This window comes from Melanaphis sacchari, unplaced genomic scaffold, assembly GCF_002803265.2.
Source record: "Melanaphis sacchari strain LSU unplaced genomic scaffold, SCAv2.0 Contig75_pilon_pilon, whole genome shotgun sequence".
Lineage (NCBI taxonomy): Eukaryota > Metazoa > Arthropoda > Insecta > Hemiptera > Aphididae > Melanaphis > Melanaphis sacchari.
The window spans coordinates 854,700-1,143,057 of record NW_020271537.1 but is presented as its reverse complement, the minus strand read 5'-3'; the positions used below and the strand labels follow the sequence as shown (position 1 = coordinate 1,143,057).

Below are 288,358 nucleotides of genomic sequence, written 5' to 3'. Positions count from 1 at the left end.
TTATTTTTCACTGATAATTAATTTCACAATTTAAGTATTTATTTAAGTATACTAAACTATATTATACCATAGACTTTGTACTAAACTAAAATCATAAAATTGAAAAAGCAAAATTTATATAAATAATTTATATGACAAAATCTATGTTTCTAAATAAGTAATTAAAAGATACTCATAATATTTTTTTATAATTAAAGACTTTAGCGTTTGGGAACTATATTACACGCAGGACCATAATAATAATAATCATCAATAAAATATGATGTTAAAATAATTCGTTTTTTTCCTATTTTATAATTAAAGGGAATAATGCTATAAATTTAATGTTCAAACAATAATATTTTTACAACAATGTTCTGATTAAGTTGCGACCATTTATATGTTCAGGTTAGCTTTAAAATTTCAATGGATTGCTTAATACACATACAAAATACAACGCACTAATATGCTACGTAATTCAACGAAAATGGATGTACTGAATTATAATACAAAACGATAATTTATGATGTCGGCTGGCCTTTGTGTATTATGGTTTGCGGTGGTTTTGTTTATTTATTTTTTTTTTATTGCGTTTTATACATCACAATGTTCCATCATCATATTGAATTTATGGACCCATAAAAATACCAGAACTGCCAAAATGATTGTCAATAACTTTAAATTTTGTTTTAGGCCAGTTTCCGTTAATATCAACAAATATACTTAAAAGCGTGTTAAAATAAACCTGCCAAAATTCACAATTTCCTAGAATCATATATTACTTATAACATAAACTACTCGTATAACATAAAATCCAGATATTGTTCTATTACGTTTCGATATAATACTAAATATAATATCATTCAGATATTTTTATATTATATAAATATATTTTATTTTTTTTTGTAGAAGTGGGGTTACCGTGTCAATATTATTATTTTTCGTGGTATGTGTTTCGCCTAATGTAAAAAATATTATTATTTTATGGTTTTAATATTTCTTTATTTTATATACACAAACACAATACACTATAACGATTTTGAATTACCTCCTTGAATAGGCTACACCACATTACACATGAAAACTTTTTGCCAATAAAGATTCACCTTAGTCCAGTTTTTGGTGCAATTTTTTCAGTGAGGTTATAACCACTTACTTCTGAAATTCCGGTAATAAACTGAATAAAGATATAAATATCAATAAAACTAGAAACTCTACAAAAAAATCCTCAAACCTAAATAAAAAACAGTTGATAAACTTAACAATTTATAAAAATTATTAGTTTTTGTTATTTAATTTAATATACTCTTTTAATATAATATTTAATAGCCTAATAATCTAGTAGTTGATGTTAAAAATATAAGAGAAAACAATTTTACCTGCAGACACAATTAGAGTATGTTTCAAGACTCAGATTCTGTGTAACATTACGTATGAACAATAATGATTTTGATCCTTGACCTTTTTTGTTTTTGTAAATATTATACGTACCAATTATCAAAGCAACATAATAATGTAATATATTATTTTCTTAACAAGTATAGACGAGGTTCGTGAATGACTTTGACTTCAAAAAAATAAAATTCAAATTTATTATAGATTATAATAAATGAATAGGTTATAAAAATCGCGAAAATTAGCAAATTCCGTTATAGTTAGAAATTCGTAAAAAAATTGTTTTTATACATAAAATCTTAAAATTTAACACAAAGTTTTTAAAACTGTATGACTTATAGCGAAAAAAAATTCTACCAAAAAACCTTTAATTTTTTTATTTGTATTTAAAGTTTAAATTTTTATGACATTTGATATTCACCCATAAAATAATTATTTATATAAATTTAATTATTTTATTAACGTAAATATATGTTATTAAAATAATAAAATAAAATTTAATAAATGCGTTATTTTCAGAAAAATTAAATCAAACCTTATCATTCTACTATAAGTAAAATACATTACTTTAATATTTTTTTGAAAAATATATAAACAAGTGTGTTTAGTGATAAAAGTAGCCAAATCGTCTCTGCTTAGAATCTTTTTTGTATATAATGATATATTATCATTGAATTTAAATTTAGCGCATTAGTAGCGACCCACTCCAAACTTAATGTACAGTAGATCTGTATCCACTTGTCTAAAATTTCATCATATTATTATTATGTATAGTGGGCCATCAAAAAAAATTTTTTTTTTATTGAACTTAGGGTCATTAGCTGTTATAGGGGTTATAAACCATGGGTAGTGGTAAGGTTGGTACAGGGAGATTGTTTTTACGATTGTTATGGTTGTTACGGTGGTTCATAGCAAACACGTGTATGTGTGGCAAGGATTTTAACTACTACTAGTCTGGGTGGTCACCCATCCGGGTATTAGTAGCTATGACTGTTACTTACTACGTCGCATTCCGTGACTGGCATAGCAACGTGCCACACCAAGCCACTCATCAAAAATTAAATTATCTATATCTCTCCCATTTACGTGAAAATGTTAAATACATCTTGAAACAGCTTGATGAAATAAGCAGCAAATTGGTAACTTTTTTTATTTATATTTTCTTGTATCTATTAGCTAAGAGATTTTATTATTTATGGTTTTAAAAAAATTATTTTTTATACAAATTATAGGATTAATTGGAAGTTAATTAGATGTAAGCTTTAAATCAAAGAGTTAGTGTGAAAGCCAAATAGAGCGTAGAATATTTCACAAAAATGTTTTGCTTTTTCCTGAACAGTTTCTAAATACAGTTTATGATTAAAATAAAGATAATAATTTTCATAAAGATATTAAATACTTGAAAGTTCTTTAAACAATTTATTTTAACAAACAAATATAATTTTTTGTAAAATTTTCAATTATTAGTAATTGAACAATAAATATAATTAGAAAATTAAAAAAATATAGGTAATTAAGTTTCACAAAGTTCGATTTCATTTTATCTTCATGAATTCATACACCCATCAAACATACAGGAATACATTTAACATAATATCAGTTTAATTTGAATCTAAATATTTTAATTATTATAGAGCCACAACTTTGAAAAATACATTCATGATTCATAAGTGTTAAGTGATGTTTTGAATACGAATTAATTATTTACCGTTTAAGTAAAATGTGTATTATTTTTAAAAAACAAAGAAATTTAAGATTTTTTTAATGAAACTTTTGTATTTCTAAAACATTTAAATAACAATTTTTTCCTTGTAAAAATACTGATGTCACAAAAAAAAAAAACAACAAGAGGGTTATAAGATATAATAAGCTATAATAATATGAAGGATAACACAGAATATTACAATGTAGAAGTGGTAAAATGTGTTCAAACTAAATATAAAATTACAGTAAATGTCACTTCTAAGATTTCGCTACTATTGATAAATTATATTATATTGACTGCAAATTAGGAACATAAAGTGCATAAAAGGCTTATCTTTTATAGACCACTATGTCAGATCTCCAAAAACATATAGGTACTTATTTTAAATTTATTTTATTTTATTGTTAATTTGAATTTATAACATTGTGTAATATCAAAATATACTTATATATTATATTTACAGTATATATTTCATTATATCATTTATTTTTGTAAACTATCTTTTATCTAAAACAAATAAATAATAATTCAAAGTTATGTTATTGTTTTATAACGAAATATGAGTTATATTATAGTTTAGAAATATTAATAATAATATTAGTAATATAGTAAATTAGATAAATAAAAAAAATATGTATATATATGTCAATGAAAATATTTTAATATTAATTAAACGCATACAAAAATACATTGATTTACTAGTTAACAAGACATATTAACGATTAGAGCAATAATTTTTAGAAATTTGAACTTAATAAAATTTTTGCAAAACTCCATGATATTTTTAAAATAAATATTTGTTTTAATCGTTAATATAAAATTGTATTATACTTTATGGTATATACAATTTAGTATACAAGAATAAGCTTAACATATTTATTCATATATTTTTTAATTGTGCTTATTTTTAAATTCATTAAAATGTCTTATTTGTTTTCATTTTGTAATAACAAAGAGTTTTATTTACATTTTAATTTTTAACAAAAAAGACTATAGTATGGTTAAATGAACAGAATATCAATAATTATTTAAATTATTATTATAATAATAGCCTAAAAAAGTTTTTCACTAGATCGATCACAATAGCCAGTGAAAAGAATCATTTCATTCACTTATTGTCAGTCACTAAAAACGTTCTTTTCAAACGAGCCAAAAAAAAAAAAAGAAAAGTGCGAGGTATGTATATATATATATATTATATATAAAGTATATAAAACACTTCTTGAAAAACTTTTGTAATTTAAATATACTATTTACTGGTCGTTAAACCGTCACTAATCAAGTATATCTTTTCAATTTCTTGAAGTTTCGACGTTGTTTTGACTGAATATAAAGAGGCTGAGATTAGGTATAGGTATTCAAATGTGATGGGTTACTCTTTAAGTATGCGATGTGGTTCGAGGGCCAAGAGTAATGTCTGGACAGAGTACTCTTTAAAAAAGATATACAGCTCATTTGCAAGTGAAAAGAATGGCCGATGGGACTTGAATGTGGTTTTTTTGATTTACATAACTAACATGCAATATGCGGGACACCAAGATTTGCATAGGCAATTTGTCTCTTTACACTCGAAAACCGAATCCACTGGGACGAGAACTATATCCTAGTCGCATAAACAATACTCGAGTATAATTATTTTAATACAAAGACATAGGTCAATGTTTGTTGGCTATATACTATAGTGTCATGGGAATAACCAGAAAAATATCCATGACCGCGCAGAGTGCTTTACATTACGATCGAATAGGAATTAAATTACTTACGCTCAACATTAAATACACAACTCAATAATTATCTTATCAACTTAAATCTAAGAAACATATTTTTTATTAAAAATATTATTTCGTACTATGCACGTAGTAATAACATTATAAACTCCAGTGATAATGAACTATTTTCTATTATAAATCTAACCTAACCGATAGGCAAATTTGCTGATCAGGTAAATTTAAGGTAAATGGACATAATGCATCTATAGACTAAGAGAACTTTATAACAGAGCATATTATCATAGTATATAGAAGTTTGTTTGTAAAATTGACTTATTATAAATACAATTTTAACGAGCATAATATTTGTTTTCAACATTTTTTTTAAAATATTCATTATTGACATTTTGTAAATACATATAATTACTTTAATTCAATTGAATATTAATTAATTTAAAATAACCGTGATTATTCGTCGAATTTATTACACATTTAATGTTGAAATATTTGTCAAATACATTTTTAAATACAACTTACTATAATATAATTTAGTGATGTTATTTCAGAATTTTGAATAGAATGGAAACAAAAAAGTTGATTAAAATGTTATGAGACATTGCAAAATTTTTATAATTGATTGTTTTTTTTTTCATTAACATAAATAAAAAAAATATATACTGGTATATAATATTTAACGAAATTTGATAATTAATATTTTTAGTTTGAAAATATAAAAATATAAATTTTTCTTTTAATCAAAACGAAAATTAGTTGATAATTAAAAATAAGCAGTTAATATTTAAATAATTTTAGTGTTCAGTAAATATATAATATCTTGGTTACTGTTACCATCTAAAAATAATCAAAATTAAATAAAGAAAAGAAAGATTTATCATAAAAATGTCTAAAACCATCAAAATAAAGTAATTTTTTGTGGTAAAATACAGCGTAACAAAATAATAACAAAATCATAAAATAGAAATGTTAATTACGTCCCAAATGTATATTTATAAAAAATAAATTATAAAAAAAATAATATCCTCTATTGATTTTTGTTTTAAATCTCAAATTGAACTGCCATAATATGGTTAATCCAATATAAGATAAAGTACATTAGCTATGTTTTTAAAAAGAATGACGACTTGAGTGAAAGAGCGATCCAGTCATGAAACTTCGTGCTATTAAGTTTTAAACTAAAAACGCACTGTATCATTATGCAATATTCGTGTAGAAAACGCTATTCATTAACCGTGTATACAATATACGTTGATATAGGTACATGTTAAAGCCTGTCAATTAATTTCAAGACTGATAAACTCAGTGATTAGTATGTAAACCGTTCGTTCGCACTGTTCACAGTGTGGTTCGTGCAACCATCACCGTCCGTAATATTTTAAGTTATATTTCAATGGTCACTTTTAGACAAAACGATAATAATATCAATGACGCGTACGGCCTAGTAAAGTTGTCAATATGCTTTTTGAATGACGTCTGCAGGTTAGGGAAGATGTGAAATAACGTCGAGGAGATTAAAGCGTATACTTATACAATATTTTGGGTCGTCTATGCGATCTAATACATTTTCGGCTTTTAGTAAACCAAATGTGTGCCATAAACCGGCGTTGTGTGCGGGTGAAACAAAAACAGAATAATAAAATTTGTTTTACTGAAATATTCAATACAGTAAAAGCTAGTTCGTTGACGGTTAACACGTTTATCTTATATTATATTCTCATATACATTCACCATAAGTTTAATGTATCCTAATTTTGCGTCTCGTTTAAACATTTTTTGATCGAAAAATGGCTTAATAAAAATTGATGTGTATATAAGTGATTACGATTCTCAATAATGTTTGGAGTTCCATTTATTAAGTTTGTAAACCGCTTCTTTGAAAAGAATATAATATTTTATGTTTCGATGGTGTAAATCCATTTATTTTAATGTATAATTTTACCAAAATATTAGTCAACAATAATACCAAATATTTTTTTGTAGGCTATATGATAGCAAATTATAAAAATATAAGACAAAGCAGTGATTAGTTCAATTTGTTCAATTGTTTTTTTTTTATTTATTTTATTTTTTTTATTTTCACGTGGTTAATTATTTTTTATAGTCGTCCTAAAATTTTATGGGGTTTTCAAATGTCTAAATGTAAGCCATTTTATTTTATTGACGATATCCAAAAATGCATATCTTTATTTTTTTTTGTAAGCTCAAAAACACAATTCGTTTTGCACTCTTGAACTTTAGTAGTAAGATAAAATATAAAAACGTAAAAAATAAACTATATTACCTTACATAATATCGTACCTGTTTTAGTTTCAGTTTGAAATTCGATATTCGTTATATTTAGTACTCAAATTTATATTATTTTTATATTTCAAAAAGCCATAGATTTCAGTTGAAATTAAGTGTTTGTATTGTGTTTTTCGAATTCTTAAAAAAATTCCAGATTAGACTACTTAAAAACTGTAGTTTTCAAATTTCAAATTTAATCTTAAGGTACTCATTATAATTTTCAATTTAAAATAACTCAAAATTATAATTTTTATTTTTTAACTCATTATAATATCGCTATAAAAGCATAATTAGTAATGACTATGATTTTGTAAAATTTATTTGCGTTTGGGTCATATTTTGCACTTGTGAGTTACAGTCACAATTTCAATATAATCAAATGGATAATATTACATTAATTGATAGCTATGTATTTTACTTTCGGCCTTTATGTCTTGTAATTTCTTTTCATGATTATTTATAATTAGGTCACTGTTTTATGTTTCGTTTCGTTTAATTTTATTTTTATCATACGTTTATCACTAAAACAAAAATATATACCTGCTAATCGAAAATAGTTAATTTTAAAAGTATACATACACTTTAGAAAATACATGTACGAGTATACAGATTACAGTATGTTACAAAAAACATATTATTCAAAAAATATTTTAATGAAGAGAAAAAAAAAATTATTCGAAAACTATTAGATTTAGTTTGCATATATTAGAGTTAATTGTAAGCTACAAAAGTACAAATAATAAGTGCGAATAAGTTTTTTGTCGGTATAGATATATTAATTGTATATTCATACTACGAAACACAATTATTCAATTTGTATAATCGAGTTTTCAAACAACCCTTGACCAATGGTCGTGCAATACCTTCCGTTCATAATGCGGGTAATTTATGGCATAAACCTTTTGTCTCCGTTTGTTTTGCATCTGTAATTAATTTTGTTAATTATCCAAGTGTCTATACTGCTTAATGCGAGTAAAATAATATTAGAAATCAATCGTCATTCGACAGTACAACGAATGTTCTGTCCAACATTCAATTTTAAAAAGTTAATATTATAAAATATGTTTTGTATTATAATGTATGGCACTGTAAACGTGTAACTAAATTAAATAATATTAATAATATTATTATATATATTTTATTATTTTATTATTAATTTAATAAGTTATCCATCTAAATTTATTAAATTATTTAAAAATGTAATAAATGAATAAATATATTTAATATAATTCTATTAAATATAAAAATAAAACTAGAATATTATACTATTTATTGATTATAAATAGCCAATAGGCAATACTTTATTTAATTTACTTACTTATTTTAAATAAGTAAATATTTAAACGAATACAACATAAAATTAAAAATTTATTTTTAGCCTTTACAAATTAATTTTTATAAAGGGTTAGTTTATATTATATGAAAAATGTTGTAGGCACTAAAGTTTCAAATCAAAATACTAAACGAGTTATGATTTTTTTTTTCAATTATAATAATGACGTACATGCGTTTTTTATTACTCAAATTAGGTTAAATCTACAAAAATTAAAACTATTTGTTAACTAAACTTTTTATAGTATAAAGTAATATTAAAATTTCAAAATAAGTATTACTCATCTCGATGTTTGCTTAATTAAAACAATTAGAAATTAATATTTAAATTATTTAATTTCAATTTTTAACAGCTATAGATAAATAATTTTGGTTTACCTTTTAACTTATTTAATATTTTGCCAAATTACCTAATAAACACATTTAATTTTTTCAGCATGGAACTTTTTAAATAATTTATCATTTACACGTTAATTAAAACGGTTATTTATTTAAATTTAACTAGAAGTGCGCCAATATAAAGTTTAAAAAATAAACGGTACTGGTTCTTCTGAGATAACTATTGAGATAATGAGAGGATCAAAGTAATTAATGAATTTAAAATTAATATAGAATTTTTAAAATATAGACGATTATCTAAAATTAAAAAAAATATATGTTACGAACTTTATAATAAATAATACTAATAAATCTTGATGAACTAACCCTAAATTTCTGTTAGGAAAATACTTTGTATAATAGTTCAGTTTGTAAAAAATAAATTGAATATCTAGGATTCGATATTTCATATATTAATCAACAAATTAACAGCATCATCGTTTATAGTGTTAACATTTTTTTTTCACTTTATTTGTAAACTATATTTATTTATTATAATAAACTATCTTGTCATTTATTTATTTATTTTTTGTTATTGTTATTTAATAATTAATCCTATTATAGTGGTTTAAGCTATGAATATTTAAATTATAAAAATGTGTTCATTTAAATTTTAAAATTTAATTTAGAGTATAAAAAAATATTATTAATAATTGTAATAGTTGTAATATTTTTCCATAATAAAAAATATTATATTATTATTTAACTTTAATGTTTGATAAAAACCTAGCATGAAATTTCATACTATGGAATTTGCTTAAAAAATGTTTGTTATGTATTTGTGTAGTCTACATTTTAATTTCTATAAGTTTAGTAAAATTATATTAGTTCATGTTAGGCGAATTTTATACTTAGCCCCTACATCAAGAAATATACCGATATTGTTTATTATACGTTTAACGTTTTAAATAGGTTAAAGTTTCAACAACGACAGATAGTATGTGTAAAAATTTATGTAGGCTATACTTCGAGGAGTTAAATGTAATGCCAATAGACTTAATATAAATAGTATAAGAACTTTTCAATCACTTGATGCTAATAAATTTTATATTACCATTTAAAAAAACAATCACTTGTAAATTTGCTACAAACTATTACAATTCTTTATATAATTTTTTAAAGAGAACAAATTAATATTAACTATAAATATAACAATGTTAAATAATATTGTATACAATTAATTATTTGTATATTTAAATATTATTTATTTATTTTTTCTAATTGTAAATCTACACAATAACTTGTTATTAATTCATGTTTTTTTTTTTTTTTTTTTTTGTGATTTGTAACTCTCTATTTTAGTCACAAGCATAGCTCATAAAATATTGATGATAAAATTATATAGTTATATAATTGTAAAATATATAATTTGCTTAAATTATGATAATAATAGTAATAAAAAAAAAAAAAAATAATTTTTGTTTAACAATTTTTATTATTAGTTGTCAGGTGAACAAATATTTTTTTATTTGAAACAACCCTGAAAACTTGGAAACGAATAATTTGTGATATATAATTAAATGTACGCTTAACAAAATGTGAATTTTAACAAAAGATTTATACTAAAATATACGTATATAAATTTTGACCTAATTTCATTTTTAAATCCGTCTATAAGCTGTTTTAATCGCCATATCGTACGCCAATGATTAGCTATTGTCGTCGAATGCCAAACTTCTAAAATTGTAATCAAAAGTCATTAGATGAACTCTTGTGATAACGTTTTTATGATGTTGTATAGACTTGTCGCAAAGACTATTTGAATTAGTTTATCAAAGGTTTAACATTAATTAAAAGTTAAAACAGGAAAACCTCCAATGCTCTAGTCTTAGACTAAAATATGTTACCTATCAGAAAGAGAGAATTTCTAATCCACTGTATTGTATTATTATTTTGAAATTAATATTTAATGGCCTAGCATATTTGAACATGGTTTGTTTAATATTTATTAACGTAAATAAAATAAACAGATATTGAGGGTGTATGAGAAAACGGGGTCTAAAACGAATAATTTTAGCGTACCATCAATATTCTTGAAAATATTTTGTAGTGACAATCAAAAACAAGTAAACATATTTTGCTCTCGTTTTTATTAATTCGGGTGTTCGTCGAAACCACTGAGGGTGAAAACCATGTAAGTTAGATGGGGCACAATAACAAGGTTGTTTCCTTTACGATATCAGGTATACGTAAGTCAGAAACCCTAAGGGTAGTAATTGCAGGCATGTGGGAGACAAGGTTTGGTGTTAGGCGACGACTGCGTCGAGGGTTGATGTCGTGCATATTCATATGCCACCGTGATATGCAATTTACGTAGTTTTTGTTATTTTAGTAAATATAATTATCGACTTGATTTAGATTAAATTTGACTCCCGAAACCCTTCTACAGGGATCCTTCGTCGAATGGGGCTTTTCTCCAGTGTCATCCTCCTGCGTTGCCACCGCCAGGGTAAAGTTTTGAGTATTTTCTTGCGTTTATACTGGTGTATGATATAAAGGTAGGTAACCTTCGCAATATTATTATATTAAAACAACTAACCCCCGACAGCGCAATATGAGACCGGCGGGCATGGAGTTACAGGAGGACTGATGGAATTAAAATTTAATTTCCTGGATTCCCATGTGAGAGGTGGTGAGGGGTAAAAATAGAAAAACTGACATGCACACCGGGAGGAGATAAGGGCCGAACAGCAGGAGACATTTCCGATGAAATTTACGAGCTCACGTTTGCGAATATCTTTAGTCACGTAAATAATGAAACTGTGGTTATGTGGTGGTGGTAACCTCAGTGCAAACACTCGGTTCTCTCGGTTGGTGGTTGGTGGTCGGTATAGGTTGACGTCGTTGTTTTAGCGTGCACCACCGACCCGCTGAAAATGTGCCACGGCCACTGCCACCATCGCTTATGTGGGGTGTGATCATATTCGTAAAAATACCGCTAGAATATAAACATTTTTTTTTTTTTTTTTTTTGGTGGCTGGGTGGTGTAGAGTTGATTGTTGTGTTCATATTTCATCTTTATTTCGATACATCAGGTGTTTAATTTTTCTATCGACGGTAGTGATGAGTGGTAAGAGATTGACCGTCCAAAATGATCTTATTTATAGTGCTATAAAAATTAGGTCGGTGTGAGAATCACACCGATGACGAAAAACGAAATAATATGAAAGAATGAAAAAAAAATGTATTACTCATCAACATATTTTTATTAATGTGTAAGCTTAAGGAATACTCAGAGAACTATAGTATATAAAAAAATGTTAGTGTGGTGTAAATGCAAGAAAATGTAAAAAATGAAGTTATCAAGTTAATAGTTTCAAACATTTAAAGATTGTATTTGAAATAATATTAAAAAAGCAATATTTCAACAAAAATATTCCAGCAAGGCATTTTTTCATTGAATTTGTTCAGTTTTATAATACATTTATTTATTATTTATTTTTATTAACTGATGTTGGTTAACGAAGAAGAAAATAATTTACAACAATTAAATGGTTTGCTAAGAAAAACAAATATATTAATGCTAGCTTAAACTCTTAATAATAAATATTGTGAATATTTTAATTTTTAGATTTTATTAAAGGCGTTATAATTGGATCTAAAAAAATAAGAACTAATTAAATAGTACTTGGCTATTATTTTAAACTATTATAAACTGGATATTAGTACGAAACACCATTTTGATAAATACCTAGCGTGCAATTTTTGTTTTGTTTCTAATAGCTTAGAATACTATATTGTACCCAAAACCATACATGCATTTGACCAATACTATAATAACACGATACAAGGTTATTGGATTATAGAGACATAATATACACAACGTTATATCGCGTTTAGTTTTTAGTTCAAAGTTAACGAACATCTTTATTATATATATATATATATATATATATACGTATATTAAGTATATATTATATTAAGTTATATAATTTTTCAGTACGCTGAACTTCTAAACGGTTGTACCGATGATTTTGATGGATATTGTTGTGTGTGTTTGAATGAGTCTTTGGAAAGTTAAGATTTATAATTGGAACCGCGGTAGCGCTAAAATTTGGTTTTAGGGAATTATGTCTTAAGGCAGCAGATCATTCAGAAATTATTAATAATAATAATTTTTAAGTATTACCGTGATTATATTATAGTCGTAACTTTTATAGAATAATTTTTAAAGAACAATGTTTTGTCTTTGTGGGTGAGGAGAAAATATTTATCGAAGTACACGAAACTCAAAAATTGTCCTCACAAGACGGTTAAAAAGAATGGCAGAAGATCAATTTATCAATTATTGACGGGCAATACAACTATTTTGCCACCAACAATTATCGATGTTGTCTTTATTAATTTAAAAATTCAACAGCCATTGTCCCGGTAATGGGATGTCTTTCAAATCGATCGACATTGTTATCGATACTAATGAAGCAGTAAACTACTCTGTCGAGTTCTCGAATTCGCTCGATTTACCGGGAACGCCACCACATAATTTGCGATTAAAAATTGGTTCATCAAACATTTCTTTTCGGAATTTGAATGCGCCTAAGCTATGCAATATGGCACATACATTTTCATAAAAAAATTACAGCCGATGTTCTTGAAGTTGCCATTTTGAAAGGAAAATTTCAAGGTGAAGTTATTCTTCTGCCACAGATTCCAATGATCTCTTCAGATTTATTCATTCAATTCTGACGTATGCAATTTCCAATTCGCTTAGCAGTTGCAATGACTATTGATATGTCTTAAGATTAAAAAAATTTTGGGCTAGATCTAGAAAATTCGTACGTTTTACCGGGCCAATTATATTTTACGTGTTTTAGCGCGGACAAACCATCAAGTTTGTTCGTTTATACTCAACAGAGATTGATGAAAAAAATTGTTCATCAAATCACATCATAATAAAAACAAAAGAAATTTTATTTCTATTATTATTATTAAGATTCAACATTTATTTTCATATTTTACTTTTTAACATTAATAGTAATAATATGTCTGACAAGGAAATTATTTGAATTCCTTCTTTGTTCTCTATTATTTAATCAAAATGAAAATTGTCCAAATTGGCATCATATCATATTATTGGTAAGGTGTCAAATTTCTCTGAAATTAAAATCACGGACGCATTTCATATGGATAACGAAATTGATATTAAATCTATGATGATTAAAAATTAGTTATTTGTCTTTGATATTTATCATTATTTTTTATGTTATATATTTTTTTGTAATTACATTATCGATTACAATTTAATATTAAATATTAATTTTTATTTTTTCTTATTTTTTTATTTTGTCACAAATTATGATATATTTTAATACGAGTAGTGTGTGATAAAAATAATACAAAGGTCGAGAAATATGCACTATACTACTCGACAAATGCACTTAGTGAATTTCTATGTGTGTCAGTGTGTCACATACGTACCTAATGGATTCTAAAATTATAAATCAACCATTGATCATTAGTGTGTTTAATTAAAGACAATATAGTTATTATTTGTGTCGTTTAAATATCTTAATGTACGTTATCATATATACATTATATATTAATATATTGATTTCAAATAAATATAAAATCACTTCAAATTTCAAAATATTTTTAATTATAGTCAGTATGTTTAAAATAATTTAAACAATTGAAGTAATTAATGTGACATTTATTTGATCCACAAAAATTTTAACTTTTGATTTCGAGTTGTCCAAACAAAAACAGCATGCGTGTCACGATTCAATGTGAATCGCTCACGTTATAACTTATAAGTTAGCTAATAGTATTTTTTTTCAATTCCAAACACTTAATTAACAGTTCTAACTACGTAAGTTTTTATATAAAATTATATATTTTAAAATGATCTCGGTACACGTTTTCAATAACATATTTTATTTCTACATGAAATCAAAATCATTTGATATTCTAAACGACTATACCGGTTATTTACTTTTAAAGTTTATACATTTCTTTATACCAAAATAATATTCTTAAATAGTCAAAAATAAATTGATTTATATGTATTTTAAATGTATAGAACTTAATTTAATATAATATAAATTTAATATTTAATTTTCAAAAACATTGATAATAGACTTTCCGAACTAAAGAAATCATTATTTTTCTAAATAAATATTATAAAAAATGTATAAATTATGTTATTAAGTTTTTGGTACTTTTTATTTAAACTATTCTACAGAAGGTACTAAATGTACAAACTTTAATCCAATGAGCCACAGTACACTAATACTATATTATTATAGCTGATTATGTGTAGTTAATAATAAAAGATTATATCTATTTAATTTAATTATTGTAATGCATGAATAATGTAGTACAAAAATAGTGAAAATTAAAACAATGTACTTGTAAGTTTATATTATGCAATAAACAATAAACATATTATAATTTGAATGTGTAATTATTATGTTTTGTATAGATATTATTTATTAATTTATTAACTCTAATTTTTACGAGAAATTTCACACTGTAGTCATAAAACTGATTTTATTTAATAAAAATATTATCATTTATTTTATATGAAATAGGGTATTAAATAGTTCACTACAATACCAACGCAAAATAATGTAGTATCGTTATTATATCTCATGCACTAGGTCGTTTTCTGTTCAAACTTAAGCGCGCGATTTTTAATAATATATGCTATTATTATTCTTCATTTACATGCAAATTCAGTTCATTATTGTCTTATTTAATATTATGATGCTAAAATTTTGCAATTGAAATTCATAGCAAGTACCTACATTTAATTAAAAGTTATTATACAAAATGTCTTTTTGTTATCGTCATGCATTAGTCTATTCTCATTCGTCATTACTAAAATAGTCACAACATTGGTAATAGTATTTGTAATGCTTCAAATATTATTATTAAATAAATAATGAATATTAATTCTTGTTACAGTTAAAAATAACCAGGGATAGCTACTTTACTGTTTTGTAATAATTCAATTTCGTTCAACCTTCACACATTTTTCAAAGCTGTCTTTGTTTTATATCAATAAAATTAAATAGGTACTTAGGTAATTTTATTTACACGTTTACTTCGCAAATTAGATTCATTCCATTTTTCCACATCTTTACCACAGTTTACAATACTCTATGTGATGTCATGTTAATATTTTTTTTTCTATTACACTCGTTAAATCATAATATTGTTATTTCTCTGTGTTGATTATTATAGACAACAGTAAAATATTACAAAATCAGTCGGGATTTTAATTTAAAAAAATAAATAAATTCTTTACGATTCAATTACATGCACGAGAGAAGGATCTGCATTTTTTCTTTATTTTGAAATGTAATTACTGTGGATTGAAAAAATTAAAAATATTCAGCTAAAATATTAAATTGAATTGAAATATTAAAAACAAAAAAAATACGGAAGTCATTGAGTAGAACATTGTTACAATGTTACGATCGTTACGATGGTGTTCGATTTGAATTGTTCTATTGAAATCAGCATCGTTCGTATTGTTGAAAAATTAAACATTGTTTGATTGTCAATATATTTTTTTCATATGCATGCGATTGCGTAATATATTCTCCTGTACGTTAACAATACACGTTTAATATGCATTCACACTTATGGGTATTTACAATTAACGCAGTGCCATGGCAAAAATCTAAGAACACAAGGAGCTGCCTATATAATAATAGTTACATGGCTTAACGTGTATTTATATATGAAATATAAATATTTAATTTTATATTTTCTGATTTATTTTAAATTAATTGAGAAAACATACTTATATCGAACACACATTTAATAAGGGACGCTTTCTTTGGCTGGCACATTAAATTCTTCTATCATATTTTTACCGTCTGTGATTTTAATATTTAACTACATCATGGAGGTAAATTTTATACCTAATTCTAATATAACATATTATAATATGTTTTAATCGTCATATTTTTTAATTTATTGATCGCTATATGAAACATAATATCGACTCGATATATTTTTGTTTTTATTAAGTTATGTACTATTAAAATATGTGAATAAACAAACAAATAAATTAATATTTGAATAATTAATTTTGTAAGTGATGTGACATGATTTATTTTTCATTAATGTTTTTAAATAATAATTTATTGTAAAGTTATGCATATTAATTTACGTATTAGATTATGTGCATAGTTTAAAACTATATTCGTTTTTTTTTTTTTTGTTCACCTTGTAATTTTTTTTATACATTGATGGTTGTTACTTATTTAATTTGAATATGAACTACTTTTTAAGTATATGAATATATTTTTCTATTTTATCTTTCAATTTTTTTCATAGGATATAATTAAATTATAAAATTTGATTCACAATATTGCAAATTTACATTATATGGTTTGGATCTCAGCTAGGTACTTAAGGAACTATTTCTATAGTAATCTTTCAGTAAAACAACTTAAAATGGATTTTCTAAGTTAAATTAAAACTAGATACTTGGAAATTTCCAGTTATCCTTACAACGAATAGAAATAATACTTTTCTTTGTACTTGTTTTTGAAAAGTTTTGAGGTTTATTTATTAATTATCAAAACAAACAAATATATCTATAATTTATTTGTGCTTACATAAGTTGTAGATATTATGAAAGTTAAGATTTGATTTTTTTTTTTATGGAATAAAAGTGTCTAGTTCATTATTGAAAAATAAATGTACGGAAAGTGTATAAATTGAAAATTTTAATAAACTATTTAAATATATTTTTCTCAACAAATCATTAAATGTATTTTAAAATTTTTAGTTTAATGAACTGTAAATAGATAACTGCGAATTCAGTTTATTATTTAATTTTGTAAAAAATAAATGTAAATAACATAAAAATAGTATAGAACAATAATATTTTTAAATACAAATAAAATCTTAATATATACGTATTAAAATATGAAAATTCTGAAATATTATAAGATTGTTGAATATTTCTCTAAATGTATTTTAATGATTTGATGTTAATATATTTTGATACTACTTAACGTTTCACTAAGATGTATTCATATTGAACATCTGAAAAAAGGTTTATATTATGCCCATGAAAACTTTAAGCAAATGTTTGATGTGCAGTATATTTATGTATATACTTTTATTGTTAATAAAAATAAATAATAGTAATAATTATTACGTACCCAATTTAATATATTATTTTTTTTTTCAGTGTACACACGCAAAGCGTACAATCATAATATAATTTTTTAGAGATTATAATTGATAATTATTTAATTCTTGTAGTTGAAAATGTATGATAAAATTGATCATTTTATATAATATACTATACAATTAACGTAAAAATATAATACGATAATAATTAACATTTAAAAATTATGAAGAACAAACAATTTATTCTTTCATATTATTAGTATATTATATGGGTATTTTTTTATTTTATTTTTTTTTAAAAAAAGATAAGATCGAACATAATATAATATATTATTGTGTTCGATAAGAAAATTATAGAAAAATATCGATCGGTGATCAAAATAAATAATAATACATCCATCAATAGGTAATAGATAAGTGATGCAGTTGAAAGAAATATTTTGATTAAACAAAATACTTTTACTATTAAAATAGTTTTGGTTATAGAATTTTTTTTTAATGTTTCTATATCAATAATTGCGACCAGATAAAATATCTAATTAGAAAATGTTGAATTTTTTAAAGAAAAATTCGTACATACAGATTGTTGTTGATTTTATTTGCGTATTACAAAATAATTTAATATAATTAAATTTAAAATAAATTAATAATTATTTTTAGTCTGTAACTAAGTACCGAGGGCTTAGTAAAAAAATTTTAATTAAATTATAGTGATCCACTATTAATTTAATTTTCTGTTCTATTAGTAGATATATAAATTGAACTGATTTTATAACCATGTTAATGAATTATTCAATTACCAATTTTAAATTACCTTCAGCAAATAAAATTATATCAAATAAGAAGGCATATTCAATTAATTTACATGTAAATGATTAATAGGCAATATAAATATGTATATTTTTTAAATAAAATTATTTAGAATGATTTACCAAACATGCTTCAATATTTTTCCTCAGCATCATATTTTTTAAATTTATTAATAAATGTTTCAAATTTTGATTTTTAAATTTTGAATAAACTTAAAAATCATATTTTTAAATTTTTAAGATTCGTCTACTACTTCTACTACTTAAGGAGTGTCCTGAGGTAATATAAACTATTGTTTTCAAATGAAAACTCTTGTTTTTTATTTAAAATTATTTAGTGAATAGTTAATTAAAAAAAAAAAAAAAACTTGATGTGCCTAATTTAAAATGTTAAATAGTAGTTTTTTTGTTATTAAATTATTTATATTATAAAGACTATAGTTCTTAAAAATAATTTTTAAAAATATAAAATATATTTAAAATTAGATTTTCTATTTATAATGCTTGAATCATTTATATGAGTTATAAATAAATTATAAATAAATATTGATAGATTTATATAAATTACTAATAATTTTAATGTTTAAATTGCTATCTTCAAAATCTATTATCACAGATATCTATTAATTATCCTTAGTAAACATAAAGTTTAATAATTTCAAAACCACTCGTTTAAATTATTATTTTGGTAAGTTAATATTTTAAGAAAATTAAATCATCTAAATATTTAACAGTAGAAAAGAGGGAAAACAGAATACATCATAGGATACTCTTTAAATAGTACAAAAAATTTTATGAATTTGAAAAATAATCTTGAAGTATATTTAAAAAATCAAATTTTGAATAACTGCATTACTAAATAAGAAAACAAAGAGAATAAGAGAGTGAATTGTTTGCTGAATCATTTTATATTTTTTAAACGTTCATAAAAAAAAAAAAATAATAATAATAATAGATAAATAAATATAATAGTCAATACGCAAGACATAGTAAAAAATGAAATCAAATAGGTAAGTTATAAAATTATTTTGCGTAAAAAAAATAGTTCATATTAATTACACAGTATTATTGTGTTTGATCAGTACTCACTTTTTATTTGTTTATCAAACATAGAAAAAAATTTAATTTTAAACTAAATAAAATTAGAATTTATTTGATTAAATAAAACTCACGTTATGGAAAAAAAAATAAATATAACACTGAGTTATAAAATAAAATACAGATAATATTATATTATATTTTATATACAAATTAAAATAATGAAAAAAATTTAAACTACAGTTTAAATTTTATCATTAATTATGTAAATTGTAATTTGATGTATATTGTTTGCTAATGACCTAGGCAGTCGATGCGTATTGAAACAAAAACCAAATTGGCATAATGTTACAACGATTAAATTGTCATTATATAGCAGTTATAAAAAGGGGTTTAAATTATATAATAATAAAGTTGATTGTGTACGAGCACACTGATTGCGAGCTTAAATAATTTTAATTTTGATTAATATCGTAAATTATGGGTTTATATACGTATTATATACATAAATAGGTACCTAGTTTATTTAAAAGTATTAAAATGAAATGTATTATATACTCGTAAACATATTTTTTTACATCATTAAAACATTGAGTAAATCAAAATATTTAAATATATTTATAGTTATTTTATAATAACAATTGCAATTATATTACTCAAGAGTTAGAAAAACTAAAAAAGTTTATTGTTTATAAACTTGAGTATTAAAGGGACTAAATAAACATTGAGATTATATCAATAAAACAAGTATTGTTTAGGTTTTGTTTGGCCAGAGTTAAATTCAATTAAATTCGTTTACATTTTGGCTAAAACGGGGCCCTGGATTTATTTTTTTGTCTATAATGCTTCGATGAACCTAGGCCATTACTTTAAATCCCGAAACCAAATTACTAACAAGAAATTGTACCAACATAGTGGTAAAAACAATTTATAATCATCAATATCATACGATATATTATTTACAAATACAAAAAATGCATTATACTATATTAATGTTAAGCAAACATATTATTGAGTGTTAAACTGTAAATATATCAAATACACTAATATACATACGAGTATTTTAATTTGCGTTTAGTATTGTATAAAATTTTAAATAAAACAGCAAACGAATGTTAAATATAAGTTGTTTATTTCAAAGTAAGTATTTGAAATTAATTTTATTTTAGACACAAATATTTTCCAATTCAATACGTACTCAATATTTAATTTCTAATTAATCGGTTGAATTAATGATAAAAAGAAAAATGGTAAGTGTCGTAATGGTAAATATTGACTGTTAGAATATCAATTGGTATTGAAATATTTTTTTTACTAAACATTTTCGTAATTTAATCCATTCAAGAATAAACTATTGTGATTAATTATCTTGTATCTTATTAAAATATTAAAAACACTATTTGTTCACATATAAAGTTTAATATTCAACTAGATTTAGATGAATAATTAATTTATTAGTTATATTTACCCACATTAAACTTATTGAAACGTATAAGATAATTCATAGTATAGAAAGCCACTACAACGGTGGCGGTGAGATAGTGCAAATAGTTTTTACATCACCCTTATTTATAGCCATAAAAGTTTTAAATCAAAATAATGTACCGCAGGAATTTAAAGGCAAACCTCTGATTTAATGTAGTGTATTAGGTACAAAAATAAATAAGCCTTGGAAGGATCTGGTAAAGAGGGACTAATGGATTCTCTACATTTACTTTCTCAATCTTTGTATCAAATTAAAATTTTAATTGTTTCGAAAAAATCAACTCACTTTATCACTTGATTTAATGAATTATAAAAAGAGTATTATTAATTTTAAGTATTTAAACTATATTCTTGGAAAAGTCTTAAAGGATAACTAATAAGCATTACGATAAAAAGTGATGATATTTCACTTTCAGATTATAATACTTTATGTTTTACTGTTATGCACTTGTTCATTGATTTTATGGTACTCTTAAAAAAAATATATATTCTTTTATTTGCGAACTTTAATACATTGTATAAATGTAAGATTCTAAATGTGTGTCAAATATACCCTGGATAAGTTGAAGCAAAAAATATGAGTATAACAACAATTGGAGGCTCGAATCTCATAAAGATAATAAAAAGTAACTTTAAGCACATTTTATCTTTTATTAAATAACTTGAATAAAAATATACACATTAAAAAGTAAATATTTTATTTTTCGTAGGATTGAAAGTCATTTTACAATTTTACAAAATTCAACGATCATGAAAGAAATTAAATATTAGGTATGTAAGAAATAGCGTTAACCGTACTGCTGTAGTGAACATTTTTCAGAACATAACAACTATTGTTAGTTTCGACTTGGCTATACGATTACGTTGAATATATATTTATGTTCACTGCGAAACTGTGTGCAATCAAAGTGTTTAAATTAAATACATAAATAACTGTAATTTCTATTACGTAATTTTGAAATCATTTAAATAGTTGTATAAGCATTGATTTTACTACAATGAAATCTTTTTTATACACAATTCAATATCAGTAAAGCTTAATATCAAATATTTAAAGAACATACAAATTCTTGTTATAATTGTATTTTTTTCATACATATTAGACATTATAATAATTTTATTATAAAGGTACTATCTTATTATGATAATATAACATCATAAGATTTAATAATTTAAAGTTTAATATCGTTTTATAAAAGGTTAAAATATTATTTTATTTTATGTTTAATGTATTATTTAAATTATTAGTACTTATGCAAATACATTTTTAAAGTAGAAGGCGGTTTTAATGACACTAAAGAGATTTGTACAATGTTTTATTTGATCTGAAATGCGTTTACCGATCAAACTTTCTTTTTACAAGTGTGTGATAAGTGCATTTTTTTTTTTTATTGGTCACAACATTTTTATTTTAAGTTATTTTATTTATACCTTAACCAATATTTTATGAACGAATATTATGAAGTAATACTTTAAAAATATTGGAATAAAAAATTTGAAGTAATTTATTAAAAATAAGATTAAAAACCATTATCATAAATCATTATTACACGAGTATAATTATTAATATTAATAAATATATATATATATACATATATTATGTTTATAATCAAACATCAATGGTATACTAAAAGCGAACTTGGAATTCAGGTTACTGGATAATATTGTAATGATCCGCTTTTGTTCAATTTTCTCAAAAGATGAAAACTCAACTGAATTTTTAATATACATAACTGTTGTTAGTTTACAGATAAACACATAAATTACGGGACACGGTTATCCACTTAAATACTAATTTTATGATAAATGTTTCATTCATGTGAATAGTAATAGACATATTACATGTTTGTTTAGGTTATACATAATCTAAATTATTATTGTATAAGTTGTTAATTTATATTGAATATAACATCAAACAATATTATGCATACACTCATGGTTGTATTTTGTGTTCGACAAATGAATGAAATGTATTAATTTTTAACACAAGTTTAGTGTTCATTTTTTGCTTAAAATATTTTACTGTTAAATCGATCGATTAGTAATTATTTATATATTTTTTTCATTAGTTTGACAAAATAATGAAACGGATATACCGAATATTCCATAGACGTGTTTCTAGTGTTTTGTCTAAAGAATGAATACAACGTAAACAGTGATTTTTATTATGATTCATTACATATATACGATACAAACGAAAACGCATAGAAAAACATAAAAGCTTTATGTGGTATTATAATGTGTAAGAAAAAGTATAGACATTTTTCGTTAGGAACCATACTATTGTGTAACTCGTACTGTTAATAAAGGTCTCTATTATTCTCAGATGATTCGACAAATAAAAGAAATATTGACCATTCGTCAATTTTTTTTTTTTAAGGCCTTCAAAAATAGTTTCTAGTTTTTTTCGTGATATTCGATTTTGTTTTTTTTTTTTTTTTTTTTTTAAATAGAAAAAAATAATAAAAAACTCTTGATGGTGTTTTTGAAATATTGTTATACAATATACACCTACTATGGTTATTGCTATAGTTTTTAATAACTTTCAGTTAGTAAACTCAACTTTTAAAATGCAAATGTACAATTAATAATTTTGGATAGGAGTAAAGTCGCGTAGCCGATGGAATTATATTTTATTTCAACACGTTTTAATCTTATGTTTATTACACTTTGTATGTCATACCATATATAATATTAGTTAACAGTGTATCATGTTATCCATAAGTGATAAATATTTTTACATAACTTACTTTTTACAATCTTAAGATTACATTTTAAGAATAATTATTCGAATAATAATATCCATGAAAAATATATACCCCTCGTTTACATCATGATAACCTTTGTAGTTAGTAATTAATAAATAAAATATAATATTTTTATTTTACATTTTTCAACCCCGGTTTTTAATGTATATTTAAATATTTAGATAACCTAAAAATAATAATTCAACTAGGGGTAAAAACCTTAAAGACAATTTACTAAATTTACCATAAATGATGTTTTTTTAAACTTATAACATATTCAATCGAAATATTTGATGACAGACGTAGTATCAGACAATTAACATAAAAAATAGGATTTTATTATCATTGCACTTATAAAAATTTAGAAATTATAATGTATACTCACTGGTTTACAGGCGGAATGTTTTGTGAATTGTGCATTACTCTTAGAGGAAACTCAGTTGTATATTATTCATGTTGTGAAATATTCATATATCACGCCTAAAGTTAAGGCATTTATACTTCAAAATAGGAAAAAAATGAATGAATTTGTTTATTTTGTTAATATTTTAATGCGTTAAAAAGTGTAAAAACACATTATCTTACATAACACTCTTATTAAATATATTAAAGTTTGATTTAAAATAATTATAGTTTTAAGTTCTTCTCCTTATATTAATAAAATCAAAATTTTTTTTTAAATTCAGTTAAAGTTGTAAAACCTTTAATTTTTAGTATAGGTATTGATTAAATAGATAAATTGATGATGCAATTTCATATAGTGTCACATTATTTATAAGAAGATATTGCATTTAAAAAGTAAGACTTTCAATAAAATAATATATGAAGAATTTTGATTTGACTTTACAAATTCGGTGTTTAAGTTCTTGTATGTGTATTCTCAGCAAATGTGTAATTTGTGATTTTAATTTGTCTATTTCAGAATAATTGTTAAAATAAATGAAAATAATAAAAAGATAAATCTGAATTATTTACAATTGATGAATAGAATTAATTTAAACATTTTACAAGATAACATACAAACCTCGTGCTAATAATTCTGTTGAGGGGGGTTTAATGCTTTTTTTCCCATGTTTAATCTTTTTAAATGGCTGGGCATAAAAATATTTATACAAGCACTGCAAAAAATAAGAAAGTTTAAGCCGTTGTAAAATTTTACAATATATGAAAGTCAAAAAATTAAGATAAATATTAAAAAAAATCTCGCAGAAGGTACTTAACGTATTTGCAGTGACTTTGCATAAATAAGCGTTTTAAACTATTTACATGATTTTAATTATAATATATTTTTATTTGTGTTTAATTAATTTTACTTTTATTAGGCATTTATACATATCATATATAATTTTATAAGGTTTTTATAATTTTTCATTCATATTATATTAGTATTTTTCATAATATCTTTAATTAAATATAATTTTAGTGGGTTTTATACATTTATGATTTTGTATAATTTTCATTTTACACATTATATAATAATTATCGTACACATAATTGCGGGATGCATATTTTGCGTTCATGTTTTGTGGAGCTCATAACTTAAAGAACACTGTGTAATGACTGCTATACATTATGTATTAAAATATCTTGTTATACATTTGAAATTCTAGATAATTATTAATTTTATGTGATCGTTGAAGACGATTTTAAATTGATAATATTTCAAGAATATAAAATTAAACAACAACTTTTGGGGACTGGGTATTTTCTTATAGTTTTCAAGTGTTTAAAAATAAAGATATGTAAAATGACAGAAATAAATATTTTTGTATTAAAAAAGAAGCTATTAGGATAATAGAATATTGTAAGGTATAATTTTTTTTTTTTTTAGTAAATGTGTTCTATTATAGTAAATATTTAACTAAAAATTCCATTTATACACTTGTGATTTGTATTTATTTATATATTTTGTCTTGTATCATATATAACTTAATGTACACACTATGCTTAATATAATATAAAAATTTATATTCTATGATGTTTTTTTTATGAATTAATATTTAAAAATTGTTTTAATTTACAATTACCAAAATTATTTGGGTATTATTTCGGAAAATTCCACATCTATAGATGAATGAATGCCATGTATAATGTATATTTATATATATGTATAATTATAATAAATTGTAATTAATAATTATTAATAATTTAAATACGTTGAGTATTTTACGTTAATGTTACAAACTTTTGAAAAGCGTATCAAAAACCAAGGTTCATATAATATGATAGGTATAATAGGTAGTAAATATTTGGTATTCTAAAAATGTACTTAATATAACATTCTTAAATTTAAGTATAATCTGAGAAGTGAAAATTTAAAATTATGAATAAGCTTATGCAATTTAGGAACAAAATTACATTTTAAAATTTATATTAAATCGACTTTTACGTAACTCTAAAGCAACTAGATTGTATTCGATTTAAATATAAGTGACTGAGAATTTTTTTTTAATTCTCAAATGTAGAACTTAATGAAGGCATGGAAGGTGTAATTTTAGAATATGTTTAAAACAAACAATATTTATTTGTTATGTTGTACTACTATTAACAGAAATATTACTAATAAACGATATGTGGTTTAATTTGGAATAATTTATGAATAAAGTTTGTAGATATTTGAAGTCACATAAATGACTTATTTCGAAGCTTATTTTCCTATATTTTCAAAGAAGTAAAATGTATTATTAAAATAATATAATTATTACTTACTCGTTACATACATCCATTTAAAGTTTAAATAATTATAATTAATAGAGGTTATACTAACTATGAAGTTCAAAGTATAAAGTGTTTAAATAAAGTTTTTGTACGTGTTTATAAAACGTTTTCAAAGAAATACTTTTGATATTAGATATACTATATGCATAGTTAGTGTAACGCATATCCAAATTTAGCATTTATAGTATAACTATTTAGTTTTATAGTTTTGTAAAATTTTTTAAATTATGAGGCATATTATTATAATGGCATGTATTCCTCATATATTATTTTCATGTGCTCAGTTATTTTGCTATAAGTAAAAATAATTTCTTAAATATTATTAATTTTGATTAATTATTTCATTGAAAAATGAACATATTACTTACATTTCTACATATATAATGACATAAATAACTATTATTATATTTATTAAAATGTCAATATCTGTGTTTTTATTTATAATTTGTTTTTTATTACAATCATCGTTAATTCATTAAAATATTATTATTTAGAAGTCATTTTCGTGTTATTTATTTTTATGGGAGTAAAATACTTTAATGCAATAATACGAATGTTTATTGTTTAATAATAAATTAATTTTAAAATTTACGAATTCAATGAGTTTTAATTTATACATTTTAATGATGTCCAAAGTGAATATGATTTTTTGATTAGGTGAAAAAATACATCTAGATTTTTATTCCATCAGAACTCTTTAAACGGCTTATAATCAACTCATTCTGGAGTTTTTTATTTTTACAAAAATTTACATTAGTCGCTTGGTGGCCTGTTATGTCTTACATGAGAATAATATTACAATAAATATATTATTATTCCTTAATCGTATTTTTTTGACAGTAAATTTTTGAAAAAAAAAATTGATTTATGTAATTTACATTAATTATATAGGTATAGGTGTATTACAAATTTAGTTTGGATGATCTATTTAATATATATTCATCCCACGTATAATTTACTGTATATTGTAGTATATTATAATTTATGATTATCCTATTATTTTAAGCTAATCACGATGTTATTGAAAAGTTAGATAAATTAATATAATTTACATAATATAAGTACAATAACTTATAAAACCATAATATTGAGGAGTAATATAATAATTTTCACAAAAAAATTTGATAAATATATTCGTGAGAAGGTATAAATGATAATTCAAAATAATACTTTCAAACAATTTTTATTCAGTGTGCTTTTTCGAACTATTATTAAAAACAGTGTTTCCTAATTTTGGGAGGGGGGCGTGTAAACATTGCCGGGGAAGTGTATATATTAATTTATTATAATTCATATTTTATAATTACTATAAACAATAATAAAAGTAGCCATTCCGAATATTAAATAGTTTTCTTCTATTATATATAGGAAAAAAATGATAATTTTTTTTTAAATTTATTGTAGGGGTCACGAGATTTTTGAAAATCTACAAAGGGAGCGTAAAATATAGTAGAGGTTGGGAACCATAGATTTAAAAGGGCTAATTTGTGCTTTTGTGACTCATCCAGTAGAAAGTTTATGTATTTTTCATGGATATTTGTATAATCTTTTGATATCATTCAGCTCTATTCATGATCTTTTAGGCATAGATTTTCAAAAGTAGGGGTTTTGGAATAACCGAAGTATATAATAATTAAAATTGAACACATCGATTTATTAAAGATCATTCATTAGCCTTAAATTCAAATAAACGTAAAAATATTTATTGAAAACGTTAATTAAATATTGATTTCATGTAAACCTATTTTAGATATGGACGATTTTAATAAAAGAGAATAGAATACAGTATTGAGCATGAGTTATAATTAAAAATATTAAGTACTCTATACATTTTTACCGAATAGTATAATATATGCAAATTACATTATACCATAAATATATACTTTTATATAGTATATCGTATTATTACTATAAATGTTTAATCATGCATGGCTATTATTAAATACTAAATGTTATTAATTTTATTTTTTGCTACCTTTGAAGAAAAAAAAATATTTTTTTAATTTATTCATTACAAAATATCTAGCGTATAAAATTAAAACGTAGTTAATCGGAGTAGATGTAAAATTATGCTTTAAACAATAATTAAAGATTTTTCTCGATTGTCTATTTATTCTATATTATATATTTGGGCATAAAACTTAAAAACTATAGATAATTAAAAAAAATAAATAAATATGTTAAACGTTTAAAATATCGAAAATCATTAACTATTGAAGTATTATTGAAATGTTTAAAATAAACTGATAAACGTTATATAATATTGCATAAATGCTTGAAGAAAGTTATTGTTGAACGAAACGTAATATGTATTTCATTATACTCAATCAGGTGTGTATTATCTGCAATTGAATTATTCGTTAACAGTGATATAAATTAAACTTTAATTTTCAATGAAATGTGCATTGACTATAAGTTACGAATGTGCGTGTAAAAATTATCAAGACTACATATTATTTGACGTTAATTTAATATGGAGAAATATTGAACCCGAGTATACGGTTAATAACCAACATCATGCCATAAACGGTATTAGTAATTGCTAACTCTTTCTCTCTAAACTCGCATAAAGGTCGGCAGTGGTTTTGAACCGGACATAGGATCCTTATTACGTATAATAGCCGAGAGGGTGGGGAATAAAAAATTCCAGCGATCCGCCGCACAACGCTCGAATTCGCGAACTAGAACCCAAGTTAATGTTCGTTAGTTAAATTATCAAAAGCACACTATACGAGTTACGACTTCACCGAGCACTACAAACCAAACGCTGTACAGACCAATACCCATTCCCAAGTGGTGTTTCGATAAAGCCTCGCTGCAGACAGTTCGTTATCCGCTTGTTCTATACTCATACGTATATAATTCAACGGCGATGGAAATCGTACAATAATAATATAATATAATATTATGTGTGTGTATGAAGTACGTACGTACATGCATTATACATGCAATTTTAATTCTATTAAAATTACCGGGTAACGCGCATGAGACTTCGTATAATATTATGTATAATACCTAGTACTCGAATATCCGCCGACCTCCTTACAAATAATTTATCATATTATATGTAGACATGTTTAATATTAATAATATTGCATATAGGTATGCCGTTAAGGTCGTCAGAATGTGAAATAGTATTAGATTTTTTTTTTTTTTTTTTTTCATAGCTGTGCTTCAATTTTCATATTCACGTAACTATGTGAGTATTTACAACGTACGCGAAGTATATATGGTTCCTTTGATCCTTCACTACAATGATTATTTTTAAATTTAATTCGTGTTATTATTTTTATTATTATTATCATCATCATGCCGTCTACACTTTATTGTTCATACGGTATAGAACATAATATAGATAGTATAGCATCATACGTTTTATTAAAAACTAACCTTTACATAATAATCCTGTGGAATTTTTCATTCTAATTGATATTAATGAATAATGAGTATAATGGCTTACCAAAGAATAACGTTTATTTTATTAAAATTCGAATTATTCTTTGAGAATGTAAAATACATAGTATTAAAAAAACATAATAAGATTTCAATAAATATTATGCTGTTTTATTAACTAGCTATTTAAATATATTTGTTCGCAATAAACGTACTATTGAGTAAATATGCTGCTGTTTGAGAATAAATAGTTTTTATATTTTATATTATATATATTTAGATTAACTCGTATTTCATGTAAATTGATTTAAAAATAGCGGAAGTTTATAAAACGATATGTACCGCCCATTAAGCTAAACGGTTTTCTACAATATAAACACACTTTAGTCTAGTTATGGGTATTTTATTTAACCAAGAAATGTGATTTATTTCTCATATATTACCCGCAAAGCAATCTAATAAATGCAATTTTTCCGAACATAAATATCGATAAATGGTTAATATTTTAAAAGATAAAATTTACAATTTATATATGTTTAAAAAACATGATACTATATTTGTTTATTATTGGTAAACAAAAAAAAAAAAAAAAAAAACTAAAAAAAAAAGTGTTCATTAATCATAGATAAACGTCACTCGATACGTATTTACAGAGTATTAAAATGTCGATTTAAAAATGTTTAAGAAATAGCAAATAAGCATTATATATTTCATTTTGTACAGGACAATATTTTCCTACGGGGTTTATTATTTTATGATATACATAATATAACAATAATATATTGCCTCAAATACTGTCTTGTCGATTTACAGCGGTTAACGGTACGATGGCACATTACATGACAACGAATAAATGTAATTAAAGCGGAACGCATTTATATAGTTATCAATACGACTTGGAATAACAACGGTCTTGTGTAATTGTACTCCATTATCGTAGACGGCCTTCGACGATAATAATATTATGGAATAATAATATGTTATGTTAATATAATACGGGTGTATAGTACAATAATCGTGATCTTTTATGTTCGCCTTTTAATGATGGACAATTATTATAAATAGTTCCCCTCCAACACGCGTGCGTCGACTTATTATATTTTCGTGGGTATACGCTTATTAATTTATTTCATCGGCGACCGCGTTAAGTGACGACTTGATGTCCCATACTCACGGTATTATACGACTTCTGACGACTGTACGTTCCAATGAATTGTTACGCGCTGTGCCATACACTGAATATTCCTCTAATCGAAAATTCACTTTATTCTCCACCCCACTGGTAGACAAAACCGATCGCACGTTCTGATGTAACTCCCGCCGAACGTCAAAAGTCGAGTTAACATCGCGTTTAAGTGCAGCTATCCAAGACGGGTCTCCTGAGATTTGTTTTTAGTTTACTTACTTCAGAAATCATCGATCGAAATTTCACCAAAAAGTCACGTAAAACCACGTACACACACAAACCCACGTGACGAGTGCTGATACGCCAACCGGAATCCACACGCGCGTATTATTTGATTTCCTGTTCTGACCGTTATAACTTCCATAATTTCTTGTCTTGTTCTCATATATTAAATGTTACCAAATACGATTGCGAGTAATATGTTGACCGAAATGATAGGTAAACACGTGGCGGTAATCGTACGTCGTTTCATGTTATTGCTTACTAATATGTATACTATACGTGAACCTATTTATATATTTATAAATATATATATATATGTACTATATATTTTCTAAGAACGACCGACTTAAAAGTATATACTTGAAACTATTCTACCGTATGATAATTTTATTGAAATTTCGTGCCGTCCATCCACTCTCAGCCTCTGTGATGTCTTTGTAGTAGACAGGATGCCATGTTTTCAATTGGAAATCATAACAGTTCAAAGTTTAATGGGACACAATATTCCCTTTGGGGGAATGCGAATACATAAATAATTCCATTCAAAGTGATTTGTTTGGAAATATATTTGTTTAAATCCCGAGACTCTTGTATTAAAAATACAACGATGCGTCTCACATACGCGTAGATATAAATTAAAGACAATTTTCTCTCACAAATTTGGTTTATTTTAATGATTGTAGGATCGATGTGCGGATATAAAGTTATTTAATAATATCCATTTATTTAACAGTATGAGTAGGATATTGAAGAAATTATGTATACGTCTAACGATGACTTTCATACAATATTATGATTAATTAATTGGTAATGTATACTACGAATTTTTGTTAACATAACTGTAGGTTAATTCAAAATCTAAAAGTAGAGTTTATAAACATTTTAGAACTTTAAGAGTTTAATATATCTGAGAAACAGTATAATACATAGAGGTATGAGACCCTAAGATACTTTAGTATGGTTCAGCCCCATTAAAAGTGACTCGAGTGTAAATTACAACCTCGTTACAATGTCTTATAAGAATTTTTGAAATTTTAAATCTCATAAGTCATAGGTTATTCGAATGTATAGCATTCGATCACTTTCCGGTCATACGTTATGTCCGAAAAAATTGAAAATATCACCGATGTTGCAATGTACAAAATAAAAGTCTGATATATAATATTATGCAATGAAAAATAATTGAGAATATAATAAAAGACAGTCTATTAAGTTTGTAAAAATAATGATAGAAAAATAGTATACAAAATGAAATCACCTAATTAAAATTATTTAGGTATTTATATATTTATAAAACACCTTCCAAATAATATTTTAATAATAGCTAGATTTCAGAATATCATTTACCAAATATTATTATAAGGTTTTGCGTTTTGTTAACTTTGTATGAAATATAATGTCTGTAAGTGTTAAAATAAACATTAAAGTTATTAAATCTAAATCAAATATTAATGAAAAGCCGAACGATATTATTCCAAGAATTTTAAATGATTAATTTAAAACGTAATTCTTTATAGTGGGTCTTTACTCTAAACACAATATTAAAGTAGGAACACATTTTGATGGGACCATGTCATAATCATGGAATAAAAATACCCATAAATCAATAAAAAAACATTGGCTTAATGGCTGGCTATAAAGTTTATTATGATAAAAAGATACCTATTATATGATATTATGTAAAGTAAGTGGATGGTTAAATTTATCAACTTTAAAACAAAAATAAATTTTATCGGACATATTTTTAATGATTCGTTGAATTTTATTATACACCGAATGTTTAATGCTTTCGAAAATTCATAGAATCATGCTAGAGTTATAGATCTAAACATTCCAGCTGAGTTTTATTTAACTTAATTTCGATTTGAATGGTCGCGATTTATTTAGAAAAAGACAGAAATCTATATCAATGTACAATATACGAACGTAATATTAACTTGTGGGCTGTGCTTATGCGGATTTTAAAACTTAAATATTTTCAATAATTTAACTTAAAATATGTGATTGATAAAACTCGTGGTTCATTGGCTATTGTATAGCTGGCAAATAATTCGTTTTATTTCGATAAATGTATTCAAATTTAACTTATATCTTTACAAAAACATCTATTTGTTCAAGTTAAATAATTCGTTTTTGTTTCCCCTGAATCACGCAAAGTGCCTATTTGTAATGTTCCCGAGATGTGTCTTAATGTTCTTATGTTCTTAATTAGGTATGACATAATGAACAGTATATTTTAAACGAGAATAGTGAATAACTGTATTCTATTTTCTTGGATTCCTCCTGGTTGTATTCAAGGATCTTAAAACACAATGGGATTCAAACGTGGTACCTATTCAAAAGTTGGATAAAATCAAATATATTAATGATGCCAAAGACACGTGTTTCAGAGAATTCATTATAATGTTACTCCTTTATATTATATTGAGTGGTGTAAATTGCGTTTTCAAACATTTGTTTTTATCTTTTATCCTACGACGTCATCGTTTAATCATCATAAAAAATAACAATCCGTATTACTATTACTGTTGTTGTTATTATTGTTATTATTATTTTCGTCGTTGTAGTTATAAACGAGACCGACTGGTTATACTAATGGACAGCGTGCGCGCGGGCGCGAAAATAATAACGTGCGCATTATACGGTGGCGGTGGCGCCTAGGCCGGGAAAATTAAATCAGGCGCCATGACCTACACGTTCCTGCAGTGACGAGGTCTGAAAAGACGACGAGCGCGTGCTCGGAGTGTTGTGGGAGAGAACAATAATTTGTCAATCCAATTGCCGGCCCATTTAAGTCGACAATTGTCATAATTAAAACAACCGTCGGTTTTGATTAAACAAGTACGTTCGAGTCGAGTAAGTTTTTTCCTGCCGGCCGGGTTCCGCCTTTATTTTATCGTGCTCGAACAATAAACATCAACGCGACAAGATAACGGCCCTCCTCCTCCGCCACTACCGCAGCTGATCAACGAGTTTCCTCTGCCTTCCGCCCTCCCCCTACCCAATCATCTATTTTCACTACACCGCCAATGTTGTTTACCGCGCCACGTCTTCGTATAGTTATGTTTTCTTGGCGACTGTTTAATGGAAGGGAATGGAGTATAATCAAGCCTTCGACCATAAATTGGACACACGAGAAGCGAAGAAACGAGCCAACCGTTCGGCCGACGACGGCGGCGCGACGTTTGCCGGTCGCATTTAAATGGAACCGTCTCGAGTCTTTACGACGAGTGTTGGGTGGGTGGGTGTGTGGGTGGTCGACGACGTTACGCGCAAAGGTCGCGGATGACATGTTTCGCCTCTTTATTCTGTGTTTAATTATCTCGAAACGCGATATCCGCCTCGATGACTTTTGAACTACCCCTGGTGTCTCGTAGGGGTGTTTGGAAACAAAGGGGTCAAAAGGAGATTTTAGCCGTAGCCACGACCACGTTTTTTTTTCTGTATCAATCGCAGTGGTGTGCCGCACTTTCGTTACGTGCAATCTACTCCTTCATGACGACTGTATTCAATGATAAAAATCGAACCAGTTCCAAAAAACGATTATTTATTACAAGATACCTTATACCTTATACATGATAACCCAAAAAACGTAACTAAAGTATTTTTAAAATAAATAGATATAATGATGGTCCATTTAAAATAATTTCAATAAATCAGCGGAATGAGATTATTTATAAATTATAATAATAGATAGGTAACAGAGTTAAAATAAAATAGAAGTAGGAATAAAAATTTAAAAAAAAATCTTGTTATTTTTTGTGAAAATATTTAGAGTTTTAAAATATACTATTAAAAATCATTTGTGTAAATTTATACAATAGACTCAGGGCCGGCGAGAACATTTGTGGGCCCCGGGGCTGATCAATTCCGGGCCCCTTTACTTATAGTTATTTCATATTTGACTAAGAATACTAAGATATACATAACACTTTAATACAGTAGTCTAACCGATTAGACAATTAGACAGATCGAACTCGCATTGAATGCGCGTATGTTTTGTTATATTTGTGCGTACTGTTTCGTACTGTGTTGCGTATGTGATAAATGATAATATAGTAGCTACATGTAGCTGTTTAATTTTGAGCGATCGGACGCGAATGTTTACGGCTTAACTTGTAATTCTAAATTATATAACATATAATTTGTATAAAAATAATTTTTCTACTCAAAAAATTAGTAAAATTGACCTCCCGGGTCTATAGGGCCTGTACGACTGTGCCTAAATATGCCCCAGAAAACGGGCCCGCCTGGAGGCTCGGGCCCCGGGGCTCCGACCCCACCTGCCCCACCCTCTCGCCGGCCCTGGCAATAGTTAAAAATAAATTACCTGAGAATTACTTATGAGTTTGTTAAGAACACAAATTCGGTTTATTTTTTCAAATATTTAATTTTTCTTATAATATATATTAAGCTATTTATTTTAAAATGTGTATCCATTTATATGAATTTTGTTTTCTCTATTAGCTCCTTTTTACCGTTGCGGTGTTACTACTAAAACTACGTCGATAATGCCTATATGGACATTACTTGATAGCTGAGTATTATACATTTTAATTAACTGTAAAAATATAAATATTTTTTATTGATTTTGTTATTTTATTCATTTTCAATATATTTTTCTTCAAATACTTTTTGACAATAGTAAGTTTATTCAAATAATTGCTGATTGTTTTTCTAATATCTAAAATCTAGGTTGTATTTAATACTGACAAACGTAATATTTTAGCAATATTATAAGTTTCCATCTTATTCGTTTATAAATTATATCTAGATTGTAAAAGGTGTTAATCATATAACATGATTTATGTATATGTATATATATATTTATATACATGAATTTAAATATTAAAAATTATCAATACCAACAAATGTATTAAATAAAATAATATATACAATGAACAAAATGTTAAGCTGAATTCAATACGTCTTGAACAAATATATTTAACAAGACTGGATTTATTATTATTATTATTCTTAATTTCAAAATATTCTTGGTATAAAATCTAAATATGATAATTTATTGTTTGTTATTGCAAAAAGTTATACTATACATTGTTGTTTTTAGTGTATACTATACAATGCAACGACGTACCCTCTCACTAATTATTTAAAGATAGAATATTTATTTTCTTCAATTCGCAATATTTAAAACTTAAATAGTGTACAAGTCCAATAATAAAGCTTTATAAAAAAAAGTGTGTAAAATATTTAATTGTAATACAATTTAAGTTAATAATTATAAAACTATAATTTACTACATCTTCTAAGAATAATTGTACTTATTTAAATAGAATCGTTATCATTTTGATTAACAAAAAAGTTTTAAGCTATTGTATTATTTTGTGAAATAATTAAAAAAATATTTTTTTTGTGTATAGTTGATTGGAAAACAGTTAATTATTATGATCCTATATTATTATACAACTCAAATGATTAATAATTAGTTGAGCGATGAACTTCAAAAACGTTATAATTTTTATGACTTGGGTGTTAAATAATAAATTGAATAGTAGTATCGTAAATCCTTATAGTTTGTAAAAAAAATACTAAAATAAATACAGAACTAAATGAACTTGTATTAAAATATAAAATTATTTGTAATATGTGAAGAGATACTTAGCTACGTATGTACTTGTTTTAAATAAATTAAGTGTGTATTTAATATAAATAAAAATAAAACAAGTAAAAGTTACATATATTTACTAATTAACTAGTCAATATTTTTAAAATTGATTTAAGTTTTTAAGATAGACTCTTAGTAGAAAGTTTTCATTGCTATTAAAGTTTTGAGTACCTACTAAGTATACTAGTACTCTAACAACCACTACATTTTGCCTCAAAAACCATTGAATATTTATGCTGTTCTTCAAACTAAATTTATAATATTCTGGTAATAACTTTTAAAATTGTAAGCTCTAATATTTTTGACAAATGACGTAAAAAAACATACCACAGCATAGGTTTTAACATTATTGTAATAATATTTAATTTAACACCATACATTATATTTCGAAAACACCTATATTTTTTTAGCCATATAATATTGATTGAATGTTAAAATTTTTTTTTTTTTTTCGTTAGTCAAATATGTAAATAAATAATGATAAAAAAAAAAATCACAGATTGCCAATGAATAAACATTACATAACTATTTATATCCACTTACCTGAAAAATAGCATGGTGCAACAATATAACAGTATTATAATATAGGTTATGACTATTAGGTTTCATTTTAAGCAAATATAATTTTGTTTTTCGATTATTATCAGAATTTTTTTTTATTCAATCAAATAAACATTCGTTCTAAAGTTATTCAGGTATATTTAGAGATAAAATCTTTTTGTATTTATTACATAAGAAAACACTGTATGGCTGCTATGTTTTGGATTCTGAGAAAGTGAGTTATATTCGTTATAGAATGTGGTGGCTTGTAAAATACACGGAGAGACCATGTCTTAAAAAGAACGGGTTAAAGCGATCTGTTTTTTTTTTTTTTTTTTACTAAACTTAACTTTTATAATATTTATAACTTCAATATTAGCTTTGTGCACTATAGTAGTCAGTCGTCATTTATGGTCATCCATCAAACGTCGGATGCAATATTTTCGTATAGAATTTTACACGAAAATATTATTTCATCTCATCGAAATACTTTGTAGTTAATTTTTACACGAATACCATTACAAATTTACTTAATAATTAAATTAAATTTAATGATTTACAATAATTTTTTAATCTTGAAGCAATTAAATCAACTTGGCGATACATTTAATGATAATAATATAAATTATATACATAAACTTTACTATAAAAACGTTACAAAGTGTTATAGCTTATTATTATATTATTATTTTTTTTTTTTAATAAGATACATTCAAAGTATTTAAAATATTTTAAAATCATTAATATTCATAAGACAAAACATAAATTACAGAATATTTATATACTGTATATAAAGGTTTTTTTTTTCTGGCCAACTTAACGTTATTTATTTGACATAATATTATATGATACATTGTATTTATAAAAATAAAAATAAATAATACAATTTTATTTTCAAACAAAGATTATGTATTTGTCTCAAAATATATTTTTGGCGAAGCAATAACATTTCATAGAAATAAATTTGTTCAAACAATAATTAGTTGATCTGATGTTTTATTGTTAACGTACTATGTACACAATATCGATATTAATTGAAATTGTACAATATTTTGTTACTTGTTTTTAATAAACAATAACTTTTATGTTATTTCATTATTTTAATTAATTAAATTAACATTCATATTCATCTCGAAACTTGTAAAACATCTCAGCTATACAATATCAGATTGTTATTTCTATTTTGCGAACTACAGAATGAATTATATACAATTAATGATGATAAATGATTTTTATATGAATGTAAAAGAATAAAAGGTAGGTACTATTTATTTCAAAAAATGATATAAAGATTCTCGTTGAAAGACCATCTTGATTATATAATTATATTTAAGAATATTTTATCAATGTTCTTTTATAATAATCTTCACTATACAGTTTTTACTCAGACGCAGTTCTTCAAAAGTTTTGAGTGGCACTAAATTTCGATACTGATTCTTGTTAGAATTTTTATAGCTCATACATAAATATTATCCAAGTTTTCTGTTAAATATAATGTGCAGTATCATTAAATCACTATTCAAAAAAAAAAAAAAAAAAATGAAATCTTTTTGGACATGTTTGATCAATTATTAATAAATTAAACATATTTATTGTTCACTTTTTTTTTTTTTTTTGTTGGAAATCAATTTCAATATTTTCGATATTTCCTAATATCAATCAGTATTTGAATTTGATTGTATTTTATTTATGGTATTGTATCTCATAGTTTTATATTGCAAATAAATTCAAGGATTTAAAAATTCGGTTGATTTTTGTTTACACTACTTTTTTATTTTATTTCTTCATACGATATGATTTTACAATAAAATTTAACTCAATAATTTATTTATTGAAATACATTTTTTTTTGTTTTCTTAACTCATTGTTGTTTTTTTAACACGACTCACATGTGTGTGAAACAATCAACAGGTAAACTCGAATAACAATACACCGTTATCACTTTGGCTGGTTATATAATGGGGTTTTATTATGATTTTTATTACCTATTTGTTTTTTTTCTTTTTAAACAATAATTAACTTTGTTAAAATGATTTATGCTACATTCTATAGGAACCGTAAAGCACGTATTCATGTTGGATATTGATACGTGCCATAGATTTAGGTTAAAAATCAATTGATTACTGTGTATTTTTCACGCGTACTTGCATTAAATAACTGCATTGAACTGCGTACTGTTTGTGTCATTCAATACAATTGTAGTTATGTAAGATAAAAATTAATAACTTAAACTCAAAATGTCATTACATTTTGAAATGTTTCCAAAATGCACTGCAAACATTGCGAAATAATAAAATGTGTTGGACTTTATGAATACAAACTAATTCCTTGCATTAAAATTTCAGATTTCAGTCCAATATCTTAAAATTGTGTAATTCTAGTTTAAATAATAAAAAATATTAAATAAAAAAATATTCACTAATGATCTCGACACGTGCAATTCCTAAAGTATGATATTTGTATTTATTCAGTTTCAACGAATATAATATTATAATACGTATGGAAATAAATTTAAATATTTCGCGATGAATAATATGATTATCGGGTAGGTATAGCAAATATTATAAAAACAAATGTTTGTATATTTATTATTAGTATTGTAGTGTATACCAAATACAAATATACCTGTATAAAAAAATAAATACAACATATTTTTTACATTTATCATTATTTTATTTTTGAAACTTCAAATAACTGCATAAACGAATGTTGTTTTATATTAATAATTTTTACTGAATATTTATATGAATGTATCATATTGTGTATTATGTTATAATAATACCTTAACAGCTTAATGTTTCGTAGATGAGTAGTAGATACGCTTTTTCATAAAACACTTATCCATGTTTATCAGGTTCTTTTAAATAATTAGCTATTTTTTTTCATGATTATTCGATTTTTATTTTTTCCATAAGCGTTACTAATCTGGCAAAACAATGTAAAATCATATTAATTAAAAATTAAATGGTTCTATAAGCAATAAAATAAACTAAATAATAATAATAATTTCTTGATAATATTAATTGTCGTTGATACTACATGTAGTTCAGATTAATGAAAATGAATTAATAAGTAACTATGGTTATAAACGCATTTTTAATTTTTTCAACCACTTGTTCACTTATTATACTGAATTTAATTTGTTTAAATAATTTTCAAACCGAGTTTTGGACTAACATTGATAATGTGTCTTATGGTTTGCATATATCTACATTCGCTGTTTTGTGTTTCACTAGCTCCGATTTTTTTAGCATGCACTGGTATTTGCCTTTACCTTTCAGATACCGAAATAAGATGATTCACTGCAGGTATCTTGGGAAATCGAACCCTGAAATTCTAAGATGTGAATCGTTCATCAATTCATAATCTTTTACGCCTTTATTTCTTCAACATTTGTTTTTAAAATATTCTCTTTTGAATGTTTACAGTTTTTTTTATCCCAAACCTCCATTGACTTAAATCTATTAATTGGAACACTTCTGATATCAGAATATAAAGATTGGCAGGAATGGGTTGCATTTAAATTTGTATTTTATTTTGTGTGTATGTTTTTTCCATTGTAAGTTTATCGGAAGGTGCAATATTTTAAAGCACTGTTAATTAGTAGATTTTAGTACTTTTAAAGGTACCTACCTAATGTAATGTACATAGTTTTATTTAATTACGTATTTGCTTTTTTATAGTGAGCCTTTCTCATGCAGATGGTGCTACATTATTCAGCAACAGTAAATATAAAAGAACAGAATTAGTTAGGTGTATATGGTATCCACCATAGTTTCACTATGATCATAAGGAAGAGTGGTATGCGCTGCCTTTCGTATTTATGCTAGCCAATTTACTTACTATATTAAAAATAATTTTTATTTTGTTCTTAACCCCTTCAGAATGTTGTTTAAAGGTTAGGGTCTTAGTAAATTTATCTTAATTTTATGTAACTGGGCATCTCGTCATTAGGCATTTATTTATTTTCGGGGTACTACAATTACATTCAGGTTTAGTTTTGCTTCTTTGCTGTAAAGCTTAAAATAAATATCCACTAACTTATTGTATTATTTTAGTTACCGATTCTTAAAATACTAGTTTAAACAAAATATATCTTCATGGTCTCATTTTGCATGGTATCTAATTGAGTGAAAACATCGACTTGTATCACCAGGTTTACATAATCGGAGAATTATATATTAACTAGATAAATTTAATTTCTTTAAATTTTGTAAAATTTAAATAAAGAGTAATAAATAATTGTACCATATACCATAAATATATAATACTAATGTGAAATTTCATTCATGTAACTTAAGGTATATTTTTAATACTGATTAAATCACTATCGTTTATAGAGTAATAACTTTAGATTCTCAAAACCTTTCTTTTATATTGAAAAAATATTTTTAAAAGTTTATATTTTACAATTTTGAAGTTTTCAATTATTTAAATGTATATTGCTTCTTGGTTTATTTGAGATAACATTGCAAGATCTATTTATATAAAAAGTATGAGGTACCTATTACAATATTATAAAAAATAAGAAACAATATGAATTATATGTAAAATATGGCGAATAAATTTGAATAAGTAATTTGATTTAATTAATAATTCTTAATTATAAAACGAATTAAATTATCTAATTTATAAATTAATTTTGTCTTATATCTGTTAAAAATTAAAATAATATTTGAGAAAATGAGAAAAAAAACAAAACTATCATAGAAATATATGTTTAAAAACCATTAATTTTCTTTGATTGTTGGAACTCCTAATTAACTAATTTATAAGCTAATTGTATTATTGTTGTTGATATGATAAAAAAAAAAATATATATATATATATGACTTTAGGTTTTAAGTTTATATTACTATACATTTTTACAAAAAATAAAGTTGGACTATAAATGCCATATACTATTATTATAAATTGATGACAAAACATGTTATCGTCACTGTTTTTATTTATTTATTTATTTACATTGAATATAATGACATTAAAAAAAAAAAAAAAAAAAAAAAAATAAAAAATATGCTCAATATAGAAGTATAACATTGTCGAAGCATAATTTTATTTTTGTTTGACGTGTTGACATATTTACTATAATATGATGAAAAGTTAGTTTTTCTAGTGATGGACTTTGAATTGACTTTATTTGAAACAATGATATTATATTATAGGAGTATGTACAAACAAATTTCTTTATTTTCAAACGAATATTATGAATAATATATATGTTTATGTTGATATATTATAATATGTATATAAAAAGCTAATTTTAAATCAGAAATATTTATAATATATTGAAATATCAGGTAAAATTTTTATTTTAAATTTGAGACGTATTTTGTTTTAGAGCCTTTACTAGAAACTATGATTACTTACATTTTAAAAACGATGAAACTTTAAAGCAATAATAGAATGTATTTTGTGAAGTGCGCTATTAACTTTCAAAGTGTGAAATATGAAACTTTAAGTACCTACAATATTATTGGTGTTGTTTTACTCGTCACCAAAAACTCTGTCTTTAATCGTACATACATATGATATTTTACAACGATATCGTATAATATCATATCAAGAGTTTACCAGCTTATATAGTTTTTGAGGCAGTTATTTATCATTTTCACTGTAAAATGTACTCCTCCAACATTTAATTAATAAACTAGTTATGATTGAAAAGATATTTTCCGGATTCTTTGAGACTTCTCTAGTTTTGATTAAGCCACAAGTTGCTTCAGTCTAAACCGTAGTAAAATATTTGTTTTTACGAGAATCAAGAAAATCCATTAGTAAGATACAAAATAAGTAACATATTAATGTATTGTATAAATATTAAAATAATAATAATAATAATGTTTATTTTTATACTTGAAAGGTTTAAGAAAAAATTGCTTTTTAGAAATTATTTTAGATTTAATAAAAATATAGAATGTGTACGTAGTATGTTTTTCAAATATGTCTTACTTGATATAATAATATAATGACGCATTGATATAAAAGTAACCAACAAGTTATTGAAAAAAAATGCACTTATTAATTAAGATATTATAATGTATTAAATATCCAATTTATTGCATGTATAAAAGTATTTAAATTTATAATATTATTTTTAGTATATAGAATTTTTAATTTTAAAACTTAATAGAAAAATAATTAAAATTATCAAGCCATTGTTCTATAATGTGGAAATCATTTAATTAAATTCTTTATTTATATACTTTGATCAAATTGTAAATAATATAGTATAATTTTTAACTATAAATAAAAAAAAAAAAAAAAAAAAATGATAATAACAATAAGTATGTTGTATTTGTAACTAAGATTATGAAGCAAAATAATCTTACACAAAAGAACAAACACAAATTATATAATATATTTCGCGAATGATTTGTTGATTTGTTTTTCAATGTTCAAACTTGTGATATTATTTTATTCTAAGAGGTTGCGTCCCATGTAGATTTAATGACCTACAATACTCACTCACTTTACCCATCATAAAGTTTAACCATGGTATTATGTCTACTATACGACATGGCCTAAACATAATACATCACTGCGAAACCGGAACTTTGTGTGTGTGGGGAGGGGTTAATATAAAAAATGAATTTATTTTATTTATTATTTATTTTTTTATGCTTTTAAAATATGTATCTTCATTTACATATTTATTATTATTTATTACCTATATTAGTTGGTAAAATAAAAACAACAATGTACTATGCTGAAAAAGTCCGCCCCTAATTGCGAATTTCACATAACATAACAATCGATATTAAATAATTACCAATATTGTGTTCCATTATATATATTTATCTATTTCATCTGAAGTCCACAAAGTGTGAACTTATTTAATCAGACAAGGATTTTAGAGTGTTATAGAGTTCAAACCTTAGTTTATCATCAAGGCTAAGTCAATCAAAGTTAATCAGTTTCAGAGATACTTCAGCTTACATTATCGTGATCGTGTTATCAAAACGTTTTTAATAATATATAGATAAAATAGTTAGAAATTAAAATTTAGAATATCGTCTAATCGTATTAATCATTACTAAATACTGTAGTAACATTTTTTTTTTTTTTTTTTTAATCAACTTTATATTTCAATGAAATATTTGAAATATTTTCTAGTATAATATATTAGAGAAGCACTTAAACCTGTAGTCGCTGTAGTCGTATAACACAAGAATATTATTTTTGTTATTTATAAAATTCTTTACGATTTTATTTGAGTAGGTACTGATGCTTTTGCGTCTGCAACCCTTAAAATGTGATATAGCAAAAACAGATTTGAACGATACTTCAAATTGTGTTTTCTTTGCGAGTACTTATATTGAATTGAGTATAATACGAAATCAAGACTTATATAAAAAAAAAAAAAATCATCGAGAAAATGTTGAAAAATATAACCTTAATAATTATTTACTACATTATAAAAAATAATATGATGTTTTTATTGATGTTGGAATTATGTGATTTTTGTTATATCATAAATGCATGTGAATTTTGACCAAGCTAACTCAATTTTTTACTTTTATAATAAAATTACCACATTTTATTGAATGAAATTAAAAGTCCATTTTTTTTTTTTTTTACTACAAAGGTATTGGTATTATTTCTATTTGCTCTTCGCTCTTTTATAATTTATTAAATTAACATATAAAAATTATATTTTAAGATAATAAATATATTTTGATCGAAGAGTAAAGGAATAAAGTAAATACATTAATATTTTTAAGGCAAAGGTGTACAATTTTCATCCAGATTTTTTTTTTTTATGAGCCGTTTTATTTTCATTTCTATAGGTACGCTTAATGATATTTTTGCTGTAATAAACAATTTGGTTCTTAAAAATATTACACCATGCTACTTTACACGGTAAGACGAATGAAATTTTTTGTTTGGGAAGCGATTATTTGTAATCATAATTTTCTTTAGATATCATTATACCGAAAACTAAACAATTATTGTAAATGACACAAGTATATATACAGCTGAAAATTATTGGGCCTCTAGACTCTACCTACAAAACACATTATTCGATCCTTTATTTTTTAACCAAAATTAATTTTTTTAAATCTAATCAAATACTTGAATTTGTATTTTTATATTTTTACTGATGCTTAATAATAGTATAGGTGATATTTTTATTATACTGAAAATTATAAAAAGTTAATGTACAGTTTTATAAAAAGACTTTTTTTCCATTTTAAGTAAAAAAATGTATATTATGTTCTTTAAGCTGATGTTGTGTACTTAACTAATGATTATATAATATTAACTTTGATGTATTTTTATTTTTATTGCTTCTAAAAGTGGTTCTAATTTTCACTAGAGCATTTATTTTTGTGTCGTACAAACGCTGATTATAACTGGATGTTTTTAAAACCAATAAGTATGATCTATACTTATGAGTATATATCTATAAAGTCATTCTTGAATCTTTGGAGAATTAGAAGTTAATCATAAAAAAAAAAAAATAAAAAAAAAAATAATAAAAAAAAAATGAAAATGTGATTTCTTGACTTTTACAATTTTTGGAGATAATATAAATCTATCAACTTATTTATTTCACGTCACTATGAGTTTGATTTTTTTCTAAATTTAGCTTTGGTTTTCTTTAAAAAAAAGTATAGAAAGTACTCAAAAAAGGTTTTGATATTACGAGAAATGCTATTTATTTTGACATTTAATGATGTATCTACATTTTTTATCTATTTGTGTTTGCTATAGATATAAGTATATTAAAACCTCAGTTAAAACTAGAAATATAATATATTATTTTTTTAAAACTAGAGAATACATTTTGTTATTTATTAAATTTCTGTAAATGTATACTTTTTTTTGTCATAGATTACGTATAAACGGGGTTTCAATGAAAGGGTTATTTCAATGTGATTCTAATATTTCGTGGATTATCTACATAATCACCAGACGAATCATGTGCACAATGGACCTTTATGATCTGAGTGAATGTGCCTTTAAGGTCAAACGAACCCACACAATAATAACTTAATTAATCAATTTACTGCTTTAAAATAGTTTGTGTGTATATCCTGTCGGTGAAATTGTTGTTTTATATACAAATATTCATTGTTTGCTTTTATCAAATTTTCGATACTACAATTACAAGTAAAACTAAATAATAAAAAAAAAAAAAAAATGTATAACTTTTTTTTATAAATTATTGAATATTATTCAATTTTTTCACACTATTTGTTCAAAAGTACCATAAACTTACAATTTTATACGCCGCATCAAATATAACGTGCAAAAACCACACACGAAAAGCGTGTTCAATATTGTAGCCGGATTTGAGTCTAGTACATAGTAAAATTAATGTTGATCGAAAGCTTATTTTTTTACGAAAAAAATCGATAGTATCGACGTTACGAATTCGAACGAATCCGTTTGTTTTGTTTTCGATTTCAAAGACGCATGCGATTCGCTTGCGACAACGCGCCGATAGTAGAGTCGCAGAAAATTTTACGTAAAAATGTATCAAACGGATGCTGTATTTTTTTAGCGTTATGATTTTATGGTCGACGGAATGGTTTAATAACGTTATAAACGTTTTGGTCGCGAACGGCTCTTCATACGCGGCATCTGTCATCGCGGTCGACGCCGCCGTGGTAATAAAATAAATTCGGACCGTATAAAATATATAATTATACACCACTATAATCCTCGAAACGTATCACATATGCACGGCGGCGTGGTGGCTATGTACACGCGTAACACTGCAATCCTTCCGTTTGTGCGTCGTAATTGCTTACAGAACGTATCGATTCGGACAGATCTAATGTAATTGAGTCGTTATAAAACAGTTATTATTATTATTATTACTATTATTCTGTATTGTGCTATATGTATTATATTATAGTGTCGTTCGTATTATAGACGCCCTTGAGTGTAATGTACATCATAAACTCGTCTGTTGACTATTCCGTATATTACGGCGGAATATCGTTATTAACTTAATGACTGTATAACTACCACTAAACCATCGCGCTACCGATGTTACGAGCCGTAAAAATCGCAATGCCTCGTACACAATCTTCGATCTCCCAGGTCCCCGTTTAATGCACGATATTATTATATGCTATTATTTCGTTATTTATTATTCCGGCTGGCGGCACGCCCAGCACTCAAAAAGGTCGATTACATAATTATGTAATAAGCGGACAGGCAGAAGAAATTAAAAATACGCCACGCGATATTTTTCGACGTCCATCTCGCGACGCAACGTCAAACGAATGAACATCAAATTAGTAGTCACTGTTTAATTTTCATAATGCCATTGTTTAAACTTTTATTTCTGTTTCCGTTTTTGTCACTGTGCAGTTCATGCATTGTCTCGTTCCGGTTGTCGTTCCCAAAAATTTCTTACCGAGCATTATTTTTTTTATTTTTTTTTTTTTTTAATGTTTGCGATTTAAAGTATACGAAAGTGTAACTTTTTCCCCGACAACTATTTTTCAGTATCGTACAAATGGCTGATGTCATGTGAAACTTACTATAGCCCCGTATAACCGTATTACATCATCTGTGTAGGTCACGGGTCATCAATCCAAGGATTATGATAATGATAATGTTTTTTTTTTTTTTCATATAACGAACATTGTGACTTCATACTTAATGCCTATTCGTCACGGACAAAGTGGGGGTTGCTCTCTTGGAAATAGCAATTTTTCAACCCTCCTACTGTTTGATTGTTCGAGGTTTTTATTTGCAACGATTGACTGAGAGCTGTTTTGATTCGAATATATTTCTTCGTCAGAAACACGCAAGACGTTTACGAATCACTAATACGGTTGGAGTATCGAAATAAATTTCTTTCAGGCGACTTTCGCATACAGTCATAGTTTTTCTCCGTTTTTGTTTTTTTTTCTCGCTGTTTGTGTCTCGATAATGATTAAGTGGCTAAACCATGTTTTCCCATTTCCACTAAATCCTACATGATTCAATTTTTTTTTATTTAGAACAATAATGCCGACTACTTATTCCTTTGTTCAAGAACGCGTTCACCGCCGTTCGACGAAAATGTAAAACATTCATCGGCTTACACTCAACAATTGCTTCTTATTTGTTAAATTTAAAAAAATAAATACGAAGACATTTTTTCCGTCGATCAGAATAAAATCTATCAAATAATTTAAACTATGCAAAGCGGTACAAAATCACGCATAGTGTGTAACGCTAAAAGTCTTCCAATCGTTGTACGTATGCAATTATTTATACGTCGTAAAAGGGTTTACTGATTTAGTTGAAGAAAATTGGTTGTTTTATGAACTGAAAAATACGTGTACACTATTATATTATATTTTATACATTATACGTACATAATATAAGTTATTATCATACATATAAACAAATAAAACCTATATTTAATAAATGCATCTAGCTTAGTTCTTTGTAGTTAGGTACATTATGTATTACATAAAATTTCAATGTGATTCTAAACAAAACATTGTCCACATAATGACTGTTTTTTTTTTAAATTTGTATGTATTCAATTTTTTTTTAATTTTAGTAACAATCAATTAATGGTGTGTGTATTTGCATTCCTATAATGTCAATAATCGCATAAAATGTTTGTAGTATAGTATTTTATATTTGATGACAATAAGCTTTGAATAATATTTTAACAAATATAGTATTTATTTTATTATTTGTTTATTTATTTTTGATTGTTTAATTAATAATAATAATTATATTTGTGAATTTATGAGTAACATTTTATTTTGGAAGCCAAAAAAATATAAATCTTTGATTTGATTTGTCATAAAAAAATATTAAATTTGTTTAATTTAAAAATTATATATTTGATTTAATCATTATTTTATTTTGTTTATATAATTTAATATTAAATTTAAAATATACTCGATATTTATGATAATATATACCTTACTTACAACGAAATGTGTACTTTTTTTTTATGATATCTAAAGATGTTTATAATAAAACAATTTTTTCTTTGTTTTATAAGTTAATATTGAAGTTATTATAGACTTGTTCAATATTAGTCATAGATTATGTATAGAAAATTTTTAAAACCCGGAGAAAAGATTCAAATTGATTATAATAAAATGTTTTACTGATAGCTACCATTTTTTTGTTCTCTGCTGATATAATGTAGATATTGCTTCATTATACAGTATACTTGTTTTTTAAATTTCACCATAATAGTTCTATGCTTTGGGTTTTCGAACCATTTTTAGAAGTTATTAAAAAAATTTACTTTGATGTATGGTAAAGTGCTTAAAATTTTCAGTTTTAGACTTATGCATTTAAACATTTCAAAAACAATGATAAAAAAAACCAAATAAACTGTCCAAGTTTATGTAATGACAAAACCATCACTCTTGGTTTAAAGGCTTCAGCAAAACAATTTGTATTTTTACATAGTTATCGACAAGAGATGGTTTTAAATAATAAGTCAAAAGCATTTTCGATTTAAAATATTTGTGCAGCTAAAATTAGGTTTCTGAAAAAAAAAAAAAAAAACAAACAATTTTCGAGGGTGCTAAACTAAATTTGTTCACAGAGTGTTTTACAAAGAAGAAATTTAACATTTTTATAGTATATATATTTTTAAAACAAGTAAACATGTTTTTAGGCTTAAAAAATAGATGGAATATATATTTTTATACCTCAGAATCCATTATAGCCATACATTTTTTTAAGTATAAAAGAAGCAAAATAATTGTTTATAGAATAAGAATACGGAATAAGTGTATAATAATATTATGTTTCAATTTGAAAAAAAGTACTTTTAACGTGATTTTAGTCGTTCAATATTTTTCACTATTTTTTTTTAATTTCTTCGAAATATTACTCGCTGGCATTCAAGGATTTGTTTTTCAGTGGTTATTATCTTATCAGTAAATGTTAAAATTACAACCATTAGCACACCACTAACATTTAACTACGACTGATAAAATACAGACAGTTTATTTATTTTAATAGTAATTACCTACGTGATACCTGAATAATAGCTGACTTAACGGAGTTTATTGCAGGATGTCGGTTTCCGACCACTATTATGTAGAGTGCCCACACTAAAAACATTTCATATGAGGTACACGCACGTTGATTGTAATTATAAATGACATAGATTTTATACTAGTAAAGTTGTCTACCCACTAATATCCCTCGGGTGTTTATGTAAACATTTTCAGACAGTTTTCAGTGAATACATTATTTTCCTCTAACTCGTGCAGTATAAATACAAAGGAATGAAATGTCATTATTAAAAATAAATACATTTAACAAAAAAAAAAAAAAAAATAATAATAAATTATACTCGAAAATGAAAAAACAATATGTGATTTATAATTTTTTATCTTCAGAATTTTTTTTAAAATAAATCACTTATCCTAATTGAATTAATATTTTATAATTTTTGTTTATTTCCTGTTTTAGTTAAATGCATTTAATTTACTATGATAAAAATTAAAATAAGTAAAAACATATATAGATTAAAAAAAAAATAACTTCTGAATTATGTAATTATATTTAATTTGCAAATACCTTTATTTACCATAATATAACATAATTATTGTATCGTATTCCGTAGACTACATATTTGGCAGATTGTAAAGTTTCTCAAATAAACATAATATTGGATTAAACTAACTCTTTACTCATAATCATTTATAATACAATTTTTAATTGCAATTTATTGTAATAACTGCATTTAAAACTAATTTAGAAAATTAAAATTTCTTGTAGTAAAGTTAATTAAAATACATGTAGATTTAGATTCTGAGCTGAGTAAATAAATTTTACATAGATATTTGTAATTTTTATTTATATTTTTTATTTTATGTATGACGTGTTCGAAGACAATATTTATAGAAGGTAAATATTTTTTAATGTTTAACTTTGAGAATGGTAATTAGGTAACCTAATCTATGGTAGAAAATTGGATCTAGTTGCTAGGTACTTTGCCAATAATTAAGAAACACTGCTTGGAAATTTAAAGTTTATCTTTTCAAGAATCATAATTTTTTTAAAGACTTACATTGTCTATATAATCTTAGAAATGTATTGAGGATATTACAATATATTTTTTTAACTGAAAAATACTCTTTTTTAATTTTTTTTTTTTATTAAAAATCGTTAGAAAAATGATTTTCTTTTATATTACATATATATATATATATATATAAAGTTAAAATAAGTTATTTTTGAGTTGTTTAACTTTAAATAATAAGGAATAAAGATAAAAAAAAAAAAAATGATAAATAAATCTAAGTATTTAAAAATAGATTTTTTAGATTGGTTGTGATTATAAATTTTAAAAATCAATATTATGATAAATAAACGATAAAATGCAAGATATGTGAAATACTTAGTGTATCAACACATAACAATATAACAATATAACAATATAATATATACATTGTAATAACACATTGGAAAAATGTAGACGCTTTATAGAGTTGCAAATTATAGAACATAACGATAGTAAATATTAATAACTAAAATAAATTTATTCATAATTATTACTGTCAGCTGTAAACAACTCAGTCAATTAAAAAGTTAATCATATTTGTTTTTTAATTTTATCATATATATAATATAATATCCGTTTAATATTTTTTACAAATTAAAGCATTGGATCGTATTTTAAATCTAAAAATGGCTACTTGATTACATTATATGTATAAAACATTGGTTTTAATATGAATTTCTCTGTAATTTTATAAATTATAGCAAAATTAACTTCAAATTAATTTAATTTATTCGGAAATCGATAAACTAAAATGTAAACAATTCAAAAATAACGTAACACAAAAAACGTAGGAACGAGAATTCTAATTATTGTTCAGTTTCTGCATTGTATCTGCCAGTCAGGTGAAAAATTATATTTTAAAAATATAAAATATCCTCTAAAGTGTATTTAAGTGAACTATACCAAAACAGACGTGGGTGTAAAATATTCAAGAGACGTCCCGAGAAAATTGTGATTAACTAAAGCTATGCACGAGTCTAAGTGTCCCGAGACACTATTTACAGCGAATCAAAATAATGCCAAGTATCAGTTTATATAAACGTGCGCATGTTTGTTCCTTGTTTGCCGTGACGATAATGAGAAAATCGCATTTAGCGCAAGTGCGGATTCCCGGAGGAACGGGACCCATAACCCGTCCGGCACACAGCCATAAAACAATTTGAACGTTTTAATTTGAAAATTGTATCTACGTTTTAATGTGTTTTCGTTTATCTGCGTCTGTGGTCTAATATATTTTATTAGCGCGACGTTGAGCTATCATTGTCACAGTCGTAATGCAAATGCAAAGCGAGTGATGCACGTACACACCTCACGAAAACGGCTACACTCTAGCAGTCGTATTTTTGAACTGTGCGGCGCCGTGTGAGAAATGACGGCCGAAAAAGTGGAAGGGGGTTAAATAAAACAAAACATAACTCATAAGTGGATATAATACACTTGCCCTGGAGAACTATTATAAGAAAAAAACCGATTTACCGTGGATGAAAGTGCGAGGAGATTATTTGTAATGGAAAATAATTTACTCCCGGCGGATAGTGACAGTGTTTGCAAAGGCAACACCAGGCCTCGATTTCGAATTCAGAACACGCGTTGTTTTTTTTTTCTACTCGGTTTTTATTTTTTTCATGCTTTTAATCCATAAAAAAAAACATTCCCGGGTTCAAAGCGTCAACTTTTTCTCTCGCGAACTGTGTGAAAACAACACCACCAGAAATCTATACACCGAATTAGTGTGCGCATTCGTGTAAACAACAAACCGAATGCGTTATGATGGACGCATGAATAATACACGCAAACGCATAGTTGAGTATATAATATGTTTCCGTGTATTTGATTTTGTAAGTTTACATTGATTTTCGTTCGGCATAAATTTTTGGCACGGATGCTTTTGTCGCGTCCGATAAACGTTGACATTTTATCGGTATCAATAATAATAACAAATTAATCGATTGCTTTTCACTTTACACGTATATTATTAACGGTCAGCCTAATATTTATAAAATATCAAAACAGTAAATAATTATACAACGCACCCGACGATATGATTAAAGTATAATCTAACGATTGATACTCTGTACTCGATGGTGTTCGTTCTTGATATATTCAATAATGTATACAATCATTAAAAATAAATATTATAATCTGCACTATGTAGTTGATAGGTATGTTGAAAAATATTTTATACTGAAACTGTTTCAGTTGCATATTTTTTATTTTTTTTTCAAAACATGAATGCTTAAAATTTAGATCCATATTAATATGATATGGTTATAAAATTAATGGTGTCAAATGTCCTTAATTATTATTAATTTATTAAATTAAAAGTTTCAAGTATAGTAATTATAAAGTGTCGGAAGTTATAGAAGTTAAAATAAAGGTTGAGATAAGATAAACAAATAAAATTATTACTTGTTATTGCTTATAAATTATTTATGAGTTATATTACATAATTGTAAATCAGTAAACAGTTGGTACTTTTACTAATTTAATACAATTGATATTTACTAGAAATAGTTAAACTTATTGGATATAAAATAGAATACGTTTTTGGGACGTATTCAATCAGGCCATAATAAAATCATGACATTATCTATCAAATAATTTAGTTTTAGTAGAAAAATTGGCTTTTAGCTAGTTTCCAAAAACAAAGACATTAAATAATTAAGTATAAATTAATAGAGAATATGATTTATTACTATGAAATAAAAAAGATTAGAAATAAAATTAATAAATGTAATTCGCTTTTAAAAATATTAAGTATACATTAACATAATATATAAAATTAAAATTTATACATTTTTTTTTTTTATTTGTAAATAGTTAAAAACACAAGCAGTTTAAAACTCTTCATTGAATAGAATGGATTTTTAACTTGATATTTAACAATTGAAAGCTCATGGAAAAATATACGATTTCTTCACGTTCTTAGCCCTAGTTATTACATTACTAATATTAGAAGTAATGATTTAAAGTAGTATTTTAAATAAAATTACAGTCAATATCATTCAACAGATTAATTAAATTTAATATATCGAAGAAAGTATTTTATACCTTAGTCAATAATTATATTAATTTATACAATCGAATTTTTATGACGATAAACAATACAAATTATTAATTCAATTTAAAATGAATATCAATGATTTTTAGTTTATCCTTAAATATTATATTCGTTAAACTGAATCGTTTATCAAATAATGAGTGTATGGAGTTAGAAAAACTAATGAGTTAATTGAATTATTTAAATGAGTTATTTCAATAAATAAGCATTTTTATATTATGAGTATAATGAGTTAAAGCGTATTAATACAATTTTAATTTGAAATATTTGTTACTTAACATAAACAAAAAAACACGAATTGTCAAGTAGGTATTAAAATTATTTTATTTTTCATCGAGTAGTTCGATCAATCACTTGACGTGTATTATACGTATAATACGTATTTAATGCACATATTTGTATTTCGAATACATTATCTGGCAATAATAAAAAACAAAAAAGCTGAAAATTTAAAATATTTTTAGATAAGTAAGGTGTAAATAAAAAAATAAAAAAATATTTTAATTTTCACGTATGTATCTTTATGCAGGTGTCAGAGCTCAGACAAATACCAGTGCAAACGGCTGTGATCGAAACGAGCAGGCACGTACTACTTACAACGACCCACATCATAGTGTATAACGAAATTTTCGTTTTGTTTTCGTAACATCGGATTCGTGGAAAAATTCTGATTTAGATTTCGCACAAAATCCCTAATGGTCGTCGTTGTGTTTGTTTTTTTATTTTTTTGCCGTCGCAGTCTTCGTCCCTAAAACACATATCAGTTTTTATTCACACTCCGGGGACATCGGGCGAGTGATCTATGCCACTGGGACGCGACCGGGTCACCCGGTCATTTCCCTTTCTAACAATTGTCGGTACACGGAATATATAAAAAAACAAAAACAAAAACGAAATGAAAAAAAAAAAAAAAAAAAACAAAAAACAAAATGTAACCTCCCTACAGAATTCGCTGCCGTGTGACATACAGCTGCAGTGGCGTAAACGGGTCCCACCGGGAGAACATCGAACGGATCTTTCGTGGACTCTGGTGCGAGGAGGCGTCGGTCGTCGTCATCGTCGTCGTTGTCGTCGTCGGCCGCGTTTTTTATGTACGTGGAGGGGGAGGGGGAAAACGTGTACGTTAGGCATGCATGTGATATACAGCCGCCGTTTGACTTTTTTTCCGCGTCTATAGCGCGCGTGCACACAAACACGTGTGATAATAATAATATACTGCTTCGCTATCTACATGACATAACAATAATAACGATACTGTGTACTGTAATATATGGGGGCGCGAGCGTGTACTGTTCGACCGGTGTGCAGCCTCCCCCCCCCCCCCGTCTTGTAGCGTTGCGCATTAAATATTCACGGGCGCGTTTCGTGGGGGCGCGCGCGAATTCATAATTTTTTTTTTTCGTGCTCGTGTGGCACGCGTACCGTTTAACGGAACGTAGGTACCATCCCAACGGACGACAGCGACTACCTGCGATAGGTACGCGTATGTAGTAGGTATAGTAGGCGAGTCGTTACACGAGAGAAGATACGCGAGGTACTCCGACTCAAGAATACGTTATTGCGCCCTTATACGACGTGAACGTACATAAAATAGTACTTAGGTGTTTTATTATTTAGATACGTTTTGTCATGGGACTGTGCAGGCGCTAGTGTTTCCGGTTGTTTTCCTTATTTTTAAAGTACCTCCTTGGACTGTTGTCCTGCTCCTAATTTTTACACCAAACTCGCATGTATTTTACAATGATATTCACATCACGACATTCGGTAGAGCCAGTCTTCGTAGTGATATTGTCGATTAAGACACGAGACGACGTAAGTACGTCCTATTCAATCGCCGATGGGTTGGTTTCGACGAAGCACGTTGGAACAGGTATGTCGGTTGGGCACGTTCGGCGCGTGTAAACTCTGTTAAGCTCATTTTACTACCTGAAAAAAAAAAAAAAAAATTAGAACCGTTTAATATTACGCAGAGAACATCACTTTGAGGCGCTTCTAAGTATCCTCCAAAGATATTTGTATTTGCATTTACACATATATTTATTTATTCATATTTTATATTGAAAAAAAAAATTTTTGTTCACTGTCTTTCTAGTTTAATTAAAATTATATTTACTGTCATAATAATGAGAAACGGTTTTTATACGATGGAATATAGTAATTTTTTACTGTGCAATTATTGGATTATTATTATTTATTGGCTTTTAAATAAAAGCGTATGAATCGTATGAAATATGAATAAATAAATATAAATGGGATTTAAATTATCTTTTTTACCTTTTTTAGGGGAATAAATATAAGTGTAAAACTTATCGTATGTTTAGGGAAATTTACATAAGTGTAATGTGCAGTTCCGGCTCAAGGGGTAGTCGACATAGGCGCACGCCTGGGGCAGCATTTAAAATTTTAATATTATAAATAATTTTTATAGAGATTACATGACACAATACTTTCATATTCTTGTGTTGTAGTATAATATAAAAAAAATAAAACAATATGAGTTGCTTTGTAATAGTTTTTAACAAACAACACTTTTAATTTGTAAATAATTTAATAATATTGAGTTTATTTATCAATAAAAAATATCTAGTAAAATTTATTGTGAAGTTTTTGAAAATGGATATTGTTTAAATGAGACGTCCGTTACTCTACTCACATTATGTTGCGACTTTTGTGTCTTAAATCTAAAAATAGACATTTATAGCGTAATGTGTTGACAAATCATATCAGTTTATAACATTAAGTAACGACGATTGTTGATAATTATTATTTATTAATTTTTTTTTTTTACATATAAAAATTCAAACTGAATATTTCTAAATTAAGTGGTGCTGTTGCTTATAGGTGTATAATTGCAATATATTCTTTTAAATTATATAAACATTACAAATTACAAGGCGAAACTGATGAGCTATTCCTTTTGTTTTAAAGTAATTTGTATCAAACACTTAAACTTTTTTAAACCACTAATTTTTATCATAAAATTAGTTTACAGATTGTGTTATTTATGACGTGAAATAAAATAAAAAAATGATATAATAATATATTTTATATTATTTCCATTATTTCCTGTGTGAACATGTAAAAACTACAACAATTAAAATTAATACAAAAATAATCTTGAGAATATTATCGTACTAAATGGTACAATCAATTTACGTTGAAACAAATAAATCATGTTATTGTTAAAAAGATTTATTTAAATTTCCGTATTAATAATATGCATTTTTTGAAAATTTAACACAACACCCTTTATATTTCACAAATATTGAGTAAGTGTATAATTTTATTTTGTTTATTGTTAGATGAATTAGTTTTTAAATAAATGAAATAAATACTACTTACGTCACCATGTAAATAGTTTTTTTCTAAAGGGGAATTAAAAATATTTTAGGGGAGTTCACATTTGCTTAACACGTCACAGTAATGTATTTTATAGCATATGACGTACATCAGTCACTATTTATTGTTAAAAATTGTTCGTTGTTTCCTCAATCACACTTCTGTTACGTCAGCTCATTGAAAATCTACCGAGCGCAAGTATTTGGTCCACAGAACCGAACCGTCACCGTGTTCGTCTAGGTCATCGAAACGACTCGTGCACAATAAATACTACGTCAAATTGTTGTGTATTGTATACTTATCGACATTGTATAATACTCAACAAAATCCGATCAAACTGGAAATATAATATATATATATATTATAAAGGTACTTTGTACGTGTAACAGTAATAGTAATACGCATTTTATATGTAACTGTAGACGAAGTGGGTAGCGGCGTACCGTCAAAAACCGTCCGTTCCGTATAATATACTCTACGGTATATCGATTACGTTGGATAATAATAGTGAACAGTCTACGATATTAATAATACTCATGGAGTAGTGTTGGTAAATATATTATAATAGGTACCCATAATGCATGTATTGTATGCATTTCGGTTTTCACGTCATTATCATTATTCAACCACGTTTAAAAGTTTTCCATTAACCGAGTTTTGTTTTTATTATTTTTATTTTCATCTATGATTTCATACTGATTGATAAAACGACGATAATTATTTCGTTTTCAAAACTATTTGATCCAAATTATCGAGCACTTGGGTCTTATTTGGTAGAGTTCAAAATTCCAAATCATATTTGAATGACGAGTTCATTAAAATTTCTCATGTACCAATCGTAGTTAAACAATAATAATTAGTCGTTGAGTATAAGTACGAGTATGTGTAATATAATAGAGACATATTATTATAAAATCTCGTTATATGATAGCTGTGTAATTGGTATATTTCATTATTTTAATGGGCGTTATCACTGATAGATAAAAAAAGAACCACAGCTAATTGCATCGTTTTTCAAAATATAATACGTATTGGACATATTTATTAATATATAGTACACTTGATGATAAGGTTGCTAGGTATTTCAAAATTATAATTAAAATTAAATAATAATCAAACTATAATAAGTTATAAGTTAATAACTATTAAAAATATTTTAAATTAATCATAGTTGTTTAATGAATATACTGATAATTAGATGATTCAATATACGAATAATATATGTATCTGACTAAAAAGATTCATTTATGGAAGATAGTTCCTAAAAAAATTTTTATGACGAACTATTATAATATACCAAATAAAATAATAAACTGAAAATATTATCTTAAAAGATGTATAAATAGTCGTCAATTTACAACTGTATGAATATATTTCACTAAAGTAGTACTTTTAATATTTGAAGAGTAGTATTGTTCGCACAAATCCTCCTTCGCTTTCAGTTATCCAAGAAAAAGTAAAAGTACCTTTAATATTGATACTATGAAATATTATATGATAAGCATATAATATGTAATGGATCATATTACTACGAAATAATGCAGTTACCATTTAATTATCATCCACTAAGTTTGACTCATAATAATAACTAATAAATACTAAGAGTTCTGATTGGCTTTTATGTCTATATTTATGAGTGACATAATATTGTTTGAAAATTTAATATGAATTCAATTTTAGTTTATTGTTTTAAACAATGAAATAATTAAATTTTATTTTATTTTTTTTGTTTGTTTGTACTATTTCTATCTATTTCTGTTTCAGTCATCATAATAATATGCTTAATCAAATTGTATACTTCTTGATAATTTTGAAACAGTATTTATTGTAAATATTAAATAGAATAACACAATACATTCTTTGTCACTATACATCTAGATAAATTATATTATTCTGTTCAGAAAATCTAGACTTATCAAACATCTGTTAAACCAACCATAGTTTCTTTATAGAAATTTAAATACAAGTAATATTATGCAATTATCTGACTCATAAAAGTTTTTATAGTAATTTATGCATAAATTATAAGAAATATTTTACAATCATAGTACCTAATAACAAAACAGAAAACTCATTTTGGAATTGTTTAAGTTCACAAGCAGTTTATAATAGTTGTTCTTATAAAAAACTCAAATGTTTCGTTTTTTTTTTTTTTGTAAACAAACTATTATAATAAGCTGAAGTTAGCTATAAGTTAAATCTAAATCATCGTGTAACATGACAATGGAAATGACAAAATTTATGAATTACACAATAGGGATTATACATTATTTATTGTGAATATAACTCAAGTAATAGTTTAATGGCATTATATTAAATATTAATGAATATTTTTGATCAATAAACAAAACATTTAAATATAATATAATACCACGTTGGTAGTTACAAAAACTGTCATATCTACTTGAGACTTGTTGAATAAAATGCAAATCTTAATTTACTTTATTTCAAAAAAACTAGTTAGAATTTATTATTTATGTGACAGCATAATAATAATAGAACATTATTAGTAATAAAACATATCATGTCTCAGTTAAAAAAATTCATTTTCTAATGCTAAACAAATTTTGGTAAATATAAATTTTTTATATGAAAACAATTGATTCGATAAGATTATAATCAATCAATAGTACTATTTTTGATAGATTTAAAATCCGTAAAATACACAATAAATTTTATTTATATGAAGATTTTTTTAGTATTTTGATTTTTTTTTTTAGCGTTTTGTGTTTTGCGGAGGTACATGTAATACATCAGCTTGAAAATAATCACATGGGAAACAAACCACTCATAATAGTAAACAACTTGCCTACAATACCACTGAATAAATTTCCATTTCGTCAACAGTATAATATCATAATATCCAATGTATCTATAATAATTACTGATATACACACAGATGCGTAAATGGTTAATGTATACTGTTTAATGTTTGTGAGGCATAACCATATTTTATAACCGTAAATTCAAACATTATGCGCTAGTTAACAATGATTTTGATTGCGTGTTGGCGGTTTTCCCAATTAAATAATTTTTTGTTATTCGTGATAATTTAGATGTCTAACATTGCAATAATAATAATAATAATAATAATAATAAACAATTATTTGTTTATTTTATTTTTTTTTACTTGGAAACTCGAGATATACTTTTTAGTATAAATTATTATTATTGTTATAGCAAGTATACGCGATATAGATTATTTTTACATCGAATATTATTAACGACGGTTTTATAAAACGTGATTTATACATGGTAATATTTATATTTTTGAGATGGTAAAAAAAATATAACATAATATAACAACTCACCATGAATAGAAGAGAAAAATTATTAAACTGTATAGAACCAGTAATTTTCTTTCAGCGAAATAAAAACATTTCAAGAGTGTATTCAATAGTATAATTTGATTGAAACTAAGTATATAAGTCGACTTAAAATATTTTATAGTAATAATAATAATAATAATAATAATAAAAGAAAAATAACAAAAATTTTACATTAAAATAGAGTAATTTATACTAGGTATAAGTTGCGAAATTTCACATTTTATAACTTAATAACCGATTCATGAAATTTTAAATTTTGGTATTAGTTTCGAATGTTTCAATGCTACCAAGCTTTTTCTATTTAAATTTACATCTTTATTTGAATAATAATTACAATATCTATACAACATTTTGTACATTATGTAAATTAGTGAATAATATAATACAATAACAAAGAGGCGAATTGCTTGAGTAGAAAGTTGCTCAGTTGTGACACCATCTCTGGACCAGTTCCTTTATAATCGCCTTTCAGGATTACCAAGTAATTTACTTGATACCAGTTGAGTAATGAGAAGGGTTTCACAAGAAATTAGTTTAGAGTAGGTATAGACTATCGATGTAGTTATAGCAAATGTATTTATATTGAGCTTTGAATAAAGTGAGATGTTTGCGTATCGCTATAGAGCTTTTGTAATAATTTTCATATATAAAAATGTTTGAATGACCTGTGATAGAGAAGGTAGACGTTTGTAAAATAGTATTTATGAGAAGTTTTATTTTTATCGTATTAAACTTGAGTTTTTTTATGTTTGTCTTTCAAGTACACAGAAAAAAATTAGTTATTTAAAAAAAAAACGCCAATCAAATATTAAGTCTAAGTATTTTTTTTATTGTAAATATTTGTTGTACAACAGTTTTGTTTAATGAAACAGCAGTGCATTCCTATAATACAGGTTAGATAATGTTTGAGAAATTTCTTAGAGAACAGAAAAATCTTAATTTGTGATTATTTTGATCCGTTAATTCTTATTTTCATGTCAATAATATTTAAAGTAAAAATAAAATAATTTTTACAAGCAGTATATAATTAAATAGATTTTTATATTATGATCACCATTTATTATACTATACGTACTATGGAAAATTTTTGGAATATTTTTTCTTAAAGAATATATAGAAAGTAAAAAGCTTTAAAAATTAAAAAAATATATAGTTTATAATGATAGTCATAAATTATTAAAAACAATGATAAAAAAAAAATATAACTCCTTAATTAATACAATAAGATATGTAAGTAATATACTATAATATAATATATATTTATTTATACTTATATATTATTACCCATTTAAAAAAATTAAATTCAGCTAAAATTCTTAGAAATCACGTTAGTACGTAAAAAAGTATTTTGAAAAATGTTTTTCATTAATTTTTGTATACATTTATAATTTTTTTTAAATACATTTTCGATTCTTTTAATACTTTGAAATAAATTAATCTATAATAATATACAAAAAATACTATCCTATTTATTTAATTTTTAATAAATATTTAAATAGAACAAATAATAATTATTATAAGTAACAATAAATCATATTGCAAATGGTATAGGTATCTAAAAAAATATAAATACAATTTGAATATAATTCTGCATTTTGTTGAATGATATAGTAATTTGGTAGAATAAGTCCCAAAGAAAAAAGTTTTTTATTTAGGTTCTGTTTGAAAAGTAATTTAACTTTCGGACATTCGAAATTCATATTTTAAGAAACATATTTTTTTTAAAATGCCTTAAGCTAGATCATATTTCAATACGAAAAATATTTTTCCACTATTCTTCAAACGTCGTATTAAAAAATAATAAATAATCTACCTGTACAATTTATATTTTCCAGTTTGAATAATTGTAATACAAATTCCATTGACACAAAACATTAAATTTACAATTCTTAAAGCACTATTGACAAGTTTTATAAAATGACATTTCAACTTTTGCATTGAAAAATAAAAAAGTATTATTTTAGTTAAATGACATAAATTTATGGAATAAATATTATTTTTTTCCATATTATGGTCTATACATTTTTTTTTTTTTTTTTTTTTTAATCACTTATCATTAAACCTTAGTATTATCAAATTAAAATTACACATATACTTAATTGTTAAAAAATTTAACATATTTTACAATATTTTTTTATGTAATGCGATTAAAATTATTTTAACAGTGCAATATCGGAGCGTTCAGTGTTTACCTTGAATACGTAATTATTTACGATTACTAAATAGTTAAAAAAAAAAATAGTAGATCTTATAAATTATATTTGTAAGCTTTGTTATAAATTATAAAATTTAATTTTAATTGTATGACAATGTTTTATTGTCGTTGGATGTTCTTCTTGTAGTAAATATTTAACACACACGGAAATTATATTAATGATATAGAACTCGCGTTACTAAAGATTAATATAGTGTCAAGATGTTTGAAGAGGAAAATATATTTTTAAGAACATTTTATAACTTTTCTGTATAAGATTTTCTTTAGTAAAAAATTCACAACGTTTTACCTTTTCTTACATTGCTGCTATATTTATATTAGATAATATTCCACAAAAAAAAAAAAAAAATATTTGGAATATTATATTTTTTAATATGGTTAAAGCCATTATTACTGTTATGTTAAATTAAACGTCAACATTTCAGTTTTTTGTAAAGGAATATTTTAAACTCAGTTTTTAAATGTGTGTGATAAAATTTATCTAATATCCTAAAAAAAAAAAAAATGGTCTAATATTTACTGTAAATCTAAAATGTATAGACTAACACATTTTCTTTTAGGGATTTTGATTTGTTTGTCTGACAGAGGCGCAGTACACGTGACTTTCAATACTATCGTTGAAGTGACGATAATCTCTTACGGAAATAGCACAACAGATACAATCAAAGACAATCCGCGATGAAGGCTGAATATGTAATTTAGTCTTGTCGGAGGCCCACTATAGTTACGACGTTTTAATTTCCGATGCACACGCGTGCCCCCTCGGATCGGATGCGCTTCTTTCCGATCGATTTTGTGGTGTTCGCGCTCAAACCTGTCCGCTGCCCGTCCCCGGATTATTATCACCCGTGACTGCCGTTTTTGCACCGCAAGGCGCCCTGCTGTGTACCGTCACGGATAAAATACCTAATTAATTCCCCGAAGCATAATGCCGGAAGCGGATCTGCGGGCGGCGAAAAATGACGAGAGGCACGCGTCATCCCCGGCCCATCAAACGACCGCTATACCAGCATCCACTGTCAAGGAATGCGAGTTTTTACAATAAACTCGGAATAAAATTGTCACCACGGGATTGATAAATGATACAAAATGCGTTCGAGGTCTTCGCGCGTGCTCTGATGTTTCCTACGCGCTACCGTGTCGTTTATACGACTGCGGAGAATATCGTTTAATTGACGTATACAAACACCTATGCTCGAGCGTGAGTGTGACAAAAACAAACAAACGAATACAACATCCCTGCTTAAAATTTTCATTATTTTATATAAATTTAATATGTGTGTGTGTGTGTGATGACGTGCATATTATAATGCAATATGTACTCATGGGAGTAAAACAATCCTCTCTGTAGGTACTGTACAGTATAATGTGGTACTCGTATAATTGGATTTCATACGTAATGTGTAAAGACCAATTCCGTAATGGTTTTCAGATTTTCACTTTTTTACCGCAGTGACAATGATTATATCACGTTTATTCTCACTTCCATCACTGTTCTATACGTTTTCTTTGTATCTCATAATTTTCATATTTGTATTTATTTTTTTAATTTTAATAGTAGAATATTATGACCACACGGCGACTTGTATAGGCAATTTAGCTACATTTGTGGTCCAATAAAAATAAATGAATGCATCTGTGACCTATAATACTGGGATCAAAAAACAGACGTATACAACGAACTTCGAATTATAAAACATCAGTTCACCCCGTTACTCAGTACTAAATGAACGACATGCGGTGTTTTCGGGTTGGCTTCTAGGGTATGATATTTATGTATACATGAAATACCTCGCACAGTGTAATATTATACTCTTATAATTTATAATAGTAGTTCGTTGTGATTATACGTCGGTTAATTGGCTGAGAAGTAGACATATCTTCTACACAATACATAAAAATTTATGCACAATATAAAGTCTTAATTATCCAATACAGTACGTTTTCTTAACTTCCATAGTCCGTATGAAAGTTTTTATTTTTCCCAGATATAATATGGGCGTCGGTGATAGCGTTGAAATTATCAACGACGGTATGCATGCCAATAGCGATAACTTGTAGGTAAATATTTAGGGTAGAGTGACAATTTGAACTAATTATAGCTACTAAAAACAAAGATACCAGACAAAAGAAAAACATTTAATATTTATTTTATTTATTAAACAACTATAGACTTCATATATACCTTTAAAAGATATATTCATATGTCAATGCATTAATTTCATATTTTTTTTTCTAGTTTGTAAATATTGAACGAAAACATATACATCAAACACACGATGAACAATGGCGTATTGGCTGTGTAATACAGCCTAGGATTTAATAAACCAAGTTTCAATATTTCCTAGATTAGACCGCTTACATTCCCCGATCAGTATCATCAAACCGGTCAATAACATCATTGTACGTCATTACTAATGACTCATTAGTCAATCTACCGAATATCAGTTAAAATATCTATTTACAAATTTTGTAATATTAGATGATGAAAAAAAAAAAAACACTATTTATTTTACAATTCAGATAAATATATCCATATGAATTATCATTTTTTATATTATTATTTGTTAACAACTAAAGTTTATGCATGGGATAACTCAGTTTCAAATCGTTTTTCTGCTATCCACCGCCACTGCATTCCGATTGTATCTGCAGGTCAATTTTCTCGTTATCGATTACGACCGTTATATTATACCAATGGATGTCGACTATTTGAAACGCATCCGTCACAGAAACACTTTTGGTGGATCGTCGAGTGACGCAATCACGTAGAATTATACGAGAAATACTTGCCCGGCAACGATAAATTAATTTTATTTATCACACCGTACTCGGGTCAAAATATAACATTCGTATGTACTCGTACAGTGCGTGTGATAGTGGCATTCATGCGCACGATCTGTCAAATAAAATATATAATATAATATATTATACATACATTTGTAGCATCATTACCCTATTGTTATAATAATACACACCTAGCTGTAATTACGTTTTACTTAACTAACGGCAGTGAGTTAATAATAATTTAAAATGTAATTTAGTGCTCAAAATAATATGATGTCGGTAAACCGTTTGGCCAACAAACGAGATATTCTCTAGCGATATCAATCTGTCCATACGCGTTTTCACTAGTGCTCATAATTCATGTGTACACGCCTTCACGTATTCACGTGAAATTAAGGTACCTACAATTCATAAGAACCGTTGCTCAAAATTTTCAGTGAATTTATTATTTGTTATTCACCCATATCTGTGAATTATTATACTCAAGTATTTATACCTCGACTTACATAGCTCTCTATTTTTATTCGTAGAAGAAAGATGATTTTACTCAAACCATAAACATAGATAAGATTATTTCAATACACAATAACATAAAGTATAACTAAATCAAGTATGTTCAACAAACAATGATAACGGTTAATGTTTATTTTAGAAAAACCTGACAACATCGCGCAACATAAGACAATTTTATATAAATTGACAATATATAAATAAATCATATTGTGATAACAAATTATAAAAAATCAACAAAAAAAAAAATCCATGAACACGTACTTGTATGTTTGTATATACTGAAAAAAGTAAGACCTCAATTTTATCACCCGATTGCGTACCTTATTGTAAGTCATTCGTCTCCCGATGTCTATCGATAGGCTGATATTTTTCTTCTCATTATTATTATTGCGAGCTAACTATCGCTAATACTCTAAATCACAAAATATTATTCATTAAAAATTTTATTTTGTAAATATATTATAAACTTTTAAAGTCAAATAGTGAAATGGCTATACGGTTGTGTTATTACGCAAAATAATATAGTATATACTTATATATATATATATGTCTCATTAATTCAGTTATAATAACAGGTAGATAGATATAAAATATTATTGAAAGTTCAATTTACTTACAAACGTTCTGTTACCAGTGAAAAAACATATACGTATGTGTATATATATATATTTGTGAGTATTATTATTTTATAATAATTGCCGAGTGTCGGTTTTTTTTTTTTTTTTTTTCATCGACTTAAAACGAAAAAGTACATCATTATAATGACTGCAATAGCAACTATCTACTAAAAATACGAACCCCACATAAAAGTTGCTTATGAAAAATCGCAGGTGTAAAATCTAACAGCTTCAATGTTTCCGGTCAATGTTTTGTGGTTGTTTTTTTTTTTTTTTTTTTTTTGTCGACAGTCACTATAGAAATAATATTATATATTATTATCATTGCTTGTACTGATATTCTTTGCAAACCTGCTTTTTAGATCCTTAAATACCGATAACGAAAGACGTAGTGGGCGGTTAGCTTTACGGTCTGATGCGTTTGACCATTTTACGACGTCTCGAAATCGATTCCCACGTACGTATGCGTATTTGTATGTATGTGTGCGTGGGTGCGCGCGCGCTCAACAGCCGTTATGTGTGGTATTAAATGTACATATCTAGTCATCATTGTGGAGAGCAATCGACAGACTATTTTGTATGCAGTTTAGTAGCAGTGACTGAGCCTAACAAAACTATATATACACTGTCCAGTGGTCTTGGTGCTTTGCAAGGGGCGCGTGTGTCCGACCGATCGAATGGTAAAAAACAAAAATAATAATAAAACAAGAAAAAAGCTCTCGGTACCGTTTAATTTTATTTTGTTTCATGTTTCTCGAGAGAACAATAATAACGTAAAACGCACGAAAAAAGAACACGTCGTAGAAACAATTATTGCATTTCCGTCTTATTATTTATATTGCATATAATACGTATATATGTATTATAGTATATATATATATATTATATTGCTTTTTCCCATGGGACCAATTTTCTCGTTATATTTTCGAAACCCTTAACGCGTCCAATAAAAACTCGTCGCAACATCTAACGTATTTATCTTTTAGTGGAGGAAATAAAAAAAGGAGGAAAAAAGCTATTTTATTCTGTCAGACGTTGACGACAAATATGTAGTGTTGACAAGTAGGTATAAAACCGAAAATGAAATCATTTTAGCTTTTGAGTATTCAATAATCAAAATGTTCATAAAACCAAATCAATATTGACAATATTAGCGCGGTTTAACACTGCAAAAATGTGAGGATTATTAAGCTTATGTAGTATGTTCGTTTTTGTTAAGTATAAATAACTGTTAAATGTATAACCATTTTTGTTCAAAACGTATTATCATTATGGTTATGATTATAATAATTATTTTGTTTTTATTTTAAGTTAAATTTGTATAGATAATTTTAATTTATTTTTGTTTTGTTTGATTTACTACGTAAATATATATTTTTCGTTTACTTGTATTTAATATATTTTAATTTACATATATATTAGCTAGAATTACAGGTTTATATTATTTATAAAAATCAATTTTGTTACATCAATATCCATTGGTGTAGTATTATGTATTATTGATTAATGGTTATTATGATTCATGATAATCTGTGTATATCAAAGCAAATGTAAAAGATTATAATGAAGAGAATAAGTATTAAAGTATAGTACTAGTATTTAACCAAATAAATATGAATACATATTATGATAGCGGTTTATTTAGAATTACATTTCATATTTAGTTTGATATAACTAAACTACTGCTTGCACTCAACGACTTACAGTTAAACAACATAATTTATGATTAATAAAGAAAATTTAGTGCGATTTCCATACCTAAATCTTCAGCTAAATATCCTGCGTATCGCCCAATTATTGTGCTATCTTTGGTTTTTTGAATATTAACAAAATTCATACTAAGAAATCAGTTAAACTTGTACCTCGAGTCCAATTGTTAAATGTTTGATAATTTATTCGGGTTTGGACGTGAAATATTGGTAACACAGAATGTCTTCCCAAGTTTAGTGGTCCTATTTATAACTTTTGCAATCGTGCAATCATTTCGACTGCATTTGTTGATGTTAAAAATGCATACGATGCTATACGTATTCTAACATTTTACACCTTATCTCCGGGATCTTAATGTCCCTGATACTTTTTTAATTATATAAATTCCTTATTTTATGTACGCTATTTATACCTGTTTTCTTCATCTGTTTCGAATTATACTCGCTCATCTTGCAAGGGAATCCCGTAAGGTAGTCATCTCAGTCCCATGCTAATTAATGTTTATATGATTCCCATAATTAAAGGTTAAAATATATCTCGCGAATTTTCATGCCTGTTTTATGCGGATAATATCATCGTATTCCCCGTGAATTAATCGTTGAATCCACTATCGTTCATTTAAATTCGACATTAAACTTTTTGAAAAATAAGTTGTTTTCTAATACAAATCAAGCAATGGTCTCTACTAGTGAACGATACTTAGATTCCCTTCCTATTCATATTAACCGTAAGTCCATAGCTCTATCGAGCAATATTACATACCAGCTAGGACTCACGCTAAACCCGAAACTCAGATTTACTTACCATTTTAATTATATTAAACCTTCGATTTCTACATGGTCTAATTTACTTAAGTGGATATCAGATGGGTCGCTCACTCGTTCTTACTTCTAGTGGTATTTAAATCTTTCATTCGGTAAAAAATTGATTTTGGTTCTTTTTGTTCGCATCCACTTCTCGGACTCAACAAAACAATTTTAACGCCCGGTTAACTTCTTTTCCCCGCACAGTCATCGGAGCAGTGTGATCTACATCTAACTTAAGAGTCATTAGCTTTGTTTTGATCTATGCTGCCAATTTTACTTTTGTCCTTAAAGTGAAAATATCACTCTTTTATTTTTACTCATAAGATTTTACAATAGAGTTTCTATAGGTTCTAGGCCATACTAGAATTTCGGGCTACTAAGTAGCTAATATTCTTGCAACTCCCGTAAAATATTATTCAAAATCACTTACTAGACGAATCCTACTTTTCAACCTATTAATTTTGCGATCATCGATTGCACCTGACTTTACTACTTAATACAGATTTGTAACCTCTGTAATCTTATCTTATTCATAGTTTTATAAGCAGCCTCTATACTAAATCTTACAACGTTAATTTTTCATTACTCACATTATGACACAATTTACTTCTTGCTCATGTCTTTTATCTTTCCTTAAATGACTCTTCTCTTTGTATCTACTTGCATTGTTGAAGAAGCTATTTGCGACTTCACTCACATTGTTGCTAACTGACTTTCATTCTTTAGTATCCGTTTAAGATTATTTCATTTATTTTGTGATAAAAATATCATCTCAATGAACACTTAAGCTGTTTTAAATTCCTTTTCTAGACTTGTTGTTATTAATATATTAAAAACTTTTGAATTTTCTGGATTATTAATTTAATTTTATGTAATTATATTTTTAGTTTTTTTTTTTTTTTTTTTTGATATATATACGATGTATTATTTGTAATATTGTTTGTTATTATTATTATTATTTTTTGTATATAATATATTACAGTTGTATTCGTTAAAATGTATTAATTTAGTTATTGAAAAATATTTAAAAAAAAAAAAAAATACTTAAATTAATTTACACCTGAGATGATTTAATGTTAAACTAAAAGTAAATGTGAAACTTCATATAATTATTTTCATAATAGTGATGGATTATTTACGTTTTAATTTATTGTTTTCAGTTAAAATTTTATACAATTTTGATTTAATAGTTCAATCTCAAATAAACCGATAACGATATGAAAATAAAACTTTAAAATGAAAAATATATTAGCTTAAATAATTTGTATTCAAATTGAAATAGCTTATTTATGATGCGGGCTATAATAAATGATGCATTATAAGTAAGTAGATAATTAATGTTTGGTATAAATAACTATTTAACTTGTCCGGTCATACAGCTTCGTTTTGATTAATTCATCAAATTTCAGATCTTAATAAGTTTCTAACAAATATCAATTATTCAAACATATATATTTGTGTAGTTGTATTGCTTATGATTATAACAATGAATTCACAACGTGTAGATGTTGTCTAAGATGCTTAAAAATGTATTAATCATAGTATTTAGTAGGTATTTAAATTTAGTAGATTCTCATGAATATTGGTTAATATTTTTTGGAGAACTATAGTTGTTCGAGTAATTTATTTAGAGCAAATGCTATAGGGAATAATGTTAAAAAATATATGGCATTAGAAGTTGTTAAAATTCTAATGCCATATATTCGCTGACATTGTATTATAAATAATAACTATGTGGAATGTACATATACTTGATATATTTATTGCATGACTATACATTTTACCACCTTTCGTTTTTATAAATTAAACAAATTTTATTGAGTTATACAGTAAAATATCGTTAATTTTTTGAATTATTTAGTATGGATTTAAAAATTTCATAAAGTAAATTTAATAATCTTCAAAACTAAATACTAATACAATTAACTGATAAATTTGATTTTGTGTGATAATATTCATTTTTTTCGTGTCGCAATATTAAAAAAGTAACACACATACTAGTCATACTACAAGTGAAAATGTTTTTAAATAGTTTATATCTTATAATTTTACGTGTAATAGTTAATTTTATAATATTAACTATTATTATATACAACATAAATGTATATATCTATCCTAATGGCATTTGATATTGAAGGGTTAACTACTAAACAAGGTTTAATTTTTTAAATAATTTTTTTATTAATACTTACAATTGAATTTTTTTTATTTCATGATAATTTAAGTGTTTATATTTTTATTGTCATGGAAATTTAAAAAAAAAAAAAAAAAAAACTATTGAATATTATTTTAAAACTTATTAGTACAAAATTAATGAAAAATAACTGAATAGAAAAATGTAAATACTATTTATATTCATATTGAATAAAAAGAGTAGCATTTTTTCAATATCATTTTTTTTTTTTTTAAGTCATTATTTAAAATATATATTTAAAAATTTATTAGTTTTGCTTGTTTTTATTATTTAAAAGTTAATTTTTTTATATCATCATTTTTATTAAATTAATAAAAAATTTATGATAAAATCGTTATAGAATATAATGCATAGAATTGATATAATATAGATGTACATATTTGCCACTTACAAAAAACTCGGATAAACTAGTAAATTATAATATTCAAGAATAATTTAAATTACTTTAATTACATATATTAGATATATTTATGACAATTATATTAAATTAATGAAACATTATTTTGAAAAAAAAATAATCATTTTATTTTGGTATATTTATATATATAAACATAAAAATAAAATTTATAAAATTATAATAAAGGTTCGATTTTGTGGATTATAATTTGGCAGGTGAATATACCTATTTGAGATATGTAAACCATGTTTTACATAAAAAAATAACTGGACACATCATGAAATGTACCTACAACAAATGTATAGATGATAAAATCGTACGTGTTGGTTTAAGGATGTCCTAAAGGCTAGAACTATGGAGTGGATCTCTTGACACGACATTGCAGAGGCCATACTGAGACCTCTCAATGTCAGTTTTATATTCGTTCTAACAACCAAGAAACTTTTTTTCAAAAATGGTAAAAAATTTATAAATTATGTTTTATTAAAAAAAAAAATGATTCATATGAATACATAAAGTAAATAGGTATGTAAGTATTTTATGTTTATTAAAATATTAAGAATTAGTAAAAGATTAATAATTGTTAAATAAAAATAAATATGAAAGCTTTCGTGTGTTTTAAAATACGATATTTGAATTTATAAAATGATAATTTAAACTAGGATATTTCGAAAATATTATCAGTATTATAGTCATGTCACTTAGCTGAACTAGGAATTCGTGTATGTTTATTCTGTATTTAACTTAAAATTATTATAAAATCCTTTCAAAGTTTGTAATTATAATATAAAATGATTTAATATACAATATAATATTTAAAGTAATACAATCATTTGGTTTTTTTTTCGATTCATCATCGTATTTAACCATTGAGATCGTTATAATATTGTTATAAAATATTTTGCATAAATATAATAACGCAAATAATATTTACAATATTTATACATGATGTATTAAAATATATATACTTATTTACTCGTATTATTATAATTATCTGAGATCATTTATTTCTGTAAAAATAACCATTTAATTATAATTTTGTGTCTGCTATTTTTAATGCTTATACGAATTTGTGAGAAAATACTCATGGTTTAAAGCTTTTTAAAAATACATAAAATAACTAATATTTTTTTTCTATTTACACAAGATAAAGTAATTTCATAATCACTAAAAATGTGTAAAAAAAAAAAAACCCATTATCAGAATATTAATAAATCACTAATTTAATTGCCCTTTTAAATGAATAAAATATTGTTAAAAATTAAAAATATCTATGCTTATAAATTGAAAATTAATATTTTTGGCAATTAATATAAAATAATACGCTTGTTAATTATTATTAACATCATAATACATTTAAAATAATAATCTATATTTACCATTATGATACACAATAGTTTATGTTTTAAATTTATTTTGATTCTTTTATGTTTTTTTTTTGTTTTTTTGAAGTTGTCCTAATTTTCTTTGCTATAAATTGGTTTGATTGACTATAACTTTTAGACACATTTTTTTAATAAAGTGCCATGGATGGATGCATGGATGGATTTGGTTAATACGTTTAGAAAACCTATGGTTAAACCTTTTTGTTTTGTTGTTTATTCGTTTGTTATCGTTTAAGGTGCTTAAATAAACCTTAATAATTATTATAAACACATATTATTACAATACTACACACAGTCCCCATATTCTAAAAATATGATTTTTTTTTTCGGAGGTATTATTTTCACGGATATTATTTCTTTGGCTATTTTTTTCATTCAAATATTAATTCGACAAGTATTTTTCTTTCTGGTATTATTTTTGTATGTGTTTATTCCATGAAAATTGTATTTTCCTATGTATTTATTGGTAACCGTTTTTATAAATATAAAAAATGATCTAATTAGGCGTCTACAATAATCATTATTTTAAATAATGCACAGAGATGATTAGAAAAATATCGCTATACTATGTTGATCATTAAAACTTAACTTTAATCACTTATAACAATTTAAATAATTATTTGTAATTACATTTTTATTTATCAGAGAACTCAAAAAACATATTCTGTGTTTATATATACGTAAGTTAATTTTATGTTGATATTAAATTAAAAACTAATTTAAAAAAAAAAAAATAATAATAATAAAAATTGTTAAATATCTATTTTTTTTTTTTTTTTATACAATTTTACTATGCAATGACATACATATTTTTAAACTTATTACAAATTATTAGAAACTAAGATCCTCTGTTTTATATAATTATAATTTCATATAATATTTATTTACTTGGATATGTTATGGCTTATTCAATTATTCGTTTGACGTGTATTTCGAATTCTGATCGATATCATACTATTTCACTTAAGTGTAAGATTTATCAAGTAACTGAAGTGATTGTCAGTTATCATTAAATTAAATTAATTAACCTTGAATATAAAAAGTATTAAAAACGCAGATAAAGGTTTTTGATTGCTTGAATTACGTAGATAATATTACTAGACATATTAATATTTTATGATCAAAAGTAATTTATGCTCACAACTGTATTACATGCATTTGTTTAAATTATTTTCGTTGATATGTATTTGTCAATAACATACAAGGAAAAATGTATTATATGGTGAGGAACTTACTAAAGATTTACAACGTTTAAAAAAAATTGTTGTTATTTTTAGGTGTTTTAAAAACAATAGTGTTGTTAATACGACAATTTAATGTTCATACATAATATGTAATTTTATAATTATTGTTCCCACATACATTAGACACATAAAATTACAAAGAATTTATTGTCCTCTCTTTTCAAATATAAGTAGTTGTGTATTCAATTGTATTCAATGATCCTAAAAACTTCAGGGTTTATTCAAAAATTAACTGTATATTTTATCCATATAAAGTAATACTTGAAGTATATTGTAATAAATTATACTGAATATGCATACATATTCTAGATACCTAGCGGGTATCTACAGAACGTCCTTAATTTAATAAATTTCTGTACGTACATGTTTAGAGAAGAAAAAAATGATTATATATTGTATGGGATAAAAAAATAATAATATGTAAATTTGAATTTATCGGTATATGATTTCATTTTAATAAATTATTACTTTTATGAATATTGAGCGTCTTTTATTTTTCATAAAAAATGTGAATCAATGATTATTATACGTGAAACTTTTAATAAATTTGATTTTTGTTTTTGTTTCCGTCAAGTTTATACATTGATATAAAATTATCATTTAATTTGTGCTGTTAACAATTTCGGATATTATTATTGAATTTATTTTTTCTATATAAAGACCATAGTCTTATACCTTTTTAAATGTATGTAACGTAATAATTAAAAGTATTAATAATTTACTTTTATAAATAAAAAGCTTATTACTATCTCACATTTTTTTTATTGAAAGGATGATATTGATTTAATGGTTATAAAAGTAACGAGTACAATAGGTTTAAACTTAAAATGTATCGATTTCATTAACAGATGAAAATTTAATTTACTATTCATTTGTAAACGTATTTCAAAATTGTTTTATTCAATTAATTAAAACATAGGTAGTTACATTTTTTTCTTGATTGACAGTTTAAAATTAATTATTTTTAATGGTTCTAAAATGTATTAGATTCACTTTAAAAAATTAATTTACATGGCATATAAAATAAATAATAATATCGAACATCATATTATTATAGTTACTTTAATATATTTTTAATTCTTTAATCTTTAGTAGATTAAAGTATATATTCTTTTTAAAAAATAAATTTAATAATCGAACAGATAATTTACATATTTTGAGTTTTATTAACTTTGAAATTAATCGAAAAAATAAAAGGTATGAGTGTTTATTTTATTTTTATCGCTCTTTCTTTAAGATAATATGCTTATCTCTCTGATTAATAAAATATTAAAAAATGGCGATTTTATTAAATTTTGACTCATATTTTTTTCTTTAATTCGTATGATAATTGATCTTACTGTAATGTATGATAGTATTTTTATAGTAACTCATAAGGTATAATTTGTGTTTAATACTTTATCAAAATTATTTTTTTATTTTATACTTGTGAATTTATTCCTTGGAGCTATATTGCACAGCAATAAAATAAAATAGAGAGTATATAGCAAACAAGACATCATCAATCTATAAAAACTATTTGAGAAAACAGCAATATATCTAAAAAACTAAACAAAATCCTGTCACAACAATAATATTGAAATTGGAATCGAAAACATTACTTAAAAAACGTATTAATAAAAATTAATCTGGTTATTAAAAATCAATGTGTATATAAAAATAAATCAGTAGTAAACATAACTTCTTACTTGATATTTTCTCCGCTGAATGGAATAATATAAAAGTATTGAATCATAGATATGTTTTAAAATAAAATTATGATTAAAATATAATTTACAAACGAGATTGTTATAGTAACTTTTTTATAATGATTATTATGCATCGTTTGGTAGGGTTAACTTTATGAAAAATCTAACTGTAAAAAAAAAAAAAAAACTCTATTCAGATTTGGTGTGTCTATTTTTATTTTATTTTGTTGTAGCTATGGTAAAGCAATTATATTAATTATCAATTGCTTATGAGAGCTTACTTATTGTAACGCAAAATTATCAAAAGCATAAGACGAATATTTCAAAAAATATAACTAACATTATGCAAGTAATAATTATAGTTAATTAATCTCTGAATTTGAAACTAAAAAGATAAAGTTCAATATAAAAATCTGTATTATTTATTTTTTTTTTCATGAATAATAGTCTAAAATCTTATGTATAATACAAAATAATTATCATTTTAAACATAATTATTATTTTGAAATTAAATTATCTTTTTTGATTAACATCCTAAATAATAATTTATTATTTTTAGTCGTTAATAATATTGTATACCTAATATAGTTATTTATAGAAAAATATTCAAGAGTATGTATTTAATATTAATAGATATTTTACACAAGAAAAAATTTCTATTTTTATGCAAAAATTGTGTTTGATATTATAATAAAATATATATCTGTGTAAATCCAATTAAATCAAATTTTGTAGAAAAAATTTTTTTGGATAAATAGATTAGACTTCACTCATATTATATTTTAACAATATTCATATCAATTGACTTATTCATTACAGGCATAAAACGTATATAAATTTCGAAATGATTTCCAAATTAATTCATTGTCTATGTCGATGTTAATAAATTGTGTAATTACTTACATGTGATATACGTAATATACTATATTCAAGTTATATTAATTATAGTCTTTGAACTTGAATATTATATATATATATATATATATATATATAAATAGAATATAATGATTTGAAATACAGATACTGAAATTATATATATTTTGAATTGTAATCTGTAGTATCCTTAAATTGATAAATAAATGTATAGACATTACATATATTAATTTCAATGTAGGTACCATAATAATTATTATCAGAGCACAAATTATAGGTTAAAGTGCTCAATATTTTGTTCATTTAGCGTATTGCATATTTACAAGTCAATCAACTGTGTATTACTAATTGTTTTTTTTTGGTATTTGAATGAATTATTATTAATAGGTTATGTTATGATAAATATACAATTATACGAAAATTGTTTAATCATATAAAAACATAAGTGGCTCATATATGCAATTATTAAATAACAAATATTAAAATCACTATTATATGATTTGTAACATATTTATTAGTAAATAGTGTATGAAAATGATGAAAACTGTTTAATAATAACATTATACACTCTTAGAGCCTATCAACTTAATATTTGATTAACACAACGGGCAAAATTAGCATACACCTTATAATATATAATAATTCATACCATTAACATATTAAATTTCAAATATTTTATGATAGTTACTTGTGTAAATATAAACCTCACATAATTTAATCCTTTCTTCTTATTACACGAGACTTAAGGTTTGTTGGTGGTCCGAAACGTTAGTTTAATAAGCATCAGATTAGCTTTTAATCAATTTATTTATATATATATACATATAGACAACTAATAGCAATTCAACGGAATATAATATGGTTGATACTCAAAAGACATAAAAAAAGTGTATAATTTGAGTTTCATTTCAAGTTTCTAAATATAATTCGAGTATCATAAATAAATATTGATATTATTTTTAGGTTTTTATTGAGTATCTATAATACCACAGACATATAGTTATTATTATGCTAGTTTAACGTTTTATTCATTAATCGTCTAATGATTTATAGTGACATTTTTTATTATTGTTATACCATTCACCGATTCTGTTATTATTACAATTTTACTGATTTCATAAAAATATGACCGATCAGTATATTTTTTTTTCATTGATAATTTTATCATAAGATAATAAATTTAAAAATTTAAAATTAATCTTGATTTTAATTTAAAAATTATAAATTATATGTAATAGTATATACATTTTAATTATATATTTTAAATCAAGCTTATGTAAATTGTAATTTAGCTACAATACAATTAGGTGCCAATTATTTTCACAAAATTTATTTTGAGCATCAGGATTTGAATTAGAACTTTTTTTTTTTAACAAACATTTAAAGCATATTAAATACAGAACTAGTTAAAAAAAATATAAAAAAAATATTAGGAATTAATCTATATGAAAAAATAACTTCACATAGTTTACTCTTGAATTATTTTCAATCATTCGTATTTTACTATATACTGTATATTTTATATATGTCTAGCGATTATTACTCATAAACAATTGATTAACATACTAATATTATGGTAAAACGCACAATATTAAAACGTATTATTAGAAATAATTAAATATGAATTAAAAATTTATAAAATATAATAATGCTTTAGATTTTGTCGAAGTTGAGCGAAAGGAATTTATTGCGATCTTATAAATAGTGTGTGCATTTATTTATTTATTTATTTATTTATTTATTTATTGTATTTCATCACGTTTTGGAACAGTCAATTCACTTTAATAATCAACTTTGAGGGTCTTCGATCGATTAAGTACATAGTGGGGTTAAATTACCAGCACATTTCTATATAATTGGGAAAATACAATAAAAATAGACGGGAAACCCTAAATTAACCATGCGTTTTAAATAAAAATGCATACTTTTTTTCAATTTTAATAACTTAATTCAGGAAAATAAATCGACGCTGCAGGATTTTTAGATGTCTTACTATAAAACAATACAACAATACAAAAATTAGTTTTAGTTTAATTGTTTACTCGTAGTAATATAAACATAATATAAAATATTCTTTGACGCTGGATTACTATCTTAGATTCAAATTTTCGTTCGCATACAAGTATTCATCATTTAAATAAAATAAAGCTCATCTATTCATCCATTTGTCTATTATAACTTGCTGTGTTCTACTCAATAACGATTTTTATTTGAAGACTACTATACACTATAGTAAATAATATGTAATTATTTTTATAAACATAATATTTATAAATACTTATATATTATTTATTCATATAGATAATGGTCAAGGAAAAATATAATAATACAAATTAAATTAATATTTAATGATATTTATTTTTTTCAAGATACTGTGTCTTAATGTTTCTTTTTCCTAAGAGAGACAAATTCCTTATTCTATTTATTAGTATAATACGATTTGAAAGTACTAGCTATTACTTGGAAGTTGATGATAACAGGTATAAAATATCCAAGAAAGCTTTTTAAAAAAAAGTTCACTTTTTAAAGACGGAAAAGTGTACCGATTTCAAAGAAAATATTGCACTTAGTAATTTAGTCCATTATGCCCTGTCACAAGTTTAACATGCAATTACTACTCTATAATAATAGATTCAGGCTTGCACGTGTAATACGACATTGATCTTTCGACAAATTTATACGTACTTCACACCATCAATCCATTCAAAACATTATTAATTATTCTATTGAGTCACTATATAATATGTCAGTGCATGTACTTGGTTTCAGCTCTATGAATAACATGAGTACATGACCCGGTTGTAATTGTATTATGTAAAATATTGTCGGCGACTTGCCCATAATATTGTCTCGGAATCTCATTCAATAATTTCATTCAGATTTGAAATGCATTTTTATTAGTTTCTAGAATCGATTATATAATTATTGATGTTTCGTTTACCGGGATCAGAAATAAAAACCAACTTATATAAGTCTGTATAAATTGTTGCTAAAGCTTCATTCAATACTATTTTAATTAAAAATCTATTATAAAAACATTTTAATCAAACAATTAAAAAAAAAAAAAAAAATGTCATATTAAAACACGGTTAACCACATACCATAAAAAAAAAAAAAAATCAGTGCGTTGAAAATATCCAAATTCAGTTTTCGTTATCCAGACAAACATTCTGTTTAAAACTATTTATTTCAAATTTTATCACAGTACATATACATATTAATATGCGGTAATAATATAATTTACGTACCGCCATGATATTCGAATACATTAAAACTAAAACCAAATCATATCAGACCTTTTTAATTTTTAAAAACTTATTTTCTAGCTGTGCATAATTTGTTAATTGAATTACATTTGGTATTTCGTATATAGTCCAGTGTTTGACGTTTTTATCTACTGTCAGTGAGGTAAAATATTATAAATTTTACGTTTTAATATTATGAAGCACATGATACTCTATTATTTTTTTACAGATAAACTAATGTTCTGACAATTAACTATATATTATACTGTCTGTAATATGGATCAGGCGGTATTATAAAATTAAAAACGATTAAACAATTTTTTTTAATAAATTTAAGTCACGTGACTTTTAATTATTTATTCTCGTAACAAGTCATAGTTATATTTTTATAGACAGCAGTCGAACGATGAACAGTATACGCCACGAGCAAAATGTTCGATTCGGAAACTCAGCTCCGAGAAAAATCTGTCTGCCGGCGGATAATCACACTAATTTATATTATTCTTGGGCTTACGAGCCAGCTAATATTTAAGCGTAATTGATGAAAAAAAAAAAAAAAAAAACATATTAAAAAATAATATTAACGACGGTAATAATTCGGTTAGGAGTGAAAAAAAAAAAAAAAAACAAACAAAACAATCCCACCGCCGCGTACAACAAGGTCGTCACCGCACGTAACGTTCGGTCGCCGCCGGCCGTCAGATGGCGGTTTCTGCTTTCGTCGCCGGTCCCGCCGTCGGCCAACGTCCCTTGAAACGCGTGTGAGTTCCAAGTGCGCCGCCTTTCTGCCCGGACCCTTTGAGCACGTTTTTTTTTATCCCTCTCGTCGTGCCATTCGATCGTCCGTTCCACCGGCCGTTGCCGTCTTCCGCGAGCGTGTGCGTTTTCACTTTTCCTGATATTCGATTTGCGCGATGCACACCGGCCTACAAATCACGCACAGCCAGCGGCAGTAACAATAATATAACTATTACCGTCTCTTATCGAGCACGACGACGATTCGAGTTCGGCCCGTCGTCTCTGCGGGTTCCCGAGCCTCGCGGAAATGAGCGTCTTTCGCGCCAACTCCGAGTGATAGTTAGGGAAGCTAGTAGGACAATTATTGAAAACGATCCGTACTCCGCACGAACCGCACACGACAATTATTATACGATTTAAATACCGCGGTAGTAGGTGACCATCGTCGTTAGGTTACAACGACTGTAGACGGCAGTGTTGTTTTCGATAATAAAGACTCGTCGATTTCACAGATATCCGCTCTAATTCCTCCGGTCCCCAGCTATGGCGGACCGGCGAGTGACGTGGTACGTGGCCGCGGTGTCAGCAATCATAATTTCCGTCGCTGCTGGAATAGGTGAGTACTATTACTGTGATGTAGAGAGACCACTCGACGACGGTTAATGGTGTGTATGAATAGCGAAGAAACCTAAAAACCCTCCGTGTAATGACGAAAAAATTCGTTCGCACAAGTGCATAGAAAAACGACAGATGACACTCCCCTCGTCACGGAATTCGTTAAAAGTTATTTCGAACAAATATTAATAATAATAATAATAATAATAATAATCATAATAATAGTTGTACTTTTATTTTTATTTTCTTGGTCTGTACGAAACAAGTCTGATATAACGTCCTTGTCTTAATAACTTAACTACAGGCGTAATTTTAAAGTTCGAATCGTACAATAAAATTCTGTTTTAATCGTCCGATAATAAAACGGTTTATCGAAAGGTAAACCGACCCGACCATAACAATATTAAGTAATTACAAACTATTTCCTAACAGATGTTCGATAATTATTGTAGCTGCATTTGTACAACATACCAACAATTATTGCGAATAATCTTCGTTGACAGATATAAGTAGTTACTTCGTTACATAGTTTGACTTATTAAATAATCATATATTTTCACGAGAAAAAGAAATAAATATGAGTTATTGTTTAGATAATGCACTGCTATTCAGTGTCTAAAAGTTCAACGCGTAATCCCATTGTGATGATGGCAGTTGAAATATTTGCCGAGTTGAAAGTTTCATTTATTCTTATGAAATATAATTTTGTTTTAACGTAGTTCTTATCTACAAAAAAAAATTTTTTTTGAAACTAATTTCAACTTAAATTTGAGTCAATTAACATTTTAATTAATATTTTCTTTGTTTAATTAATTTATTAGTCATAGCATTGAAAATAGTTTTCTAAATCATAATATTTGTCGACAAAAATAATAATGATTCAACGATGTGTTTATAATTAATTATCCGTTTATTTATGTTTATTAAATCCATTTATATTATACAAAGTCTAACCTTACTTTATTAATTGCACGTGATAACTTTTTTTTTTGCTGTTGTTTTTCTTCTTTTATGTAAGCATATGTGTCAAAACAAATAAAAATAGTTTAGCAATGATGCTTATCTAGTAAATTGTACGTATGAGAAACAAATTATAAACAATAGATTAAATTGGTATTAAACATTAAACTTTAAATCGAGAAAGAAATTGCATTCATGTTAAGTCTTATCTTTTTTTCCTATTTTTTTCCAAGACTCCAGGGACTATTTTCTCAACTGGAATTCAGGGATGTAAACGATTTGCGATTTAGATCCACTTTTTCTTTTTTAAATGTCTTTTATATCAATCGTTTTTTCACACCCTTTTATTTCAAACGTTTTGGTTTTACTAACCGGAATTTAATATTGATTTAATTTAATCAAAATAGTACGGGACATTTGGTACAAGAAAATCAATACAAGAATGGTTTTATTTTTAAATCGTTAATTTTTTTTTTTTTTCATATTCAATGTATAAAAACATGAAATGTTACGGCTTAGAATAGTTTTTCCGATGTGGCATACTTATTAATTTACTGATTATTAATAGTGAATAATAATCACTATAATAATTACTATTAATCTTTAATGGAACATTAAAATCACGTTATAATATTTTACGCTACACGGTGACAGCATTTGACAAACCATGTATGGATCGTAGAAGTTTTAATCATAACGAGTTTAGATGTAAAGCCGTTCAAAAAGGATTTAAAAAGAAAAACCCGATTACATCGGTCTTAAGCCTAATAAATACATAGCATAATACATAGGTAGAAAAGGTACAACTTATATGTTACCGAGATTATCACAAAAATCGATCGTTCTTTTTAGTCGAATGAACGGGCTTAGTATTGTCGTCGTGCGCGTTCCTCTGAACGTGGAGGTTGGTGTGTGCTCTACAATGTTAACGAATCGAAATTAAACGAAAACGATTTCGTCACGTACAGTCTATATTAATGTATGTACACAGTAATAAAAAAAAAAAAAAAAGATACAAATTTCATTAAAAGGCTGAATTGTATCTTTCGAGAAAAACTAATGTCCAATGACCGGTAATGCACTGTATTGTTATTTCTATGACGTGGTGAGAGAACGAACTCGAACGCAGCACCGGGGCACGCGACGACCGCCGCGATCTTGAACAGTTTAATATCCGACAAACTTGAGCGCATGACACGTGTCGGCTTGCCGAGATGGCGTTTATTATTATGAACGTGGTGTGAGCTTCTAAGGATGATAATAATAATAATAATTTTGTATTACACTGTACGGCGGTAGATGATAATGATTGACTCGGTGGCGCGTATGCACATGGTATGACGTATAATAATAATTAAAGACGAGACACGTGTTCGGCGGAGTTTTCGAAATCCGTCGGCGCACGACTTACAGTTTATGCGTTTTCTCGTACGTCGTTAGCGGATTTTTACTCTCGGTCGAGTCCGCGTGTCTGGATGACAAGACGCGTTTATTGAAACGCGCATAATACGGCCCGCTGCAGCGGAGCAAAACCGTCATCGCAAAGAGTTTCGTAGTCCCCGAAAACTTTGGCGCGACATTGTTCTACTCATTCGAACGAACGAACGAACGAATTGATAAACGAATGGTAATATCATAATAATAACGGCATTTCGGGTAATGAAAGCCTTTTGTTCTCGGGGGCCGGCAGTATATAGTTTCCGCGCGTCGTCTGCAACAAAACTACCGAAGAATATTACGGTTAGGTATATAAATATACGTATATACATATTATTATTATTATTATCACTGTTGTTGTGTACGAGTTTTGTTCCTCGGCGTCATAACTATATATTAGACGCACGTATTATTTAGTTTGAACACTCGTCGCCGCGGTGGATAAATAGTCACGAGGACGTTGGAGATCACGGAGACAAGGGGGTCGAGTACGGTGGTAAGTTTACAGAGCCACGGGACGAGTAAATGGTTTTTTTTTTTTTTTTATCATTGACATAAATATAAAAAAGCACGATAAATATGTGCCGGGAAAACGTCGTTTTCACGTGCGCGCACGGTAAACGGCAGAGTGATTTAAGAGACACTCTGGCGCACCACCCCGGCCGAACGGTTTTCCCGTCGACGGGGTCGGAAAACTTGTTACCTACTACTCTCCGACCGCGTACGACGACGACATATCGTACAAACGCACAGTACAACAATATCATCATAATTATTTTAGTTCACGTAGAGTGCGCGGGTCCGGGCTGCCACATGGGTTTATCACGCGTTCCGGTAGTAAAAATCTCTACCGATATGTTCGGCACGTTGTAATGTTATTTTAATGTTATTGCGTTCCCCGTGCAATAATTCTTGTTGAAATCGAACGGGGCCGCGAGCCGTTTTGCTAATTAGACGACCGCCGGCTATGCGTTTAACAGCCGTTATTGGTCCGGTCTAAAAGGCACGTTAATAATTACAATAATAATAATAATTAAAAAAAAAAAAAAAAATAAACAGTATATCTATTTGAATCTTTTAGTTTAATCCGTCCGTCCACGTATTATAGCTGTAGCGATGGTGGTTGTGACATGGAGGTATACGAGAGTAATTGTGGTGGTGGTGGCGGTGGTGGACATTGCCATTTCTTGTTTATAAGGGAATTATACCTGAATTATCGTGACGGTCGATCTTTAATTACATCAACCAAACTTATTATTATTATTATTATTATTTTTTTTTTTTTTTACTGTTATTATTTTTATCTTCAACTCTCTGACCCATATATACGTCGGTTTTAGTGTAAACAGCTGTCATCCACATAATTAATATAATTGAATGGGACGGGTTTTAAAAAGTACGCTTTATTTTTGTTTGATGTTCAATTACCACGAATTAAAAAAAAACTATTTTCATCAAATATATGTATACATACATATCTGACATACACGTAATGTACCTACATTGTACATCGGCGTGTATACACTTTATGCAACGCTTTTTTCAGTTTAACATAACCGAAACCTTAATTTAACGCAATCGCCGTTTGGGCGTATTAAGTTTACGTTCCTGTACATATAAAATCAATAAAAAAGGAACAGTTTGTTTTTAATTAAAATATCCATAAAAAATAAATAAGTACCTACGCATCATTTCTGTGAACCTTTCGTATACTTTGTAGCTAAAACGGTACTTAATCAAAAAAAAAAAAAAATTAAAAAAAATTAAAAATAAATAAATAATAATAATTTTCTTAATTGTTTTATAACTAAAATAATTATACACGAGTAATGAGGTAATGAGCACACGTACGTATAATCGGTATCCGGGAACCAGCGTTCGAACTTAATCAGTTATCAGTTGTTATCACGCACGATGGGGGGGGGAATAAAATATACGAGATATATGAAATACGTACGCGGTACAGCGCTCCGATACGTATAATGGAGTCTCCGGGGTGCTTTAAATTGTTGTTGTCTACATAGCATAAAATAAACACACATCTTACACGGAGAGTCGTCAATTATCATTCGTCATTACGACGTGCGCAGTACTATATCGTTTCGTTTCGTAATAATAATATATGATAGTGCATACCTACACCCTATACGTATAATAGCCGATACACAATAACGCCATGATATGATGCGATATTCAAATGTAAACCGTGACGACGAACACTGAATGATAAAAACGGACAAAAATGTGTGTACGCCGCCACAAAAACCGTCGAACGCGATCGATATTATATAATATCGTTGTTAGGTATAGGTATATTAATATTATCGGTTCGCATCCGCGTCGTCGTGTTAAACGTTTGTAATAACATTGTCACGACCGAGCGTATGTCACGCGGCATATCCGGACGGATGTGGCTTGTTATAATAATATACCTACCGTTCTGCGCCGTATTAACACCTGGCGATAAAATTAATCCGACGCAATACCGATAGCAATTACACGGGGTTCGCGGCCGGGTCCGCCGGGGCTTTGAACAACAACGATTTGTCCCCGGAATGAGCGCGCGAAGAACAAGCGATTGTAAACATAATAATAGTAATTATTGTTATTAAAAAGCGACCCCGTACGCGAGCGCCCGAACGTCGAACACAATAAAATCCAAAAATCCATTATTGCACGGCTGAATAACGGTCTTTATCAATCGGCGAAAACCAGACTATAAACACTCCGTTGCGTTAAACCCGCCCGGGCACTTAATAATAATAATAATAATAATAATAATATGCATTATGCGCTGAAAGTTGTACGCGTGAATATTAATATAATATTATGCGTAGGTTATACCTTCGTATATATACTTCAGTATTTGTCCGCGCTATACGTATATTATAATACACCGCCGAAAGATAAATTTCAAGGGACTTTATTATAATATAGCATAACACAGTGTAATGTACGAGCGAAATATTGTGCTGATGCGTCTCCGCCGCGGTTTAAACGCCATACCGAAATCAAAGACATAATAATATTATACAATATTATATTTTATCCACAGTACGGCATACAGTGTTGTGTTGTAAAAATAACGACCCGACTAAACCATCCATTAAGTCATATTGGTAATTTATATCATACGCGAGATAATATTATTACGTTCGTTATGATTAATTACTGCGTACGAACTTACTTAATATTATATGATATCAATGGTACTTCACTTTTTCTTTGTGCTGCCACCCCCCTCCCACTCCTACCACATACACAAATACACACATAATCACACCCATGCACTGTATTTGCAAAACCAAAACGTGACATTAGAGTTATTAAATTAATAATAAATAAAACCTAACACAAGTTTTCTTTATTTGATCAATTCGTTCGTTTAATTAAATCTAAAATAGAATCAAAAATCGATTTGAAAAGGCTTTTATTCAAAATATTCATTGCTAATTACCGTATTCATTATTGTAAACAGTACCTATTACATATTTTAAGTTCATAAAAAAAAATAATACAGTTTGTTGGATATTCAATAATACTTAGTCATAATAAACTTATTATAATCCCATTATATTTTTACTTGTCTCATATGACTACGATATTTAAAAGTATAACGATGACAATTACAAGAAAAAAAAATGATGATAAAACTTGCGATAAAGAAATGTTCAAAAATACGAATGTACGTCAAAAGTAACACATATTTATATTCTAGACACATTATTTACACAGTTTGTATCACAAGTCCGGAAATTGAAGAATATTAACATATATAAGGGAGGAATATATATTCTGACAACTTTTGTCGTCTCCGCCGTCGACTCTACCTATGACAGTTTCTAAAATGTATCACTTGAACAATAAAAATACATTCTATCATTTCTACGTGAAATCGGATTCAAAATAAAATACCTAGTTTAATGTTTATAATATGTAACCGTAATCTTAGTGTACATTTTATATATTTTTTTACTGGTAATGCAGTATTATTATACTCTTTTTATTATTCTTTACTATTTCCATAGCTTTGTTTACCATTAATTAAAACTGCGTTTTATATATTAAGTTTTACCTTTTCATGCGTTTGTTTTCCCAACAAATAATAAACGTATTTATAATGCTAATTCAATATTTGATCTTGGGTAGCATACAATGTTTAAAAAGTTACTACAAATAGTGATAAAATACTACATATCGTTAGTCTAAACATGAGTTACCCAATTATCGGTTTAAATCCTGATATAGTAGAAACTGTAAGGAACGTTGCTAATGTATAGAATGTTTCGTTATCTATTAATATGCATTGACTGTAATTGGTTTTGAATATTAAATATTAAGTATAATTAGTACTTCACGAGCTTAACTGTGAATTATTAATTACACGCAATGTATGGCGTATGTATAATCCTATTAAAATAAAAATATTTTGAACAAGAATAACAATCTTAATTATTGTTTTAAGAATTTCATAAAAGTAAAAAAAAAAAAAACTTTTTTCATAATTATAATTTTATTATATAGTCATTACTATTTACACTTGACAATTTTATTATTGGTTTATATTTTTCAAATGTCTTTCGTTCAGATAATCAAAAAGTTTGATGTCTGTAACTAATTATATAAATAAAAGTTTATACAGAACGATTTTTAATTTTTAAATATAATAATACGACGTATTATTTCGAATCAATGTCATAAACAAAAAAAAAAAAAAAAACAAAAAAGAAAAAGAACAAAAATTATAGTAATTAATACATTTTGCTGATAAGAAGTTAAACATTCAAGTGTTTTGTTTTATTAAGTCATTTCAGTCATAATATAGACAATTTAATTTTTTCACAAGTCATTCGCATCAAAATCAATTTATCAATTTATACTTGAAGATTATTAGTTTATATTTTTCATACATTTTCTTGTTTATATTATCAAAAAGGTTGAAGTTTTCATCATATTATTATATATATATAAAAAAAGTTTGAAAATGACATGACTCATTATTACGAATTAGTTTTATAAAATGATGATAATAATAATAATAGAAATTTACATGTTATCCATTAAAAATTTAAAACACAAGTGATTCGTTTTAATTTGTAAACAATTACAGCCGTATGAACAATAATTTTAAAAATATGACATATTTAATCGATAATAATGGTTTTTTTTTTCTTGCCGTATAGCGATGTTCATATTATGACGACATTGTTTTCTGTCAGTCGTTCATCCAATAAAAAGTAGCTTTAATTCATGACGTCTATTTTAAATTAATTTTACCCGTACAATGAATATAATCATAGAAAAATACATAATCATCATGGTTTTTATACTTATTTTGATGGAATGTTTTTTGAAAATATTCAACGAATCGTTTTTTACAATGTTCCCGATGCGCTGTTTTCGTTGATTATTTATTTATTTATTACGTGTGTTCTAAATATTCTAATAGTTAACGCCAAACGTTATTTGTATTCGCAGTGCGTACGCCGCGTCACGATTGTGTGAACAAGACGACAATAAAAAAATAAAATAAAAAACACATCGAGTTTTTTTTTGACTCCTTGTAATATGGGTATAATATCGTCGTCCGACAACGCAAAAATACCCTTCGGCGTGCGTCCGGTTATACGTGGTTATAAACGGCTACGACCTCGGTCACGCGTACTCGCACTCGCCACACATAATATAACATACAATACGCTGTGCTCAAGGGTTTCGTATGCTTAATTAAATGTAAATATGGTGGCGACAAGTATAAAGTTAGATCGCAAATGCAAACATCTTAGCCGGATATACACTGGTCGAGAGATACCCAGTCAATAGAAGTCAATTGACAGCCGACTAAATAATGCCGGCACCGTATTAGAATAAATTGTGTATGAAAATTCACATCTGTATTGTGCAAAATATATTATTGTATTATTATGTCGTGTCCGGCATGTGTGGTTTTTATTGCTCTAAAGAAAAAAAAAACCCGGAAATGGTGTTGCAGGTGCCCGAAACGACGATGAAAAATACAAGAAAAGATTGTTTTGTGTAAACTATTCGTAGATAAGTGTTACATAATAATAAAATATTATATCGTTTTATTATAGATATAACACTGAACTATATTATATTTATTCGTGTTGTAATGTCTACATTAAATCTGCCCAGTAGATCCATATACATTTTTTTTTTGCAAACGCTGTTGGATGCTTTATGATTCAGTTTCAATTTAATTGTTGATATCATAGTTTTTCGGTTTTTCATAATTTGTCGGTGTTTAACAATAATTGATTTAGATGTTTGGATTGTTTTATTCTGTTGAATTATTTATAATTTTATTAGATCACACATTATTTACACGTCATTCGTTTATTATGGCTAACCAATAGAAGTATAATACCGCTTATGCATCTGAATATAGTTGTATATAAAAAAAAAAGTAAATACAAATGGTAAAAACATAAAACACTAACATATTATATTCGTGAAAAAGTCAAGTACCTAATACGAGTATATATAATTATACGGTTTGTTTGTTTTTTTAAACCTAAAGGAATATAACACTCGCAAAATTTTTATTTTTCTGAAGACATTTTAAAGGAATATAATGTTTTTAACAGAACACTTATAGATTATTATCGATGAATCAATTGTTTTATTTAAATCAAAATCGGTAACGTTCGATTAATAATAATAAAAAAAAAAAAACAATAGCATACATCAGAAAGAAAAATAATTAAAATGAGGGTTATGCTACGATTGTGGGTGGGTTCACTGGTATTTCACTTAGACTTTTATAAGAGTCTAAGTCATACAAATTTTGAGGATAGGCTTGATAGTTGACTGTAGGCTCAAATTCATTTGATGCATGCAGATATCTCATTACTTTTGAGAACCACTTGTTTTTAGACCTGATTAGTTCATTTCTTGCTCGCTCCACAGCAGAATAGTCAGCTCTTCCTGACAAATATTCTTTTTGCATGTCATTTAATTTTTGTGAATCATTCATCAAGTTAAATTCAGCCTCTTGCAAATCGTATAAACTGCTTTTGACTTGATAGAAATCTTGATCTATTAATGCTTCCATCTGTGCATTAATGTTTTGTACATTGCAGCTTATGATAGCTACCACCTAAAATTTTAAATACATTTTATTTTTTTCAAATATTTTATATAATATTTGTGTGTTGTAATTGAATATCTATTTAATAATTCATGTTAAGTGAAATTTTACTAAAATGTAAGATAAATGTATTTGATAAGAATATTGTTTTAAGTTGATAAAATAAAACTAATCAGAAATTATAGTCACAATATTTTTTGATTAATATAGCTAAATTCATGAAATTGTTGACACTTTTCAAATTATTTTATTCTTAGAAGTTCATAAATCGTTTTAATTTAATTAATTATAATTATAAATGGAATACAATATTTGTAATTGGTAACCAATACTGTAACCAAATAATCTTAAAATCGTATAAACACTGTTATTATTTAAATATAATATTTCAATTTTAAATTTGGACCAAATTAGATATTTAAACAAAGTGTAAGGATTTAAATTTTTTTATTGTAGTTAAAAAATTGTATTTATAGATACTTGGAATTTTTAAAATATATTAGTATGTTTTATTTGAACAATAAGATCTACAATTTCAATGTTTTAAAAAAAAAAAAAATAGTTCAATAGACTGCATAAATTATAGTAAAATACATTTTTCAATAACATAAAATATTGGCTGATTGTCTGTAATCGCTTTTAAAAGCAATGATTTATCATTAAATATAAATTTAACGCATACATTACAAATAATTACTCCTCAACGAGGTGCACTTTAAACTTATATTCCAGCAGAGCGGTCATCTACTTTCCCCCGTTTTATTTTGTTTTAATACGTATTATGCACTTCTATAAATTGTAATTAAATTTGTTTTTCTATGTATATATTAAAAATGGTACATTATTTTAATTTATATACTACAAAGAATACATACCACTAAACTGGCGTACATCGACATTTTCTTAAAAGCCATTGCTGGTCGAGGTTCCACAGTTGAATTTTATATTTATGTTAATTTTAAATGAATAAAGCTATATGAATTCTACCAATATATATATACAGTTTATTTTATGTTTGATCTTTTAAATTTGTTGACGCAAGTGAAGTTTATATTATTTTACAAATAAAAAAATAGTTGCATGTATATTAAATATTTTGACTTGAGTAGTCATTTCATTGTTTATACAGGGTACAAAATATAATAACTTAAAACTTTTAATATTTTCAATGAATCCATATATATATATATATTCATTCCTAATAGTGTTTAATATTAGTCTAGAGTTATTATGTTATTTTAAAATAAAAGTTTAACATTTGAACTCAGTACATACAAATATGTATAAATATTTAGTTATATAATATGTTATAAAATATTTAATTTTAGTTTTATTATGAAAAATTAAACATAATTAAATTTTGTAATAATTTTTCATAACTTTTGAAATGGTACATCCTATATAGTATTATACGTATAATATAGTGATGGATGATTGAATGTTTTTTTTTTCTGAACTTAAACATTTTTGTTTAACTAGTCAAATATTAAAATTTAACAAGCATAAACGTCATTGTGCATTTATTTTAAACATGCATGACAATACAATAAATATTTGAAATATGAAATTATAGCTATGACGTGAAATTTTTGACAATCAAAAATCACATACGTATAATATATGAAAATTAAACGAATTATTTGTTTTTTAGTATATCGGAAATTTGAGTATAGTTTTACAGGATTTGAAGCAAAAAACATTCTTAATTTTCCAATAAGTCTTTAAATAGTTTTCAAATATTTTTAAAAACAAATTAAAAGTTCTTTAAATATTCCTTTTTGCTTAGATAAATGTTTTTTTTTTTTTTTAAATTAATAATAAAACATTATGCTGAACATATATTTAAAAATGCTATTAGTTTCATGATTATGTTTATATTTTATTTATTTATTTATTTATTTATTTTTTTTTGTTTAAGTAATAAAAGCGATTAAGAAGACCGCAATCCAGCTTAAAACTGTTTCATGTCCAATTTATAATTTAACTTTTTCAAACTTAAAACTGTACTTATAAAATGAAAACGCTGTATCAAATGTATATAAATTATGTTAACTAATTGGTCAAAATAATAGTATCCTCTGAATACATTTTTTTTCAATAGTGAAATATGCATTACAGTTTATAAATCTATTTAAACGATAGTTAGTTTAATGTGATTGATACCGGGTGATAAGATTAAAACTAATTACTAATAAGTTGTTAGCAATATTATTAGGAGTTAATATATATATATATATCGTTCTATGTATTTGAACAGAATACGTTAATTTGTAATATTTTATTGATTGGTTATTAATTTCCGTTTTTAATGTTATCATTATTTGTAAATATTAGACTTCAACTCACAATTCATAATTTTAAATGGGGATAGATTTGTATATAGGTGTAGACAATTTTGTATCAATAAAAAATTATTGAAAATTGTAAAAAGTACACTAAAAAATACTTTAAAGTAAAAATAAATAACAAGAAATGTATTTTTCTATTATTTTGAATTATGAAAAAGTTGTGACCTCAAAAATGATTTATTTTTTATTTTTATTTAACAAGTGCTGTTGTTGGATGGTCGCTTCATCAAATTAATTATTTATAATTTTATTCATTTGACATTCTCACGGTTATTGTACGACAAAAAAAGATACGTTTAATATGATGTGTTTTTTTCAAACCTAATCTAAGATATATTTCTTAAAGCAAATATTATAGATATTGAAAAATGCCTTTTTTTTTTACCTTACGATTATTCACGTTGTAGAACTAAACATTAAACTACCTATTTATTTGAAATATTAAAACTATCATCAAGTTAAAAACTACAAGTATGCTACTTGCCTAATATGTATAATATGTATTGTTTAAATAAAATCAAATCTTATCATACTTATAAATCAGATAATTTTAATTAAATTTTGCGCTCAATCTATGGTTATGTATTGGGAAAAATAATCTATATTTATTTTTTATATGCAAATAATATGACCAGTTATTATAGAATAGAATCCACACATGATAAATATATATATACGTATATATATGCATTCCATTCGTTAATTAGGAATTATTGGAAAACTTAAGGACGTATTTTCAACATAAAAATTGTATTAGAAAATACATACGTAATAGTAATTTTTTTTTTTTTTTTTGAGTTCTAAGAATTTAATTCAATTCATAAATTATAATAAATTTTGTATGATTTTATCACAATGTACCGGAAATAAAAAAAAAATTTTCTGTAGACAATATTAATGTTATGAAATACCTCTTATAAATACTGCTGTTAAATGCTCATGAATTAATTTAAATTATCATTGGCATTTTGGTATATATTATTATTGTTTGGTTTATAATGGTCAATATTTGAGTGAGTTTTACTCCAATGGTTTTCACTAACACTAATCTCAATGAATTGTTTAGTTTGTTGGCAAAAACTAAAAGTTTCGAGATGATCTTTCGGTTTCGGTACAATTATTTAAATGTGCTTTTTGTTGAAGTGTAATTTAATATTTAAAATACCTTATTCGATAAAAATGTATGTGTTAATAACAAGTGTACGTTTAACTTAAAATCAATAGTGCCAATAGTTTAATAAAATTACGATCATTATTTTAATACTATCAGATTTGTGACACTTCGCATAATATACCATTACTAACCTATCGTTATTATGTATCATTAAACCATTACCTTGGTTCTTTATAGCTTATTATAATAATTTTTCTCATATCAGTTACGTTCAAATATTGTAGCCATGAACACTATACAATGTATCACAGCAGTAATTGGACCACTTTATAATCATTGTCATTTTTTCATTTTTTCACTCAAGACAGTATATCAACTTTTTTTTTTTTGTCCTGTCTTCATAGTGCTATTATAATGTTGAATACATATCATTAGTTATGTGTTTCGTTTTAATTATAACTTATTAATTTTTATCAAATATTATAAACAGTTTATATTAACTCTTACCCTCATTTATTGTACTATGCTAATTTATTTATTTATTTATAGAATACACCCCACTTCATAAGCCCATTAAGCCTTATCTAACCAATGTTTTTCTTAGTATTAATATGATATTTACATAAATCTCCAAAAACAAAAAAAATATTTATATAATAAACATACCGTTAGTATAATATGGCATGAAACATTTATTGATTAGCTAAAATCATAATAACTTTTTTTTCATAATTACACTAATTGTTACTTAAATTATTTATTTAATCATATCTTAAAGTTTAGAAATTTTTTATTTAAAATGCTTAAGAGTGGAAAATAAAATATATACATATTTAATAATATAGTTCTACGTATGGTATGATGATTGAATAATATGTTTTATTGTTCTAGGAATGATAATATTGTTAGTTCTATACTTTGAGTTGATTTTATGATTAGGTGCTTTCATTAAATTATTTTTAGATAGGAAAATCAAAGCTGTTATACAAATTGTTTTTTTGATTTATAACACTTAAGATTAAATTAAATAAGTAGTACATTTTATCTAAAATAATTCCAATTATGTTGCTCTGTATTATTTTTAGATTGTGAAATTTTGTTGTATCAGAACCACCACACGAAATATTAATTATAATACTAGGGGGTAATCATTGTTAATTAATTTGTGTGCTAAACTTTTCATCAATGTTTAAAGATAAATTGTTTTCTAGTATTCAATGTTGCATGATTCGTATATTTTTTTGAATTGTTTAAAATACTTTAATCCAAGAATCACTCATAATAACTAGCACAGTATTGTTTCAGAATTAGTTAATTTTCCATTTAAAGATAAAACATTTTAATCATGATTATGAATTTTAAACAAGATTGGAAACAGTTAAGTGTATAGTGGGACACAGCATATTATTATTATTTTTTTTTTTTTTATTAGTTAGGGTATTTTTATTTAAAAAAAATTAAAAACGTAAAGATAAATGTGATTTTACAAGATTTAAGGTCATTAAATAATTTTTTATATTTTTTTAATTTTTTAGTTATATGGTCTAAATATACTGTTGAGTATTTATTATTATTATCTAATACTTCATATAATTAGAACTATAATTTCATGTGTCTACTATCCCCGCTTTACATGCCAGTTTCTAGTTATATCGAACGTAATAAAAATAAAATACTTTTAAATTTAATGAATAGAAAATATTTGAAATCGGAAATATTATAAATTAGTTAAACAGGTCTAAAACATATTCTTATCTTGCAGTTAATGCTTTTGATTTTTAATTCTTGGCAGTCAGTGATGTATTTTAATCAGAAGATTTACTGAGTTATAACCTTCCAGTCCAATTAAATTATTTATTTTTTTTAACCAACTGATCCGGATCGGAACTTCTTTCGCTAACTGTTAAGTATTATTCACCAAATGATTTTAAATATTTAAATATTCAGATTACTGTTAACACTTACGAGATCAATAATTAACAATGTAAATAAATTACGAGTAGAGTGGTAAAAACAATTTTAAAAGTACTGTTTTTTTTTTTTTTAAGTAAATATATCTTTTTCAATGTGATTTTTTTGTCTCACAAGTAAAGTTAGATTTTTAATGCTTATAATAATAATATATATAATATATTATAATAGATATTTTCTTTTTATATATTTTACAGTTATTTATTTTGATTTAAGAAAATAGTGAATAGTTAAATTTCAAATTAAAAAAAAATAATAATTTCTTAAAAAAAAAAAATTAAAAATAAATAAAAACGAAACAAAAAAATCTCTCAAAGATTGTGTTCTGTCTCTCGATGGTAATAGAAAATAAAAAAAGAGAAAAAATAAATAATAATTGTTACTTTTCAATCAAACGATGTTTTTGATGCAGGATGCAATAAATCGGAGTAACGGGTTTAAAGAAAACGACAAAATAGTTTTCCATTACAATTTGTGTAAAAATATCAATATTTGAAATGTATAAATAAAATTAATAGTATCATTTTTAAATATAAATTATTTATTATTTATTAAACTTAATTCAGTATCGTTGGTATATAGGTAGTATTAATCACATGATAGAGCCACTTTCTAATATTGACTATTTTTATAACTACAATCAATTGGCTAAAGCTCATATTTAAATATGAGTATATAATACATTTTTTATACGTCTTATATAATATATGCTCAATAATAATAAGATGTTTATTATAAATAAGGTATCGATAATAAAAAAAAGATTTGAAATAAGAAATAAAATCTTAATCGTTCAGGATCGCTTAAAAATAAAATACAAGTTTTTATGTTTGACAACATTTTTTAAATCAGTTTATTAATAAAATATTAAAATTATGTAATATTTAGAAATTACATTACAGCAGGGTCGATGGTAATGTTGTCATCCAATGTGATTGGAGTAGGCATTGGAGTAGGCATTGTTATGGGCACTGGGTTTTTATACCCTAATAACATTTTGTAGTTCATCAACGCTTGGCGGTATTCATTCATTTTCTCATCGAAGTGTCTTAGAGCTCTTTCAAATCTGTTTTTAGATTCGTTTAGTTCTAGATTGACGTTAGCTTGGTCTTTGTATAACGTGCTGTAGTCGTATGCATTTTGAGAAGCGAAACATATGTTTCCTAAAGCTTGGTTCAGAGTGTATATACTTTTCTTGTATTCATTGTAGATTGGTGAATCCATTGGATAGTAGGGCATATATGGCATTGTCATTGTTAATGTCGATGGCTGGTACATAACATCAGCGCAGACACAGGTCACAATCTAAGAAAATCATAGAATCCAACATTTTAGTCTTCGGCTGTTGTTTAATAAAATTTAATATGTATTTGTTTTTTTTTTTTTTTTTTTTTTTAATGACGCTTTTGAAAAATTCACTTTAAATATTTTTATTTCTTAAATAAAATATATACATTACAGGCCTTATTATTATTTTAAGATACCGTTTAAAATAGTAATAATATATGTTTGGGATGGATATTTTGTTTTTAACGTTCAAATGAAAATTCAAATACTCTAATTTTAAAGTGTATAATATGCAAAAAAATATCTGACTAAACTAAATAATTGTTCTTACTAATAAAATAAAATGAATAGTATCAACAATTATAAAAATTATATTATTAGGTTAGAATTATCGTAAGTTATTTCGTTAACAATAGTTATTATTAAAATATACGTACCATAGCGACAGCAAAAATTGAAATTTTAACCGTCATTTTGTTTGTTTGTAACAGTACGATTTACTACTGATAGTATAGAAAACCAAAATTGACGTCTAGTGCAGAAACTGTGGGTTTTATACGATTTTTCATACAACGTAATTTCGATCATGTTATTTCAGGTGTTTTCCGACATGATTGTTTCCTGTCAACTGCATTACAGTGTAACAAAACAAATATGGATTATGTTACTCATTTTATATTACTGTACATGTCGTTTTTGACAAACTTCCATAGAACCGAGAACAAATACGTTATTAAAACTATGAGAATTAAATGGTTTTAGTTTGTGAATGGATACAGTTGAGATGACTTGATGGTTCAATGTTATGATGTAATTTTTTGTTTATATATCAAAAACAATGCCATAAACTTACAATCTGTTAAGTGTAGGTTAAATAGTAGTAACTCTGTATATAAATAACATATACATATATATATATATATATATATATATATATATATATGGTGCGAAAGTGATTTGACTTAGATGACTTTCCGTGGAATGTAAATACATGCTGTCATTGGTATCAACATGTTTACATTTTTAAATAAACATACGTCATATTGTATACAAGTTATCATACAGTTTTTACTCAGAATTAATGGTGGTTATCGAATTGACAGTTAGATTGGTTAACGTCAATAATTTACATCAATAACTAGTAAACAAATGAACTAAAACATAATATATATATATTTATATGCAACAAATTATCGATTAACTATAATTTGAATAACTTATTAAATTATTTTTTTAATTCATGTTTATAGTATTTAGTACTATAATGATATAACTTAACGTACCCAGGTATAATATTATATCATTATTCAATAGAATATATTCATAGATATTGCATCGATAGTCAAAATTATTAAAATTTAAAACACTTTTTTTCTAGATTCTCGGCGTAATGTATTTGACATAGAGCTCTATGTGTTTTTATATGCGTTATTAGGTTTTGAAATAGTAAAATTACTAAAATTTCTAAATTTATATGTGGTTCCTGGTAGGAAAAAAATAATATTTATTTGATATTTTAAGAGTTTATTGCTTTTATTATTTTTGTACTTTTCTTTAAAGAACTAGATTTTATTCACAACACCAGATTATAAATTGAATGAAATCGATTCTATTTTTTTTTTTTTTTTTTTTAGTATGTTCTTAAAAAAGTAACGACTGTGAGAAAATAAAATGAATAACATATTATATTGATATTAGACTTTTCTAGAAATAGTCTAGAAATAAGTTTTCAAAACATTTTATCTTAACTAATAATCTAATCGAGCCAAACAGCTTGAAATTAACAGCTACTTAGTAGTTATCTTAAATGACATTTGCGACGTGCCTGAAGAGTTTACGAAGGAATCATATATTTTTATTCTTTCTACAGCTTCTAACAAAGGCCTTTGAATTTTTTTTTTTAAATTTTACTTTTGAAAGATATAAGTTTGGTCTTTTTTACGTCATTTACGATGGTCAATATATTAGATTTATAGATTATGTAAATTTTATCGTCTGTATCTATTTAAATTAGTTTTGATGGTTTTTTATTTTTATGTTATTTCCTCGACCGATACTTATAATCAAATTTATTTTCGCATAGATGTTGTTTTTATACTTTAAAATAGTACCTAAGGTATTTTAAAATTTAATTTTTTTCAGAAGATAACTGATCTATACTTGTTTTAAAAGATAACTTGATTTGTAATTATTACTTATCAGGATATATCTGTTCTTATCTTAACGTGTTTGAAGGTCTATTGCTTAACTTATCTCAGTAAGTTTTCTTTTATTTCTTTCTAATTCTATCTTAAATTCATCAAGCATCACAATATCATTGCATATAACACTAAAATTGTTATATCTCCAACTATTTCAATTTAACGTTATTGCCGTCCATATGTTTTAAATTGTTCAAAAGCTAAGTATCAAAATCCGAGGGAAAGATTGTATTGTCTCTATCTAAATCTTACATTAAATGTCTTTGATGTTCCTAAAATAAAATAAACCTTGCATATAGTATGTACATTATTAGACTTATTAGGTCAACTAATTTATTTAGAACTTCGAAATAATAAGACGTATTGAATTCAACTGGTTTTAATTATCTCTATCTTTAGATAACTAGTAGTAATCTCATTACTCCAAAATATATAATATCATCGGTTTTAGTATATTATCATTTTATTTTTAAAATTATAAATGTAAATTAAAAAAAAAATAAAATGTAATGATATTAAAACAGTCGCATTATATTATGTTTTAGTTTTATACACAATACAGTTAATACATTGTATTAAACATCAATTTATCTTATTTTTTAATCAATAAAAGTAATTAGTCATTGTATAATCTAATAATGATTATAGACTGATATTTTTTTTTTTTTAAATATAATAATAAAAAAAAAGTTTTTAAAATAATTTATTTTGATTTAACTATAATTATCAAACTTTATTTTTAATTTATATAATTTACTAGAAATCAACATTTAAAAATTGTATTAATATTTACACAAATATCTATAATGCATATATGTATTTTATAATATAATTCCACATTATTATGTGCATTTATTGTGCAAAATATTAATACTATCCTTAAACAAAATAACTGAATACTCAATTCAGTTAAACAAAGACGAACGTATTACATTTCTTTTTAAAACACTAAAATATGAATAATAATTTGTCTTTATCGTTAATGTTGAGTAATAATATCTTTCAAGAATTAATCTTATAAATTATAATGTTGCACTATATAATAGTTTTGAGATTTAATGTTAATTATTATATTAAATTTATTCTATTTCAGTTGCATATATTATCGAAATTGTATATATACATAATTTTTACTTTTAGATAGCTTCAACTTTAATATTAGGTACTAACGTGGTCTAAATTAATAATAAATTAATCCCTATGTAATATCCAGGGTAATCATCAGTGAAGATAAGTATACTTTAAATTGTATACTATCCTACCAATTGAAAGTTTGAATGTTTGTTTTCATAAAATACTTTATAAATATAAGTATAAAATATCAATAATAACAAAAAAAAAAAAAAAAAAAAAAAAACAAAAAATAAAATGTTGTTAAAATCATTATTTTCATTATTTTCAAAATCTTTTACCATTATTTGCGATATTCCATATTATTATTTGACAAAGATACAATGCAATGGATAAATTTATCAAATATATGAAGTAAAATTATGTTGTATAATTCTTATTTAATATTCGTGCTAAACATTATAGGTTTCCTTGTTTAATAATCTCAATTAACAAAGATCGTATATATATGTTATAAACGTTAATCTATTATTTAATTGTCATTAATCAATGATCTTTCAATTAAAAACTATCAATTAATATTATTCCTGATAAAAATTAAACAAAGTTTTTAATATGAAACTATATATAAAACTATGAGTTTGCTAAGTGATGTACATTGTAATTGATTTGATTACAATTTTTAATTATTCTACATTTTAAACATAATACTATATTACAAATAATACAATGAATGTTGATACCCAATTAAATGCGTTATAATAGTTAAACTAAAAAAAAAGTAATACAATAGTTTTTTCTAGAAATAATAATAAAAAAGAATGATTTAATTATTTAGATGATTTAGATTTTAAACACATAAACTTATTTTGTCTTAACCTCTAAACTAAAAACTTTTTCTTTTGGACATTTTAGAGATAAAATTAAAGCTCAAATTAAACAAAAGTTTAAATTCAATACATACAATGTATAGCCTTTATCTAAATAAAATTAAAAAAATGTCGTGTATGGAGTACGTGTTTAATGATTTTAAAATATTTGTTGACTCTTACATTCACAATTTATAATATTTAAATTATAATCATAGATTTATTTATACAATTTTAGTATAAAGGTACAAGTGAGATATTTTAATATATTAAAACTTAATTTAATCATTTTGTAAAGACGAATAATAGGGGAACGAAATTTTGGATTTATTTATAAACAAACATACATTTTATAATAAACAATTTTTGAACTAATTATTTAATTTGAAAGAAGTAAATCAAGGTTGCCCATATTTGTTGAAGAAAAAAAAAATCACATTATTTTAATAAAATAAACTAATTATCTGTTTAAAAAATATAAAATCTTTATTATTTTTTCGTATAGTATGTGTCGTACTATAAAATCCATGAAATTATTTTACTTAAGTAATTGTAAACGTTTTTCTTAAACATTATACTTGTTTGAAAATATATTATGTTATAGGTTATAAAATATAAAATAATTAAACATTAAACGTAGTAATTAATATTATAATAGTTGTGTGAATTAAATTATGAAATTTTTTGAGAAGTACTATTTGCAAAACATTCAATTAATTGTTAATGACAACTTTAAGCTTGTAAATATAATTCAATATAAATAATGTCTAGTTAAAATTTAATAGATTCTCTAAACTTTATGTTTATAATAGCATTGTATACAGGTGTTTCAAAAGTTTTGTTCATAAGATGATTGTGTCACTGCAAGAATACTGTGGCCGGTGCTTGAAATTCATTTTTAACGGTTTTTTTTTTTTTTTTTTATACGAACTCAAGTTCAATCAATCATTAAATCGGAAATAGACAAATTATGTTATTACCGGTAAGTATGTGTTAAGATGTTAAAAAACAAAAACGATATCTCTGAAATATAATGGGACTATTTGTGAGACAAATCGTCTTTATGACATGAACTACCGATATCAGTGTATTCTCTCCGTTACGCGTTTCATTGATTTTATGTTGATTGTTGTCCCGTAGATTGAACAATGATTCCCAAAAGGTATGAAAAATAAATCGTAATCAGATTTTATTATAATTATTAATTTATAATTTAATATATAATAATTTTCCCTAATAATTTATTTATTTATTTATATTTTTTAGGGTATTTATTAAACACAAAATAATACAAATCAATATATGCAAAGGCCGATTATTATAAATCAATTATTTATTTTAATAATCCAGAGTTAAATTGGTTATTAAAGCTATTTATTTAAGACGGTGAGCGACAATATTAAGAAACAGACTTACACCGAGAGAGAATTAGGCACAATGGTCAACGTCTGTACCTATCTATTTCTCTCGTGATATGAAAAACTATTATTAAAAAGTATGTTGAAAATATTTAAATAAATTATATAGTAAATTGAAGTTGTAGAAGGTATTTTAATAATTGTAAAAAAAGATGAATGATGGAAGAATATTGTAAAAATTAATAAAAATAATTAAAGTTTGCAATTAGAGCATTTTGTTAAAAAAAAAAAAAAAAAAAAAAAAAATGAAATCTTGATAAAAAGAAAGAATGACTAAGTGAAAATTAAAAATACCTATAATGTATATAGGTAGGTAGCCTATTAATGAAAACTTAATAATCGATAAAACGTGTAATACCGAATATAGTGTATTAAATGATGGCAGGCATCTACTTGAATAGAGTGGAAATGGAATTAAAATCATTTCTGGATGCTTTTTCGTGAATGGGATTACGTAAATTATGCGAAATTATAACAATATTCTGCCGTTTTGGTGATCAATGTATATTATATTGTATACCTAATGTATATTATTATGATGTCGGTTTCATTGCTTAATACTCTGCCAACAATATTGTTGTTAAATCAATAGCGAAGGGAATTGAATATCAAACAGAGTATGTTTAATGGGATTTCATTTCAATACCTGCAGCGTACACGTCCGAGAAACCGAAAACTGTTTCCCTGGGGTTAAACGTCATCCGCCACTACGTCATCGGCATACGGTCCACGCGGGTTACGTCGGAAATAAAATAATATTATATTTCATCTATCGACAGTATTATAAACTTTCAGGATGGCACGAAATAAAAAGAAAATCCAAATATCTCGATGGATTATTTGAAAAAAATACGACGGAACTGTTCTCAACTCACCGCCGACGAGTAGCTCGAGAATATGTAATAATATTATTATACGCAAGTACACATGTCAGAAAGTAAATTTCTCTCACTCTCTCTCTCTCTCTCTCTCTCTGTACCTACATGAACGTTTTAGTTCCTCGCTAATCAAACGCACAGACATCTAGACGGTTCAGTTGCAAACGCATTGCACTGTTTCGTAAACAAATAGGACGTGGGCGAAATAAATGTTCGTGGTGGTGTGTGGGTGATGTGAGGGTTGTGTATGGTGGCACACACCGACGTGGAATACCGACGACCGGAAAGATCGCATTGCAGTGTAATGCAAAAAGGGTTGCATGAAAAAGGGAAACCGCATTTAAAACCACAATCTCGGACGTGACGTTTTTCTGGCCAGAAAAAAAAAAAAAAAAAAAAAAAAAAATGTTTTCCGCGACAACTGCAACAGCGTCGCTTTGAAACACCATACCTACCTATACAACTACATAACTCTAAGTTTTAAAAGAAATGCCGATTTTAAATTATGACCCTAGGAAAACGTTTGAATTCTCGCGCGTCCTTATGATTTTACGAGATATTGAAACGGTGGCGAATTTTATAAACACATAAATGTCTAAAAAAATTATTAAGTTGACAAATCCGATTTGCCGATAATTTTAATGCGCGAATATACGATATGAGTTGTATAATAAGTATCTTGCGAATAATAATATTGTGAAAAAAAATAGCGATTTTAATGCTACGGGCGAAGAGGTGTTCGTTTATAATTAATTTTAAAGCTGTAGTTTCTGATTAATTTTAAGCTGATTTGTACTTTGTTGCAGCAGTGTCGCTGTATAATATTCAGTTGGTAATTATTATTATTATTGCAAAGCACAAATGCGTCATCTCTGAAAACAGCTATATGATTATCTTTGTGCAAACCACACGTGTACATTATTGTCTACAATAACCGAAATGCAATCAACCCAATATTAAAAAAGAAAAAACACATTAAACCGTAATCTAGTCACGATCTTGCTGTAGGGGTCGTGTTTGTTCGATGCATCGTGATGTGACTACACACTTTTACCTTTTTTTTATCTAAAAAAAAAAAAAAAAAAAAATACAACTCAGATGCGCGCATCAACCGGGAAAAAAAAATAAACTCACAATATTTTCCTTTCCGGTAATTAAAATTTGGAAAAGAGCTTAACGTAATGACATATTATTACACAAGTACTTATACCGACTTTCGTATAACGAATTGTGGTAATATGAAAACGTCATATTATTACATGTGTACCTATGTAGAATCAGCTACTGTTATTTTTATAAATACATAAAAAAATGAAAATTAGAGGAAAGAAAAAAAAAGTATTTACCGAACATCAAAAATATTTTATCGTAGTTGTGCTCGTATAAGCGATATTTACAGTATCGAGAAAAATTGTATTCGTTAGTGTTTGTAACATTGTTATTACTATTTAGTATATTTCAATACTTATATTGTGATAAAATTAAAAAAAAAAAAAAATTAAAAAAAAAAAAAAAAAAAAAAAAACAATAACAAATTTTTCTGCATAAGAAAAGAAATATAATTTCGAACTCATATTTCATCGATTTCGTGATTTTTTAGATAAAAAAGCCGAAAGCGTCTGTGCCACATCCATGTTGGCTTGCGTGACACAGACAGCGTTTCGATGCGCATCGTCGATAAACGCCAATAGTCGCTTCGGGATTAGAATATTCATTGTAATTACACTGGCGTAGTCTCATTGGGATCCGATTTCACACGAATTGATACGTTGCTGTCCGTTGGATCGTACCTACGCCACCAAAATTATCGGTTCGTGTGCGCTAGAAATTCTAATGGTTTGAATGCTACCGACGGACTAGCGTCTTTGGATCAATAAACGCGTTGTTGATATCATCGGATCCACAGAGAAAATAACAGTACAATAATAATAATAATAATAATTTTATACGGGAATTACCGCTATCGAATTTCCACGCTAGCCTTCGTTTTTCTCGTTACGAATTTCGCCGGACGCTCGAGTAAGTAATCCTGCCGCGTTTAGGCCGATTGGATGGTTCGGATTGACTTGGTCGAATATGCTACTCGGAGAGAGGGGGGATCAAGAGATTTAACGCGAAACCGTTTCGACCAAACGGGTTTCACCGGATACCACGGTTTAAAAACCGTATCCCACTGTCACATTAAATCCAAGCTTTTCTCGGTCGAGAATCTATTCGGAGAGGAGTCAAATCCAAATACCATTATTTCATATTTCAATGGCAAACAATATAACATGTGTGTTTTAAACCTTTATATAATATACTCGTGACAATATCGTACTCGTCGTGCGAGTAATACTTGAGAAAGTACTGTTGTACATGCTCATTTGAGAGGGTTGATGAAAACCGTTTTTAGTCGTAAAAACTTCATGATATTATGTACAATTGGAATGATTCACTAATTATATTTCTGTTAAATAACGGTATAATAATTATTATTATTCCTGGACATTTTATTAAGTTAATCAGATTTTATTGCTTTGACCTTGATAGATTTTATTTTAAATTAAATATTTTTAATGTATCGTGCCATTTAATACTTGAATAAGTGTTTTAATCATAGAATAACATTTGGATTCATAAAAAAATATTTATCTAAAATCTAAAAAGACCAAAGTTATCTGAAAATTAATATTAAATTATATTTACAAAAGAAATAGAAATATGCATTTTTGATAAAATCTTAACAAGAATATAACAAAAATGTATACTTTAAGCAATATATATATATATATATATAATTAATGTCTTATACACTAGGATAATTAAAAATACACAAAAATGTATTTATAATGGTATTAAAAATAATATCTTACTACAATAAAACTCACGGAATAATCTCTTTGGAGTATAAAGTAACTTCTGACGTTATAAAAAAAAGACCTCATAAAAATAATAAAGCAAACGTGAGGTGTACGTCAAAGTTCTTATGAGCACTTTCATATTAGTTAATATTAAATATAATATTTTTAATTAAATTGGAATTAAACTATTTTTTGAGTATTAACATTACTTTAAAAATGTTTCATCAAAGTTATATTAATAGAATACTAGCAAGTAAAATAATTAATTCTGAAACTATTAATGTAATTAATTATATTAAAAATAGTTTTGTGCAAAAAAATTTAACATAATTTATATGAATATAATATTGTAAAATAAAAACGAGAAATGTTTAACATTAAAAGTTAAAAAATATATTTTTGATTCTTTATTCTCGATGACAAATATTGGTTATATAATAATATGTATATACGTATTTCTATTTTTTGTAGCCGTCATCACATTTTGAAACCTTTAACTTTGAGACTGGTTTTCGATAAAAAAATGTAATGTAGTCAGTGTTTTGGGAAGGTCAATAAAAAAAAAATTTCCTACATATTGAATACAAAAATGAAATTACAGAAAAACGGAGATGTTTATACAAAATTCGTTTTTGATAATATATATTTTTTTTGTTTTTTTTTTTTTTTTTTTTTTTTTAAATTTAAGAATGAACAAAAAAGAGATTTAAAATGTTAACGACAGTTTATATTACAATTGTAAAAACAATTTGCAAAATATTTTGATTTTTTCTCTTCTTTATTTTTTTATAAACATTTAAATTTTTTTGTTTTTTAGATTTTTATTGATTTATGCATGATAACTTTTTGTTGATAAAACTTGAAAAATGAATTTAAGGTTTTTCATAAGTTGGTTTTACATTATTTCGAAGACATAAAATACACGGATAAAACATTTTTTTTTTTTATATATACGTTGGAGATTTATGTTTGACTAAATCTTGTGCCAATGAAGAAATATTGATTATTCGCTAATGGTTAAAATTATTATATATCCCAAAACAATCTAATTCTGGGAACTTAAAACTTTTTTTCTTTACTGCCTATAGTACATAGGTTGATTATTTGCTATGCACAATGGCGATTTTATTTTTTAAATAGTCTAATTTATAACTTATTCATATAATATTAAAATAATTAATAATATGATATATTATTATCTATTACATGATGTTTGTAGCAAGAATTAGGTAACTCAGTATACCGCATTAATAAAAATTAAATTTTAAATTAAGCACAGTGATGAGATAATTAAAATATTACTAAGTGAATATACAACAAAAATTATATGAAATATTTCTATATAAAGTTAAATGTATATTATCAAACTTAAATGATAATTGAACATAACCAAATACCGGTTAACTGATGATGAATTTATGCTATTAGTAATAAAAATATTCAGGCTCAAAACTATATTAATTGACTACAAAATATTGATATAAGTGATTGACATCACTTTATTATCTCAAAATAGTTTTTACGTATACGTTGATTGATTATTGAATCGTTTGAACACATACATCACAGTGATCTGAGGCATTCATTTCAAAACTTATTTCACAGCAGAATGAATCCTTCGGTTTTTTTGTTAGTTAATAATCAATATTAATAATGTTTTAAAGTCAAAATAATCTAGAAATGTTTGATTAGTATTTTACATGCTCTTCGATTTGTCCATTATATTCAATATTGTACTGTTTTCAGAATTAATCACTTGTGTACGTATGTTGGAAAATGTTTCATGATATGCACAGACCACAGTATATCATAATTTACGCAGATAGATTTATGTTACACACCTGTTCCAATTTCGTTGTTAGAATTTCAGATCATACGCTAAAATCGTGTACCTACTAATAATTGTTATAGGATATTCTGAGCAATAATCGATTTGGTTGTTTATCACCCTTTTCCATACCATATATAATTGATCAATCGGCTGAATAATGTTATATAGTTAGACTATAAACAGCATAACTAAAATTGTTGTATTGATACATATGTCTCCAAACGACCTTTTCCTGTTTACAATGACCCAGAAACAAAGAAACCTTTTGGTTCACTGTTAATCACTCTGAATTCCAGAATATCATATGTTTCATAGGGTCTTAGCGACGTTTCGGTTATGTCGAAACTGTCTAAATTAGAAGTGCTCTGTTAAATGATTCAAGAATTATCATATCAAGCATATCTAGTAAACAGTAAGCTCATATTAGAGTAGCCGTCTATTTGTTCGAAACGATTTATTTATCATGATGATAAACTCGAAATTTGTCTGTATTACCGATCAAAACTATACTAAACAATGTCAACCAAATATTTTTATTTTTCTTTTTGTAACGATTTTATAATAATATTCTACTAAACGTTAAAATAGATAAATGATAAAGTCTATGATGACAATCAATGTACAACATATTTTATCGATGAAAACTCAATAGATTGTTTATATTCTAAATATTCACGAACGTATTTTTCTTTTGTGGCTATTTTATTTATCATTGTAGTACCTACTTGTTTTAAAAAAATTAAAAAACTATGGGCCTAGGACTAAGTATAAGTATAAGTTGTTTAATCTTGGATAGTTTGTTAGTTTTTTTTTTTTTTTTTTTTTTTTTTATAGTGACTAAAATCATTTATTTATATTTATCTACTCATTTTTTTTTATTTTAGTACATCAAAATATTGATAAAACATGGACATGTTCTAATGATTTCTACAGTATTCAGCATTGCATTATTTTAAAATATTTTTAAGAACACCAATTACAAATATATTAAATCTTCTTACAATAAAATTAAAAAAAAATTAACAATTTTTATATATGTATATACTATGAATATATATAGTTTATTATAAAGGATTGATTTGTGTTTTGTGTATTTGTTTTAATGTTATTTTAATACACATATAAATGTTTATTCATTTCAAACTTATATTAATTTAGTTTTTATTCAAACACAAATGTCTAGTTCAGCGATGTTTTAATGTTAATTAAAATTAAATCTTTTTCTTTTTGAATTTAATATACAATTTACGTTTTTTTCTATATTTTTTAAAGATAATATAGTTTTGAGATATACATAGATCCAATACCTAAGGCAATAATATTTCAGATTTTCGTTTTAATATACATTTGCATGCACATTGATCTGTTTAAGATTCAATGAAATTAAACAACTTATACATCCTTATAAATACTTGTAGTTTTTGTAAATATATTAGCAATATTTAACTACAATAAACTGCGTAGACTTGGCGATCGTGCAAGTAGTCTCCTTCCATTTTCCAAATGGCGGCTGATTGATTGCGGCTACGCGGGCATGACCTTTTCAGTGCCCCTCTTTGGATTGAAGGGGTATATATAGTGTTGAGAGGGTTTCCATTGCTAATTGTTGCCTTTAGGATTAATGGAGAAATAATACATTTCACTGACCTTAGTTCTAATAATAAATTACCATGTTTTTGTTTTTGAAACCGAAAAAAAAATAATAGTAAAAATGATAAAAATTGTACAATAGAAAAAAGGTTGTTTTTATATGATACGAATAAAAACTAAAAAAATCAAAAAGGATTAAAAGAAACTTAAAGAACCTATTAACTACCCAAGTGCTTAGTGACAATTTTCTGTTCCTTTTCCGGTATTGCTTTTGGTCGCTTAATGAGTTTCAGGGCTAATTAATTTTCCATGGTCGAGTGAAGGGTTGTTGGTATATTATTGTTTACTACATACAAAGATATATTATACATTTTTAAAAAAACTGAAAAGCTTACCTAAAGTGTTGTATAATTTTGTATCGATTGTTTTATGAAGGAATTAATTAAAAAAAAAAAAAAAATGTATGTCATTATAAAAACAAAAATAAAACCCTTCATTAACATATAATGTTTTACTTAAAATTATTACCAGTATTCGGATATGTATAGTCGGTGTATAATAAATCAAATGCAAGATTTTTTTTCCAAATTATACGGTTAAATTATTAACAAAAATAATGAGTTTTTGAACTTTTTTATAAGTAATAAAAATATTTTTTTTTGTTAAGTAGCGGTGGGATTTAAATGAGGGTTGTATTTTAATTTTGAACAATTAAAATTTTATAAATAAATTTTTGAATGTGTTTAAGAATATTGTTATATCATTAAAATTATGACATGTATTATATTTACTAGCTGTTTAAAAAAATTAACTACAAACATTAAGCAAAGAAAATATCATAGTATTGTTATTTTCATTAAAAGCTTCAAACACATATTATAAGTATACGTTAAGTGTTACTACTGTTCATACGAATGTGTTCAATATATTCAACAGCAGTAAAGTTACATTAAGTACATGAATATGCAATAGCTAGGTATACGTGTATGAATAATAATATTTACTGTTTTGATTGAACAGAGTTAATTCCTTTTTATACATAGCAAACGTTGTTCAGTTTTCATCTCCATACTCTTATACTTCAATAATCATAAATGTTTACTATTAAATACAAATAAAGATCTTACATTGACGATTTGGAAAAGTAGGTATGAGATTCTATGAAAAAAAAAACAATCGATACTGATAACCAAAAATCACATGGGCCAGGGAAAAGTTGTTTTAGCAGATTGAGTGAGATGTAGCTAGTAACTGTGTGGTAAACAAAGCGAATAAAAATAAGATGAAATAATAAATTTGATTATATTGCTTTTAAACAATCATCTAAGAATTATTGCAGAAAATTGAGTTAAATACATTGCCATGGTGAAATATTTGTACATGACTGCATGAGTAAGTATATTTCATGTTTATAGTAATTGATGTAGGGCAATGAATAACACCTTATTTCTATATTTTTATTACACTCTCTTTCCTTGAAAACTTCATTGTTTTGATATAGGTTCATTTTACGGTAATATATATTAATATTTTAAACTAATTTTTTTAAGTGTTTCACTACATATTACAACCATAAAAACTTGTTTAGAATAGATGCTTTTAAAACGAATTTTATTATTGTTAAAATTATTACTATCTTAGACATCCTAAACATTATGCATGTAATATACTTCAACTAATAAAACATATCATGTTTGAAACTATAAACTATTTATGACCACTATTTAAATACTTCTATGATATTATAACTTATACATAAAAATAAGAACTAATGTTATATATGACAGACTAATACATGAAAATAATACAAAACTGTATTATATGTCAGCACTAAAATAAACTTATGTTTACGGTTACAAGAACGGTGAAAATATTATTAATAAATAACATAGACAAAAGTACAAATAAAAAGTACAAAAATACATAATGTTCAAAATTACTGATATGGCAATAATGTTTTTTGGTTCTGCAAGAATGGTACGTTCTAAAAATCTCTACTAGAAATTTCAAACGACGATTGAGTTGTGGATTTGTGACCCCATCAATTAATATTTTAATTTAACACCTTCAAGAATGTAACTCAATCAAATCCATGATAAATCGTGTGGTTTTTTTTGTTAATAGTGTTTGTTTTGTACATAAAGTAAAAATTTTATAAATTTCGTGTGAAAACTTAATTTTCTTGGAATCAATGTTTGAAATATGCTTAACCAACTTATTAGATAAAATAAAACGGTTGAAAGAAATAATATATGATGTCATATGGCGTTTGAAAAAACACTGATGAAAATTATGAAATCTCAATAGCATTGCATATCATATTTAGCTAAAATAAGAATACATTTAGACCAATTAAAAAGTTTATTTTCTGTATCCGTGAATATTGAATAATAAAATCTAATTGTTTTGTCTATGTATGTCAGAGCTGAATCACTCATTTCCTAAGAAAATTATAGTAGCAGTTTAGCACCAAACATGGTTTAAAAAATCTTGTAGAAAAACTTATAGATTATTATATGTAATATAATATGTATGTGTGTATTCGTTTGTGTGTATCATATATAAACGAAAATTTAAAAACAAAATAATAATTCCAAATAAAAAAAATTAAGCTTTTCTTCGGTGGTATCAAAGTTTTCTACTTTTATATTATTATAAGAACATAAATGACGAATCATGTAATTTTAATTTTTTGTTGGTTATAAAACAAAAAAAGGTTGATTTTTTGTTATTTGTTTGTATAATTATAATAACAATAATGTTTGGTTGGTCTTAATTTTTTAAACGTGTAAACTGAAAGTAATGGTCACAGATTTCTCTCGGAAGAACCTTTATATTGGTTTTAGGTGACGGATATTCAGCTCGAGAAAGCCGGCGTACGGGTAGGAGTTGATTTAAGTGACGGGGTTAAAGCGAAAAAAGAAAGTGGTTAATTTTTAGGGTTCACAAACGCGGAAAAACGGGAAATTGCCGTAGGACAGGATATTGGGGAGATTTTTCTGTCTCCTATCCGCTTTTCTGGGACGTAAAACGAACGTGACGAGAATATCCAAAGGATAGCTTCCTTTTACTATGAAAACGAAGGAGAAGGATAGTTAGGTTCAAAATAAAGGATCGTCCGGTTTGGTGGTAGTGGTGGTGCGGTATAGATTGGGGTCAAATTGTCCTCTCTTTCACACAAACTATCACTGAATAGGTGTATAAGTAAATAGACGTATGCATTTTGTGTGTGTGAGTAGCTGTTGGATTTCTGAAAATTAACATGAAAAAAAAGTACGTGATCATTTTTCTTCGGTATATAAACAACATATGTCACTGTGAAAGTGTTGTTTGAGTCCTCGTTGGTAAAGTCATAAACAAAATATTCAATACACTTAGAGTAGATAATATATCAATTATCTATAATATATGTATTATTTAATTAAATTATGTGAAAATAAATTAAAACTGCTTATATAGTTACGAGTAAATAGTATTTTTCATCGATGTGTTGTACAATAAAATTAGTTCAATAATTTATTGAAAATAATGGGTTTTTTTTTTTTAATAATATTGCTTTTGACACAAATTTCATATCTCACGTTTACTTTTTTTTTATGTCAATATTATATAAAACTTACCTCGTACCTTATTTCAATAAATTTACCAAAATATTAAAAGAGATTAAATTACTTAGAACTACTATTGTATTATTATTTTTAACAATGAATTTGAAATAAAAACATGATTGACATATTAAAGATAAAACAAACAAATAAGAAAAAAACACTATAAATACTAAATATACTTCAAATAAAAACGTGTATAAATATTATTTTAAATCCACATGAAACATGATAATAAATTAATATATGAGACTACATGTTATACCATTTAAAATTTAGATTGACTTGTCCACCATTATTATACAAAACAAAATTAAATAGTTTAATTAACTATTTTTATATAATCGTTATGTTTTTATTATTAAGGATTTTTATTACATTCGAATATTTGATACAATTATCGGTATTATAGAATACGATAACCAATAATTTATCAGTTTGAAATAATTACTATTGATAAGAATATCAATAATATTTGTCCGTAAATAAAATATGTCCATATTAGTTACATAAAATAAATTAAAACATAATGTATATGTATAATTAAATAAAAATACTTTTACGGTCTGACATTTTATAGTAGTTGTAATGTTCTAATTATTTCTTTTCTGGGTAAATCAAATATATGATTATATAATTTAAAGAGGAATTTATGATATCATTATTTATATTATTACAATCAAAACAATATCAACATAATAATTTTATATAACCCATTTAAATAATTGTATAAAATTGTTAGTAAAAAAAAAATATAATAATAATTACTATGTTCATAAATTATAATTATAATTTTACTTTTTTCAGTAGGATTCAAGTATAACAAAGACAATTGTAACCTAAACAAAAGGGTCTTGTTTTATCATATGTCTAATTTGTTTAAGGTCAAGTTTACTTTTGTTTTATTTATAAATTTATAGTATGTTTTTCAGTTCTATTTTATATATTATGATTTTTATCTTATTAGTAAAAGTACATATTTCATTTTAAAGAAACAACTTTTAAAATCTGTATTCTGAATTCCCATTGCACTGTAAAGTTTTATTACTGAAAAAAACAATAATTAATTTATTCCACGTGTATACTTTTTTAACATACCCTGCTCAGTTTACATATTTTAAACAAAATCTTTTTCTTTACCAAAAATGTATTTTTGAATATGTGCGTCTATGGATATTAGTGAAAACCAGAGGAAATTATTTGATCTTGGTATTATGGAGAGTTGAAATTCTTGGTCTGTTACCACGGGCAACGTTGAAAAGTGTTTCTTTTTTGTTTTGTTGGTAAAAGAAAAATCGTTAGTGGTTATAGACTATTTCATTCCTAAATCATTAGGGTCCCTAAAGGGAAACTCTCATAATAATGTTTAAGTGCATCACAACATTATTTAGAGGTATTTCAGAAGCCATCGTACTAATAAAAGTTTGTTTTGACTAAAGTTACGTTTTTCATAAAACGTCATCACTGAGGATTTTACCAACTATAATAATGTTCAGTGAAACTATTCTATTCATATAGATTTTTATAATATCAATTTTTGATTAATAATTTATTGTTACTATGGCTTTTTCAAAAAAAAAAAATGTCTCTGAGTACATGTATTTATTTTTGGTGTTAGTAAAAATAAAATACTTTATGTATTTTATGATCATATTTTCTTAGTATTGGTTTATAAATATAAAAGTTTGGATTCTATGTATAGAAGTTATAAACAAAAGAGCTGAGATTTGGAAAAATAACTCAACACTGGTATTATCTTAGAAGTCATTGTATGAAGGTTTTGGAACTATTGTATTGTATTAGTGTGATTTATTTATATAAATAGTGCGTTTTAAATTGTAATTGAACTTACAGTTAACAACATTTCTTCATTTTTTTTAACATTTTAAAAGGCGCAAATATTTCTTAAAGTAATAAAATATAATTATGAATTAATATTTTTTACCTATATACTATACTTGTGCTTAAAAAAAAAAGTTTAAATTAAAACGTATATAAATGTATGCATTAGAAAATGTAAATAATAAGTTTACACTGAACACATAACGATAAAAAAGGGTCAATATTGTTTAACATTATGTGACATTTTAACAACCATAAATTACGTTTAATATGAAATTATTGATTTCAATTTTTAATAAAAATATTATTTATACATTCATTTTAAAATTATTATTATTATTATTATTGATTACTAATTTTGCATACATTTTTATTTGTTGCAGGTACTGTTTTGTCAATCAATACAATCAATTAACGTTCAACGGATACTGCTTAACTATATTAGTGTATTACATGAGTATTAAAAATCGACTTAGTAAATTTATTTTTAAAGCTATTTTTAATCACATTATGAGTTTTATTCTTTGATTTAAGAATCTAAACAATCACAAAAAATATGACTTTTAAATAAGAAACTAAAATCAGATTAATGAAGTACTACGCTTATACATTTTAAAATGCTTAAAATTTACATTTTAACAAATTATATTTATAGAAGATAATATTTCAGGTATGTAATTGTTTTATGTTTCCATGTTGACCAAATTCAGATATAATATTAAGTAGGCAAATTGATACTGAACCACTGATTTTATTATCGGTAAATTTAAGATAATAAAAGGTAAATGTACTTTAATATGTCATTAATCTTTAGTAATGAACTGCCGAAAAAAATTATCGTTATCGTGTGATACCGTCATAAAAATGAAAATCAACGCCTACACGCAAGACGGACATATTTCACTTTGACGAATAAATATTTTAAGAAAAACGATGTGGTGTATTGTATTCCTATTGGCACGCGATCGGAAACCCTGGTAATAAGCTTAAGTAGTGCTTTCAAATTTCCTGTTGTATATACATTTGAGTTTGATGATGTACTGCTGAAAAATATCGACGAAAATATAATACAAAGAAAATATATATATATATGTATAATATGTATGTATTTGTAATACTGAAAACAGAATATATAAAGACATTTTAGATTTAGATTTTTTTTTATTAATAAATGTTCAAAAAGTTGAAAATATAATCATTAAACGGATAAATGCTTTTACATGCCTAACTTTATACATACATATTTATGTTTGAAACTATTAGTGTTCTTTTTTTTCACATAACTATCAACTGAAAAATGACAAATGTAGATGATGTTCGAAAAAGTTTTAACATATTTCAAAAAGAAAAGTTCACATATTAACGTAATCATATTTTCTTTCCTGATAAAAAAAAAAAAAAAAACTAGTTTGAAAGATATTTAGCGTAAAATTTAAAGCGTTGAAAATATGTACCTTTAACAGAACACATATTTTTAAAAGTTTAAATTGTTACCTTTCTATTAAAGTTAAAATTTCATTATTTTAATTGTTTTCTAACTTATAGCTAATTGATTCAATATAGGCATGATAACTTTTATTTGGATAAGTAAACAAGTATCTAATTTTTTCATAGATATAGAATTTTATATTTCATGTTAATTTTCATGGTCAATAATTTTATTATAATAATTTTAAAACTTGATACTTACATAGATAACTATATTTGTACATTGATAAATATATATCGTTTATGACATCACTCCAATATTATTATTAACATATTATTAAAAATATATTATCTACCAACATATTTTTATAATATGTAATATTAATTAGATATAGTTATTATAAGCAGAGCTAAAGATTTTTGTCACTCTAAATAATAAAGTGGGAAAGTAGGTGATTGCTCTGCTATATGTATAGTAGAATTTTGTTATAAAAATTAATCATTTAAAATATTTTGAATAATAAAATAATTAAATGTTTTTGATATTATCATTATTTGAACTTCTAATGTTTAAAATACGATACCGTGTATAAGAAATTTTAGTATAAACATCCAATGAAAAGTAATTAATAAAATAAAATAAAAAAATTGATTTAGTCAAAAACTGGTTTTTGTTGAAATGTTCAGCTTTTTTCATTTTTAATATTGAGAAAACTACTGGTAGCATTTTTTTTTTACCTGAAATAGCATCAACTATATACCTACATCTATTTTTCAAAAATATTTTGAAATTTAAAATCGAAGATTTTTTTTTACTGTAAAAGTTTCTTTAAATAAACAATAAATAAAAACTCATATTTGGTAAATCAAAGCAATATTTATTTCTTCGCTATGAATAAAAATAACATATTATATAAATTTATTATTTTTACTTATTTTGATACACTTATAAATATTAATAATTTCCATAATAATATGTAATTATTAGATATGCCGTTATATATAACAATGTAATACTACTGTATGGCTGACAAAATCGTACCTAAGAGAATATAAAATAGGGTTATTTGTCTTGAAGACGAGCTTGAAAATAGCATAACGGATATTTGTACCATGTAAAAACCTAAGGGAATTACTTTTTGTTGGTAAGTCGACTATTCTTTGCAGCCATTTTTTTTAAGAACGAGCTGTGAATCACTCTACGTAATCTAGTGCATCGCATTTTACCATCTCGGATTCAGTAAAACGAACTATTATTTATGTCAGTCCCGGGCGTGTTTTTAGTATAATATAGACATTGCGGAAATCACAAATATTTTCTACTAATGGAGTTTTTTTTTTTTTTTTTTTAATATTTCACACGCATACGAAAAATTTAACATGACTTTCTTGGTATACATACCCTACAAGGGTTAGACGATTAGTTAGAATCTCTTAAGATACATAGTTCTTTGAAGACAACACAATGTTTAGAAGAAAAAAATACCTCTCGAGCGTATAATTTCTAAGTATGTACTTATAAAGAATCCGTGTCGACGTGTATTACATGACGTACATGTTCAACGTGTGGTCTACAGTTTATATATATATATATATTTTAATCATAGATAATTCTCGCATGTAAGTATTTATTTTTTAATCCAATATTGCAATTTCTTGTGCACATAACAGAGCAAAGTAATGTGCTTTATCAGAATCTCTGAATATCGTCACAGGAAAAATAAAATATTATTTCGTCCTCTGACGTCAGATATATACAATAGTTTTTGTCGGATATTGTTCGAATACAAAAAATAGAGGGTACAATGAGATATCTGAGAGAGAAACAGTACGAAAATTGTCAAACCCCAATAAGGTTAACCAATAAAAAATGTAATTATGTCAGGTCAGTAGTCCCGATTGTCAATTCTCACATTTTGCGTTCCGTATTTTTTCACAATTTATGGTAAGCAATTATCCCTCTTCGTATTATAATCTAGTCGATCTATTTTGGGGTTTTGATTTTCCTTCAACTACTTTCACTGCAATATCCCGAGTAATAATCACCTTTTGTTTGTCTATTATATTCAAAACTCCCCCTTAACACATCCCATATATATTTAATTATTATTATCATATATTCTTTTCCATTGACAATACTGGATTAAAATAAAAACGTATAGCTTAAAAAATAAAACCATCAATATATGATACATATATGTTCGTGCCCATAAAATAAATATTAATCAAAATAAATTAAATAATACTGAAACAAATTTTATTAAAAAAAAAAAAAACAATATAAAATACCAAAAATATAAAATTACATAACGATTGTTTCTCAGTAACACAAAATTTGATTTTTCGTTAAAAAATAAGACCTCTTTAAAATTTAATATAGCTTATGTTTTTTATCTACTTGATATTTTCGACAAATAAAATTTCACATTCTCTTAGAATTTCAATCCACTAATATTATTCATACATATTCAATTAATCAACAATCGGCTGCATAATGCTGTCGCACATAGACTTCTTGTCAAATCATCGAATTCGATATCCATGTATTAATGATTATATTCATTAACTTGGAGTTTAATAACACTATGAAATTAACATATTTTAAAGTAATGATTCGTTGCGATGTCAGACGTATGTTTCTCGTAACACGTACTGCGGTGTCGAACATTTGTAAACGTATCATATATCCCAATTCATTTGCTAATAAGTCATATTATTATTACTTGTGTATAATATTATCTTAACAATAAAAATTGTAGGAAATAAATAATAAAACGCTATGAAATAATAACGCACTTGAGCGTGTACATTATAAGTTTTTCATATAAGGATTTTTTTTTTTTTTAAGGGGACATATTTTCGTAGAACTGTTAAAATAATTTTAATCGAGGGGTATATTATAATAATACATCCCTTGTGGAATATAAATAAACTGAATCACGCCCACCAATAATATTCACACATGTCTGTTTAACGATTTCGGGAACAAAATTTATTAATTTTTGTAAATTTTCCTGCAAAAACGCGGACTCTGTGGCCCGATGAAATATAATATTAAGCATTTGAATATTGATTGTAGTACCGATTGTTTTCATTTAAACAGTGGCATGCATAAAAACGATACAGTAAGTCCAAATGTCGTCACACAAACAAAACACATTTGATTTTTTTTGAATATCTTTTTCTTTTTTTTTTTTATTATATTATTATTACACCTAGGTCCAGATTATATGAATATATATCTAAACATTTCTAACTGAATAGTTATTGATACGAAAGCATATTTAATAGGAATTGATTTATTATCGAAACTACATTCAGTCCGATAAATATATCAATTAATATAAATTAATATACATTTTATTTTTTTTTTTTTATAAAATCTTTGAATAACAAAATGCTATTTTGGAATAAACTTTTTATTTTTGAAAACTACGTCCAAGTAAGCACATCTAGAAATGAACAAAGTTTTTTAACCATAACGGCGTGTACATTATATTCTTATAAACTGTTACGGTTATTTTATTTTATTTTTTTTTTTAACTATTCTTTTGGAGATTTTTCACTGTTCCTCTCAACAATTATTATAATTTTTTATTAGGTCTTATGAAAGGTTTTATTATGTGTTTAAAAATACTGAACGTCTCGTACATTTTGAATTCATTGAAAATAGCTTAGTGGATTTTCCGATGCAATGGATTTATTTTTTCTGCTATAAAACAAATGACGAGAAATGAAAAGTATACTAGGATTAATTTTGCTCAGTGTATACAAAATAATAATGTTTCTCGTATAAACGAAACACATTTTATAGTGTTTGCATTCAATTTAAATCACAATCGTATTTGAACAACATACTATGTGATGAATTGAAAGACCACATTTTATTTTATTTACCAGCTTGTTTATACACAAAACAATAGGTATAATTAATTCACAGATAATTTTTTTTTTTAAAGAATTACTAGTTAATAGTCACCTTAAAAAGATTGAAATTTGAAAATTCAATACATAATATTTGCGTTTATAAAATTAATTTTGAATGAACAGAAAATAAAAATGTGTGTAAAATTTTAATTATTTGATCATTAAAATTGTTTGAGAAACATTGCTTACACAAAGGATAATAATAATTTTTCAATATAAAGAATTCAATACTATTTGTTTTAATATAGTATATTTAATAAAACATAAAATATTTAATACATTTAAAAAAATTAACAAATAGTATTATTTACAAAGTAAATTTTATTATTTTATGCAATTTGTAGCATTTATTTTTTTTTTTTTAAATAGGTACTTAATTCTAAATTACAATATTGAAAGTTTTTTATTAATGAATAAAATGTTAAAACATTAATATATTATATAATAACAAATTTTTATCATACTTAATTGATGAGTTAACGTTAGTGCACTATATTTTCAAGAAGTAGGTACATCTATTATATTTACAAAACGCAATTTTAAAATAAGTATCATTTAAGTGTTGTGCAGATTACAATGACTTTATACTCGTTTTATGTAGGAATGTTTAATACTGTACGTTTTATAAGAGATACAAAATATGTAAGAAATGGCAGAGTTTCAAATTTATAATATATTTAATTTAATTTTTGAACAGGTGTAATTTATAAAGCTTTATTGTATATTAAAATATTAATGATAACTCCATAAAAAATGCTAAATAATATTAATATTTCAAGACAATAATGAAAATACAGTATAAAATTTTTTTATTTTTAAAATTTGTAAAAGCGGTGGAAATAAATATAAGAAATAAGCCATTCACTTAAAAGTCGAATTATAAAATAAAGCTAATGCAAAATAATATATTTTTTTTAATTTTCTAATGACCTCTTTCTATTTTAATTTTACAAAAAAATGTAGAAGTAATTCTGCACTAAAAATATCTATTAAATAATCGAATTTATTTATACCTTAAATCTTAATTTAATTTAGGTAATTTTTTGAAAAAAATAATGATTCTATACTATATATTTATATTGTATATACATTTTATACAATATTTTGCACAGTTTAAATTATATTTGTTTTATTTTTTTATCGGTCTTGAAATTATACAATTCCTGCTTCGACTTCTAAGGCCATTAGACTTATATTAATATAATATATATATTTAAGAAAAAAGAACAAAAAATATAATTTTAAATAATTAAATTTTAGATATTTATGTACATTGTAGACTTTGTTGACTATATTAGATTTAATATTTAAATTGGTGACTGTGAAGGCGTTGTGCTATTTTAGTAGGTTTCGTTCTCACTTTTAGTCTCCATTTTGTTCGAATTGACTTCCTTAGAAATACTGTTTGTTATTTGTGTAATATTATTTTTAGCATCCGCCGATTTTAATTTAGGTCTTAATAATTCAAAAGTTTCGATCGATACTATGGCGTTAATTCCTTATCCTGTTATGAATTCTAGTGAGAATAGATGACCTTGAATATTTAAGATCAGGTGTTCAAATCGCTCAAACCTTGGTGGTATAATTTTATTATTATACGCTCAGCTTGTTGGTTATAGTAGTTTATTTATGTTTTCAAAAAATTTACCTTATTTTCTTTGTGTGCCTTAATACTATTATTTTGTAGTCCATTTTTGTATTCGTTTGGTATATAATATTGTTTGTTATTTCACTGTTACTTTGTGGGACGGATATGTGGACTGACTAGTTGACTTTTTTTTTAAACAATTTTTGGTTGTTCTCAGGGCTTATTATTTTATTGCGTTCTTAGACTAATTGTGTATTATCCTGTATACTAGGAGTTTGGGCAATTTGGCTGATTGGAATTGTGCCATTATTATCAATAGAGTTATCTAATATGTTATTACTAGTGAGACCGATATAAGTGTATCTTGTGTGCTGTCTGTTTGAGCGATTTGATTAATTGTTTTTGTGACGTTTTTATAATTCAATTTCACTGCAGTCATGTGAGAAGATTCATTTAGAGAGCACTTTAAAGAAGTATGGTTTCTCTGATGACACAAATAGCATATTAATTGGTTGTATGTCATAAATATTCGATAAGTCGTGCCATAGTGAGTGATTAATTCTGAACTTGATAGTTTTCCGGTATTATACACATTTGTATGTGAAAGCTGAGAATATGCTCGAATCCTATCTCTTGTATTCCAGCTCCTAGATAAGTAATTAAGCTGACAGGTAGTATGTTAGTGCTTGTAGTATCAATTCATTGAGAATCGTTGCACAGATATTGAAGAGTAAAATTCTTCTGTTCGGGTTATTATATTTTTGTATTTTAATTGGAGTATCGTTAATGTATAGAACTGCACGATTGTTAATTAATTCATTGACCTAGTTATTATTTAATAAGAAAATAAAAAGTCTATCTTTTGATATGTATAATATATATAGATAATAATATGTTGTAGTGAAATAATTGTAGTCATGGCCATTTTTTTTTCTGTAGCTGCGGCAAAGGACTGTATTATCATTTGTCAGGATTTTTGCGCTTGTTACGTTGAGTAACGGCTTATTGCGCTCTATATTCGTTTCATTTATTGGGTTCAATGTTTTAGAATTTACATTACTCGATTGTTTTGGATATTGGGTTGTTTTTGATTTCGAAGATATGTTAACGATTTTGTCGTTAGGTAATGTAATGATAATTTTATTTTTTGTTTTTATTGATTATGTCATTCATGAGCTCGTATTTTGTTTTTGAGTTACCCCTTTGGAAAATTTCGGAGAATTAATTTTACCCCATCTCCAATTACTTTCTAACTTAAATAATTTAGAAGTCCATACCTTGTTTTCATAAGTTTTTGACTACAATGCGATATCCGAAGCTTTGTAAATGCGCGCTTGCGATTGATGACTGAAAGATTAACACACGTTTATCGTCTACGTTTTACGGGTATTAAATATATTCTGTTAAAAATAATTAAATACACTTTTTGTTCATTGTTTTTTTTTTTTTTTTTTTTTTTTTTTTTTTTTTTTTTTTTTTTTTTTAATTAACAAATATTATATTTGTTTATTGTTATTAATATTATATTGATTTTTTTTTCTAGTATTAGAAATACTATAATTTAGCATTAACTTTATTTTATGTATAACTCATAATTTTCGAGTTTCAAGATTTTAATATTATCTTAGATAGGTTCTCAGTAGAACGAATTATTGATTTTACGTAGATATGTGTTTTAGTTTATGTTTATCATAATACTTTAGAGAGTTAAAATGTTTATATAACACTTTTTATGTAATTTAATATCCAATACATACGCAAAATTAATATTTTTAATTGTTTAAAGCTTTCAAAATGTCAAATTTATGATTTATAATGACGATAATTTTATACAATTTTCAATTTATAATTTTAATACCAAAAACTTGAAAACTTATCACAAAGTTCCCCAAGTAGATATTGTATAAACCTAAAACTTAAAAATATAAATTCACAACTTTTTTCATATATTATATTCATATACATGTCAATTTTATATTTGTATAAAATTGAGTATTTGAACAAAACACGATAATCTATCATTTATTGATATTAGTTATTTTATTAAAGTTCAAAAATATTATTCATAGAAAGATTGAAGCTTTTTATTTCTATACAATATACGTATATACTATTATTAGATAACATAATTACATTTTTCAAAACTCATTTAATCATAAATGCCTTACATTTCATATTTGTATATACTTTTTACAAATTATTTAAAAAATGTACATGTTATTATAATATTAATATTCAATAATTATTTTGTACCATACCAGTATTTAGTATTTACATAAAATACTTAAGAAAAAAAATGTTCACAACTGAAAATACTGCCGACCTTTCTAATAGAACCATAATGACTTCGGGAAATTATTATGTTTACTCGTGCGACATATTATTTTTTTCTTTATAATTAAACGTCGTTTGGAGAATCAAGGTTAACATTATTGACTATCCAAATGAGAAATTAGTTATTGATCTTGAATGAGTGCTTAATATTATATTATTAAAAAAATTAAAAAATCAAAAAAAAATTTAAATTGTTATTTTAATATTTTTTTTTATATTTGGTGTAATAAATATCAAGTTCTAATATGAAACTAATTGCTATTTAGTAGTTGAGGGGTAGGCTTTTAAAGTATAAAAACCGTGGCTAACTTTGAATCAACTTTGTTACTTTTATTAAAAAACCCTGATGATGGTACTGTAATTTATAAATAATATATGCAATTTATATTTAAAAAATAAAAATAATTCAGTTAATCGTATTTCTTATAGAAAAATAAATTAAATATAAATGAAAGTATCCTTAGAAACATAGGCTGAAAGACTATTTAGTATAAAAATCATTCTCCTACGGAATTATTTATTGTTGAATTAAAATTTAAAAATCCATTTTAATAGCCTACCCAATAATGATAAAAGCTATAATGACACATACTAATAGACTGAAAACTTAATTTTGGTTTTCTTTTTTTTTTTATTGAATATTATTTTAAATTGTTTTTCAATTAATTTTTATATTTATGTACAATGTTATTTTACATTTATAAAGCTAAGATTTAAACGGCAATAGTTTTATATAAGTCAATTATTAATTTGTCATTTAGAGTAGTAAAAAATAAAAATTTGAAATAAAAATATTTATTTTCTATGAAAAAAGAAATATTTGATATATTTTAACTGAAATATCGACCATATTTAACAAATTTTGTGAAAAATTATATAAAAAACCAAAATACAAGAACATTATAAATCCATTAAATTATAATCGTAGATACAAATACAACATAAGTATGATGAGGTCTGTTAAAACATAAAGAACCTTTCTAAACTAACTTATATTATCACTACATTAGTATGTTTGTTTGAAGTTTACTTTGTTTATTTTACCAAATACACCAAAAATATATAAAATTAATCCACTGTTTTTTTTTTTTTTTTTTTTTTTTTCATTATTCTGAATGAAGTACAATATTTCAGAGTACGAAAAGTTAGGTTTATATTGATTTTAAAAATATCGAATTGAATAATTCTTCAAAGCCTCAGGTATTCAGTTGTAAAATTAAATCATTTAAATGTATTATACATTTATACGTGTTATACTTTAGTAAAATGAAAAATTACTTTTAAAAACAATGTACCAGTTATAATATTTTGTTAGAGTTTCTGACAAATAATTCATGTCAGAATTTTGAACGAGATTTAATTACTTTTTTTTATTTTTTTTATTAATAAACTGAAGGTGATTATCAAATATAAAGAATTAAATATTTTTATTCAATTACAAGTAATTAGTATTTTGATATGTTCATTGTATTTTTCATTATTTTAGCTAACGTATTAATCGATATTATTAATTATTTAATACATTAAAAAAAATACATTTAGATGATACATGTTCATAAATTACATATATTTTAAATTATTTTGCTTATTTATAATATATTATTGTTAAATTGTTATTATTTTTTTTTTCAATAGTGATATTCAGGTTTATAAATATTTAGCATCTAAACGTTGTTTTTATCTATAAGTTACTGTTAAATATATATCTATATAAAATCAATATAACTGATAATATGTTTTTATAATATAAATACCTTTAGTTTAAGTCGTTTAACTACTAGTTATATATTGAAATCACTCATTTATATTTAACTTGATAAAAATGTCACTATGATATCTAAATAGCTTATTTAAAGACAAAGTAAAAACTATGATTATTTTGAAAATAAATTAAAAGGTTTTTTATATAATATTTTATATACTAATTTAGAATATGTATGTGATTAATATCGATAAATATTTTTTATGCGCTATATATTATTATACCATTTTTTATGACTAAAACAAAAAGATATTCGATATAACATGTTACAAAAACTAACCTTAACAACACGGCGTTTTCTTTCCTGAAAAAAAAATAGTGTTTGATTAATCGTGTAACATATTGTACTTATTGCAGAAGGTCTAACTTCGATTATGGTATTCATTTGATCTTTTTATATAAAAATAAAAAAAATAAAAACATTTTAGATCATATATTATCATAAATAAAAATGGTTTAGCATATTTCATGTTTTTGATTGAATTACAATGCAAATTATTCTATTCATAAAAAAGAAAAAGAAAATAGTGACTCACTTGAAAGTAATTCTCCTTGCAGGTATGATTTTTTTGTGAATACTTCTCTCTTGTGTATTAATTTCATTTCTTAGACAATTCATTATTATTTATTTATTTATTCATATTAAGCCCAATATGTTATTTAATTTAAAATGATAGTTTATGTCATGTCAACATTAATAACAAATGAAACACATTTATAATTTATTATTTTTTAAAAACTCATTACCTAGTGGTAATATATATATATACGACAAATATTTCAGAGCTTCTTACTGATCCACTAAATTACGTAAAAATCACACTGAAATTAGAATTCTATAATATATTCGAGATTATAATGTCGCATCTCCGTTATACTTTGTTGTATCTATATGTGTACCTATATTCAAAGTTCACCATAAATATTAATTTTCTTAAACTTGTTTTAAACTGTATATAGGTAAAGAGTTATTACGTATTTTAAAAATAAAGATGATGTGCCAATCATTATCTATACCATCATTATAATAACGCCGCATCCCAAATTTCAATTCCATTAAATTTCAAAGATTTGATCGTGTGGCTTATATGCACCCTACATTGAATTATAACCACTACATACTTCAATATATTTCGGAAATTTCTTTGAACGTATTTCAAAGGTAGCGTTGTAATAGATCTGCATAATCAAAAAAAAAAATATATGAAATCGCACTGTAATTCCTTATTTGATATTTTTATTAAAAATTAAAGAATACAAAAAAAATAAATAAAACAGATTAGGTATCTGTTATTATTACTTTATAAGTTATTTATATTGAGGTTTTTTTTTTTTTAATTTTCTATAAATAACTAAATTTCAATCCTATATGCTACTATTATAATATTCTATATGTTTTATAATCAAACTACAACATCAACTACTGTGCCTTTACTTAGATCAAAACTCTGAGCTTACAAAATCAATTTCTATAGATTCTATACTTAAAGGACATCTTTTTTTGTTAAAATTGGTTTTGTATGATTGAAACTAGAACCATTATTATGTGTACCTACACAAGGTTAGGTTTAATCACTATATTTTTATTTGAACAATATGTTAACCCAAAAGTTGTGGATTTAAAAAACTCTACTGTACTAAATCCGACTGGTCATGTAGCGGTTGAGTAGACACACTGTGGCTCAAAATTGTCCAAGTAGTATAATGCCATAATATAATGTGATGGTGCTTGTCCCAACGAATACATGAATAAATATAAAATAAATAATTGTACTCTATTTTACTATTTATTAATGAAAAGGGCTTATAACACCATAATTTATAAATCATTTTATGGTCAATTGGTTGAAGAACAGTCATTTTGTACAAGTATTACCTACGCATCACACATTCTGGTTATGATTTATTTTTAGTAGACCAAATCGATCGAATCTAATGAAAACGAATTGCGTTTCGTCAGTTATTGAAATAGATAATATTATCAAATGCACTGTGTACAGTGCATTGAAATTTATATATTTATGACCATTTCGTTATTTATGCAGGCGGTCATAATAACGTCTGAGCACTAATAGTCTGTGGATGATGACGTGAGTTGTATTATAGTCATACACGCATAATATATGGACGTGATAAAAACTAAAAATTCCGTTGAACGATGATATAAAAATTGATTCGTTATCTTGAAACCCTTGTCCGGGCATCATAAAGACAACATGTAAATATTCTGGTACCAGCAATGACGGTGTATTTAAATGTGTACTTCGAATGTCACGTAATCTTTTCGTTTTCTTTTTTCTACCCTAATGAAATCAAACGGCCCTTAAAATGAAGATAATAAAAATAATTTCACATTGTGTATTTAAACCAATTTCCTTTAATATTAAATAACTGTTTTTTTTTTTTTTTTTTTTTTTTTAGGATAAAAATACATTAAATATTAAACGAAGTTTAACTGTAATCTTATTCACTATGTAAATGTTTCAGTATACCAAAGATAAATCTACTACTTAGTAGAATGAGTTCACACTACTAATTCATAATTCTGAAGATTCGATCAAAAAGAATACATATTTTTTTATTTTTTTTTTAACTATATTATTAATGTTTTGTTCTAAATGGTGAAATTAATCGAGTTTTGATATTCTGTTTTGTTTTATCCCCATTCATTCTGTTTCAGTAATATCATTTTTTTTTTTATATATTGTACCTATATTATACTGTGAACTGTGTGCCACCTGACCGTAGAAACTGTTTATTTTTTCAACCGTAATTTTTTTCGCGGTTTATCGGTTACAAACCTGTAGCAGACCCAAAAGCAATCACTGGACGAAACTTTGACGTCGAGTCGGCGCGGTGTCGACGCAGTATCAATATTATTGACGTTCAATCAGTAATCCGTACGGGCACGGTGTTGGCCTCTGAAAACGGCGCATCGAATATTTCGGTAACATTTTATAGCACAGTTTATCTAAAATAACGAAACCGATATCGATCACGTGGTCGTCGTGACGTAGACGAAAAGGATGTGTAAAAAATAAAATATAATCACACAAAAACACGCACGATTTTTCGCCATCGACGACGACGACGTGGAAATGAGGGGACGTGCAAAAATCTGTGCGGGTAAAGTGACGATTTTACGAGCACAGTCGAAGTGGTCGGCAGTGAAACGAGTGGTCATCAATATCAGATGAAACTCATGATATTGAACATCGGTGGGCGTATGATTTGTTTTAATGACTCGGCCGGCGAGGATCGCGTTGAATACTGTTTTTATTATTTTATTTTTTTTCCGACAGTTTTTTTGTTTTTGTTTTATCAATAATATAATAATAATACAGTACAAGGGTCGTGAAATTGCGAGGGTGTGTCATCAGCGGCGTGATGAATTTCGACCGTGGCTTCCTCGAACGACCTTGCGGGAGAGGGAGAATGGTTACACGCGGGGCCAATGTTTTAATCGCCTATGTGACTACGGTTTCGCCGTCATCATTTTACGCGCGGACGACGAACGAGCAAAAAACGATAATAACATAATGTACGGTTTCCGATTCGCGATAAACTCGCGGACCCGTGACGCGTAAAATAACCGCACGACGTAAAAACAAAACGGAATTCCTGTTCCGCGTTCGTCGTGACGACACGAACGGTCGACCGCAGTCTACGCGTATACGCGTGTGTTATTAATTATTATAGGCGCCGTTTTCGCAGTAAGGTCGTTTGAACGCAGCGTCGTAGCGAACGGACGGACCTATCGTCATAATATCGTCGTGAGTCGCCATTTTTCGTCTTTTCGAGATTCGCCCGAGGTCCGCGACGGGGTAAAACCCTGTGTCCCGAAAAGTAAACGGTTTGCGAGGCAGTAGTATCGTTGTTGTTGTTCGAGTTCGTTAGACGTTCGCTGCTAACGGTATGAGCGCACGCGTGTGTTGCAGGCGGCGAGAAACATTCGGCCGGGCTGAACAGTGATTTGTATTATTATGTGGCTGTGTGGAAACTAAAATCGTGCGATAGTAAGCACCCTTAGCGAATTGAATCATGACACCGTGACATTATGGCCGCGCGTGGTATCAGGAAACTCATTACTTATTTCACTTGACACTGTCTCTCGGTATCTCAGCGCATTATTATAATGCAGCGATGAATAATGATTTCCCTTCGTGTATTATTCGATATCGTCAAATGCACGTTAATTAATTTTCGTTTTTCTTTTGATTTTTTTTTTTTTTTTTGTCGGTTTCTCTCCATTTATTCGCCTGTACCTATTTGATTATTTCTATTATCATTGCTGTACCTGTGGTAGTGGCGTAAACGTTGTTTTCTTTGCATCCGCCGCAAACGGTTCGCCCCGAAATGCGCGCGTTACGACGCATGCCGCCGTTCTTGATTCTTAAAATATCACCGAGCTAAAACAAATTGATATCTCCCGGTTCCCGTAAAATCGACTTTTTTTTTCCACTTCCTTTCGTAAAATTTTGACGCGCAGCAATAAAACAATGGCTGACAAATGAATTACGAGTATAGTGTACGCACTATATATATATATATATATATACATATATATACGTATAAAGGAAAAGAAAAAAAAATGATACGGCTGTTAACATTTTCTAGTTAATGACGGCATTAGTCGAAACGCTAGCGGCAGTGGTAGAGGTGATATAGCTGAGCCATTGTGAATCTTTCGGCGAAAGACCGACGTCTCGTGTACTTGTATTGCGTACGCGTAGGGTAGTAAAAACACTTTGGTTACGATTTATTTTTAGTAGACCGAATCGATCGGGTCTAATGAAAACGAATAGCGTTTCGTCAGTTATTGAAATTGATAACATTATCAAATGCTATCCATTTTTCGATGGTTCAAGTTTTATTTATTTATATTCGTTTATGACGCCGTCGCCGACACCGCAAAGGTCGTACAATAACATAGGGACATGAATAATACGTTGATTGCAACACGGGTAGTTCTGTTCGTACACACATAATATCACCGCGATTAGAACTGAAAGTTTCGTCGAACGATGATATAAAAATCGATTCAACATTGAAGGGCGCCGACCAGGCAACACAAATAAGACTTGCGAAATAATAATAATATTATTATTATTTTACTTTGACATTTTTGTAGTTAAATTGCCTACTTCAAACGCCGTACGACATTTTTATTTTAGTTTTATTATGATAGCGAATGGCGTTTAATGTTATTCACATAAAATAAAATTTATTTGAAAACTGTATTAAGTATTAAACGCAATTTTAATAGCGATTTCATACGTCGATTAAAATCCATAAATCAAAAAGTCGAATAAAAATAACAAGATTTTCGTTTTGTATTATGAACCGATGTCTTTTCTTAATTGATAAAATTTATCGAATTTTTTTACTCCATATTACGTATATTTTATTTACCATTAATCTATAATACACCAATATTATCCCTATGATTCAATGTATTTGTCATTAAAAATATATTGAAGTATAATATACAGTAGCCTTTGTGTCAGCGTTTCAAAGTGGAATAAAAATACGGTTATTAACTGGAACCTTCCGAAACTACTAGAATCAGAACCCTATTTATTTTTTCTTAGACACTAAATCTGATCTGGTACAAATAATTTTCGTTGGAGAATATTTCAGTTTTTTCCATTATTATTGTATTATTGTGTAAGTACATAATATTATTAGCAGGTATATTAAATACGTTTGCTTGCTTAATTGTTTATGAATTTAAAACTAAAATAATATAATATACCAAAAAAAAATCACTAATAATGCAGTTAATGTTGACATAGAAACTTTTTTGTTTGTGTAGTGAGTAGTGACATTGTTCAACGTAAGTTGAATGGGTCATTTAACTTGAGGTAATTTAAACGAATAATTGTTAGTTTATATATTATTATTATGATAATTACACAAAAAGATCATTATGCAAAAACTAAAATTTTAAAGTAAAAGCATGTTTAACACGGAAGTGTTTAAATAACTATTAATTATTGCTTACTTAAGATGTTTTTAAAACTATAATGTAAATTTACTTAAGTTTTTTCAATGTATTAAGACAATTATTTTTTCATGTTATAGTTAAAAATATAATGTTTGGATTTATTTGAATGCTTGAAACATGTAAAAAAAATACATACCCCTAAATACCCGCATTTATCGGAACCTTAATCCAGTTTTATTCTGTAATTTTAAGAACCAGAACAGAAATCAGTATTTTTTTATTTATTTATTTATTTTTTTTTTTTTTTTGAGTACTTAATTATAACCGAAATCGATTCAATCACAAAATATTTCAAGATCTGCTTTATGTCACTCAGTCGGGTAAATTAATGTAAATATACGTATTTAACATTTTTAAACACATTTTTTCAAACTATAATGTTTGTTACAATTAATATAAATATATTTGTAACATGTTATTGACAATAAATTAAAAATAAATCACATAAAAATATGTTAAAAATAATTTACTCGGCCAAAATATAATTAAATATACATACAAATGATATTCATACAAAATTATTTTAATTATTTTAGCGTAACAATACCCGAAAAAATCTAATTAAATTACATGCCGTTTATTAAATAAATCCCATTATATAAATAGTTATAAGAACAACAATAATTGTGAAGGCATTTCATCACTATTCATGTCTCATCTGGCCATCTGGGCATTTCGGAATTTTATGTAGATACACAATATAATTATGCAAGTAAGTAATTTGAAAACTTACACATATTTAAATGTAGTTGTTTTAATATATACCTAATCCTAAATAATATTTTTACTTAATTTCAATTCAATGCAATTAAAGAAATATTCAGTCTGGCAATAGTATTTTATAATTTCCATAACAATCGAGTTTTTAATAAATATTCAAATGTTGAGTATATCTTGCTTATAATGTAATTATGGCTTATTTTGAGTCATAAAACATCTAAAAAAATGTGTATAAACTATCATCCCGTTATAATTTACTGGATTTTTAATTATTATTTATTTATTTTTCTAAATAGCTATATTTTAATTATACACTTTTATTAAAAAAAAAAAAAAATATTTTATTGGAAAATGCATTTCAACAGGAAAACAGTGCATTTTTTGAAAAGTTTTAAAGTTTTCATCTAACTTAATCGTGTTTTGTAAACAGTTCGAACCAAGCTCCCAAATAGAATTACATTAAAAAAAAAAAATCATCAACATTTATTTGTTACACACGGTTGGATTGTTTCATTTCTGGCCTTAAGTCAAAAACTTATGCCAAACGTATAATAATTTTATACTTGATATGACTCATGAATACAGAAACTAGTTTATTTTATCAATTGTGTGCTATTATACAATTTCATGTGATTATTATTTTGCTAATGTTTTACTTGTCTATAATTTATTTATATTCATTGAAATAAATTACAAACTATGTATTTAAAATTTTAATTTATAAAGTTGAAAAGTCTCAATGCATATTATTATTTTGGTAATATATTTTTACTTATGAAAATAAGTAGAAACTTTAAGTTAAAATATAAATAGGAAATTAATTATCTATATAATTACGTTTGATGTGATCTCCTAACCAGTCATTATTTTATTTCAAGGTAATTTTATCTTTTGGTTTATATTGTGTATGATATAAAGTAAATCTTATTAAATTAATATATTGTATACAATTAGAGGGATTTTTATTTAGATTTAATTCAGATTTAGATTTAGAATTAGATTGAATTTAGACTCATATATTTCGTATTATACACAAAAGGATAAAAAAGCAAAAATATAACTTATATGTTAATCAAAATATATGTTTAATATTAACATATGAAAAATGTTTAAACTACGTATGTATTGTTAAAGTTAATTTTTTCTGTACTCTGGCAGTATAATTTATGATATTTATAATGTGGTATGATATTATAATGTTTTTTTAGTTTTAAAAGGATATTTCGTTTCTTTGTGAATTAACACTTTGTTTAAGCCAAAACAATTTTTTTAGAATACTGATTGTAAAATAAATAATTCTATAAAGGTTAAAAAGCATTGTATGTAAAATTTTTATTTCAAGTTAGTGTCGAACTAATGAATCAAACATATCTAATATAGAATGCTATACACAAATGCAATGATTTTTAGTATCAACAAAAAAATTAATTTTTTGTTAGAGTAGGAGAAAAATCACTAGCGCCAATACGAATGCAGAAATGATGTACCTGTGTAAGTGAAATCGCTGAACTCTGTGAAATTGCCTACTGTAGTATAACGAATTGCGCTTGAAAACCGCAGTGATATTCAAAGAGATAATAAAAGAGCACGAAAGTAGGGCACAATATTTTACTTCGCGATCGAATATATTATATCGATCAACTCTAAGTGCAGCGTATTTCAATTTTTATTCAGAACACTTGTAATAATATTATTCAAATTTAAAAACAATTCCGATATCATGATTCCGCTTTGGTACATATCATTATGCAAAGTCAATGCCGTAGCATAAATACGAGCCATCGCGATTTCATCGCAATGTGCGTTTATAAGTTATAACTGTACGTCCAATTGTTTGTTCGACAATAGCTGTGCGTACGATGTAAACACAACGACTTTATATCGGCGACTAATCATGTGAACAAAGAATTTTAATTGATACTACTTGTTTTGTCGGAGGATAATATACATACAGCTAGTGAATTAATAACATTTACGATTTCTACTGACCGTGTGCGTACGCGTCACTGCATCGTCAGCGGTGGTGGTGGTGGTGGTGGTGGTGGTGATTCGTCGACAATACTGTTAAAAATAAAATAACGCTTTTCCAATGCCTACCTGCCGATTGTTGAGTGTATTTTTATGGGATCGTCTTTGTGGAAAAAAATGACGTTATTGATGGGTTTACGGCGAGAGGAGTGATGGGGGAAGGGAAAGCTCGATTGGAAACACAGTTTATACGATCGACAAAATTGCGTGCAGCATTCGTCGACGAATTTATACAATCGACGCATCGTCTCGGATGTTTTTATCGTCATTTTTCTATCATTCTTCCGCATCGCCGTCGAGAGGGGCGGACGACACAAATCATGCGCCATTCTCCTTCTCGCTAGGATATTTTTACTTTTTTTGTTATATCCCTTCCCCGCCGTTCGTCCAATGCAAAGCGATAAAACACATTTGTGCGGTGGGAGAAACAGGAGGAGAGGGTGCACGGTCATTTACCGTCTGACGTGTCTATTCGGCGGTGACGACGGCTCCACACCGTTCGCAATGTTTTATTCATAAGAAAAAAAGAACGCACGCTCTGAGAATCGAACAAATATTTATCCGAGGCACACGCTCGAAATCGAAGAACAGCAGTAGCAGCAGCAGCAGCAGCAGAGGCAGACACCGCCGAAAGACGCCTCATGCACTCGTTATACAACTTTACTATACTCCGTCTACGCGTCGTGTTCTATTTTTCCACCGCACCTCACAGCCTACTATCGCGCTTTGCGCGCGTACGTGTATCGCCGGAAAATTTCCCCCGGTCTTATATCCGCATGAGCTCAGAAACATGATATTATTATGTCACCCGTAAACATTTATTATACGCCGTGCGTGTTCGGGCAGTCTGCGAGCGCAAATGCGTGCATATACATATATTATTATTATTATTGTAATGCATAATATATATATATATATATATTTATATACTTGTGACCGAATGGCCGCTCGAGTCGAATGATTTATAATAATCGCGTGCATGTGTGTGTGTGTACGTACGTACATATATATATATATATATATAATGCAATATGTGATATATCGCATCGCTCTGATCTAGGGCGGCGACTGTATCGGCGGGGTTCGGCCAGCGTATAGCCGCAAAATAGTATGACCCGACCTACCGTATGCATGCGCGCGTACGGTGATCGGCGGCGGGGTTGCGGGCGCGAGGTTGAGGGGGTTAAAGGATTTAAACGGTCCGGAAAAACCGACCTCCGACCGGAGCGCATAATATAATAATGTGTGCGTGTGCGGTGCGTGCGCGCGCTATTTTTCGGTGTCGCGAAACGAGACGAAGAAAATAATAATTTTGTGGCTGGAAAACAGCGGGGAGGTTTATGAAACGTTGTCGGTCTGGATAAACGAGGAGCGGCCCGCCGTAATTCCACGCGTGTACATTAAACACGATGATAAATTTACAACTTTTGCATTCGGATCCGCGCAGCCGTTTCCGGTCCTCCTCCTCCCCCCCACTACCTCCACGCGCGAGCAGCTCGCGTATTGTATTATTGTATTAGCGGTACAGCTGCTGTCGCAGCGTTTACCGTGTCTCGGGGCCCGCACTGCAGGCTAGCTGCTGCCACCGCTCTAATCCCGCACACGCGAGCACGCGCTGCGTTAGGTTTATTAAGCGCCACCGCAGACGCCGGAACACGACGGAACGGCGAACGGCGATAATGATTTCTGTCGTTCGGCGGTATCCGTCCGCAAGCGCGAAACGTCTGTCGGTCGGTCAACGATATTTTTTTATGTGAAATTAAAAAAGAACCCGGCGGCAACATTTCAAACGAAACGCGCCACCCTCTCCACCGTCACCCCACACGGCCACCTATACCGCCGCCGACAGTCGTGTCAGCGTGACCGTAAGCCCGAAAGGCTGGGTCCGCCGGCACGCGTAATATTTTGTATAATGTCATTACGAAGACCGGAACGAGTAGCCGTGAGACCCTGCGGGCCGTTTGATTTCAGCCACAACTGCCTTTAATGTAATAATATATTACAGTATAATATATTTATATATATATAAATATACGTGTATGGCTTGTACCGTAATTTGCCGCTACGCGTCTGACTGAAACATATACTACATACGTTTTACACGATGAAATAATAATTTAATTTTAATTTTAACGTTTACGTCGCCACCGCTCATTGTTTCCGAACCGCTTTTACGACTAAATTTATATTTCCAAATGCGTGTATACCGTAATTTAATTTGTTGTCGTTCGATTGACGGTACGTGTTTTATTATAATAATATTACAGCTGACATCGATATCAAAAAGTCACTAGATCATTAGCGTAAGGCTCCGCAAATGCTGTCGTCATATTTTCTATTCGAAATGTGCTGTGCAACAAAGTCAGATTGAAGTATTAATTTCTGTGTAAATTATTTAATTACTCCACTTCTCTTTTAAATGTTTATAAACTCATTTAGTAGTAAGTTGTATGTTATAACGCTGAGTTTTCATTAAATTAACTGTTTTTTTTTTCTTATGAATAGTTTATTATATTCTCTGTTAAGTTAATTACAGTTATTAAGTTTAGTTGTTACAACAAGGTTTTTTAGAATAGATCTTACAGTATTTGAATATAATTCATAAGACCATTTAGCTTATGTATGATATATTTTATTAAAATAGATTACCACAAAGTATCGAAAGTATTATATACTATTATTATAGCTGATATAAATTTTCGTGTTTTATAGTGATCATTCGTGAGGAAATGTCTAATCTTTAAAAAATATAAATTATTTCATAAGTTCTAATTTTTCTTAGAATTCAGGTTCCTAAAATTTGCAGATAAAATAGATTCATAATATTTTACTATAGTAAATAAATACGAGTATTCATCCAACTATTAACCATACAATTATTTTAGCTGAATAATTTATCAATTTTCTTTATAATACGTTCAGATCAGATATTAATATGATATTATTAGATAATATTAAAATTTATATTTTAAGAATAATTTGCAAAAATGTTGATATTTATTCTAAAGATCTTGCAATTAAAACTAACGTTAAAAAGGTAGGCACGTGAGTTCCGCTCTACTTTAAAGTTGATCACTGTTAATGGGTGTGCTTAATTTTATGTTAATGGTATATAATTGTACACCAACTACGATTCTAAGCGGAGACACCCTGTCAACCTATATCACTAAGTATGTTTCATGATATTATGTGTTTTGATATTACCATTAAAGTACTTTATTTTACTATTAGTATTCCGCTATTACAGTAGGTTGATTTATTTTCTACAAAATCATTGCGACGTTTTTAAGCCCCATAAATAATTTTTATGAGCTAAAAATAATATTTTTATTTATCATTTTAATATCTTATTTCAACAATATTTGAACTTAAAACTAAAGAGTAAAGTATAAACTAGATCTGACTTGTTATCAAAAACCACCCTCAAGATCGAAGATCGAAAAATTTTTTCAACTATGTGTACAGACACACACACACCGACACTACACACACATCATTGTAAAATCAATAAATTATCACTCCGCTCAGAATTTAAAAATATATAGCCCCTCTTAATAAATAAAACATTAGATATTATACATACACGTCGTTATAGTAAAAATGTTTACGATACTGAAGTATCAGTATGTTACTGAAATAAATTAAATAGTATCGTATAATATTATCTTATACATATTTGTAGTGCTAAATACAAATTTAAACGCATTAAAAGTTTTAAAATATTTCCGATGCAAAAAAAAAAAAATAAAATGACGGTAAAATTGGTTAAGAAATCATTAACACTTATATTTATGATAGTATAATGTCACTTTGTGTGAGTTAGTAGAAACCCAATCCATTGACAATATTCACGTTAGATCTGGTGAAATATCGTCAGGGAAATAATTCGTAATTCTAAATTTTAGGTCATTTATAACCAATGGAAAAGTAGAAACGAAATATCTATTTGTTGTATGCATGCACACATATGTATTTATCTATAAGTATATGGATATATGTAATATATATTCATTTCTGTAGTAGCGTCCCTTTTTCCGGTCTTATACATGCACAAAAGGTAGATATTTGAAACCCGAACAAAAGCGGAACACCTCAGACCGTACACGATAATTGGAACTCAGAGCTCCTTCGGCAGAAGTTCCACCTTAATATTATCTTCTTGTTCAATAAATTTCCTCTCCACCATGTCAACGGTTGGTAGCTAAAAGAGTTTTTCACCTTTTAAAACTTCTTTTACCTCCAGCTTTAAATCGGATTTTGTCGTCGTTCTACAAAGTATAATAAATATATATGTTTTTATAATATATATGTATTCATCGTTGATAGTCTCCCTTATACCAAACATGAAAATATTTTCAGCTTTAGGTATTTTCTTTAAATAATATAAAAAAAATGTTAAGTCTTCATTTCCTCTGTGCTTTATTTATTAATTATATTTTTTATTATTAGTTATTTTTAACAATGCGAATTATTGTTAAAAATAAGTTATACTTTTTTATCCAAATGTATGCATTTTGAACTAGACACAAATTAACTATTTCAAACAAGATTTCAGAATGAATTATTTAATAGTAATTACATATTATATTTTAGAAGCAAATAAAACGAAGTTTAAAATATAAAATCATCACTTGTTTTTCAAAATTTTAATAGTTACTAAAAAAATATATATACCTACGAAACGTATCATGTAAACAAAAGTAAATACAATTTATTCTTACTATTTTGTATACTATCAATAATATATATTATGTATATATGAATTTCCATTTTTAATTAATAATATATTTTATTTAGGTTGATTAAAATATATAAATGATGCATTCATTTATATTTTATAGTAAACGACATACTGCAGGAAAAAAATATGAGTAATTTTATAAAACATAATCCATCATTGTGTATTATTATTTTTTATTAATATATCTTAAATTCATCTATTATTTGAATTTAGATACTTGCTTTCTTTACTGTGGTGCACATATTATATTGTATAACATTTATATGGAATGATTGTGTTAAAATAACGATTTATAATACGGCATAGTAAAAATAAGGTTCGTTGATTTTTCTTCAAATATTTTAAAGTGTTGTTGTTAGTTTTTTCCTTATGCTTCGAGAAACTACAAAGAAAATCCAAAAATTACCTCTTCAAAGCTCCATATAGATAATATTTACGATCTATAAAGGTCCAATGTTAAATGTTTAAACTACTATTTTGGCACCAAAAAATCTTTTGCTGTAAAAGATAAAAAATAAAACATCATTGTAAAACCTTACATTATTCGTTTTGCATAGGAATTTAAAACATTATTTTGACATATGTTAGAACAGTTATAATTAGGACAAGTTACTTTTTTTTGTTCAGACATCAATAATTTTTAGTTATAAATATTGATTATAATAATAAAAAAAAAAAAAAACTGCCAAAATAAGATATAATTTTATCTTAATAAAAATACAACGTAACGTTCCTGATAACGGTTAAGTAGTATTCAATTTGTCTACTTCCCATTGGACGTTCACCGTTTAATTAGTATACAAATGTTTTAAAATTAATTAAATAACTTTAAAAAGCTTGACATTATTGTTATTGTTGTTTCTGAATTCAATATTCAACTTGAAATCAGATAATTTAAGCGCATTCCACTAAAATTTTAATGACTATATCCGTGTTATAATCCTTATTACAACATTGTGTGCAAAATAAAAGCAGATCACGGGGGTGCATTGTAGAACAATCTCTGTTAAAAAAGTATGAACAGCATTGGCTTTTGAGCTTCGTAAAATAATATTCTACTAAGTCTTGCGTGGAAATGAATGATAGGAAATGGCTAAAATTAAAATCTAATTTCCCATGGCTTCGGTTGCGTAGGTGAAAAAAAAAAATCACATTTCACCTTGAATCCTCATTATTGCGGCGTATATGGCGGAGTGGAATATATAGATGTGGTATACACAATATGCGAACACGACCCCGGTTAAAAACGGCACGTGGAGGTAAAGTAGAAGAAATACGAATAAGAAAAAAAAATGAGAAATAAAAATACCGAGGCCAAGGAAAAACTCGCTAGATGGATGTGATAATATTAAAACGTAATCTACGCCGTCGTATACACTATTTTCTTGCCAAGTGTTACTGCGGTGACGGTGGCAGTAGATATAAATATATAAATAAATATATATATATATTATATTATATTATATTATGTAGTATATGTATCTGATGTTGAGACGGGTTCGCACAACTCTCCTTAACAAGTTTTTACGTAGAATGGGATTATGATCTCGGTTGTTTTAGGAAGAGTGGAGAGGACGGGAGAGATGAAACCTAAAAAGAAAACGACAGCGGACGCGTGAGTTAACAAGGGGAATAAAAATATCGTAGAAACATTGACCGAAACGTCTTAACTTTTTTTGACGTTTATTGTCTACTGATTCTTTAAAACCGCAATTTAAACCAGACTAGGATTTTGGTCCACGCCCGTCAACTTCCATTAATTGCATTAATCCACTGAACAAAAGTGTATACATGGATCTTTCTTCAGGGCGCATGCACACTATGATCGAATGTTTTGTGTATTTTTTTTTTTTTAACCCCAGAGACAAAATATTTTGAATGAACTGTTTTCACTTTTGGATATTAAATCAGCTATAAAGTACTTATGACTACCAATTAAAAAAAAAAACTCAATGAAACTGTGTAAAAAAAAAAAAAAAAAATAAAATAAATAAATCGACTGTTGCGCCATTCCACTTAACAATGCGAAATAATTTTTTACAATTACCCGTTACAAGAATATACCTACGCTTTAATTTTATATTGTATTCCCTTCATTTTATTTTTTACTTTTACATAACTGTGCAAAGATAAACCCAAATGTAATTTAATATATCAAAATTACAAAAATAAATTGAAAGAAAGTGAAAAAAAAAAAAAAAATGAATTTTTATAATATTACCTAATAGAAAAAAGAAATTCCTTTGAAGAAGGTGATTATTGTTTGTTTATTTCATTTATTTTTGTAAAAATCTTAACGAATTTATAAATTATCTCGTTTTGTGTTTTTTCTTTCTTAATATTTTGTTCCTAATCGTTGTATTACATAGAATCTTCTTTTTATGTTCGCTCAAATTATCATCATTCGCTGAATTCAAAATTATTTTACATTTTATTAATAACACGAGACATGTTCGTTACTCCATTTTTATTTTCGAGAATTGCAAATACCTACAAACAAATGATAACATACGAGTATTTCTTTTTACGTAGATTAGATATAACATTTTATGCACGGTTATTATGTATGGTAGGATCGTTTCCACCAACTCGAAACACTATAATGTGATAGTTGAAAATTGGGTACTTTTGGTCCAATACAGTTGCGATATTGTGTTCCATTATCCCTAAATGTCGATAATCCACAGATATTACATTTTTTCCGTGAATTATATCGTCCCCATAGTCATTTATTCGTTGCACTGTTACGTACCTTTATTATTATTTCACAGCGAGATGCTTGCAGTGCGACCGTATACGCTATTTAACATTGTTGACGCGTGCTTTATGAATTAAAAACTAAAATATTGTTCACAGAAAATGTTTAATGTTCAGATAAAATAAGTTATTGTCTTAGTTTTGTGTAGTTAATGAATTTAATTACGTTACAAATGAAATGAACAATATTTTGCGTGTGCTTTTTCCATGTTTATTAATACAATAACAAAAGCAACTTATCCATTAAGTTAAAATACACGTTCTGTGATACCAGGTGTAGATTATTATTACATCATGTGTTTATGTAGAGAATGTAATACGTTGATTAATTATTTTTAAGACACGCATGATGTTTATAAAATAGTAAACTATATAATCAAATACATATAATTAAATAAAAAAAAAAAAATAATTAAATTATTTGTGTGACAATTTTATAAGATATTATAAACTATTAAAAATAATAAAAATACTATATTTTTATTTTAAATATTAAACGTATTATTTTATACAGTTTTTCATAAATGAAATTTAACCTGTGTTTTTAATAAACAATGATATCGATAACTGAAAAAAATCCCAAAATATTTAAATAATATTAATTATTTTTCATCTTTTTTTTCACAGGTAAGAATTATGTTCATGACAAAGAATTTCGCAGTACAATTGTTTCAAGTAAAGTACAAGTTTAATTTGATAGATATTCATAAATTATTAAATGTCTTTGATATTTAAATTTAAATTTTGTTTTCAATAAATTTCAAAATATTATAACCTATATACAACATGATTGTTTAACATCAGATAATTATTATTTAGGAGAATTTCTAATTTCTATTGTTTTTCATCAAAAATATAATATTTATATTACGTTTTGATACATAAATAATTTAAAAAAAAAGTTTTTTCATTTTTTTTTTTTTTTACTTTTATCTATATCTATACAGATATTTTGATTTTGTTTGATTTGTATAAACATTTTAATAAACCTTTTTTTTTTTTTTAATAAATAGCTTATTTCTTGCAAGTACTAAAAAAGTATAAGAATAAAGTAGCTAATTCCGTAAAATATTCGATTAATTAAAATAAAATCGTATACATTATTTATTTTATAATAACGCGTAATCCTAATATTTATAAATGATAAACCATTAGTATAATATTAATATCAAACATGATTGTACTATACAATTGAAAATAAATAAATAGTTATTTGTTTAAAAAATTTAAATTAATGATAATCGTTTGAATGTTTATTGTAGATGATTAGAATATTTATAAATGCATAGATGGATATCATTCAATAATTTTAAAAATTTAATTTTCCTATTTTAAATACGATTTTTTTTATTGATAAAGTAAAAAAAAAAAACCCGAAATACCTGTATTTATCTGTGTTCAATATTATACGTGAATATTCTGTGAAATATTTGGGTTGAAGTATGGTGTTTTGACATTTACTGACTCACATTTCATGTGCGATATAGTTTTTGGATAATATAACACTAATAATAATAATAATAATAATAATATCCAAGTGAATTTCTTTTAAAAGACACATCTTGTGTAACGGATTTGGCAAACTTTAAATCTCCACATACATAAAATACCCACTAGTGTGTCATAGAAGACAAATCTCTGTAAATCTATCCTTAGAAACTTCAGTGAATTGTTTAAAGTCACCTAATAGAACATGGACGGCATTAAAGATTTTGCGACTATATAAAATGCATTTCAAAAGAGTTTTTTTTTTTTTTTTTTTTCATTCATGGTCTCGTCATCGTAATATAGGCGCATATATGGAGTGTAGTGCTGTAGTTTAACACCGCCGTCCGGGTAACTCTTCGATTGCAACCCCTTGGAGCATACGCGACGATGCCATCGTTAGACGGAACCGTGGAATTTAGCATACAGAGATTACAGTTCACCCGGCGACAATACCGACTTCGTTGAAGAAAAAGTTTCCGGTCCGCACACGGCCGCATCGCGACAAGCCGGTGCACATGGTCAAACGTGTTTAACCGTGTATTTAAACTATGCCATGTTATTATTATAATGTATACCTAACCCGTATACGCGGCGCCCACTCGCACGATATGAATATGTATGGCGTTGAACTTTTAAAATCCGTTTGTTAACATAATAATATCTTAATATTTACATAATATTATCAGCGCGATGTACACACCTATGGCTGTATGCACTGTATGTTAATATTAACTGCGTATTATTGTGCACAACACGCGTTTAATGGTATCATGTCTGTCCGCGAAATTATTAACATCCCGGTTGACGTACGAATATAATATGGTAATAATGTATGCACTGTCGTATTCAGATAAATACGATTTCCGAGTTCCTAAATAATATAATATATATTATCATATAATTTACAGTGTTATTTCGAATTTAACGAGGTTGAAAATTGGCAATGACTTTATTTTATATTCAGAAGAACGTTAAATTCTATTTAGATCATAAAAATCCAATAAAACGTTTGTCATTGAAAATGGGGATTATTTACATCGTTATAAAAACGTGCCCCGTTTTGATAACTAAAAGCGACTAAACTGTTGAGTTATTTGGAAATTTCCTTTAAAGTATAAAGTCGGTTTAATTAAATAGAATTAAATTACTGAAATATACAGTCATTATAAATATTCGATCATGTGTTATGCGATTTGTAAACATCGAAATGTTTTATATAATTATGCCTATTGGTTATTTTTGCACTCGACAGAGCAATAAATTCATGTTTAATATTTGTTTTATTATGAAACCGTAATTAATAATTATTATGAGTAGGTAAAATTACAGTTAGTACTCATTGGGATTTACTGATATCCTTTAACATATATATGCAGTACATGCTTGAAATTACGTAGTAAATAAATACTATAAAAAGTTATGTAAAAAAATATGAATATAATTATAGATAATTAAATATTTAGGAAATCATCTAAAACGATTTACAATAAACTTGTCTTATAGAAAACAAGTATTGGAGAGAGTATGACGGCGCTCGACATATGCAATTTTGCTACACAATTGTGAAGGTGATCATTACATGTATTCAGTACTCAACGTAACTAAAAAAATATATAAAATTAAAAAAAATGGTTAAAATTGTTTAAGTTAATTATTGAAGTATTCGATTCATAAATAAACCCATAATATGTCCAATATGCAAAAAAGATTAATATTTTTTTTTTTTATAAATCTGAAAACATAATACAAAATATTTTTAAATGAATTATATTTATTTTGTAAATATTAAAAATATTACTAATGTATTAGTTCATTTTTTAAATGCTCAAAAGAAAATAATAATTCCATATAAAAAATATAATAAATTATTAAAATTAATTATGTTATTCAACTTATTTTGAGTTATTTAAATTTCAAATATTATGATTACTTAAAGAAATACATTTTTAAATATTTATTTATATATAACATTTTTTTCAGAATATTATATTTACAACTTTTAATAACATTTAAAAATATATATTTTTTTCCATATAAGTAGACTTTGGTTGTGATCATTCTTAAGAATATTCTGGGTATATGTTAAAAAACTAAATCATTTTAATACTTCTAAGTGGTATCTAATATCGACAAATAAAACCGAGTATGAGTTTTTTATTATTATTATACTCTTATATTCTAATAATAAATTCCTAAATAATTTATGATGTGAACTCCAACATTAATTTTACTTTGAAATAAATGTCTAATTATACATACACACATACATATAACTAATTAACTTATATATTTTTTGTTCAGCTAATTGTATGTGATATGTCTCACATGAACTATAAAGGTGATATTTTATCTTACTATCAATGAATTTAACAGTCATTATTCTTAAAACTTTTTTTCCCTTTTGAAATTGCCAGTATTTTTACTAGGTTGGACGGGTACATTCCACTTTTATGGACGTGCGACCAATGGCCCGTAACGAATATACCCCTGTCGAAATACCCCATCCAAGAACAAATATAATTCTAAAGTAAAACGTCTCCTATGGGCCTAGTATCACTATTATAGTGCACCTTGAGAGTGTGAAACATTTTCAACAACAGAAAAAGGTCAGTCGGTTCATACAATGAGGAAATTTCTTGACGTCGGAATCTCGATCAATGCAAGAATATAGTCAAAAGGAAAGAAAAAATACACTCAAAACTCAATGTTTATTTGAAAAGTGTTATAGTACAGTTTTCATTATTTTTTTTTGTTATTTATAAAGAATTTATTCATTGAGAAATAATCAGAGATTGCAGGTATGAAATTATATTGAAATTTAATAAATTTGATCTATTGGAAGATTGAAATACGTTAATTTTTGTACATTTTCAGTTACAAAACTTGTGTTACAATTATTTTGAAATATAGTTAAAGTTTCCAATTTAATGGTAAATGAGTAAAAAAAGTATTTTATCTAAATTTAATATAATATATATATTTTTATTATTTTATGTAATATATGATAAATAATGTATAAGTAATACGTTTTATTTGAAGCATATAAAAAATATATTAAAAAAATTATATATTTTGTATCAAACTAAAAATAACATTTTATTATAACGACATTTATTGTTATAGTTAAGTATTTAAAAGTTTTATAAATTAAAATAATTGTATGATTGTCTTATTGCTAAAATATATTAACAAGTATCTAGGTATTTTTTTAATATATAATTGATATTAATAATTTGAAAATTATTTGATTGAAATATTATATTTCAATAATTTTATTATGCCTACATATTTTGAAAATATATTAGATAGACATAAATATAAAACATATAAAAACTGATAAATAATCATACTAAACTCAATTTTTATAGCAATATTTCATGTTAATGAAACAGTGAAAAATAAATGAATTGTTTTAATTATATTTATTAATATTAGCATTCGATTTACTGGTGTAAATAGATAATAATTTATATTAACCACAAACTTATAGTTGGTTTATTTACCATGCTTTCCCGACACATATCCGTTATGCAAATGCGTACGATTTGCGATTTGCGCTCGATAACATTTAAGTACGCAGAACTCATAATATTATAGAATTAATTATTGTATAAATATACTTTAATTGATTCGACTTCAAATACATTCGCATGGATGCATTTGAGAATAATTCTAAAACGTGTAGATGGACGGATGAAAACAAAAAAACTACGAAACTTGAAAATCGCATAACAAACTTACCTATAGGCTATATTATGCTATAATAGGTTACGTTCGTACCTTTTTATGGGTTTTGTGTTTATTATATATATTATGATGACGATGCGATGATATATTTTTTGATATACCGTGTTTAATTTTATTTTCTAACTGAATGTGTAAACTTTACGTGGCGGTTGTCAATAGTACAATATTGCTACTTATAATATTATTTTTCTCTAGTAGAATATTCAATAAAATATAACTCTAGTGATGACCAATTTGTTTTTATTATATCATCTAACCTAACCTAACCTAAGCTACACATAAACTCCCTATTTCATAGAAGTGTTGCTCGTGTTTAAATTATCTTGTCCTTACGTGATCTCAAGGTTTATGATAAACACACTTTTAAGTTGTCATCAAACGACCCAGATCTCATCTCAGACTGACGTCTACGGTATATAGGTTTCCGGTTCGATGACGACAAGAGCGTTTCGTGGATGTAATTCAATTTGTTCTCACTAATAAAAACAGTACACACTATTTTTTAAGTTTAATTTGGAAGCTTTTTTTAATGTTTTTAAACCCGATGTAATAGTCATAACATAAAAATTGTATTAACGTGAAATACGAGTAAGCTGCCACTTATGTGCTTTATAATGTATATTTAGATTTTATATATTATGTGTAAAAATGCTATGTTAATTAACTCATCTCATGAATCAGTTACTGTTATTTGGAGAATGTTGAATTTTTTTTTTCCCATTGTTCATTTTAATGAAAAATATATTCAAATATTTTAACTATATAATTTTCAAATTATTAATATCAATTGTATATTAAAAAAATACCTAAGTTCCTGTTAATTTATTTTCAGTAATAAAATAATCATACAATTATTTTAATTTATAAAACTTTTAAATATGTAACTATAACAATACATTTCGTCATAATAATATGTTGTTTTTAGTTTAATACAAAATGTATGTTTTTTTAAATTTATTTTTATTTGCTTCAACTAAAACGTGTAACTTATACACTATTTTTCATACATACATATAAAATAATAATATATATATATATTATACTTGGATAAACTGTATGTATTTAGAGCATTGAAAATGCTATATAAAAAGTATTAAAAACATAACTTGTACATATATTATTACTTACAATTAAATTTGGTAACATAAAGATGGTACCTATTTGAAATAACTTATTTCTTTAGTTATACAATTTTGACCAATAACTACGATTATTATAATAGGTTATAACTTTAAACACATATTAAACGGTTTCATACTGTGATAATGAATATTCTTTAATAGTATATCGGTAGGTAAATTATTTTACAATGCTTAAGTAATTGTTTATTTTTAAAAAGTAAGAATTATTTTTTATTAAACTTACGTATGAACTAATTTATAATTTACTTAAAAAAATAAATTACTAAAAGCCGGTACAATAATCTGCTGTAAAATTTTATAATTTGGTTTTTTCCTTAAAAAAACTGTTAACATTTGTTAATTTTAAATTTAAATATTTAAAATAATCTAGAATACTGAAATAATTACCCACACTCGTAAGTGAAGCAAAATTTTATTTCACAAATGCTGTTTTAGTTATGCTTTATTCATTTCCCTTTGATCAATTAAAAATAAAATATTTATTTTTTTTTTAATTAAAACTTAAAAGCTCAAAAGTTTTTGAATATAATTCGAAAATGTAAATATTCCTTTTAAACATTTGAATAGAATTGAAATTCAGTCATTAATTCTTCAAATAAGGAAAGTAAGAAGACACACATACATAATCTAAATGTTTTGAAAAATATTTGCAATTAAATGAGATGATAATTATTATATTAAGTTCATTTTATACATTCTTTAGCTTGTTTAAAACAATTTATAGTACGCATAGATTTAAACTTTTTTAATTAGAGCGTTTATGCGCGCGCTTTTGCTTTGATACGTTCATTTGCATCAATGTATACGCATATACATACATATATATACATCATATAGTGTTGTATTTAGCGTCATTACAGTTTTCGACCAAAAGAACAGTGAACAATTTCAATCAAAAATGTAAATCAGTAAAAGTGCAAAAGAAAATAGTTTGTTTCGCCAAGACTGCAGTCGGACACATTTTGAGTTTCGAACAGAACGAAGAAATCATGGCCGGATCAATGGGGGGAAACGGAATATTGTCCGAGTGTAATCGAAATCGAAAAATGTACGGCAATCGAAACGTTTTGAAAGCCACCCTAGCAGGTTATAGTAATTAGCAAATCGTGCAGTACCGATTCCATATATTGCATGTATGCGCAACGATATCGTGTTGCGTTGCGTTGCGACGGACGAGATCGAGATGCGTGAACGCGTGCTGGATTACCGATCGCGATGGTGACCGCGGTTCGGGTTGTGGTCGAACGAAACATTCTGTTACCGCAAAAGGTGAACATATTATACGCGAAGGTGGTAGAGGCGTGCACGAGGAACGCATTACGGCGTGGGAGTAATACCCAGGAGTATACGCGTTCGTGTCGTGTGCGGGGGCGTCCAAAGTCGTTTATTTGCCATTACAGGCGTTTTCACGGTCTGCGAAACGGCCGACTTATACGATATAGTATATCGTGTACCGAACGGCCCCCCCCCCCTCGCCCGGCCGACCCGACGTAGGTAATAATATCATATTATACGACGTTATACGCCGCGACCGTCCCGAGCGTCATCCCATATCTTGTCTGGTCGGGTATTTATACACACGGGTTTTATTTCATTGTTGCGCGGGCGTTCGCGTAGGATTCGGCGGGGGGGGGGGAAAAAAAAACCGTCGCCCCCGCCGCGCGCCCTTTTTACACGGTCCGACGGTCGGCACGGGAAATCATCCGTTTTCGCGTGCGCTGTCATTGCGTTGGACGTTCGTACGAAATATAATAAACCGCCACATAAATACACACACGAGCAATAAATACGTATTGTATGCGGTCGCGGCGTATTGGCTTGGTGTGCGACGCGACGACGACGCATGTCCTACGGACAGCACCGTATTATTGTTGTGTACACGGCGGGATTTGGCCGTCGACCAAGTCAAAGGGGGAGGCGGCTTCCATGCGTGTCGCTGAAACACGACGCGTGTTGTAGTCGGTCCGCCGACGTTACGGGTCGGCTGCAGTGGAGCGAGAGCCGCTTTTTCGACGACGACGACCGGCTGCGGCGAATTGTTTGGGGAGGGTTGGGGGAGAGTTTCGAAATATGCTAAGACTCGGTGTCTAATGACGTGTGTATTACTACGTAATAATATAAGGTCAGATACGCGTAAGAGAGTCCGTCAATAATAATGATAATAATAAAAAATCGGTACGACCGACGACGACGGTTGTTTGTCGCGCGCGATCCGGTGACGCCAACGCCGTTGAATCCGTTGACGCGGCAGCACGGTATGCGACGCTGAACCTTGTAATAAAATATACGAAATCGCTTAATGTAATATAATATTATAATGTTATAGAATAAGATATATCGATTTACGCGTGCGTATAACGATAATGGTGTATAACTACGCGTCACCAGCGCCGTGTGTTGGTAAAATAAAAATAATAAAAGGTATCTAAAAAATCTGAAAAAAGCAAACGAAGGTTTTCAATTATTACGAAAAGTTCTATTTCGGTTTTGTCGTCCGTGTTGTAGAATTTTTTTTTTTTTTTTTACATTTCACGATGACATCGGTCTCGTGACTTACCGGATATCGACATTTCTGTTCGACGTGATTTGTTATAAAACTGATTAGTGATTTTGCCCATTTCGATATAATATTATGTGCTCTGTCAGTCGTATCCTTTCAATTTATTTTCAATTGGCCACTTTTATCATTTTATTAATAAAAAAACAATTCGAAATGGAGGTGTCATGGTCTTTGAGTTGAGTCATATCGTGCTTAATAATGTCTCGTTTGAATAATATTCAGTTTAACCGTTGCTACAAAACGTTATTGTTGTTTTTTTTTCTGCTTATTCTTTTGGTTATTTTCATAATTTTTTCCTCTCTCTTCCGACATTAGGCTTACGGAAATAATATTTTTGGCAACCACAATAAAAACAGGATGAAACGGCGTTGTGGGATTTATGGTTGGTTGATTGAGTTTGATGACAGAATGTACTCAAGAATTTTGCGCTTTATTACGCTATACATTTTGTTCATCTGTCTTATTGTTATTAAATTGGGTAGTTTTAAAGGCTATAGTCGGCAAGAATGCAATGAGACGCGGAAAAATGAACGTATACACGATAACCGCTCTCGCCCTGCCGCCATCCATTCTGCGACTCGCGAATTAAGTTGGTAACATTTCCCTGGGAAACATTACGACCAGCCCCGCTCAACTGAATATCATAATATTCGTTCACATTTCTCATATTGTGTTGACATTTTTGTTGGTAATATCATTCGCAAAGCATCATCTGTATTTTGTTCCAAAACGATTTTATACAAAAAGATGAACCTGATATTTCATGTTATTTAAAAATACAAAACCGCATTACACGTGTTATATGTTATTCGAAGTACTTTTTATATTTTACTGAATTAAAACACATACTATTTATAATTACGTTCGGTTACTGTGCCAACAATTAAAAAGTAAATAATTAGTTTTAAAAGCGCGGTGCAATATACGATATTACAATATCATATTATACAAGGTAGGTATGAGTTTGGATGTACAAATTAAGATAATACACTACTGCGATTGGTCCGCTTAATTTTGTATGTGAATAAAAATACATGAAAACATGATTAATTAATCATTAGCTTAGTTGAGGTGGTAATGTTAATCGGATGAAAATACAAAACCCGTCTTAACCGTGAAATAATATTGATGGTTTAATTTTTTTAGTGAACGTCGACGCATTGATATTTTAATTTTCCATGAGGATAACCACAGTCATTTGAGCTCAACTAATTCATTTTGCATTTATTATAAATGAAAATAATAAAATTATCGAAAAAAAAAAAGTTATATACTGTAAACCATGAATTCAAAAAAATTATGATAATGTTGCAGTGTATATAATATAATTATATAAATATTACGGAAATACTGTACCTCGTAAAATTATTTCAGTACTATAATATTATATTACCCAACGGAACGACGGAACACAATGTGTGATATAATATGTTATGGGATTTAAAGTCTAGGTTATCCAGATTTAAAAATAAAAAATAATAAAAGGGACTTATATTTGACCCCCTATAACCCAAATAAAACAATACACTTCGCTTTTTATCTTGTTTTTATGATTAAACGGAATAATAAATTAGAAAATTATACTATAATAATTGTATTAGATTTGTACCTTTATTACTTCAAATATATTTATTTAAAAAAAAACTTTCGTTCAAGTATTTTTTTTTTTTTTTTTGTATTTTATTTTGAAATAAAATTAGACCCAATTATTTAGGATCGAAAATACTATAAAGTACAAAACATATTAAATCTCATTTGAATTTTTTAAATTTACTGGACTACTGCCTTAGCAAAAACTATTAAGCTTATAAAAAACAAAACTAATTTTTATTCGAATCTATTTACATATTACGAAATAAACTTAATTTTTCAGAGACTATTAAATGTAGAAAGATTAACGTGATCCTACAATTCCATTTCATTTTAAAATGCAGCATAATATATAAATTATCTAATGGATCTTCACCAAATATACAAAATTTGAAATGTGTAGAAAATGTGAAATTATACATTATTAGTTTACCTGCTTTATAGTGCTATTAAAAAATAAAACTTTTAAAATGAAGTATGAATTATATATTTTTAATCTTATAAGCTACTTATATTTCACGTTAATTTAATTTTGGAAATATCCTACAAGCCATGTTCTATACATATCACTATATAAAAGTAGACCATTTACGTTTTCGAAGACAAAAATTCCATTATGAAAATATTATGTTGTGCTTGTATATAGGTTAGTCATATGACACATAAACGATCTAACTTTTAAAAGCTCATTAAAATATGTTTTATCGTAAAAATGAATAATTTATTTATGGTTTTAAAATTAATGATTTTAAAAATGTTAATGTGTAAGAATAAAACATTGTTTTAACTATGTTAGAGTAAATATTTTTCTTAACTTTTTTAACATCTTATGATCTTGACGTTTTTTTACTCAAACCTTAAAAAAATATTATTCTTTTAAGAATTTAGTAATTTCATGATAACAGACAGGGAATAGCTTACATAAAATGGGTGTTTCAAAATTTTACTAATATACTCGTATTATTTTTAATTTGGTTTTAATCAATTTTATAGAAAACATAATAACTTGTTATCTAATGACATATAATCGATTTCCAATACGGTTCTATTTTGAACTTATAAACACACTTTTAATTTAAATAAATAAACTATAGAAGTTTGTATAAAGTGTGTTATGCTGTATAATAGGATTCGAGTGTATCTAGATACATCATTGAATAGATTATTGTAATGGATAACAAATTTAAATTAAATGATGAATTATTTATATACTTAAAACGATTCTGAGTAAAAACGACGTATCAGCATATTTTTTAAGAATATTTTTTTATTTATTTATACAATTATTTGTTATTCTATTATTGATACAGTATGTTGAACTGAATTTTTTGAATTTATTTCGTTGCTTATTAATTATTTTATAACAATAATTATATAGATACAACATAAATTAAGTTATACGATTTCTATATATGTACATAAAAAAAAAAAAAAATGATAAAACTAAGCAATTAAACTAGCTAATTTGAATTTTTCATTGTATATTGTGCTAAAAATTACTAAAATTGTTTAAAGGAAAATCAATGCTTCATGTTTGATTGTTAAAAATTAAAATATCAAATTTTTTGGATATTAAAACTTAAATAGCTCATAAATTTAATTTGATTTTATACTATATTTAATTTTTCTTTCGAATAAAAAAAAATTACCTAGACATTTGTATTATATTTAATTATATTTAATTATATTTTTTTGAAAAAGAAAACAAATTTTACCAATATACGTATTGGTATTCCTTTTTATGAAAGTGAAAAATAAAGAATGCAATTTCAAATTTTTATGAATAGGCTAAGGTAAGGTATGTTTTTATTTTTAAATTTATATGATGTCTAGAAAAACAAAAATATCTGGTGAAAATTTCAAGTAACTACTGACTATGGTTATTTATTTTAAAATCACAACTAAAAATAAAATCGATTTTCCCAAATACTGGTGTTGCAAAAATATTCCTTTTACTCCAAATTTTTTTTCGTTTAAGTACGGCTTCTAAAGGTGATTTGAGATACAAATAATAATAAAAAAGACACATTATTATAAAACCAATAAACTCATTGATCCGTTGAAATTTAAAACTAAAAATATATATATACATCATATTTTAAAGTGTATTTATTTGTAGTATTTTTAAAATGTTAATGGTAATATATTACCATGTTGACTATTGATATTATATTGATTAAATTTATATAAATATAATATTAAATTATATAACTAAAATTTAATAGGTGAAACCCATCATATTCTAATAAAGAATTATCTCCATTTTAAAAATAATTTAATCTTACATGCATGAAATTAGTGATTGAACTTTTGACCAAATAGTTTTTTTAAAACTAATGGATTTTGATATGCTGATGAAACTTAATATATTAGATAATTTTATTCAAATTCATAAAACCAAGACTGTTTATTTGAATATTTTTTTCCAATTCCAATGTTCTCAATTGCTTGATAAAAAGAAACACGTAGCCTTTACGTTACCGTAACCACCTTCACCATCAAAACAATAAAATTAACCCCTCCATTATTGATGCTCATATACCTCACTAAATTCATTACTTTCTTCATAGCAAATCAACTGCAACAGGTGCGATCAATGTTACTTCTAAGATCACATGCTATAGTAATTTACAACCTTCAATGAATATATTTTGCTTAAGGGTGCAATTTCAATGGCGTTTGCATGTAATACATTCATACTGTTTTCATATGTTGAAAATAACGTGTTAAGGATAGTGTCGATGATATTATCCAATAGTTTTCAACACGAAAAGCCTATTTCGATTACAAAGTGTCAATTCCAATAAAGTTTCGTCTAAGACACAGGCGACGGTCAGGCTAGGTTGCAGTCGATTGCCGACGATAAATAATTAAGGTGACTTTTCTTGATGACTGCAGTTGGTGGTGGCGTCAACCAGTCACTGGTGACGGAGTGATCATTGACCGTAGTGCTATGCGTAGACGAGCAAGAAAGGATATCCGATTATAATTCTGATGGAATCAAAATAGGTCCATCGGAAAGAGAGGACACTCATCAATCCATCAGAGTAGCTGCTGCAAGCCACACCGCTACCACCGGGAAAGTATCAAGGCTGCTTCCTTCCGCCCAGCGGCGACGTAGGCAGCCAATCATCAATCTTATTCGCTTTCGGCTCAGACTTCGGTGGCGGCGATGGCGCATTTATACCCGTCAGCGAAGTTTTCCACTCTTTTACCACCACCGCTACCTACCACACCGCTGCTACCGGTGACGTTGTAGTCGTCGTCGTCACACCACCATATCCGCTGACGGCGGTCGAGAATATAGACGGTGGCGACGGCCCAAAGTTAAAATATCGAAAATATCAATCGCCTGGTCGTACGATTTTGTTTTTGGCAATATATACATGCACGCACGCACATAAGCCCGCACGTTTATCACCGCCAAAATACCGTGTATATATAAATACTGTACGTTTTGTACGGTCATAGCCTGAGGCAGTTATTGCGCCGTATTTAATCAATCCTCGAGAAACTGATAACTTTAAGATAGGACGCCCACGTGAGAGTGTATATGTGTCCTTGACAGAAAAGGGAATAGATGGTGTCAGGTTCGGTATGGTGTGCGGGTAATATTTCAAAACGAATGCTGTTAACTAGGTCTTCGTACTACTGTCGCATTCTCTTAAAATTAGCGAGAGTTAAGAGGAACGGAACAAGAAAAAAAAGGATCGACGATTAACATCGGGTCGTAACTGCACAGTCCCGATTCTATCCCTCTGTTGTTGCGCGCGTTCTTGACGTCTTTTTCTCTGCCAAAATTATTACACCTCGGAAAATCGTTTTCGTTTAAACAGAAATAGACTACAATTTAAGCGGCTGACGGTTCAAGATTACGATTTTAAATCAATTACATAGAAATTGTATGTATTTAAATATATTATACAACAATTATATGAAAACATGCAAGTTTTATAATAAGTAAATGTAATTGGTTATGAAATTTATTATTTTTACTAAATTAAAAAAAAAAAAACCCGTTTTTATTAAATAAATATAAATATAAATCTATGTATTTTAAAATAATTTTTTTTTTGTAGCAAATTTTAATATTTATAAAAATATTAAAAACAAGATCAACTATGAATTAGGTACAATTTATTAATGTGAAAATATAATTTATTTTTAGCATATAAGAATCAAATTTATCAAACATTAGATAATATATTAATTTTATACTTAATATCATGACGATGAGCCACATGAACATGTTTTATAATATTCATTACAAATAGTTAGCTTTCAAAAGTTTAATTCTAAGCTGATAATTTATAAACTATATTTTGAAAGTATTTGTAATAAAAATTAAGACTTTTAATTCCGATTTATGTTTTAAAAATATTCCAAAAAAACAAATTTTTTGGTACGTTAAGTTTTTTTAGATTAGAGACTTGTCTTTTTATAGATATTATTATCTATTTTAAACTTATTTTATACAGAAATATATTATTGTAAAATAATGACGTATATGAGCTTATAAATGGCTAGGTATGCTACGATATTAAAAAGATACCGATTATGAATACAAAATTGTTCATTCAATAAAAAATAAAAATTTTAAATTATCATACGAAATCCGAATTCAAAATTAATAGATATAAACAACTTTAAAATCAAAGAATTCGTTTTACAATCTTCCCAGTTGTAATACAAAAACAAGTATATCTATACATTTAAAATACATTATTAAAAAATGTTAAATTATACTCCTATGAACTGGTGTATTAATATTTTATTTATGTTAAATTGTCTATGTTTCTGTATTCTTGTATCGATAACTGAAATACATTAACAAAAATAAATATTATGCATATTATGGTTTTATGATTATTAAAATAATATATCAAAATTAATACTAAATATTGTCTAAAAATAATAAAAATTATTACAATGTTATTTAAACTCTCGATCATTTTATTTTTTTATAATAACCATTCAAGTAAGTACCTATCTGCATTTTATTTCAATAGTACATTTTTAATGTAATAAACTGCATTAATAGTATTATCATTTTTTTTTTCTAAATAAAAAACTCCTGCCAAGTTCATTATTTGTTCTAGATTTATTCAAATCTAGACGTGTTTTGATTAGTTCCAAATATAATGAGTGTTTGAATTAAAACTTAATTATAAATTTCTTAACAAAATGTAAAATCAAGTATCAAGAATTGCACTTCGATGCAATTTTTTTCATTTAATATTTTTGTTCATTCATGTGTAAGAATTTTTGTTTTGTTTTTTTTTTTTTTAAATACTATAATAACGTAGAGATTATCCGAAATAAATTCTAAATCGTTGAGAAATAACAATATTTTATACAGTTACTGTATGATATCACAAAAGTTAAAATTATTATTTTTTAATTATCTATAATCTCTCGATTGAATAACTATTCTTTTGGATTAACTCATTAATTTATTTAGCTTTAAATTAAAAACATAAATAATTACTTATCTTATATATATATACATTTTTTTTTTTATAAACATGTATCGACTGATATGATACACAAATGTGGGAAAAACCATATGCTAAGAAAATCAATGTTGTATCAACAACTCTATGCAAACATTTATGATGTGGTAAGAAAAAACTACAGAAACGACAGCTATTTGCAAAACGTGTAGCCGCTTAAATGAAAACGTTCGATAGGTATTTCACACCCTTTTTTCACTCCTATCTAGTTCAACCAGCCTATATTGGATGTCCAAAAGTTTTTATGCAGCCAGGAAATTCATTAAACTTTTACGGTCAGTGAATCTTAAAGTTAGAATTTCAACTTCGTTTTTACTGTATTTTATTTATAGTTTTTTTTTTTTTCGTGCATAGTCAATCGAAAATGAACATTTAATGAAGACCACCGAATACAAGTTCTTACTATTATTATTTACGATTAGTGCGGAAGTAGGAAATGTAATGTATTATAGTTTTATATTGACTCACATAAAAACTTCTCGCACGGCCTTCCATTCTTTATAATTATATAAACAATAGCAGTTCTGATGAAAAACTCCGTTAATTGAATAACCACCTAACAAAAATCAATAATCTCTCAGTTAAATGAAAAATAGCCAAGCAGTTTGACATAGCGCAGATTTGAGAAAGAGAAACAATTAAACAAATAAAAGTAAATTATTATTATTTTTTTTTTTTAATTTAAAATACAATTCTTGTTTCAATACAATTACAATAGCTATCTAACAAAAATTAAAAATAATGAATGATTTCTACCATTTTTTATAATAGTATATAAGCGCATTTAAAACTATAAATTATTATAAATAAGAATAATTTCATTATACTTTTTTTTTATTTATAAATATAATGTAATATAATATATAGTATTGATAAAAAACAATTTAAATTTTATGTTTAAAATAAACAAATGAATATTTTTCTTTAGACAAAATTATTATTTAATTGATCAAAAATTGAACAATCTAATAGATAAAGCCTCAAATTACCAATTATTATACAATGGTATTTTAATCTAATAAAAACAAATACATTTTCAAATTTGATTAAATCATTAATATCTTGTTGTATAACATTGAATAAACTATTTCGGTAGGTAGTAACTTCATTAATATTTTAATATTGTACTAAACATTTGAAATGATAGTTACTTATCGTTCCATAGTTGGTACCTTTACCAGCAATATAAAATATTATTATAACTTGAAACAATTGCTTTGTTTTAATAATATTATTGTTCAGTATTTGTTTGTTTGTTTGTTTGTTTTTAATTTTAATATTAATTCGATCTTTAATGTAGAACATAATTTGTTCAATTCAATATTTAGACATTATTATTTTTTAATATATCAATGAATTAAATATTTACCTTTATGTTCAGATTATTAATCTATAAATTGTGAGTTATTTTATATTTTTTTGCAATAATACCAAATAAATTTGATAAAGAATATATTTTTATTATTTTGAATACACTAACTCTCAATAATAACTATTTTTCTACATATTAAAAGTATGAAACACTACTAAATACGTTTAACGTTACATACTATTCTCAATAAATAAAATGATAAACATAATATAATTAATTGTGTAACGAAAATCTTATCAAATATTTATAAGTTAATAATTTTACTATATCTAAAGAATACTATATTATTAATAAGTATAAAAATAATCATAAATGTATTTTTATTAAATTCTAAACATTTCAAATTTGAACAATTTATCTAATCATAATTTTTGGTGTTTTTTAAAATGCTTTTAATTTACTTTAGTATTTTCATCCTTTGTTTGAAATAACTTAAAAATTATTAACTATAAATAAAAACTATGACTAGTTAATAATTAATCAATACTGAATAAAATAATAATAAAATGCAATATTATTTATTTATCATTAGTAATTACTAATATTCATGTATTGGTAAACTAAATAAATTAAGAATCAAATAATTAATTCCCTGTAAAAGTTTTTCTTTTTTTTATGAATTTATATTTCAATTGATTTAACTAATTGAACCGTAAATAATCCTTTTTTTTTTACATTCTAAGGTGAAATATTTTGTTAAATAATAATCAATTGACAACTTTTTATAAATAACTGTCTGACTGAAAAAAAAAAAAAAGAAAACTATACAATTTAATAAACACTAACAGGCTATAAATTAAAAATTATAATTCCTTTATAGTTGTTTAAGAAATCAATAATTAATACCAATTGTCTTATAAGTATAAGAATTTTGTATCTATTGATCTTATTAAATAAATAGAATTGTCTAAACTATTCTATGATATAACTATGTATAAATAAAAAATAATATACTACTAGAGTTATAAAATGATTTTAGTTTATCCCTTTTTGTATACATTTTTAGAACATTTGGAATGTCATCAGTGAATAACAGTTTTTATATCTATAAGATAAACATAAACACCGCAAGTAAATATTTAAATCATGTGTCAGATTTTGACATTTTATTATATAAAATTACTTAATATTTAAAGATCTGAGTGTTTCTATTAGATACCTGTTAAAATTTAAACGTAGGATTTGTAAAAAAAAAAACATAATGAAACAATTAGGTCTTATACCAAATAAATCATTATACATTACATTAAAATGAATGTCAACACAAAATATCTAATTTCTTGAATACACAACTAAAACTTATTTTTTTTTAAATATTTTATTTTAATATTAAAAGTTATATTTTTTTTCTAATTTTTCAAGTAATTAAATTATTAATCAAACTTAATTCGAATTTATTTTAATAAATATAGAATAATAATTTTATATAACATTAATATTTTTATTCATAAGATAAAATACATTTGAATTATAACTATTAATTGCTTAATACAATTAAAATAAAATTTCATTCTAAAAAGAGTTTGTTCAAGAATAATAATTGGCAATGAACCATAAGGATCTAGATTTAGCACTAATTATCATACAGAATTATAATCAATAATTTTTACTCAGTAAATACAGTACATAGCAGTATAAAATATTACATTTGTTAAAAAAAAAAATAGAAATACTTGTAAAATATAATGTTGATTTCTATTTTAAATAATAATATTTGAAGATACTGAAAAAATCACGAATTGTTGACCGCGTTGAATTTTATGTTGAATATGTCTCCATATTTCGTCCTAGTTTAATAATAAACCGAGTAATCTTTAAGTATTTATTATTTGTTGGTCACACGATTATACTAAAACAGAATACCATTTGTAGTGTTTGAGGAACAAAATGATGGTCGGAGGATGGGTTTTATGAATCGGCTAGTTACCGAAAAGCTTTCAAGTCGCGGGAGTGGCGTAACCTCGGGATTTACTTCGGCATATAAAGTAGACAGATTTGTTGTCCAAAACGCAAATTAGAAACTTAGTTCAAAATTCAGTGGACTAATAATAAACTCCTTGTCCAGAAACGAAGAAAGTTTTCTAAATTAGATGTCATGCACAGGCGAAATCCACTCCATTCTAGTACAGGCAGCCTATACTGGCAGGATAATAAACCATACATTTTGTGTAATAATAATAATCGTCTTCTATAATTTCCCGAAGTATATAAGTTATATTTATATTTATACTTTTCGAAGTATCTGTATATATATATTTTCCAAATATATATGTATGTATAAAAATCATTTAACTTATGGATTGGTGATCATGAATAATATTTATTGAAAAACATTAGAAGCTTTACTTATCAAGAAGATTATATGAATATAATAAACTAGGTAAATTTTAACATATAAAAGTGATCGAATTCATTTTACTGTGTAAAAAAATTATAATACATGTAATTTTTCAATAAAAAAGAACACTATATTATACTTTTGTACATCAATATCTAGTAAATATAATTAGAAATAAATTTAACTATTTTTTTTTTTGCTTTTTGACGGCAATTTCTTTCTTCTTTGTATTAGTGTAGAATTTTTTTGACAGACACCATGTCTTAATTTCATAATATATTATGTATAGAACAGAAATAAAGTTGAGCTTTTTTTATGTTTACAAGATAATGCACATTACCCGTAATAAAGTACAATAATTATTGTAAAAATATTTATTTTTTTTAATTTTGTTAATCGTTATAAAATAAATTATACACTATTTATTTTACATTCTACCATTGATCAATACGTACACTAATGCTATGTTTCTATCTCATATACAATTTATTAACTACATTAACTTATTTTTTCCCATAAAATACATACAGAGTTACATTTTAATAAGAAAAAAAAATCTAAAACAGTGGATAAAAAGAACCGTGTTTGAGATACTGCCAACGTAATAAATCCAAAGTCATTTGTGTTGTTCTTTTAATCTTACCATTATTCTACGTCTCTACCTGTATTTAACTACTTATATCAATTTTTGGCCAAGGCATAGAGAAAACGTCTATTCAACGTCAGGAAACGCACACGGATAAAGTTCAAACTACATCATGAAGACCATTGTAGGCGAATCCGCACAATTGCTATGTAGGTACACAAGAAAAAATACCCGATCTCCGGGGATTTTGTAGTTTTTTTAACGATTTGTACTTCCAATGTCAGATTATCTAAAATACTATAGAACAACAATAATTAGACATCACAGCACACAGTATTTATTTTGCATTCGTATAAATATTTGAATAAAAAAAAAATAATACTCGTAAAAACTATATATTTATAGTTTTTTTTATCCGTTCAAATTAAAAAAAATAAATAAATACCTACACTAAAAGCCACTTGAATAGTCACGATTTTGAAAAGTCCATATAAGGGTCATATAATGGTTTATAATGTTATAATGTTAAAAATTAATATAAATTTACTCATTTAGTATTATTATTATTATTATTATTATTATTATTTTTTTTTTTTTTGTAATTCATGACAATGTTGCGGTATATTTATATTATGGTAATATAATGTATTTTAATAAAATGGGCGAAGTAATCGAGAAGAAATTGGTGTGATTTTAATTAAGTTTTCTACCTGTTAATGTAACTCCATATTGTTAACTAAACTGACCTTTTATCATCACATATTTTGATATATTATTTTAACCTTTATAATCAATATCTGGTCGAGGTAGCACAATTGTTTCACTTTAATACTCAAATTAAAAAATAATAATAACAGTAAACCAAAATTTAAAGAAAGAACTTTTTTGTGGCAGAATCCGTTACAATATGCATTTGGCACAGTCGTTTAATGTTCGTAATTATCATTCGTAATGTTTTTAATATATATATATATATATATATATTAACATTATACGCATATAATTTTATTTCATTATATTTGGCATACATCCAAAGTCATTTAACATCAACTTTTAGCAATTTTTCACGGCCAACTTTTTTTTCTCGTGATGGTGGTATGGAGTCATTATTATTTAGAACCCTTTGAAACTTCACAATAATTATTAATCCTTTCATGAGTATTTCAGCAGAATCGCATTAAACTTTTATTACAACCGTAATTTCATTTTATTTTATTTTTTTTACGAAAGTCGAGACTTTTGGTTAAAACCACCCGGCTAATTTGATTGTGCTATACCTATGGTCTTTGAAAATTCGAGAATACAATGCTTAAATAATGTTAAGAATAGTTCATCACACACGGCTGTAGTTTTCATTTTATGAACGACACGCAAGCGCCATAGTGCCCTAAAAACGACATCACCACCGTGATGACTCTTTACGTATGCGCACGCATTCAAGCTTTTGAACCGGTCTGGGTGAAATTTAAACTATTCATTTTTATCGTGAAATCATTAATTCGTTTACGCGATTTGAATACATTACGCTATATCGTTGTCAAGCCGTTGGAACATGGCCAACCAGACTAGGTTGTACGTTTATGTACCTGAGTGTCAGCCCATAGGTACAATCGACCCTTTTTACAAAAGCTCATTTTTCAAGATTACGTGACAGTGTGCGTGAGCGAGTGTTGGTTTTATGTGTACATTCGGATTACGACTATTCCGCTACAGATATATATATATATATATATACGTATACGCACACCTTAGAAAATACCGCTGTAAATCAAATCTTTGTTAAGAGATCAGACCGTTGTGGTCATGAAATTGTCAAAAAATAAATAAAATATTCATGTACATCGGATTGACACTGTAACGTGCGTATTATTTATTTATCTGGAAATTTACTTTGTGGTACTCTTTTAGGCTGTATGAGGAAATACGATGATTGGTCTGGATATAAAACTATAAATAATAAATTCGAAAGTCGAAAACTTTAACAAACATCATCGATTATTTATTTTCGATACTTCTAATACACACAAAACGATGATATATAATTTTAATTTCCAACAGTTGTTTTTTAGTGTTTTTACATATTCAATTATAGACAAAGTATTTTTTCCTGTCCTCGTAAAAAAATAAAAAAAACTCACAGTTGTAACTTACTAACACAGTAAAATAATAACATACAATTCAGAATTTTAAAATAAATGTTCATAGTACATTTTTCTACACTACTTTTTATTTTATGATCTGTTTAAAAAAATTTAATTTTAAAAACTACTTTTTTTAAATGAATAAATAAACGCTGTATTTCTATACTTTATGAAAACATAAATTGAGTAGAAGTTGCTTCAACATTTTTAAACTGTTAATAATATTATAAAAACTTAAACATGAACTTTTCGCTAAAGATATTTAATTTATTTTTTATCGCTATTTAAAATTATATATACAAAATTATTAAAAATTCTCAGCGGGAATTTGTATATGAAATGAAGATATAACAACATATTATTTTACCAGCTTTACAATAAGAAGACATAATTTAAAAAATATATTATTCACGTTAATAGACCTCTTCTATTATTGCTTTGACGGCTATCTTATTTACTATTGAAGCATTACACGATAGACAAATAAGCATGCATAGAGTTCATAATAATTTCTCTTTGATCATCAATGTGTTAATATCACTTTGCATACACTTTGGATACAATCTAAGTCGCATTGCACGTCTTAGTAGTTGAATAAGTTTAAATATAATGATAAGTTATTATTTTTTTAAAGTTATAAATATAAATGTAGCGATAAGTTAGTATACAATGAGTTTTAAATATTTTCACAAGAAAAGTTTCACACAGAGTATAATTTTTATTTAAAAAAATAATTAACATTTTTTTATGATTTTGCATGCTAGAAAATATAAAGCTTAATATGCGGTTTTATTGTAACTATCATAATTATACGTATTATACACAATAACGAAAAAAAAAAAAAAAAAATTGAAATATAAAATAATTATTATAACGTTTAAATAACTTCGTTTATATTTTCGTGTCGTCAATAAATTAAACGTATTATTCATATTTCAAGTTTAACACTTATTTTCAGAAATAACGATGTTATTTTATTTTTTTTTCTAACATGACATACATTTAATTATACCGAATAAAATTCGTGTTCGCAATCAATGTTAGTTTTGATTTTTCCGCCACGCAGGCGAAAAAAGGTCAGATAATTGGAAAAAACGGTTATTTTTTTTTTACCTCCTCAACGTTCATTCTGTCGTCGAATGTCCAATATTATTCCATTTTATAATGACATCCTGGGTTGAAAAAAAAACCGTTTCACGCTTGGAAAGGGGAAAAATAATGCGGACACAATTATAGCGGATGATTGCGTTCTATTGTCGTGTCCGTCTAAAATTGATACAATTTGACTTTCCATTAGCATCACTTTCAATAGCACTTGTATTGTAACATTTAATGCATATTTAGTTTGCGTTTGTGGTGTGTATATGTGTGATCGTGTGTGTGCGTGTACTGCTATAATAATAATTATTATTATTATTAATGTTGCACGTTATTCGCAGCGGTTCTCTATACTACTACGTATATTTACATACGTAACGAGCCATACCGGAAGTAGCTTCCAACCACTTTTCCCTATCACCGTGGTGACTGACTGCAGGAGGGAGCTTTTAAACTGGACCGGATTTATTTGGTAGTAGCGCACCGTGTGTCTAGGACCGGAAACTTCATTTCCGAATGCGTCTAGAAAAAAAAAAAAAAGCGACAAGATACGAAATCAACAGCAAAGTTACATTATTTTTATACTCCATTTTATTCATCCTGTGCGTACTGCAAAAAAGCATTACGTTATAGAGTTGCAAAGACAACAAAAATAGAAAATCATTTTGGTAAAGCTAACAACAATACGCTCGTTCATTCTTTATTCACATTCAATAAAATAATTTGTGTAAAATCAAATAAAAAAAAAAAATAAAATAAAAATAAAAATATATTTTAATAAAATATGCTTAGTATCATTAAATTAAGAATTAAAATGTTTTCTTTTTTTTTTTTAATAAATTATTTTAAAATAATAAATATTATGTATTTGATAAATTAAAATAAGTATAGAAAACAAATAAAACGATTATTAAAAATCAAATTAACAAATAGAACGATTGTTATGTGAGTATATTTACATATTTGTGTGGACTATTATTGGTCAAAGACTGAATAATGATGATAGTGATGAAGATTGAATATATTTTATTTTACTGAGATAGTGTTCAGTCAAAATACTGTTGGTATCCATTTTTCATGTGTAATGCACGAGAAGCCATTGAGACAACAATATAGTTTTGAAAATTCTAAATTTTCAAGAAATAAAAAGTAACAAAATATATTATTTAGAAGTGTTTAAAATGTAACGCGATTAAACGAAGATAATTAAATTCGAAATTAAGTCCTATTTGTTTTACTGCAGCTTTTGTTGGTAACGAAGTAGAAACATTCTATAACAGTATTTGTTTACTTTGATAATAATGATAGTTTCAGTTCTAAATTAAACATTGGATTGATTCATTATTTGCATTCAAGACACGTTTTTTAATGACGGCAATATCAATTAATAATATGTCAAGTATTAATTACCATATTATACTTCAATTATAAGTAAATTTTATATTTATTTCCCTAGAAAAATATTTATAAAAGTGACGTTTTTAGAATCTTTTAAGATGAATTTTTAATTTTATTTTAATTATCAATAGTTGTATTATATAAATAAAAAAATAGAAAAATATGATACTTATAATAATATTTATTTGAATATAATGTATGAAAAATAAAAATAAAATATTGTTGATTAAAAATGTTTATTAAATACTTTTTAAGCGTTATATTATGGCCACATAATTATAGAATATTTTTTAAGAAATAAATAACTTAGCATAAATGAAAAGTACTGAAATAATGGAAACATATATTTAACTACGAAAAGGATTTAAAGAAATCCTGGAAGTCAATCTGCTGTAGAATAATATGTTATAAATTTACCTTATAATTGATTAATTTACTATTATATTAAATTTGAATTCGACGATAAATGACTACATCTTAAAATTAAATATTTTAGTGAACTTTTTTTAAAATTTAATTTTGAAACGCTTTTATAAAATGGGACTTTTTGATGATTTAAATTGCTTTAAGAATAATTCATTAGGAACGCCATATTTATTTAAATATACTTTACTTTCTTACAAAAATCAGTTATACTCGTAAACTAAAAAAAAAAAAATAAAGTAAGAAATAAAATACTTTAAAGTCTAGTAATAGAAAAAAAAAATTATAATATTTTGAAATTATGTTGATAATATTGTTGAGAATAATTGTCGTACAACAAACAGATACATTTTTTTTTTTTTTTTTGTCCAAAACTTATTTCACCTAATAAAATCTACACAATTTAATTTAATATCAGAAATCTACTTCGTTATTTATGAAACAAGGTTAAAGGTTAGGTAAAAAAAAGTGAAATCAGAGGCACGCAAAAGAAAAATACATATCATTCTTAGTTCAATATTAATTACATCATTCTATTCATAATCAAAAACAGAGGAATGTATGCTAAGAATTATTAATAGAATTATTCAAATGATTGATCAAAATATAATAATAATTTTAAATACATTTTTATGTACACATTTACATAATATAGTATATTAATGAAAATAAAATAAATTTAAATACAAGTCAATTTAAATAGTTGATACAATTTTACCTAAAATTACATGGTTTAGTATTTAACTTTAATATATTATGATATATTTTTTTAATTGTGATTTATTTGATTTAAACTATCTATAATATAAAACATAATAATATCCTAAGAATAACTCATTACGCATTACTAATTAAATCCTCATGAAATTCACATATAATTTCAATTTTGAAAATTGAAAGTAATAATATTATCATAAACTGGTATAAAATATATATTTATATGTAGTTATAATCATTCATCATTATAGTATTATATTTCCAAAAAAAATTAGTGAAACATTATTTAAAAATTTGAATTAAATTTAGAATTAAATTTAATTTTTACGTACTTAGCCGAACAATTATTAGTATCAAGTTTAAAATCTATAAAACACCACATTTGAAACTTTGAATGATTTTTAAGTTTCAATACTTTAATCTATATAAATACAGATTTTTAATAAAAAAAAATAAAAGAAGTGTATTATACTTTTCTTCTAATAGCTATCTTTAATGTTCCATCTAAAATTAAAAATCAAACATAACTAATGATACGATACTCAAAACGTTTGCATAGTATGCAAAGGAATTATTCACAAAAATTCCTTTTTTTTAATTTCCATATGCATTCTTTAATTCATTTCAAACTTTAGAACAATTTACAGTGTTTTTTCCTATAAAAACAACAATTTCTCGTCTGTTGAATTTTTTAATTATTCTAAAATAATGTTATAATGTGTTCCTTTGTTTTATTATTTTTAAAGTTTTGAAAATAATAGTTTTTTAACAAACAGTTTGTAACTCATAGTTTTATAAAATTAAACTTTTTTTTTTTTACATAAAATAATCAAACATGATAATATTATAAAAAAATATTATTTTTTTTCTGATTATTCAAATGATTTTGCATTAATGATTATTGTAGTGAATTCTATTACAACCGATCACCTTAGAATGTCTGGACAATTATAATTTTTGAAAAACTTAATATTTAAATGAACATACCTAAACAGTAATTTAATTTTTGAATGTCTAACAAAATTTATCAAAATACGTTCATAATATATTTTACGAAACTTGCGTACAAAAAACGTTTCACGATGATATTATAGACGTATAATAACTCATGAATCATGCGTTTGTTTTCTTCAACGCCGAAAAAAAATATGATAATAGTGTAGTAATAATAAAAATGACAGTAAGATTATAATCACCCTCCGCCCAAGAGTTGATCGTCGTAACCATCGTACACGCATGTCATAAGATTGTTTTCTTCTCCATTCAGTTTTTAAGACCTGCTCGCGCACAGCATTGTTAGCTTAGCATTATCACGAACGCGCGTCTCAACAATAATAATAATAATAATAATAATAATAATATTGTCCTAGTAAAATCTCTCTCTCTCTCTCTAAATATATATATATACAAAATACGCATAGTACGCGAACGGCCAGTTAAAACCATTTTGAACCGAATACATCGCGTTAAGTTTTTTTTTTTTTTTTGCTCGCAAAATTGTGTGCCTTGTATGTATAACATTATACTGTATATTTCCTCGGTGCCGTACCTCCACTACCATCGTTATGCTGTATGAAAGCAAATGGCCAACAATCGTCCGGGCGGCGACAGCTGAAAATTCTTATCACGATTTCCCATTCCCAGTGCGCTTATTATTTCTGAGGTACCATCATATATGTATATATAGAGCGTCTACAGCATTTGGTATATATTACAGCAGTATACGCGCGCAATGGATGTGTGTATAGTTGAAAAGAAACAGCATCGCGCACCCGCGTGAGCAATAGTGGAGATGTAATAAAATTTCCGCACACCGACACATCGGTCCCGTAGGAAGATACGATCGCAGAGATATGACCCTCCTCCCCAAAACCACCACCTCCCCTCACTCTATGGGTCCCATCGGATCCATTCACATATATATGTATATTATGCGAACACACACACAAACAAGAACGCGCGCGCGCGAGCACACAACCACCGCGCTCTTCAAGATCCCTCTGATGCACCACGTTCGTCGGTCCGCTTCATCGTCGTCGTTGTTATCATCATCGTAGTCGTCGTTCGGGGGTTTATTGTTATTCCGGTCGCGAGCCACTCAAAGATCGTATAAAAGACAGTGGCTTTTTCTACCTTGTTCGTTACCGGCCCTACGTCCTACCACCTCATCGCTCCACGTGCGCACGCATTGACGACTAACGAGTAACGAACGAACAAGACGTCCACTGCGTAGGGCATGCCGGTGGTGACATTCGAGGGGGTCGGGATTTGGCCTCCAGTTAATAAACACGTTTTCGTCCCCCACAGATGTACGGGTGTAGGTGTAGCGGAAATATATATATTACATAATATGTGTATTGTATCGTGTACGACAAGCTCGGCGTTAAACCCGTCACGCGTTTATACTGCGTGCCAGAATCACCCCACATCTTGAAGAAAACCACCTATTTATACATCTCCACCACTGAATATCCGAAAAAAATACTATACGTGCACGTATGTGTGGGTGGTTATGGGTGTCTTTGCCACCGTCGATCGGCGGGTTGGTCGTGTTACCCTGTATCCGAGCAAACTTTTCTAACGTTTGTGCATGCACTCGGTGTACTCACTGAAGATAGTCACTTTACGTGTGTTCTGATGTTTATATGTATAACATATAATACAATATTGTACCCGTGGATGAGAGCTGTTTATTTCTTTCGCCTATAGGTACTATACTACTGTATTGTTTTCTCTTACAAAGTTATATTTCAAAAACGAGTTTTCCATAATTTACCGTTGTTTCGAGTTTTTAAATGTCTGCCGTTCATAGTATAAAATGTGTATGAATATTAACCATTGCATCTTGGATGATTTCGGATGTATGGCGTGGTATAGTTTTCAAACAAAAAATATGACCAAAGTACGAGAATGTGGTCTAGGCACGTATTGACTAGTGTTGTGTCAGATAAGCATAGCAGTAAGTGTTCTGTGTTTGCTATTTTTGGTAATATGAAAGCCATGCTATTTGCGTTTATGTTGAATACACCTGATCATTTAACTATTTTGATATGAAATATCTACGACATACTACGATGTAATATTTTTTTGTATATTACACAGACGTATACTGTTTGATTTTCCACCAGTCATATTTTATATTCAAAGTAAATTAGTACTCTTAAAAATACATTCAGTTGAACACTAAACTTATAATATCGGAATAATAAAATTCTACGTTAATAATAATAATTATTATTATGCCACTATACTAAATATTCCCAATATTCATATTTTCCGAATTGTATTTTAGGTCTTATAAAAAAATAAATAAATAAATCATACTACACTAAGCAATGGTAAAATAGGGGCATGAACCATGTCATGAACTCATGAAAGAATACACACCAGTTGCTGTCTGGCACTAGTATTAAGCCACTTCTCCAGTGGCTTGTTTTCCGATGGGTGGTCACTCGACAATTTAAGCTACACGGAACTTTGTGCCTTACAACACGTAATTGATTCATTAATTAATAATAAAAACAAAATATAAAATTATTAGTTCATTTTAATCAATATTCAAACAACACTTATGGTTTATGTCGTACTTAAAGTAGATTTATGAGTACTTTCTTGTACAATGAGAATTAAAGTGTTCGGGTTGATTAACCTTATTTTTATTTATACATTTTGTGTTAATATAATACTTATCGTTTGAATACATAACTTTACTTAATAATTTAACTAAAAACAATTGTATTACTTGGCATAATGTACATTTAAAATTATAATTGAAAATAGATTGGAAAATAAACAAAATTAAAGTAAAGAGTTTTATTTTATAGATCATTATTTTATGCAAAAACTATTATTTTAATTTCAAATGTATTTATTTTATTTATTATATTGGTTAGCATGAAGCATTTATCTAGTTAAATGGTATTAAAATATTTTAAATTAAAAATGAAAATAATCAATAATACACACATAATATTATGTTAAATCATGAAACATATTAATTAAATTTAAAATCAGGAATCTATCTCTACAGATCAAATAATGTTTAGGTTACCATTTTATTGAATAATTAGTTAGAAAATAATATTAAGCTCTGAAATCACTAATAAATTAAATACATTTAAATTTAATTATGAGCCCTTTTATGGAAATATGATTTTAGGCGAAGATAATATGTCCATGTATGTATGTCACCTGTTTGTCCTAAATTCCTAGTTTTTTCTCATAATTCAAAACTATTAAAACAATATATTATTATTATATTATATGAACAAAAATATTACAATGATAAAATGTTTTATTTCTGATTAAAATATAATATAAAATTACATGCATATTGGTAAAAATTATGAAGAAGGCATGTGCATATTTTGAATTAAAATAACAATTGTAAATTATACATTAGCCATATTAGTATATAGTGATTTTGAATAATTCATTCATTATACAATAAAATATATTAATATTGCTGAAATTTCAAATTTAACTTGATTGATTTCTTTATATTTAAAAATAAAATTTGTATAATATTTAAAAAAAACAATTCAAAGTGAATATAATTTTATTTTAGTTCGTCAAAGTATTTATAATTTCCATATATTCACAAAAAAAAATCCGTTTGGTAATAATAATATTAAATTATAATAAATATAAGTCGTGTAATATCATTATAATTTTAGATGTATAATAATCGTTTCGATGTTTTACGATTTCCTCAAGAAATAACGAAAAATTGTAAGCTCAGGAAATCTTAAATTACAAATATCTACATAAATATGTATATAATATATACATTTATAATCGATATGCATGTTAATATTATGTAATATTTTTAACGCATAAAAAACGGTTAAACTATTTTATATACCATTACAATATATTTAAGAATATAATTATTATTATTACATCCTTCTATTTTCATAATAATAATTTCAATTAAAATTTGTTTTTTGAAATATTTAAAAACAAATTCTATAAAGCGTGATGATTATTTATAAAATATGTACGATAAAATATTTTAAGAAGCTTAAAAAAAAGATTTTAATCGCTATCAGTTATTATAGTAACAAGTAATAACGCATTATGTAGAAGTGGAGCAGAAAATTAACTCGAGCAAATTTCAGGATAACAGATCAGCAATTAATTCATAATTTGGCCACTTTTTAGTACTTACATAATTTTTTTGACCAATTTAAACATGGGAGGAATTTAAAGGTCAAATCCGTTCGGATTATCATAAAACATTGGTGAACCGGGGAGCGCACAAACTCTTAATGTGTTTATAGTGTCGAGGGACAATAACAATATTTACCTGATAACCCCTGCAAAAGTTAATGCAACGCTATTAATTTAACGAGCTGGTGATACTATTCGGAAAATACCTGTCTACCGTAATTTTGCAGTGACAGGGTAGTATGGTTTACCTTTGAACCACGAAAGTTTAGTGGTATTTAAAATATAAGCGTATCGATGTCAAGGCCATAAAGTTATTCACTCGCGAGATTCTGCAAATGGACGCATGCATGAATATTTTACAACTATATAGCGATATTATTATATGTTATTCATGACGTTAAACTAAATAAAAAAATATCAAATCAATTATAATATTATGTAATTATAGATAGAAAATCACTAATTTTAACTGAAAACTTTAATTTCCATCAAACTATTTTATTTTATTTTTTTACCTTTAAATATTCTTGTAGATTTTATATTAAAGTAGTAAAACCAACAATAAAATCCAAAAAATAAATATTACGATATGTTTTAATATTATAACAGTGAGACGTATTATACTAGTCATAAAGAATATTATTTAAATTAGTTAATTAGGCTTAATTCGAATTCATTAAATATTTGTGATTTTTTTTATGAATTAAAATGTTTATAAGCTTAATTTTTAATTAGAATGTTACAAAATATGTATGTATTCATTTTTTTTTTTTTTTTTTTTAAACGTTTAAGTCGAAATCAACAAATAATTAAAAAAAAAAAAATAATATTTTATACACAGAAATGCACAAAAACATAATATGTATATACTATTAGTATATCATAATATTATTTACAAAACTATAGAATTTGGGTTTCTGTCACAAAGCTTTTCATAATATCGTGTCATTGAAACTGGACATCGGCCGTTCGTATACACCATCATACGTATCAGTTTTATCAATACGTATCATATAATTATTGTATTGTACAACGAAATTAATTCGAAACATTAATCGCTTAGATTTTATTGTATATACATTCTCAAATAGTCACATTTCCAATACAAATTACAACGAATTAATCATTATTGCGTCCTAGTATACTTTGAACGCGTAATATTTATTGAAGGTACGTCGGAATTTCACAGCGACAAAATGAATTTGCCGCTGACAATTTAATAATAATAAAATGTAATTAATTACCCGTTAGGTCATCATTAATGGTTATTATTTTTTTGCATAACCACAGCCATGTAACGATATGAGAAATATTCTACCGTTCAAAACGATAAACTTAGTAGGTATTAAATTATTAAAACGATGTTATTTATAATTTGTAAATAAATTTTTCTCGTTTCTAATGATGAGAGTTTTTTTTTTTAAAAACAATTATTGTCACTTATTAATTTGCACGTAAATTACCTACTAAACTTTTTTTTTTTAAACTAATATATAAACTCTAATTTTGTGGAGATAAACTATAAAGTAATTATTAACCGAATATTGAGTTTAAAGTTCCAAAAATGAATGTAAATAGTCGGTTTGTTGTTTATTTTAGATCAACCATTCGTAGCTAAATTATATGCCATATTACCGTTAAAATGTGTCATAGGCTTAGTGGCAATTGGCAGTGTTCAGAGAAAATGAACATTTTACTTCACATACTGCCGCGAGTCTCATTTTATTAATCGTTTTTTTATTCACCATTCACGAAACACCCTTGTTGTTTGACGATAACATTTGCCAACAATTTGCATGCGGAGATTAACTCTCATAACATTCTAATGAAACTGGATTTGAAATCATTTACATAGTATTTCAAAAATAATTGATCATCCTAAACTCTATACCATAATATATGCACATTATCATTTCAGAAAATCTTATCAGAATATCGAATAATCAAGAAGCATAGAGACCGATCGTGTTGCTGATTGTCTCTGGGATAATATTATCTGTTTTGCTATTGTATTAGAAAACGTATTTCTCCCAATATTTTTCGTTATTATTGTGCGTGTCACAAAGTGCCAATATAGTGTCGACAGAACAATGGGTTGACATGATTTTAATATATTCTCGTGACGCACACGATAATTTCCCTAATGATAATGATTTGTGGCTCTTTCCCTTCCCTATCATTTATCTATAAATCAAGGATCAGAAAGTAATTATAAAATAGTGGATATGCAATAAATGTTTTTCTATGGGGTAAAAAAAAAAAAATAGTTTATTTTTATTACCCATTATAAACGGTTCTATTTTCATTTTAAAACGATTTGTTATAGTTTTGACGCTTAAACGATTTAAAATTTTTCGCTTCGCAACGTTTAATCAAGCGTTTCGAGGAAATGATGAATTTTCTGATACTCAAAATACTAACAGAACAACATTATTTTCTTATTCGTCATGTGCTGTATAACAGTTTTATTTCACGATTAATATGTGGACTACAATAAATCAAATGGTTTTAGTTATTGGCTGTTATCCAAAATGCTACCAATCAATATTTTGATATACACGAAAAAAATTCAAATATTTTGTGTACTGCCTTGGTATCAGTTATTATTAAAGTTTCATAGGAAATAACAGTATGACAAAACCTTGATTTGAGAACAATAATAAAAACAAAAATAATATCGTACAAACATTTTACGTTTAAAACTAAGCAGATTTATATCTATGAAATAAGAACAAATTAGATACCAATAAATTGCCATAAAATTATTGTAGATAATAAATGAAGGACATTAACTAAACAAACGTCAATGTAAAAAATTGAAAAGGAAGTTTTTATTGTTCGTAATAAATCTTGATTAAGTTTGAAAATTATTAAAAACATGATATAAATAAAAAAAAAAAAAAAAAATGGTACATTTAAATGATGAAAACTTTTGATAATTAAGAAGAAATTTTTAAAGAAACACCAATATCAATAAAAATAGTAAAAAAATAAAGTTTTGATTTGTTTGAAAAACAACTCATCAAATAACGGTTTTAATAAATAACCGGCTTTGATGTTCTGTTATAAAAATATTTAACGGGACAATGTGACTCCTATAAAAAGTAATACTAAACAATAAAATAATATATTTTTTATTCCTGTTTTAATTTTTATAAATTCAAAAGAATGAAAATTAACTGATTCTAGTTTTTGAGATACTATGAAAACTTAAAAAAAAATATTTTTATTATAATAATAGAATTGCTTATAAATTATTTGAGAACGGTAATCGATATTTTAGTAAATCCGATAATCTCAAACTTAGTCGTAATTAATTATTGAAGATACATCAGGTAATTAATTTAACAAATAATACATTTAAATTTAAAAAACAAAAAAGTATTCGTTCCAAAGTTCAAACATCGAGTTTCATAAACTATACTCAAATAGAAAATGAAGAAACGTAATTAACTCTGCAGAAAAATATTGTACTAGTTGTAAGATATAAGTCCACACATGAAAGAGAAAAATGTTTTAAAATACTTGTCTGCGAACGAAAGTTTTGTAGTTAAAACTTAACGTCGGCGATCACGTAACGATTTGATTTTGTGCGCTGATTTTTCATCTTCGAGCAACGCGACCATGTTCTTGTTTCTTATCGCACGGGCCATTATATTGAACAGAACTCGTGTTGACGTTTTCGGCGCATTGCCGAGATGTTGCAATACATTTTTGTACGCTCTGAAGTGACATCCCGCAAATATCCCAATTCCAAAATTAATTTATCGTCGCCCGAAAAACGCTGGGATCCAACGCGATAATAACGATATAATAATCATCGTAATTATTATAATGATGAAGATCGGGCGACGATTGACAAAGAGACGTGCGCGGAAAAAAAAATAAAAATAACAATTGCAAAACTAAAGGGTGATAAAAACTATGGCACGTTTCACCTCGCTCGATCAATTCGGGGTTGCACGCAGATTACACGCGCCGGTGCACGGTGGTAGTGGTGGCGGCGGTTGACCGCTTTTCATACTCGACACGTCGCCGGACGTCGTTTATTATTTCGGCTGTGTGTTCCGTCGCACACCTACGAAGACGGGAGCCAACGAAATACACTAAATGTACGCTCGCGTGAGTGTGTGTGTGTGTGTGTGTGTGTGTGTTTGTAGGGATAGATTTCATTTTGGCCGACTGGTGTTCTTGCAGAGAACAACTAGTAGTTTGGGCCAGAAGATGGGAACAGATATAAAAAAAAAAAAAATAAATAAATAAATAAAAATAAAAAATAAAAGTTCGAAACAAGAGCATTTTTTTTTAAATATTTTTATTCTCAAATCAAATAGATATTTACCATAAAACGACAACACGTGAACGGCTGTATTGAACGATTGTAATGTTTTAATCGTTTTGTCGTGACTTTATGTCAGTTACAATACCAAACAAACGGTATATCGTACGATTTCGGAATGACGAATCAATAGTCTATCACGATTATCGTAGTCTTTAACAGTAGATAGAATTATATATCTAATTTCAATATCGACGTCTCGCGGCTGTTCAAAGATATTTAAATAGAAAAGTTTTTTTTTTTTTTTTAAACGTTTATGCTGTGGAATTATTTTATTTTTTACTTTTTAAATGTTCATTTTTCGATATTGGATTTTTTTTTTTTTACATAAACCCACGATTTACCAAACGATAGAAGTTATACTACTTCAGGATAAATAATTGATGTAAAACACTTATACCATTTTGTACAATAAAAGTTCTAGAATTTTTTTATTAACTTTGTCAGAAATTTACATTTTACCATGAAAGATGGTGCTATGAACGAATTTGTATCCAATAATGCTTATCCTAGTACTCGAAAAAAAGATAGTATGCAAATCCGGTGATCCCTGCGATGGTTGAATATTGATAGCGCATTTACTACTTAGTCGACCAGTTTAAGGTTAAAATAATTTCTGTTATACCAATTTAAGATTCATTAACCCTCTTTATACACCAGTAACTACTGAGTTAAAACTTATGACCAAACATTCATCTGATAACATTTTATTTTTTAGATTAATTTTATAAATAATAATACAAGAAATTTAAAAATGTAACTATCTATATTTATTTTACTTCCAATTATTGTCTCACTATTCCAATGAAATACAAATCTTTAACGGTATCATTTTATCAATTTCAATTTATTTTATTGAACAATACTTATTTTAAGTACCATTGTAACAATTATAAAAATAATTTGAATGAGAATATAAAAGCATTTTGCACTTAAACATAATTCGTTCAAATAGCAAAAATTATATTTTTCAATTTTAACTAAAAAATCTAAATCTAAATTAACTATTATAAAGTCAATATTCGATTATTTACAATATTTTCTAATTGTATTTTACATTATTCGATTTATTTTTTATAACTATTATGATATCGTCTCCGTATATTAAATAATAAGTCAAAAATTGTCTCTAAAATCACGTTTTTTATCAGCTCTGATCTCGAGATATTGAAGTGGTCGTGCTCACAAACTATATATTATAGTTAATTGATAAATATTTAAATAAATATTTTTTTTTAATTATTATGATACGATAATGGTTGTCATAATCTTTTTTTAGGGTTAAAATAAAAATCTTAGTAAGCTAGAGTAAAATGTGTTTATTAGTTTAATGGTTTTATACCGAAACACTAACTAACATAGTGATGAAGTTATTATCGTATATTATTTAAATGCATTTAAACCTCAATAAACTTTAATACACGAGTATACTTTGAAATTATACAATATACTCAGTATGCATTAAATTAACAAAAACCTATATTATAAATTTATATTTAAACCAGTTATTTTTACTGATGGCATGATTAGAATCAATATTATAGTATATAACTATAATATATACGGAGTTAACTTTCAAGTTGTAATCAAAACAATAATTTACGTATGTTAATAACAAAAAGTGTAGACAGAACATTTTATACAGTAGATTTAAGTTGAAATCGATATTTTTAATTTTATACTTAAAATTCAGAAGTTTTCAAGAAGTTTTATAAAATATTAAAATAATGAACAAAAATATGTAATAATTGTATTCTGTGTTCATTTTTAATACATACACCTAAGCTATGACTATGATAAACATAAACATATTATTATATTATTAAAAATAACTTTAGTTTAATTAATTTTCACTTGAAGTAAAAGAATTATTTTATTTTATTTTTTTTATGATATTTCAAGGAAACAAAATTAAATGTAAGGTTTTGTGAAAAATAATCTTGTTTATGTGGTATTTATTAAATAAGTTTTCTAAAGAAAACTAAAGTATAGTACAGAAGGCAGCAGCGTGGAAAAAAAATACAAATGTAGAATAATATTTAATGTACTAATTGTGATTCTTTTTTTCATAAAAATATAGCTGTATTATTCTGTTACGCATAACACCTAAATTAAAGCTATATGATAAAAAAGAAAAACTTTTACGTTCAAAATAATGTCATGTAAACTAAACCATTAAATAATAATATTTAATATAAGTTTCGTGTTTGAATTAAAGCATTGTAGCATGTTTTAATTTGTACTGAAGTACATGCAAATGTCGAATTTTAATATACCTATAAAATAATATTTTATTTTATATTATTATTTAATCCTTAACTAATCAATAAATTAATTTAGCTAAATTATGTAAATAATTAAATCATAATAAATCTAAAAGCACCAAGCTACCAAAATTATAATTTAATTGATATTACTTATGTTTAAGTCCATCAATTACTGCAATATATAAATTATATATATTTATATCAAATTAATAAATTAAAATTTTATTTTAAAGTGAATTTAATCAAATAATTTTGCAAATATCATAAAATATAATACAAAATTAAAATACATTTTGTAAATTATTTAATATAGCTAAAATGGTATCAACAATATGATGATACTATTTTTATAATAACATCCAGATTTTATTTTTTTGGAATAATATTACAAAACAGCTACTGAAAACGTAGTTTTTAAACATTTTTATCATCATTAAAAAATTTATAAATATCATTGAAATAATATATTATAAATAAAAAACAATTATCTTTTCAATATAGTGCACTCATAATACATTACTAATATATTACCAATAAATCCAATATATTATATTTAATATACATTATTTTAGTCAAATGTTTGATAGTAGTTTATAATATTCATTAGTTTTAATTACTTCGTCGAGACTATCACTAATGCGTATTGTTTCAAATCAACCTTAGCTATCTTATTAAAACGTTATGTACATTACCTGAGAATAATAGCAACAGTTGTCGATGATTTGATGTGATATAAGCACATCAGCTTGAGTGAGGCCATACTAAACCATTCGTTCTGCAGGTTCCCTTTTTACTTCCGACTTGAAACTTACCTGACAAAGTTTGTCTGTCCTTTCTAATTTTAGAAACCATTAAGCTTTGATAATATATCCGTTCATTGTCAAGCGCATGGAGGCCTTGGCCGGTAATTAATGTGGCCGAGTTAATACTGAATCAGCTGGATCATCAGTTTTAACTAGCTAATTGCAGACCTGACTATAGAAAGTGGTAAGTTTAATGGGATATATCGGTGTTAGTCAACCCCTTTATCTACTCTCTCCGTCAAAAGTTTAAACGTGCCCACTTCCAGTCCTTGGCTTTTGTGCCAACTAATCTGGCGTTGTAAACTATTATTAATTCAATCAGACCCTGTGCATCAGCTGACCGTTTAGAAATTGAGTCTTAACTCGAGACTAAAATGTGCGTTCCCATAGTAGAGTAGCAACTAAAATGGTATTAAGTCACTATCAATTGCAATGCAATCACAGGGTCTTTAGTATAATAACGCCTGACCCCTGTAAACCATAAACGAGTAATAATTTAGCAATATCACCTTTAATTGTTTCACTACCGATGACTTATTGTTTTATTTTAAAAGATTGCAGTCCATTTAAAAGTAACGTAAGAGCCTGCTGTGGTTAAGGCAATAAAACGTAAAAGGATTTCTCTGACAAAGAATAATAACGCGAAATGCACCGAAATGTTCGTTTGCAACCGCAAGACAACGGGATAACGTTCCCACGAGGGTCCTTATGAAACTTTTATTTTTCCCAAGTCGATATAATCTTTTTGATTTAGTTTTATCGGCGAGACTGTATCGTCTATGCCGGAGATGCAGTATGGGGTAAAAAAAAAAAAAATACAAAAAAAAGAGTTGGTCGATTTTTCTTACACAGCTGTTTTACGAAACTCGGAGCACACGTCGTTGCTTCGGGGTTGGGAAGTACACACTGAGAAGGTTTTTTTTCTATCTTTCCCATCTAACATTCCTCCAAGTGCACAATATTGTATATTGTAGTGTCCCACGGGTTTCCACATACTCGCGTTTGAGCAATAAACATTTCGTATGTGCTTTGAATTTCAATATAGTCCCTTTTTTCTACGACACGCATTATTCCGTCGTAATTACAAAGGGTAACTTAAGTGCACTTGAGCGTTTTTAATAGACTTACAGAGTTTATTGGTCACAATGTTTCTTACCATTGAAATGCATAAGAACGACCGTCACGATATCATTAAATCTATTATGTCTATTATACCTGCCACTAACCCCATGTCGATTTCGCCGAGTAATTTCAATTTGATTTTCCACTATTAAAGTCGAAATTGATGCAGTCCTTGGCGATCGTACATGATGTAAATTATACTATACAAAAATTAAAAATCAACAAAGGTACTACACTATTGGTATTTAAAGTAAATGCCATCATACGTATTACGTCCGTTTCCGTAACAACGAAATGTTTACAAAACGTGTATGAACAACAGTCGATTGATTATAGGTACACCACACATTCCATTCGATATTCCGTTTTTATATCTATCGTAACAACAGAAAATTCGTTCCATACGATTGTTAGGAAACAAATAACAAGCAATGTGATTGGAAGTGGTAGAACGATAACACAGAGGGCTAACAACACCATTCCGTCGTCTAGAGCTCTCTCAATTAATGGTTGAGCGGGGTAATAATGACGCGAGGCGTCCGAAGTTTTGAGTAGACTTTTAAGGTGGCGCAAACGTGTCGTTATCTCATCCAGAACAGACCAAAATCTCATGAAAAATAGTTTGACGGGTGAAGCTCTAGGTTGGGGGCCGCAATTCAAAACTTTATCGACAGCCTAAATAAAAATTTCACCAAATTATGACACTCTACTCGTATTTTTCGTGTTTATTATTATTATTGTTTTATTTTTGTTTGACGTTAAATTATTATTTCTTTGTTTCGGTGATTTCTTTTCTTACCTCGATACTGAACAACACAATGGTGTACGTTATTTTTCTAAAAATGTTTCATCTATATGTAAATAAAAGTACATGATACCCAATTCGTGTTACACCGGTTTGGCTATTTCAATCTTTTTAGGGGTTCTAAAAACATATATTTATTTTCTGTTGATAATTTTTCATTTACCATTGATTGCTAGAAAATTCATCCAATGTTACATTAATTTGATTTATTCATAAAAATGCATGCATACGTATTATTATGTACAATATCAATGACTCAATATAAATTATTATTATATGATTAAATCTCCATGTTCATGAGCTTGTTTTTATTAACCAATCATTAATATGACTGCAATTGATTTTGTTTTTCGTCAAAACAAAAACAAACTATAATGCTTTTCACTACTTTTGCTTGCAATATATCTTGTTTCAATATCAAAATATACCAAATGCATCAAATATGTTTTCATCCCGTTCACTGTCTATATGATACAACTTTTGTATTCAATCTTAATGGATTTTGGTTAATTCAAAATTATTTTAAATTATTAATGGTTTGTATACGCAATAGCATAACATAATAAAGTAAGAAACTTTAAGAACCTGATATATTTTGTTGTTTATATAGAAATATAATTTAAGCCAACAGATACTTCACGTTTTTAGATTAATTTTAATTTGTAATTCATGAGTTTGTGATGGTGCATAAGTTTTTGAAATTACTTATAGTATATAGGTATTTAGATTACAGTTACAAGTATTTCAATATTTTGGACATCACAAGGAAGTTATTTCTAAACTTTTTAGTATACGTGAAGCAGTAGTTTTGAGTCGAAAACTTACCGACTTGAAGTGTAAACTAAATTACTATAAAGCGTGAAGAATGTCACGTGCATTACTTAATGAATTTAAAAATATATTTCAACTAATTTTGAACAATCTTCTCGTTTGTATATTAAAAATTAATGATTTAATTTATGCGAATTATGATAATATTCTTTTTCTTATTATTTTTTTTTTTCAAGTAAAGTCCCTTTCTTTCCGTATTTCCACCGCCATATTATTATTAACCCACACATTTAAGTTAATTTCTATGTTAATTATAATATTGTTAAGTTTATTTTGTTGGATTAATTTATATAAGAATTATGAAGATTTAAATACGTGAATTTATTGGGTCCTATAATAATATATTATTTTATCTTAATTTTAAATTCAAATAATTAAAATCAATTTTTTTTAATTTCTTTCATAAGCTTTACAGTATACTATAGCTTTGATTTACTAGCAACCAATATTAATAAAAATTTCTATTCGAAAATAAAAATTTAAATTGATTAATTAATATATAAATGAGTTATTCGTAACCACAACACAGTTAAAAATATTGTTATGAAACTAATATAAATTTAAAGTATAATACTAACGTGAAGTTTGCATACACGTGTATAAATATAATTTCAATGTGGTCATTGGTTAAGTATTCTTAACTATTTAATCAATTCTATATCAGAAATGTAATAATTTTAAACTAATATATATTTTTTATTTTTTTTTTTTTACAAAAGTGTAATATAAATAATGTAATTCAGAGCATTTCAGTAGTTAAAATACTTTTAAATCGATATTATCTAATTGGAATTCGGCAATAGTAATAATAATAATAGTTAAAAAAAAAAAAAAATTGCATGATAAAATTAAAAAATCTATTGATGAGTGAAATTCTTACAATAAATTTGACTTTACGAAAACAAATAGTAATTGAAGACCCTTTAAAAAACAATGATTACCGAATTAATAATATCAGACAGCTAATTTGTTGACTGTGTACATATCGGATGCGATACCTTTACGCTGACTCATGTAGGAATTTTGTGAATTGTGCATAGTAAATGTTTTTGTTAATCCAATAATCTGTTTAGCTATAAGACAAAAACGCAAAATACTCGTAAAAACTTTTATCTCACAACACAACAATAGAGCAATGACTGGACACCAACATTTTGTAATTGTTACGAATATTTACGTCATTTGAGTTCTGAATCAGAACGCAGTCGTCACATTGTTATAGTGTTTGAGTTGTCGTTTAAGCTTTTGTAATAAAATGCTGTTGTCGTAAAGATACTATGTTTTGTAAAAGAATAATTTTATTTTTCTTATTAAAATCGATATTTGTGTATTTTTACAGGTAACACAGGTGGTCTTATGTTAACCAAATTAGTCATACCTCAATGGGCGGACTTGAGAAGTTCAGTGACGCTGTATTGCCAATATAACACGGGCGGCGACAGTTTGTATTCCGTAAAATGGTACAAGGACGATCACGAATTCTTCCGGTATACGCCCGGGTTGAATCCACAGACGCTCGTGTTCCACATGGAAGGCGTAAACGTGGACGTGAGTATAAAGTTTGACGTGGTCGCGTCGTTTTCAGTCGATATCTGTTATTATTATTTTATTTTTCCATTTCTTTTCGTGTGGTGAATTATTTTATCGCACGTCATGTCGTCCTTCACGTAGGACGGTGGTTTAAAAATTACGGCTGAAACTTTCTTAGGCCACGGGGTCGGAAGAGTTTTTGCGCCGCGGAGAGTTTGTCACTGCCACCGTAAGGAACGCGGTTGCTTATGTTAGATGCGCAAAATAGATGGGCATGGCACCGGTGGTGGAGACGGTTAAACGACGAGATGAAACAAGGAACGTTGTGTAATCCTCTCGCGAATATTATGTACATATACATTTTCGTGAAAATTTGTGGTAAAAGTTTTTGACTCATTGACCTATATAGAAACCGCGAAAACATTATCACATAGTCCGTTGCATTTGTATCTCGCACTTTATATCGGCTCGGCAGTCGTTTTTACACAGTGCGCCCAAATAAAAATCTAACGAAATAAACGGTATTCATCTGCGTTATGTATTCTCCCTATGCATAAATCATAAATAGAGATACCACTGTACAATATAGTCGTCTATTTCGTATTCATATGAACGCGAACCTTCAGACTCCATAGATAGCAAAGTAATTTACCGTGCCTACTGCCTATCGTTGTCGTCGTTGTTGCCACAATTATTTAACAACTTCATTACACGATACATAATATTTTATGGGTATTTTTAGGTTGATGTCTAATATTATATTTTTTTTTTATTTTTCAATGTAAATATTTGAGCGAGTATTTAATACGTTGATCTTGTTGCTATTTAAAAATATCAAAAATACACGAATACACGAATAAATACAAATTTAAATTAACCAGTTTGTAAAATTGAACTTTTGACAGATTAATAAAATACGCTAAAAACTAATATAAACACATTAATTTGGAAAAGTTTTCGCTATTTGAATTCCATAAAACAATAAACGACATGTTTTATTATAAACGTAGTTACATAAACTGTTAATGTATGATTACAATATTTCAAGAACAAGCATAATATTATTTTAAATTAATCAAGCGTATTTCTTGTATTTAATTTTATTCAAAATGATCATGTTTTTTTTCTATATCTATGCTCACATTTTGTAGCTAAGTAGTTTGATACCACATTTTATTAAACCATGCATTTAATGTATATTTTATTAAAATTTTCGGGTAAATATTTTAATTTTATTTATTTTTGTTATTATTCACCCAGGAGAGTAAATCTTCCGCCTCTCAAGTAACGCTGTTCCCATTGACCAGAACGAGCAACGGCAATTACAAGTGTGAAGTATCTACAGATGCTCCAAATTTCCCAACAGTCGTCGAAGATGCCAATATGACAGTTATCGGTAATAAATAATATTAACTATTCACGCACCGTATTAATTAATATCAATTTTATAAAAATAAACAACACTTCAATAAAATATATCGAATCTCACAAAAATGATATAATATTTAAGAATATAGTTCTATAAATTAAAATATTAAATACTTAATAGTAGGTATAAAACTTTTTTTTTTACTTACATAATTGATATTCAAAGATAATACGAACTAAATATTGAATGCTGAAATTCATATTTCCCTCGAGTAAACTTCAAAAGTCGTTCGTGATATGAATTCATTGCATTTAATGCATACAAATTTTGAATAAAAATCTTAAAATTTACGTCACAACTATCCCAAAATAAATCAATGTGTATTGTACGTACGTATATATCTTCCTATATTATAATAAATTATGAGTAGCATAAAATATTAAGAAATTAAATGAAAAATAACTAATTATAAATTTTTTAACCAAATAATGTTTTTTAGAAAAATTGTATTTTTATTTTATAATTTTTACGAGTATTCTACTTAAATACGCTCGGAATATTTTTTGGTGTATACATATTTCAACGATTATCTTCTATATTTTGGCTGAAAATAATGTACTAAGTTATTTATGTGATTTTACTGATATCTATAGAAAGTTATCGTCACCAGAACTTTAGGAAATCATTCTATAAAATCCGGTTCTTCTATTCAATGTCATATTTTATTTACACCAAATTTTCTCTATCAACTGTACCATTATTTTAGTTCTATATCATTGGCCATATATCGAAGTGTATCACGTATTAGCTATCAAAAATTATTTGTTTCTAATAATTATTATCTCTGTTTACGTCCATCAGATTTTTTCATACTCAATAGTTTCATTGATTGACTACAATAACTTTGTGATTTTAAGTTTACTTCGCTTTGGTATCATTTATTTTTATCTCTCTTGGTTCTGGCACTGATGAATTATTCGACAATGTTTAAACGCACTCGTTATACTAAATAATTTAAACAATAAGGATAATAGTTTACAGTGTAAACATCAAGCATCAAACTTCAAGCCTAGAATTATTTTTCTTACTAATTCATTAAACAGATATAATATATGCAATAATGACGTAAACATATTTTATACCTACAATATATCATAATACATTTAATATTTTATCATTATTTAAATCCAAATAAACAATGTATGTAAACATTCACGTGCAACACATTAGTTCGATTTTACAGTGAATATACATGTCAAAACTCGAAAATACTATTTTCATAGAATAAACAAAACCATAATATTATCAATAGTGAGTTATTGTACATTGACTTGAAATGTATTATTGAAACAAAAATCAAATTATTAATTAATCATAATATAGTTTATCATAGAATAATTTATTTCAATCGTATACACACATAGATATATATATATATTTTTTTTTCGTTTAAAAAAATATCACTAATCGAACAAATTGTGAAAATTTGAATTATTTTGTCATTTGTTTTGTATAGCATATCCCGAGGATGGTCCGAGAATAGAAGGACTCCGACAAATTTACTCCGTAGGCGAATTCTTAGAAGCCAACTGTACAGCCAAAATGACATTTCCCGTAGCACATGTCACTTGGTTCATCAACAACATAGAGGTCAGTGCGAATAAAAAAATAATAAAAAATACTTAATGTAAAAAACCATCGGGCACCGGCGGATCGATTAATGTCTTAGATAATTTATTTTTTCCGCGGAGTGTAAATAATAAAAAAAAAAAAAGGTATAAAATCGTAGTATATGTACACGCTTTGGTGATTACTTTTCTCCGGTTGTGCGTCCGAAAGTTTTCGCGTTATAAGCTCAATAAAACGCATTGGGTAGTACCTACCCTGCGAGTTTTAATAACAGTTTAAAACTTGTTTGGACACACACACACACACACATACCCACCCCGCCCCACCAAACATGTTTTGCTGACCGTTCATCGTTTATAATAGAAAAAGTTCATCGATCAAGCGCTTTTAAAACGAGCGCACACAACTTTTACACCGGCCCACTTCGTGACGGTGTCGGCGGCAGCTCCGACAACAACTACGAAAGTGCAAATGGACTCGCGCGAACGGGCGTGTGATGTGTCGCGTGGATGGTTACTCATGCGCTAAACCCGTATATTATACATAGGTCGTACACTTGTACACTTGTACGTCACGTGCACGGTATTAGGTCGTAAATATCTTTAATACGTATAAAAAGGCGGCCAAGGAAATCGGCCACTTGGGGACTGGTAAACTGGTTGAAGAGAAATGTCCATCGGACAAACGGGACGCTCCGGAAACGACCAAGTCCGAAAATTGTTCGTCCGGTACGTTTGTGCTTCACACACTCACTCGTTCTCTTTCTATGCTTTTTGAACTGTTTTCGAGTACCGAAACTGATAAGCTACGTGTGCGTGTAATGTCTTTAACACCATGATGCACGTTCCCGTTCCACCTGAACACAACATCCAACGCCACGGGCAAGCCAAGTCGTCACTACCGTTACTACGTCCCAACGATTGTTGCTCCAACAATTATGTTATTTTTTTCTTAAAGAATAATAGCAATAAAGTTTTGGCTCGTTGTTTTTACAAATTTCCCCCGAGAACGTGTTTTATAGTTGTTTTTATAATAAATTAATATAAATGAAAAATAAAATTTGTGCGAAAAACAAATGCCAACTCACGACACGCGACTATGAGTGGACAACCTTTTTTTTTAAAATAAAATTTTAATGCGAAAAAAATTTCTCCGGGCCAAATATAAAACAATTGACGTTTTTGCCTAAAATTTAAAAGTAAATAATTGTTTTTTTTCTTTAATATTTTCTCCGAATAACTTCAAATAATTTCAATATATGTGAATAATATATTATTTGTATTTATTGTAAATAATCAAATGAAGCTCATCAATAAAAAAATAAAAATAAATTTCCATTTAAGTATGGTTGTATAAATGAAAAACAAAATTAATATATATTTTAAAGTTTATAATGTACGCAATATTTCATGTCCTTGGCATATAATACATTTATGAATGTTATGATCATCAAAAATTATTTATCGCTATTTTTCGTTTTATATTTATTAACAATATTACAGTTCTAAAAATGTACTATGATTTAATGTTATTAAAATATAAATATACAACGAATTTGATTTATTTAAATTTTAAATTTATAATTTAAAACAGTCGGTATAATAATGTCAGAAATTGAGTATGGTAAAAAAAAAAAAAAATTATATATAATATCATTAAGCATATTTTTATAGTGTTTTTGTAGTAAATGAAAGATACAATTTAAAATATGTTTTTGTAAAAATATAATGTATGAGGTTAATAATGAGAACATCTTTAAGTTAAAAAAAAAAACTTTTATTGTAAATAAAAAAATTGGGAATAATAAACTCAAAACCATGATAGGTAAAGTTTGATAAAATCATGGAATCTTACTAATTAAATTACAAAACAGTTACCAAACAATTTACTTTGCTTTTGAAAATTTAACTATTCTCTATATTATTATGACTTGTCCAGTACTTTCTAACACCACGTCGCTTAAATTTCGTTTACGATTTACGTGAATATTAAGATATTAAGTTTAGTAAATCATTTCTCGAAACTCGAAAGTCTGTTCATACTAAATGTATCGAACGATAGCTTTCAAAATGTTCGTATCAACTTGAGACCAATTCTCTCGAGACCGTATAAATACCTTTACGACGTTTGAGCGACTTATGGGCATACTTGGTCGTTTACGGAGCTTTTTATTTATTTTTTTTTTTTTTTTACTATAGAGCGCTTAATCACACAGTCGTATACCGATCTCAAACTCTATACCAGGCGCAATGCTTTAATGGTCGTCTTGCAATAATTGCATTCGAAATCCATTTTAATCAGCATTTCATGGCTAAAACTGCTCTCTTCTTTATCCTAAATTTCAGTTTAAATGGTATGTCTATTGATTGTATTTAACTTTAATTTATATGAACCTGTCTCCATGCGTAGCCGTATCATCGAGTTAGTAGGATTCACAAGTTTCACAAGGAACTCTAAAAAAAAAAAAAAACCTAATACTAGATTCCATTAAAGTAAATTTTTACTTTATTCTACATTATTAATTTCTTAAGTGATTTATTCATCAATTTTCATTCATAATAAAATATCAGAATAATTTTAAAATAATATTCAACAAGATAAATGTGGAAACAGAATGTTAAATCTAAAATACACAACAAACAATACATATTAACTCTTTTGATATTATTCCGAATTATACAAAAATTGTATTTACAATGTTTATTTGACTAGAGATTTTTTTGTTTTTAAATACGTTTGGATAATTTAAGTATCTATAAAATAAACATTTAATTAGAATGAAAAAGAAAAATATATTATGAACGGTTTAGTTCTCTCTGGAAGTGTGTCAAATAAATGAATTAACCGAAAATGGTTTGCATAACCAAAAAAGTGTTTTATCTCGTTTCCTAGTTTCCCCTCGCACGCCATAGGTTTCTAATATCGGCCGGTCGGATGCGTTTTGAAGCTAAAAAGGTCTTATTTACAAAAGAAAACCTCTTTGCATATCAATTCATTGAAAATAGACTGAAAAAAAAAAAAAAAAACCCCGTAAAGAAGAAAATCGGTTAACCCGCGATTTATTTCAGAATTATTTAGTCCTCCTTTCCTTGTGGCTAAGTGCTGTAGTTGACTTGGTACCTAAATTTAGTGATTTATTGGAAATGAAGAATAGAGACACTTTCTACTCAAAAGAATATGTGACCCAAGAGAGATAGAGAGATAAACGACATCGTTTTATTACTCTTGATTTCACGGTTTTGTTTTGACCAGTTCAATGCAATAACCAATCTATATTCAGTAATTACAAGTGTAGGTAATGAAAAAATAATGAAATATATTATACTGTGATGACAGAAAAATATGAAATAAAAACTTAAAATAAACCATTTATGTATCATATATAATCATAAATAATTTAGGTCCAAGAAATTTTCAGTAAATTGCTAAAAAAAAAAAAAAAAAAAAAAAAACAAAGTATTATACAACTTAAATATTTTAACACGGTAATTTTTTTATAATGAATATTAAATTTATTTTATTGTATACTATTTTATTTTATTATTTGAAAATCATTAACTCCTTTTTATTAAATAATAGTAAATCGACATTAATTAATTATTATTATTATTTTTTTTTAATTCAGAAAAAATTACAAAAAAAACTGTTTGATGTATAAAAAAAACTTTTTACACTAGGTATTGTAATTTTAATTGTTTTTATAATTATATGATTATTTTTTTATTTTATTTCCTATAAAAGTAACATTAAAAATCATAATTAGATTTTTGAATTTCACTAGGTAATTTTATTATGAACAAAATAATTTTAATTTTTTTTTTTTTTTTTTTGATCGAAAATGGTATAGTAATACAAAGTAAAGATAATAATTATTAAGAAATACAGTACTGTGATTTCAGTTACATTCAGTTATGTGGAATGAAATTTAAATTATTCGGTATACTTGTAGTTATATCATCAACAATATTTCTTTATTGTTCATCGCATCGATACAATTTTAACATTAACTAGTTACTAAAGTACGTTCCTTAATAATAATAAAAAAAATAATAAATAAATAAAAAAAGTGCACACGGGTGTGAATATAAAAATGAAGCTCGACGACTTTCGGATCCATCACGACGCGTTTAATGAAAAACTGAAAATGTATCACACCAGTATAAAAAATTACCATAAGAAATAACTGTTGGGAAATAAATGGATTTCGAGGGACGTATGTGTATCATTCGTCATACTCATCGAATTACCCACGGAAAACCTTTCAGCCCCTAGGAACGTTGAATTTTCCGTATGCACACATCCACACGCACTCCAATATTTGTATGTATGGTATAAAATGCGTCCATGCGTGCATGTGTGTGCATATGCGTGCGAAAACGTATTTTTAGTTTCATCTTAAAGCCACCATATCGTTGTATTATTTTAGCGCAGCGGGAAAAACATACTATATGTACGCGTAATGTACATCTAAATCAACACGCTTTAAGCGTGCCTGGGAATTTATTTCAAAGCGGTCGCGTCTTGTAAGAAGTTGGCCTTTCTGTCTCCGGTACAGACGCGCTTCAACCCACTGAAATTAATTATATTGGTCGCCAAGTGCAGTTGCGATGGAACCGCTGACTAACACCCTTGGGTCCTATATCCAATCAATATAATTTATATATAATATATAAATATATATATATATATACATATAGATGTACGCACTCGATTTGAACCCAAACGTTGTGGTTGAGTAGACGAGGGACATGACCCACGGCGCCTTCTAATATTGTTGAAGCAGAAAATACTTCAAGACTGAAAAGTGAAAACTGTCAATAAAAAAATTATTCTCATCAGATCGCGTGCTACAATCCGTATACAATTTGGTAATTCTTAGTTGATACTAACGAATATTTCTTCTCATATTTTACCGTGACTATCAAACAACACGATTTTTTTTTTTTTTTAATGCTAAACTGTTCATATATCATTTCACATTGGATATCGATAAGCTTATACAAAATATAAAGACAATCAATTTATTTACAAGATTTTATCGGAGATCTGAGTTTTTGTGTCGAAATATATCTAATTATTTCAATACGTAAAAATTAAGTGTTCATTAATAGCACATCATGCATATATTTTAATGTTTAATTTTTAAAATTATAGTACAAGTTCTCGTTTATCATATGATTTCTTCAACCTCGGTGTTGTGACAAACATTGACAAACATTAACCTATCCTAACTAATAATCTACTTTACACGAGGCTGTAATTTACCATAACTCGTTTGAAACATCCAAACTTCTGCAACAGTCAAATATCTTTTTCCCATTAACGAATACTGTATGACTGCAAAGACTAGTGTAAATAATGACTAAATAAATCCCATTTATAAGTACCGTACACAGTTCTGATAGTAAAAACGGTTAGGTATATTAGTTAATCAGAAAAGAGGTGATCATTAGAGATTGGTTAACACAAATAAACTGATGAAATTAATATATTTTGTAAAAAAGACAGGATTTTTTTTTGAATAATATACCATCTTTTGAAAGCACTTCGAAAAAAATTTATGTTTCGTGCTACGATTTTTGTAACAAGATTGAAAATTGTAACTATGCGTATGTATCATGTAGATGATAAATAGTTTTTATGTGCATAAATATTTATTTATATTTTTATAATTTAAATTTTCATCCTTAATTCCACATCATGTTTGAGTCCTACGGATTCCAAGTTTTAGGTGCGTCTACTTCTTTGCTTCAAATAATGAGTTTTATATTACCTATCCTTAGTATTTATCCTATAACTCATAATACTCTAGTACTTACTGGCAAATGTTTTAACATTTTTCTAGGTAATTACATTTTTGAATATGGAATTATAGTTAGATCTTCTATGATCTAACATATTATATTTTCACATTATTAATTTATGTTTATGCTCGATTGGTATTTTCTTTAATTTTCAAATTGTAATTAATATTTTATAGATCACAGTATAGAATAATATATTCTAATAAAAATTAAAATTAAATAAAAATAAACATTTTATTCAAATGTACAAATAACAGAAAAAAAATGTAAATTGGTTAAATGATTATTTAAGTGGTTAATAGTTACATTAGAAAACACTACTGTATGACTAAACCCATAGACATGTTTCAATAGAATATTACACATTATTCGTAGTAATGTTAAAATATGTTGAGTCCCTCGGAGCAGTTCTTGTTTACTATACACTCGGTTATCGTTTACACAATAACTACTATTTATTTTAGAATATATAAATATTTTATACTATTGGCATGGTCTCAATGTATCTAAAACAATGATGATTAAGTGAAAAATGAATATCGAGTAAAATTGTAATGTTGTTATCTATATATTTATATATTTTGCATAAAACTAAATTATAATTTAGCTGTTAAAACACCGTATAACATAATCTTTTTTTAATCTTGATATTCTTGATATACAAAATATATGAACTGGAAGATATATAGAATCAAAATTCAAAATAATATTTATTTTTTAAATATTACGCAAAGTTCTACCTTTAATTACATTTTTATCTGTGTATCGATTGCTAGTTGTTATATTAAAATACAGTTGACCATGGTTAAATGTAAAAAACATGTTCATAAATATCCAAATTATAAATGTTGTCACGTTTAGCATTCCAGTTCGTTAGTTCTATTAATATTACAATAAAATATACTTACCATTTTGAATATAATTTAGTTCAAAAATGTATAAACTATAAATAGCCAGTAACTAATGAATTAAATAACTTAAAACGGTAATAATTTTTTAATATAATAGATTGACTGTTATTGCTATTATCTAACATTTTTTTTTTTTTTGCAACAAAACTATAGTGATAATTTATATTTATATTATATTTACAGGCACATAATTTCAATGAATCTGATTTTTAACATTAAATCTTTATTTTACACTGACTTTCAATTGATATACTTACAGTTACTAATTCTATATATGTAGGTAAATAATTAATTTATAATGTATATTTTATGACGAATTTCCAAAACCTAAAAAAAACTACTTTAATATGTATACATTATAGCTTTAAAAATACTTTTTATATTTAATATTCTAATCTCACTACTATATGGATTAAATTCCATTAAATAAAAATATGAAAAATGGCGTACGTTGAACAAACAAAGACAATAAGTATATACATATTTCAAGTTATAATACATCGACTATAGTCTGATAGTCCTTATAGTAGGATTATTATCAGAAAAAAATATTATCGTGGAAAATATAATAAATGCATGTATTATAAAATATATACGCATAAGTTTATTTATATACACACAAAGGATCTTGAATTTTTATGAGCAGAATGAAATCGCAGCAAACGCAATTGCGTTTCTTTGGAATAATAATAATATAACCCAATAAAACTTTATACGGCTACCAAGGTCTCTCTTTTACTTCGCGTGAATTTATAGTCGATACAATAACATTAACTCGATTATATGTATAAAAAAAATGAAGATTTAGAAGCACCATATGGAAAAAAAATCCCATTATGACTGAACGAAATGCAACCGTAAGTTATAGTGTGTGCGCGTGTATGTGCGCGCGAATATCTAGCAATTGTAGTTATTATTATGGGAAACAATACGTGTCAGGAAAAATGTGATCATGAAAATTGCTAAAAATATCTTTACTATAGTCTTTGAGATGAAAACGTTTTGGATGGTAAGATAAAATTGTATAATATATAAATGTACGAGCTTATAACTGTATAGGTAAGCGTCTGAGAACATTTTAATTTATTCCACTGCCGTAAAATTTGTTGTTGTAAATTAAATGTATAGGTATATAGAAATATAAACATATCAAATTAAAAAATGAACAGTAATATCAAAATAGTGTTTACATGATTTTTTAATTTTTACATAAATAAAATTAAAATATTAATAAATAAATAAAACGATAAATACACACGAGACTTACCAAAGATATTAACTCAGTGGTACATTTTTAAATTTTTTAGCTAAAAATGTACACGATAAAATTTTGTTAAATACATTTTCTTCACTGATGATTGCGATGTCTACAGTAATGGTTTACAAATTAAGACGTCTATCCGATTTCACCAACCTATTACTCAATGTTCTTTTCAGCTGTTCGTTAGAACCAAGCACCTTTCCATACACGATGAATTTAATAATAAAAAAAAAAAGGTAGGTAAGTGGGTACCGCTCAGCTATACATTCCGTGTCTAATGAGTCACTGTAATGGATGTGTTAAATTACTTAAATTTGAATTCAAAGATATATCATTACATACGAAAAACAATTCTAGGTGGAGACTTCAGCCCATGTATTTTTTGATATAGCTATTAAAGTCATTTATTTATTTATTTCAAAAATATTGCATTAATTATATTATTAATTTATTAATTGCTTTAAAAATATTTTTTTAAATATAGTAGGTATAATAGTACAACATATTATAAATTGTGAACAAAATTATAACCCTTGAATTATTAGATTTAATTAAATATTAACTATAGTAATAAGATAAACTTGATACTAAAATATAAGATGTATATGGAGGAAGGGGGTATGGCAATTTGTTTAGGGATAACAAACATTTTGTATTGGATATATCAATATCAATAAAATAATTACATTCATGCAAAATACGGACCATTGGGTTATTATATTTATATATTGTTTGATGAATTTTTATAGGAAAAATAAAGCAGGGATGAGACTTACATTGGGGGTTATACAAGTATATTAATTCTAATAGCCCTGGACAAGATATTGTTCTAATTAAAAGTTTGGAAATGAAGTAAATGTTATTAAACTTGCGTCTAGTAACCAGAAATTCCAAGTAAGAGACTTTTTGAATTATTTTTAGGAGCTTAGGCAAAGAAAGAGAAAGATTACCAGTAATTCGTTGATGTTTGTATCCAATATAAAGCAAGAATCTTTTCTGAACAAGTTAAGGTGATTCAAATTAACCTATTTTCGACGAATCCTATAGTATTAAAAAATACTTTAATATTAGTCAACAACCGAGACATATAATGTTCCGAGACAGGGTTGAACTTTAAAGTCTTTTGTATTCATAATAAAAAAAAAAACAAAGTTTTTTAGAGCTTTAGAGCAAGATTGCTCATAATAAAATTGTATTATAAGGTTATCTAAAAAAATTATCAAGAATAAAACACTCATAATGTTTTTTTTTTTTTACGGGTAAAACGACGTTTTGACAAATTTCAATGTGTTCAATCTTAGGAAATTTTTATTCCACTAAATTCTAAGTCTATTAAGATCCACCAATAATTTAAAGAAGTTTTCACTAAAATAAACATTAGCATAAAGCTTTAATTCATCAATAAATATAGTTTCTATGATCATAGAAACTAAATCATGGATTTATATCCATGACAAATATGGCTTAAAATTAAGGAGAGAAACGTCAGTAACACTGGAATAAGAAGGATAGATGAAAAGCAGTTTAGTGAAATCTATTTGCTAGATAATATAATCAAACCATGATAATAGCGGATTTGAAATACCATATACATTTAAATTAGTTATTCGAATAGAGTGTAAGTATTTAGTTACTATAATACATATTTTATATATTTTCATACTATATTATAATATTATAATTAACTTTTGACTTAATTCTACCTACGTAAAGCTGCATAAATAGGTTTATAGTACAAATTCATAATTTCTCATTATGAATATTTTGAAAATATCATTATACATAGCTGTTAAAATTATAATGTACGTAAAAATTCCAAAGAATATATTTATTTTTTTTTTTTTTTTGAATTATAAAATAATAATTGACAATTGTCATTAAAATGTGTAATTTTGTCTAAATTTTTATTTCAAATATCTATCAAAAAAAAAAAAAAAAAAACAAATAAATAATTGTGTATATATTCTAATTTTTAACTACTAAAGAGAAACATAATTGTATCACATTTTCGATTCTGAACTATAAAAATGTAATTATTTTATACAATTTTTTATCACAAAGTACCAACTGATAATTTGTAAAGTTTTGTGATTTTGACTAAACGAATAATTTTTTTCACATATCTACTAATAGTTCAAAAAAAGTTTGTAATATTTAAAAACTATACTATGTGTAGAAAATAAAAACACAAATATTTTGTAAATATTACATGTTTCTACGGTTACGGTTATTCGTTTTTGAAATGTCAACAAAAATAAAAATCATCTGAAGATAAATAGTTTTAATATTGATAAATATCAAATGTTATAAACATTTAAAATTCTCTGAAAATTTATTTTATTAACTAGGAAAGTCATAATTAAGCAAAAAAAAAAAATTTTTTTAATAATTTAAATCCAAAAAAAACCAAGAAAATATTGTTTATAGTATAAAAGACTATCACTTCAACTAAGATGCTAAAACTTAAAAGTACTTGCTGGTCATTAGGTATATTATATTACATAACTAAAATAAAAAAATTTGATGGATCACATTACAATGAATTTTCTGAACAATTTACTACTCATTAGTCTAATTAACGTAAAAAAAAAAAACAGGCATTTTATTTTTGTTCCTTATCACATATGTTTAAAAATACGCAATTTTTTTCTCTTTTGTTCTCGTCTCTAAAATAAATCATTACCTTCTTATTATAATAATTTTAAATAATGAACTGCTAATAACTGAGATGTACGATACTATTCTTAAATATTTAGATTCATAATAAAAATTGTTAAGTTTTTTTAATAATAAAATACCTAAGCTCAGTCAAAAAGCTTAAAAATACAAGATTCCGTATAAGTATAGTTCTTACTGAAATGTGAAAATCTAAAAAAAATATAGAAATATATTTTAATTTATTTTCAATTCAAAATTATATCAATTGAACTATGATTTTATTATGTATACATTTATTATATTTTATTTTTAGAATGGTACTCATAGCGATTATGTATTTGTCGTATTGTTAGAAATAATACAATGATTCACACGGTATATTTTGAGGAAATATTAATACATTATAATATACAAACCTATAATTTATTCACTATAATAAATCATAACAATATAATAGTGTTTACGAGTGCCTACCTATAAATTAATAATAGACTATTATTTTAGTTTGATATAAATTTACCTATCACACTCACGCCTAATGAAATACTATCGTTATTTGATCATGACCACAAATTAAAAGTTTGATATTTCCGAAATATTATGACGTTTTATCGTTTGCCCTGCATGTTATATTTGATTTGGTTTGAATAAATTATATTAATGCTTGTATAGCATTGACTATCATCATATTATAATCTGATGTAGTCTGTAGATGTGTTTTATACTGAAGCTGAAGTTTATACGTGACTTTAATGTAGCAGAATCACTCACATCAAAATGTCATTTTGTTTGTTTCATACCATAAATACACACGGCCTAGGGGTCATTCAAATTATATGTTATGGGGACCGTATAGTGTAATCGCTTGCAGTGGCATCGAATTCAGACAACAAAACACACAGCTATGAGAGAAAAATTAACTTATCGTGACAATTTGAACGAATATAATAGTATGATTTAGTTTGAAAAATCTAAATTCTTATCAATTTAAATCATAAATCGTAATAATGATTTATACAGCTATATTATTATTTATTTTTGATAAATAATAAATAAAGAAATAAATGGCATTTACGATATTTTTAATTTGAGTTGGTGCCGCTATAATTTAATATATTTTATCAGAATACTTTGAAAATAATAAGGGCAGTTTTAAAAAATAAAAAAAATAAATAAATATGTTAATAGAAAAAGTTCATAATATTTGCACTCTTACTTTCAAAAGCTTACAGTTTGTTTTTATTTTCATATATTTGTGTTACTATTTTGTATTAGAACGCATTTTTACGGAGTTTTGAAAGGTTTTTATTTTTATAAGTTTAATATTGAAATATAAAGTATTATACTATGAAAAATATTATTAATAAATTGTCTATAATTCAATCTATGATAATAAAAGACTTTTTTTCTTTGTAGTTAAACTCCAGTCACAAGTAGTTTATGTTTTTTTTCTTTACGTTCCATTCGTATTGCATCATGTTTTCTGTCAATTTATAATGATTAAATTAAAAAACAGAAAACAAAAGTATAATAAAGAACATCTAAGAGTGTTTTATTTTTAAACAATAATTAAAAAACACAAGTGTTTTTTTTTAATTTAAATTGAATGAATATAATGTAAGATAATAATAACCATTTTTTTTTTCATTTCAAATATTTAAAAGTTGAGGTTGTTTTTAAAAACACTAAATTACAACAATGTTTAGCTACTACGTATCCTACTCTTTTGTCATGTAATGTTCGATAGTGTGCTTGAGTAATATATTTATAATAAGGTCACATAATATTATTATCTTATTTTATAATCAGCTAATTGAAAACAATATGCAGTATCATGTCCATAATTTACGTAGTGTTAATTAATTATATTCACGTATTAAATTTACGAGTGTTTGTAATTAATTTTGTATTCATGTTGCTAGAATTTACATGAATACTAATACGGATTTTAACGAATAGACAAAAAAATGACGTTCAATATATATTATACAATGGGGATTGGTCACGGTATTTAATGTGTAGAAGAATATTCGTCATTCGACAAATTTAATTAAATAGTATTTATATTTTATGGCTACGTATATGTGTTTATCAGATTTTATTATTATTGTTATTTTTACATGAAAAAATATTACTACGTAAAAAAGTGTTGTTTGGGAGTATGTGTATGTGTGTGTGTCCATCTGCTTCACTTTATATTGCTATATACACAACTGACTTTATAACATTTTATCGATTCATTCATTAAAAAATATCGTTTTATAAAATTAATCAATTCTATGGGATAAATTCAGTTTATCTTTAAATGCGTTTGTTACAGAAAATCGTCATTTATTTTTGTTTAAATTTAAAATTCACAATAAGTTGGGTGATCCACCAAACATGCTCACCCCACATTTTTTTTTACGTTTTACAGTCATTTTTTTCAAATTCTTATGTGTTGGATTTTTAAAAAATATGTCAAGACCGTATTTTTAATTTTTGAAAACTTCATAACATAAAATTCTGTTTTTAAAATGAGAATCTCACTGTTCTGTTATAAAGTATTTATTGATCATTTTTCTGAAAATGTCAACGTATTAGAGAACAAAAAAACTTCGAAAAATAGCTTTTGAGTTATTTAACTTAATGCACTGAGTATAAAATAATATTGTGTCCATACTTAATTTAAAGTAAAACATATGGGTTCTGGTTAAAATTAGTTTTAAATAAAAATAATGAGCATATTTTGTAAATTATTCGGTAATTATTAACGGTTAGTACTTAAACAACGTAATTAATTCATAGAAGATTTAAAAAAAAAAATTAACTAAAATATACATGATATTTGTATCAAATTCATAGAGTTACATATTTATATATTAATATATACATATATCGTATGTTACGCATGCATGAAAATCTTCATTGGAACTCTTAACTATGAAAACTTAATTCCAACACTATATTACTGCCTAATTTCATTATCTCGTTATTTTGGGATACATAATAGCGTCCGGAATTCAACCACTCAACATCTGACAGCTGTGTGAATGGTAGATTTTATTAACGAGTGTAGTGAAGTCGAGCTTTTGTGCAAAGGATTTCCATACACCTCTATGACAGTTGTTTTAATTACCATATGCCACCAGTAGAAAAAAATTATACGAGAGCAAATCATAAACAAATCACTTTATACTCATAGTAAAATTGCGTATATTAGCGCACTTGAAACGGTGAGTGGAAGAAAATAAAGTTTATTTTTCATTCTATATTTTTAAAATCCTCATAGCAAAAATAAATCGTTTATAAACGTATGCGTCATTAAAAAAAAAAAAATGTTTTAAAAATATATTTATACTTATCAACGTAAACGTTAAATAAATATAACTAGAACGAAACTAATATATTTATATAATAGTTTTAAGTAATACAATGAATCTATTTACTAGATTAAATGATTATTGATTATTTGTAACATATGATTAATATTATACTTAATTTATTTTTAAATAAAATTCTTATTAATTACAAAAAAAAAAAAAAAAAAAGAATAATAATAATAAATTATGGCGTAAATATAATTTTAAATAATGCAAATTATAAAATACACAACCAATTTTTTCCATTTCTGGTTACTCCAATATTTAATATTCTGAAATTAAGTGTAATAATGCTACCCAAAAATAAAAGTTCACGTTCTTTAATATCCAATGATATTGAAAAATTGAACATATCTTAACAAAATGATTAAATACTTAAAACGATATAAATATTGAATACTGTAAATAAAAATAAAACAACAACCAGAAATTAATAAAATTCATTGTTTTATAATATGTACATTTGTTTTAAACGTTCAAAAAAAAAATTAATCTATTTCAACAGCTAACTCACTGAATTATGTATTAATTAAACATTTAAAGTGTCATCATCCGTATAACTAATAAAGCATAAAAATTAGATTAGGTTATACCAAAAATTTGTAACGGAAAAAAAATCTCTTGTACCGTATGGATTATAAATTATAATTTTATATTATTATTTTACTAACGTTTTATTATATAATTCAAAAATAGTTACTGATCAGTGTCTTTGATTTGACTACTCACGCCCTAAAGGTTAGTCTATTTTCAACCGATAATATTTAGGCGAATTCCTATATAAATCTAGCGCGAGTTTATCTTGCCAGTTTGTACATGAAATACATTTGAAAATAACATGACAGCGGCACGTAAATCAGATGAAAAATTTTTATAAAGTTTAACTTGCCTGTTTATTTAAATCATAATTTAAAAACATGTCTGTACCCTGACAAACTCTTTTTTATTTTAATTTTAATTATTGTTATCAGATTAACAGTCAACATATTAACAGACATTATAATAAGTATTATGGCACAGATCATTATTCATAATACACATTTTTGGCTTTATTATCGTTCAAAAAGCAACGTGTTACTAATCAAAAAAAAAAGTGCTTAAAATATATTTATGGTAAGTACGCCTATAAAAAAAAAAACTTTTAAACGAACATTAACGTAGACTGAAATCGTATAATATCTACAATAGTTGTAATATATTCTTATAATATGGTTATATTATAACTTATTTTTTTGGTTGTCTACAAAGAAATTAGTTGTTTTTTTTTGCTTTTTACCAACTATTGCACTTATTGATTATTAATTTAAATATTCATAAGTAAATTAAGCATATTCCATAAATGCGTTGCTCAATCAATATTAATTGAAATATATTAAGTAGCTTAATATATCAGTTCTATTATATATATATACACACACATGTATATTGTTTATGTATATCAATTTATATACATTTTAAAATAATAGCATCATCATTTAAAAAAGTTACTAATTATAATACACACTTAAATTTAAGAATTATTTTTTTTAGATTTAACATATTAATTTTAAGTATTTGTATAATATAAAATATATTTATCACGATTTATTTAATAGCAATACATTTGATATCAGAATTTATAATTATTATTTAAATTTATAATTTATTTTTGAATACTTAAATTTATGTTTTTTAAAATTAATACGATTTATACAACCACTAATTTATAAGCAACGAAATAGCGTAATATTTTAATTAATCATATTTAACTTTGAACTTAGAAAAATATGAGAATAAAATTATTCCCGTAAACATAAACATTCAATAAATTGTTGTAAAGTAATAAAATATAGATTAGAAATATTATTTTACAATAGTATCAGATTTTTCATGCAGTAATGTACACTATTTTCATATTATAAATTATAAAATTAAACGTTTTAAGAATTGTTATTGAAATATTTTACCTTTTGTAAATATAATAGATGAGAAATCATTATTCTCGCATAAAAAATTGGGCATAACATTTAAATTCAATATTATTTCAATATTATTTAAATAATATCGCACTACGTTGTTTAGGCTTATTAAAAATATATACAGAAATATTTTAATCGAGTGATAATAATTTTCAATTGACAAACTATGAATCATAAAAAAATATTAGTTTATTATGTTTAATATGTTTAATGTGTATTAAACTTTATTTTGGAGGAAGATTTTCTCGTGAAATTTTAATGGTGGTATAATTTAATTTATAAATACTATAAAATTAAAAAACGACCAAAAATAAATTGCAAGACACAGCGAGTCTTGGAAAAAATATAATATTATTTATAAATGAAGTGAGAGAAGTTTGTGACAATGCTAGTAGAGTGGTGTGCCAAACAAATAAAGACACGAAAAATGATGCCCATTTGAAAAAATTATAAATTCAAAAGAACAATCCCAACTTATAAACTCAAATGGAAAATGACATTATAATATCTTAACTTGTATACGACAATTTGTAATCCTGATAAAAAGTAAAAATACCATTTTTTGTCTCAAAATTAGAAACATTAACTCGGCAAGATAGTTTTTATGAATTCCTTTATAAAAAAAAAATTAATTAACTATGAAATAACATTAATATTAAATAATGAATACATATATTAATCATAAAACTAAATTGTTATTTTAATTTTAATTTTTTTATAATCTATAGATACCTAAAGTTCGTTGAAAGTATTATAGTTAACTTTGTTGTTGTATTAAAAACATACAAAGGCGCACTGTATATGCAAAAGTGATGCATTATACTCTAAAATATGATAATAATTATTATCCAGTCATAATGTTTACAGCTTTTTATTTTTTTTATCCTTTTGTTTGATACAATTAGCTTAAATCTTAAATACAATATAACTATATCCTAGTTATATATGAGTATACCAATTAATAGTTAATTAAAACAGAAAAGATATATTTTATTTTATAAACGACTACTTATCGAATTTAGTTTTGGTATAATCATTAAAATAATGAATTCAGTTGGATAGGTAACTTTTATAATATATACAACCAAAGTGTTGTATTAATGACATACCATAAAAAACAAATAACATAACTGTATTGCATTATAATATCAAATTAGTTATAAACGAAAAGTGTCAAATGCAAGTTAAGTATTTGATTTTATTTATTTATTTTTCATATGTCTTAGCCAATTATTCTTTTATGAATAGCTTTATAGAATATAAATATATATATATATATAAATCATACTATAAGAGAAAATCGATAATACTCATACACCGTTCGTGTATTTCACTATAAATCTAATGGGAAATGACCTGGTGTATGTTTATGATAAACTACGTGATTTCCGTGACATGTGTAACCTTATCAAAAGGGTCGTGGTGGTGACACGATCCATCGCTTTTATCATTTATTTTCCGATAACGAATAGTAATATACCTACTCAACTTAGATTTATGGGCACAAAATAACAAACTAATAAACTAAACGGAATGTACATAGTACCACAGTTATTTATGGATGTTTAACAAATACAACAAATAGCAATTCTGTTACAGATTTTCTTATTATTTCTTTGAATACGTTTTTATCAGTTAATTGGATGCATTCAACTAACAACATATCAATACAACATATAATATATATATATATATATATATATATATATATATAATGTAAAATCGTAATTTAGAATAATAAGATTAAAATATAAATAATATTATATTATATAAATATATAAATAAAAATAATGGTTTAATAAAATTCAAATATGATAATAACATCGCCATACCTATATATTTGTAGTTGGTATTTATAGTTTAACATAAAATATTTAAAGTTTTATCGAGGTTTAACTCAAGAAATATTTTGTTTTTAGTAACTTTTAATAAAAATAAAAATTCTATACAGAGTTTTAGTATAACTGAACTAACAAAATGCATTGGTGCATTCGACTGCACTCTTATTAAAATTTGAAAAGTTGAATATAAACAAAAGAACGCAGTTATTCACCATTAATCCATTATAAAGGATTAATGAAATGAAGTTTATTTTCATGAAAATAATTGGACTTTTTAATTATATTAATATTTAAACTATTATGAATATACTACTTATACAATACTATTTTTCAATATATATATTATTTTATATATTTATACCTATTAAATAACAATAGATCACAGTTTAGATATCTTCAAAAAAACAATTAAAAACACTACAAACGTAATGAAATAACAAATTATTAATTACATAACAATGGTTATAGTATTCAAAAACCTTTTTTTGATGATTGTTGATCTTTATTAATTATAAATTATTTTGCAAATTATTACAAATGGTTAAAGATAAGTATTTGATTCTTAGATTTTTTTTTTAAGAAATAAGGTGAACATTCTGTTCATAAATATATATTACCAATACATTAAAAACTCTTTCACGGTTACTTTATTTTCTACCAAGTATTTTAAACCATTAATATTACCTTTTATATTTTAATACATTAATACATGCCATTCAGAACCATAATCACATTATATAAATTCCATAAGTTACTGATTTTATGTGTACTGGAATTAGTATAATTTTATTTTTTTTATGTCATGTTAGTACTATATTTTAAACTTATGTAAGTAATTTACACGGACCGTCTTCAATCTATATGAATTTATTGAGTTATTAAATATTTTTTTGTAAAGCATAGTTCATGATTTCGTAAAAAGAATAAAAGATTTTTGATTTAATGTAATTTATCATATATTTTATATTATTTAAATAAAATAATAAGTGTCTATTATCATATCATATTTAACAATTTATAGAATAAACTACATAAACTATTTAAATGATGTTTTTACAGTATAAATATTCGTATTATTAGGACAAACTATGATATTCCAGAAATCTTCAAAGAATATTAAATCATACTTAATTCAATCAGAATAATAAATCACTATACTATAAAGTGTTAAAACTATCTGACTAGTCCGAATTTCTTATTTAACAATCCGTGAATAATATTATAGTTATTTATAATATATATATATATATATATATATATAGGTAGCTTACCTATATTAGATTAATGCATTAATATTAATTTAAATCTTTTTATTTAATTTAAATATAATATATGAATTATTTATATCAATCATAATACTTCCAAGTAAAACGGTTTAGTTATGATATGTATTTTAAGGACACAAGGCTGTTTGTTTAATTTAATATATTTTTAAAACGAAGAAAAAAAAACTGGTATTTTAGTATGACATGATATTAAGTACTGGCAAATCGTAAGTGCTTAAAAGTATGTAGGTACTTTCGTGTAATAAAAACAGCAATGTAAAATTAACCGATATTATATTATTCGTAAATAATAATATCAATATTTCTCAAGAGTGTGCGTAGATAGTTTGTGAGACGCATACACGAAAGTAATAAGATATTTTAGAGTGTACATTACACGCGCAACTTGACATACCTCCTGTAGCGTGAAACGATGGGCAATAACTTATTTCAAATAAGACGATTGTAGTCGATTGTCGGGGTAACAGTTTGAAAGAGATATCTTGAGTTGCGCAAACCGTCGTAGGTAAAATATACAAAGAAGAAATGCATCGCCATACGGCTCGCGAGGAGGCATCGTATGGGACGAAGGAAGCAGGAAAGAAGAGGAGGCAAAGGAACGGTGACAAAAGAAAGCAATCGAAAAGAAATTTTCTACAATTTCTCAAAACCTATCGTGACCAAACGTGTCTGAAACGCTACATACAGCGAGAGTGTTGAAGGTGGTTGTCGAGGAGTTATTAATGGGTGGGGATGGGATGTTGATCCAGCGCGACGGAGTAAAAAACCGCTCTGCCACTGCCCGACGTTATATATAATAGTATACATACAATATACATACACATGCACACACTATCGCAATCGGTGCCGCCTGATCCATTAGCCTCGAGAAATACGGCGGCGTGGGGGGGGACCTTTTGTTCGAATCCAGCTATACTGGTAAAGCTCAGCAAAACGCATAAACTCGATTTTACCGTTATTCTTCCGCCGAACAATGTTATTAAGCGCGATGTTCGCGATCAAGATCTACTCAGATGAGAGTAAATGCGTGTTTGCGAATAACTACGGAACAGATGTTTGTGTCAAAAACTTTAGAGTTTTGAACTTAACAGTTTCGCTCTGTATGATTACATTCACAGCCATGGCGTGGTGACTAAAGGCGACTCTAGGAATAAGATACACACTTCCGGCTTTGCAAACGGAAATGTATATACTAGAACCGTGCCACTTCCGGACTTTAGGACGGCATCCGTCGACAGCGCACTGACCGTATAGTCTGCACGGCTCGACAGACCAGCAATAATACCGAGTACTGGGTCAAAAAGGAAACAATACACAGACTGTTTCATTAAAAGTTAAACAATGATGATATTGAAAAGTTTTAATGTTTTTGAAAATATGTAGGCTTTAAGTAATTATTAATAATCAACTATTTCAGTTTATTTCAATATATTTTCCTTAACATTTTCAAAAATATACTTTTCTGTGGGATTTTAAATTGAAAATGCACGTTTACTGCAAAAAAGCAAAAAAAATATCTAAGTATATTAAATAATAATTAAATAGTTTTGTGTAATGTTTTTTTAGTGACAATTATGTATACACATATATACTCGTATAGTAGTGAAGAGTTTTCAAAATAAAGAAAATTTACCTATAATAGAACTATCTTATTTATGGAGGTATTATATATATACAATATTACACCTTGGAGTGGTGACTAAAGAGAACAATTGTGTATAAAATTATTAATTACAACTTTTCAATTAATTTTAATCTAAGTTAGTACTCAAGTATTTACGTTAATAAAAGTACCTATGATAATATAGTTCTCGACTTTATAGTCGCGTGACGTTTGATCGATCTTTTTTCGTTTGTTATAAGACTAACATTATCAATTATTATTGGGCGTGGTTGATTTAAATAAGAAAAATGTCCTTTTCTCGTGATTTCCAAAACACTTATTTCACATTGGTATCGGGCAACCCCCAACTTTTAATTTAATTTTTAATTCGGTAAAAGAATTTTCATTATGTATTGCCTCTACTTCACGGTTGGTAGATAAAACTTCAGTTCAGCATTACCGCTATGAGATTTTATCTGCTTTATAGTTTTATGTCCAAGTGCGCATTTTTCTTTTTTTTAAAAAGAAAAAAAATAATAATATATGTTTACAACAATGTTATTGCCCCGTTTAAGGATTAGGTGTATTTTTATGAGATTACTAAATCTCATTGTAAAATATATTCATGTTTTTTCTAGAAATACATTTACTTATATAATAATAAATGTTTCAAAAAGTTTTCCAATAAAAATAGCGTTCACATTCACGTAAATACAAAGCAAATTTGAATTACACAATGCAATATGTATATGAAAATAAATAAATAACACTTTAATATGATTTCAATTGATGACATGGTTTATATTAAACAACATATTATACAATATTGCATTTTCTCCATTTTTGGAAATTTATGTTGCTATTAGATTATCGTTATTGCCGTCAATACTATAAACCAGTATTTTTCTCGTTTCCATCTAGTTCGTTCGTAATCGGTTAACTTGTAACGGTTTAAAAATGATTTCGAACGCCATTACACCACCATATTTCCCTAAAATAATATCGACAAATAGTCAGATAAATTACATTAGCTGGGAAAATTCAAATTCAGTTCTTCCGCTTTGATAATATCCACGTACTATAATTGATTGCATTACCTTGTGCCGCCGACAATTAAGACGGTGAACGTCCTTAACGTAATTACTGTCCCGGAAGTTTTAGTGGAGACGTGAAAACTTTGCGGTCGGCAATGTCCATTGACATTGGCTGCCGAATGTGTGTAATATTATAAACTGAACAGCGAGTTTACCACCGTAAGGACACTCTACTACCAAACCTCATTTCAACAGTCAATATTTTTATGCGCAATAATGGAATCTAATGACAGAAATAATCACCTATCTGAAGGAAATAAAAAATAAAATAACTATGGTATGGGAATCAAAAATGTTCATAGTCGAAACGATCATTATACCACATTAGAGTACTGTTAAAAATCTTTAAAAACAATTTATCACAGTAAACGATAACATATTTTTACGACTATTGATTTCGATTACTGAAGACGAACATTAGTAGTGAGACCATGGTTCTGAAAGTCAAATAGTATGGTAATGATATAATAACTATAATAATAATAGGGTTGATAAAATAGAGCATGTGGATTATGTTATACGTAACTGTGTGTGTGTGTGTGTGTGTGTGAGAGAGAGAGTGAGAGGGAGAGATAAAGTGAATGTGAGAGACTGAAGAGATAAACTCCATCAGCAACTCAATAAAATAGAATGGCCAGTGTGTGAACTCAGTGTGGCATGTAGAACCTGAACTGTAGTGAATAGAGGTGTATATACGTAACGTACTTAGAAGACATGGTGGCATTTCCATTAAATTTAAAAGGCCTGCAGTGTGCGTGTATGTGTATTAAGCATGGCTGATCGAATGGGTGTGAGGGAGGGGGAAGAGTGTATTTTTTTTCCCTTAGTCGTACGTTGCAAAAATAACCAATACGTACATTTACTAAAAATCGTTGATGGACTGATGTAATGAAATGCAAGGAAAAATAAGGATCGTATAAATTAACACTATTGGACGTGTTTCTGCGTGGTTGGCTTTGAACTAAAAATAAAGTAGTGCCGGAACGCGATTATAATGTTTTTTTTCAACGAAACACAGACGTTCGTTGCGAATATTTCCGACCATTTCTTCTTTTTTTTTTTTTTTTTTTTTTTTTTACCATAATTCACAAAAATTAAAACGGTCCACTATATATTAATTTATACTAACACATTGTAATAATGACCATGATATGGAGTTCTTTATTAACTATGTATAGATAACTGTACGTAAATATAAAATTGTGTGTTATTTTCGTAATTTATGACGAGCCCACGCTCATATAAACTTTAAAATAAATCAAACAAAGAAACTAACAATTTTCAGAAAAAAATATACGGGAGTAGTATATAGTGTAAACACGACCTGTTTTTATTATTTATATGTAGTTTTACATGGTGTTGCAGTCATGCTAGACATTCAAATAAATATTAGAAAAACATAACAGATAACATAACATTAGATTCTTGAAATTTTTTATTTTTCAATACCTTAGTTTTATTATGTTAATCACCGTATTAAATTAAAATACATTCATTAATCATTATTCTGGTAAAATTTCATTTAATTTTTTTAATTGTAAAAACGGTCGTCATTTTTAAAAACTATTAATTTTATTTTTATAAATATATGTATTAAATAATAGATAATTAATCATTGAATGAGGTAGATAAGTAATTCATTACCGTTGTTATAAACATCGTGTTTAAATCATATGAATCATAATCACGTGATACTATGACTAAGTAATTTGAATAATTAGTTTAGTAAGAGTTAATATTTTATTCCAATTTTATAGATTTAAATAATAGCGTTAGTACATAAACTTGTTAATTTGAAATTCATTACCTATGGTTAGAGAGATATAAAGTATGCAGTTGTCACTTTGTTCACTTTAAAAAAATATACATAGGTATAGCTAGATATATAAATTTGATTAAAAGTGTGTTGGCGTTATTCCTATAACAGTAAATTCTATTTGGATAAAACTTAACTTATGGGTCTAATACAATTTCACGTTGTAATTTAAAGCACAAAAAAGTATAAGCTACCAATGAGAGAGAAAAATATTTTGATAATAAACATTTTCAATGTCTCGCCGCTAACAACGACATTTTCATTTCAGTAATTGTATATGTAGCCTACCTGTATTATTAGAAACCATTTATTTTTGTTATTTTTCGAACACAGGATCATAATATATTATTCATTATTATTGCAATATAATAAGTACTGATGTTATTAATTGCTATACCGAAAAGTGAATAAGTAATAGAATTTATTTGGTGATTTTGGATCGATGAAAATTCAATTTAAACGGCAGTCATTTAAAAACCAAGTAAGCAATTAAATATTTTTTTTGTACAAACTTAAACCTAACAGATTGATAAAAGTTTTTCCTTTCTTTATTAATTGTTATTAATTGGTATAACTATATTTCGAGCAAAAACAATAATATTATAACTTTTAAGAGATATATTCTGTTATTTTTATTATAAACTTAATGATTTTGTTTCAGTAAAATTTTGTTCTTGAAGAATTGTTATACAACATAAATTCGACCAACTAAAACGATATTTAGTAATCTCCCATTTGACAGGTTCAATATCGAAGTTTTTTGATAAACGTTTTTTTTTTTTTTTTTTTTCTTTTATTATTATTATTATTATTCACGAATGTTTGCAATAAAATAATATAGGATAAGAATAATATACCTTCAGTTCGTAATTTATTGTTAACCGAAAAAACTTTCATTACCTTCTCACGCAACTCACCGTTCGATTAGAGTAGCTTTTTTTTTTCATTTACCCATAAATTGAGCTGCCGCGCGTGGTCGTATCATTCTGAATAGCAATGGATTTCTGGACATTTTTATGACAAAATATAATAACATTAGATGGATAAATACAGATAATAATATTTATTTGTAATTCTTCTAGTGTGATAGTTGCTTATTTTTTATACTTATACTAATATACATAGAGTGATTCCTTAATAATAATATTTTCCTTAAATAATGAATATATTCAAATTTTTATTTCTAGAACATTTAACTATAGTCAAAGAGTATATTTTCAATAACTTAGTTTTTTTCTGATCTAAGGTGTGTTCTGTGACTACACAGATTTATTTTTTTCATAGGGAAATTAACCTACAGTACATTTTTAAGTAGATATACATTTAGAAATCGTTGATATATCTAAATCAAAATTCAAATGAGTATTTTCTAAATTAATGAAATTTCCATACTGTAATGGTAAACTATATCGAGCATTATAGTTTTATGGCCTACAAGTCGATAAAAACTACACAGTAAAAGTTAAAATAATTATCATAAAAATCCAATTGAACCAGACTTTCTATTAATCTTGAGCTCAATAACTGTGATTTGACTATTAAAATGAATCACAAAAACACCTTACACGATTTCTCAGGCACAAAAAGTCACCGCCAGACAAAATGCTTTCAGTTATAGTAGGCATACCACCGCAAGTAATCCACCGATTACTATACAAACGACGACGAGCGTACGACCATCTAACAAGATCAACGTAGTATTATGCGACTACCGGTCCAGTGATGAACACTTATGACGACCAGTGACGGCTATCTAGTCAAGTAAAGTCGAGATCGAATCGGTCAGTAACACAACTAGGTCTAATTTATTGTATACCCCCGTCCCCCACAATCGCGAATACGCCAATGGTCACGGACGACTGTCAGAGCTCTCAGAATAAATCGACGAGACCAACAGGAAGTCAATTCATAGACAGTAGGACACTGAAAAACTTAAGCAACATTGAGGAACAACCATCTTACCGTCTAAGACCAACCAAACGATATCCGTTATCGGGGATACGACTTATCTCACATCCGATGTACTTATTTAAGATAAATTCCCGGGTTATCGCCATATCTCGTCGTGTGCATTTGCTTAAGCGAACAATGGGATGAGTTAACTCCATTTATATTGTACAAACCCATGTATAATATACATTTATCTCACATTGTAATTAGCATTAGACCTGTATGGCCAATGATAAAATGGATAATCACCCACTCTGACCACATACTTGGGTCTCTTCATCAGGCACATAAACGTCTTCTCTTTCTAGAGAATATTCTCTTAGAGTATATAAATATTTTAAAATATTCCCACAAAAATAATGGATGGCGTGATTACCATTAAAATCTGTTTTCACATTTTAATAATTATATTTATATCATATGAAACATAATGTGGATTGAGCACGCCATTTCAATACTTAGGATAATGGTTCTTAAACGTATTGTCAAATGTTTTTATTTTTTGTCAATATTTGTTATATTAAATTCGGCAATAGTTTTTATAAACTATATGGTTTTAATAGATTAGTATTAATAATTATTAAAAATAATTATCATCGATCTTCAGTACATGAGGTTTAATAACTCAAATACTACTCGTTGGAATTTCGATTAAAATATATCGACATACTTAAAAAAATCATTGAATATATTTTTAATATAATAACGTCTATGCAGCAGTTTATCAGGCGGTAGAAATCGTTTTTGTACGCATTTGCTTGTTTTATTATTGTATTTCTTTATTTTTATTCGACCTTCTGCACAATTTGACAAATAACCACAACTTTCAACGGCTTCCTCTTAACCACGATACAAAACTTTTTTCTCTAGTCATTTACTACCTATGTAATTTGACGCTCGAAATGTGTTCATTTAACCACTCCCACGGGACTATAAACAGGTGTCCAACAATTTGATTTCTCTTAGAAAAAAAAAAAAAAAAAAAACATTAAGTGTTTTTGGAGAAAAAAAAATATTTTTAGTAAGTTTTATTTGGAAACTTTTACTAAACTTAACTCAGACTCTAAGAAACTGATGATATTTCGTATTTACTAATGTACTCTATATTTCGAATTTAATTTTAAAAGAAATAGTTTCAAGCATCTAATGTTTCGATTTGTTCAAAAAAGTAAAATAATTTTTAGTATAAAATAATACTGTTATCTAAATAATATATGAATTAATAAAATTAAAAGTGAATTCATTTCATAATCGTCTTTAATAACATTGCAATTTTACACTGTTTTTGGATTTTATAATAAATTCAATCGTGTTAAGTGAAAGTATATTTAAAAATAAACGTAGTCAATCTAAAATTATATTTTTGTAACTAAAAATATTTTATATAATATTAAAAATGCATACTTGTTTTCCAAATAAAAACTCAATATTTTACGCCCATACAAATATAAATAAGTATATGTATAGTTTTAGTTGTAAAACTGAAAAAATATAATGACAGTTATTATTTTTGGATAAGAATTTAATTGAAGAGTTTTTCAGTTGGTTTTTCTGCTTTTAAAATTAATTTTTCTTCAATTATATTTATTATTTGATATATGTTTTTTAAAGAAAACTAGTCAAATATTTTTTTTAAATATATATTAATACTTGATAATATATTATTGATAACAGTTCCAAAGAAATTGTATTTTATTATTTTCTATGAAACTAATTTTTTATTTGATTATAGTCGTCTAAATAACGTTAGTAATAGTTTTGATTTGTATTATTTTTATAAAAATCTAATATTTTTGATTGAAATATGTTTTTATTATTATTATTATTATTATTATTATTCTGGTATGCATAGTTTAAAAAAAAAAGAACTTATTTTGTACAAATGTACAAATATTTTCAGACACAATTGTTTTTATCGTTAAACACGATGGAACACGGCCATTTAAATGGATATTTTGGATAGTTAATAAACTTTAAACATGTATTTCAGACATGCGCAATATGTGTAGGTAAACATAACGAGACAAATAAACAATTTGAATGTGATACACAAACGAGATTTCGATACAATACGTATAAATAAAAGTATTTTTTGTTCAAACACTTCAAACCGTTTTTTATTGTGATTTCATTTTCGTACACACAACTACTGTATTATACGGCTGCTATCATTGCGGCCACTGTTCGTAAATACACTGCGATGTAATCTGCTTGAACCAGTCTGAAACCGTCCCACACGTAGTTCTATCAGTCGACAATGGCAATTTAAATACCATTCGTGAAATACAGTGCGGAGACTAAATTATTATTGTTGGCTGGCAATTACAGTTTACATAACCCTATGATTTCAGAAGCAAAATGCTCTATTATTGTAAAAGTACCTATATACAGTTTATTTTATTATAAAACCCATACCATAATGTGTAGGTAGGTAGGTACAATAAATTATTGCACTACAGAATAGCCGTGCCGTTTTTTTTTTTTTTTTTACCCCGCATCCGTAACACGTATTATCAGACGCCGAGAATGTGTTTGAAAGAAAATTATACGGTCTTCGACTAACTGTGTGTACTGTGTTTAAAAAAAAAAAAAAAAAATAACTATTATAACATTATTTTGATACGTAGTTTATATTTTTATGACGTTTACTAGGCATATGACGTATCGTCCACCTACGCGGAATGATCAACATAAATTAAATCGTGATATTCGCGGTGCAGGTTTCGAATGATTATTATCAGTCACACCATAATGTTTGAGATCAAAATGCACTGTTTCGTATACATCACCCAAACTCCAAAATATATTACACTACGTTTATCTAACGTTATTATTGTGCTACATTAACAACAGCGGTGCGGGTATCGTTTTGTTATCGCCGCGCCGACCTTTGATGTCATGTACGCGCGGTTTAACATATCGTACGCCAAAATCCAACATGTAAAACCGATGTTCCTCGATCCACCGAACTGTAATTCGGTGTAATGCAGTAAACATGTAACGAAATTAAGCCATTGCAAGGGTGCCCACGTTGTTAATACGTTTTTAATTGAAAGTCGGGCGTACATTTTAAAATGTTTATGCTCGTTCCAGTAATACATATTATTATAATATTAGGTTGATATTAAACCATAAAATTATTATTATCTGTACGTGTGCGTTAATGAACAAGTTTTAAAAATTACGAAGACTTGTTCCAAAATAATCATAACATGTTTCATGGTAAAATATGCCATAATAAATGTCAAATCGTTAATATATATATATATATATATAATATATACTATTATGTATAACGTATAAACATTAGCCCGCAGTGTTGATAAATTGTAATTTATTTCTGTACCTGTATACAATAGGATTAAAATATTTATTAATACACTTTATATTAATATTCCTGGATTGCATGACCTGAGGTTATAGTGACATCGAGTTAACTATAAAAAAAAATGTATACATAATATAATGTGTAAGTGATTTTCGTTCCTTCGCATAATATTATGAGAATGCATTATACATTCGTTCCGAATAAAAGTATTTTTCATTTTTATTTGTTTATCTATTTTTTTTTTTTTTTTTTTTTTTTTTGAAGGGGGTAAGTTTTTCTTTTCAGATAGTTATACATTTGATTTAAACATGAAATGGTTAGTTCATGAGTTTACGAATAGAAACCTTTGTTTGTGTAACATAATTTCGTGTGATGTGTTAATTTGCAAGCGTTCAACTTTGTCATAATATTATTATATTGTTATTCTATTATGAACAATTTTACAAACTTAATATTATGCCATTTCGATTTCAGGTGGACGGTTACCTACTCGAGCGTTATAATCCCGAAGTATCCGAAGGGCCGTTCTACAATTCCACGCTGGGCTTGCGGTTCCCTCTTAAAAAGGAGTGGGTGGATATGAACAAAAAACAGATGTATGTCAAATGCACTGCAAAGGTGGCCGGAGCAGAGACCAAGACAGATGAAACGAGTGTGCGTCTGCGACTCGTACCCGATCAGACACTATCGCAGGAGAGACACATTCTTAACGCTGGTAATTAAATATTATTATTTTATTTATTTTTTTCTTGTTCACCATCACACAAGTAATTAACTATATTCTGAAAGCAGTTTTAAATCCAAATAATATTAATAATTATAGAACACAAAATCGCAGGCATTGATTAAAATAAAAAATTAAAAAATCATGTTTTCACACAATATAATATTTTTAATGGTGAAAATTTCAATTCCTTCGCAATATTTGTAATAATATCTTTTTTATATCATACATTATAATTTATAACTATAATAGACCATTGGTCTGCTTATTTACAAACATGAAATGATTTCATTATAGTATGCTCAAAATAGTAATTCTCATACATCTATATATAATGTATACATTTTCGTTGAACTAAATTTATTTGATTATTTCAACAAGTATAACAAGTACATTTTGAAAGAATACAACGATTTTAAGTGCATTTAATCAAATAATGATTTAGTTTATATAATGTATATTAATATACATAAGGTCATGACTAAAATGTGTACATTTATTAATCATTGATTGTTATCTGAATTACAATACCAAATTACTAGCACTTGTTATTTAAATGTATTCAGTGAAATTTGAAAATCTATACTTATTTAATTATTACTAATAATACAAATGTACATACATTTATATTTTCAAATATTATTTTAAACTATACACACATAGTGAAGGTAATTAGGTAAAAATATTTTATTTTTCATCCGATTATATAATAATTTCAGTTTCTTTATATTTAATTAGTTTTTTTTCCAATTTTTATGTAATATCTTTTCCACAGACTTATTTAATTAAATACTTCAATCAATTTTTTTTTTTTTTTATAATAAAATGATTTTTTTGTTGTGTTCTAAATTTAGACTGAACACCGTAGGTATCCAATGTATTTGGTACTTTACTTTTTTTTTTGTTGAAATCGTCGGTATATTTACGGCAATCTATCAATTCAATATGTCAGGGTTTCTGCAGAAGTTTATATTGAGAAATTTTCTTTTACTAAAAAAATAACTATGCTATTCAGCTATATCAGATATAGGTATAGTCTACATTACTATATTGTATTTTTTTACTAATTTTTTAATTCAGGGCTTTTATTTTGTGTACCAAGATCTTATTTCCCTCAGTTAAAATTATTTAATTGGTATTTTCAGTGTTTTTAATAAAATAAAATAATTTTCTTGTGTCGGATTTTTAATAATGAATATGTTTTTATACTATGTAAACTAAGCTATCATTTAGAAGTTCTGTATCTATGATTTGAAAATAATTTCAAAAATGTTTGTTTTTAGAAACAGTAACCACGTATAAGATATGTTCATGTTATTATTTGTTTTAATAATAATTTATTAATCGCAGTGTAATGCGTCGTTAATAATTTAACTCCTAAAATAATGTTTAATTTATTGAAGCGAAGTAACCGTAATTCTCAGGATACCTAATAATAATATACCGACTTAATACTATGAGTAATTGATGAACACAATTAGACAATTTGCATGTATTTATCCATTACTCGTAATACATTATTTCATCAAAAAAAAGATCAGGCTAAAAATTATTTAGTGTACACTAATAATTTTACAGTTTCAAAATTATACGAATTCGTTCCGATTTTTAACATTAAAAAGTTAGTTGTTTTTTAAATGTCCATTAAACTATAGTTTTTAATTAATATATTTTCGTAAATATTTGTGTATTCTGTTAATTAAAAATATCATACTTTTACTCGTGGTGTATTTTATATTATTTTTATTTAACATAAATTTAAAATAAAATATTCTAAATAATAATAATAATAATAATAATAAAATTGGCAGTTCGTGGAACTTATCAATTCATTTATTAAACTATAAACTTACACAATCATTGCTTTGGAGAGAAAAATTAAATGATTTCCCTTTGATACATTTGGTTTAAAATTTAAATTAAGTTTAAAGTTGATATAATTTCTTGTAGTTTTCACAATAAATATTTGTTTACATATATAGATATAATATGACAATTAAAATAAGTGCTTCAGAGAAATACGGGTGACTGTGTATCGCGACCAATATCATTAGTTACTGTCTCTGTTTAATTGATCTACTATGGTCTAGGAAACTTGGCGATTTGTTCCAATCTAAAAGTTTGTATAACCATTAAACTTATATTAAATTTCAATTTTTTCTATGGTTTATAGAATATTGACTTTGTAAGATGTAAAATTAAATTCAAATCAACATGTCAAAATCGTAATATTGAGTAGCAAAAAATATATTAGGTATTTTATCTACATTTAAGGGAATTCTTATTAAGTGATTAATTTTTAAATGCTTTTGATTTTTAATTATAAGATATTGCTATCGTCAAAAATGTATTTAATACATTTTCATTATTCCATAATTATTATTTAAAATACAAATTTAATCGTCACAATACAAAAGTATTACTAAATAAATTTATCTTTGAACAAAAAAATCCCTACTAAATGGATTTATTTCTACGTTTAAATTATAAATATGTTATCATAAAAAAAAAATTTAAAAGAAATTCTTAAACAAATATACTTTTGACTACTCCTAAAAAGTAAGTCCTCGGTGAATAAATTAATAAATAAGAAAAATAATAAATTGATTTTATTATTTTATAATTGACTATAAATTAATAATAAATTTTGATATTTTATAAAAATATTACTAAAACATATTATGTTTTTATTTTATTTCTCGGTAAATTTCTTAATTTTATGTGTGGTTAGTCAATAGTATAAAATATTTCATCGGAGTTTACTTACCTTGTATAAACTATCGTAAAAAATAATAACAACAACTTATAATAAATGATTCATTTTCTTTAAAATAACTTGAACTCAAAATCAGTTATTAATTTAATTTGTCAAGCACATATTATATTTTATAATATAATATATAATTTTATCTGATAATATGAATTCATACTTGATATGACATACAGACATACAATCAAACAATATTTTTTTTTATTTAACTTAGAAAATAATCTAATTTCTATGGTATTTATTTTTTTTTAGGTGCTGCCATCAACAACCATTGTGTCATAATATTGATCATATCCGCTGTATATTACTATGAAGTATACAATTAAGTTGAAGATTTAAGTAAAAGCTCGTTTAAATACAAAAGATAAAAACACATTAAATGTATAATCAATAATGTGCAATTAGGATGAAAATCTTTTTTTTTTTTGTAAAATGGCAGTTTTTCTTTGTTGTAACCTGGTTGTCTTGAACACCACTGCATAATAATGATCTGAACTTAAAATATAAAAATATTCCTTGTTTGGAGTGAAGTCATGTACACAAACGTGATATACGTGGTATCAATTAGAGATTTCATACTATTTTTCAAAGAGCTTTTTAAACTTTTTATTGAAAGTTCAGGCCTTTGTGTGGGACCGTTAAAAGACTCACCAACCTTATTAACCTTTAAATAATAATAATTCGGTTTGAAGTTTTTTTTTTTTAATTTTTCCACAAACGCGTAAGAAACAAAAACGTGTTTGATGTAAGTTGAGCGTTATAATAAAAATAATTCATATTTTTCCATTTTTTTTTTTTTTTTTTTTTTTTTACCACATTATATTTAAATGTTTTGCATTGAGCAAACATGGCGGTGCTGATTATCTCCTACCTATTTATACCTTAACCTGTTTATCTCTAAAATATCATATAAATTAATTTGGAATCTTAAAAGCTTCGGGGTATGTGAGTACTAGTCAACAAGTATGGTAAGTGTCTTGGTGATCGTTTAATTTTTGTGTAAATAGTATTTATCGTTGTTCCGTACAACTAGTTATATTAAATTATATTTAATAATAAATTACTTATATAAATATAAGTAATTTTATTTATAGTTAATTGTTAAAAACCTAACGAAAAAATTGATAAGGCACACTTATCATTTTACCAATCAAGACTAGTCCAAATGCATTTTGTTTATTCGTAAAACATGTTATTGTATGATTTGTTTTGTATATGTCAGAGTTATTCCACCCAAATTTCTCAGTATAATTGAATTTATTGTAAATATAATTTTGATAAGTTATAGAATTCGTAGAAAAATGAAAATGAAATGTTAATTTTTGATTTTATAACTTGCAACCCATCATATACATACACAATATATCATATATTAACAAAAATTCGCTAAAAATAAGACGTGTGCTTACGTTTTAAATACTAAAATAATATATCAGTTAATTTAATTAAATTAAAATATTCTCATAACAATATATGAAAACTATTTAATAATCTGCAACAATAAATGTCATGTTTCTATAATTATTTATTATTCTCGAAAAAATACAGAAACTATAATGGCATATAAATTTGAATACATAAAAATTAAAAAACTGTTTTTAATATTTCGTATATTTTCCATTTGAAGTCGAGACGTATCATTAATGTTATTATCTTAAGCTAATCGGAAACATTTCTATTGATTCCAATACGAATATTCATTAAATACAAACCATCATATAACCGTGTACAAAATTACTTTGTTTATAGTTGTCAAACCTAATTATCAAAATAGATTCCTAGTTTCATAACTAGTGTTTTGTTGTACATCTGTATTGGAAGTTTCGATGACTCGTCAAATATGCTCGATTCTGTTTTAATTTTACTACAGTTTATGGATAGTCTACTATTTTGTCATGTTAGCTAAGGAATAATTCGTTTTGAAAACTTAATTGACGGGTATCAAGACTTATTGATGAAAATCATATTGTATTATTACATATGTATGAATGTAATATTATGCTCACACTAATTAAAATAAACAGAATAAATCAATATACTAATATACGTAATATAAATGTAGACAGTTTATAAATACTATCGAAAAAAATCACGAAATTTGTAATGATATTAAATTATAAAGTAAAATTGTATATACGATATTACGTTTGAGTATAAATGATACATTTTGATTCCATACAGTAATTTGATATGTACTGATTTTTAATGACCAACTATTTACAATGAAAAGTTTTAAATTCAGCTATAATATTATTGTTTTACAAATCCTCAATCTTTAAATAGACTAATTCAGTAAAAATATTTTTATTTTTTTATAATTTATAATATTAATTTATTTTGTATTGTACTTGTATAGTTGTTTGTTGTATAGTTATATTATGTTATGCATTATTCCAAAGTTCTTGTTTTATTATCATATTAAAAATAATAAATACATTTATCGAAGATTTAACGAGTTATTTGTAAGTTGTAACTCATAATTTTATATGGAAAATTGTCAATTTGGTTATAATTTATAGCAGATATTATTTTCAGACTATAATTTAATTTAGAAAAGTGTACACTGGACAGTAGCTTAAATAAAATAAACACAATATTTAACAGAACATGATTATTTACTATTTGTGTAATTCATTTATTTTTTCATCTGTGTATAATTAATTAAGCAATAGGTACATAGAATAGTTTTTAGTCATATCTCGTTGCTTAGATTTTATTTTTTATCACCTCGATATTTTTCATCTAATTTCTGTACAAAATTTTGTTGTTTACGACACTTTACTATTCTTTAGTCTAATTTTAATTTTAGCTAACACATTTCTAAATTTGCATTATTCATAAAAAAAAAAAAAACATTTATCTTTATATTGTAACCAAAGTTATCTATTTAAATGTGAAAACTACTTAAATTTGTTTTTTTTTTGTTATTTTATGTTACCTATATTACTTGTAATATTGTCACCTAAATATAAAAAAAATAATACTTTTAAATAAATAAATAAATATATATATATATATATATTTATTATATATATTATACCATTATTATATCCATGAAACATTTATGTAAAAATATAAAATGTAAATACACTTTTTAAAACGGATATTATCTCTTGTTATTTATATTTTTTTATTACCTTCGATAATTTTAAGTTCCTTCCAAACACATAATACTATATTGATCTCGGTTATGTAAATAGTGTTAACTTGATGTGTATTAAAATCAAAAAATTCAAAAATGTTATCGACAACATTTAAAAAATAAGGTTTGAAAATAAAGACAAGTAATATAAAACTTTACGAATCGTCGAAACTACGCACGTACATGGTATATTGCTGTTTCTGAAGAGGTGGGTTGCAAACAGAGAAATTGAAGTATATTGAAAATTAAGATCCCAAATATATAATATATTGTATATAGACTTCTCTATTCTTTTATTCGTACCACTGAAAAGAAATATAAACGTAATGTGTCTGAAATAAAAACGTTAGAGATAATATCATGTTACATTGTGCCAAAAATAATTTATTTTTTTTCATTACACGTCTTGTAAAATAATACTAATATAATTTCTCTCACAAGTAAGGAGTTATCTGAATAATAAATCGGAATGAATTGATGCAAATACAATTTTAAATGAATCAACATTTTACTACATATACAATTTTCGTTTTAAAGAAAAAAAAAATTATCATAAATAATTTGAAATTTGTCACATTTTTAAAATCAATACATAATGTTATAAAAAAAAATTAATTTTTATTGTTTTTTTCTTTAAAACATGCGCATACAAAGTTAATAACTATTATTTTTTTCTTTTTCACATAAGTATTACAAAATCAAATAAACTGTCTGTAAATGAGTTTTAACCATCTTTTTATTTAAATTCACTAATTTATAAAATATATTCAATAAATGCCAATAAATATTTCGACGGAAAAAAATATATTGCATGCATAATATATTTTATAATAATTCAATAATTTATTATAAATTTGATTTCCTAAAACTGTTAGTTGTAATTTTTTTTTTATTTTAAAATTTAGGCTACAAGATGTTTAGATTATATATCCTGTAATACCTATTTTGTGTATTTTTCTTGATGACAAAAAATAAAAAAATAAATTGTTGAGTTTTTCCTTCAATTGCATACAGTTTTTTGTGACGTTTTTCTCTTTAGCACCTTGTCACGTGCCTCTCGAATTCGTAATTGTTCGAATATTGCTTTTCCAATGGAATTTTGAAGTAAAAATGAAAACTGAAAAAAAAAAATTACAGGTGGAAGGTATACCGCAACTACGCTTTACTGTATCGGCAGAATATTTCGTATTTATGTCGTCGACACGATAAATAATGGGATTTTGTATCTACCTCCAATTTATTTTAAGTGCGTATTATTTTTTCGTCTCAGCTTCCGCTGAACCCGACGTTTACACTTAATATATATACATTATATATACACGGACTTTATATATAGCAGTGTGTATTATGAGCGTACGAGCGCATACACACTTACGCTTACTGTATAATATTATAACGTCTTCAGTTCCCCGCTGAGTGAGCAACGGATGGCGATATGGTAGAGTTGGTGGATGATGGTTAGAGGGGTTGTTTCGCCAGACGGGGCACTCGATGAATATAAAACAGGGGCGGAGGCGGCGGTTAATGTGCATAATTATGTTCGAAATTTTCAAATGGAATTGAAATTCAAGAACCGCTAGGATGTCGGGTAAATTCCTCACCCTCGCCACTCGCCGCGCTGTAATGAAATACACTTATGCGTTCCGTAGACATTCGCAAGTGCATAATGAACGGGATGATTTTGCTGCGGAGTAAAAAAATCCAATAAAATTGTAGAGAAAAACCCGCAAAGGAAACTAAAAAATGAATGCGCGGGAATACGGGAGTGAGTGCGAGAGATGGAACGGCAACAAAATTATTGAGGATAACGGCGGCGGTTGGCTGGCTTCTATACACACTGTACACCGTAGTATACATTATATAGCTGTGCTGTTGTTTCGTGCTCCGGTGTTATTTTCGGCGAAATGGTGTTTATTATGGCTCCGTGGTCGGTGGCGTGGGAGCGTCGAGGGGGCGCCGCGGTATTCCCGCGAAGGGGTGTTGCTTCTGCGGCGGCGGGCAGGGAGGATGTTGCCAACTTTTGATATAATAACAACGGACAGCGCGCGTGAACCGAGGGACTATAAAGATAATATCACCGCCGCCGGAGATCTTTTAGCCATAAATTTTACTTATATACACCACCGCGAGAAAATGTGCGCTTGTGCGAGCTTATACACGCTCGCACGTGTGTGTATGTGTGTGTGTGGTAGAGAGAGGGACCGCGGTCTTTTTATCGTTAAAGCTTTTACTCGAGCCGTGAAATGGGATCGACTTTTGTTTTTTTTTTTAAATTTTTTTTTGTTTTTTTCTGTCGTTTTTGTCGTTTTTATACCCCGTACCGTAACCGAATGTAACTTGTACGGTTATTATACCGCGTATATGTACACCGACAAATTTTTAAAACGCACATTTTTCCATCCCTCACGTATATCCGTTCACCGACCACTATCACAAGGTTAATCTCACGAAATTATCCGTCGGAATGCTCTTACCGTGGAATGCTTGGAATGACACACGCACGGGTGGCGAGCGCGTGTAGCTTCGCTTATTTGGTCCGGTTGTAGAATGGGAAACGAGGATGTCCTTTGCAGTCTATGAAACAAATAAACAAAAGAAAAAAAAAAAAAAAAGATAAAAACAAAAATCGTTGGAAAGTATTGAACGTTTATGCTCTGTGAATTCCACCCCAAAATGCAAACATTTAATAATACATTATTAAACTTTTAAAATCGAAAACGATGCACACGTGGACACAAGCTAATTTGGCGGCGTTCTGAGACCAAATATGTCGACAGTCCGTATTAACCGTTAAAATACCGTTGTAGCAAAATCCCTACTTCAAACCGTTCAAAAATTTAGCATTTTTTTTAAAAGGAAAAGTTGTTGTTTATTCGTAAAATATATTTTTTTACAAGACGCGATTATTAAACAAGAATATTTACACCCAGAAGTTTGTATAAGTTTTGTTCGTAAGAAAATATTAAAATATCCGAAGGTACGTACGCGGTTATCGGTTATTGTTCGGTGTTTGAAACAACGAATCAAAAACAGTTTACCTCTGAATCATTTGAAAAATATTTTATGATGACGAAACTATATAGTTGTTATCATAGCAAGTACCTACCTACTTTTCTCGTGTAATACGAATTCGGAACTTTGTTTACCGGCAGACACTCGACAATATTATAAGTGAGAAAACGCAATATTACACACATGTTATAGTTCCGACACACGTAAGTCGAATATCGCCAAAAATCCGTCAGACCAACAGATGAGCTGAACCATGTTATGGGTAAGTATAACAGATCGCGTATACGAGTCGCTGGCGCCGGGTTTTCGACACCGCGCCAGTTGGTCAATCAGCGGTGCGTCAGGCGTGAACGGTCGTGTTTACGAAATGTGTTTTGGTTTTCCGGTGGTTTCGGCGCGATAGTTACCGCCGCCCTCATATTTCTACGCGGATATTATAAAACACAACACGGCGTTGATTATTCATCGTGTGCGAGGCGCGCCGGGGCGGTAGTCGCACGTATTTAAACGCACGCACAGTCCCGTGCGGTGGCGTAGGGATCAAATTTAAATTCGGGACGCTCAGTCAATCCGGGAGCGCACGGATCGTTTAACTCGTATCCCCCTCCCCTCCACCCCGTAAACCGTCCAAACAACACCCACCCATCTACGACCCCGCGAACCCTAACCACGGGTTTTCCGTTCGCCGCCCCCCCCCCCCCACAAATTGGCATCGTCGGCAAAAGGGGTTAAGAATATTATTATCGCGACGGTTTGCTCGTTAGCTGGCAAATCAACGGGATCGGCGGCGGCGGTGTGTGTTAGGCTCATCGTACGCATTTGAAATTCAGCGACTGCGACGACGACGACGACGAAGACGACGGCGGCGTGATTCTCTCTCGTCATCATCGATGCGAGTGTGGGTACGTGTGTATGAGATACATCACGTGATCCGGTTATAGCTGTCTCTTTTATCCCGGAGGCAACGCGCTGTATTACAATATACCTCTTACACGACCCTACCATATCACATGCGTATACGTGTGTGTATGCCCCCAGCACACTTCGCCGGGACGAGTGAATGAGTGATGAGCGACGGAAACGCGGAAACGCGACCAGAACGTATTATTACTATTCTAATACCATCTTTATGGTATAAATAATGTGAGAGTATGTGTGTGTGTGTGTGTGTATTTACGTATGTGTTGTGATTATTTATTATAATATCATCATATCACCGAGTTCGTTAATAAACGCGATGACGTCGGTGTATGGTCGGCGTACCCGGCAAAATAATAATATTATCATATTATAATATGCGCTACTAACGAATAATCATCGCACTTTATTTTTTTTTAAATGTTTGTTCGGAGACACGCTCCGAGATTATTGAACTCGTGATACCCGTTCGTCATCCCGTCGACGCTGTTGGCGCGAAACGATAGGAGACGTATTTTATGAATTCGTCGACGACAGTTTGAACACTCGATCTTAAATCAAACAATCCGACGCATAATATTGTTTGATATGACCTCGAGCGCCGTTCTACATACCCGGTTAATCAGAGTAATACAATAGTGTATAATTATTAATTACAACATTGCAGTGTCAATTAATTATATAAGCACTGTAATTCCGGTTAAAACGATAATTATTGAAGTACCTACGAGTATATAGGATCAAAAACCTTAAAAATTAAGCTGACTACGAACAAGTCGATTTGATTTTAAATATTATTGATCGTTATGCATTATAATATTATAATGATTCTACGATCGATACAGTTGATTTATTTTGTTTGGCAGTTATTGCTGTGCTAGAAAACTGTCACCATTTTTTTTTTTTATTTATTTAAGCACAATTATTCTAATACTGGTTAATAAGTACGAATAATATATTAAACATAAAATTTAGCCTGCTATTTTTTTTTTTCATTTTTGACATACTATTCGTATTACTGAAAAAAACAAATTTATATTTATATTTTACTTAAAAAAAAAAAAAAAATAATATATTATTATTAATGTTTCAACTTTACATGTGTATCTTATATAATATTTAGTATTCAAAATTGCATTTGATTAATCATTGTAAACATTTTCTGTTGAAAAATAAGCCAATGATTTAAGTTTGTACAATCTCCATTTATGTATATTTTATAAATGTACAAATACAGCAAAAAAAAAAAAAAAAGCTTAAATAATTTTTAAACTAATATAATACAATTTAACATAGTTAAATATTTATAATAGAACTGTATAGAACTATAATACAAATTAAACCGTATAATTTAAAAAATAAATTATTTGGTAATTAGTAATTTAATACATATTTAGTAATTAAATATTAATCAAATATGTTAATAATTTCTTAATTCACATTATGATTTATGACATTATAGACGACCGTTGACGGACAGCTTTTGCAATCAATGGAAAATTATATCTCAAATTTCATATCGTTAATTTATTTTGAAGTTTAAACTAATGATTTAAAACAACGTTTTTATTTTTGAAATATATTCGACAAAATATAGTCTTCTGTCAAATGAAAGTGTAATATGTAAATTCAAAAACTTAAAATACTAGAGCTAGTATGCTACCTGCATATAGAATACGATATCTTATGGATTATTGGACTAAATTATGTGATTTACATAAACATTAAATGGGGTTAAAAATATCATTGTTCCCATGAAATATATTTTGTAATAAGCGTTGAAAATATGCATTCTAAAATATAACAGGATATTTAGTAAGTAAATGACATAAATATTACATAATATATATTCCTTTAAAATATCACTTTATAATATTCTTTCTTTTTAGTTTCATTATAAAAACACTCCATCATATATCGAACCATGCAAGTTTATAAGTGTATGCATACATGTATATATTATATTATGTATAATTGCTATTCCTAAAAAAATATCTAAGTTATACATACATGGTTTAAGAACATATTGTATATTTTGTAAATGAATAATTTTTTATTAACTTAAGCGTCCAAAAGAAATATTGAAATACCGCTGCTGAGAATAAAATTGTCCGATAAACGACTTCCACGGGAAAACATACTATTAAATATTTAAATATTTTTCTAGGAAGAGGGCTAGAGGTATTTGTATTATAATATATATATAAATTTACACATAGTTCTTCTTTAGAGTGTTTGATTTTATTATTTTACTTTCACTATTTATGATTGGTTGCTTGTATTCAAAAATGTCCAAACATTCAGGCAACACGTGTCAATAGCATTGCAAAAATACATATTTCTTAAAATTATGACATTCACAGTTTATACAAAACTAAAAAAATTACCAAACACTTATTTGGTCCATTCAAAAAATTTAAAAATAAACGAAACTACCTAATGAAATACATTTTACACAAATAGTTAAATGTTCAATTCGAAAACGGTATTATTATAATAATCATGTTTTTTTGCGTAAGCTCAGAATTCAAGAATTCAAATAAGTCTTAAACAATATAAAGAAAAAAAAATACTCTGTAAAATGAAAATATACATCATGTAAATGCAAATAAAAGTAATTTATTATATTCAAACCTGTGTAAATACAGTGCTAAAATTGCTTCATAAAAAATAGGTTTAACAAGTTATAATATTTCTTATAATACTTTCTATTGTGAAAAAAGTTAATTAAGTATTTGTTGAATCATATTTTCTTTAACGGCCTTATTAACTATTTAATATTTTAATATATTAAATATTCAAAATAGCAACACTAAATACAATATTGTATTATTAGTTTAAAACGTAATAACAAGAACATAATAATTATTAAAGTGCACGGGGCGTTCAGTATTGGATTGTGTTACCTTGTGAGTTAATTTTAGTTTCACACCATATGGTTCACTATAAGATATTATGACAGTCTAATTAGATAGTTAAACTGAAACACGGTACATATATTTCTATTCACAACTTTAAAAACAATTTTTTTGCAACAATAGTGAAGATACCGGTGTTTCACTATGCATTACATTAAGTAATTGGAATAATATTTATAAAACAATGAAATTTATTGGTACAAACTTAGTGTATAAAATAAATATTTCATAATCTAAATTTATTCATAAAAATAAAAATAAAACTCTTAGATATTTTTTTTATTTTATTAATTTTGAAAGAAATTGTTAAGTTAATTTTTTTTTTTCATAAAATGTACACATTTTATTATATTTTATTAATTTTTTTAAATGATATAAATTATTTTATATAGTAAATTACACGATACATATAGATCAGTACTTAAGTATTTTTAACTCAAATATGTTTTTTAGAATTAAAATCACATCACGTAAACCAATTTTAGATTTGTAAAAAGCTTAGGTTTTATAATCAAAACTTTTCAAGAGCCTTCAAGTTGTTTAAAGTATAAAATATAAAATTATATTATATAGAATACATACTAAAAAAAAAACTTTATGATTTAAAATTAACCATATGAGTACTTACGAATTTAATTATTATTATGATTAGTAATTAATGAATAAGTAACATATTAGTTATAGCAGTTATTTTTATTTTTAGTAAATATTTTACAATATTGTTTTTACTTCATAATTATTCATATTCATATAATATAATATTATCTACCATTAGATATTTTAATAAACATCGAAAACCTACGAATAATAAACAAAAATAAATATTAATTCATTTTGAATTAACCTTTTTACAATTTTTAAAGTTATTAAATTTAAGAATTTTGAAGAAAATATACTGTAGAAGTCACTTAGCGGATATTAATATAATGCCTTTGAATATCCAATTTTATCAACATTTGAACTTATCACTCATAAATATTATATTGTTTGATGCGAATACATTTTTTTTTTTAATCTTTAAACTTACAAAGGATCTAGAATTAATTCTTGAGCTTTTTTTAATATTTTTAAATTTTTAACAACAGAATAATTCAAAAATGTTCATGACTTCTACAGATTTTGTCAACATATGAACTTATACGTACTTATATCGTAAACATAACGGTGACCATCGATATTTGATATTTTGTAATTACTATATTATGTATGACTTATAATATATATTTTATATACAAATATAAATATAAATATATTTTAACTAATAAACTTTTTATTACATTTTAAGGATTTTTTACATAGAAAAAAAATTTAAATCGATAAAAATCTAATTAACTTAAATATTTATAATGTTTTTAAATACCCATTTTTTTTTTTTTTTTTTTTAACTTTATTAAGTCTATAAAATTCAAATATCATTAATATTTTATAAATTGTATGCACTAAGTGAATATCTCAAGTACCTAGTAATATTTCTCAACTTTTGTGTTATGGTAACACACTATTAAAATATTTAATTTATCTCGACATACAATAAAAAAATAAAAATAATAAGTAATATTAATAAATAATTTTAATTGGTAATATAAAATTAAAGTATGTAAAATACATCGATTACAGATAATTTATTTTTAATCATCACAGAAATTTTATCAATTATAAATTAAATTTTGTAATTAATATCAAAAATGTTTATATAGTTTGTGTTATTACTTCGTGCATCAATAGGTCGCATCACACTGGTTGAGAAAACTTGACCTGGTATCTATGATCATTTGTATTTAAATCGGTGTATTCAAGATTTATTTAGTATTTTAATTAATATTTGTATTTTTTCATAGTTCCTCAGTATACCAATTACTTCTATTTTTTTACTAGAAATCATACTTAAAGTTGATTATTAAAGCAATTTTATTGTTGTTAAAGGTAACATTTAACGCAAAAAAAATAAACAAACACACATAACTGTAAAGCAATAAAAACTAAAACACAAAAATAATAATTACTGATACACAAGTTTAATGGATAACGAATAAAGGATAAAGGTAAATAAATATTTAACTAATGTAAAAACTGTTTGAGAAGTTATTCTCATAATATATATAAAAAAAAGTAAATACCAACTATAAAAAAATAATTGTGTAATATAGATTAATTTTTAAAAATATTTTCTAGAATTTGTATAATAATATTTACCAGTATTTTGTTCATAAAACGATAATGATATAATGCGAAGTTAAGAAACGTCGTTTTTATATTTTGTACTTTGCGTATTATTTTTATTCGTTTTAACATGAGTAGGTACTAACAAAGCTACAATCAGCTTAATGTACATTAATGTACAAGCTATAAATTTCATATTCTATTTCTCCGATAGTATGTCAGTTTGAATTTAACAAAATATAATATGGGTAATAATATTTGTTTGAAATAGAGTTATGGAATTATAATAATAAAGACATACATATTTATCACAGTATATAAACTTTGATATACACACGAGATACAAGCAACGTATCTATACAAAAATATCAACATTACATATTATTATTATATATAGTCAATACTATATTATATTATACAGAATGGTTTATTTTATCAGAAAGTTTATTGAAAATATTTTATTTTTACATAATTTGAAAAATAATGTCATATCATATTTATATTTTTTGTCATTTTAAATTTTGAAATAATGAATTTTTACTGATACAAATAAATCTTCATCAAAAAGCAGTTCTAAATATCAAATTTTTATTTTTTTAAACAAAATAAACCCTTTAAAAGCAAATACTCAGTGATTGCGAGTGTCCGGTATTAAGAGTTTTCATTGTAAAAAAATAATCAACTATATTTTGCGACACAAAAATTGACCAGTGGCCGATGATACGACTAAGTGGCTATTTCCAATCAGTGGTTATCATAGATATAATATGCTGACTGCATGATGTCGTGCGTATATTGTATTAACATCTCAAAGGCACGATGCATCTTGATAACTCATGACTAACGGTCATCTATAACGGGCAGGTCACATGAATCACCGACTTATATCCGTAACATAGACTATATAGTACCTATAATTGGTATATAATAGCGTATTATTTCTGTAATAATATAAATGAGAAAATCAAGCTTTCATCTAACGACACTGATAACCGTTTTTGAATACCTACTTATCCTCTGCATTTGATACAGGTAGTTTCACAACATATAATTAATATATAGCTGAAAAACAATTATTTTAATTAGATTTAAATGTACAAATAATGATTGACAATGTATTAATTTATACTAATTATTATTTGCTATTAATTCAATTTTATTTATTGTAACAAATGTGCCATATGTTTATATTTAAAGTTTATACTAGGCTATACATTGCTGTTCTTTCTTTGATAAGTCACTATTTCAAACAATATTCTGAGTGAAATTCTGTCTTTTATAGATAATTTTATACGTGCTTAAGAGTTAGGACTATATGTACCATAAATACTTGAGTAAATATATAATTTTAATATAAGTGTATTACACAAGATATTGTAATATTTTATTTAAAAAAACATATTTTTTTGTTCCTAAGACAAGATAAGTTTTTGTTCTTGCTTTGAACAATATACTTAACTCGATTCATGTAATTTAAATAAAACACACTAACAACTATTTTGTAAAGTGATTTATTGTTTTCTTATAATTTTATTAGTTATTACAAATAATGTTAAGTATTGAGTAATCAATATTAAGCAAATATCTAATGATTTTAAATGTTCAATTTTTTCTGATAAAACATTGCATACAAATGTACATGAACAAATTCGCAGATTTGTCTTATGTCTAAACGTAAGTTACACCTACGCTCATTTTATTATTAAATTAAATCTTTAGCAAAACTATAATTGACATATTTCCGTGTAAAAAAAATAAAAAAATAAACGATGAAAAAAACTTTAAAAATATCGTTAATACACACCAAAAAAATTAAATCTATAATTTTTACTTTGTTATCTTAGTATTTTGTTATATTTTCTTAGTTAAAAACAAAAATTAAATGTATGTATAAAATTACTGGACTGATTAGAAAAGTTGATTTTGTAAACAATGTTTATTAAAGGTGAATTTAATTCCAGAATTCAATCTATATTAGTGTATTTTCCGATCTTTAAATGTAACTCAGTTATACTTATATATTTATAACATATTAAACTACCTAGTTAATTAGAGATTCAATGTGAGAGACAAATAATTAATACCATTCTAAAATTAAAGTCGTTCATTTAAACGTTACATCGTTTGTGTTTGAAATTCAAATTTTATGTGTAGTTATGTTATTAAATAAAATATAATTATACTATAAAATCACACGTTTAAATAAATGTAATATTATACACTAATAGTACTATATTGATTATGCAGTTTAATGAAGCAACCTGTTCTAACAGAGCCATAATCTGATTCAATCACAATGGTTTTGATTCCAAAGTTATGTAATTTTGAGTTAATTTTGTCAGAATAATTATTTAAATCTGTAAGTTAATAATATAAAGTTATTATAATGTTCACTATAGATTTTAATTCAAGAATTATTAGTTCAGTGAAAATAATTTGAATTATACATATTATAATACTAAACCATATTATTATATGTTATACATAATATAATATTTACCTCGTACCGTTAGTTGCAATGTGAAAAACGCAAAAAAATGATTGTATTGCATGAACTAATAGTTATGTGAACTTATGTCAATCATTATCAGTGATATATTATTGTTATTATTACACTGAAATTATAAATTCATATTCCGATTTGAGTATACATAATATACTGTCATGGGTTCTGTGTATAACAATGTCCATTGTTATATGCATGGCGCCAGATATCGACAGTTATCCGACACATGCATATATATATATATATATATATACATAGCATACGATTTATAAATTGTTGAGACCCGCGTAATGGATAAGAAATACAGCAATTTGCATATTAATAATAATATTTAAATAAGTAAAAAAAATTCATACCGAAAACGTGTGCAAATTTGTATACATAATAATATACACTTGACACGTCTTTACTGCATCCGTTTACCCTAAGATGATTTTATTGATTCGTGAAAAAATATACATTAAAATGTTGACAACCCTGCAAATGTTCAGACGTCAAACATTTCACTAGCAAACAGATAAATTGACAACACGATATATTTTATTGTTGTTGTTGTTGTTGTTTTTGTTTATTTCACAGTAACAATGAGCGGGTCACCTATATACGTGTAAATAGCAATCGATGGTGCAGGAAAAAAACAAAGACGACCATTTTCCGACTCCCGACGAGGTTGAAACGGAAACACCGGTTTGCAGAACTCACTTCGCCGGGACCCAATCAGTCGGAATTTGTCGGATAACTGTTTTCATCCGGTCCGTCGGTGGCAAAGGCTGCAGTGGTTGTAGTGGTCGAGTGAAAATCAAAGGAAAATTCTATTATCGCTGGTAATTTTTCGTATACAGCAGTGTGTTGTGCACACAAAAACAAACGCAAAAGACCGAGCGTAATAAGCGGCGTTATTGTAAATGGTGGCCCCGTGACGGGAGTAGGGGTAAGAGAGTCGTCGTCTGTGTTACGTAAGTCCGTTGGAAAATAAAGGACAAACGTCCAGTGATTTGTTAGGGTTAGAGCGTGCTACATAGTCGTGTAGTATAGGCGGCGTGTTTGTGTGCTTGGGGAGGTGGTGACTAAGGGAGTGGTTTTGAGGGGCAGAAGGCGAAAAGGGTCTGAGACTAGACGGACGTTTGTACGTGATCAAACTCGAGAAAAACACAGAGCAAAAATTAAAAGAAATTCTCCTTGGCTTCGGCCGACGAAAATGACGACGGCCGCTATGTTGCGGCGTATTCTCCGTTTATTAGTTTCGTAAAATGAGATTTGATATTATTATTAAATCCTTGTCGTCCCCAGCCCACAGTTTATACTCAGCTCCTAAGTCCTATTTAATATTTCCACGGTGTTTTACACGTGACCGGAGGGGTTATTTTTTCCTTTCTTTTCACCTTCCAACGCCGACACGTCTGATACCATTCGTTGATATGCCACCTCCATACAACAACTAGGTTTATACTCTACTGCTTGCCACTATTTCAAATATTGTGTTTTATAACATATTTGTGATCTTACTACTCGAACGAGACATAATGTTGTTTATCGATTATAGTATTGCACTGACACGTTTTTTTTTTCTTTAATATTATAATTATTTGAATGTCTGTATCTGCTGAAAAATTTAATGAGAACATTGAGTGATATGGAGCTATTTTTTTCAAATTAAATATTAATTTACTATTATTTTATGTAAATTGAAGAAACATTAAGTTTCATATTTTTACGGATCAAAATTTGAAACAGTTTGGTTAATAACATGATATTTTTAGTATAGTATTTTTATTTTTATATCGTCTGAAGAATACTTAAATCAAAATATTGTAATATCTTTAAAATAAATAGAACTTGTCAAACATGATAAACGCCCTATAGAACTATTTTAACTCAGGTTAAAGCATTTTGGCTAAAAGCCAAAACCTCTTTGTTATCCGTCTTGTTCTTTTTGGCAATATGAGTAAATTGATATTGAACATTTTTGTTGGACCAATACAAAATATAGAAGTTTGTTTGTAATTTCACACAGCAAAACGTTTTCACAGATACAACATAAGTTAATATTTTGCAAAATGAGCTACAATGTTGTTCCGGATAATATAGTTAAATATACAAAAAAAAAAAAAAAAGAAAAATTCCATCAACTCTATATTATGTGTTATAAAATTATAGCAAACAATTTATTTACACTTGTTAAATTTGTTTTACATACTTTATGTACATTTAAAAAAAATAAATTATATTTTAGTTAAATATTATCTGAAAATATGATTTATACTTGGTGTATTTTAATTATAAAACAACATTTTTTCTCTACACATACATCTTAATCTAGATGGTTAAACATATAGGAAAAAATACTACAGTAAAATATAATTGTATCATTTAAAAATAAATAAAAAATATTAAATTGATACTTATGGTTTAATTTCATGTGAATAATATTATACTATGTATTGCATGCTTCTATGCAACTAGAATAAGAAATTAACTATATTAAAGTTTGAATCCAAATTTACTTTAGTATATAAATTTCTTTAACGTTGTAAAATAAAGTAAAAATTACCTAACGTCAATATCAAATATTTATTTCATGGTGTTTATTATTATCTGAGAAAGACATTTAAAAAACGTAAGTACCGAAAAAATTTGGAATAATTTAAACTGGTAAAATTTTTATTCCAATATTATCACGTGATATTACAAATTTTATGAGATTTACAATAGAATAGTAAGACAAAAACAAAAATAAAATTTAAAAAAAAATTGGAGCATAACAATATTTTATGACGTCCATTTTATGCCTATTTGGTTTTATAAATTCTACCAAAATTTAAATATATAACTCATGAATAAACTTATTTTTGTATCTGTTAACATAATTTAAATAAAATGTGATTCATAATTATAATAAGTTAAAATAAAAAAAAAAAAAATGAAAATACCAAAAGAAAAAAAAGTAAAATGTTTTTATTCAAAGTTATAGATAGTAAGTCACATGTAATATAAAATAAATTTGAATTTGAATATAATATATACGACATATACGTACAATGTCTTAAAACATAACAATTGATACTTATAATGTATTTTTAACGCCCTTAAATGATTATTTTTTGCTACATTTCACCGAAAGCGGCTAATATGTATTTAATTATTTCCACGATAAATAATTCTATATATGTGTTTTATAAAAATGATTTAAAAAGTAATCATCACTATGGGAATACGATAATTAATGTGCAAATAAGGATAAACTTATAAGTTACAATTAAAAATTTGCATAGGTGTTTTTACTATGCAAAATATAACACCAATTATATTAGTTATCAAGTATAACGAACCAAAATAATTAATCTTTAATGAAAAATTTGATCACTACATATATTTTTACAATTATCATTATCGATACGTAATCAAATAAAATAACGGTGTTAATTTTTTACCATATAAATTTTGTATAAAAATAATATCAAATACAATTTAATCAATACTAATATACTGTAGCCATTAAACACTGAAATAATATATTTACATGATATATGATATATCGATATAAATGCATTACTCAATCTAACAATCTAATAATATAATGGTACATACATATTATTAGAAAACAATCAAAATTTAATTTTATTTTATCATTATGATTTTAAACTGTTGTTCTCATAAGTATTATTTTTTACGTAAACTGACCTCAAAGCAATATTATATTACTATCGATATAAGTTGATTAAACTCATCATTGATGAACCTACCTACTTGAATAATTACTATATTAATCCTCGTATAATATTTGTGTAATAATTGACTTGGATGCCATAAACTATATTGAATATTAATCAATGTGGAGGTTTTTGATGAGTTTCTTAATAAAACAAAGAATGTATATTATTTTTATTATGATATTATTATTATTATTATTATTCTTGTATACGAACAGTTTTTTTTTGGCAGAAAAAGCAATACAATTTTCATGCCAGTAGAAATTATTTAGAAAAGGCATTTTATTGCAATCAAATATAATTTGTAACTTGTTTACCCAAGCCGATGTGATGCGATACAAGTTCTCTAGAAAGTTCGGTTAGATACTGTCTGAATAATATTTAGATTTTTACCATTTTAATAACATTGAAAACATTTGAACATTTTATATACTTGTAAGATAAAAATTATCAGAAGTTTTCAAAATATACACTTCTGAAAATTCATTATTTAATATGGATGTATGCTAGGTTCAATATTTTATATACTTAATATTATAATATAATAAGACTTGTTTCCACTACTTAATTCAAAATTAATATCTTTCACGTCATGTTGGGAGTAGCTGGTTCCGCACACACACGCATACTCATTATCATTTTATTAGTTATAATTACTATTTTATATTATTGTGATAAGTTAAAATTTAATTAAATTTATAGGATACAATTAAGATATGTTTATAATTTACCACACTTGTGTAATCAATTTTGTTATATTATATGCATCGTCATGAGTTTAGCGTATTAAAAAAAAAAAAAAAAAAAAAATATTCTTTTTATTACTTAAATGATCTAGTTATTATTACAAGCTTAAACTTGAATTATACTGTATTGTGCGATTGGTACACAATACAAATAGTATATTTAACAAAAAACTTGTATTTTGTGGAGTTTTAAATTTAAAAGGTTATATCAAAATAGTTTTTGGAAAAATAAAACACAACACAACTTAAACAAAATATCAATATTTAACACATTTATAATTTCTGAGTAAAAATGATATACCTTTTCAGTAATTATTCAAAGGTTAATATTTTATTTTTACCTTTGAATTCAATTGTAAAATACAGCATAGTATTTGAAGTATGAAATCAACTAATTAAGCCATATTTTTATTTAACGTGAATTATAAATAGGTACTCGTAGCTATTTTATAAGTTTATTATTGTAATATAATTAGATATTTTTTTTTAATTTTTATTCGTAGTATTTTATTTTGTATTGAAAATGTAGCATCTCTATTACAAAAACAGCGTGTTTTTGAAAACATATAGCATAAAATATTCAACATTATTTTTATTAAGCATATTGATTAATGTTTTTACTAAAAACAATTTATCTCATTCATCACAATAACAATTTTTAATAACAATTTACTAATATATAAATATATATAAAGCTTAAAATCTGTTTTTTAACATAAATTATTTTGGTTAAAATTGATTGACTATGGTATAAAATTTGATACTAGTAGTTTATCAACATTGACATTTAGTACAGTTTAAGTTTCAATTAAAAATCAATTTTATTTGTGCATGTATATTACATTATTTTTTTAATGTAAAAAGTATGTTTTTACTATTTTGCTGTTAATTTCTAAGCTATTCAACAGAATTTAATCATTTCAAACATTGAACAAGCGTGTTTATATCTGATTATGAATAAAAAATTACATTGAAACTGTTTTTAAATTCATCACTTTAAATTAGTTAAAACCATACATCAAAACGTCTACTTTACAGATTTAAAATTAGTTGTTTTAAACTACCTAGGGTTTTACAAACAGCAAAATGTGCTGCATTTGACTAGAAAAAAAATAATAATAATAAATAAATAAAAACACTTTTAATAATAACGTTTAACACTACAAAAAAAACATCTCGTTTAATAAAGAAGAAGCATGTACACGTCCCTCTCGCTGACGTACGTGATGGATGCGAATGAACCTTGAATAAAACCGTATGGTAAAAACTAGTGAGGGGTATCTGTGTCTCTTGAGGGAAGTTTGGGCACCCTTGTGAAGGGTGGAAGTTGTGACTTCCTAAATAATTTTATTTATGATACAAAAGAAAGTTAAAATAAAACTTTATTTTACGACGTTGAATGAAGCGAGTGCAACAGTGTGGTTTTTACGCGACTGAAGTAGAAAATAATATTCATAAATCAACAACTCTAGGCTTGATATTAATAATAATATTAATAAAAATAATCTATAAATACATCACTTACTAACTACAATTATTCAAACAACTGAACATTACCACTATAAAAATATTATTCTTATTAAATAGAAATAAGAAAAATGTGGTTGATAAAATCACACCAAACTTACATAAATTTGTAATTTTAACAATCAATTTGTATTAATTCGTAAGTTATGTTTTTAAAAATATTTTATATTTTAGTTTCTAGACTTAAGATGCATTCATATATTCATATTAATTAACGTCTTTAGCTTGTATAAAACAAAATTATAGGAACCTGTAAATATTTAAAAATATTCAATATCATTCTATCATACAAAATTTAAGTTGTGATGATAATATTATAATAATATGTCTTGTTATACTTATGAAACAGATAATTAGAAATTATAATAGTTTCAATCTATTTAATATTATTAGTAGTTAATATTTAGGGTATATGACTCAATTTTTATTAGTTACTTAAAAAGAATTATAGTGAAAATATTCCCCTCGCACAGTCACACCACAACATAATATCTTTCTGTCCATTTTTAAATTTATCTTATCACTCAAATTACTAAGATAAATAACTAAAAAACAAATATCGATACTGTATTATAAATTATTTAATGAGAAATAATTAATTTATACTTAAAAGTTAAAAGTTAAAAACATTTAGCTAATTAATAATAAACCATTATTTAAATAAATAGTGTTTTTTTTTTTTTGCAATATTCCCTGGAAGATTAATTGTACTGTAAGTGGAATATTTCTGATTTAACTTTTTTCATTTCTCTATGAAATTAAAGCCAGAAGTTTCAAATCTGTAAAACTATTATTACTATTTACTTGAAACTAACAGATTTTATTAATAATTATAGATAAATAATAAATAAAATGTTTTTCATCTATATGTGTATAATAAATATTGTGATTTATATGTTTAGTTAAATTATTTTCCACTTTCAGTTCAAATTTTATTATTATAATACAATTTACAAAAGTATAATGTATGATAGTTAAAAGAATACTATTTTTAAATATTTATAAATTATTTATAAGTTGAGACCGTATACGATTAAAATTTAAACACTAATATCCCTATTTAAGGGTTGTAAAGTTAAATTAAAAAAATAAACATAAAAAAAAATCACTATAATTTCGTTAAATTTCTTATTTGACTGATATTAGACCATTGTTTATTACTTGTACATAAAATAGCCTAAGACCGGGTATTAACTTCTAACGAGTATCTCCAATGATATTAGATAAAGTTTGGTGAACCGTCTGTAATGAAAGAATCTCTGCCAACAAATGTGATCTTTTGGACTTCCTAGAAAACAAAAACGATAGAATTAACGCTGAAGTATAAATTAATTACGATTTCTATTATGATTTCAATTATAATAACAATAATGAATAATTTAGCATTTGTAAAGCATGTTACGTATGACTTACCGTGTCCGTTGAGATTTATTATATTTTTGTAGGTAAGTATAAAATTTGTAATATTAGCTATAACTATTTAATTTTAAATAACTCTGGATATTTTCTGAACCTTGTGGATGTTGTTTATAAATAATTCATAAAATAAATATGGTCAATATTACCTAATATTCAATAACTTAAGAAAAATTCATAAAACTAATTAAAATCTATTACGATACCATTTATCTAAATATTAATACAACTCAATGTTCTTATACATTTTTTAGAAATTATTAAAAAATGTATGTTTGATATAAATACAATAACTATTGAACCATAATAATTGTTTTAACACAAATTACAGTTTTTAATCAATGCTTATCTTATTGTATTATATTATTATATTTTAAAAGATAAAATAAAAATGTGTTCAATATAATAGTAATAATTTTAATTAAATTGTTTATCTATAAAAACAGTTGTATTTCTGGTAAGTCACATGTTTTACTAATGCCCCTAATTATTATGAAGGTCAATATGCAGTGACAACTGTATAATTTTTAATAACTCTCCAGATACCCCAAATGTCCATTATTGTCCATAATAAATAACACTGATTGGCTGAAAACCCTACGATATGTTTTCGTGATAATTTATTATTGGTGCTGAAATTCAGGGTTATCAGAAAAAATTGAAAACAATTCAACTCAAATAATGTAAAACCTTATTTCTACCAGTTTACCGAACTCAAATTGCAAGAACATCGTTGATATTTGTGTATTAATTTTTTCATATATTATTTTTATTGTTAAAAATGAGTTGTTGATTTCTACTGTTTAATTAAAACTTTTCTCCGATTATAAGAAATAATCAAGTGTATTTGTTATGTTATTATATCTCTGCAGTTTGTTAATATTATAGTTTTTTTTTATTGAATAAGCATATTTTTATTATGCTCCATAAATCTTTAGGTCTTGATTATAGCATGAGTAACGAATTTAAATTCAATTTATTTTACTTATTTTAAGTTTATTAAGCATTTTAATTTTGGATTTTTTTAAAGTATTATAAGATCATCTGGTTGTGAATTTATTTTTAATTTATTGAATGCCTTTATTTGTATTTTTTGATGCAATCTCATTCAGAGTTCCATTATAGAACATGAGATTTATATCCTTTGAACTGAGTTTTCCTATTACCAAGTTTGCAGTGGAAATTATTGCAGTATACGGATACACTAATATTATACCATTAACATTAGAGTTATCAGATATGATTGCTTATATTTGCCAGTTATCCTTTAAATTAAGCAATATGAAGTTTTGAGTATGCATTTGCGTTTTTCTAGGTAAATCTATTATCTAGGTAAATAATTGACATTTACGGTTATAAGCTGATGATCACTTGACTACTATATAATATATGTATATATAATAATATATATTTTGCAATTTTATTACGACGATAATACTTTTTTTTTTTAAAGAAATTATGTATAACAACTATAATTTTCTCGGCTATTCGAAATTCTAGGGAACTAGTACAGAAAATTAGGATCGTTATGGCTATAAAAAACGAAATTTTATATTATTGAGACGGTGAAATATTTAATGATTTCCTAACTGTTGACATGAAAATTGGTTTCTCATAATGTATTTATGAATATAATACTATAATAAGTATAATATAACATTATAGGTGACAGGTACCCCTTTACCGTAGATATATTCAGTGCAATTGTGAGGAATGAAGAAATACTGAATGAACAATAGTCAAGAAATTCTATATTATACCAAAACGAAAAAAAGCTTAAACGCTGCTCTCGAGCAACCGTAACAGGAAATCTATTTTTTAAATTCTTACCTCGCCGTCATTACATTATAATGTTATATTATTATGTTCTGCAGTCGTTTGTAATGAACTTGGGGATTACATTGCAAACGACCCTATTAGAATATGACGCAAAAGTTATGTGACGGTCAGTACGAGATTTGCACCTATGGCGTATATAGTTATCCGACCTAGAGAAAGAGGGTGACCACGAACACTGTGCATGACGATACATTGACGATTCACACAGCGGTGCACATGTCAGCGCACCTCCCTCACACGGGCCACGCGTGTTTGCTAAAAACGGTCTGTTTTCGCGGTTTCCCCGACAACGGTTTCTACCGCGTGCGTTGGGGTTGAACGCGTGACGAAGCGTCCGCATACTAAGCTCCGTAGTATTATTATGTATACGCATAATAGTACACAAAAACGGGCGCAGGTACTTATGGTACGGGGCTCCGTACAAAAGGGCGAACGAGCGCTCTTCACAATGTGATAATATTTTACGCGGTTTAACGTCTTAATTTTTCTCCCCAGTCTCCGCACATTATTATTACCATTTTAACCGTAAATCAAAAAACCGGCCGGCGTCCGCGTGGAGCGGCTATAGGTGAGGGCGAAACGCTCCCCCGCACTATTATTTTACATAATATAATAATATAAACGATACAATATCCATTCACAGCCGCCGTCGGCGCGCGAATTTACGGCGAATTAATCTGTCGGCAGTGTCTTTACACACGAAATGATCGAAATAGAGAATTATCACGACACGATGAGATGATAGTGTATCGGAATTGTATGTGTTAATGTGTGTGTGTGCAATCGCATTGTTGTCTTGATGTTTGAAACAGTAGAAAGTGTGGTCGACGGACGACAAAACTTCGTCTTCGTCGGCGTGAGACTTTGTTTTACGCCCTTAACAAGACGCCCCAATACCACATTGTCGAAAAATTTCATAATTTTACGATTTATATGTTATGTTGTTGTACGTTTGGTTATCGATTATTATATAAACGCACGTTCTTGAGTTCTTATTAATGTTTATTTCTTCTTATTTGTCCCGTCGATTGCTTTCCGCATCAAAGTATTAAAAATACAATAATAATAATAATAATAATAACGATAGTATAGCTAACATAAAACTAACATCTAACATAATCGAATAATATATTACAATAATTATTATTCACTATAAAAATCTTATATACACACGACTAATGTAGGTTTGCTATTTATATAGTTTTAAGATAACATAAACTATTTTTCTTCTATCATCTTAACAGCCCTTCTCAGTAGTGATTTAATTTAGACACAACGTTGAAAAAATACTTCATGATATTTTAAGCCATTGGTGAAACACAAAAAATACAATATTATTCTACTTTTATATTACTGCACTCCAGTACACAAATAATATAATACCTTTATGATTTATATTATAACTATAGACCGAATTTTTATACAGTGAAAATTATAAGAAAAAACGTTTGTAAGTGTGTTTTAAAAGTAACAATAATTGTATTGGAAAAATTAAAATAATTATTTATTTTTAGACGTTTTATAATTTACTAAAACGACTTATCATAAATAATGCTAATAGTTACCAAGATATAAGAATCTATATATGTTCTTTATATTGGAAAATAAAATAAAAATTAATAAAAAATGACAAAGTGTTATTTTAAAATATTAGACTTTTTAATAAATCTTTTAATTTAAAGTATATTCTAAAATAATGTTGTATTGTTTCAAATAATTCAAATATTTATTTTTATCCGCAAGTTATATTTAATCAAAATACCATATTACAACTACTAAATCACTAGTTTTAACTACCTTTAATAATATTCTTAACCCTATACATTTTAAATAATTTTAAAAGTAGCTTAATTATTAAAAAATGTTTCGTTAAGATATTTTGATGATGATTCTTCTATTAGTGAACAAATTATTTTTATTAATATCTATACATATATATATATTTATTTTAATATTATACAATGTAATTTATTAGCAAACAAAAAAAAAAATACTTTTTTTAAATAATGTGAACATTAAAATATTTTTATCATTTTTATTTTTTTATATACGTCACAAAATGACAAAACTTAATTTCATTGAATTATTGAACTATTTACCTTTGATTATTGAAACTAAATTATATTACTAAAAGTGCAAAATATTACATTAAAAAAAAAAAAAACCATTTGAACCCTTAAGTCATTCAATTCTTATTTATTTATTATTTTTTTTTGTCATATTTAATTTTTATATTATTTAAATTTACATCATAATAATTATTGTTTATAATATAATATTTAAATTTCCCTGTTTTAAATTATTATAAAAAAGTTCTATTATTCTTTAAACTTTTTTTATTGATTTAAACCAGTCACCAAGTTTTAAAACGTACGTACCTAATAATTAGTGACCATCGTTTTATTAGATATATTATAAATTGAATAAACACGTTATATTGCTTATAACTATAAATTATACTATTGTAACAATGGTTTTTCGAATATTTTTGTATCACCTGAGAACAAAAATGGATTTTCGTTACGAGTATAGTATTTGCAGTATTATTACTTTAAAATTACTTATACTATATTGAGTGAAAATTTAATGTTTACTTTATATTGATTATTTTCAATAGCATAAATTACATAATAGTTTCAAACGTACATTTTAAAAGTCGCCTATAACCAGATCATGTAAGTATGCAGATGAATTAATAGTCTTAGTAAAAATAATAAGTAAATGTGCTTAACTTGAGCCTGTTTCAAAACTATTTAAACGGGTCGACAATTGGTTCTCTTCTAATCGGTATTGGATGTGTCGTGTAGATTTTTTCTACTATACCTGTAAACTTTTAAATCACACACTATCCCCTTGTGTTGCAGTTTGTTATCCACGTCTGGCTTATCTGCTAAAGTTTTCCCAGCGGTATAAAATATAAAAAAAAAAATAAAGGATGAAATCGTTTAGCAAGTTCCCCAAACTTGCCATCGCGTCTATTGGACACGATCCAATACGATGTATCGCGTGTACCTGTGTGTTGACCATCTAACTTGCGATGTTCGCCTGGATTTTCTAAAAGCCAAGGCTATATTTCCTTCTTGCCAGATATTTTACACGTGAACAGAAAAAAAAAACATTTTTCTGTTTTTTTATAATTTTAAATTATTGTAACACAATACGTATATACATTGTGTAGATTACACAGTACACGGATTTGTGTTAAAAATATATTATTAACATAAGAATAAAATCAAAGTACCTATACATATTTTTTAATATAGGAATATTGAATAATAGTAAAACAATATTTATACGATTCCATGTGTTTAAATTTAGTTTATTTCAAAATGTAAACCAAATTGATCTTAAAATTTAAAGTTAAATTTAGCAAAGCTTAAGAAGTTTTTTTTCTAGTCGATTCATAAATATGAATGTTATTTATCTTACTCATGTACAATTAAAGTAACAAATAATCTTGAGTACAAGAAAATCATAAGACACTCAAGTTAAACAAGTATTTAATACTATTGTAAAACAAGTGTAAAAACTTCACCATTTACACAATTTGGAACAATCTTAATATCAGAAAATTTACCAATTATTTCGTCAGGATCATTGAATCATCTTAATTTTCACGTAATATATATTTTGAACAATTTTAAAATTATAATTCTGTACATAATATACGTGATCAATGTTTTAGAAAACAATTATCAATAATTTTCTACGAGTATTATACTATTTATTGTTATAAAAAAATGAATTGATGGGTACTTTCTTTGTTGAAAACAGAAAACATAATAACCGCAAAAAAGACTATTTTTTTTTTTAATGTTCGAACTAAAATTCAATAATCTGAATAATCTAATACAAACAACTTAAAAAGAGTACACTTTATTATTCATTTTTAATGTTAATCTTAAGCAGAGGTCAACTCACTATTTGTTTTCTCTATAGACCTTTTCAGTAAAGGTGAGCTAATATGTTGTTAGCTTTAATATTAATATAAATTATTTGTTATAAAATTTGATGATTTTTTTTATCAATTTCATACGAGATATTATTAAGTAATAATATGAGAATTGTGCCATTAAACAATTTTTCATTATCTAATATCATATTATATTTACTTTATCACAAACTTTTTACTAATATTAAACTATTTCATTTCATAAATATTTTAACGATTTATTGTCAAGAAACTTCATAATAATTTTTGATTGTATTATGTTATTTGTAAAACACAGTATATAACAATAGATGACAAGTTAACTATAGAAGATGTTTGTCGTGTGGTAAATCGCATATTGCACGAATGTCCATTAATATTTTTAAATTATAATATTTTACACAAGAATTCGTGATTCATACAGGTGCCTACAAATTTAAATATCGTAAAAAAAAAAAAATATATAATAATAAATAACCAAATAAATAGCTCACAAATTTACGACACCAAATTGATTCTGCTGGACGCAAATGTGTTACGCGACGCTCGGATCACAGAGAAAAAACGATATATTATATTGTGCCAAAGTCTTCTCGATCGCGATAACGCCTTCATCACTGCAGTTGACGTTTACTTGGATATCGTTGTCGAATATTCCTGTCGTTTCGCCCTACGCGTCCGAATCGCTTTACGACCCAAAAGCGCCGTCATTGTGTCAGGCGATCGGAGGCCGCATCGGTGGTCTTCGAGTGGGGTAACGGCTGTCAAACACGCGCAAATTTATGCAGCAGCAAGCATTTAAAATGTCCCGGTATCATTAAAAACTCAAACAACGCCCTGATATCGCTCTGTGTTGTCTGCGGTGGGAAGTCCGCGGTATCGGGAGCACACCAAAACGATAATGATGGTAACATGAATATTCACGATTCTTCGATAGTGGTGACCTTTTGCGGTGTTATTCCCCGAAGGCAGTGGCGATTATTGTCCGCAAAACGCCACGTCCGCCGAACAATCAATGTGCAGACGGTTTTTTTGCGACGGCGGTGACTATAGGTGGTCTCGTATGGTGTGTTTTACGCGCGACAATCCGAGACCGATCGTTGTCCGTATAAAGTTTGACGACGGTTGAGAAAACGCGCCGGGACGGCGTGAAACGACGGAGATGGAATAATGTGTCTGTTTTTTTTGGATATTATGAATTCCGATTTTCATCGGAAAATCGCCGGTTATGGCGAAGGGTCACATAATAATAATATTGTGACACGTCGTACGCGAATATCATTACCGTGACAATAATATTAAATTGCATTGATTTCGAAATGATAAAACAAAACGAAAAAAAAAAAAAGTTATTTTACAAACCGTTGTTGGCTTTTGAAGCGTCGCCAAAACGTAAGAACGTGATACGCTGGACTCATATGACGTGATAATATAACATTGTATTAACGTCTTTTTTTTTTTTTCACCCGGCGATGTCAAAGTCATGACATATAAACGAGCTTAGAAATTAGTCAGTTCCTTCGACGCTATTTCGTATTGAAATATTATGATGTTGTAAACGAATAAAAATTCAAATTTCGTATATTATTTACATTCTGCTTTGTTTACATTTCACTACCTTACGGGGAGTGTTTATTATAATAATTACCTACCTACTTCTACGGGCCAAATCATTTATTCATATCATGCAAGACGTCACCCGTTTACATTAACTAATCAAATTATTTAGTTGTGATCTACGATTTACGTCAAACAGCTCTCCAAAGAGCTGCAACACGATTCCGCAAATTTGTGGAATCGTGTAGATTTTAATAGCCAGCGATAAATATACAAGATTCCGCATAATTTTAAACGCGACTTTACCACCTCGAAAACGTTATAAACAAAATGTATATTATTATTGTAACATAATATATTTGTACCATCAGATTCCTGCGTTAAGCAGTTGTCTTAGGATGGCAAATTAAACATCCAGAAATATATAGTTAACATTTGTACAGGGAACGGGTGACAAAAACTATTATACAATATACATTCAACTTTTGAATGCACTGTCGTGCTACAACTATATAATGTAATAAACAGATGTATAAAATACAATATTAATAAAAATAATAAACGTTTACTATGATGGGCGCCCAAAAAAGAATATAATATAATAATAATTAATGTGAAATACTTATACACAATAAATAGATAATATTTTTTAGCATGATTGTTATCACATATATTTGTCCGGTCTTCCGCTTCGCCAACGCCTGGGTCTTGGACAGAGTGACCACTGGAGATGATTATAATACGATGATGTGTATAGGTGCTGGGTTCTTGACCTTTGAATCCGCGTGTTTAAAAACATTAATTTGACGACTGGTTTCACTATCACAGCTTCGTATATGTTTCGACGAATATTATACATAAATAGCGACAACACTGAAAGTCGTACACACGTAGAAAGGGCAACGTCTCGTACGACGGTCACGCGAGAGAGAACTAAAATGGACTTATCTTACGTCCACCGCTGGACATACGCCGATTTCGCATAGACAAGAGGGGAGGAGGGTGACGTTAGAGTTCGACGAGCTCGTCGCGTACAAAGGTCGATGTGTTCGGTATCGAAATATTGCAGAGTAACACGATAAGCATAATATATCATGAACAATATTACAAATCGTTTTATGCTTTAAACCTTATAAGTTTTCGAATATAACACATTCTTTATCATCTATCAAAGTTATTAATACTAATATCTCGTATCTCCGTGTCATTATGCATTGTATATCAATTATTAAGACTTGTGATACTAAGATTTCGTATCTCCGTGATAATAATATGATACCGTTATAATATTGTAATAATAATTTAAGTTAATTAAACTACTTAGATTTGTAATTAATTATATTATTGCTAATTAATCAAGTTTCTCTTAACTACTTATGCTTTTCGAGTTTTATTATCAATCAAATGACTAAGTATTACAACCAAAAACCAAATAAGAATACTATAATATAATTTGATAATGAGTATACGCCGTCATGTCATATTGTACATTTATAAAAACCACGAAATAATACATCTTAAGCCATAAATAAAATTTACGATCAATAATAATAAAAATAATGTTTAAAAAAAATATAAAATAGTATATGATGTATAAAAAAAAATATTAGCTTTATTGTATACAATTATAGTAAATATCTGATAAGTAAGTAGTTATAAAAATTAATTTAATATTGAAAAATTATCAACTAATTTATAGCATATTATAAAAATATTTGAATTTTAATACAATATATCATAATCCAACGAATCTAACAATGTGTAAAATATAAACTACAACCATGTTTTCCGAAAGTTTTGTTTTCAAAAGTGCAGAATTGTTTAAGGCAAAAAGCGATTTGTAATATATTATGTTACAATAACAATATACATTTAGTTTGTACACGTTTTTTGAATGGCAAAATTGCATTTAAAATTATGTGGAATCGTTTATGTATATCAAGAGCTATTAAAATTTACATGATTCCACTAATTTGTGGAATCGTACTTCACCGATCCAAATTAATTAAGTATAATCTAACCGAGCGATAAATAAGTCTCAATATTTGTCGTATTGAGTCTATGAAATCTGAAAATTTAATAAATGATGCTCTTTTCAGATTATTTTTTTTTATCTATCAGTTATGTGGGTATATTTTAGATTTTTATTTAATCATATAGTTTAAATAAATTAAATCGTTTACTTATAATGTCTATCATGTATGTATACAATACTTGTTGGTTCAGATACATATAAAAAACAAACTTAAAGAGATAAACTTCTTCGATGTCACTCAAAGTATTTCAATTTCAAATGATCAATAACTATTGCAATATTATTGATAGCTGCATTTAGATTTGATTTATATTATTTGGGTCTGCTTGAGGTTGGTTGCGAAAAACGGCTGAAATTCAAAGGTCAACGGAATAAATGGCTAGAAGCCAAATCACTGTCATGTAAATCCGGACGATGAATAAAGTGACCCACACTGCTATTATAGTGAGCCAAATAAAAAATCAACAATACTTAATTGGTTGGAAAAATAATACGCACGATTCGAATTTTGCAATAAAATATGATTATTATACATTTTGTAATCGTTTAAAATATACCAACTCATTTTACACACAAAATTTGTTACTATATTATATACGAATTTAAATTTGTGTTTTCATTAAAACAGAATTTAACATAAGACACAATATTAAATGTTTTGAAATATTTACAAAAAAAAAGGATTTCACTTTATTAAGATAATAGATTTTTAAAATACACAAATTGCAAAAACTTTACTGATAAGAATAAATAGTAAGTGGATCGAAAACTTTAACGCTATCAAAAATGTAGCTACTCTTTGAATACTGATAAGACGAAAAACACTAGACGATCATCCGAATATTTATTTCGATATGCCTTATCTTCCTATTCAAACCAAAAATATACTTAACAAGAATGACAAACGTCTATAAATTATAATAATAATAATAAATAAACGATACTCTATTTAATTAAATACAAAATACATCTAAAAATGGTTCACAATTATTAAGAACTGCCAATATAAAGATAGTTTTAACATATTTTATAAATGTGTTAAAGAGAAAAAAATTCATATTAGATAATATGAATAAATGTTATTAAATTTTTAAGACATGCTATATACGTTAATAATATACTCTTGAAAACTGAAAAAAAATATTTTATTAGGTTAATATATTCTTTGTTTTCTTATTATAAAAAGAAACTTAAGATAATTGTTCGTAAATAAAATTTAAATACTCGAAACTAATGGCAAAAAAATAATATAGCCTAGTAATAGTTTATGAATTTGTACGTAGTTACTTATGTTCATAATTATTCACGAATATTTAAACTAAGAATAGAATCGAATATATTTCATGAATAATTAAGAAAAGCGTTCATAAAACTTAGAAAAAGTTTAAAATATTAAGATAAATGTTTCTTAAATTCATATTTATGATTTTTGGAAAACGCCAAACTTTTAAAAAAAATTATCATTTTTATTTTTAGCAATTTAATCGTTAATAATAAAATTATTGAACAAAGTCCTGAAGTAAACATTTTTCCACAAGCTTGTGCAACTAATATTAAGTTATGTTAAACATATATTATGTGTAATAAACATCAGAGATAATATTAAAAATTCAAAACTTTTTTTCTTCTATTTGATACAGTTTTAATTTGATCAAAATATGTTTTACAGTTCTTCTGAAAGTGCATTTACCATAATATTATATCTCACATACAATCAGATATTTGTGAAGGTATTCAACTGTTTAAGTATAACATAAAAACGTATTTAAATCTATTTTTTTTTTTTTTTACAAATAATAATACCAATACAAACTATATACACAATTAACATTATTAATCATTCTCTGAAAAGTATACTATCACAATAGTATATATATATATATTTTTTAAATCATCTTTTTGTATTTAAATGATTAATATGGACATAAATTAATGCTTACGGAAATCGTAAATGTATATTACGTGAACACAATCAAATATAACTATTGACTACTATATCAAACAACTAAAAAGTTATATATATTTGTGACACGCTTTTGGGAAAATGCATGTCGTTAGTGATGCGGATCGTTTCACGAGCGGTGTGTGACGTCCGAACGATATAACTTCTCCAGCACAAAGTTACGTATTGTGTGTGCCTTACCACTGCAATGTTTTGTTGACAAAATCGTAAAACGAATTGAAAGCACAGATGACTTAAGAATTTAGCTACCTATTTGTGATTGAAAAATACACACACCACACACAAACACACACACATATATATTTATACAATAAAAGTGTCCAATAAAATAATTTAAAATAATATAAATAATTGTATATATAGTGTATATAAAACCACGACACTGTAATAATTATAAGACATCATAACTTTTGTGAGTATTTTCAATGCAGCTCTGAAAGCAAATCCGTTTGTGACAAATTTTTACGTTTATTTTTAAATTTTAGTTCCTGTCAGATCAATTAAATAATGTACAACAACCTAGAAAATCGATTCAAATATTTGAAATTAACCGTTAAAAGTTTTAAATTAAAAAAAAAAAAAAATGCAATTCTTTTACAAAATGTGATTAACTGTTACAAAGAATTAATGCATGACGTGTTGAAGGTATGATAGTGAATTTTTAAATATTACAATAATTAACAATTATGGTTTATTCATATATTATACATAATTCCATATTATTATTTTAAAAGACAATAACGTGGCCGCTATTTATGTTATGATTATTTAATAATAATTTAAAAATATACTTTGTATTTATGTTTAAAATTGTATTCGTGTTTTATGTAAATTTGCATTATATATATTCATGAATTCTAAAGTTCTAAAACTTTTTCTCAAAATAAAAATAGTAAATTCCTCATGTATGGTATGTATAATAATATTTAGTTTATTGACAATGTTTATCGTGTATATCTTTACTCATAAACAACATTAAATTATTGTAATCAATTTTAAATTAAAATCATAAATTATTATTTTTTAAACGTCATACCAGGTTATACTTTTACGCATAACGTACCTGTATAATATTCAACGTAATTGCTTTAAAATATACATGACGCCAAATAAAATATTATTTAGTATCTTGGTTTTATTATTTTTTGGATAAAACATTTTGCAATTTTTTTAGCTCACAATATATTTTAAAAACTTATTTTACAAAATAATTATTTTTAAAATTATGCTGGATATACTATCTTTTTTAGATTTCTACACTTCAAAGCTTACTAAGCATAAAATTGTCTTTTCTTTATATCTCTGTAGATAGTTATGTAACTAGGTATTATTAAACTATCTACATCGTACGACAATTTATTTTTATTATTCACAGTTATGTTAGTATTAAATTGTTTAAATATATTTATTTATTTATTTATTTATTTTTTTTGAATTGTACACATATTATTGATAACATATGACGAATTTAATAATTTATACAATTTTAATGTTTCAAATATCTTATTATAGAACGCAATACTTTATTATTTTTATTTTTTTTAAAACTCAAACAAAATTATTTATATAACATATAAATTATACTAAACGACGTGTTTTTTTTTTTTTTAATCACAGCTTTACTTTCTGTAAACCCATAACTTATATAATTCATGATTATATTAAGTATTTAACTTGGAAGTTGTAATTGTACATTAATTAAACATAATTTAATTGTTTATACTTGTACGCACACTATGTAGATATAATATTTATTTTTTTTTCATAATAAATGAAATCAATGTAAAATGTATGTATTACTTGGTTAGTTTAATCAGTTATATTATCATAGGATATTGATAAGTTTGTTAGAGAAAACTTAAGCAATTGAATCTTAAATTCGTTGTTTTGCGTACCAGCATACTATTTTTCTATATACCAATAATATGTTAACAATAAAAACATAAAATATTATCAATTAATGCAAATATATTCATGACAGTTAAATATATACAAGAATTAATTATATGTATATGTATATTTGTCATTACGATAATGCCAATGATGATAAAATTGTATTATAAATTATGATAATCACTTTGTATTCATTATTATCGTCTCCCTTACAATAATAATGTTAAAAAAAAAAAAAAAATCCCCAATAAAAATAAATAATGGTGAGATTTTTTTTCAAATTTATTGTTTGGTGTATAATAATAATTATTTATAAATATAATCATTGTATATTGATGATTATCAATTCAATTTATAACAGATTTATTAATAATTTAATGACTGACTTTTAAATTAATTAACATTTAAATACTATTCGTATACCTTCCATTTAAGTACATCTAAATTTTTTGCTCAATAATTGTTATTTTTACAGAAACTTTGTTTATTAGTTATATTGTCTGTACGCCCACATAATACCTATTTGTTAAATTTCAATAACATCATTAAACACATTTTAAAATAATATTATGTATATATATTTTTTTTTTTAAGTTTATATTGTTTTTTCTATTTCTGTTATTATCATAAAATATAAAATATAATAATTTCATTAGTCTTAATTTATTTTTCTATTTAAAGTAACATATATAATTCTATTATTTTAATCAAAATATTTTTTATTCATTCTTAGTAAATGAAAAGTATTATTAGTAGTGAAATTAAAATATTATAGCGCGTAAGACGTAAATATGTATACTTATTTACTATTGCTTACTTAATGATATAAATAAAAATAAGATTATTAATTAATTTGAATCGTGATTTAATTACTAATAATCATAGAGTCAATTATGATCATTAAAATTAATTCTATGCAATAATATTATACTATTTATTCAGACCTATAATGCCATATGATTAGTAAAATATTTGTCAACGTTTCCAAAGAAAACTTTTCATAACTCCAAACTTAAATTTTGAGCAAAAAAAAAGAAACGTTTTTATTTTCTGTAAATAATGTTTTTAGATTTAATTAAATATAAATTGAGAATACATTATTAAACAATTACTTTTCACACGGTTAAGAAAAAAATGCATTGTCTTAAAGTGTAATATTAGTATTAAAGCAAAATTATTGAAACAAAAAGTAAATAATCACAAGATAATATTTGATTATTATTATTGTTTCAGCTTAACACAGCATTAGTAAGTGATTAAATTTACAAAAAAAAAAAAAAACCATTTATACTTAATAGTAGGTATAACATATGATATAATATAAGTTAATATAGGTAGGTACTCTAAATGTGTAGTAAAATATTATAGTCATTATAGATTATTATAGTTTAATTTTCATAGTAAAAATAATTTACACTAATTAACATTAACTATAAAAACACCATATTATTTAAATAAAAAGAAAAGAAAAGAATTGTTTGAATTTATAGAATTATATTTACTTAAATCATCGTTTGAGAGATCAGTTTTTCAACAGAAATGTCTAAATACGAGTACAATGACTGCATTTATTGCATACCGTTAAGGGTGTAAGTATTCGGTATTCAATGTAAGCGCTCATTGTTAAGATTAGGGATCCGTAAATGGTTAAACATTTGTACAGTTCACAATAACGATTAAAACTGACAAATAGTGATAGTAATTTACGTGTCTTTATGAATATGAATACATTTTATTTTTATTTGTTTTATCTATATAATACATTATTATTAGTTTAAAGAAACATTCTATTAAGACATATTTAATTGCATTGTATTATTTAAATAAAAGAATATATACTGGGTAATACAATTAGTTAGTTCCTATATTTGGTGTTAATAATAAGTAATAATAAATAATACCATATAATGTGCTCATAAGTCATAAGATAAGACTCTTCTGTCAATAATTCAAATAGCATTGGAAATAACATAGTTAATCTTTCAAAATCCTCATGATACATTTTTTATCACAAGGAATTTCTAACGTCCATATCCTACAGGTAAATGCAATATTTCTTGCAAATATCTAATAAATATAATGTTAAAGGCTTTCAAGTCTCTGAATAGTTTTGAAATCTCTGAATTTGATGTGATAGAAGTAACTTTTAGATAATCCAAATAAACACACATTTTAAATGAAAATCCCATTTTGACACCACGCACCATTCGCATGTTGTAATTAATAAGGTGACAAACTTATTCACACTTAGAAACCAACTTGATAATATTTATCATTAGAAAATATATTCAAACTATCTAATAGACAACTATCTGTTCAAAGTCTACATTAGATAACCAATATTCAGTGGAAGTTTGTTTTTTTTTATGTATAGGTTATACGATTTTTAAAATAATAGATCTTTGATCTATGTTATAAAAAAATAAACACAACACCAACACACATGTTAAAGAAAAATCAATCACAAAGCTTCTATTCAAAGATAGACCAAGTCAAAAAAATTTATAAACATGATTTTTCAAAATACTAATAGCTTTCACTAGATAATTTTTCTTTGATACATTCTAAAAAATTAGGTATATGGGTACCGTTTTTCTGTGTATTAAGTGTCGAATGGGTCAATAATATAGTTTGTTAAATTTGAATTTAATGATATACATATTATTATATATAAAAAACGATTTTCAACGGAAATAGCCTGTCAGTCTAAATCATTATATATATATATATATTTTTTTTTTTTTGATATAACTATAAGAGTAGGTTGAAAGGTTTATATATTTTTTTCTAAATATATTACGTTAACATAAAATGATTAGTATTTAGAAAATTAAATCCATGTTATATTTATATCATATCATATTATTAAATTATACAGTGGAACCTCGATAACTTGAACTTCTATAAGTCGAATTTTCGATAATTCGAAAGAATGTCTTAGCCCCTACTTTATAACATATTATAAGTGTAACCTCTGTAAGTCAAATTTTCGATAACTCGAATTTTTTTTTTTTGCCCCCAACCGATTCGAGTTATCGAGGTTCCAATGTATTAAGTTATATAAGTTAACTTAAATAACTTAAAATGTGATAACATCTTTCTGTAAATACCGTCAGACAATTAAATTAGATGCATAGTATAAATAAACTAAATTAAATTTTCTATAAAATACTATCGTAATTTTTGAAAACTATACCATTCTTATTTTCCCTAAAGGTAATGACGACAGACAAAAAAATAAATAAAAATATATACACACATTATTGTAAAATTAATATATAGATCGTTCCGTTCAAAATTATTTACTGATTCAATTAGTTAATCATAAATACATTTTTTTCCAAACTATAATCCAAATAATCTCTTTTACCAGCCTAAACTAATTTAATTTAATTTAATTATATTTAAGTTTATTTATATAATTTTATAATTTTATATATTATATATTATTATTTTTTTTTTAATTCTAGATTATGAAAATAAAATAAACACATATTAATAACAACCATTGTAACATTTTATTTCATTTTAGTATTGAATATTTTCTTTCATACTCCATTATTTTTTTAAATTTAAATGTTAACAATAAAGACAAAAAAAAAAATTATGAAGAAGAACATAAATTTTCATTCAAGCTGAAACTTAAGTTGAAAATATAATGTAAATTATATTTTAAAATTTATTAACAAGAAATCTTGTTAAAATTTTAAAATTAAAATTAAACTAAAAACAAAGGTTTAAAGTACCTACTCGTAATTAACTACTCTGCTAAACAATATAAAGAGTAGGTGTTGAATGTTGCTCGTTATTGAGGAGTAAATAACTGTAATGTATGTGTTAATTAATATTATTCCAATAATAAATCACTCTATACGAAAAACGATTCTGAGCGAAATCAAAATAAATGTTAGCATACCCAATAATACTAAATATATTTGTTAATACATTTATTTTTCTATTAAAGTTATTTATTTTACTAATAAAAATACGGTAGGTTGAATACATTATTGTTGAGAATGTTGCATTTGAATAATTATTTTGTTTGTATAAAATATAATGACATACACTAAAAGTTGCAAATACTTCTAAATAATAATTTTGAATTACAACATAACTAAAATTGTTATTCTTCGTTTAAATATTTAATTTCGTCTACAATTCAACTTAAAATATCTCTAAATATCAACTAATGTATATATCACTTTCATATTTTTCTGGTTACAATTCAGACTAATGATGAGAAATATTATACTAAATTTACAATTTTTATTACTAATACTAATTATAAGCCTCATTATACCTATTTAGTTACTAGTTAAAACAACTAAAATTTTATTGACCACAAAATAAATTTAATATTTTTTTAGTTTTTGATATAATTTTTCAAAACTAGAACTTAAAATGATTATTAAAAAAACTTATCTTAATTACTTTTAAATAATTATAATAATAACTTATGAGAAATCTCGTATACATTTTTAAGTCTTAGATATAAATTTTAAAAATATACATTACTGTAAAATCTTTACATTATTTGGTCCACTCATAATTTAAAAATGTTTAATGATTAAACGATTTGTATTTTTTTACGATTTTAATGCATTTTTTTAAATACAAAATAATTCAACGACTTACGGAAAACTTTGTATGTTGTTTTAAAATTATTTGACACTGTAAAAATTTTTTATTGACAGATATATATAGAAAAAATAACTAAAAAATCACATATACAAAATTTCCATAAATAGTTCAAAGTATAATTTTTTCATGGAAACACTACCATAAATATTTGGTTAATAATATTTCAAGTATTTATGGTTAAACGCTAATGAGTTACAAAAAAATCTTAATCGATTTTGTTGAGTACTAGTTTTGCGTATAAATTTCCGTTTTTCCTTATTATTTTTTTTCTCCCTTGGTTATTTTGAAAAGTTCTTAAGTTTTTTTTTAAGATTTCTCCAAACTACCAACTAGATCAATTTTTTATCAGAAAGTTTATAATCAAAGTATTTTTACTATTTCAAAAAGTAATGGCAAACAATAAAAAATACATCATTATAAAATCAATACATTCATTGTTTTACTATAAATCTGAAATCAAGAAACAATTCTTCATCATACAGTTTTAATTCAAATGAATAAAATATTTGATATTTTTAAGATATATTTTATGCTATAATAAATTAATTATTACTTTACAACTATTGAAACCAATAAAATTTACCTAGTATAAATATAAATATAATATTTTTATTTATTATTTTTTTAATATCAATATTAGATAGGTACGTATAAATATTTTAAAAAGTTTACATTTGTGGAGAACTGTACACTAAAGTTTTAAATGTATTTTATTAAAAATAAAACGCACAATGTGCATTACTTAGTTCAAATAAGACAAATTGTAGTATATATGCCATCTGGTATACGAAGTAAACCAACCACAAAATTAATCACTCCATTTTACTATGAAAATGTAATCTTACTCTTGACTATACAGTAAACTAACAATGTAAATCGTGCATCATTTAGTCTTAGTTAAATCAGTAAATCAAAGCTGCATTTAAATAATACAGAATACATTTAAAAAATTAATTTACTACATTTGAGTATCTAATTTCCCTACTTAATTAAATCATGAAAGTTGATGACGTAGCATATGATATGTGATATAATATGTGTTTTGTTTAGAATAATTTATTGGATACATTCAGAACTATCATTTTTACTATGCAACAGTTTTCATTAAATTGTTAAATTGTCTGAAAAACTTAAATGAAAAGAAAAAAAAACATCGATTGAATATATTATTATTAAGATGGATATTATAATACCTGTTATAATTTAACATTAATCGTTAACTTAATTTAAAAATCGCCTCATTCAGAAACTAAAATAAATATTAGTGTTAAGTTTAAGGTGCTTATAGTTTGCTATTAATATACGATTTTTAATTAGTTTAATTTTCTAAAACTTTAACGGAGACTTTATAAATATAGTTTCTGTCAACATAACTATCAAATCAAAAATTGTTATCTTTGTGAAATCGAGATTGCATTCAACTCTTGACTAAAACCTTGGGTAGATATTAAATGCTTTACTATCTGAACTAATATTGTCAAATTATAAATATGGTTTCTAAGTGTAAACATTTTTTATTATTACTTTATTACTTTTGTGTGTTTAATTTTTACCGGGATAGGTCCAAGCCTAATTGCTCACACTTTATATGAATATAAAATGCACCTTTGAGTTTTGGTAAATATTTCACAGTCAACGTTCATATTAAATTTGAACTAAACTTTTTGTCCAAATAATGGTTTGGGTGCATGACAAAACACAGAAAACTCCGAAAAACTACCCAAAATAAATCATGTGGTTGAATTTCCTCTTGGCCCTTTCGCACTAATTACATTCAAAGTAATAGCTGTTGGAGACACACAATTTCCATAGTTCTTAATTACAATGACTGGGTACACTATTTTGCCTGCTTAGCACCATAGTTGCAGCTGTGCTCTTCAGATGGTAATCTTAATTAAAACGAATGTAGTAGGGACGCCCGTAGAGACATTATGATTACACGACTTGCTCCGGTGGCTATAAAAAATAACAGTAAAAAGGAGTGGCCTTAAAAACGCAACGATGACAAATTGAGATGAGTTTTGATTTTTTGTTTAGTACCTAAAATAAAATTTTCTGTAACCGTGTTTGTTGTATAATATTATATTATTGTATCCAACTGTTGGTTGCAAATAACAATGTAATAATTCCATCAGAATAAAATATATAACTGTTATACTTTTCAGACATACAATAATCAAGTCCGCAAAATGTAGGTTTTTCGCCACTGTAAAACTTTCCGAACAAACAATGTTTATTAGACGTACATTTTTCATTAAAGTAAATTATATTCAAACGCATACTATGATACGAACTGTTAGAGTACTCAAGCATAACAAAATACTTTATTAAAAAACAAAAAAATTAAGAAATACAGACACACAATAAAAAAGAATGACTGGTGGCCAGGTATAAATATACATGTTTTACTATTTCATTACACTAACGTCGTTAACCTAAACAAGAACTTTTCTTAAGTAATTATTTGTTATTTAGATATATACGTATAGTTAAACGAATTCATAAAAATAACTTTTGACGAGAGCAAATATTTCGTACAGCATATTATCAAATAATCCAATCAGATTTCAGAGAACCCAAAACCAAACGAGTGTAAAAGTCAACTGTGCATTTAGAGAGAAGCCTGTTTCCGACATAATATCAATTTTTCTACAATGCACTCCCAGTCCCCATTTATTCGTTATTATAAAATCCGTTTTAATATTCTACGATGTTTATTAATAAATATTAAATATACATTATTAATAAAATATAAGAAGTATATAAAATATTTTCAAGGGCCTTATGTAATTTCAATTATAATAATATATATTCTAATTAATTTTAAAAGAACAAAGTTTTCTAAATAATTATTTCATACATTTGTGTATTAATAACTTAAGGTTAAACAAAGTGCATTTTGTGGATAATGAGCAGTTAAATTTAATATTGTAATATTTAAGTAATAGTAGGTACCTACTGGACAAAAATGTACTTTATTAAATGATAATAAAAAAAATTTAAAAAAATTGACAAATTGAGTTCAAAAAGCTCATGCGCATCATCATTGAAATAATATTTTAATTTTAAATAATATAAACAATGGGAAGGAAACAATTCGATAAAGAGCCTGGAATCATATCTTTTTTAAAAATTCTGCGGTAAAATAATGTATATTATACATTATAGTAATTTTACATTAAAACAATTTTGTTAAGTCGATGTACATTATATTTTAATATGATGGATATGATATACTTACAAATTGTTATATATTATAAAATAACAAAATTACTAGTTGCTGTTAACACTAAAAGTAATTAAAGCATTATGGGAATTATTATTAAATTAATGTCTCGCTGACGAACATAATTATGTTATGTTTACCTTAAATCAATAATAAATTATTTACGTACGTCGTTTGAATTGAAAATTCCAGTTTCGAGAATCTTGAGCAGATTCTGGGTCACAGAAAGAAATCTTTGAATTAAAAACAAATTCAAGCGTTTTTATTTTTAAATATTTTTATCAATTTATACACGCCGAAATTACAAAACAGTTCTTCGTCTTTTCCAACCATATAGTTTTGTTTTATCTACGCTATATTAAAGCTGCGTTATATTATCTATATATATATATAAATCTAAAAATGGCATTCTTTGTCACGCATGTTCTCTTAAACTACTCATCCAATTATCTTGAATTCTTTTGAAATGAAAGTTTACATCACAAGGCAAGTTTTAAATTGATTATTGATTCTACAAGTTAACGAAAAATTAAAATTAAAAATATACAAAATATCAAAAATATATAGTATTTTAAAATTTAAACTAAAGAATTTTTTTTTTATTTCTAATGAAATAACTTAGAATTATTTTAAAAAGAATACCTAACAATAAAATATACAAATTCACATAAAAATACATAAAATTAAATAATTTTTAAATAAATTAAAGTAGTTTGTATAAACATATCATCTTGGTATATAAAATTTAAAACCTACATGTTTTATTGAATATAATAATTTATAGTACTATTATAAATTATAGTTGTTAAATTATTAAAATATTATAAAAAATAAAAACGTGTTTAGAAAATTTTATTGAAAATCAGGGAATAAACTTGATAAATTATATTTACTATGGATTTTAAAAATCTAGATATAGTTTTGTTCTCTTCAACCTATTTAATTGTGTGTATTTTTATTTGATTTTATATTTATAAGTGTGAGGTTTATATATATATATATATATATATAATATATATATTATTACATTTTAAGTACATTTTTATACATTAGTTTAAACAGTAAAATAAAGAATAAAATATAATTTATACTTAGGACTGTTTATACATATAACTTTTAATACCATAAAAATAACACGAACATCAGAAGAAATATATAATGTATTAAGAAATATAATGTTATAATATTACGATTTTAAGACTAACAAAATTATTCTATTTTTAAGCTTAATATTTTTAAACTATACTTTATAGCTTATACTATACAAATAATTTCTTTTTTTTTGATTTTTTAATCTTTTTTAATTATTTAATTAATTTAAATGCGATATCAAATTATTTATTCAACGTATCAAGTTTCCATGGCATAAAATATACAAGGACAACAGATTACGATACAGGATAGTGTCCGTTGATATATTCACATTGACATAGTGTTATAAATATCAAAAAAGAACTTGGACACGAGATATTTATCAAAAACCGATCATAGTACTTTCGATCCACACGTGATCGTAACTAAATTACAATCGAAACGATAAATTTACGTGTTTGATTATTGATTATACAACCCTATGTGTTCTTCAATTGGTTGTGCATTTCAATTTCGTCGATTCGTGTAATACTCTATTCAGGTCATTGTTCGCGAATCGTCAGAGACTTATATGTCAGACAGTTTGCTGCATCGAAGCTACGTCTTTTACTATCGTCTAGCATAGTTTAGCCAAAACAATCACCAGCCCTTCGCACGTGCAATAGACCGTACCCGTAATCGCCGATGTCAATACGACAATAGCAGTATTTAAACATAATACAAGTACAATGTTAATAATAATGACGGTTACGATATTCACGATAATCATAGTGGATATACTACAATCCGTGTTGATTACGCATGTGTGATGAACAGTGATGTTTAATTTTCAAAAGTTTAAATTTCATTGTGCTTAATAATTTAAAAATCAAATCAAAACATGTTTATTTTTTTTATACAGTACATGTAAAAGTTTCGTAAAATTTAAAAAAACATATTGTATAATTAATAGAATAACACACATTTTATAGATCGTATTTTTAAAATATGAACATAAATTACTAAAATGTATTTAGATAGTTTTAAAAATACATAATATATTTCCAAGCTATTTTTTTATAAACTTTAAACTAACATTATATTTTACGAGTTTTAGTGCACAAAATATCATAATAATATCGTTTAAATACAATAAGTGACTAAATCTAATTACCTTTTGCATTATTTTTTGATGTTTGTCAGCTATACAAATATTTTTCTCAAAGATTTTAAATCCACAAACAGACCGTTGAAGTTTACTTCACGACACACTATTAGTAGATTACCTTTTATGATGGGAGTTTTCATTTGTATTTTCCCATAGAACAGCACTTAATAGTACTCAAATCTCAAGAGTTTTAAAATATGGTACTTACGTTTATTTAAAAATTTAGTTAAGTTTGAATTTAAATAGATAACTTCTCTGCTTTACAATAAGTATAATGCACACCTCTTATTTAAGTAAGTCAGAGTAATATATTATGTATTAAAAATTAATTTAAAGTTAAAGTGTTGCCTATGAAAAAGGTTCTCAGTAAATATTTATATTTTTAAATTATAATTTTAAATTATAGTGAGGATATTTAACAATATTTATATATTTATTTAAAAAAAAGAAATGTATATGTGATATGTATACTATACAATTACATCAATATAGTAGGCTTATGTGAAAGAGCCAACCAACCAATTTGAGACTTCGTGGTAAGTATTTATATTACCAAGTATATTTTATAATATATTCGTATTACTATCATAATAATTAATTTTAATATTATACAAATACAAACAGTTAAATTAATTTTTTCAAAGACACTGCATTTAATTACGTTGATATTATATTATAAAATTTTCAATCGATAACGACTTATCGTCGGATCAAAATAGTATAGCGCAACATTCAATACAACACATCGTTTTTTTCTTCTTTAATTATAGTTTTATAGGTGCTTTATCATACAAAAACAATTGTAATACGTATATTGTCATCGTCAGCTTACTCACATGCTTACAGTACTGGTGACGTGACAGGCTGGCCTCCTACGGTTAAAATAACAATAAGAAGGATAAAATATGAGTGGTGCGCTTCAGTTATTACTATGTATACGTCTAACAATATATTTTGACAATAGAAATTTCGAGATAAACTTGGTTTTCCGTCTCTAAAGCCAATCAAAAGCAAGACTGTTTGATAGGCCGCATGTGTACACAACGACTTCTTCGCGTATACATATTTCCTTTTTTACTCAATTCATTTTTTTTTTTCGTTCGCTGTGCACCGTACGGATACAATAATACACACATTGGCACGCACACACTTGTATATTATACTATTATGTCTGTGTACCACGGCAGCGGAAACGCACATGAATCGTGTGTGCAAAGCAATTCCAGTCTGGCGGAGTTGACATCGAGTAATGGACGTGCATCTCTCTCTCTCTCTCTCTCTTTCTCTCTCGCTGTATTTTCTTCAATCCCTCTCTTTTTCTTACCGCGGTTACCGTGTATAATGTTCAAGACTCGTTCTCGGATATGATCTAGTGCTCTATTTAAACCGAGACTCGCCCTTCGCCATCCCATCATCCCCGCCACCTACTCACGCGTGACTCGTTCTTCTCGGGTATATTTGCGAGTAGGGACCGCCGTGTGATGAAAATGTCTTGATAAATGGAACCCTCTTTTGTGCCTGCTCGCGCGGACCCTCTTCTGCAAAATAATTCACTGTTTTGACGTTTTCATCGATTCTCCCGCGAAAACCACCTTTACTCGCTATCGGCGGCAATATACTCGTCCGTCCACTCGAAGTGTGACAATAATAAAGCGTGTGGAACGCGAAAAGAAGACGGACTCACAAGAGTAGAATTCCGTGGTTGTAGAGCAAAAGTGTTCAGTGTTCAATGTAAAAACCCCGACGCGCTTGTGAGACACTGTCATCACTGCGTCCATGATCATCCGGCCATGACATAAAACATAATATTTATTTTCATGCAGATGTCATCGGTAAGCCCTCAATACCGTGAAGAAAAATCAAAATAAAATATTAACCTACCGTCTAAAATGTTTTGAGAGACGGTACAAGGCTTGTATGTTTAAAATTTTAAGTTCCGTCGAGTTTTTATAATATACAATGGCCTATAATTACGCTACAAAAATTCTCTTCTCGTCTATACAATATGAGTTCAGTAACCGGACGCCTATATTTTTGTGGGAAAATGTACGTAAATAAAAGTACACTATAATTAATTATTAAACTAATTCCTAGTCTCACACTCCCATAGACTAACCAAAACATAAAATTTGTTTTCATAGTTCATAAAACTATTTATTATAGTTTATAATCTAAGTGGTTTTATAAAGTTTACATTATACGTAAAACTTAATATTAGCTTTATCATACATAATACATATAAATATAATGCATATTGTTATATACCCAGAAAAAATGTACAGCCCTGTGTGTTCCCTATATCTTACAAAGTAAAATACAGACAAAAATGTATTGAAAACAATATAAAATAAAGAATTATTGATTTATTAGATACTAAATCCAAAGGTAAAAATATTTACTATTGTAAATATTCTCTTAAATTTATAATGATATTTTATTTTTAAGGTATAGATAGCTATACAGATACTAAACTATTTTAAAATTCTCATAACTCTTCACAAAATCTTTAAAAACTTAGGAAATGGGTCAGACAATATTCTTATTTTTTGAATTTTATAATATTTTAATTCATTTTTTTATTAAACTTAAGACATAATATAGACTCTTCTGAAAACAAATTTATGATATGTTATTAAATTTTAAAATGCATCTACATAATAAACAATAATTTGATGAATATTATAGTTAATTGTTACAGTTTTAAAAGAAAATAAGTTTATGACGGCAAAATCATTTCATGCTTATTCAAACAATAAGCCAAAAACCTATTAATTAAAGTTGCATATAAAGTAATTAACTATGGTCATATTATAATATAATATAATAAGAGCGTACATTTTAAAAAAACTAGAAAAATATTCTCGTATTGTTTATTTCAAATTTAACTCATCATTGAGTAAGTCACTTTAATGAATTATATTTTAAAGTTTAATCAAACGATAAAACTGTACACATACAAATAATGCCGAGCAAATATTTGATAAACCACCATCTATAATTTTTTATTTGTTAAATGACGAAATTCATTTTGTCTAATAATAGATTAATGTATGAATATTGAAAAGTTTAATATTAAACTTAATATTTTTAAAATTGTATTATATAATAATTATGCATATAATATAGATACTTTATGAACTAAAGTATTCATATGATTAATATTATTATTTATATATATATATATATATATATATATATATATATATATAGTAGTTAAAGCTAAAATCAACAACAAAAACATCGTTATTTTTTATTGAAAAATTTAACTTAGTCGAAATTAGAACTTAAAACATCTATAAATTAATTTAACAAATATTTATTTTGATATTATATAAACAAATGATTCAAAAATGATATTTGAAATATTTTAACTTCAATATTGATTTTAAAAACTCAAATTAAATTTAAAATAATGAAGTTCCGTTTCATGATTTGTTAAAATACTAATTATAACCAATTTGCAACTAAAAACTACATTTAAAGATTACGATTAAAACATTTTACTACACTATAAATAATACTCCTTGATTGGTCAATTCATGTTATTTACCGATACATTCATACCACAGGTTACTGAGAAGTTGAAATATTCCAACTCATTGACGTGTAGTTACAGTGTTAATTAGGTAAATACCAATACGTCAAGTAAACTACGGTCAATAGAAAATATAATAATATACACATTATACACGAAAGGTTATTAATAGAATAGCAACTTAAAGGTGAAGTAATATTTATTCAATAAATAAATAAACAAAAATATTACAATATAATAACATATATATTATTAACTTTGTTTGCAATCTTAAATGGTTCATGTTTATATTATCTTATTTAAAATACTGTTTTTATTTTTTTTTAATCATTATTTTATTAAAATGTATACATTTTTAGTATGCACAAGTATTTTAAGGTTTGACAGTGAGAGATATTTAACAGTGCATACCATGCGTAAAATATCAGGTCACTGCTACAATTTCACGCATATATAGAATGTAAATGATTATATTGTATTATATTGTATTATATTATATTATATTATACATTTAAATAACATTTTTGATTAAATACACTACTGTTAAGTACCTATTTAAATTGTTTTAACTGGCCAAATACTAAACTTTGAGTGGATCATCATCAATAAATAAAATTAAAACACAAAGAAACCTTAAAATATATATAAAAAGTTAAATTTTTTTAACTATTGAAATAATTGAATATTATTATAAACGTAGTTAAACTTTATTAAATTGATATAAAGTACATTTATATTTATATATACATTTATTATATATATAGAAAAAACTTCATGATATGCAGTTAAAAAATCACCTTGTAAAATATACAATATATAACCTACTATTGTGTTCATAATTCTCTGATCATGTTATAAAGTTTGAGAATTTCAGTCATAATATGCTGAAACGTTATTCATTCTTATTGTAACTTTGAAGGTTACTTTAGTGGTTGAAGATTTAAATAAGTATTATAAACTTTGCAAAATAATATATTTATTCGAAGAAAATCAACTTTTAGCATCCTTGCAAATACTTGAAAAAAAAATACATGAATATAATATTTTTTGATGACATATTTTATAGAAATATTATATTCCATGCATTTCATTAGTATAATTTAAATAATATTTTCACTATACTTAAAAAATACTAAGAAAAATAAAAATAAAATATAAAATTATTTTCAATTATTGCATGTACTTGATAATCTTTACATTGTTATTATATTTTTCGATATTTTGTACTATAACACAATAATAATAAATTGAGTTTTACAAAAAAAAGTTTTCGTTTAATTTATTTTTAAAATTTCAAATATAATCAAATGGTTTTATTTCATTTTTATACTAAGTTGTATTTAAGTTTTCTAAATGTTTGAATGAAAAACAATGATATTTATAGAATCAAGAATATATTTTTTTTTACCAAATAATAATTTTTTAGATTAATAATCATTGACGTTAAAGTCTTATCAAATACCTTTATTCCTTTTATTTTTTTTTTTTTTAAAAAAAGGAAATTTTAAATTTAATTTATTTCATAAAGTTACAATATTATCACCGTTTTTTAGGTCAAATTGAATAAGCAACAATTAATTTGATTACATTTAATAAAATAATTTAATAATATTTATGATTTAATCAATATAATTAATTACGATATTATTACAGATTCGATAATAATTTATGAAAGAATAGGAACTAAGAAAAAAAAAAACTATAATATAAATTACAACAACTTATTCATAAAAGATAATTATGTATTTAGATTGTAGAACAAGAAAATTGTAACAATTCATAAGTATAAAGATTAATAATTTATTTATTTATCAACAATAAAAACAATACAAACAATATTTTACCAATACAATGTAAATAAATTGACTCCTCTCCGATAATCATATCTTATGATAGAGGATAGTGAAAATTAACTTTATTGACAAGTAGAAGGGATTAATTAGCATAAACAAAATTGAATTTATGAAAAGTATGAAGAGTAGTGGGCTTAAGTGGCTACCTTGATGGACACCAGAAGGCACACTGGATAATATTGATATTGAATCGTTAAGCTTGACAAATCGTTTCCTAGATAATATATTAGGTACAACTAAAGCCAAAAAAGTAGGGGATTACCGATACCAAATACCCATAGTTAGCTTAAAATAAGACCGCAGTCAACAATGCTGAAGACTTCTCTGAAATCTATGAAGATTACATCAACTTGACTAATGCGTCTGATTTTATTCAATAATTGATTTTATAATGAATTCATTAAAATTTATAATTAAAATAATAGTTATTATCATAACAATAAATAAATTATCTTAAATTTCATTGTTCATAAAAATAAAATTCAAATGTATTTTTTCCCCACAGTTATAATATCGTTGTAAAGGTTCAAGCAGGGTAATCGAAGGAATTGGTAAGTCTGTTATATTTATAGTATCATGAAATTTTACTGTATTTTCATTCTTTACCACATAATACGTAAACAATAAATGCTGTGGAGTGAGTTTATTGACAGTTCATAAAAGTATTTTTGGGTAAAAAACATGTAATTCAAGAATGCTTATGAGTAATTTATAATACATGGTAATTTCCTATATACTATAGTTATTTATAATTAATCATTTATGAAATTAAATTCTCGTGATCAATTTTTAATATTTATTTTTAATATTATTTTTTTTTTTTTTTTTTTGTAGTAGACATAATTTAATAAAAGTTTCATTATGTTTAATATAAATCACACAGACAAAATACGTTCTTATTACAATAATACGTATTATAAAAACTGTTTTGCATTAATTACAAAAAGAGTTTTGTGGTTTCCGTTATATATGCATACTAGTATACTTGTATTTAGACGGACGGAATGTAACTTAAATACTCGCTTTCATATTGTGTAAAAATATTTTTAATGATAAGTTTTGTGGACGACTTTTTATTTTTTGAAATCGAAGAACTCCGGGATAAAAGCTCAGTTGCAAAATATCTGCATCATAAAAGAGTTTGCATATATTTATTTGGTAATAAAACTCAATAATAATGTAACGACTTCCGATAACAAATTTAATTACACTATTAGGACCTGCATATTTGGGTTGAATTTAAAATTCAAAATCGAAATGTAATCCCTGCGCCCGCGCGTCATATCCATACGTATGTACGTATAGGTAATATATATATATCCAACTTAACAGCTTTCGCTGGCGTATTTAAATTCCCTCGAACCGTTTTGCATACGCAAATCAGATGCAACCGAAAAACCCGTACGCTATAAAATCTTGATCAACCGATCCCGTGTAAAAATGCACGTGTGGGCTTCTTTCCAGGAAAAAAAAAAGGAGAGACCAAAAGAGAAGAATGAAAAAAAAACCTGGCTAGTATTCGAGCTCGTTCGACCGGCATTATGAGGATTAGCTGTAGAACCCAATCGACTGTAAAAAAAAAATATATATATTTACTGCAGCAAGCACTAACCCTTACGGCTTTATTCGTCCACCAATGTTTCTCTCGTTTTCACTATACATTTCTAAAGAATTCGATATTAAAACCACCCGAAAAAATCAAGTCGACCATACGACGGTGCAGCGGTTTTCTCTATCAGAAAGTCTAAATTCTTGTAATATTGATACATCTGCGTTTACTGCGTTCGTATTCTACGTATCCTGCGTATATTCTATACGTTTGACTGTAAGGATAAGCATCGAATTTAACCGATTTGCGATTTAATCTTAGAATATCTCAGCCATACGACATTGGCAGTCGCATGAATACGCGCGTCGCTGACCGTGGTAGTTGAACGTCAAAAAAAGTTAGTTTTCAAAAACTGGGATTTCGAATTATTAATCTTCTGTACGGACTGGAATTGCGGTTTGTGAAACCAAAAATGTCAAATGTTTATCTTGTACGGAACTTCGACATTCCACCTCGCATGCGACCTAATCCGCGTTCAAATCATTTCTAATACAATATTTCACGACTTCGAAAAATCTATATAATCATCGTGTAATACGTCATATACGAGCTAAGCTATATACGAAGAAAGACGTTCATGTTCAGTTTTCATTCATAATAATATAAGATAACCTATGTTTTGAAAAATAATCTTTAAATAGTAATAAAAATTTAATAATATTTTGTACATATTATACTCGTATTAGCCAATTAGATCGTGATGATTAACTTTTTATTAGTGTGCTAATATGCTAAAAATTTAAATCAATATATTATATGATAGTATCTTCATAATTTATCAATGATAAAATATTTCAATTCACTGTTTTATACAACGTTAAGTCATAGAATATTATAATCGTATACATTTTAATTTTCTTCAACGCTGTAGGCACTTAAATAAACACATCGATATAAAATAATTTAATTTTCTTTTTTATACTTAACAAAATAAAAACCTTCAATATCAATAAAAACTAAATGTATAATTCACAATTATTTGTAAGCTTATTATTGATGTAGTTTAATTATCAATATAAATAAATTGAATTATAGTTCATTGGACAATTTAGTGATAAAAATTATACTTAACCACGAAACAAACACAATTGAGAAAGAAACTCAGATACTCATTGTTTTTCTTACGGGCATTCTACAAATCGCACTTTACTTTAATAGCATTTGCGTAACAATTTTTATAAACGTAAATAAAAAATAAAAATGAATTGCTCGATTGCTGTTATTATGAATTTTGCATAACGACAAGCAATCTCCATTTATATATATATATATATATATTTGTTGTTTTAATAATATTTGATTATTTGATTAATAACAGTATTTCCTACGCACACACTAACATACATTAAACAACAAAATATATACCATGAACCTTGAGTAATATCCTGAAAAAAATTATCCTTTTCGTATCGTCATCTATGTATATACACATAAACACTTATGATTATACCGTTAGATGTGAGATAACAACACACACGACACAGACACATACAAAAAAAATTAATAATAATAAAACGTGCCAAACTTTGTGTCCGACCGACCCCGGCTCCGTCACATACCCACCCCGGATATTCTGGTCGTCTGGTAGTATAATAATAAATCAAAACTTCTTCTCGGCGAGGCTTATTAATCCGGGCTCTTTTTCATCATCACCTTTCCCGGCCCCGGGGCTTTTGCACCCGTGCGTTACGCCAACGGCGACTCGACACCTCTCTTCCATATTCTGGAAGGCATTTGCCCCGCCAGCCGCCCATCATTGACAGGATGTAATCATGACGTCGACCCCTTACGCCCATACAAATCCCACCACCTCACGTATATTATTATAACGGAGACATAAATTATTTCTTTTATCATTACACACAGGGGCATTATTAATTAAACTCATTTCTCTCGCAAAATTGCTCGCTACTATAGCTGTTATTTATCCACTGGGTCGCTCGACACGGGTACGTCGAGCGAGAAAAATGGCAGAGTCTTGACCCGATTTTCGACTTGGTATCCAACCAGCAATACGTGGATATAGAAAAGACAAATACATTGTCTTGATTATAACACACACACACACACACACATTAAGCATCCTAATTCACATTGCCAACGATTGCCATAGAATATACCTGGTTAACCACGTGATTACAGCACAGATGCGGTCGGCAAATTTGCGGTCAATACCTTTTTAGTGGCACTTGCGGTCGTTATTTTTTTTATATACCTATAAACGCGTTAGAAAGCACAACTAAGTAAAAAATAGATTCCGGTATAAATGCAGTCTATACATACACATATAGAAATAATCGAAAAAACAAAAGTTAAGCCTTTAGCAATTTTTAATTTTAATGGTTATTACTTCAAAATATGTAGACAAAATGAAAATAGTACAGTTTAGATTTATGATAATATCATAATAATTTTCAATAAATATTAAAAAAAAAAAAAAATGTTAAGTATAACAATATACATAATGATACTTATAATACTTATTGCCAGTTCTAAGTCTGTACAACTGCTAAGATTAACCTTTTGTTGTTTCGATTATTTATATTCCTTGGAAGAATGCATCTATGCTGGAATCTATTTCTTACTAGGTTGTGTTTTCTAACACGTTTTATCTACAAATCAAACCCATATATATATATGGCGGAAAAAACAACTTGCCCGTCGTATAATTGCAATGTAATATAATAATATTATTATCGCATTGACATCAATATTGTTGTACTAATTTTTATAAAAAAATAACAATAAAAAAAGGATAGTTTATTATTGTCGTGTCAGTATTGTAAAACCTGTTAGGTATAAAAAAAAAAGAGTGACTGCAAATGCTGCCAAAAAGTTATTGACCGTAAGTGTACTGATTGAAATTATTTTAATATTTTTTTTCACGCCAAACGTTTTACTTCCTTATACTCAATCATTAAATTAAGCTCAATGAGGTTGTAAATGTATCCATGCTGTGCCGAGTAGTCCCGCAATTCAAAATTAACAAATTTCTACTGAACTACAGTTACATATTATTATAATTAGCACTAGTCCGAATTCGCTATATTTTGTCCAAACGTTTAGTAACTGACAAAAACGAACGGCAACGCTAGCCATTTTGGTCGACAAATGCACTGTACATTATCGTCCAAATGGGCGATTTCCCGCAAGGGTAAGTTTGCGCTGTCAGCTGAGCACTTTACTCCAACGGTATGATGTTGAACGTACTTGGTATGTGTATTCTGTTGTACAAATAGCGCCATTTTCAATATAAATTGTTGTATGACATTTATGCACTTGATGAACTGCGCTGTTTCGATCGTAATAATATTTTATTACGTAATAATAGATTTATTTCTTTGAAATCCTGATGGGTTTTCGTTTACCTAAAGTACACACGCTACACATATTATTACCATAGTGACTCGGACACAAAAATCGATGTGATCTTAACAAAGCGAAATGATGGAAAGAAATTTCGGAAAACGTATACTACACCTCTTTGGTTGTGTGTTCAAGTAATTTGTTATACCTTATGGTTTATTCGTGAACAATTTAAACCTACTATTCCTAATGCACAAATTGCGATTGTTTTTGTTTATATTTATCTACACGGGTAAACATAAATAATTTATTGTTTTCGGAATATTTGTCATTATGTATGTTTTTATTTCTGCTGTAGTCTGTAAAGTCACGCTCAAAGCAAAACATAATTTAATATAAAACAACTAGAACAGTGGAATAAGTTGACCGATGAGCTGTAAAATATGTCTGTCTAAACTGGTCTCTAACGTCGGTGATCTGTCTTCAAAAGAAATGAGAAATTAAATTCTAAAATGAAAAAAAAAAAAAAAGAAAAGGAAAAAAAAAAGCGAGTATAAAAACGAGGGAAAAAAACAAATATTATAACAAAAGGATTTGCGTGTGTGCAGTTTTATGAAAACCAAGAGCACAGCAAAAACTGTGCTTCAAAAAGTTTCAAGAGCACACATCGAATAAACCCCGATTTGTTGACTCGGGGGAGCGTTTAATAATTATTACTCCGGCCAAGTGTATGCCATTGGAGGTCGGGGAGGTGTACACGATTTTCGCGGCGGAGGCGTGATTTCGTCGAGTATCCATAAAACAACGTATCACCTGTAAATATAATGTGTACACTGTACACACGACATAATAATCGTTGTATTGTACACGACACGTCGTTTCGATTAATGATTCGACGCTTTCGCGTCGCGGTTTTCGACTCGCGAAAACGCGGTAACCTGCAGTGTGCTCGCCGTGTTTTCGGGAGGGGGCTGGTGACCGTGTTTCGGAGCTAGTGAACGCGTTCGTTACAGTTTTATTTTTTTTTTATTTTTCGCGTCTCGCGACACCCGCGACCCCGTGCGCTACCGTAAAAAGTACGTAAAACACCACCGTTGCGACGTAGGTACCTACACTCGGCGGCGTAACGTAATGGGCCTACAGCACGACTACGGCCGCAACTGTCGCCGCCGGCATATCGCGTGACAAACGTCCCCGGTGTGCCCGAGCGGTTTTGGCCGAGAAAAACGTTGCCCCCCCCCCCATCCGGGCGCCGCACACCGGCGATCGTTTGCGTTTTAAAAACATCGTGATCGCCGGTGTACGCGTGCGTGCGATAACCATTATACGTATGTAAGAAAGCCGCCACCGCCGCCACCGACGCCGCGGCGGGCGCGAACGGGGCAACGGCGTAGGATATGTCTGCGCGACGACCGTAGTAATAGCGTGGTGCGGGCAACGTGGCGGATTGCCAACGGCGGGAATCTGTGTGTTCCGGTTGTGCCGGATCGCTGGATTCGCCGGGCGGTTAATAAACCGGAATAGATGGCTTTTATATTGCTCACGCGACCACGCCCAATATTACGACGACGACAATATTTGTGACCACCACCGCCTCCACCGCCTCCACCGCCACAACCGCCGCCCCTGCGCGCCAAATGACGGTTGTATATATTATTATTATACACGCGCACACACGCAGCACAATTTATATATATATATATTATTTATTATGTGTGTATATACGACCAAGGGTGTCTTGTTTATAGCGCGATCATTATGTCTGCGGGATTACTGCTGCAACGGCGGCTTCCGTCGTATACACATAATAATAATAATAATAATAATAATAATAATATTATATACCTCTGTGGACTACTACTATTGTGCTTAATAAAAAAAATTGTCTCGTGATATCGAACGGCTATCGGGTGACTGGGCATAATGGCATTATCGAACACACGTGCGCTGATACCGCCGCCGTAGACTGATGCCGATTACGAGAAAACACACTGTTACGAATTTACTCATGATTTAAATGTTTAAAAAGGTCTATCGGACGTCATACAATGATGAAACCGCTTAAACGACAAAGTTTTGGCGTCAGTTTATGACTGACTATCAGCGGCGCGGTGGGTTCAAACTTTCATCATGCCAATTCGACCGTGAGGCACGGTTCGCCGTAATCGAGTAGTCCGGGTAAACATTCCCTGAGCGAAATATACATACGATAATATACAAACTGCGGATAACTTAACGTTCATAATATTATCATCGAAATTTTCACTGAAGTGCCGCGTGTACGAAAACCCCAGGCTTGTAAGCGAAAACCCTCCGATCGTTTTACTTAGGTGATTTTTTTAATGATTTTCCAGTTTTTATATTTTATTATACCTACTATATGAGAGCAAAATTTAAAAAGCGGTAAATTCGATACCGTCAAAAAATATAATCATTTATATTCGCAACGTCGAACACTAATTTTATTTACGACAATAATATTATTGCGTCGTAGAGAAATTGCAGGTGCCTACATCGATAACGCGTGTAGTATAATAAACAGGCATCGTTGTTTGTCATAACGATTCAGTGTCCTTTGCCACGATATTTTGTCAAAGACGCAATGTAAATAAATCGTTTCGTGGTATCACAAAGGATATCAAGACATACACACACTTACAATACAACGCGTATTGGACACATAAATGCTAATCATCTGGCGTGCAATTGTTTCGGGTCTGTATGTGTTGTTTACGTGTGTAAAAGGTGTAACGGAAACGACAAAAGTAGCGTTAACGCTTGGCTTGAGACAATCGTACTGTAATGTCTACGATGACAACGGTTGAATGGGGATACGACCATTTTCTACTCGTACAAGCTGTGTCTTATGCGACTATTAGAAAGAAACAAATAAAGCGAATACAATTTAACGGAAAAATGAATAAAAGAAATATACGCTGTGCGGCTGCAATACAGAGGTAGAACAATGGCGAAATATGATGTCGACTGTTGAACAGTATATATGGATTCAGCAATAGTTTTACGAAAAAACCATGTAGATAAGAATTTCGCGTTGTTTTAACGAGAATAAAACTCAAACGTAACAGACATATACGTGTAATAATATACAATACAAATAACGCCACCGAACAATGAAAAAATAAATAAATAATAGCAACGAAATGTTTGAATTTACCACTTATGAAAACACTTAACATTTCGTTTAGAGTTTATCAATTCTATTTTCTATTTCGATTTTAAACGAAATGTAATTTCTATCGCTTGCCGTCATCATTTCGGTCATTGCTGCAATGGCATACGTATATACTACTATATATATATATATATATATATATATATATTATATACCGTCATATGGATGTACCATTCGTAAATGGTTGGTTAAAAGTTGTGGTTTCCTGGACGAACAACCAACATTAGACATTAAACGTGATAAGGGGTTACCGCATTCCAGTTTAAATTTTATTAGCTTGTACAGAGATGTCTTGTTTATCGCCGTCTTGTAAACCGATTCGTTTTCGAACGTTATCTTGTAAAAAAAATCACAAGAAGCATTACACCTTAATCTCATTGACGTTACGATTACGTTAACCTAAAATGTAAATGTCTGAATTACTAAAGCTTTAAGGTATGTTTATCTGTTACACGAACTCAAATTTCCCTGCTGATTTCGAGTGCCTTATACATGATAAATACAATATATATATGTATATATAATATTTTAATAAATAACTGATTAAAGATTTAAACCTCTATTATAGTTAAATTTTGAATAAAATTAAAATAATTAATATATTTTTTATTTATATAATATATAATATAAATAAACAATACCTGTATTGTGATGTAAATAATTTTACTAATATATAGTTGATTTCTAAAAATTTTTTCTGAAGTTTCCGACAAATAGTGAACACTGAAAAATTTAAATAATTATCTTTTTTACTTCTTACATATCATTAAGAATTTAATTTACATAAAATACATTTAGTAAAAATCAATTGTGATAAAAATGGTTAACTTTCATGAAAAAAATCCGATAGTCTCGAAAATTTTTTAATATATTATGTAAGTATTCATCATGAGAAAATTACTTTTAAAATATTTATATACACATAAATAGTTAAATTAAAACAATACATTGTATAATAGAATCAATAAGCTAATATATTTTATTATCAATTATCAAAAACAATATTAAGTGTATATTTTAAAAATGAAATATAATAAGTCATGTTATAATTCATAAATGATAGGTAACTGATGGTATATCGTATTAATCAACATTATTTAATTTTTATATTATGTAATAATTGTTTTAACTTTTAATATTATTCAATTTAACTAACACATCCAATTGAATAAATACTAAATTATATTATTAGTTATTAAACAAGAAATTATTCAAGAGCAAAATTTAATTTCAATAATAATGTCTGTCGTAAAATATAATGCTGTTGTGCTTCGACATTAAATTGTCTGTTCTTTATTAAATCTCTCTTAAGGTTAAACAATTTACCAAGATACGAGAAAATAATAACATTAATAATAGGATTCATGTGATTCATCCTATAGAGTTTAAATTTCACTAGAAATACATATTATACATAATGTATGTTTCCATAAACAAAGCAATATGATTATTCTGTTTTTACTTTTATTAATTGATATTAAACGTTTTTATAATTAATTAAGTTTAAAATAATTATAAATAGGTGCAAATATGCTTAGCAGAATATATAATATTATAAAATAATATATGGTTGTAAAATGTAGTTTGAAGTCATTAGTGAATTTTATAATTTATTTAAATAGAAACGTAAATAAGTACCTATCTCATGACGCAACACTCGTAAGTGCTGAATTCATCTTACAGACATATAGTATAATACATTTTACGTTAGATTAATTAATTTAATCGTCTATGGTAAAAACGAGTATTTTATTTGTCAATTTTGACATATTATAAAACTTAAAAAAGATCTTGGAAGTATTTTCAATTTTTTTTTTTTTTTTAAGTAATGTATGACCATTTTTAAATTTACGAAAATATTACTGTTTCAAAGTGTTCATATTTAGCATAGTAATAAAAATATCTATAAATACATCCGAAATGCTATTATATATTTACAATTTGATATGTTATATGCTTGTAAAATGGAGACATCTTGCGTTCTATTAACATTTTTTTTTTTTTTGAAATATTTTAATTTAAAATTTTTAATATTTGTATAATTAATTACTTAAAACAAAATATTTTAATGTGTTAATATAATTTCAAAAACTACGCTGCTATACGTAACTTTTTATAAGTTAATCAATTACTTTTAAACAGTACTCTTGTATTGCAATATTATTATCAGCAAATTATGTTCAATTGTATTTAAATGTTAATTTATTTATTTATTTTTTTTTTTTTTGAATATCGAATAACTAAAAATAACATGCCTTATTCATTCAGTATACAATAGTCTACAAGAGTACATCAGTGTTAGAGCTCTACCACTGAAAGTTTGAGGTGCTGTGTGAATTTCTCTGTAAATAATATTTTGAGCTGTGTATTGACTAGTTATATAATGGACATTCTTTAAATTGTCCGATATCAATATAATATCAGTATATTTTATGATATTTTTATCATATTATATTATAATTTATGATTATTTTGAGTGTTGAAATATTGTCTATGTGTTATATGAACAGTGTTTAAAACTTTATTAAAATTTTTTCAAAGAATTGGTTTTTTCTTTTTAATGTACATCACAAAACCTAATTATCTAGTTGACCATATCGTTATGTAAATATGATGGCGTGTACAGCTATAGTGATGTTGCAACTCCCTTTTTATAAGTTACTGACTTTTTTTCTTAGACCTATTACTTTCCGAAAAATACAGCACTGGAGTGTGTAATACGATATACTCGTATAAGAAGAATAATAAGAACAACAATAGCAACAATAAATGTATCTTATACATTGTTTAACGGGAATATATTTTAATGACAACGGCAAACGTCGCGTATCAAAGAAACCGCGTCATGACGACCCGAAACGTGTTTAGACGTTGAGAAGACTAACAAACATGTGGTAATTCATACAATATAATTTTATTTTGATACTTTTACTTTCGTTTTTATACGAATAAAAATTTTATAATATTATATAAATATGTCATTGCCGTGCAACAATGATGACTTCATCGTCCAATCGAGAGTCAAAATTGAGCTACTGGAAGCTTAGATGTTTCATACTGAAAATCTTACCGAACACTTTCCAAGGTCGGACACGTTTTACGACGGTGATCGGAAAAATCGCCCGTAGGTACGGGACCCGAGCGTTTTTGAACAGTCCGAGGAACGCGCGGAACTTGATGGACGTCCTGAGCGTATTACTACAGTCGAAACGGTTTAGGCTAATCGAGGTAAATGCGGCATACAAACGTGAAAGTTCGTATGCCCTCGTCATATAGTGGTCGAATGTAATAATGTAAAAACTACAAACACAGAGTTTTTATATAGAAAGGTTTTCCGTGTGAGCCCAAAATGTACGCGCATTCGAGTCGGAGTAAAACGCCACTGTACAATATCTACGCGTATCCGGTGCCATTTTCAGTATTAGTTCTTAGAATTTCGTTTTAATTTCATCGCTCGCTAGTCTTATAATACAAACAGTAATATATTTTTATCTTCAAACATTGCACTACGTATGTACAGATACGAAATGTAAATTCATATTTTGAAGTATATAAATATATATATGCAAGCAAACAACCAACCCAATATTATACCAATGTCTATATTTTTAAATGTACAATATTGATTTAAAACAACACAAAACTATATCTATGGACGCCTGTGTCAAATCCGTAAACCCAATTCCCAACTCCCAGTCAGCGTGTCTCTATGTTCCTTTCCGATATGATTTTTAAATAATTTTTAACACGGCGTAATGTATAGGCAATATAAGTGTATTTATGTATACGAAAACATTAATATTATTATTATTGTTATTATTATGATACGTCCCCAATACTGTGACAATATTATTACTGTTTATATTATTATGTACCTGGTAGATATCGTCATTTTTTTTTCTTCACCTTATAAAAATATTTTTATATTCTTAAAAACTTTGGCTTACATTTTATTATTAAAAGTTAATCTATGCACTCGTTAAAAAAATAAATAAAATATTTACGTTATACAATGGAACTTGGTACTAAAAAAAAGAAATAAAATCTATAAGTGATAATTTATTCTTTGAAAAAAAAAAAAATTTCAAACTGCGTTCACAATGTTTCACATTGAGCAAAGATGTTTCGAAAAATTGTTTTTATCAGGTTCAAGACGTATTAAATTATAGAGTTTTCACATGCCTAGGTTATAATATTATGGTTTTCATAAAAATATAACATATAACTTAAACAAATATAAATCTATTCTCAGTCTGTATATGTTTATAAATAAATTAACGTACATTTGGATGATTTTTGTTAACTTGAAAACTACTGAACCAATCTTCACCAATTTTGCACATATATTTCTTGAAACTCGGTAAGTGTTTATAGCTTGCTTCGGTTTAGGTTGCTTATGATAGCTCACACAGAGTTTTCTTTTGGGTCATAAAAATTTAATATTTTTTTTTATTTATAATAAATTACTATATTAAAGTTGCCGTTGATTACAGAAATCAAATACATTTTTATGTAATATAAATTGTATGAGTTTACATAAATTTATGTATTTTCAACCAAATATACTCACAAAAATACTCTACTAACTTTCAGAAATATTTCAGAGATTATATTGAAATTAGTTTAAAACGCAATTAAAAATAAAGTCGTTTCTATGACCAATTGCTTATCTCGATCAAATTAGTTTTTCTAAGCAAAATACAGCGACGGTGATTAAAATTTGAACTGAAGTACACTAACGTTGAGAAACATCTATATAGGTATCACTACATTTTTAATTTTTTAATTTTTCCTAGGTAGTCGAATTTCACAACTAATTATCATGCATAAACATAATATATATATATGGGAAATAAACCATATTACTTAATTCTTGTAATATTATTTATGTTAGATTCTTAAATTGTACAGAACTAGAGTAAGTTGTAGGTCATTTTTTAACGCATACAAACCTAACTTAACCTAACTCACGAAATCGATCTAAATCAGATAGATACTTTAACCATTTTAGTATAAAATTCGATTGATTATTTTTTGAATTTCGGCTGAAGACAAGAAAAAAAACCGATTTTATAAAAACTGAATGGATTCGGCTGTACGTTTTATTTATACGATTCGTAAAACTCAATCTTGGGCCATTGTAGCTACTAGCTAATACCATAAGAAGGTCCTCGTCTTTATCTTCTACGATACCAATGAACTGTGGTCGAATGAGATATCCCTTTCAATGTATGACAGTCCGTCATATTATAATATTATGCCAATGTCCAGATTTTGTTATTCAACCGATGCAAAAGCATTTTGTATTGGGTTTATTTTTTTATCTGATTGTGTGTGTGTATGTGTGTATATGTATACAGAGTTTTACAAATGTACCTGCTACTGTCAACTTCAGTAAGTCTTCGGGTTCAAATTCTCGACGACCATCCTCCGATCAACTAGTATGTAAAACGTGCTACCCATCAAATGTCAAGTGAGCCACTCGTTATACATTACAGTAATCACATAACATGCGAATTTTGGTCTTATACATATCAGAATTGGAATAGTATAGTTATCCATTGTGTACAACCATGGTATCAATACACATGTAATATGTATTTTTTAAACTAATACTACAAAACTATGTTTGTTTTTAAAATAAATTTTTTTTATATAAATTATATGAATTTCTCGTGGAGTGAATTTATTCAATTATCACTGCTAACATTAAACGCAAATAAAACAAGTTATTTTAAAGCAGCTTTATTTAGCAACGTATATTTTAATTTTTAATTGTATTGAAATATAACACATTGTTTACATATAAGCAATATAAATTAAAAATAACACATAATATAAACCAGTATTGATGGCAACGTTATTTACATTTCATTATTAAATAAATTAAAAATTGTAGTTTATTATGACTTTATTTAATTTTTTTTTTTTTTTTTGTGTATTTTGGAATGAGTATCTAGTCTTTAATGCGTTTAAAATTCATAAAATCAAAAGTTACAATTATAAATAATTGTTCGTTATGTTAAATTTGTTAAAAGGGCAAACAATTATCAAGCAACCATGAAATTTTATGAACGTTAACAGTATAATTTATATACGTTAAGGTTTTTTTTAGAGGGATTTGTAATAATTAAAACTATATTGGTATAAGTATATATTTTTTATGAAACTGATAATATAATATAATTTTTATAAAAAATAATAGAAACTTAATTTTATAAAATAGGTAAGCCAGTATAATATGTCCAAAGCAATAATTTTTTTCGCGGTTCAAACGTATATTATTTAATATTTTTGTTTCATATTTGTTTTTTATTCATATGATAATGACTTCTTACGCATTACTACTTCATTGCACGGTAAAAATCATTAGTACCGACTGGAACCACACAAACACATGTATACTCGCCATAATCAGTTTTTTTTTTTTTTGAAAATTTTCCCAAAATATTGTTTGAGTGTTTGTGGTTATAGTTAATATACCCAATTGTGTCCAAGTTCACCAAACAATACGAATTCTTTTTTTAAAATTCTTTTTGACAAATCTTCTATTGTTTTTGTAATAAATTATAATTCGTCATCGTATTTCAAAAATAATTATTATATTAAAATTTTGTAAGGTGTATCAAGATTTTTATATTAAATAGCTATAGGTTCAGCTAGTTTGCAGTATTCATTTTGTACAATTAATATACAAATACTTACTGTTTATTTGTTTTAATCATTATATCGATATACCATAAGGTCGAATAGCCCTCGATCATAATAGTTGCAGTTGTGATTTCATTATTAGTTGAAATACAACTAACAAATTATTCAAAATACATTTTAATATGATAAATTTAAAATTATTTATTATTAATTTATATATTACCTATTTATTACTGTGGAGCCGAAAGCATTTATCTATATTCGTTATATTTATAATTTTATTTATTAACTGTAGGGTCAAAAGAGACCGTAACGCAGTATACATCTTTAGTCTTATTCCCGCATATTATCAATTATTATTTCATTATAATCCATGTGCAATGATTAATTTAGGT

General features: G+C 26.3%; 3 protein-coding genes across 3 annotated transcripts; 1 reads left to right on the top strand and 2 right to left on the bottom strand.

Annotated features, from left to right (window-relative positions):
• Positions 1 to 81,848: 81,848 nt before the first annotated feature.
• Positions 81,849 to 223,729, top strand: LOC112601149. Its single transcript, XM_025348603.1, has 6 exons — positions 81,849 to 82,424; positions 186,883 to 187,091; positions 188,334 to 188,469; positions 189,959 to 190,092; positions 219,418 to 219,658; positions 222,690 to 223,729. Exons 1-6 carry the CDS (start codon positions 82,352 to 82,354, stop codon positions 222,761 to 222,763), a joined length of 867 nt encoding a protein of 288 aa, XP_025204388.1. The 5' UTR covers positions 81,849 to 82,351; the 3' UTR covers positions 222,764 to 223,729.
• Positions 91,491 to 92,913, bottom strand: LOC112601151. The gene is made up of 2 exons (XM_025348605.1): positions 92,807 to 92,913; positions 91,491 to 91,940 (listed from the first exon to the last, which is right to left on the bottom strand). Exons 1-2 carry the CDS (start codon positions 92,843 to 92,845, stop codon positions 91,557 to 91,559), a joined length of 423 nt encoding a protein of 140 aa, XP_025204390.1. The 5' UTR covers positions 92,846 to 92,913; the 3' UTR covers positions 91,491 to 91,556.
• LOC112601150 lies at positions 98,186 to 99,196 on the bottom strand. The gene is made up of 2 exons (XM_025348604.1): positions 99,089 to 99,196; positions 98,186 to 98,669 (listed from the first exon to the last, which is right to left on the bottom strand). Exons 1-2 carry the CDS (start codon positions 99,122 to 99,124, stop codon positions 98,256 to 98,258), a joined length of 450 nt encoding a protein of 149 aa, XP_025204389.1. The 5' UTR covers positions 99,125 to 99,196; the 3' UTR covers positions 98,186 to 98,255.
• Positions 223,730 to 288,358: the final 64,629 nt, after the last annotated feature.

Bases quoted from the DNA above. Each gene is read 5' to 3' on its own strand.
- LOC112601149 (XM_025348603.1), top strand. From the start codon at position 82,352: ATGGCGGACCGGCGAGTGACGTGGTACGTGGCCGCGGTGTCAGCAATC. The intron at 187,092-188,333 runs GTGAGTATAAAG...TTATTCACCCAG, and splicing joins TGGAAGGCGTAAACGTGGAC to GAGAGTAAATCTTCCGCCTC. The intron at 219,659-222,689 runs GTAATTAAATAT...ATTTTTTTTTAG, and splicing joins GAGACACATTCTTAACGCTG to GTGCTGCCATCAACAACCAT.
- LOC112601151 (XM_025348605.1), bottom strand. From the start codon at position 92,845: ATGGCTTTTAAGAAAATGTCGATGTACGCCAGTTTAGTG. The intron at 91,941-92,806 runs GTATGTATTCTT...TTAAAATTTTAG, and splicing joins CGATGTACGCCAGTTTAGTG to GTGGTAGCTATCATAAGCTG.
- LOC112601150 (XM_025348604.1), bottom strand. From the start codon at position 99,124: ATGACGGTTAAAATTTCAATTTTTGCTGTCGCTATG. The intron at 98,670-99,088 runs GTACGTATATTT...TGATTTTCTTAG, and splicing joins CAATTTTTGCTGTCGCTATG to ATTGTGACCTGTGTCTGCGC.